Genomic DNA, 288,358 nt, shown 5'->3' with positions numbered 1-288,358 from the left:
GTGATGGTAGGATTAATAATTCCTGATGTGAATGAAAAAATACCATAAATACACTACAATATATAGTACACAGTATAAATGCACAAAATATATCCTGTAATATCTGGTCAAAGAATAAGTAAACCACAATCTGACCAAGCATTCATTGTCAATTTACCATCTCCCTATACTCATTGTGCTGGAAGGGACTGTAGTTGGTACTCAACAAGAACTGAGTACAATCATATTTTGATATATAGTATTTGATTTTTAAAGTCTCAAATACTGATATCAATATCAGCCTCAGAAATCCATTATCAGTTGGGCTCTTCTTCAATATTTCAATCATTCACTGTTTTTGGCAGTATCTTTGTTTTAGAAATTCATATGAACCAGAAAACCAGTTTAATATACAGATGAGTGACAAGTTAAAAGAAAAACCATAACAGCTCTGAATGCTTGACCCCTATAGTGAGGGGATCTTGTGGCTCTGTTATGCTGTGGGGGGCATTTTGATGGCATGGTTTGGGTCCACTTGTTCCCTTAGAGGGAAACATCATTGCAAATCAATACAAAGTTGTTCTGAGTGATCACCCTTATCCTTTGATGAAACTGCAGTAGAGTGCCAGAGACTTGCAGAATCAATGCCAAGACGCATTTAAGCTGTTCTGGAAGCATGAGGTGGCCCAACACCTTACGAGGACACTTAATGTTGATTTTTCCTTTAATTTGTCACCTGTCTGTGTAATAATACAGCAGTTTTATACTGAATAATTTTTTCAAAAGTCTGACTTAACTTGGACAGAACCTACCAGAAAAGTGAGGTATCCCCAGCTGAATTCAGTTACATCCAGAAAAAACAGTCTGTTCCAGTCCTAAAAGTCAAAAGGAACTGCCCATGAAAACAACAACAAAAAAAACCTTTTAAAGCTTTAAAAGTTTTCCAGCTCAGGGGGGCTGGTTGTTTCGTGACCTGAAACAACCTCTTCATTTTATTTAGTTATGTGCTGGTGATTCCTGCTCTTTTATACACTTACCCTATAATTATGAAAAATACTATATTATCAATGGCCTCTTCCCAGTTACACTACAGTCCAGCTCACCTGCAGAGCAGCTGCCCCACAATAAACTCTTATAACAGCATACATGTCAGCCAGGTCTCACATTTTACCCGTAAAACGTTTTGCTGGCATCTAACATGATGTGATGTGAAAACCTGATCTTCTGATAGACAGAAGAAGTGGCAATCACACTGGATGTCAAGAGGAAGCAGCAACCCAACCGGTCAAAGCAGATGGCCGCCCACCAAGAGCCGGGGTCTGCTTGAGGTTTCTACCCGTTAAAGGGGAGTTTTTCCTGACCGCTGTCGCCAAGTGCTTGCTCATGGGGGAATTGTTGGGTCTCTGTAAATTAAAGAGTACGGTCTTGACCTGCTCTATGTGAAAAGTGCCTTGAGATGACTTCTGTTGTGATATGGCGCTATATAAATAAAAATTGATTTATTGATTGAAGTGGTATCAGAGTCTGGTCAGACTCAGATATAGGTAGTGGTGTAAGAAGTTCTTACTTAAGTAAAAGTAGCAATAAGTACACTGTTTCCCTCTTGTAAATATAGTGAAGTAGAAGTATAAAGTAGCATGAAATAGAAATGTAAAGAACAAGTACCTGAAATTGTACATAAGTACAGTATTTGAGTAAATATATTTAGTTACTTTTCACCGCTAGGTATAGTTTGTTGGTCAGCTCTGGTGCATTCAGCCCCAAGCATCAGAGCTAGCAGAAACCTGAGTGCAGGAACAGGCTGCTTAGTCTCAATTTGTGCCTCTCATGTATTAGCATACATTGAAATCACAGAGGCAACCATCAGTTTCTCTAAAAGGTCATTCATTGGTGATGTTTTAAAAGCCTAGAAGGTGGTTTAAAAACATTTTTAACCCATTTCCCAAGCCCTACCCCTGTTTCTAAATCAAAACAAAGATGGAAGCCAACCAGCTACCTGGAACGGAAACTTGGGAAAGTGGTTAGAAATCTTTTTTTATTGCACAGTGGAGGGAATATTTTCTTTGAGGAGTCCTAGGAGATCATGGAAATACCTTCAGAACAGAAGTAAGTGTTTTTAAATGACCTTCTGGTTTTTCCAACACTGCAGATTAATGACCTTTTAGAAAACCTGAAGTTACCTCTGTGACATGAATTTACACTAATACATGAAAGGCACAAACTGGGGCTATATGCTGCCCTGCCCTCCTTTTCCATCACCATTCTCTGTCTATTTCCAGTTTGGCCATTTTGATGATGATGAAACGTTTTTAGCCTGTTATCCTGTGCTGGTGTAAAATGACCATCAAAAAACATGTTTGATGATTCAACGAAAAACATGAGGTTCAAAATGATGGCCTCCTTGACAAATCATGGATGTTAGGGGTTCAGCCCTAGTCTCTAATATATTAACTACTATCCTCTTTAAATATGACAGAGGGCATGGGGGAATCTGTTTCCTAGCCTTTATACTTGTACTATAACTCAGTTTCCTGTCTGAATGGGGTTTCTCACAGTCCTTTGGTTTCTTGTGTGCATGTAAAAATAGCCGGTGTTCCTCATTTTAAACCCAGCCTCACACTTTATACTGGGAAATTTAATAAAATAATTGTCAGAAATCCCCTCAGAAAAGATGAGTTTGCAAGATGGAACTGTTGTGATCTACTTCCCTATTCTGCACTTCAGTTAACAGAGTGCCAGAATAAGAGATTTTCAGAGACATTAATAGAAAAGTGACTCAATGATCTAAGCTAGGGCTGCAGTAAACTAAAGAAAATCTTGGTCAACTGAAATCGCACATAATATTCAACTAATCGATTAGTCGCGGTCACACAGCAGCAGTCACACATTTCTCCTTTCCCTATTTCTCTGTTTGGCGTCTTTAGGTGAGGCTAACCCATTGTTGCTAACTTTGGAGCTAACCCCCTTCACTTTTCCAGCAGTTGGGGAAACAACAGACGTGACTTTTCTTGGTCTTGACAAGCTAGACAAGTAACCTGTACTATACTTTACTGCCAGACTGACAACTTACTGCTAACCTTTTCCTCTGCTCCACCCCATTCACCGTCACTTTCCTGCTGCTCGCTCTTTCCCACTCGCTATGCAAACATATTACGCAATGCCCTATTCCTTAACGGAGCTACGCTACCAAGAATTTCCCAGGCAACAACATAGAGGATAACTCACGTTTTGGAACAGCGCTGCACAGAGGCTCACAAACGCTATTGATTTCCTAATGAATGGATATTTGGCTTTATTTTTGGCATTAAAAAATATTTTTTTGCCTGGCGGGGGTTCTCGTTGTTAAAATTATAGAAGAAACACTGATTCAGTAAATGTTCAGTATGTTCAGTATGTTCAGTAAATGTTGAGTACAGTTAGACCTAGCAGTCTCCATTAGGTTGGGCGAGTTCAAAGTTTGTAATTTGTTAGTGTGTCCCTCCTGCTGCAGGAAATAATGGATTAATCCTGGAAGGCTATTGATGTAGGACTTTTCTCCTAATGAAAGTAACACAGTGATCATTCAACCAGTGAGAATTTGGTCGGACTATAACATATTGACCAACTAGTCGACCAGGAGACTACAGTCCTAATCTAAGCAATCTAAGCATTTTTGTTGACACATACTCGTTTGGTGCTTTTTACAAAAGACCTTTTATCCTTTTTTAAGAGAAACTAACATCACCTTCATATTAAGTATTATCATAGTAAGTTTGACAGAACAATCCCACCTAGAGGTCTTTATTAGCTTTTTCTGGTTCTTGTTGGTTTCTTTTTATCTGTTTTACAGTCTTCATCAGCTGAGTTTGCATTTGCTCAGTGGTGATGGAGATAGATCTGTTGACATGAAAGCTCAGTAGTTGTTATCAATCCACCCATTATACTTTTAGGACTTGTGGTCCATGTTTGTTTAAATATTAATGTAATAGTATGACATTTTGAGAAATATGCTTGTTTGCTTTTTAGCAGGGAGTATAATGAGAAGATTGATACCTCTCTCATATCTATACGGTAAATGTGAAGCTACCGCCAGCAGCTGCTTTGCTTAGCTTAGTTCAGCTAGCTAGGCTCTCTCCAATGGTAACAAAATCCACCTACCAGCACCTTTAAAGCTCACTAATTAACATGTTATATCTTAGGGCTGGATGATATGACCAAAATCTCATATCCCGATATAGGTCATTTCATATCCTGATAACGATACCTTTCCCCTTATAGTCACATTTTAATTCAATGAGTAAATAGTTGGTCCATAAATGATAGTGCATAATATGAAAAGATAGACTTTTTTCTATCATCACACAATATATATTGTCATATCGCACAGCCCTATTATATCTTATTTGTTTAATCAGTAAGAAAACCGAGGGGTCTCCAAGCTTTTTTCCTCTGAGAGCTAATTTGACTAAATGAAAGTGGCAGAGAGCTACTCATGTTTTATATTATTAATAACATTTATTCACATCGCTGAGCTCCACCCAAACCAGCTGAAAAAGCGTATTTTTTGTCAACATTTACAAAACGTTGATATCCAGTACTCACATTTTGTATCAGAACATCTTAAATTCATTTCAGTTTTTTTTTTCTGTATGCATGTCCATTTGCATTTCCATTTTCAATGTGTCAAGCTCTCACTATTAAATTCACATCATACTAATGTCATAGAAAACAAAATGATGTTATTACTTATTTTACTTTTCCTTATTGTCTGTCTCTCCACATATCACTGTATCACATCACTTTCCTTCACATTCTCCTCATCATCTGTAGTTCACATGCATTCAGTCTACAGTTAATGAAATGACTGGCACTGTATGGAGTCAACAAGAGAAGTGGAGGCTTGAGTGTATACACTTAGGTCCACTCTTATTGAGTCATTTAAATGTTTATCTGTCAGTGTTGTTCTGAACTTAGATTTCATGACATTCATGTCAGAAAAATCTATTTCACAAACAAAAGACACAGACCAAAAGCCTTTTTTTAGAGCTGCTTGGTGAAGGTTCTCATAGTTTTGTGGTGCTACTAGGTTCCAGAAATGCTGTGAATGCTGTTGAGATTTTAGCTGGACATCATCTCCATCACCACAGGATTGACACAGAACAGTTTAGCCTGTCCTTTTCTGTCTTTATCTGTCCTTAAATCTAACCTATGTCCACCTTCATGAAGGGGTTGGCAATAAATGTCACACAAGACTCAAGTTCCTCAAAGTCACTGAATCTGTCTGCAAACTCCTGCCCAAGGTTGGACAGTAGGTCACAATACTTGTGTACATTCAAAATGTCGGCTGCCCCTGCATGGCTTTCCAACATCTTTGAGGCTTTCATAGGGGAAGTGCTGAAACCTTTTTGTTTTTCACTTGCTCTATGTAAAATGACAGTTTTGCTTTAAACGCCTTTACAGCATTGATCATATCACATATGTTTTTATCTTACCTTGTAATTATAGGTTCAAGTGATTCAGTTTCTCAGTTACATCCTTCAGGAATGCAAGATCAAGTAGCCACTTAGTATCTGACAGCGGGGTGGGATCCTCCATCCTTGATTCCATGAAAGCCTTGATTTCATTCAGCAAGGAAAGAAAGCTGTGTAGTCATAGCATGGTCTGGGTGAATACTCAATTTTAATTGGCTACAGGGTGTCCATTACTTCCTGATAATGGACACCTACTGAGTAGTTCCAGTGAAACTGTCTGTTCACCGTTTTAAATTAATGCGCTGGCTAAAATGAGTAACCATAGCAACGGGGACGCAGTCAAAGTCTCCGTTTACAATTTATTGCAACATGTTCACAAGCCAACATCTAATTACAACAATGAGTGATTTCAACATTTCTTTTAACTTATTTGGAGAATATGACAACTCTGATGACTGGGATGCAGCTGAAGAAAGAAATTGAAAAGAAAAGTGAGAAACAGCACAAGGAGTTAACACTAGGAGAATTATTTCACGGAGCATGCTGACACCTTGACATTAGAAATAAAGTAAATGGGAAAAAAAAACTGAAATCTGAATCTGAGTGTAGTCCTTCAGTGCCTCATCCTCTGAACACCAGTGGATGGTGACTGTAACACACAAACTGCAAGAAGTACACTGCTCCTCTGAACTTACTGATACTTTAAAGTGATCATCTCACATCCCGTTCGCTGTTCAACTTGCTACTTCAGCCTGCGGCTGACAATACACATGACCTATCATTTGTTTGTGAAAATCTTGATATTGATTTGGGCACAATGACATGGCTAGATAGCTAGCTAGTCCTGTTGTTAAACGTACCTTCAAATTATATTTACTGTTTGTCAAACATATGCATTGACTTTGAATCTTGCTAGCATATAATGATAACTTCCTGGCTCATAGCTGAGCCAAAGGGTTCTATGAGCTGAGCGGACTAGAAATATTGCCCTTTGCCAAGTCATATCTAAGGTTCTTCCAATTTACTGGAGCAGTGAACAGCGTTTCCACTGCATAAGAACCTTATGGGATGGTAATGATTGTTCCAGGTATTAGTCAAACCTTCAAGTGTTACCAGGGAAACTGAGTTATGGCTTGTGAAAAACATTAGATTTTGATTGCAAAATGCATAAAAATATAAATTAATGGTTTTATTTTTTTTCTTTGGCAAGTGACCATGTTATAAGCATGCCCTTCGTCGTGTCCATAATCAGGACAAAGCTCTGAAGAAAATCTGGAAGCTCTGGAAGAAACTAGTTAGTGGACCTGGTGTTGGGATTCTTTTGTCAAATTACAAATAGATCAAAATCTGAAATAAAATCAAGTGGCAACCTCTGGGGCTGAAAAATGAAGACAACACGGAAGTGCCAAAAACTGCAGTTCCTTGAATGGCCACCTGGGGCTGGCTCAAAAAGGCAGTCAATCCCCACAGACCCCCATGTTGAAATGCCCAACTTTATAGCAGAAATAAACATGTTTACAGACTAGTACAAAAAACGGTTTGGGTCTCTATAGCTAATTTCCCCTTTCATGACAACTGTACAGGGAGTGATTTTTTTTTAATAACTCACCTGTTTAAAAAAGCCGTAACGTTATGCATAACTAAGGATGTGGCCGCTTTGAGTGACAGGTTGCTAGCTGCTAGGTGGCTGGAGGTAGCTCCACCTCTTTGCCCATTTGGAGTAGCTGGGAGTTATGCGGAGTCAGGCACTGCCAAGAAACCAATGGGTGTTGTCACGGTGGCTACATCCATATTTTTTTTTAGAGTCTATGAATAAAATACAGTTATGGTAACATAAAACACTCCTTGGTTTTTCAATGAAATATAAGAGGGTCTCCCTGACTTTATTCATTGATTCAGAGGGTTGATTTAAGAGTGTTTCCTTGCTTTGAAGAGGTTTGGTCAGAGCTGTTGATGTTGTTGACACATTCTATATGATACAAGACACACGCTTGATGTGTCTTGACTAACTACTTAATTGGTCATCCTGCAGGTGTGAATTGGGTGGAGGTGCAGAGCAGCAATCATGGTGGCCCTGTCTCTAAAGATCGGCGTGGGGAATGTGGTGAAGACCATGCAGTTTGAGCCCTCCACTATGGTGTACGACGCCTGCCGTATCATCAGGGAGAGAGTTCCTGAGGCACAGCTTGGCCAGCGTGAGTTTTCCATATACACACACACACACACACACACACACACACACTTTACTACTGGTTTTACCCAGGCCATCTGGTTGCAGACTCTTAGAGATCAAGAAGCAACTGTGAACTCCTAATGTTTTCTTGTGTCTTTGAAGAAACCATTTCAAAAAGTACTGAGTTGATGGTAGAGGTCACTTGATGGTAGAGGTCTAAACAGGTTCAAAATTATGAGCACATGGAAAAGTGCCTGTGTGAGTGATGAATAACACCTATTGGACACAGAAGGTCTATTACACATGGCAGAGATTCTTTTTTTAAGCCATACCTTGATTAATCGTGATCAGATCTCATGCTCATTCGTGTACCGTGTAAATGGTTTTTTAATGAACGGTGCAGCAAAAGGAGCTGTGTAACTTGATGACATGTTGGAGGTGTGCTGGTTCTCATAAACCACTATAGAGCCAGCCATGGTGAGCTTTAGGATTAAGAACTAAAGGTATATCTTTTGTCACTACTCAAGTGCAGTGTCAATTGTGTCTAATTGTTTATTTTTCTTTGTGTCATTAGTGCTGAAAATGAAAAGTAAACAGTCTACAGTAAATTAGAGATGCAACGATTATTATTTACTATTTATTGGGACCATGTACAGTGTCAAATGTAAATGTTACCATTTGATGTACTGTACCAGAGTTAGCTTATAGCTAATTTTCATCTGCAGTCCCCTCGGCAGGTCACAATTAAAACACATAACAGCACAATAATAAACAGTACAAAGCAAAAAACACACAGGACTCATTATACAAAATACAAAGCCACACACAGTAACACATCACATTCACCCACAACATTAACTAGAAATGACTAATGTATGCTTGTCAAATTAAAAGCAAGATTATTTGCGTTTATGAGAAGACCATGAGATAAAATGTAGAGTCAGTGGTTACAGATCTAAGTAGCTTATAGCAGACTTTTTAATTTGGTTTTAAACATACTAATAGAACTGCAGCTCTTCATATCATCAGGTAGGGCATTCCACAGAGTTGTGGCTTTCACACAGAATGCTGACTGCCCAAATGCAGTGTGGAAATGGTATGGTACCATCTTGTATAGAGGATATTCTGGAGGATCTAATAGAACTTACTGAGCAAGTATACACAAAGTCACGTAGTGGAGGAGGGGCCAAACCATTTAAAGTGTTATAAAGCAGGCACAAATTTGAAAATAATCTAAAATTCTTAAAGCTCAGTAAATTCTATTTCTCCAGTACCTTAAATGCATTGTTTTTTTGTCCAGAGTTTTTGTTTGTTTGTATAAGGACTCAAGATGACTGTTTCTCCGGCCTGTCCCCATAACACATATGGGAAAAAATCATAAAATGCATAAATATCTTGGCTACGTTCAAAGAGAGACAGTTTCTAATATGTCTAAAATTTGCTAAGTTGTACTTTATGGTTTTAACTGTTTCTTTAACATGTTTCTTAAAATTCAAATTTGGATCCAGTGTCACACCAAGATATTTAAAATCAGTGACTATGTCAATCCTTTCACCTTTGATGAGAATATCAGTGTTAGGAGATTGTACCATGGTTTTAGAGAAAACATACCTTTTGTCTTGTTTACATTTAGACTCAGACATGATTAATCAAGCCAATGTGTGATTCTTTTGTTTGGAATCATTTTTGAAGAAAAAGCTCCTCACACACAAATATTTTCTGGTTTATTTAGTCCTCTGTGACAGTAAACTGAATATTCTTGGCTTGGGGACTGTTGGTTGGGACAAAACAAGATATTTAAGGTCATCACCTTGAGCTTTGAGAATATTAATTGACATTTTTCATCATATCATGACATTTTATAGACCAAATCAAGAAAATAATCAACAGATTCCTCAGTAGTGAAAATAATCATTAGTTGCAGCCCTACATTAAACAACTATGGCTGTACCCAAATCAGAATTTTCCAAGTCAGCTTTTATATTTTCTGCAATATACCTTACCTGCAATGATGATAATTATAAAACCAGGGCCACTGCCCAGTTACACTACAGAGCAGCGCACATGCAGCGCAACTTCCCAACACAAAAAAGGTTTTAAAAAAGTCTTACATTTTACCTATAAGGCTCACATTCTAGTGACTTAAAAAAACTACACTACAAATATCACTAGAACACCAAATGGAGATTCATCCACCACTGAAAATACTAATACTAACACCACTAATAAGTAGTTCTGTACACTCAGTTTTTCTCTTTAATTAAGTCACTTTTCTGACCAGCTCTTCTAACCAGTTTCCTGGGGAAACCCTGCAATGTTTAGATTTTTGATGACTGTGAAACTGCAGTTCTTTCATTTGATGTTGGCTGTCAATTTACTCCTGCTTTCATTCATAAGATCGCTATCTATGGGAAACCACACCCCAGACATGGGCTAGAAGTTGTTTACATTGTAATGGTGTTGTTTAGAGTTGTTGATACACTCAGATTAGGTAGATATGTCTTGTTATTTCATTGCTTTTTGTGTCCATTTAAAGTCTTTTTTTTTACTGAAATACCCAGATATAAGGAAGCTAGTACGGTCCAGAACATTTAGCGTGAGTATGTTGCCTGATAACATTCATTGCAGCAAAAGTTGAACCACTTTTTTTGCCAGTGCCCCCGCATTGGCACGTCCCATCTCTCTATATAAAGCAAGAAATCTCTGTCCATCTGTCCATCTGTCAGTATGTCTGTCCATCTGTCAGCGTGTCTGTCAGTCTGTCAGTCTGTCAGTCTGTCAGTCTGTCAGTCTGTCAGTCTGTCTGTCTGTCTGTCTGTCTGTCCTTCGTATATAGCAGGTGGATTGCTGGGAAATCAAGGAAGTGCAATGTCCGTGTGAAGTTGTTTGGATGAGCGATTCTAGAGAAATATATAAAACTACCTCATAAACAACCAAAGACTGTAAAAAAAAAAAAAAAAGGACATAGTCACCATGATTTTACCCATTGCGCTAGCCGCTAACTTGGTTAACACGGTGTATTTACAATCTATAGTTAACAGTGATAGTGCTAATGCTAATTTCTGTTAGCGAAAAACAGGCCTTAAACCATTAAACAAAATATACTCACTGGAAAAACTGAACATCTGACTCCTTAGAGCGTCTTTTAGGACGCTCTAAGGAGTCAGAGGATTGTGAGGAGAGGAGGAGAAGTCACCCCCTGCTGGCCATTAGAAAGAATGCAGATTTAAACCACTTCTGCATTGGCTTTACTTTTCAGACCAGGAGCTACCATGGATGTATAAAGAGATCCGGATACAGCGTCGGAGATGGGGCCCCATTCATTCCTATGAAAGTTGCTCAGTAGTGCATGAAGCCAAAAAAGTTCGACTACAGGGTATAAAATTACCTGGATCTTCTGGAATCACTGGGCCCATAGAGCAAGCACACTAGTGACTTTTGCTGGGGATAAAACAATGCAATCATGTGGCTCTTTTAGACTTTCAAAATTGGACCAAATAGATCAAATTCTGATAGTGAGACAAGTCATTTTGCGGGGGTTGTGATACTCAAAAAAATTTATTGGCTGACTTATTGATGTCTCTTTTACAAAGTAAGTCTATGGGAAAAAGTCTTTTTGGGCCCAATAGCGTAGCGTGATGTTGGAATTACACGGTTTGGCTGCTATGTCAAAGTGGCTTCACAGCCTGGCGCTGTTCCTGAGGGCTTGGGAACTACCTGCTTGTAAACAATGTTGATTTGCTTCTTCTTCTGCTCGTGGAGTCAACGAGCAGAAATATGGACAGCGCCACTCTGCCATTACAACCCACATTGTGGTCAGAGATGGGATTACAACCATAGTAACAACTACCATTGGCAATATTTTTTTTCCAGGATGGCGAAGTCATGACCCACCCCACTCTGCCTCTGATTGGCTTACCCTGATATTCTTACCCTAACCCTAACCAATCTCACTCCTCGTGCCTAAACCTAACCAACCCAACCAACAAAGGCACCAAGTACTAGCCAATCAGAAGCAGAGTAGGGCGGGTCATGACTTTGCCATCCTGTGAATAAAAATTTGGCCTACCATTGTAGTCTTCAGATATTCTGCATGTGAGGCATTTAGGGAGCATCTGTAAATTGTATCGTCTACTGATAGCCTGCATTTGAGGCATTTAAGGAGCATCGGTAAATTGTAGCGTCTACCGATAGTCTGCATGAGAGGTGTTTAGGGGACAGGCACTGTTCTCTCTAGGTATTGAGAAATCGGCCCGTGCCGCACAGGCATGTTTTGAATGGGCACTGCACTAGTTGATATAAGTGAGCATGCTGTGTTTTTTTAACGGGGGGGCTAAAAGTCATAGGCCGTGTCCAGACCAATCATGTTGATGTCAACATCTTTTTATTATGGCTTGAAATTCTTTTTGCCTCATTGCTAAACTCTACCGTTAAATACATTGATGATATTTAAGTGAGAAATGAAACATTTTTTGCATTTCACAGATGAACTGTGGCCTTGCTAGCTTTGTCTAGTTTATTACAGGCTCTGCAGAGCTGCATTGCAGAGCAACATTGCTGTAAACTGAGAATAGCTCTCTGCTCCACACATGCATCAGCTGACATGCATGCAGAGTTATGTCTTTTTTTGCGTAAGCTGTTTCGACAGCAGCTCTCTGCATTTCTTGTCCCAACTTGTAAGTCATTTTACTCTTAGAAAGACAAAGAGTGAGAAGCCAGTGTCTTTGACTTTGCCTAAATCAACAGCTTGTTTCTACTCTACAGCATATTACATAGTACAATTATCTTGTTCTACCAGTCATCATCTATTGAAATGTGTAACCTGATATGTTTGGAGCATATGTTTCTGTTGAAACAGGTCATCCACACACCTACTGGCCTGGTTAACATGGACGGAGAAGCTGATGCACATATTTTAAAAGTTACATCCAGCACAAGCAGTGGCTGCATATCCAGATGTGCATGTATGCCAAGAAACACACTTACAGTGACTCACTTAGTATTTCTGTTCCCTTATGCAGCCAATGACTACGGGCTCTTTCTGTCTGATGAAGACCCAAAGAAAGGCATCTGGCTGGAGGCAGGAAAGGCCCTGGACTACTACATGTTGAGGAATGGGGTGAGTCACTCTCACATACTGAAACAGCCATTAATACTACAAATCACTTTTATTTGTTTATTTGTTAGGATCCCCATTAGCTGTGCCCTAAAGCACAGTTAGTCTTCCTGGGGTACACATTTAAAAGCATACATTAAACATTACAAAACATATATTAGAGAATAACATTAATATTTATGAGTAAAACTTACACTCGTGACTCTCTCAACAGAGTTAACAGCAAAAACTACAAAGCCACATATGTCTAACGTCCTACAAATATGAAATCCTAGGTGTTTTTGCTTATTTGCTTTTTAAACATTTATTTCTGCTTTAATGTAGTCAGTAGCAGTGGTTAAGAATTCCATGTTTCACTGGAAATTAATGTTTGCTTTGGGGAGTGAAAACTGGCCTTCTGTTGCTTGTCTGGTTGCATATGTATATGACTCTAAATAGTTTTTTAATTGACTGTATGGATATGATGGAGTTTTGGATTGAAAACTTTCCATGTTGAAAGTAGAAGTGTAAAGATCAGCCCGTCTTCAGCTTTTATCCAGTTGAGATGGAAGTGCAGGCTATTGATGTTAGTACCATAAGGACACTGGAGAACAAGTCGTGCCATCTTGTTCTGTACTAGCTGGAGTTTGCTTAAATATTTTTTGTGGCATTCACCCCTATTATCTGGCAGTAATCAAGCTGTGAAAGAATAAGAGTATTTAATACAAGTTTAGTTAAATCAGGTGTAAGGTATTTTCTGCATCGCCTTACTACAGTTAATGCCTTGCCCATTCTATTGACAATAGTGTATTTTGACCAGGACAATTTGTTGTCAAGAGTGATGCCCAATAGCCTGGTTTCCTTTACTTGCTTTTAAGATTTAAGATTTGGCTCTCCCCTTAAAGAATGATTTGAACCAAATACAAATACTATGATTTTTGTTTTGGATATGTTAAGTATCAGTTTGGAATACATAAACAGCTCCCTTGTGGAGAAACACTATCTGAGTAACTTCCATTAAAGATGACTCGATCTATTTACCAGATAGCTTTCCATCCAGGCAGCTGCAGATGGTCTAAATCCTTAACACTCAAGCTTTTCCAGAAGAAGCTTGTGGTCAATAACATCAAATGCTGCCGTAAAATCTAATACAACTGCTCCACAGATCATTTTGTTGTCCAGATCTGAGTATCAGTCATCTGTCATTTGCACTAGAGCTATGCATGTAGAGTGTCCCTTACTGTAAGCATGCTGACAGGCTTTTATCAGATTATTTACTGAGAGGTGTTCTTGTATTTGATCTAATACTGCCTTCTCAAAGATCTTACGACTATCAGGGCCACTAAAGTTTCCCTGTCTTTGGGCAGTGGAATAACTTTTGCTTCTTTCCGAGCTTGTGGAAAGATTGATTGTTTCAGGCTGGTATTTAGTATGGGACAAATTGCGTGTGCAATACAGTCTATAGCCATTTGAATGAGTTTACCATCTATATTATCAATCCCTAGTTGTTCGTCATTACATATTAACTTTATTAAATTATCCACTGTTTTCACTTTTAATTTACTGAATTCAAAATGGCAGGGTTTATCCTTGATATGATTTTTATGTTAAAAATGGATAAGCTATTGTATGTCCCATGTGATAATTCTCTTCTTAATTTACATACCTTGCATCTGAAGTAATCATTCAAGTAATTTGCAATTTTTGGGGGTTTTGTGATAAAGGAACCCACACACTCAATAAATCTAGGTTGTGGAGAGGTGTTTCTTCCCATTATATTATTTAGTGTACTCCGAAGCTTCTTCCCATCATTCTTTGTCCTGCTTAACTGTAAAGCATAATTAGGGGGCCAAGCAGCGACCCTGCTGGAGCCATATTGTTTTTGTTCTCATTATTCTTCTTTCTTTTTCTTCTTTATTTTCTCTGCTACAAGTGTTTGTGCAGCAAAAACTGTAAGACAAAAGAATTTGGTAGGTGGGTTGCAATTTCCACCCACTACTCAGGCACATACAATGACATACACTGACATCAAGGTGGTGCTGTAACAATCAAGTTTATGTTTTTGCAGTTATCTTGAAAACAGCTTGGCCTGGCATCAAAATTCTTTCATCATTTTAATCTCTCAATTTATCTGCATCTTTGCTCTGATCATATTCTGCCCGAAAAAGTCAAATTTTGCGTCTTTTTCTCAATTTTCTCAAAAAACTATTTTTGAGAACTTATCACAAACCATTGGGCCAATCGTCTGGAAACTTTTTCAGGATCATCTATGGACTTCACTGATCAAAAGTTATCAAGGAAATTTCAATAAATAAATCTGTTTTATATTTATCTGTTACATAAATGATATTATATAAACGCTCATAAATCAAAGTTGTCTTAAGTTATTGTCAAACTTGGTACACATATTCGGATGCAAGGTCTGAGCTTCGCTACACAGTCCTGGGATATTCTGCCACTAGGGGTGCACCACAAATGCATAAGTTCATATCTCATAATTGGCTGCACAGATTCGTATGAAATTTGGTCCGCACAATCCAGGGTCATGACTCAGTCGATACATAAAATTTTCTAATGATTTATTAAAGTGGGCATTGCTTATTACAACAAATCTAAATTTCTAGACATTTCGCATTCCGAACTTCAAAAAATCTAAATAAATCTAAATAAATTTTTTTCAGCACATCCACTGAATTGTGACAGAAGTTTGCCTCACTGAAACAAGGCAACGCCAATTCAGAAGTCCGTCACTCTATATTTTTAAAAATATGCAAAACCAATTAACATCTCCACAAGTCTTCATTCAATTGCTACCAAAATTATTTTGGACATTCTTTGGATCATAGACATCACGCATTCTAAATGATGTTCACATTGATCAAACGGTGAGTCCACAGTCATATGTAGTGTCTTACTGTAATTTGTGCTGTTAGAACAACATTTTCTGTTTCATCCAATTTTTTAAACACATTTCACCAAAATATTTGACAGTACACTACACTGTGATCACTACAATCTATTAGAACGGCCTTGGTATATGAATCATCTTCACTCAAGTAAATATGATCCTATAAGATAATGTGTTGATACCCTTGTTGTTGGTGCTTAGTCTAGTTGGTTGCGTCACCATTTGTTTCAAACAGCATGCGTCAGTAATGGTAACCAGTTGTTACCATAACAATATGTTTTAAGGGACAATTATGTAATAGCCAGTCAATATTTAAGTCTCCTGTAAAAACAACTTCCATATTCAATTCACATACTTAATCCAGCATTTCACCCCTAGCTTTTAAATAATTACAGTTTGAGCTTGGTGGCCTATAGCAGCAGCCCACTAAAATAGATTTAATATCAGGTAACTTAACTTGAAGCCATAATACCTCAATTTCATTACACATGATGTCCTCCCTAATTTTCACAGGAATATGATTTTGAACATAAAAAGCTACACTGCCCCCATACATGGTCCTGTCCTTTGTGTATAGATTATACCCTTGTATGGACACAGCTTTATCATCAAACGTCTTGTCCAAATGTGTTGGGGATATTGCAGAGATGTTAATTGTGTTTTAAACCAATACATCAGTAGTTTCATACACTTTGTTCCTTAAACTACAAATATTTCCTTTAAGCTTTTCTTTGGAAGTAAAGCAGCAATAGACATGAAATGTATTTCCCACCCTAAGTTTACCTTTATCTATTATGTGTGTGTATTAGTGCGTATTGTTCATGTCAACGGTTAGAAGTTCCCTTTGTTTCGCTTTAATGCCATTTGTGGATGATAAGGTTGTCATACCGTAGAAAAGCAATGTCCCCTCTTTCTCTGGCAGTTTTCATCTTAGGAAGCAGCTCCTTTCCCCTCTGCTGAACTGAATTAGGTATTCCTCATTTATAAAAATTTTTGATCCTTTGAACTTTTTTGCATTGCCCAAAATTCTGTGTCTGTCCTACAGCCTTAAAAACTTCACCATTAGAGGTTGAGGTCTTCCAGGGAAACCATCTGCTGTTTTAGACACTTTTCCAACCCGTTGAACTTGTTCCATCCCAATGGTGGGGGGATCCAGGTCCAATTTGTCCCTGGAGAATGTCAGCACCTTCTCCTCTGATTGTGACCACCTTTCATTCTCAGTCTCAGGGATACCATCAATAATCACATTGTGACATTTGGACTGACCACTTACACTTTGTGTATGCCAGCTTAATTTAATTTACAGTGCTATGACAGACTGGTACTGTCAGCTTTTCTGCAGCTCTTTCAAAATGGTATCAATTTTTGTGTTAGTTGTATCCATGAAAGTGTGCACATAAACTTTGAAGTTGTTTTCTTGCTGTTGTAGCAGTTCTTTATGAAAAGCTTTCTATTGCTGAAGTAGTTCACACACCTGCACCTGTGAGATGTATTGTACATTGCCTTTTTCTTTCTCCCTCCCACCAGCCATCTTTGGCAGCTTGGGAGAACCTTTAGCTGTAGGCCCCAACTGCACTTAGGGAAAACAGTCAGACTCAATCCAGTTTCAGTCACAATTTCGCTTTTGTGTGTTGCAAAAAAAAACCAATTAAAATCATTTGTGAAAATTTGGTGGAGGAAATAATGAGGATTGAGAAGATTTCTTGCAAATTAGTTCCACAGGTTCTGTTGCACAGCAGTACCGTCAGCCATATTGTAATAATAATAATACATGAATGACTTTGATTGTCAATACTTCACCTTAAGCACATAAAGGCCTCCCATACAGAAAATAAATAGAAGAATGGCAAAATTTGTCATTCTCTGCAGTGGCAAAAGTCTAGTGTAGATAAACAATCATACATCTCTAATAAACAATATGCATCAAAGATAATATCAGTGGCATTATTCTAGAAATATATGAGGGCCAGAGGGCCTCAGGGCCAAAAATGAGCTACTAAGCCCCTATTAACACCCCTATTCCTCCACCTCTCTGTATATTATGGAACACTCTGTAGCCCCAGCTTTGCTGTGTGGTCATTCGATAAAACCCAAACGGCAGGTCCTCCAGATCAGGTAACAAAGCAGGATCTCCCTCATGACCTGTATCATATCAGTTGATGTTGTGTTGGGTCTCTGTATACTAAAGAGTACGGTCTTGACCTGCTCTATGTGAAAAGTGCCTTGAGATGACTTCTGTTGTGATATGGCGCTATATAAATAAAAATTGATTGATTGATTGAAACTAGCACAAACCAGCTGACACACAATGAGCCTGGATCTTTTGGTGCCCCTGGAGTTCTGAGGCTCCAGAGCCCTGGAGAAGTCACCCATGTTGCCCAATTGGCAGTCCAGTCTTACTTGGGGTCTTTGGCTGTTGTGTTGGGATCAGAATGTGTGAACAAAAATACCACTTAGGACTCTTTTAGACATTTGGCAACATTGTCTGGAACAAGTGTGGATATATAATTTGTAATTAAAAAAACAAGTTTAAAGTTTAGTTCCATAATTAAAGATGAAGTCCAATCCCAGCCATCTGTTGATATAAGCTGTCCTCCCCTACAGTATTTAAGACCTTCTTTTTGTAGGAGGTTTGAAAATGTCACCTTTGGGGACATCAGAATGAATCAGCTCTGGTTTGTTCAGGGAAGATCTGTCAGGCTCTCTGATATCTAGCCTAATAACACAGAGCTCATGACTTGTCTCCTCTGTCTCTCAGGACACTCTGGAGTACAAGAAGAAGCAGAGGCCTCTGAAGATCCGCATGTTGGACGGCACAGTGAAGACTGTAATGGTGGATGACTCCAAGATTGTCAGCGACATGCTCATGACCATCTGTGCTAGAATAGGTCAGCTCTGTCATACACCGCTCACACCTCACCTGGACAACACTTGTCTGTCTATCAATGCACCACTTCCAGAATATATTGATACCTCTGGGTAATGAATTTTAAAGTCAGAGTATTAACCTGAATTTGTTTTTGTGTTAGGCATTACAAACTATGATGAGTATTCACTGGTTCGGGACATTGGTGAGGAGAAGAAGGAGGAGACCACAGGCACCCTGAAAAGAGACAAGACTCTGCTGAGAGATGACAAGAAGATGGAGAAGCTGAAGCAGAAGCTCCATACAGATGATGAATGTATGATACAAACAAACTCTCTCTTTCACTGTCTTTAATACATTTACTTCATGGCCTGCAGTTTCACAGTGGTAAAACTGCAATGTGCCGACAATGACCTGGGATCTCATTTATAACCATTGCGTACGCACAAATCGGGGCCTGAAAGAGGCGTACACCCATTCCCACGCAAAAGTTGTGATCTATAAAACAAATTTGACGGGACAATGTACGCACCTGTATGTAAACTCTGACCCATGCATACGAACATTTAGAAGATTGGCTTCAATTCACCACCTCAACATCTGTGTCGTCGATTTCCCCTGATTGTGTAATAATCCTCTCACACATTTAATTTCACCTAATATCAAACATTAATTATAGATCCACGTTATCGTAAACAAACCAGCAGTGTTATCTGTACTTGGGCTACTAGTGAGCCATAATTATTCCATAAGTATCTTTCAATTTGAAAAGATATAAGCCAACTCAGATCTTAAAGTCTGCCCAACATTTCATCAGTGCTGTCTCACACATGTACATCAATGTTCATGAATGCTTTTGCATCAACCATTTATGGTTGAATGTGGGTGTGTAGAGGGCGAGATATGAGGCTCATCCATGTGCGCACATTTCCAAGTGGCCTGTGATAAGGTAAATATACGTGCATTCTTGTGTACGCATGGTTTTATAAATCTGATTATTTTTTGGCGCACGCCATTTTCGGCTTTTGTGCGAACGTACACTTTTAGTATGGATCCTAGGCACTGTTTTATAAATTAGACCCCTGGTGTTATTGGAAGTGATGAATCTCCTAGTTGTGTTGGATGATACAGCTGTGTTTGGTGTGGTCAGTCTGCTGAGACTAGTGCATCACCACCTGTGACAGCCAACTGGCTAATACATCTCTTCCCCTCTATTTGGCCTATGAACAGGATGAGTTGGCAAAATAAATAATGGTCCAGAAGTATACTGTATATTTACAAACCCAGGCATGTCCCAATCATGTTTTTTGTGCCTGATCCTAATCCATGTCCTTTAATATTGGCTATCTACTGATAATGTCTGAATCTGATCTGATATTTATATTTACCAAAATATTGATCAAATATGTAATTCATCTGGCACAATGAAATAATAGGTGTCAACTAAGTTTGTCTTTCACAAGCTTCTTGGTCCAAACATTGAAGGCCCTATTAAGTTCATAAACTTAAATTAGATTAGATAGAATTAGATAAAATAGATATGGCATGAATGAAAGTTTAACTGGAGAATGCAACTCCAAAAATTGATGTGATATAATGTTTCACTTGAGAAGACATACCACTCTGTTCAAGTTGTTGGAACTATAAAAACACTACTTTCTATTGTATAGTGGGATTACAGAGTGGAGTTATTCCCTTGCAAGAAGATCTGCTTCAGAGAGCACTTTCGGCAGACAATAGACATGATCATTTTTGTCTGTCATCAAGTTATTCACAGAATTAACATTAATTAGTGACAGCTGATAACTAGTGAAAATGATGGTCAACACCAGCTAAAAATGAGAAGCTGCTGGCTGAATGGTTTCTATACTGCTCTTTGCTTAATAGCAAAGAGCAGTATAGAAAAGAGGTGACAGATAACATAGCGTTGGAGTAACTACGTGTATTTTGTCAACCTCTGACCTCTGTGTCAGAACTTGTAGTCTCTTGTAGCAGTGCTCCCAAATAATTCTTCACATTCACACACTCTAATTTTCACTCATATGCAGTTAAATGCTGAACTGTAGAGCCTGGCTGTTGTAAAGGAGAGCAGTTCTTCAGCACTAGCAGGCTGAGTTGGACAAAACACAACAGAGCATAGTGAAGGATCTGCATTTGATCCGGTTTATTTTAGCCAATACCGATCCATGAAGAATCCACAGCACCAGAGTAGAAGGTCTGTCAGATCCAGAGAGACTGGGGTGCTGTCTGTGCTGCCCAACATATCTGTATGGGCTGACTGCATCTGTAATGCGGACTCCAGGTATTTGAAGCTGCTCTCCACAAATTTCCCATCAGTTCTCCTTAGTGTGTAGTTCTATAGCCAGCTCCTTGGTTTTTCTCATGTTCAGAGTCTTGGCCTTGCACTACATTGACAGGTCCCCCATCTTTGGTGATCTGGCCTATCACAACTATGGCCTCAGCAATTTAACAGACAAACCTAATGGAGTTGGAGCTGTTCAAATCCAAACAGTCATGCTGCACATGAGTAAAGCAGGGCGCTAAGTACACAACTTTAGGAGGCACCTGTATTAAGGATGGGGGGTTGGAGGTGTGACTGTCCACCCTGACCACCTGGGTTCTTGCAGTCAGAAAGTCCAGGATCAGGCACAGAGGAAGGTGATTAGTCCCAGGTCCATCAATTTAGCAGCCGGTGGAAATTATGGTATTTAAAGCTGAACTGAAGTCTAAACAGTAATCTAAACAGTCCCCCTCCCTGCAGTCTTAAGTGGGTGAGGGTGGTGTGCAGTACCCAAGAGACAGCATTGTCTATAGATCTGTCCTGGCCAGTCAGCAAACTATACTTGGTCCAGGTTGCTAGGTAGAGAGGAGCAGATGTAGTCCTTCCTCAGCCCCTCAAAGCACTCCATGACCACAGAGGTGAGTGTAGGCTAGGGAAGGGTTCTTGGTTACAGAGACAATAGTGCACCTCTTGAGGCATGTGGGGACCACACACTGCTGCACAGAGAGGTTTAGTATAGCCGTGAACACTGGAGCTAGAAGGTCAGTGCAGGTCTTAAGAACATGCCCAGGAATTTTGCCTGCCTTCCTGGTGATCACCTGCCTCAGAACTCTGCACACATCATGTTCCAAGAGGGTGAGTGAGCAGTGAGAAAAGTCATTCTGTAATCTCAAAGAGAACAGATGTTAAACTAACTGAAGCCAGTAGTGTGTGATAAAACACAGCGTGCGTTTGTCAGGCTGAAGTTGTTTGTGTTCCTCAGTGAATTGGTTGGACCATGGCCGGACGCTGAGGGAACAGGGTGTGGAGGAGACAGAGATGTTGCTGCTGAGGAGGAAGTTTTTCTACTCAGACCAGAATGTGGACTCCAGAGACCCTGTCCAGCTCAACCTGCTCTACGTACAGGTACACGAACCGCTAACATAGACAAGCCTCCTCTCCTGGTTTCCCTGTTTCTCCTAGGAAGATTCTGTAATTTCTCCAGTTCTCAAAGGAATTAAAATCAACATTAATGAATCAGTTGGTCTTCCTGTGAGTCTAACATATATGCCAATTCACAGCTTAAATTCTTAATTTACAATTCATGCTATACTCTTAAATCTCCAATATTTTACAAACTCAAGCTGGCAGTTACAGACGTTTATTTTTCCCACTGTAGTTACTTTACCAAATAAACGCTGAAAATATAGATTGGGTATGTGGAAATGTACAGCTGATATATGGAACAGTACATTTACATTAGCTGTCTTTGGGTACAGAGACAGTTATCTGAAAAGCCTTATATATAAAGAAAATTGCTTTTTTTGCATGCAATTCAGATTTTTTTTATATTTTTGGCTGCAGCAATAAGATTAAAGATTAATAATAATAATAATAATAACAGTAAATATTATTATTATTATTATTATTGTTATATGAACATTGTTGTGTGTAAGTACATTGGGTCTCATTCACTAATATGTGAGTAGAAATATTCTTTGCTCACAAAATAAGTGTGCACGCAAAATTACAGTCAGATTCATGACACGTGTGCATCGGCCAATTTTGCTCTTACCACCGTGTGTATGGTAGTGAATCAGAATCATTCAAAAATTGACAGGTGCACACTATCAGTAATTAGCATGCTACCACACCCCCATTTCTCTATAAGGAAAGCTCTGTTGGAGCGCTGCAGCAGTGGACAGAGCTGTCACTCATTGCAAAGAGGGCCGTGATGGGGAAAATGTAGAAAAAATAGTGAAATACAAACAATAGTTTCAGAAGTAGAAGCCAGAAAAGGCAGATTTGGCTGGTAAACATGTCATTGGCACAACCATTTAGAGCCTGATTGTGAATCCTGTATACAGCCTGCATACCTGTTGCACCACTACCACACAGTACATCCATAACCTCTACTGCTGCGCCACATGTGCATCATTTTTTGCCTCTGTCTATAACAGACTGTGATGTAGCAAAAGCAAAGCGTCCCTCCCTGTGCCACTACTGAACTGTCAGGCTGTGGGGAACACTGAACAGGCTGCTGGTTATCCAGCTGGATGTATCTTGGTCAATCTGATGGGGGAAATTAATCACTTTCACATTCCAAAATGGAAATTCCGACATATAAGCTATTGACATCAAAAAATGGGAACAGGGCAATTTTAATATACTGTGTATTATATTGCGTAATATATGTCATTACATTTATGATGATTTATGGATCACAATGTCTATAAATGATATAATTAGTAAATAAATTGTGTATTAGCAATTTCACACTTTTAACCCTCCTATTGTGTTAGGGTCAAATTTGACCTGTTTTCAAGTTTAGATGTGTGAAATATACATTTAATTTTTTCTGATCAAAACAAGGCTTCATTGCATCCTCTACAATGGTGTACTGAATACAATCAAACACATTTTGATAATTTTTCTTTTTTTTAATGCCTATAAAAAAAGTTACATATGTTGTGTTATGGGTCAAATTTTACCCACCAGTAATTATGGGTTGTTTATGCAGAGAAATACACAGTAAATGTTGCCAAACCATCATGAATAACAAAAATTACAACAAAATAAAGATAAAAAATAAAAAATCCTAAAATAAAATAAAATCCTATAAAAATAGTATAATAATATTGTGTAATAATATTAAAATTATGTTTCATGCCAAGAAAGCATATCAACTTGAATTCAATTGTAGAGTGGCATGCAGCAAATATGATCCCATGCATAACCCCCTGTCTCTCTTTCACTCACACCCCATAGACACACACACACAGACACACATATACATCTCCTGTCCCCCAGCTATGTATGGATATATCTGTATAGCAGTATATAGGCTGCAGCTTTCTTGCAATTTATTTCTCACATCTCACCACACACCTGGCACAACACACACACACACACACACACACACACACACACACACACACATACACACATGTTGACCTAGGTTACTGTCAGGGACATTACGTAGAGTTACATTAATTTCCTGGAGACTTACCCTAACCCTGACCATAACCTTAACCTTAACCACTGACCCAAAAATCATCTTTTTCTCAATTTGAGACACAGCTGTTGTCCCCGATTGGACAAGCTGTCCCCAATTAACTGGTCTTTAGTCTGAAATTCGTCCCCAAAAGTATCCCACAAATATAGATACCCATCTCCTGTTACCCAGGCTGGGGCTTTCTCGTGCTTTATTTTTCACATCTCACCACACACCTGGCACAACATTCACATTTTTAACATGTAAGAGAATATAAACAAGTTATTTTGTTTATCAGATCATCTCATGGTCTTATTTGCCTGTTCTGTCCATCATAAGCAATAAAATAGATAAATTGTGCCTATTTTGAACTAAAAACGATTTGTACATTGTAAGTAAAATGTGGTCTAAGGTACATAAAATATCAAAGTATAATATATATATATATATATATATATATATATATATATATATATATATATATATATATTATGGTTATTGATGAATAATAAGTCACTTAGCAGATAAAACATTTTACTGGATGACAATTAGTGTTTTTTTGAGTGCTTGTTAATGAATTCAAACACAAGTCAAATTTGACCTGCGGACACTAAGGGTATAAACCCTTTTCTAACACATTAGGAGGGTTAAATGTTGTACATTTAGGCCCAATTTTTAAAATAATCGTTGCTCTAATATGCTGTTTACATTGAGTAAATATTGACTATCTAACTGACTAACTGATCATTTTTTAAGACCATAGTACTTTTATGATTTGTGCGTAGGCATGGTCTAAGGCTGTTCTAAATTTGTTTGCAGAGTAACAACAAATTCAGGTAAGAACATACTGATGAATCCCGGATTTGTGCTTAACACGTTCGTACGCATGGTTTGTGAATGAGGCCCATTGAAAGCCACTAGAAACTGGAGTCAAATTCCTTTTATGTGTTAACATATTTGGCCGATAAAGCTGATTCTGTCATGAATTTAACTAATTAACTGTTAACTAGCAGCAGCTTGCCTGATTTGCCATTGAACAATATCCGTGCCAGAACAACAGAGGTGACCTCAGGCTTCCATAAGGGGGCATCAGCATGAGGAGCTTTGTAGACAGGGGTCAACTATTCATCAAGGAGAATTAACCAGGCAATGAAAGACACTGAGATCAAACCAATCTAACATTACTGAATACACAAACAGAATGACTCTTCAAAGAGAGAAAATACATACAAAACATACAGAAGCAGACAAATACACATACATGTGATATAGAAATGAATTCTTCTGCTTGTTCAGTGATGACAGATGGAGAGATAAAGGTGTCCCAGATGTACTGTAAATTTTGTCCATAACCATAATCTGGTTATTTGTATGTAACATCAGCATATTTTTAGATAGAAAATAGTGCTGACTGGATCTCTGTTAACCTCGAAATGAGTGTTTACAAATTCTTTCAGTAGGAGAAGCCAGAGGTCAGTTACAGCTGAAACTAACAGCCCACCATCTGAGTATTTACTTAGTATACTGATGAGGAAGCTACATGGTACGGTTACAGTGTCTGAAAATAAGGCACACTGGCTGTGGTATAATCTCTGATATTGCCTTTAGCGATATCTTACTGGATATTAAAAGTAGTTTTCAATTGTTTGTCTCAATTTTGAGTTATAGTCCAAGCATTGATGTGTGTGTGTGTGTGTGTGTGTGTGTGTGTGTGTGTGTGTGTGTGTGTGTGTGTGTGGACAGGCCCGTGATGACATTCTGAATGGATCTCATCCCGTCTCCTTTGACAAGGCCTGTGAGTTTGCAGGCTACCAGTGTCAGATTCAGTTTGGTGACCACAACGAGTCCAAACACAAGCCTGGATTCTTAGAGTGAGCACTGCCTTCATATTCATTTTACAACTTTCTATCAATTAGTTTGAAATGTGTTTATATAATTTATTGCTCAATGAAATGGTCCTGAGCTTTGTTTAATTGTAGTTAAACAACTTTGTCCTCCTCAGTTTAAAGGAGTTCCTGCCCAAAGAGTACATCAAAAACAAAGGAGAGAAAAAGATCTTCCAGGTAAGAATTATTGAACTCTGTTAAAGTGTGTGCATCAGCTTATCCTCATTATCCATCTGATTATTTATTTATTTATCAGTCTGCGAGGTGAAAACGAGTAAACACAGGTATTTTTTAATGCTACCCTGAGTTGCTACACTGCTCTGAATGTTTCTCTTGTCTCTACAGGCGCACAAAAATTGCCAGAACATGACAGAGATCGAGGCCAAAGTTAGCTATGTAAAGCTGGCCAGGTCCCTGAAAACCTATGGAGTGTCATTTTTTTTGGTCAAGGTGAGAAAGATATCACTCAACATTTCAGTTTGATGGACTATATGGATGACTTCATATGGTGGAGAAATGAACAATTGCTTTAAGACTATCAGTACAAATTTGAAAACGGCTGGGAGACCTGGACTGAGTTTGTTGTACTGATTATAGTAAACTATAATAACTATTATAGGATGCTTGTGGGCATCAGCCTTTGGGTAGTTGGTATGTAGCCAATAACAGTGTGAAGGGTGTGAGGTCAGCACTCGTAGTGTAGCGACCAGGTTACAACATTGTCTCCATCTCTCTCCTCTGCTCTCTGTCTTTGTGTCTGCTTGACCCTGGGTGGGGCTGAACTCCCCACACACACACACACACACACACACACACACACACACACAGAGCAGGGACTACAGCGTACAGGATGAAGCGCACAAAATCCAGCAATGCGGCACCTTCCAGCACGGTTGTGTGGACTTGTTTATTTTTGCTTTAGAACATAACCACCATGAAACAATCAGAAAATAACATTTTATTTATCTGATTCAGGATTGTGTTCTCGCTAACGCTGCTCCCTCTCTTCATTCACTCTCTAGCTCGCTCGACCGCTGTCGCTCTCTCAGCAACCAACAAATCCTGCATAGTATACCTTTAATGCCTCAGCTTTAATTTGAGTAGTTTTACATTGGTATAGAAAGAGCTGTGTGGCTTGTTTCCTATGTGCCCTTTTAACACAACGTAAACAAATTGCAAGGGTTCAAAAATAATTGGACAGATAAACATATGAAGTCAAACAAAATGATCATATTTAATATTTTGTGGAAAATCCTTTGCAGTCAATGACTGCTAAAGTCTTGAGCCACAGACATCAACAGACACTGTATCTTCCATGGAAAATGCTTTTTTTTGTGTGAAAATGATTTGCAACCACACTAACATTTCCAGGTCATTTGTTAAGAGACCTCTGTTCACAGTGAAATGCTTGAACAACATAAAACGGCTACATCTCTTCTTCTTCTTCATCCTGTTTGCAAACAACAAAAGTGCATCAAGGCCAGTAAAGGAGTGGGACAGACAGCCTGGATGACCAAATCATTCATTTATGGCTGCAGCATCATACGATAAAATCAACACAAAACAACAGCTGTGCCATATGTTGATCACAGAGAAAGTTAGAGACGACAACGAGTTGTCATATCTTACCTGTGCTGGACAGCTGCAGACACAACTGGTTACTCTCTTGAGTGCCAGCCCATTCAGGTTCAACCTCCATTCAGTCTCCACCTGCTCTCTTCTGATCACTCGTACTGTGTTTTAATGCAGCTGAATTCACAGTATTATTGGTCTGCTTAAATTTCTGTTTCTGTTAACAGACAGTGGAGCGAGTGTGAAATGAGCGTGTGTCATAAACTTTACCTGTTAACCAGCAGTCACTCTCAAACTGCTGCACTGCTGTGATAAAACCACTGTTTTATGAAATTTGGATGGCTGTGGCTCAGTAGGTAGAGTGGGTCATCCACGAAATGGAAGATGAGCAGTTTGATTCCTGGATCCTGCAGTCCACATATTGCAGTGTCCGTAGGCAAGATATTGAACCTCCCTATGTGGTAGCTTGCCACCATCGGTGTTTATGTGAATGGGTGAATGTGGCTTGTAATGTTAAAGTGCTCTGAGTGGTCAGAAGACTAGAAAGGCGCTATATAAGTGCAGTCCTGCAGTACACAGAGAGATGAAACACAGCCTTTTCATATAAGGTTGATTTTAGGGGTGAGAATGTAATTCTACTGTGCCAGACCTGTGTTTCTTCACCTTCTATTTTTCCCTGCTATGTTTATTTCATGACTTGACACACTTGCTTTTAATTCCCAGTAAGAACATTCTAACTGTTCCTTTACTTCCTGCAGGAGAAGATGAAGGGCAAGAACAAACTGGTTCCTCGTCTGCTGGGCATCACCAAGGAGAGTGTGATGAGGGTAGACGAGAAGACGAAGGAGGTGATCCAGGAGTGGAACCTGACCAACATCAAACGCTGGGCTGCCTCACCAAAGAGCTTCACCCTGGTGAGTTCTTCTTCATGGGAAGACAGAACATGTCATTGACCCTGAGGTGCTGTCCCCAAGAGAGGTTAGCTGTATCACAGCTCTGGATTCACCACTCACCACTACTCTCCAACCCTCACATTGTAACAAAGTTTGTGTAGTGAGTAAAAAGATGAAATGAGTTTCCTTTACAGCATGTCTGGACTCACCCTTATGCTGCTTTCCCATCGTTCCAGTACAGCACCCTTATCTGTGTTGAGGCGTGATATGCTGTGGTTGCATGTGATCCCTGTCCAAATTTTTAAATGGCTCAGAATGTGAAATCATGCAGCTGGCTAGAGAGGAAGTGCCATTTTTAAAATCCTTGTTGTGTTCAGCTCTAATATTTTTGTAGCTGTTGAATGTCAGTTTTGGTGAAATCATAGTGCTGCATTCAACATGCACTCAACCATATTCTTGACAGTATGAAAAACTGGCTCGGTTTCTGGCATGTTCCAAAATGGTTTCAAATCCTATGGGCAAGTTAGTGCTCACTTCCTTTCACTAAGTCAAATCTTAGTGTAGGTAGGAACTCAGACCTGAGTGATAACAGTTACATCAGGATGATTTCAAAGCAGACCAAAATTTCTCAAGTCTTAAAAGATTTTTGTTTAAACAAGATTTAGAAAAACATGTCCAGGTTGTAAACTGCCTCTCACCCAGGCTTCCATCATCCCACAGAAAACAGATGTATGGATGGTTTGGTGTATTGATATTCCGTATTGTTTTACCACAATTTTTTGCCAGAGTTGCCAAAATATACCTACCTTAAATCCATGAACATATTGGCTTCCAATCAGAGTTTAGCATTAATTTGATTGGATACTTGACCCTCTGAAATGAGAGGGAGAGATGCAACAACTATTCCCAGCTGGATTCGGACCAGGCAAGGACGTTGCTGTTCATGGTCGGAGTTTTAATCCCCTAAACTTTGTGTGCATCCCCTTCATGTGTTAATCTTTTAATCTGAGGTTATTTGTTCCGCTGTCAGGACTTTGGAGACTACCAGGATGGCTACTACTCTGTGCAGACCACTGAGGGAGAGCAGATAGCTCAGCTCATTGCCGGTTACATCGACATCATCCTCAAGAAGGTACAGCCAGCATTAATATGGGACCAACATTATACATTACATTGGTAAACTGTATTAGTTTAAGGTAAAATAATAGCGTGTTTTTTAAAATCATGGATGCCCTCTTCAGTCTCTTCTTCAGTCCCCCATCAGAGACCTTAAGATATCCATTGTTTACTGCAGGTGACATGAGGTGGATTCTTAATTGTAGAAAAACAGTTGGTCAAAGTCTATATAGTAGATGTGTTGTGAATGTAAACTGCAGAAACACTGAAATGAATGGCCACACAGAAAGCAAGTGTATATCTAAATACAAACAGAAGCTGTATTAGTCAAACTGAGCATTAAGCTGTGTAGCTCACAAGAAATGAGGGATGTTTTGCTCAGTGTCTGTTCTCTATTTTTATACTTATTTCCACAGAATTAAATACTCTGTCTGATCCTCATCACTCCCACTTCCTCTCACAGTGTTCTTGATCTCCAGTACCACTGTCACACTTCTAGATAGGAGAGGACATACAGAGTCTGTTGGATATTTACTCCCAAAGCACTCCAACCAATGGACATGAGTGCTGATTTTCTTGTAAATGTAATTATGTAGACTGCCAGGATGTTGTTGTAAATTAGGATGACACCAACACTTGACTCATGTATTGCTCATTATGTTGTGATGATGTCTTGAGGCTGTAAATGGAACCAGCAGCAACTGCATACAGTCCTCTTCTACTGTTTTCTATTCATTTTTCACACTTAAAGGTATTTTACCTATTTATCAGATAAAAATGTCACAATTATTATTGATAACTGCCTTTAAAATATGTTTTGTGTTTTAAGAGATAAAACCTGAACAGTGTCTCAAATGTGTCATACAAGGTTTCTTGTCTGCTTGTTGGCCAACCTTCCTTAAACTAGGAATCCCTCAAAATGACATTTTGTATAGTCCAGTGTGGTCACCACTGATGTCATCACTGCCTTTCAACAGAAAAAGAGCAAAGACCACTTTGGCCTAGAGGGAGATGAAGAGTCAACCATGCTGGAAGACTCTGTGTCACCCAAAAAGTAAGTGTGTGTGTGTGTCACTGATAGAGCATACTATGATTGCTATTAATTTTAAGACATTGTACATTTAGTAGTTTAAACCTAGTTCCAGTAGTTTTAGACATATTCATCAAGAGAAAAAGAAGAATTCAACGAGAAGAGTTGGTAAAAATGCTAATACACGGATCAAGGTGACCTTCAACTGTTAGCATGTGCTCACAGCAGTGCTTTAGAGAATTGGTTTGCTATCCAGTTTCCCTTTATTTAGCATTTAAGTAATTTCTCTCGTTCTTTTCCTTTCTTCCTAACATCACTCCAGGTCCACAGTGCTGCAGCAGCAGTTCAATAAGGTGGGCAGGGTGGAGACAGGCTCAGTGGCCCTGCCAGCTATCATGCGCTCAGGAGCTGGAGGTCCAGAGAGCTTCCAGATGGGCTCCATGCCTCAGGCTAAGCAGCACATCACCAGTGGACAGATGCACCGAGGACACATGCCTCCACTGGTAAAACAAATATCTCAAGGGGTTCAACTGGCAGGCAGAATGTGACTGATACTAATGCTATCAACTACCTCTCTAGTTTTCTGCATCTATTCTGTACTTTGAAGAGTTAAGATGTAACAAATAACAAATATATCATTAAACCTATAATGCATTTGATAGTACAATGGGCCAGAACTCAGCCCGCATTTCAAGGGTTTTTTTCTTTACAAAACCTAATATGTATTTTTTGTTTTTCAAGGCAAGGATGGCTGAACATGATATAACCACAAACAGAATATATGTGTATATATATATATATATATATATATATATATATATATATATATATATATATGACATTGAGCTCATAACATATTGTGATGATGTGAAAATGAGTCAATTCTTGAGTTAATTCTTTCAAGCTACATTTACATGAAATGGATCAAACTGTCTTAAATGATAAGTCTGGTGATGTTCTATATTTTCCTTAATGTCAACAATTTCCATCATTAGGCCCAAACACATGATCAATTGATCTAGACCCCATCAAATGCACAATGTCTTCCTGTTTACTAAAAATTACAATGACCAGCTGAAAATGACTGAACCTTTTGTAAAAATTAAACTACATGAGGAGTAGGAAACCAAAGTTGAGACCTGGAACTGAGAGCCACAGACAGAGTAGGGAAGTGAAAGTCTAGCATGTAGTTTGGGCCTTTTCATTGGATTTGTTTACAATAAGAAAAGACTATATATAAAATACTATATGTAAATATACTAATAATTCCTTTCACAGCTAGTGTCCAGATTATTATGAATATAGTGGTATAATTGATTTTGAGAGAACACACATTTGAGAAACAGTGTTAGCTATAACTTTACAGTAGTTAATAGTAGTGACAGAACTTTTGTGTCTCCACAGACTTCAGCCCAGCAAGCCCTGACTGGAACCATCAACTCCAGTATGCAGGCGGTCCAGGCTGCCCAGGCCTCTCTGGATGACTTTGATACACTGCCCCCTCTGGGAACAGATGCAGTGAGATTAGATTCTTCTTTATTCTGTGGATTGATTTAAATACTGATATGATATGAGTGCTGAGCAGTGTATTCTGGATCTTTGTCATGTGACCAGAGGGAAATTGTACTTGTTCTTGTTCTCCTTTGTTTAAGGCATCCCAAGCCTGGCGCAAAAACAAGATGGATGAGTCCAAACATGAGATCCATTCCCAGGTGGATGCCATTACAGCAGGCACCGCCTCCATGGTCAATCTCACTGCAGGTAGAAACACAGGAACATCTAATCTGTTTTCAGATTCATAATATTTGCTCAAACATATAGAATCCTCTCAGAGACAATTTGAAATTGAACATACATTCTGACAGTTAATTACCAAATTACAAAAAGTAGATTAAGAAGTAGATCTGGGAGCTTTTCCTCCAAATGAGGACAACAAGTTCTTTACAATAGTTTTTAAGGAGCCTGACTTTTTCACAGAGTTTACAGGTTTTCTCATCACCATCACAGAGAAACCCTAATAATAAATGCCATTACTGTCACCATTGAGCAAGTTCACCTATAGCAAAGGTGAACAAACAAGGCAGTTGGTCCTCATAGCGTCCATCCTATAGTGATGACACACTGCTTTGCATGTTAAATGTTATCTACATGTGGGAAAATCTGGGAGTCTTATCTTAATGAGATTTTTTTTTTTAAATAAGTCAGCCTGCATGAACTGATGAAGTCAAACCTTTGTAGTCCCACAATTTCTCCAGACCTCAGTATGTCAGATTGGACATGCAGGTGCTATGTCATCCTCAGAAATGTTAAGGTGACTATGGTTTTGTAAGCCTTTGTTAAATGGGAAACTACAAAGATGAGCTTTTTCAGCTGGGACTCTACGTGAACCTGTCACTATCTGTATAGTCAATGAGCACCAGTATCTTAGGGTAACAGCATTTTGCCATTGACACGAATAGAATTAATAAACTGATCAGAGGCTGTTCCTGTAACTCGTCCCGGTGAATTAGAAAATGTTTGGAAGACCAGGTGGATAGTTCAAACCATACATCAGCTAAAGGCTAAAGGTGTATTTTATATATATATATATATATATATATAATGTATATATCTTTAAGTTGGAGTTTTGTTTATTTGTTTTACTTGATCATTTGTAATTGACCTCTGTTTTTGCTGACTGATCCAGGCTCCTGGGCCTCTGTGACCAAACTAGTTCTCCCTCAAGAAATGAATACAGTCATTTGTCTATCTACCTGTGCTCAGGTGACCCAGCAGAGACAGATTACACAGCGGTGGGCTGTGCTGTTACCACAATCTCCTCCAACCTGACTGAGATGTCAAAGGGTGTCAAACTGCTCGCAGCGCTCATGGAGGATGAAGGAGGAAATGGCCAGCAGCTACTGGGTGCTGCTAAGAACCTGGCCTGTGCCGTCTCTGACATGCTGAAGACCGCCCAGCCTGCAAACACAGAGGTACACTAGAGATAAAGATATATCTTTTTTTTTTTGAAGTTTGTGCTATTTTGTTGTTTGAATTCGTGTCCATAATATATGTCCAGTGAGTTGTCTAACTAGACGTTTGGTTTTAGCCTCGTCAGAATCTGCTGCAGGCTGCAGGAAATGTGGGCCAGGCCAGCGGAGAGCTGCTGTCTCACATAGGAGAGGCAGACACTGATCCACAGTTCCAGGTCTGTTCATCTTAACTTTGATTAAAGCAGTTTTGCTTCTGTTTTTAGAATATTTTTGGTAGTACTTCGGTCTTTCTGTGTAGTATTACAGAAAAACATCTTTATGGAAAATACTTTAGTGTATGCGATGTGTATATTGACTATGACTGTCTCATTCAAGAACCATTTGTACAAACAAGTGTGTGTGAGAAGAGTTTTGTGAAAACAACACAAAACAACTCAAATATATCCTGTTTGACAGCTTTATTTAAATGTTACAGTTTAGGGATGCACGATATTATCGGCACGTCATCGGTATCGGCTGATAAAAGCTCTAAAATGAAATATCGGCATCGGCCATTTCTGCCATCTTGCCATTTCCTCCACCACCTGACTGTGCTTCCCTCCAGGGACTGTTTCACCCTGACGGTCCCGGTGCTTCCTCCGCAGGCTCCACTTCACTCAAGCTGCCCGTCATACCCGCCGTTTCTTCCCACTTTAACCTGAATAACAAACCGGGGCTCAGTGCTTTGGTTGGATCCACATGGAGAGCAGGGGCTAACGTTAGTTGCTAGCCTCCCAGCTAACATTTAGCAGAAACAGAAACAGTCCCTTGAGGAGCTGCTAAGTTTGGCTGCACAGAAAGCAAACACTTTGGCTGACAGGATGTGCCACTTTGTTTGGAAAAAAAAATCTTTTTGGTTTATAACGGCAGTTGGCAACCAGCGTATTAGGTGCATTATCGCCACCTTCTGCTCCAGAGTGTGGACCAGAGATTAAATCCTACACATTAATCCTGTCTGTCTAATGAACTCAATGAAAACTCTACTGCTCCACCCACTTGGCAGGTTCATTAAAGTTTTAAGGCTTCCCAAGTTCTTCCTTCATATATTGTCTTTCTTGGTCATACTTAGTACAATCTATGCTTGCATGCATAATAGTCTCCTCAGCCATCTGGAAAAAAATATGTGCATTTATCGGTATTGGAGCATATATCGGTATCGGCATCGGCAATCAGCCACAGTGAGTTGGAAATATCGGCATATCGGCAAAAAATCCAATATCATGCATCCCTATTTCAGTTGCTATTTAGAGTCTATGGCTAATTCTAAAGTATTAGGCCTTTAACACCATTCTCATTAATTTTAAACAGGTTTTTAGATGCCACATTTGGCAGATAAAGTAAAATGAACCTTAAACAACTTAATAACAAATATACTAATACCTGAGTGGTTGTTTTTCTCCTGAAGCAAGCTTCTCAGTCAGTGCTTAACCCCAAAAGAATTGAGAAGGTTAATATAAGAAGACACATCAGGAGTGTTGCCTTTGGCTGTGTTATAAAAGTGTATCTTGTGTTCCTCTGTTTCATGTCTATATTTGACAGTCTCGAGGTAAAGGATCTTTCAGGGGTGCCAGATGGAGAGTCCCCTCTTATTGTCAAATGCTGGTAACAAATGTGTCCTCATTCTAAAAGGCCAATCAAAACAATCTCTTAGTCAACAAAGTAATAGTAAGTAATCCAGTACAACACAATTATAATTCAATCTGTCAATCATAATTCAATTCAAATCCAAATTGCTATCAGGTATCTCCATAGAGAGTAGCCAGTAACACTGTGGCTGCCTCTATATACTGGCCATGAAGTGAACGTCCCCTCCATGACTCCATTTTGAGATGTGAATCAAAATCCAACTCCTTCTGTGTAAAAATGCAAATTCAACTGAAACTAATATGAGGCATCAGCAATCTGAATTAGACAAATCAAGTGGGTATTTTTCAAATTTACAGTATTTATTTGGAAATTGCCCATGCTACTGTCTCTCCATTGCTGCTCAGCAAGGAAACACTTACATGTATCCTGACTGTTGATTTTTTTCCCCAGTTTCTTACAATGTAGTTGTGGTGTCTCTTACCGATCAGTATGGACAAGAAGAAAGATTACAGCCATCAATAAGTAATTCAGTGTGGCATGTGCATGACATGGCCACGTTAGTAGTGTATTAAAATAGACTTTAAAATCTACTTTGAAGAGAGAATCAAGTTTGATTGTAATCATCAGCCTATCTTTTCCTTGATGTCACTTCTCTGCCATATTTAGATGTATTATTCATTTCAGAATTTAATTATGTACTGTGAATAATTTCATAAATGATTTATTTAAAATTCCAAGAGTTCAAATTTTCTATTTCCCTTGTTCACCCATGACTAATGTAGTGGTCAGTGTTAAATAATGCTAACTGCTGTGTGTGTTTTTGCCATTGGCAGGACATGCTGATGCAGCTTGCTAAGGCTGTGGCTAATGCTGCAGCAGCTTTGGTGCTCAAAGCTAAGAACGTGGCCCAGAAGACAGAGGACTCAGCCCAGCAGAACCGGGTCATTGCTGCAGCCACTCAGTGTGCTCTGTCTACGTCTCAGCTGGTGGCCTGCACCAGGGTGAGTAAGACTACCTGAGATATATCTACTCTGAGCTGGACAGCTCATCTGTGCAGCTGCAGTATTCACCATCTGAACGCTGAGGAGAAAAGTTTTGTTGTAGGAAATTGAGATTCTGGATTTTCCTGTTGTGTGTGAAAATAGCCTAAGCACTTCCTATCCCTTATCTAGGTGGTGGCTCCAACCATCAGCTCCCCAGTGTGCCAGGAGCAACTGATTGAGGCAGGCAAACTGGTGGCCAAGTCAGTGGAAGGCTGTGTAGAGGCATCACAGGGGGCCACCAATGACGAGGGCCTCCTGAAACAGGTGGGCGTGGCTGCCACAGGTGTCACTCAGGCCCTCAATGAGCTGCTTCAACACATCAAACAGTATGCCAGTGGAGGCCATCCTATTGGACGCCATGGAGAAGCCACCGACCGCATTCTAGATGTCACTGAGAACATCTTCAGCTCAATGGGAGACGCTGGTAGGTGTAGGGGGCTGAAATCATGACCAACAGGCTCACACTGATCACATGGGTTTTTTCATGTTAACAGCTGGGCATCAAACTGGTCAATTTTGTGTAAAAGATTGGCTTTATAAAAGAATGGTTTGAATTTTATTAAACTGTGTTGTGGATATTCTTGATCTGTATGTATTAAGAAAACTGGATACAAGACTCAAGAAAAGATACAAGAAAAGTTGGACTTGTAAAGACTTTGGCGGGATATTGCATAATGTAATGGCTGAGTATTTGTTGATTCAATGAACTGATTTCTTGCCTCTAGAGGCATGGCTATAAATGTAGCAAAGTGCTCAGTATGTTATTGGCTCCTTCAAAAGCTTGTGTATGGTGGGCTTTAAAGTTAGCTGTGGCTCAAGGACAAAGCAGGGAAGACCATACATGAGTTGTAACTAAAAAAAACTTTTTACAATTTTACATAACTAACAGAGATATTGAATTAAAGACCAACCAAACAGGTTGGAAGCCAGGGCAGAGAGAAGTGGCTGAATGCCACTAGCTTATACAGAGCAGTCAGTCAGTCAGTCCAGGTGAGCTGGACCTCCCGGATGACCTAACTCTGTCCACCAGGCTCCTGCAGAGAGAGGCCAAGGTGTCCTGTCCAGAGAGGGTCGTCACAGCTGGGATTTACTGTATACTATTAAACCCTCACTATACTGAAAACAAAATCATCTCATCATTCTAAGACTGCTGTTGACTAGGCTATATACTCCCATGTAACCATATACACTTGATCATAATACAAATGCACTGAATGTTACAGATTGATTACAATGATAATAGTCCCAAGGGTGGAATTTTCCTTCCAACACTTCTGTTTTTCTTCCTCTCCCTCTTGTTTAACCCATCAGGTGAGATGGTTCGTCAGGCTCGAATCCTTGCCCAGGCCACATCTGATCTGGTCAATGCCATCAAGATGGATGCAGAGGGAGAGTCAGACCTGGAGAACTCCCGCAAGCTGCTGTCAGCTGCCAAGCTGCTGGCTGATGCCACTGCCAAGATGGTGGAGGCAGCAAAGGTCTGCCTTTCTTTTTCTTTTTCATTATGTCTATGCTTAACACAATGAACATACTTTATCATTTCAATTAGTCTGTATAATAACCCATATAGTATTATAATGATCTATGTGCATGTCACCCAAGGGTGCAGCAGCAAACCCTGACAGTGAGGAACAGCAACAGAAGTTGCGAGAGGCTGCTGAAGGTCTCCGCATGGCCACAAATGCTGCTGCCCAGAATGCTATCAAGAAACGGCTGGTCAACAAGCTGGAGGTAAAAAGGAAGGAGGTGGAGCAAAGGGCTACAGAAAAACCCCTGACTGTATTTTATGTTGCCTACACAGAATTATCTGACTGACCATTAGGTCCTCATCAGATAAATTAATAAAAAAAAACAAACAAAGCTTTTTAAATGAATGTATCATTGGTCCCAGTGGATACAATCATTCTATATCCAACCATGGTTGGAAGTTTATATCTATAGTTCTATAAAGGATTGTCAACAAAGCCCATGCACAGAGTCTAACCAACAATTTGTTAGTCCACCTCTCAATACTTTCTGACTTCTCTGCCCTGTGTGTGTGTCTCAGCTCCAAGCCCGTTGGTTCCTCTTACTGAAGACATAAATCTTTAAAAACAGCTCACCAATATATAGTTTCAGCCCAGTTGGTAGTTGGCGAGGGTCGAAAACCAGTTTGCAATTGGCAAAATTTTGCCTGTAGGCTAAAAAATTCTCTCCTCTAATATCTCTGTGACTGTCACATGACCACCTCTCATGTTAGTCATGTAGTGTTTTGCTTTAGAAAGACATTTTTTAGCATCTAACTTAATGTCAAAGCATTCCCTCTTTATTTCTGTCACATTACAGCTCTGCTCCAATGATACGTTGACAGCTGGATTCGTTTTTAAGATCATTTTTATTGTTCCTCCAATACATTTTACGTTTTTGTCTACTGATTTCTGACAGCAGGACTTGAAGCTCCGCACAATGAAATTCCTCTTCTACACTTGTTCACAAATGGAGCTGAACAATTTTGGGGTGTTAATGATCAAATCTCAAATGTTCACCTGGAACTCTCGTATGAGCAAACATCAGAAGAAGTTTTAGGACAAGAGTATGAAAATACTCTTGCATGAGGCCCAATATCTGTTAGGGCCGCATAAGACAAATATTACTTCTACAATATTATGCTGCCGCTATCAGTAGCTACTGGAAGTTGTGTGCAACTGGAGTCAGAAGATATCCAGGGATATGTGACAACTAAACATGTTTTAGTGGTTTAAAGGGTCATTAAAACAACAAGCACCCTCATATTAATTCTGCTAACTAACTAATATTATCTGTTAATGTAGTGTTAGCTACTTTAATCAGTTATACAACTCATACTAAATTACATTTATTGCTAGTGTCATAGTCACATACAAGCTAACGCATGTCTGTTTCCTGTTTCCTGTCAGAATGCTGCCAAACAGGCAGCAGCAGCAGCCACTCAGACAATAGCTGCAGCTCAGCACGCTGCCTCGTCCAACAAGAACCAGGCTGCCCAGCAGCAGCTCGTCCACAGCTGCAAGGTAAACGCATGACCTACCTGCCTACACTGCACAGATGGTACTTACAGACAGAGTGGCCTTCTCTATTCTCATTGCCATTTTTTTGTCCTTTCTCTTGCTCTCTTCACCCTGTATTATTCTTTCCCATTTTTTGTTTGTATCTTTCTAAGTTTAGTTAACAGAAATTTAAAAACATCTATTTTTGAAGTCAAACAAATGTTAAATACCTACTGCACAGACAGAAAATTGAATGGCAATCTGACTGGTACATAGAATAAAAAAAAAATCCCTTTTGATTACAGTGTTTTTCCCTTTTCTGAATATAGCATAGTACTACAGATTTGTATGCTGTACCAGTAAAGGATGCAATTTAATTTCAGTTTGACTTGAAATGAGATAAGTACATATGCTGTAGGTAAATTAGTCAACCATCATGTTTTTAATGCAACGTAATGTCATATGTGTGTGACATCAGGTGGTGGCAGAGCAGATCCCTCAGCTGGTTCAGGGAGTCAGAGGCAGCCAGTCTCAGCCTGACAGTCCCAGCGCTCAGCTGGCCCTCATCAGTGCCAGCCAGAACTTCCTGCAGGTAACACCAGCACCATTCACTCAGTGAACAGGGGCAACACATTTAGATTTTTCCAGTACTGCAGAAGTTCCTATAGTAGTGAATTAGTACAATAACAGACTCCTAACAGAACAGAACATACAGTACATTTGACACAACAGTATAGTGCAGTAGTGTGTAACGTAATGGACACCCCAGCTTTCTGGTGATATGCTGCCCCCAATTGGTTTGGAGTGTGAATTGACAGGTGTCCAATTCTTACATATAGCACCTTTAAACCCATTGATTTGAATGACCCTTTCACCTTCCCTCTAGTTCCCCCTTCAAGACAAACATAAGGTATTTTAAACCCAGTCGTGGTAAGAATAGCTAAAGCATCAGTATGTTCTTTGTCCCTACAGCAGTTAATATCGTGAGTTTGTCGTGTTTAAATTAAAGTCAGTTCTAATAGTTTGTCTCTTCCAGCCTGGTGCTAAAATGGTTACAGCCTCCAAAGCCACAGTTCCCACCATCAGTGACCAGGCCTCAGCTATGCAGCTCAGCCAGTGTGCGAAGAACCTGGCCAGTGCTTTGGCTGAGCTTCGCACTGCCTCACAGAAGGTACTACTCTTCTGCATTCACTAATATGTTTTTAATAATTCCACAGCTGAAGCTCCAGAACTTTATCTGTCTCAACTCTACTACAAAGAGTTTGTTATTTTCAGCACTGTAGTGACCGTACTGACTGAACTGATACTATTAAGTCTAGTTAGATCACAAGGCATCAAGATTTGAGTGTTACGAGCTCAAATAAGTTATTTTAACTTTAAAGTTTACTTTTTTTTAAGTTAACTTTTCTGTTGCATTGCTAATATGAATTGTGTAGAGGGAGGCAGGGCTGGGTGATCATTAAATATTGTTATTTATTATTATTATTAGTAGTAGTAGTAGTAGTTTATGAATCATATTGTGATGTAATATCAATAGGCTCAGGAAGCATGCGGCCCGTTGGAGATAGACAATGCTCTGTCAATGGTGAGAGGTCTGGAGAAGGACATCCAGGAGGCCAAGGCTTCAGCTGACGAGGGCAAACTCAAACCACTGCCAGGAGAGACTGTAAGACACACACACACACACACACACACACACACACACACACACACACACACACACAAACACGCAGTCTTTATTCCTTACCAGATTGTGCTATGACATTAACTAGACCTCCCCAGCAGAAGAAGCTTCATTTGTCTGGTTTCCAAATTGTGGAAATGTATTTAGAACAGTATGATTAACAGTTTCTCTTCTCCCCTATCTGCTTGCTGTTGTTCAGCTTGAGAAATGCTCCCAGGATCTGGGTACCAGCACCAAGGCTGTGAGCTCAGCCATTGCCCAGCTGCTGAGTGAGGCAACCCAGGGCAATGAGAACTACACAGGTGGGTTTGACATTAACACACTTAATTATATTTCAATCATTTGCTTTGACCATCCCATCATATCCAGAGATGTTCAGAATACATCTGAATGTGTTGTGCTGCAAAAGTACTGCAAATAGATATGACAGAAACCTACAAATTAAACATTACACATTGTTTTTGTAAAAAACAATGAAATACACTTTATTTTATTAGTCCATTTGATATTTTAGTTAAATGGTCCAATCAGAGAACTAAAAATGCACAGGTGGTATGACCAGATTCAAAACTCATTACATAACTATGACATTATGAAATAGATAATTATATAAATAAATTCAGAAATACATTGTATAACAATTAAACTGTGAAATAGTCCAGTAAATTTCTAAAACTCAGCTACTTCCTGCTCTATTTTACGTGAATAGAGTTCATTGCAGCTCCTTTTTTTTTTTTTTCTATTCCAGCTGTTTTTTCTAAAGTCTGTTCTTTCTGGATCCAGGTATGGCAGCCAGAGATGTGGCCCAGGCTCTGAAGTCCCTGGCCTCAGCTGCCAGAGGAGTCGCTGCCACCACAGACGACTCACCAGCACGCAATGCCACACTGGACTGTGCCGGTGCCGTCATGGATAAGTCAGCCAACTTGATCGAAGAAACCAAGAGAGCCATTGCGAAGCCAGGAGATGCAGAGAGTCAGCAGAGGCTAGCCCAGGTCAGACACAAACTGAGGGATACGGAGGGACAGATAAAAGGGTTGGAGTGTCAGTTATGCAGAGGCATTCAGATAACATAAAGCCAGAACAGACTCTTGACTGATCTTTTCAACACTGATAGTTACATTGTACTTCATTTTGTTACTGTCAAGATAAATATAATACTGTGTCTAGCTGGTAAACTAACTCTGGCTCTTGTGATTAGAAAACTAGCTGACATATGTTGTTGATGAAAGCATTAGTTTTGGCATGTAGTGACATGAGAATGTTAACTTGAGCTGTCTGTGAAATAAGACTGTTGGTTAGTGACAAGACAATGACTCAGCTGTGATGAAAATCAACCTGCGGAGACATGAAACTTGTTTTATTGAGGAATTCTAACACTGATAAGTGTGTGTGTGTGTGTGTGTGTGTGTGTGTGTGTGTGTGTATAGGTGGCTAAGGCAGTGTCTCAGGCCCTGAATAGATGTGTGAACTGCCTTCCTGGCCAGAGGGATGTGGACAACGCCATCCGCGCTGTGGGCGAAGCTAGCAAGACTCTCCTGGCTGATTCTGTTAGTACTGGCTACCTGTTTGTAATAAGAGGGATATTTTTCAGAGTTGTACTTGGGTTTGTGGGATTCATAGTGTTTCTAGTGTAGTTTACTTAATATAATATAGTATATAATAAGACAATTTAATATGAATCTTCAAATATGTATAATATGTTTGTAGTATTTTTTTCTTGTCCACTTGTAATTTTACAATAAATGTATTTTTTAATGTATTTCTTTTGTCAAAAACAGCCTATCCTCCATGAATGACAATGAAAACTTCTCCAAACTTGAGAATGAACAAATCTCATCCAAACTGACACATTCATAATTCTGTTAACCATTTCCCAGATGTTGGTACTATAGCAACCACCTACGTTTTCATTTCAATCTCTGTTTTTCCTCTTCTACACTGGATTATGTCTGCCATGTTGCTATTAAGCAGCTCTCATTGTTCTTCCCTCTGTAGTTCCCATCCAGTGGAAGGAGCTTCCCGGAGGTTCAGGCTCAGCTCAACGAGGTGGCAGCCGGTCTCAATCAATCAGCCAATGAGGTGGTCCAGGCATCCAGAGGGACCACCCAGGACTTGGCCAGGGCCACCAGCAAATTTGGACAGGACTTCAGCAACTTCCTCGAGGCTGGTGTCGACATGGCTGGAACATCCCAGGTCAGTATAATGGGAGAATACTTACATATGATGGTTTAAAGAGTAACTAGTAAACCTGCTTAAAATCTTGTTTTTGCTGACCTCCAGTGGTTTAACTTTTCACTGTGCTGCGTGATATACAGGTGTACCCCAGAATACTACAGTACAACTTCATTGTTGGGTGTGGATGAACCAGAGGTGAAACATGCTTGAAACTTTCAACCAGAGAGGGTAGAGAAACACTACATTTCAGTCTGCTGTAAAGTTACTATTTAATTACACTGAAATGTGATCCACTCAGCGAGGGAAATGACTGAATAATTTGATTAGATGAAATGAAATCATATTGGTCCTTACAGTGAATTTGAGCCACAGCAGCCTCAAAATGTAACACATCAAAGAAAAACAGCATAAATGAAAATTCAGGTAATGAGCATATGAACTCACCACCTCGTGATACATTTGCAAAACAATTTTCTTTATTGCCATAAACTTGCAGATGACTCCTGAATAAAAAGTCCTTTATGTCACCATTTTTTCATAAGACCCAAACTAGCAACGTGTCAGTCCGTTTCTCAATACTTGCTTACCCTGACTGTTGTTCTAAGCCCCAAGCCCATTTCTTTCTACTGAAGATGGAAATAGTTGAAAACGCCTCACAAAATAAACTACAGTAATGAAGGAATGTGTCACCCAGTGCAACGGTGTGAGTCATTTTTAATAGTTTTTGGACAACAATGGAGGTCGATAGCACAAAGGAATAGGATATATCAGATAACACACATAATATGTTGGTTTGGCTCTGCACATGAGATTTGTTGGTAATTACAAAAATGTAGAATAGCACTATACTTATCCTTTCAAAACTCAACATATATGCATCCAAAGATCAAGGTGACGTCCTCAAATGTCCTGATCAACAGTCCACAACCACAACCACACAACCTCAAAGATATTCAGTCCACTGTCATAGAAGACTAAAGCCACCAGAAAATATTCACATTTGAGAAGCTTGAGCCAGAGAATCTTTACATTTTTTCTTAAAAATAACTCAAAAGTGGTAATTGATGATCAAAATTAGTTATTTTTATTAATTATTATTTTTTATAATTAGTTAGCAATCAATAATTTTCTGTCAATTAACAAATTAAGTAATCAACTAATTGTTGCAGCTCTATATTTATTACAAGGAGAAGTGCCATAACCAGGCATTGTGTTTTAGTGATTCACCTCAATGTGATCATCCCTAAGTATATTTCAGAAACTACAGTACGGTTCGGCAATAAATGTAATGGAGCAGAAAGTACTGTATTTCCATCTTTAATTGCAAACAATGGAAGGCAAGCATTCAATTAACAAATATACTTAGTGACTTTGCATCTTTGCTGCCAGGAAATAGTAAATCTTTGTCTCTGGATTCCATCTTTATCGGGATAAGGAGGCATGAGTCATAAGGTTTTGAGACATAATCATTTAATTTCAGTGAATTTTTGTAAACAGCAGTTGTAAAGTTTCTGAAGTGCTCTGCATTGCTTCTTCCTGCTCTCTTGCAGTCTAAAGAGGACCAGACACAGGTGGTGTCCAACCTGAAGACAATCTCCATGTCGTCCAGCAAGCTGCTCCTGGCAGCCAAAGCCCTGTCCACTGACCCCGGCTCCCCCAACCTCAAGAACCAGCTGGCAGCTGCCGCTCGGTAGCAAGCATTTCTCTCCATCTCTCTGTCTGCTATTTTTTTATGCTTATGTGTCTCTTACATCTCTGAGCTTGTGTCCACAGGGCAGTTACAGACAGTATCAACCAGCTCATCACCATGTGCACTCAGCAGGCTCCAGGTCAGAAAGAGTGCGACAATGCTCTCAGGGAGCTGGAGGTAACTATAATAATACAACCATCCATCTATTAATCCACCAATCCTGTATCAGTGAGTGGGCAACTGATTCATATGTTGATTCTGGTTCACATGACAACCAAATATGTGTCCATTTTAATGTGAATTTCTTGACTTAAGCAATGATTGATCCAGACTTGTGCAACTATTACCTCAGGTCATGGATATGATCTGAAAAAAATGAAAATGGAAATTATTGATAATAAAGAAAATTAGAAATGAGGATTTAATGCAGCATTTAGACAGTGCAGTGGTCATGTGACAGTCAGCTGAGATGTGCAAGTACAGTGTGTACTTGTTGTGTGTATTGTGACTGTGTTGTTTGTGTGTGCAGTCAGTGAGGGGGATGCTGGAGAACCCGACTGAAGCTGTCAATGACCTGTCCTACTTTGACTGCATCGACAGTGTCATGGAAAACTCCAAGGTAGGACACACATGGCTTCTGGAAGTAACTATACAATGTGGTACTAATTAAGGCCATATTCAGACCAAATCAGGCGGTGCAGCTCACTGCCGCAGGGTTAAGCAGAGGTGTGTGGGGGTGCTGGCGTGTTTATTTGTGCTCTAGAACGTAAGCGCTGTGAAACAATCCAAAAATAACGTTTTATTGATCTGATTCACTGGCTTTCTCACTACCAGCGCTCCTTCTCTTTATTCACTCTCCAGCTCACTTGACCACAGCTGCTCTCTCTCTTGCTGGTGCTCTGAGCTCTTTCTCTTTCTCTCTTTTTTCCTCTCATCTTTTTAAAAATGAGTCAGGAAGCTGACAGCAAAGTCTAACTTTACTTTTAACGTCATGAAACGAAGAGAAATGTCCTCCCCTCCTAGTAACGTCTTTGTACTCCCTCATGGCAGGGTTTTACAGCTCTGATCAGTCTGATCTCCAGCTGTGATTGGCCACTGCAGCCTTCAGCCGCAGTGACGGTGGGTTGTGTTTCTCCAAAAGTTGACTCTGGTTCAACTTGCTGGCTGCAGGCCAGTGTTGCACCACTGCGGCCAAAACGCCTGCAGGTGAAACACATGGGAATGAATGGGAGGACTGGCGATTTTGCCACACCACCTGATTTAGTCTGAATACTGCCTAAAGGCAAAATAATGATGGAGTTCTGAGACTGTTGTTTAGGTCAGAGTTTCCTTATGTTGAGTTTATCAACAGTTGTTGATTTCCAGAAAGATTTCCTTGAAAGATTTTCTTGAGAGAAGAGCATCATTTCAACCCAAGTGAATATTCATCCATTATCCATTTTTATTGGAAACTTTATTCTTTACAGAAGTTGAATTGTTGAATTGGAAGACTCTAAGTTACTGGAAGGTTACCAATTCAACACACTATTTTACTCATTACTAGTCCAAAATTACATAGTTCTTTCCAGGAAACTTACTTGGAATTTATTAAGAGATATAAGGAATTTATGGACCTCTAAAATGAATAGAAATTGTATTTTCTTTGCAGACCTTTTAAACATTCAAGCCCATCCTGTCCATGTTTCTTTGTCCTTCCAATTGCTGTGCTATAAAGCAGAACATGTACAATAGTGTGGTTTTTCACTACTTTAAGGGGAAACTTTTGAATTTGTTATGATACTAATGTTAGTCCCTACCCTAGTCCCCTACACAAACAGCTGAACAAGAACTTAAGAACTGTTTAAACCAAATTTGAGGTTTTTTTAAGAAACTGTCTAATCAAAGATCAGGTAAAGAAGATAATGAATCTGACCAGACATTTGATGCCAGCATCAGTACTTGACAGTTTTTTTGGACCCTGCTACAGACATTTCAGTGGTTTGACATTGTGTATATCCCAGTTTGCCCACACAATGAAGTCATTCTCCAAACTAAAGCGTATGGCTTTCTGTTGACAGATCCTTGGTGAGTCCATGGCTGGCATTTCCCACAATGCCAAGAACTCCAACCTGCCAGAGTTTGGTGATTCAGTCAGTGGTGGCTCTAAAGCCCTGTGTGGTCTCACTGAAGCAGCTGCACAGGTAAAATCATCATTATTGAAGGTTACTTTATTATTGCTGTATTCCAAGACCACTTAAGAGATACCAGCTCAGAGATAAAATGGAGAAGGCTGGCAAGATGTGTGTTTTGGTTATGTTTGTAATACATGCACTTGACCTGTGGAGGTGGTTGTAAACTGACCAATGATCTGCTGATGTTCCTAGGCTGCCTATCTGGTGGGTGTATCAGACCCCAACAGTTCAGCAGGTCAAAAGGGCCTGGTGGACCCCGCTCAGTTTGCCCGTGCTAACCAGTCCATCCAGATGGCCTGTCAGAACCTGGTTGACCCAGCCTGCACCCAGTCACAAGTACATGCCACCCTCACTGCAACATCATGCTAATGACCACTTTTATCATCAGTCTTCTTCGTCTTGGTTAGTGAGACTGAATGTGGTTGAATCATTTATTTATCCCAGTGCACTGTTTCTCTGCCCAGGTGCTCTCTGCAGCTACCATTGTTGCCAAACACACCTCAGCACTGTGTAACGCCTGCCGCCTGGCCTCCTCCAAAACTCCCAACCCTGTTGCCAAGAGGCAGTTTGTCCAGTCAGCCAAAGAGGTGGCCAACACCACCGCCAACCTGGTCAAGTCCATAAAGGTTTGTAGTATGAGTCTTTTCACATTCATCATCAAAAGCAAATTAATTGAAAGTAAGTAATCCATGTTGAGAGAAAAGCAAATATATGGTTTGGATTTCTTACCCTAACCCTAACTCTGGTTAACCTTAAAGGCTGGGTAATTCTTCAAATAAACTAGTTCATACAGTTGCCATCAGACCATGTCTGTGCACACTCTCTCCTCCAAGGCATTCATGGTGTTATTCTCAGCTGTACACATGCAGAGTGATGGAAGTAGTTTTATCAGGAATGAAAAATAAGATCTTGATAGAGAAGTTCAAACCTGCCTACTCTTATACCTCCACACACACATCACTGAGTGGTTGTCAGTTTCAAAATGTTGCAAAAATTGTCCAACCCAGCTCCTCCCTATTCTGATGTTGTAATGGTGTGGAGGGTTGGCAAACTGATCCTTTACAGCAAGGGAACAGTCATAGTAAAGGACTTGAAGATTGATTTTTTTTCTTCCCTACAGTTATTCACTGACCTTGTGATTTTGGGGATTACCCTGAAAGATCACGGATAACCCTACTCTGAGTGTGGTGAATGGCCATTTTTGACCAAATAGTCCCAAGAACTAATGAGCCATAAAGGTGCTTTCACACAGCGAGTGGTTGCCACCATGGCACCCAGTTACCTCTGATCTTACCAAGCCTTACACCACAGACTGCTGCTTTCCACCTAGGTGTGGTCACAAGGTCACATGGCGAGTTGTGACAGCAAGTTGAAAAAGTTGAAACATCATGAACTCCAACAGCAGTGGTAAACAGCTGTGTGCGTTCATGAGAGTGGCAGCCGTCACTGCTTGCTGTCTGTTAACAATGTAAGAGCTACTAGCCCTTTTTGACCAACCAGTTCCAGGGAATATGGAATCACTGGAACTAATCTCAGGAAATAAACTAGGGACTTAAAGCCCCTTTTGCTCATTCCTGTTTGTGTTTCATCTAAAGAACTGTGCAGATCAGTGAAAAAATGACATGGCTTGTGAAACTGTAGGCCCTGGGCCATCAGGGCCATGCATACTGTGAAAAGCCCTGAAGATGTGGTACTAATGTTGATGCTGTAAACGTCAATTATTATGTCACTTGATTGAATTAAACTGTGTTTTTACTTACTTACTCAACCTAGTTTAATTCTAGTCCTAATCCAGAACCAAACTGTATAACCAAGCAGGCTCCTGGCTTACTGTGTGTGTTCTGTTTTTTGCTGATTTAAATCAAAATACAAACTGACTTGATTCAGTTATAATTCAGTTTTGTGCCTATATGTTGCATTTAGCTTAAGTTATTTGTGTTTAATCCAAATACCACACAACAAACCTGTGACTATTGTATGATTGCAGCCTAAAGAAACTTTAGACTTTACACAGAGGGTTAAACAGGGGCTCAGCTCATTTTTGCCCAGGGAAAGTTAATCCGTCCATGTCCAGAACTGTCACATTACATACATATGTCATTAACTGTTCCACTGTTCTAGTAGCATGGTCTATTGGGAAGTTGTGATTCAGGACCATGTCCCCTGTGCAGGCTTTGGACGGAGCCTTTAACCAGGAGAACAGAGAGAAGTGTAAGGCTGCCACTGGACCCCTGATAGAAGCTGTGGACAATCTGACAGCCTTTGCCTCCAACCCAGAGTTTGCCAGCATTCCTGCTCAGATCAGCCCTGAGGTATGTCCTCACCTCAACCTCCACTCCAAACACTCAGTCACTGAAACATCAACTGTTACATTGATGAGGCTAAGTAGGTATTATCTCTCTATATAAAGCAAGGAATCTCTGTCTGTCTATATGAATGTATGTATGTGGGTTTATCCTTTGCGTATCTTGAGAACTGTTCATCTGATCTACTTCATACCTGGCGGGTGGATTGCTGGGGAAACGGGGAAGTACACTGTCAATGTGTGAAGTTGCTTGGATAAGAGGTTCTCCAGAAATATATATATAAAAATACCTCATAAAATCAATAACGTTGATAACGTTGGTTTGCTGCTTCTTCTGCCAGTGGAGTCAACAAGTGGAAATACGGACAGCGCCACTCTGCCATTGCAACCCACATTGTGGTCGGAGGTGGGATTACATCCATAGTGTTAATGACTTGAAAACGTTCAAGAGACTTAAGCTCTGTGTAACGTTACTGTGAATGAAACTCGACATGTACGTGTAAGACTTAGTGCTGGATGTCTCAGGCATGTTCAGAAATATATAAAAATACCTCATTAACAACGTTGCTTCTACAACTTTGATTTGCTTCTTCCTCTGCCTGTGGAGTCAGCGCGTGGAAATACGGAAAACACCACTCTGCCATTGCAACCCACATCGTGGTTGGAGATGGGATTACATCCGTAGTGATAAGAACTACCATAGAGAATAAATTGAAAAAGTTTAGAGAGTTAAGCTCTATTCTCGTTCCTCACACATAAGAACTTTGTATGTATGTTCAAGACATAGTGTAGGATGTCTCACGCACTAAATGAATGGGCACTACAGTTCATCCGATCAACTTCAGCTCAACTCAAAATTTTAGTCTCCAGATATTCTGCGTACGAGGTGTTTAGGGAACATTGGTAAATTGTAGCATCTACCAATAGCCTGCATGTGAGACGTTTAGGGAATATGGGTAAATTATAGCATCTACTGATACCCTCTGTGTTCGGCCTGTTCCAAGCATGTTTTGAGCGGGCACTGCGCTAATTAAGTAAGTTAAATCAGAAATGAAATGAGAGCATGATCTGACAATGATAGTTCACTGTCTGGTCCTACATTAAATAATTAAGTAGCACAGGATCAGTTTGTGTGTGTGAGTATTTCTATTCGCTTGTGCTGACTTGTTTCTCAGTTCTGTGCTCATTGAATGCAGTTGAGTCTGTAAGTAAGAAGAAAGCACTAGTAAGGGTGTGTACCTGTAGGTCAGGTAAGAATCTCGTGTGATTCCTTCCTGTGTCTCTAAACTGTACTTCTGGAGACAGTAGCATTCAGTATTTCTCACTTCAGCGAGTCATTCTCATCGACTCACCTTCCTCAGGGTCATGCAGCCATGGAGCCCATCCTGGTGGCAGCGAAGACGATGCTGGAGAGCTCAACTGGTCTGATCCAGACTGCCCGCTCCCTGGCTGTCAACCCCAAAGATCCTCCCAAGTGGTCAGTGCTGGCTGGACACTCCAGGACTGTGTCTGACTCCATCAAGAAACTCATCACCAACATGAGGTACACTCTGCTACTGCCACAACTACTAGTTGAGCTGTACCTTCTCTGGTAGATTCAGGGGTCATCTCCTGTTCTGACATAACCCCCTCCTTCTCGGTGATGTTAGATTGGTACTTCCACATTCAGCAGAGCCATTTCCAGCTCTACATTTATTGAATCTTAGTGGTTTTGTGAACAGGAAGGACAGACACTCACTGTAAATAATAACATCATAAAAATTCGGTTTAATGAGGCACTACCCTGCCTTGATCAAGCCTTACCGTTTCTACTACTGGATATATTTTAAAACATAGAGTGATAAAATACACACTAAAATGGCCCCTTGGACAGCTACAGTAATTAAAAATTAATGTTAACATTATGTGAACTGTAGTACTCCAGAGATAGACATCCACTCAAACTATTTAGCTGAGAGTCAGCTCTCTGTCGTTGGCTGACAGGATGGTCAAGAATAGAATCAAACTGGTGGAAACTATCTTAGTGTCAGTTGTCTTTGGTTATTTTGACACTCCTCTGTAACAGCTTTACATGTATGGGCATTCATGATGGAAAAACCCATCACCAACCAATATAGTGATATACTAATAGACATTTTAATGACTAATGGGAAAATAAAATGCACAATGACAATTCATACTAAGGTCTGCATTTTGTTAAACATGACTTGGAAAAAATAATGAATGAGGAGTGGAGAACCCAGATTGATGATTAATAACATCTCCATCTGCTTGTGTATTTGTGTAGAGAAAAGGCTCCTGGCCAGAGAGAATGTGATGATGCTATTGAGGTGCTGAATGGTTGCATCCGTGAGGTCGACCAGGCCTCTCTGGCTGCCATCAGCCAACACCTGACACCCCGAGAGGACATCTCCATGGAGGTAAACACACACACACACACACACACACACACGGTTTTATGTGGACCCAGTTACAGACAGATCTGTCAAGTAAACTGTCAGAACCTCTGTGTGTTGAGTTGTAAGTGAAGTTCTCTCAGGTTGTAGATCTGTTTTTTCAGTTTGTCATCTTAAATTTTCCTCATCTAAAATTATACTGTTTCTTTTCCTCCTTTGTTAATATCTAAAATTTCATGATGTATTCAGCATATTAGTTCAAAGTTCTACTTACTGAAGAAGAAATGAGATGCATTTGAAAATCTAAAAAGTGGACCTTTGAGCTTTATTTTCTAAGACAAAATATTCAAAACTTGAGGCTCACTTGCCAGCTTTTTCCAATGCTCTCAACATCCCACAGCCTTGAGAGTGCGGGTGTCAAGATTATTTTGTTAAGTATATTCTTACCAAGGTCAAGAATTAACTGTCAGACAATTCACATAGTCTTCAAGTGTATTCAGGCAATCAAATGATGGAGGAAAACTCATCATTGTAATGTAACAATGAGAATGCTGTTCCTGACATCTGACAACTATATTGGGAACGATTGAGAGGGGAGGTAAATTTGTGCTTGAGTGTATTAATTCACCTGTGTCCGTGTGTGTGTGTGTTGCAGGCTCTCCATGAGCAGATGGCTGTCTCGGTCCATGAGATCAGTAATCTGATTGAACCCGTAGCTGTGGCTGCTCGCTCTGAGGCTTCCCAGCTGGGTCACAAGGTAAAACACTGAATACTGGACTATGTTGCTCCACTGGTGGTCCATCTGAAGGGGGACTAGTGCCACCTGTTCAAGCCTGACATGTTTCTTTTATTCTAGAATCTGTGTTTTGAACTTGTCATGATGTATTTGATCCCCACACACTTTAACAGGTATCTCAGATGGCCAGCTACTTTGAGCCCCTGATCATGGCAGCCATTGGGACAGCGTCCAAAATCGTCAGCAGCCAACAGCAGATGGCTGTCTTAGACCAGACCAAGACCCTGACAGAGTCAGCCCTGCAGATGCTCTACACTGCCAAGGAGGCTGGAGGAAACCCCAAGGTACTGATGCTGTCACTCATCATACAGAGTCCTCAGGAGAAGCTGCTAGAGAAACCTGGCCAAATGACACAGCCCTTTAATTTTGAGACCGAGTCCTGAGTGGTGTAGCATAGCACAGGAACAATAATATGGTGAATTGTTGAATGCAATCTAGTAATTATTTAATGTGTTTTGTTTTGCTGACCTTAATAGCAGCTTCATTTGTCACTGAGTTCCTGTGTTTTTGTTACCTTTGAATGATAGCTACATCTACATTATATCTACATAGGGAGCGGGTCATCTTCCACGGAGCCCACCATGTTGCACTGCCATGTATCTACAGTAGCCCAGAACAGACAAACCAAACACTGACTCTAGAGAGGGCTGTTTGTGTTTTTTGTGAGTTTTGTGGCCACCGTAGGTTCTTCCACATGCTTGGAAGGGGAGAGGGAGGGGGAGGGGAGGGATATTCAATTGGTTGCAATCTGCAACCTCACTGCAAGATGCCACTAAATCCTACACACTGGTCCTTAAACATAACTCAATATTTTTCAAAAATATTGTAATTTATTATACTTATCATTAAATAGAATGTTTTAACAGCTACATAGATGTCCAATAGGAAGAAGGAAACACATCTGTTTCCTTCTGCTGCTGTGCATTATTAAAAGTGTTACATACTTTGTGAGTGCCGACTTCATTTTCTATTTTTGTGCCTTTTGGGTTGGCACCCATTATACTCTGAAGACATTTGAGTTGAGCAAGCCAGTTCTATTGTTTGAGCAGTATATGGTAAAGACAAGCTGCTGGTAAGTTATATCTGACAATGTAAAAGATAGCTTGATGATATCCAACCGTGTATCTGACTAGCAACACACTGTATAAATGATACTGTTGACAACTTAGCTTAGCGTCAGACTCACAGGAAAAGCTGAAGTAAAATTGCAAAACTAAGCCAAGAACTGTGAAACTGATGTTAAAGCAAGCCAGTAAAATACAATTTTAACAAGTGAGTTAAATGATGATATACATATTAAATAATATATTACTGTATTACTAAGTCACAAATGCTCCTTTTTCCAGGCAGCACATATGCAGGAGGCCCTGGAGGAGTCGGTGCAGATGATGAAAGAGGCAGTAGATGACCTGGGTGCCACTCTGGCTGAAGCAGCTGGTGCTGCTGGTGCTGTGGGTGGCATGGTGGACTCCATCAACGATGCCATCAATAAAATGGAAGACGCACCTGCACTTGAACCTGAAGGCACCTTTGTTGACTACCAGACTACCATGGTTAAGACAGCCAAGGCCATTGCTGTCACTGTGCAGGAGATGGTAAGGCATTTTGATAATCACCCAGCAGGCCTAAGTACTTAATCACATTCATCATGTGATGGACATTTCAGTCTGTAGTAATGTACAAATTGCAGAGTGAATACGATTTTGGAGAGGTGCATGTGTATGTGTGGCAGGAGTCTAATATATGATTAATTAGGGCCTATTTGTTGTCCTTCTCTGTGTATCCCCAACGTACTGGCACTCTGGGCAGTAGCCTATGTTGCCTATACCACAGACCACTACTGGTTACTAATAAGGTTTGTCATCTCTCTTCAGGTGACCAAGTCTAACACCAATCCTGATGACCTCGGGGGATTAGCCAACCAGCTGACCAATGAGTTTGGAAATCTAGCAGATGAGGCCAAATATGCAGCCATGACTGCAGAGAATGATGAAGTAAATAAAACCAGCCACATCTCAGCATGTTGTCTTTTGAGAGACACTTCACAGGCCACTCCAGCTCCACATGTCTCATTTTTCATCTTATTCATGCTGTTACTCAGATTTCTTTCTTTGTTTTGCCACAGATTGGTTCTCATATTAAGAAGCAGGTGGGTGAGCTGGGTTTCAGCTGCACAGGTCTGGTGACCAAAGCCGGAGCTCTGCAGTGCAGCCCCAATGACTCGTTCACCAAGAAAGAGCTGATTGAAAGCGCCCGCAAAGTCTCTGAGAAGGTCAGATCACAACCAATCACTTTACTCCTCTTCTTCCTCTTCTTTGACTTTGAGTCTTTGCTGTCGGCTTAACTCCCAATTTGGTTGTACTGCTGTCAGCAAGCAGCCGGGTATCTGGTTCAAGCATCGCTGCCTTCTTCAGAGCGATGTTTCAGTTTGAGTTGAGGATTCAGGCTTTCACTGGCTTCTTGTAATCTTACTTTAATGCTGAGTTAAGTTTAATCTGACTTCACTCAAATTATACTACTAGTATTCAGTAGCAGATAAACTCAATGTGAGGTGACATGACTTCAAAAGCAAATACTATTTTGTGGAAACACAAGACTTCATGTTACAAATAAATAAAACAAACTGAACTTTTTTCAATATATGCTCAACATTGTACCTGAATGCCTCTTGTGTAGACACATGAAGCACTCACTGATGCTGCTCTGCTAAATGTGCTATGCCTTCTGTGTAGACAAGTGGAAACTATGCTGAGTCTCTACCGTATTTTGCTGTCATTTATGGTCACACTAGCTTCTCTGTCCTCTCCTCTGCTCCATTCAGGTACATGGTCACCCACGTTTTGGAAGCGCTCAGTGCCCAATACACTATGACTGTACTTACGTGCATAAAACACAGCAAATACTTCCACAGGCAGTTCAAAACCAGTTTGTCTCATATATTCCGAGATTGTGGTGATTGTGAACCGCAGAAAATCTGAACGATCTAAGAGCTCAATATGATTGATCCACTTTATTATAGCACCTTATTTTATTTTTAAATGCAGCCCATATTTTAGGCTACAGAAGGTCATTAAAGCAAAAGTAAAAAAATGTGTTTTTGAAATACCATCGCATAGTTACCATATAAACACTCATTAACACTTAACATTTAAAAAGTTCATTTTTAAGTTACAACCTTATCAATAGATGGCAGTATTGTTACATTTTGTAAAATTTAATAAAATCAGAAATTAATATCTTTTGAATATACTAGTGCACAGCTATCAAAGTTATACTATTCTATATGAGTTGTTATGAAGAACAACATGATATGATTTACATAATGATTAGACATTTAATTTACACAAATTCAGATTTGGCTCAGATTTGCAGAAAGACTCAATGAATGTCCTCCAGGAATGTGAGATAGAGTTTATGACTCTGGTCTGGGGAGATAAGGAGAGGGGTTTTCTGTCCATGTTTATGTGGAGTTGTTCTTTAGTTATTGGTCAGAAATGGCCTTTCAGGAGGCCTGTTCAATCTCCATTGGATCAAAGTGTTTAACTTTGGTCACTGTCAGACCCGCACTTAGCAAAGAGATCAGTTCGGGGATCCAGGGGTAAGGCTCTCAGCCATGTCTCTGTAGAATTCACTACCTCCTCAATTTGAAATCAAAGAAAGGTTGTTCATGAATTTAAAAAAAAAGCCATGGTGTCCTACACCTGGATATTATTTAATATATAAACATTATATTAGTGCAACTGTCAGAATATTTATCACATTAGAAGTTTTGAAATTCCTATCAAACATATAGAATTGGCTCATCCATGGGGGTTTTGTTCTTGTTTCATTCACGGTGGTCATGAGAGATTGGTCTTCTTGCAGGTCTCCCATGTGTTGGCGTCCCTGCAGGCAGGTAACCGTGGCACCCAGGCCTGCATCACAGCAGCCAGTGCTGTGTCTGGAATCATTGCAGACCTCGACACCACCATCATGTTTGCCACTGCTGGTACTCTGAACAGAGAGAACGCAGAGACCTTCGCTGACCACAGGTACTCTTCACTGCAGAGACCCTCTATAAAAGATGTTATTTCTGTAGAGGAAAGTGTCACTGATTTCTGAAGGGAAGCTAGATCATTACAAGAATGATGTCACAGCCAAAGCCAAGAAAAGTAGAATTGGGGTAGGCAGTCATTAATTTAATTACATGATTTCTTGCAATTAATCACCATTAGTTGCCATTTAAAATATTTGTTTAATTTTAAAAAACAATATCATCACAAAAGAAGTACATCAACTCCATTTTCATTCTTTTCATTTCTGTTTTATATGACAAAAACACAAAGTACAATATACCACCACAAGAGCAATACCAGGGCAGAGTGGTTGACAAATATATCCAACACTATATCACAACAATGGTACAAAACGAGAAGAGACAAAATATTGATATTGTTTTGTTTTTTTTTGGCTTCTTATCATTGAATATATTGTAAATAAATATGGTCAGGCATGTTATATTTTTGTTGAAGTTGTTCAAAGGTCATGAACAAGTCCCTAGTCAATAGTAGAGCATTGATTAGCTACCAAATATTAAGTTAATTGGCAACTATTTTAAAAATCAATTAATCATTTTGATTCATTTTCTTAGAAAAAAGGTCCTAATTCTCTGGTTCCAGCTTCTCAGATGTGAATGTTTTCTGTTTTTTTATTTCTCTGCGACAGTAAACTGAATATCTTTGGATTGTGGACAAAACAAGACATTTGAGGATGTCGTTTTGGTTCTTTGGGAAACAGTGATTGACATTTTTCACCATTTTCAGACATTTTATAGACCAAACGACTAATCAATTAATCGAGAAAATAATCAATGAATCAATGAAAATAATCATGTATGATGCCCAATAGATGACCCTTGCTGTTACATTTATATCTTAGTAACTAGTACTTTTATATCTTAATACTTTTGATTGAAGATTATACTCCTGCAATTTCTCAATCATTTCATACATATTGTAAAACAGTGGGATTTCTAATATTGGTTCCAGTAATGTGTTAAAGAACCTCTGCATCGACCTACTAGATCAAGTCTGAGGAACAGAAAGTCATTCATCTCCTTTATTTTCCTTCTCATGAATTTTCACTATTCTCTTTACTTTAATTGTGAAGCCTTAAGGTAAATTAAAACAATATTTTATAAGGAAAAGGAACTCAAATAGTTTTGGAGTAAATAGTGACTCAAAAGCAATAAAGACAACTTACAAAAATAATACATTCAATATAGAGTCAATTAGTAACTGTACTACCAAGTGTTTTTTGGCAGAGTTTGTAACTTGATTTTTAACAGCAGTGAAAAGCACTGATCACAACATGAGCATTAGAACCGGTTCATGCTGCTAGTTGTCATTAAGATTGCATTAGTTCAGTTTTTTCTTACAGCTTTAACTTATTTCAGCTATTAAAGGCTGTTGGATAGCAAAATGCCATCTGTTATGATACAGTAGTATCAGGTTCAATAATGCAGTGTTTCGCATTAATGAACCTCCTCAATGATAGTTAGTGACTGTAATCTTCCTGTTTGCAGAGAATGCATCCTGAAGACAGCCAAGGCTCTGGTGGAGGACACCAAGCTGCTGGTGTCTGGTGCTGGAGCCAGCCAGGAGAAACTGGCCCAGGCTGCCCAGTCCTCTGTGTCCACCATCACCAAACTGGCCGATGTGGTCAAATTGGGAGCTGCCAGCCTCGGTTCTGAAGACCCAGAGACCCAGGTATGGACAGCAGAACTTCCTGTCACAAAACATGTTATGTTTGTCAGTTTTGTTTGTCTTTTCTGGAGAATTCTGTAGACCGTCTCATCTGCAGGGAAGCACAGACCTCTAACTTCATAAACACATCCAGACCCCAAACTAGGAAACATATTTTAGGTGCCTATAGGAGCAATCATTTCATATGTGAAGCATCAAGCTACACTGCAAAGCTCCATGTTCTGCACTCTACAGGTGGTCCTGATCAATGCAGTGAAAGATGTGGCCAAAGCTCTGGCCAACCTCATCAGCACCACCAAAGCAGCTGCAGGCAAACCTCATGATGACCCCAGCATGCTGCAGCTTAAGAACTCTGCAAAGGTAAATACAAAAAGTACTACTTTTATTTATCTGTGAGGATCCATAGAGTACTCTGCTCCTCTACAGCAACACCCTGCTTCACACTGAAGGTGTCGGTATGAATGCAAGAAGAGAGCTTGAGAGAGAAAGCTTGCTCTTGGCGTGTGAAATCGTTGTGAATGTTGCATTAATAGATTACATTAATTGTTACATTAATACATTAATTGTTACATTAATACATTAATAGATCCACAAAGATAGCTTTTATTGTATCTTATATTGTAGGTTGTATAATGTTGTATACACAGCATGTGAACATGTTAAACATGAAGATATGAAAAACAGACATTTCAACAACAGTACTATTTCAGTGGTATGTCATCTGTTGAACTGTAGACACAGAAGGTATATTCCAAAACCATTTCTATGCTGTGAGAGGTACTGTATATTGAATATAGGATTCAGATCTTTGTGGTCTTTGTGACATGTATTATAATGAGCAGTTATTTCTTGCCATCAGTATAATCTATTGTCATATAATCTGACCTGGCTGCTGTAGGTGATGGTGACCAATGTAACATCGCTCCTGAAGACAGTGAAGGCAGTGGAGGATGAAGCCACAAAGGGAACCAGAGCGTTGGAAGCAACTATTGAACATATCAGACAGGAGTTGGCTGTTAGTAATGACACTCTTTAAATGGAAATATTGTGTTGTCAGTATCTTTGTCAATATTTGGAATGTTGTTCACTACTCCAACCAGTAGGAGAAGCTATAGCCGATTACCAAATGAAACCACAGCTCTCTCAGCATGTGGGATTCATTTAGAACACTGGTCCTGTGTCTGATACTGTATCAAATATTTCACTAACAGTCCCCGGGTTTTACCACACAGGTGTTCAGCAGTTCTGACCCACCAGCAAAGACAACCACACCCGAGGAGTTCATTCGCATGACTAAAGGAATCACTATGGCAACAGCGAAGGCAGTGGCTGCTGGAAACTCTTGTCGTCAGGAAGACATCATTGCCACGGCCAACCTCAGCAGAAGGGCCATTGCTGACATGCTGCACTCCTGCAAGGTAAACAGGAGATTCATATAGGGAATCATTTAGTGATAGAGACAAAGTCATCAGTTGTCTTGACTAAATGAAGGATAAGTGAAATTTTACCAAAATCTGTCACAGTCTGAGAACAAATATAAATCAATATCAACAAATATTATTACAAAAGCAACTAATCCCATGAGATTTTGAGTACTTTTTAAAATATTGTTACATTTTGTTAAGATAATGCAGAGATACTAATGATTACATTTCATCCATCTCTAACTAGGCGACTTATGTTCCTCTGGAAAAATAGAGCAACTTTTCCCAATTAATCATAAGAATTAATAATATTTATATGATTATAATATATTTGGATGATGCAATTGACCAGCATAATTTTACATTGTTAGTGCAAAGCTCCCTTGGAATAAGATGTTTTTATAAGTTTAGTAATATCTTATGGAAGACTAAATCATTTTTTCTGTTTTGTCATTACAGGCATTGCAAGTATTTCAACATGCAAAATGGCCTACTGCTTATACCGTCAGTGTTATGTTCAGATGTTGATTTCTGTTTGTTGGATCTTTCAGCAAGCTGCATACCACCCAGAGGTCAGCAAGGACGTCCAGATGAGAGCTCTGCGTTATGGTAACGAATGTGCTACTGGATATCTTGGACTGCTGGAGCATGTGCTGGTGGTAAGACACCAATACTCACACACCTGAATACATACTAACACATACAGTACTTCAGTAGTTTACAGTGCTACCCATTGTGTGTGACTGGGTGAACAGTAGTTGAAATGCAAGAAATCTGTAGCCATATGACAACCACTAACACAGTGTGGACCCAGCCACAGTGACTAACTGAATAAACACCTCATGCAGAAACTCAACCTGAATGAACAGGACATCAGAGTAAAAAGACATCACTGATGATGTTCAGCGCTACAAATCTCTCTTCACTTACTTTGAGCAGTGTTGTGATAGTGTTCTCAAAGTAGAGTCATACAAGTACCTTTTAAAACCACAAACAAAAGGAGAATGTAGAAACACCTGTATGTTAAGTGTGGTAAACTCTGTTCTATTAGGCCACAAGTTTTTCTAACCATTTTTTTTTAGCAACACCCCACTCTACACTCTTATACTTACACACATTAACACCAAGGACCTGTTCTGTACCACAGACTGTATGTGTTGGCTAGTGCTGAAGAGTTTCACTGGAGCAGCATGGGGGTGTCTCGCTGAGTGGCACCACAGTGGTGCTAATAACTCTACATCTATGAGATTAGATTTGTTTCATAATACTAATTAAACAACATCTCTTCAAAAAAGAAAATGAAATTGAAAGTGAATAAAAAATAAATTGAATTTCGAGCGCAGACGTCATCCCCTCCGTGCGTTACCATGGTAAAGTAAACAAAAGCAGCTGCTACTGTGGAAATTTTACACTACTGAAATAAAATACTGAATATATATTGAAACAAAAACTGATACATTACAAAACTTATTCTATTGAAATGTATGTAACTTGTGAATAAATGTGATTTGATTAATTTACAAGATGTACAGTGTTATTCCTAAAAACATTAATATTATGCAGATTATTTACAGATTATTATGTAGTATTATAGGTTGATTATTTAAAGATTATTATTATGTAATATTAATATTATGTTGTCCTTGATAATTATGAATTTGCATGAAATTAACGGCAGGTATCATGCACCCTGTTGTTGTCACCTTTGTCAACCTTACTCCTCTGAGGTAAAACGAGCAAAAATGCCAGACCTTCAAATCCTCACTGCTTTTAGTCTGACATACTTCTTTATAGTCTACCAACTCCTTTGTAAGCTCCATTATTTGTTTTTGGCGCTCCAGCAAGGTACAGTGACTGATGGGTAATCTTGCTTGTCAACTTCTGGCGAATTGATGAACTATTGTTCAGTTCTTCCCTAAACAGTTCATAGTTCTTTTTGAACTGAGCGTTTTTTGCTCCCTACAGTTTGAAATCTTACTTAACATGGCTGAATATCCTGTGTAGTCCACTTTGCAGGGCACCACGAGGCAATCGGAATGCACCTATTTAGACGTTGAATGACCGTTGTTTGAACATCCCTTCAAGACATTCCATAATGATTCAAAAATAGTTACAAAATGAAAGTTGTGCTGATGGCCAGCACAATATGTTATTGGGATAAACAAACATAATAATTACATTTTGATATTATGCCCATTGGTGTATGTTCAGCTAGTGCTGGTGGTCAAACTTGTCCAAGCTACACCCAATGCTAGCTGTTAGCAAAACAGCTAGCTCTGCCATCCTGAGTCCAGTCCTGTGTCATTAGCTTATGCTGTCCTGGCGAAGCGAAAGAAGCCGAGGAATCAGCAGCGCTGAGATTCATGTTCTCGGATGAATACTAACAACCTCCGTCTTTACAACTCCAGCCAACATTAATGTCAACAAGACCCAAATTAGTCCCTCAGCAACACTGGCTAAATAGTACGTTAGTTTTAGCTTTTTTGCAGACCATGAAGGCCAAAACAGTCAAACACTTTATTAACATTATTGCATTCCATTCCATGAATTGTTGTGCAACATATATATTTGGCTGTTTATAATTACTAATAATAAACCAAGGAAAGTTAAGAAGAGACTTACATTTACATAAGGGCCCTGTGACACCGGCCCTCTTGAGAGCTTTGTGTCAGAACTGAAACTGAAAAATTCAGCAGTTACCTTTGAGGTAATTCTTTATTTCAAATTATTTTTTATTCGTTTTCAATTGAATTGTCTTTGTTTGGGAAAGTTCGTTCGATTATTATGAAAAAAATCTAATCCTATATACTTCCCAGTATAAATTAGATTTAAAACAAGTCACCACTTTTTGAGAGGTCCATTTTCTCCAAAGCATCTTCAAATGTGCAATCTTGCTAAATCCTTTCATTATCCAATGTTGTGGCTATCATTTCCTTCATAGTAACAAAATAACATAGTTTGGGCCCAGAGAAGTTGCAATCTCACAGCATGATGGCTGCATGCTTGCAAACCTCTCCCCCATGTGTCTGATATCAGCTGTCATGTGTTTGATGACCTCTTTTCTTTCTTTTTCCCAATGCTCTGTCAATGTTCCTTTAAACTTGTGGCTCACTGATGTCGGTGCAAGCCGGTGAGTACACCACATGACTGACCCGCACAAGTGTGGAGCTGCATTGGTTGAATGCTTCAGTGCATATGTAATAGCACAACAATCCTGCAGAATACCATCAGCAGCAGGTTAGCAGAACAAAGCCAGAGTAGACCTGGGAGCAGCAGAACACAAACTTCTTTGAGGTTTAAGGTGTAAAGAACAAAATGTGCATGGACTGCAATACGGATAAAAGCAATAAATATATAAAAGTAACACAACTCAAGTATCCAAATGTAACAACATAAAAGTATTGATTCAGTGAGCAGGAAAATAACTTAGAATATTCATTTTTATTTGTGCCTTTTAGTGTTGAAGGATTTCTTGAGATTGGTTTAAGCACACACTCACACACCATGGCCCCTGTAGTCCAAGGCTGGAGCTGGTCTTGGCTAGGACTGGATAAAAAAAAAAAAAAAGATTTTCTGATTAATTTTTATTTAACTCATCCAATAATGATTCTTAAAATCCAGAGACTGATTTTTGATTTTTGCTTTTTCTCTGCTCTTTCATATGCTAAATATTATGTGAATGTGGATGATTCTTGTTTTAAGTGGTTGAGTTAGAGCTGCATGATATTTTAAGTATTTAACTTTAGGAAATCAAGTTACTACAACAGGCACAAAAAGCTTACTTTATGTTAAAAAGTCATGTAGATGATAGCTGGCTATATTAGCCTCCTTCAGTCACAATAGGCCCATAAACTGTGACGTAAACTGCAGTTTACAGGACTGTTGTGAGTCAGGATGATTAGCTGACTCTGGCTATCTCATAGCAGATCTAGTGATCACATATGCAAGAGGGATGAACTGAAAAAAGGCTTTGCACACCGATCTGAGCTCTCTGTTTGTGTTTATTAACAAGACATTATCTCGGGTTACGAGATGTGAAACCATGGAACCCATCTGGAATCCAACAGTGTGTGGATTCTACTGTACTCAGCTTGTCTTTAACTGCTGGGTAGCTAACACTAGCTAGCAGCTGTCTGATATCAGATATCAGGCTGATGTCTTGCCAACACAAATGCAAATACAAACAGTGCAGATGAATTAGTAAGCAGACTTTCAGTTTCTGCTGTCTGTGCTCAAAGTGATCATTAAAGTAGATGCGCTTGAATGAGGTGCAAAATGTGTTAGTGAGATTTATTTGAACACACACTCGGACTCCATGGCCCCTGTAGCCCAAGGCTGGAGCAGGTCTTTGCAATGCAACCCTGTCTCCTAGAAATTACATTTATATACAACTAAAATATTTTTCCTAAAAATGTTGCATTGACAACAGTTTTTCAAATTAATGAAGAGGTACATTTATACATTTATGTCCTGCTACACTGAGGTTGGGGTCCTATTGCAGGATGTTGACAGAGGAGACAGAGATTGCATCCTTAGTCCGATGTGTGGTTAAATGTAGGCAAAAAAAGAACTTTGGTTAAGGCTGGCGAAAGATCTTGGTTTTGCTTAAATGTCAATGAACACATTGTGTGTGTGTGTGTGTGGTTTTTTTTTCTGTGTTAAACCAAGACCGTGATCTGTCCCTAACCTTAACCAAATGCTGACAGTGCCTACAACCCCCCCAAAAAAGAATTAATTACTACCATTGGATATGATACTGCAAGATCAGATCATTTGTTAGAAAAAACAAGAAATATTGTGTCACTGAACATTTTAGTGATACATTAATTGACAACATATTTGTAACTTGCCAAATACATAACAACATGAACTCTTTCTGTTTCAGTTTAGTAGTATATAAATGCAATTTCTAAGAGACGGGGTTGTGGCAGTGAGCACAAGTGGAGTGCGTCTTACCCTGCCCAAGCGTACAAACAAATGCATACTAAACCAACTGTTGAAGCCCTGTTGAGTGATGGCATTGTCTTCCTGGTTGCCCAGAGACAGTGAGCCTCTGGTCCCGAGTTGCATCAGTTGCTTGGACCCAAGCGGGTAGCTCCAGCTCTGAAAAGTGAAGCCCAGGTGAAGTGCCTTAAATCTGCATTCTCTCTAATGGCCAGCACGGGGTAATTCCACTGGCTCCAAAAAGTCAATTTTTATAGAAGTCTATGAGAAAATGGCTTCTGACTTGATTTATTACCTCAGTATACACTTTCCTAATGAGTTTATGGTCTAAATCGCTAGTTCCAAGTCTTCAATACAGCTTGATGTTCATTTAGTAAGTTTCAGCCCCATTTAGAGTAAAATGGACGATAAAGCAGGGTATGCTTAAGGGCGTGTCTACATTGTGTCGCTACCACAACGGTGTGTGAGGTAGTGCAGTTGGACCCTGGAGAACTCCTCCCCAGCTCCATACTCTCGTCCAAATATGGTCACTTCTCTTCACTTCTGGCTCCAAAAAAACAAGATGGTGACAGTCAAAATGCCAAATTTGAGGCTTAAAAACAGGAGTCCACAAACCAATGGGTGATGTCACGGTGGCTACGTCCTTTATTTTTATACAGTCTATGCTTGGACCCTGGTATACTTGCTTGCAAGTCTAGTTTAACCTAAAATCACTTGTCACGCCTTGAATACACACAGGTGATTTCCAAACAACTCATTTGACTTGTGTGAGCAACTGATCGCTGCACTGACTTAGGTGTGTCATAGTTAAGCAGGTGAACAGTCGTTTCATTTGGTTTTATATTTGTGCATAATTTTAATCACTTGGCATTGATTTGTTTTTGCTTTGATAATGATGTATATTTTCTGTTAATGAATGTCTAAAACGTTATTCCATCCATTGTGATAAAGTGTAAAAAAACAAACATGAAAAAGTCCAATGGAGGTGAATACAGTACTTTTTATAGATGTGATCTGAGCCTGTGTTCCTGCCCTCTGATGGTTGGAACAGCACAACATCCAGCCTGCTTGTCCACAGTCTCTCCGGCCATTGACCTCTGTAGGAAATACAGTGCTAACACTGACCTGCTGATCATGCTGCTCAGTGACATGGTTTTGTTTTTGTTTTTCATCAAATGAACACATTGCACAGGGAGCCTTCTGACCTGTAAACCTCATAAAGTCACAGATTAAATCACAAGGCCATAGTGTGCTCTCAGAACATGTGCTGTCTCAGTTTGTTATCAGTTTGTTGGTGTACCGTATGTGGTTTATGTGTAAGTGGATGCGTTAGTGTTTGCATGTTGCGTTACTTTGGCCCACTGCATGCGTTCCTGTGCAGTTAGGTCCTTGCCTCTATCTTCTCATGACAACACATCTGAATAAACTTAAGCTGGGTATGGGCTGAGCCCTGTTAATGCCTTGCACCTGTCACACACCACTCCAACCTGAATACTACATGTCCACCTAGGACACTCTGAGGTCATTGACTGAAACCAAAACGCACATCTGAGCTCCAAATCAAAATAGTCTGGCATTATTTTCATTGAATTATGAGATGGGCCTAACATGGCATACTTTTAACAAGTATTCAAGGTATCATTTCCTCCATCTATTACATGTTTGATGTGAGAGTTCCTGATGACAAAGTTGCATCATGGTAAATGGACTGTACTTGTGTAGCGCCTTTCTAGTCTTCCGACCACTCAAAGCGCTTTTACACTACGAATCACGTTCACACACATTCATACGCTGAATGGGTACAGAGGCTACCATGCAAGTTCCCAACCCACCCATCAGAGGAAATCTAATCATTTACACACATTCCTTAATCAATTAGGGGTTAAGTATCTTGCCCAGGGACACATCGACATGCAGACTGGAGGAGCCAGGAATTGAACCGCCGATCTTCTGATTAGTGGACAACCCGCTCTACCTCCTGAGCCAAAATCGCCCCCGAGCATCAGTGTTTAAAACTAAAGAAATCTGATTAAGTGTAAATCTGTGCTCAGATTGTTGTGTCCAAAATCATCTAATTCTCCATAATGAATATGAGTGTATGACTATACATTCTAAAGTTTACCATTTCTACACCAGGATGAAATCCAGGTGTCAGGTATATAAAACTCTGTGTAGGTTCATGACTAAAGTTCTGTGTCTGCACAAAGACAGAAGTATGTAAACACATTCTTTTCATCAGATTTATGCATACTCACACTTCTGTTCTATAAATCTCTATTATTGTGGAACTAGGCGCACTTGAATGAACCTGATTTACACATCAAGCATCATTTAGTTTTAAATTAAAAGTTGTGACTTTTTTCTTCTCCCACAGATCATCCAGAAGCCCTCTCATGATATGAAGCAGCAGTTGGCCAGCTACTCTAAGCGGGTGGCAGGCTCTGTGACTGAGCTCATCCAAGCTGCTGAGGCCATGAAAGGTATCTTAACCTTTGACTTCTTCAACAACAAAATGACATCAGAAGAAAAATTGAGGTGTCTCTTCATGTCCATATTGATTTGTGGAAATGGGTCTGGATGCAGCTGGATAGCTGGAGGGATAACACTAACCCTAACCAGACATTTTTTGATAAGTGAACTTTTATCATGGTAATAAGACAATTCCAAATATAGTACTGATGTACAATATCAAATAAGAATTGCAATCAATAATTTCTAAGCCACTAGGTATACAACTTTAAATTCGGACTCAGTGTCCCCAGTGGAAGTATCTCAAAAGGCAGACAGCGATACACACTGCCTTTCAATAGCCCATGGGATAATATTTAGAACACTTCATGCAAATGAGCCCTGACAGTAATTTGAAGAAGGATTAGTAAATACCCCCTCAGAGATCTACAGTTTCACACACCTCTGTCCTGGAATCCCGCTCTTAAGAGTCAAGTACAAATTACGTTGAACTCAAGACAATTTCATGAAGGGTGGAGGGTTAGCCATCCTCAGAGCTTTATATCACAGATCAATGTCCCTGGGCTCCAGTTTAAGAGACATTAGCTGCAACTGAATTCTGCTGCCTACATGGCTTTAGCTGCACAACTTCATCTAGGAGAACTGGATTTTATCAGCTCCGAATCCAGCATCAAATTCACTTATCGAATCTGAATCCCTTTAAATGCCCTATCCAATCTATTAAGGTTCGCCGTTCAACTTCAGTCATAAAAAACTAAGAATCAAAAGTTCTGTTGAATCTTTGAGTTTTGTTCTGGGAGGGCAGAAACACTGCAGTTGTGAATCACAGCCTTAAAATTCAATTTAATAATGACATTCTGTAGCTCTAACCTGAAAATGAGTTGAACAACAGAAGATATGAAATTCTGCTGAAATATATCTGACTTTTCACATCTTATTTTTTACTGTATTAGGTTGATCAAATATTAATATGATATGAATCAAAGTTTAACTATGAGACTCCAACTCCTAAAACTGACACAAACAGTGAAGTCATTTCTTCATCACTTTGAACTACAAAAGGGAAGACAGTTGTTGAGTGGTGCTTCTACAGTATCTCTAGCAAACAATCTTTGGCTGAGTTTAGACACTGATTTGCAAAGAGCACATAAATGAGACAACATCCAAGTTATGTATTCAGCTTTTTGGCAAGTTACCCATGGATGCATTCCATATCTATAAGTAAAAATACACCACATACTATGCATTACTTACAGCCTCTCAGGTAGAAGACTTTGCTGTTTGATGATAAGAGAGTAAGGAGAATCAAGATTTGATAAGATGTTCGTTAGCCTCAGAGCTTAGTGAATCTTGGTATTTTATTAACCTGGAACTGGACCCCATACCCATTAATTTGTCATGTCTTCACTCACCAGTACACTCTAATAATTTCAACATTTATAATAGTAATAATATAGCAAAAGTCACACAAAAAACAGCTTTACACAAAGAGGAAGAATACATTTAAAAAACAACAATTATACAGACATAAATGAACAAGAAGGCACATAAGATCAGATAAAACTTAAACATAACGTAATTTATTTCGAATTTAAAATATATATGGATGATTGATAATAAGAGCCATGTTATCATTACCATTATACCATATTGTTGCATGTGTGTTACAGGCACAGAGTGGGTGGACCCCGAGGATCCCACAGTCATCGCAGAGAACGAGCTGCTGGGAGCAGCAGCAGCTATTGAAGCAGCTGCCAAGAAACTGGAGCAGCTGAGACCAAGGACCAAGCCCAAGGTTAGAGGGCTTTTTACAGAGCAGCAGTATTCACACTGAGCCTGTTAACCTCACCACAGGGTCACATACAGTGTGTGTGCTGCATGTCCGCTGGGCTATCAGCTCCTCACACCATTACTGAAGGCTGTCCCAGAGACCTTAGCCTGTTAGCATTTTAGTATTCCTCAATTTCAAAGTTATTCTTGACACCAGCTTGTCCTATGCTGCAGACTATCCCTATTAACCTTTTTAAGGATGAAGCCTTTTTGTCTGAATAAATCCTCCACAGATCATCACAGCCCTGTAACATAGTGTGTTTATTGACTGTTGGTTTCCCTCTCGTGTAAACAGGAGGCAGATGAGAGCTTGAACTTTGAGGAGCAGATTCTGGAGGCAGCCAAGTCCATCGCAGCTGCCACCAGTGCTCTGGTCAAAGCTGCTTCAGCAGCACAGAGGGAGCTGGTGGCTCAAGGGAAGGTACGTCTGAACCCAACTAAAGGAATGAACATTCTATGACATCTACTCACAGTGACCATTCTGAGTACTGCAGGTAACATTTATTCACCGGGAAACTGAAAACAGTGAGTTCCTCTGCTGCACACCATAATATGCCCCAAAGAAAACCCAAAACATGCTTACATATCACAAACTTTTCAGTTTTTGGAGAGCACCTTTCTTTTCACTAAACAAAAACAAACATAGTTAAGATATGCCAGAACAACATGAAGAAATTCTATTTAGGCTATCCAGACATTGACATTGTTGAAACACAATTTTTGCCGAGTGTGAAGTTTAGGACGTATGTACAGGCCGACAGCAGTAATGAGTTTTTGTTCATGTATGACCCCAAGCTGACAGAGACAATACATTTTTCAGGGCCTTTAAGGGAATGTGGACAACTATAAATCAATAACTTCCTCGTGAGAAAAAGTCTTAAGATACAATTTTTTTGGATTAATGCTGGGCATTCTCTTGTCTTCTTATAGCTGTTAGTATATTACAAGTATGTTACCAAACAAGTATGCTGTATTAGGAACTATATGATGAACTTAAACAACAAACTAGTTGATCATTTACCAAAAGTAATGTAATGATTCTGAGTCAGTTTCCCTGTGTTTTCAGGTGGGAGCAATACCAGCCAATGCAGTGGATGATGGACAGTGGTCTCAAGGGTTGATTTCAGCTGTAAGTCTCTTTCCTCAAGGTTTATTTAAGAATTAGAGAAGTTATTAGTAAAACATCTCACTATCGATGCCTTTCACTCCTCAGGCTCGAATGGTTGCCGCAGCAACCAACAACTTGTGTGAAGCAGCCAACTCTGCGGTTCAGGGACACGCCAGCGAGGAGAAGCTCATCTCATCAGCCAAGCAAGTGGCTGCGTCCACCGCTCAGCTGTTGGTGGCCTGCAAGGTCAAGGCTGACCAGGACTCCCAGACCATGAAGAGGCTCCAGGTCAGCACAAACTGTCTCACACTGTACATGTTTACTATGCTGTTACTGTGGCACTTCAGGGCATCATATTTCATTTTTTCATATTCATTTTATTTCACCTGAGAAAGAGCTTTGCACCCACTGCCCAATCAGGAGGTAGCAATTGCACTGTAACCTCCCACTATAAAACCCCAGCGATAGCGCTGCTAGTTTCCCTTTTTCACTCAGCCACCTTGAAAATGGATGTTCTGCAAACTTCATTTCACCATCTGGTATCGCAGAAGAATCAAGATGGCTGCTAGCAAGTCCTGCGCTTTGTGTGCCTCGCCTATGCTGCCAGTACCTGCTCGACAACCTGTCTGGCATGTTTGCCTTGGCCGCCAAAAGGATGGCAACCCCACTGTACTCCAGGGCTCCAAGCGAGGATTTCACCACAGGCCTCCTTGCCTGGCTGCGTGGGAGGCCTCACTCATGCATTGTCTGTCCCAAGATGGCGCCCATTCTCAACTATGCACAGCGTGAGTGGGACGCTCCGCTGTCTGCTAAGCCTCCGGCAATGGCCAACTATTGTATTCCACTGTCAAGTGCTGGGAGTGGGACATGGGAGTGCCACCCATTGAGGACCCAGTCAGGGTCTGCCTGCTCCCCTCCGCCTCCCTCTGGCCTGGCTGTCAACCGTTGCTCCCGTCAGAGAATAACAAAGTAACAGCCAGCTTTTTTGACTGCTGTTACGCCAATGCTGTCCAGGCGGTGGCACTGGCTAACAACAGGGCTTTCTTGGCAGGATCTCTTGACTGGTAGGTGTCGCTCAGGTGGGACACAGGCACCTCTGGCTGGGTCTGTCCACCCTGAGAGAATAGGAGCAGTGCCTGCTGATGAAAGCACCACTCTCCACCAGGTCCCTGTTAAAAAGCAATGATCCTAGCACTGCACATTCTGACACACAGGTTGTCTCAGACAATTGCACTGATAGCCATGAGAGGTGCCCTACCTGGGCTGGAGGGGATGTTCCCCTTTCCTACTCCAGTGAGGCAAATAAGGGGAGGGCAGTGCGTCACTTCTGCTCTTCTTCAGCCTCCACATCATGGGCAGATCTCCCACACGCCGCATTAGTGGTTAATAGGCTATTCATGTCTCATTGACTAGCTAATTGTCGCCATTCCTTGCTGCACATTGCCGGAGCAGCGCCTGCACAAGCGAGCAGCGCTGCTCATATGGTATTTACTGCAAATAACTCTGTCCTGTCCCATGGTGGCGAGTTGGCATTGTTATGGAACTACAGAACTCTGTGGAAGGGCTATGCACTGCAGCTCTGCCGCCTCTCTCTACATCCCCAACAAGAGGGCAACCTTGGAGAAGGAGATAGCTGTACTCTCTCTGAAAAGGAGCTGTATTGACGGTTCCCCATTCAGAGGTATGGAGGGGCTTCTTCTCAGTCATGAGACCAATACTGGACCTGCGCATCCTGAATGGCAACTTTGTATAAAGACCATTCTGCATGCTAATGGTCAGACATCTGGCCAGGTAACTGGATGACATCCATAGATCTGAAGGACACCTACTTCCACATCCCCATACTGCTGCACCACAGGAAGTACCTGCACTATGCAGTGGAAGGATGGATGTACCAGTATTGCCGTCTCCTGTTCAGACACTCTCTGGCCCTGCACACGTTCTCCAAGTGTGTGGAGACTCCACTGGCACCACTCTGGGAGAGGGGCGTGAGAATTGTGACCTACATAGACAACTGGCTGATTCTTGCCGCGTCTAGGCAGTAGGCAGAAGCCCACACAGCTCTGGTCATCCAGTATATCATGCAGCTGGGCTTCACCATCAACCCCAACAAAAGTGCCCTGCAGCCGAGCCAGCAGATGCCCTACCTTGGTCTGCACATAGACTCCCATGCCATGACTGCACAACTGTCAGAGGAGCGTGTGGAGGCGCTATCGCAGCTGACCGGACGTGTGAGGTCCGCAGCCTCAGTGCCAGCAGGGTGCGTCATATTGCTCTTTGGGATGATGTCAGCAGCTCACCCAGTGGTGCGCCTGTGGCTGCTGCATATGAGAAACCTCCAACGCTGGTTGGAGGTTTCAGCCGCACCAGAGCCGGGACAAACAGCGCAAGCAAGACCCTCAGGCAGGTAGTGCTCAACCACTGGACTGCTGCTGATTCTTGGTTGTGGCTGGGTTCAGACTAGTGTTGGTTTGGGCCCAGCTCGGAGTAGATCTCATCCCTTACAGCCTTCGCCTGTGGAGATAACTAATAGTGAAGCCCATTAGAGGGCGGTGTATGTACAAAATAGAAATAGTAGTTACCTGGATTTAACTCCAGTTCTATGAGTACGTGCAGAGCCCTCTAACCACAAGCAGAGCTGGCCCTAGTTGTTTCTTGCTGAGTTTCAAAGGGAGTTGAGCAGCACTAGCTCTGGGGTTTTATAGTGGGAGGGTGCTGCACTACTATATCCTGATTGGGTGGTGAGTTTCTCAGGTGCCGAGGCAGAGCCTCGTACGGTAAACCAATAGCGAACCCTGTTAGAGGGCTCCACATACTAGTTAACTGGAGTTACATCCAGTTAACTAGTATTTCTCTGCCAAATAAAGGCCAGAGCGGCAAGTGTGTTAACAAATAATTGGACAATTGGTAGTGGAGCCTGTAACTGGACCCTATATATCAGAAATAATGACGAACAGGTAGAAACAGGACAAAGAAAGGTGTTGTGTACTGTAACTATAGGGACATGTGCATTTCACTAACTTTTTAATGAGGAACTGCCGAAATACATGGAGCAGGACACAAACACAACACACCTAGTCCCAAACAAATGCACTATTTCCTTCTGTTTGAGTAACATTTGCTAAAATCTACAGTGACCAGCTGTTTTAGGAAATTACTGAACCTTTTTAAAATAAACCTATGTACTTCTGAGCTGTTTTTAAAGATTTCTGTCTTCATAAATGGACTGAGAGCTACAGACCAGTTAGGGAAATCAGAAAGTTTTGAGAGATGGAGTAACACCTCATTGGTTTTGGTCATGAACTTGAACTTGAGCCAACTTCTTCAGACTGTTGAGCCAGGTTTAGGTCCAAAGTTAGCTCCCTAACCCTCTAATCCTTCCCTATCAGACTGACACATGAGATGTGTGATCCTCATCTGTTGAAACGATTCAAACCTACAGTACCTGACCTGCTGAGGGAACAATGACATTAGTCATTCTGCAACAGTTGGGCTTGTTGGAGAGCACACAGAATGGTATAGTCTATTCATAGACTGGAGTTTGTGTGTTTAGGGTTATAGGTGAGCATGATCTGTACAGCTGCTACATCAGTATTAGTATACTCTATATTTAGCCCAGGTTTTATATTATGCTGCATATCAGTCTCCAGAGGTTTAGTATTGTACTCCATAAAGTTGGGGGACTTGCAAGAGACAGATTAAAAGAAAGAATGGTCAAACTGGAAGAAAAAGGGGCCAAGATACCCTGACTTTTAGTCCCTAGTATGATTCAAAATCCAAGATCCTACATTTCCCATAATGCAATCAATAGAATCTTTTCTTAGACCTTCTCTGTCTGGAAAATGCCTATGTATTTCAAATCACACCTCCAGTTTGTAACACAGGCTTTCTGTTATAAATATTTCATCCCAAACTGATAACCCTAATGACATCATCAGGGTTATTTTCTCAGACTTGACAAAACTCCTTCAAAGCTACCGAAGACATTATACAACAGTTTTCACAGGCTGAGTATTACTCCTCATGATGAGTAAACTGACCTTTATGTGTAATGTATTAGTGGGGTGCCCCTTTAAAAATGTTTTTTTTAATAAACACAACTGAATGCACTGACTCACTGCTGGAAATAATGTAGCACAGAAGGCTTGTTGTGACCTTTATGTGTAACTGATGCGGTGAGTCCCAAGACATAACAGAAACTACAAGTATCTCCTGTCACCTCATCCACCCAAAAATACTATCTTTAAGGCTGTGTGTATGCTAGCTGTGAGCACATCAGCCCACCAAGGCCATCTCATATTCTCCGATCCAATCAGCAGTGGCTTATCTCCTCCTCTTCTGGGCCTGCAGCTGCCACCACAGTAATTCTCATACATTTATGTCTACAGGAGCTCTGGAAACAATCCACCAGTCCAAGCTATGGCACCCAGAACTAGAAACATTAGCCCTGATCTATGATTACACCAGCAGCATTTGCTCTCTTCACTCTTTGCTGTGGTGCTTTTTAAGGCTGTAATAATGCAGAGTGCTAAGTAATGTACAGTCTTTCTGTTGAATGTGTGAATATCTGAGGAAAGGCGGCTGTTTGGACTGTTCCAGATGGCAGCAGGTGGTTAAGGGACAGAACTGTCTTAAACACTGGGTTACCAGTTTATTTGGTACCACAATATAATACAACAGCCAACTTGGGAGTGTTTATATGTTATTCCCAAGATTTCAAGATGATTCTCCTCAATCTCAGCTTTGTAGTCACACCAGATAAATGGAAATTATATTATATTATATGTTATTCCCAGGATTTCAAGATGATTCTCCTCAGTCCTAGCCTTGTAGTCACACCAGATAAATGGAAATTAAAGGAATAGTTTGACGTGGAAAACATGTATTTGTATTAGTTTTAATATTAATATTAGAGTAAGTTAGCTAGCTTCCAGGGTTTCTGGTGTGTTGAAGCAATATATCCACTGATTGGTTGAAACTTGTGTTCTTTTCACCATCTGTTGATAGATGTTCCATTTTTTTGATTCAAGAGTCAAATTTATACCCACAAAAATTCCCACAATTCAACAGAAAAAGTGGTGTTCATAGCATGTACTGCTAACAATGCCACAATGTAATGCTTGGTCTTCAATAGATATGTAAATGCCTATCATGTGACACTACAGGAAACAAGTCAATGATGATTCCTAGTTCACTGCTCACTACAGACAAAACTACTGTCTATTTACTATGTAGGTGAGTGAGTGAACAGAGCCTCTGTGTCAGAGGTGCTGAGGTCGAAGTTAGTGGTGTTGGTATACTGGTCTACATAATGTAAAATAAATTCTGTCTACCTCATGTACATATAGCATATTAAGAGTGCAGAATATTTAAGATTCAGTTCAACCTAATAAAAAATAAAATATTTTCTCTCTCTAGTTTTGGTTCCAGGTTTTGAGATATCTCTCTGAGACTTCTGCCTACACCACAGTATAATTGATATGAAGGGAATTTTGTTTGTGGTGCTCACAACATTGCAGCAGTATCCCTCTTACTCTGGATGATCCACAGAACACACTGAGCGAGTGTAGAGACCATTCTAGGGAATAGGGACAGTGAGGTCTGGATTTTCCAAAGGGACATTGTTTCTGGAAAGACATGTTGATGTTGAATTTTTAAATGTCATTTTTCAGAGGTGCACCACAAACACCACAAACAAAATTCCGCTGACCAACACTGTTTTGGGGTCTAAGCAGAACTCTTGGTGACAGATATCTCACACGCTTTGTGCATAAGTGCTGCACAGCTGGTCCAAAACTGGCCAGCTATGTCATGTGATAGACGTGTACCTCAGCTAGAAAACAGAGCCATGTAAAAGGTCACATGACCACATATGACATATATGATATGTATAACATAGGTGGGATAACACGTCAAAATGTTTTAAGACACCGGATTTTGACCTGTTAAGAACCGATAACTTGGTGTGTAAAGAGACAGTCGTTGGGTCGCAGTTATGCTCTACTGAAATGTTATGTGTTACCTCACTGGTGTAGACAGCTGTGTTGATTGAAACTGCCGAATGACTAAAAACAGGGCTGAAAAGAGTCCAGTGTAGACAGTCAGAGGGAAAGATGGAGAGACCTGATCTGTCAGAGCTGTGAGGAAGTAGGGGTGTCAGGTCCATTGATTTGAAAGGATATTTTGAGTGAATGAAAGAGCGTTGAGGTCTAAAAATACAAACTAAATCAACTGTTAAAAAATCATCAGCCCTCAAGTGGTAGCTCCTGGGACAAACACTTTAACAGTCCAGTTTAGTGTGTGGCCTCAGTGTACAGCTGTTCAAAGGAACGTCACAGTGTTATGTTGTATGTCAGGGCCAGACTAACAGTAACATTCCAGCCAAAGATAAACCAGAAGATGATTCACTAATGTCTGTGTCGTCTTCTGCCAGCTCAGTGTCTGATTTCATCCCACAGAACCACAAAAGGAGAAAACCCCTCTTTGTTAGAGCTGAACTGCCCAATGAGATAAATGTTTGGCTTTGAGTGTAGTTCAGCAGACTGCTCCTCATTGCCTTTTACAGCAATTCTCAGGCACTGAGCAGGAAAAAACCTGTTATGGTTTTCTCTCTCTGAGCACGGGTGGTAGTTCTCATTCCCTTTCCAGGAGTTGCTGTTCACAAGCAGCACAGTTGATGTGTTTGCTGTTCAACGTCTGCATGAGTCTGTCTCCACTTTCCCTCAAAGACTTAATCATGGTCCATGGTTAGAGATGTTAGAGATCTACTTTATAATTCACTTCATACTCCCTTTATTTTTTAGTTTGACAAAAAGATCTTAAATCAAGGTCAGTACACTTGCGTTTTCTGGAACTTTCAACTATGAAAAGCTCCAGAAAATATTAGTAAGTGGACCTTTACCATTTTACTGTTTCCAATCTCAAGAATGGACTGTCACTCAACTTATTTTTTAAAATCATGACTCATTGTGTGTTTCTGCAGGCTGCTGGAAATGCTGTGAAGAGAGCCTCTGATAACCTGGTGAAAGCAGCACAGAAAGCAGCGTTTGATGCTCAGGATGACCAGGCTGTGGTGGTCAAGAGTAAGATGGTCGGAGGTATCGCTCAGGTGAGTCATGCCAAATGCCAGGTGCCAAAAGCAGGAGGCTTGGGACTTTGAAGCTGGTGTTTCCTCAGTGTGCTGACAGACTGTGTTGTGTTGCAGATCATCGCTGCTCAGGAAGAGATGCTGCGGAAAGAAAGGGAGCTGGATGAGGCCAGGAAGAAGCTGGCCATGATCAGACAGCAGCAGTACAAATTCCTTCCCTCAGAGCTGCGGGAGGACGGCCAAGAGCAGTGAGAGTGTGGTAATGCAGCAGTGATCCATGGAATGTTCAGGACCTTCCCCCAGCTTCATGTTGAGAGGAAGCGTCGTGCATTAGGCAGATTGACTCCAATTCCACAGTGATGTATCAGGATGGTTATTATTAATCTGTTTCTGTATTTAATTTTCAAAGTCAAACCACAATAATGCCAATGATTATTAATTTTGATAATACAGAAATCTATATGCCTTAAGATCTTATTAAGGTATCTGTGCTTTTGATTATATATGATCGTATACTTTCCAATATATCTGGCTCTTTTTTTAGTTCTTTTTTTTTTTTTATCTTTGTTGTGTACGTCCGCTGTGGCTGTCCTGCCAATAAATTCTGCTCGCCTTCACTGTTAGAACTTTACAGTTGGAACTTAGAGCTCTGAGGGCAAGCACAATTTCTGCTTTATGCAAAATTTCTATGCAAATGTTTTTTTTGTGTGTGAATACATTTAGAGACAAAGAGACTCGATGTGTAAGTGATAGTTCATTGTGATCATCTGTGGTCACATGACAATGATGATATTCAGTATGTTATTTATCATACTGTTTGAATCTGAAATAAGGACAATGAAATAAACTATTGCAATTTTTTAAGTTTAGAATTGCAATAATTAACTTTACAATGGAACAAATTAGAGTGGAAAAATGTTATTTTTTTAAAGATTGAGCTATGAAATGTATTAAAAATGTATCTTCCATTCAGTTGCTATTTTAGTATACGTATTTTGTTTTTGTATTTGGATTTAAGCAATGACAGTATTTAGCCCTGGATTAGATCAGAGGACTTGTTTGCTTAATGATCATGAAGCCAAATATTGAACTTCAAGATATTTGAAATCTTATTGACTGTATTTGAGTGCTTAGTGTTTATTGACTCACTCCAGTGACATTTTATCTGTGCCAAAATTAGTGTCCGACACAGTGCTAATTACTTTCTAGAGAATTCCTGTCACAGTACAATTGTATGATGCCAGTCTGAGGTATACATGATGTCTTGGCTACATAATGCGTTCTTGTTAGATATTACTTGCATAGAGTTCAGCTTATTTCTCATTACCAAGGAACTAATGTCAGTTCACTATTTGTTCCAGTATATCGGTGCTTATAAAGTGCCTTCATAATGAATTTGTCAAGTATGATTAACTGATACCAATCATTTACCCTCTAAGTGCACTTAATTCATTACTCGTTTCATTAACTTATCAGAACATCATTTAAATCCACCATTAAAACACAAGTGTCTTGATTTTCTCTTGCATATTATTTTCAAGAATGAACATGGCACAGCTAGAACAGTACACCTGATATAAAAAGACTGTAATCCTTCAAAGCCCTTTTTCTTTTGTTCACATTTTGATTCAACATGGTATAAATGTAATGCTGGTGTGCAGCAGTACCACCTGATGGGCACTGTAACAGAGATTTATATTCAATAAAGCCAGTTTTCTTTGAAACTGTTGACATCCATTTCTCTTCTCACCCTGCACACAGGAGAAAGACTCCTTTAGAGGTTCCTGATTACAGGACAAAAGTTTATATTGAACTATATTTTATACATAAGTGTTCATAGGCAAAGTATTTTGCTTATATAATCATAAATTGGACCGGACAGGACCTCAAGATGAAGTAATAAATTACGACTCACCTTGATATTGTGCTTTAGTAGAGCTTATTTCATGTTCTGAAACAAGTCACAATTCAACAAATGACCACAAACCACCAGCACACAGTGACCCTGGAGGTTAGCATGGGTGGTAATCAAATCTTGCATTGAGGTTATGTTGCTGACCACACCTTTACTGTTCCCTCTGTAATATACACATCACACTACTTCCTGCAGTGCCTCTGAATGTCGCCAGTGAGTGTGCATGTAAATCATTTGCGTATGAATGTAATCCATTAGTGACACTGTTGCAACCTGAGGTGGACAGGGTTACACAATGGGTTCATGTCATTTGTTCTCTCTTGTGTGCACTCCTGGCCCATCCTTCTTACCCATCTAGCCTGCTGTGATTGACAGGAGGGCCACGCCCCCTCACCCACACATCTCAAAATATGAAAAAAAGCATGACTAATGGGTAAGAAAAGGAAAATCCTGTTTTAATTTGCTGGTCATTTACCATTTTCTGATTACATAGAGGTTACTGTACACTATAAACGTTCTTATCTCTACTGATTAAACGCAACCTGTCTTGATCGTTTTCCATTTTCGGTTTAAACTCTTCAAATTTGTGTTTTCATTTTAATTTTACATCTTCAAATTAATATTTCATTATATGCTGTTATTTTGATATAACGTTTCTTCGTTTTAACATTTATTACGTTTTATTATTGACATTTGAGAAATGTAACTAAGTACATACAGCTCTCTTTACTATTTATACATTAGAGCCACATTTCATGCTACCTCTACTCTATTACAGTTTAGAGGGACGTATTGTACTTTTTATTCCATTCACCTACTCCTACTTGTAAAAAGTAGATTAGCATTGCTACTTTTACTTCAGTAAAGAGTCTGAATACTTCCTCTAACAATGCTCAATGCTTTACTTTCAAAGAGGAAAGTGTAAATGAACTTTTGAACTTCATAGTTGTCTCAGTTTTCTCTTCGGGTGAATTTACTTTCCAGAGATATCTTGGACGTGATTTGAGGTTTGTCCTGTTGTTACCTCTCCAGGTGGATAGTGATACACATGCAAACGTGATGAAATCAACGAAAACTCTGTCATCGTGGACAGACCTGATTTATTCACTCAGAACACCGACGTCACGCACACAGACTGGACAACTCGCTGTCTAAATATGGACAACGTCCCCATGTGGATCCACAGTGAAAAAAAAAAAATCAGGGGCTCGTGCAGCTGGTATTCCATCCCCGAACTCTCCCCGAGTCGCTCAGACAAGCTGCACGCGCGCTCCTGTCTCAGACCGGTGTCTCTGTCTCTGTCCAGATAACCGAGCACACTTCTCCTTCTACTGAGAACTCACAACCTTAGGAACCATGGAGGCCATCAAGAAGAAAATGCAGATGCTGAAGCTGGATAAGGAGAACGCGATAGACCGAGCAGAGCAGGCTGAGGGCGACAAGAAAGGAGCAGAGGACAAATGCAAACAGGTGGGAGAGATGGAGTTTCTCTATACCTCTCTAGAGCCGAACTAAAGCAGCTCAGTCACTTCTCACCTGAAATGAAAGAAGCACTGATTATTAGTTATTTGGGAATTTCTTCTGGTTCTAAATCTGGCAAAATCAAATGCACAACATATCTTTATTGATGGAGCATCTTTCAAAACAGTGTTTCATAGTAATATGAATAATGCAACACAGATATCAAAAGTGAAGTCAGACGAAGAATATAGAGAAGCAAGAGAAGAAAAACCTTGAGCAAGTATAACATTTGTCAAACAAAGACTGAAAAAAAACACCAGTTTACTTTTCTCAGGCAGTGTGTTTGAAGGCATGATAGATTTAATCAGTCTGGTCCTTGAAACCATCAGGAGGGCCCCATGAGCTGAGGCTCACAGGGGCTTAACATCTGAGAAAAATCAGCCTTAGAGCAGGATTTTGAAAAAAGAAAGACCACTTTCTTCTTCTTACAAATGAAATGTTAAATTCATAACCAATAAAACACAGTCTTTCTCAGTCAGGAGCTTTGCCGCTCCTGCCTTACTTGGTCTGGTATGACCAGTGGCTAAAGTTAGCTAATGTTAACAAACTTTTTAGATTGACATTGTTGTGTGCTGACATCACTGGTGTATGTTTACTGACTGTTACACTACTATTCTTTATGAACAAATTTTGTTTTAATTATTTTAGGGCATTTTAAGCCTGTATTAGAAAGTGGACAGTAGAGAAGTGACAGATGGGAAATGACCAAACCAGACGTGAACTGGTTCATTGTCAATGCCTCGACACTTACACACAGGGTACCCCAGGAACAAAATTGAGGGGATCATTATGAAAAATGTTTGTTGTCATATATGATCTAAAATAATTGAATATTGGCAAATATATCGTCAGCAGATTTGAATCAAATCTCTAATTGTGATATATTGGTATCAAACTAAAAAATTCAGTATCGGTCAAATGATTAACTAACTGAAGGCTGAGGGCAGAATAAACTGAAATACAGCAATCTAAGTAGTAGTTAAAGGTAATAAATCTATGGATGTTTGACCAATACATTGACAGTCAATGTATTGGTCAAACAGCACAAATTGAAAATAATATGAGGCCTAATATGGAACCTTGCAGTACACCATATCTCTTAGTCATGGGAGAATTAATGTGCACAGGGCAAGGAACAAAGGCTGTTTCTGTATTCCTCATGATTCCCAAGATGATGAATTACAATTTCATGATCTATTGTGTTGCTTAGATCAAGAATAATTCAAATGGCAAGAGTTCCACAGACAGATATTTAGTAGGATCATCAGTACCTTTCAGACAAAAAATTTAAAACTAGTTGTATCTCGTTGGGTATTTGGAAAATTGAATGCAGACAACTTTCTCAATTAATTAATATAAATGGATAAACACCCCACAATACAAAAGCGTGGCACTGAATTATTGAATTATACAATTCTTATTCTTCATATAATATAAGATCAAGTTTGTCCTGATCCTTATCCTTGGGAGAATGAATGTGCACAGGGCTATAACCAGGATTTTAGAAGAAACTGAGGTCAAGTCTGCCCGCACTTCAGACACCTTCAAATGTGTTTAATTATTGAGATTTTGAATACTTTTTTTCATTTAACTGTTAATGAACTGTTGAAGTGGCCCCACATAATTACACCAAAGCTTGGACCAAAGTGTTAAGATATCCTCTGGACCAAAAATACTGGCTAAATCCAAATGTCTGAATTTGCAGACTAAACAGGTGTGTTCATGGTAAGTCTGAGTGCAGAGGGCTGTCCAAATCCACAACTCATCAACCCCACAAGGGGCCTCAAATGCACTTTTGCAGCCCTCTAGACAGTATGCATGGGGCAGAGACTTCAACAGACCTAGCTTGGATGATGACCCATTATTAATATAACATTATGGATATTACATATGATAATATGAAAGAAATAATAATAATAAAAACAACAACAGCAGATCAACCAGTCAGTAGTCTAGAGCCCAAATACTCTATGTTTATTTTTGAAGGCATCTGTGTTTTGCCTATTTGATGTCCTGCATACATTTATTCATGGTTGAGGTTTGATATCACACACACAGAGAATATGCATAGATTGGTTTATCAATTATCCATCTCTGTTATGTAAATGAGCAGGCATATTTGTACATATGTTGATGTCAAAATGTCAAATTTGACCAATGTCAATACAGTGAAGAACCCTTTAGAAAAATACTTTGAGATGTGTTGTCACAGCGTATTTTATCCCTTCACGGCCAATAAATATCACCATCCAGTACATTCAAAATTTGCTGTCTCATTTATATATTATATACAGCCAACTACTGTGTGTTTCCCCCCACCTTCCTGCCAAATCCAGCTTCATTTTCAAGCCATGAACTAATAAATTCGGTAGAAGTATTGTTTAAGCTGCAGAGCACAGTGATATTTCTTAATGGAAACCTGCTGTCTCTCCTGTGCAGCTCCACAGTGTAATAGTCAAGATCAGGTAGCAATCTATGAATAGATAACTATTCAACTATGCAACTGTCCACATAGCATTTGTTCCCAGAGGGTCCCAGCTCGCAGTGATCACAATGCCTGTACAATCACTTCTCTCTGCCTGGGTGCATTTAATACTGGCATGTCTATTTCTGTGTTCCCTCTAAAGACCCCCACCTTCTTTGAATTGTTGATCCACACAGAAAGACAGTCAAGGCAACTCGGTTTGGGAGTTGCCACAATGCCGACTGTAGGATCAGGACTGTCCCAGGCTATTTGTGACTGACAGGCCTTACATGGCTACAGGCTGGGAGAGACTGTCAGAAGTGATATAGAAAGGACATTTGTCCTGGGGACATTGTGGTCGGGCCACATCACGGTCATTTACAAATGGCTTTTTATAGTCCTTGAAGCTGTTGTTGAAAATGGCAACTCGCTGAAACAATCTTTGGAGATGAATCATCAGATAACAATAGCCTTAAGTTCAAAATGGAGAGGGCTCATCTCCCGGGGAGCAAAAGAGCAATCTGCTTGATAGATTCAGATTTTCTGTTATGGGGTCATTAAAATAAGATCTGATCCTCTTGGGAGCATGATAATGCTCCGCGAATTTCATGACAATCTTCCAATTAGATTATTATTAGTTTCCAAAATCATAAGGATTCGTTTTCTGGGAAACATAAATGTGTACATCAAATTTCATAGTAATATACTTGTTAGAATTTGAGATACCTTTTGTAACAGACATTGGTTTGCTGCATATGATGTATAATTGAGACAGAAAACTTTTGCATTTAATGGATGATGATAGGTTTGGCCATACCTTTTGTGACATGATAACTGTCATTGTGTCAAGTCTGCTAGGGCACTAGGCCAGGAGGGGATGTGAGATGGGCCTTCAAACCTCACTTGCATGGTGTTGGTGCTAGAGGAAAGCTCAGCAGATCACCTAATTTGAAATAGCAGGAACATTTTATAGGATACATAGTTCTGCCTTGATTCCATTTTTTATCAACATAATGAGAAAACATTTATAGTGAATATATCTGCAAAGCGTTCAGTGCCAAAGCAAACTGTTCAGACCAAATATATCTTCAAAATTTTCTCATTTTCTCACGTGTAAAGGCAAAGGTGTTTCTACCTTTGGCCTCACTAGAAGGCAGGGGGGAGACGAACACTCTCAGCCTTTCCCCGAATGTGTTCATGATGTTGCACTCCACCGCTCACATGAAAAGTGACAGAACTAGTTTATCTTCTTTAACAACTCCACACACCCGGCCAATCACTGCATAAAGTGGGCATGATAGTCAGATTGTTTTTTCTGAAAAGCCATAAAAATTGTCAGATGTAGCCCCCCCCCTGAATATGATGTCTTCTTGTTTGGAGCATACTTAAGGCTGGGAAAGATGGTGGTGAAAAATGGTTTTATTTTGTAGGAGATGTGTTAAGATATCTTGCTTTGGACTGTAGTGTTGGATAGAGAATATTGCCGTCATAGGCCATGCTGCTAGTGGTGTAAAATTTCAATATCATTTATAGTTGTGCATGCCAAAAACAAGCTTTATGACTATCTGACATGTTTGTCTGTATATGTGTACTGTGTGTTGGTGTATTTGGCCTGTAGCTGGAGGAGGAGCTGCTCGGTCTGCAGAAAAAGCTGAAAGGAGTGGAAGATGAGTTGGACAAATACTCCGAGTCGCTGAAGGATGCCCAGGAGAAGCTGGAGCAGGCGGAGAAAAAGGCAGCAGATGTGAGTGATGGGAGCTGATGCCAGGGGTCACATTACTGGAGAGAGGCAACTATATTAAGACCAAATTGACCTATTGTACTTAGTCCAGTCACATCTGATCCCTCACACAGTCACACAGGTGTCATGTTGTTGACTACATGTGCTGTCGTTCTGAAATGTTTCATATATCACAACTCAAACGAATTCTTTCAGGTGTTTAGAAACTAACACCAGGCTGTTGAACTAGAATTACAGTACTGTAAATTCAGACCATCTGCTATATTATTAGTGCTATAAACCAGCAGTCTTAGCTCCTCCTGTGTTTTAAATATGCACAGGCCAGTTTGTTACTGTCAGTCCAACTTAACACTTCACACTCCCACATCTCATACATTTCCAATAATCATAACCATTTAAAGTTGATCTTCAGAAGTACAATTTAAAGCTGTGCAAAATCTCCAAAGCATCTTTATCAGTTCCAATGGAAAACTGCTGCTGAGTAGTGTGCCACTGCTGACAGCTGCAGCAGAGACAGTCTTAAATCTGTCATGTACAGTATCAGGTTCTACTAACATATCATAAAGCTTGTCAGCACCTTGAGGTCCATCTATTCTAACCAATCTGGAGAGCTTGACATGGCTTGACAGGATTTAGTTTCTTGAGTCCTTGCTTGGAACTAGTCTTTACAGATGCTGCTGCTCCTCGGCCAGCTGTAATAAGGTCCATGTGGAACATCTTTTTGCAGAACTGCACACAGTGCCCTGTAATACAGGTTTTTTATGGTAATATATCATCAATCATAAATAATTGTAAATTATGCACTAATAGTAATCTTAAGTGTGCTAAACTGGGGTATTTCTCCTTTTTGACAGTGTCAGGTCATTTTTGGATAGGAGTGGCTGGCCATGCAATGCTCTCACTCACAGCATGGCACAGCCACAGTGTGCTATCAGAGTTCCTTTTGAAAATGGACACTGGGGCCCAACTAGGTGGTGCTGCTGCACAGAAAAAAACAGACCCAGGACAAAAGTTTGGTTCATGGTGTTTGTCAATTAAATGTGTGAAAACCACACATATCAGGTAGGTTCAGTTGAGCTCATTTGCTACCCTCTTCCCGAGCACTGAGATCAAAGAGAATCGTACTGCTGCTGTGATAATTTTCCACAGACTAGGTTTTTATTTTCTTAGTTTTCAGTAAGTGGCCAAGCAGCGTATTGAGCTTAACTGCTAATCCTTTGTAAATGTAAGTTTGACAAAGATGATGGTCATGAAAAGAAACCAACATTGACTGTTGGAGGAGATGTGAACTGCAATCTCCAGACTCAAAGTCAGTTTGTATGCCCAACCAGCTACTCCGAACTCAGGAAGTCAGGAAGTGTTAACACAAATGATAAACACTGTTGTCTCTCTCGTGAGGACAGTCTCAGCATTTAAAAACCTAAAAGACTGACTTTCAGGTTCACATTTAATCTATATTTTTTGTAATTGCCACCTTAATTTGATTGTGAACGCTTCAGAGTTGATAGTAAAGAAGAGTAGGCAGAGACAGTGAATGACATGCAACAAAGATCTGCGGCTGGACTCGAACTAGGGACATCGCAATTGCAGTATATAGCCCCTTTTTGAGGACCTGGAACTTTTGGTCGAAAAAGCTCTTATATGGTATGTGGTATTATGTGGTATGAGATATGACTCAGCATTTCTGACTTGCAGGAGTCTGCTAGATGATGTTCAGCTCCAATATAAACATCTCTGCCTCTGGACATCAGGTTCTATTCACAAACACATTTACACTGTACATGCAGCAGGAGATACGATGGGGAAAGTTTTTAGTGGAGGAGCAAAAAACACACAGGATACATTATATAAAATACAAAGCTACACACAATAGCACATCACATACACCCACAATGTCAACTAGAAGATACCTGCATTATTATGTGTGATTCTGATGTATAATATGTCTCACATATTAAACCATATGATTTAAATTCATTTTCAAAATTGAACATTTTTACAGTCATTCCACAAATGTAACTGAGAACTTTGGTAATTTATATTGAACTTTACAAACATTTTGAGTATAACAGAGGGGGGTGCAAATTGGAATGCAAGTAGGGGAATGTAAGCAATGCAAGAACAGTACAGACAGGTGCATCAGTATTATTGTTACAAATGACAAGCATAGAAATATGGAATATGAATGCAACAAAAGTAAATAAATAAATAAATAAATAAATAAATATATATACAGTACTGTGCAAAAGTTTTAGGCACTGAAAGTAAAGTGAGAATGCTCACAAAAATATTGCTATAAATTGTTTTAATTTATCAAATAACTTCTTACAAAGTTGAGTAAACAGCAGAAACTTAAAGTAAATCAATATTTGCTGTGAGCAGCTTTGCCTTTAAAACAGCAGCAGTTCTCCTCGGTACACTTTAACACAGTTTTTCATGGTAACTTGCAGGTAGGTTGTTGTAACCATCCTGGAGAAAGAATGTTCTTCTGTGGATTTATTATTTAGGCCATCTCAGGTGCTTCTTCATGTAATCCCAGATTGACTCCATGATGTTGAGATCAGGGCTCTGTGGGGGCCATACCATACCATTTGTTGCAGGACTCATCATTATTCTTGTTGCTGAAAATAGTTCTTTATGACTCTAGCTGTATGCTTGGGGTCATTGTCATGTCATGAATAAATTTGGGACCGATCAGACACCTCCCTGATGATACTGCATAATGGATAAGAATCTAAACATCTAGCGTGCCTAAAACTTTTGCTAAGATATTTTGGTTGATGGCAGCCATGTTTTTAAATCAATCTTGCTCATTTATAATAGTAATGTATATTTCAGTCCCCCAAGACTGTATGCCAAAATTGGTACTGTTGAGTCAAAATTCAAAAAGTTCTATTCATTTATCTGTTTTTCAGTTTATGCAAATTAGCAAAAGCTCCAACATGGCAGACTTTTATGGTCCAAGAGGCTCTCTGTAGGCCACATTGAGCTGGACTTGTGTTCCAAATTTCAAGTCAATCAGACTTACGGTGTGAGTCACCATGACACTGCGCTAATAACAACAGTCACTTCTGGGTAGACAACTGGTAGATGATTTGAATTGCGCAGATATGTGAAATCTGCAAATTTGTTTATTTCTGGTTTTATTTTCAGCCATAACTGTAACGTTTAAAGATATATAGTTAAACATGGTTGTCTGACCTATCTGACATAACACCAACAACCTCAAATAAGTTGTTTCTTTGATACTGAAAATGAAATGAGACATAAAGCTTACTTGTCACAAAATGCTCCCCACAAATTCTGTCATGAAGACCAGGCTGCCAGGTTTTCCCAACTCCTGACACTGTCAGGCCCCCGTCTTTTCGACACAAGCAGTTGGCCTGTCCCGGATCTTCTCCCTTTTCAGATGCTGAATCCAGAACTTTTTTTTGAGCATGTCTGCGTTTTGCAGATGAAAATCTGAAAAACCCAAACACTTCTCCACTCCTTATCGTTACCAGGCACACCCATGCACAACAAGACTTAACCATTTTCTTTTCAGTTGAGAGTATTTCTCAGTTGCTCCTCAACACCTTCATCTTCTTCTTCTTCTTTGGGTTTATATCGCAGTTGGTGTCCTTTTAAGTTGCATCATTGCCTCCCTCTGGATTTAATCACTGTTGTCCAAATCTGTTACAGTGTTGTAATTAGTCCAATTACTCTCAAAAATCTAAATATCTTTTTTTCCCCCTCCGCCTTATTCCCTCACTCAAGCAAATCTGTAACCCTGGCCTCCACTCATCTTAGCCTCTGTAGATCTGTAATAATCATTGCCCTTCTTTTCTCTTCATATTTCCTGCATGAAATCAGGACATGCTCCACTGTCTCTTTTTCCTGACACTGATAACCAGTTGGGTGTTTCCCTGTGATAAAACGTGTACTATTCAGGTTGCTGTGACCAATTCTTAATCTGCTTATAATTACATGCTCTTTCCTGTTGATTCCACTATTTTTTACCACTCCTACTTTATTTTGTACTTTATTTTGCTGATTTTTTTTTACATGAAACTGCTTTATTCAGTGTTTTTACCTGTTTTAATCACTGGGTCTGTTTGTTCTGAAGAGGAGGAGACCTGTGAGGATGATTAGGCTCCCGGTACAAGGGCTGCATTTAAAAATAAAATAATGTGCATTCTAGTGGATTGATCATAATGGGTTCTTAGATTGTTTATTTTCTGTGCCTTCAGTTCAGATTTGAGTGAGTATGTTTGCTCCAAAGATTTGTGCTTTGTCTGTAGTGGCACTTCACAATGAGCATATGAGACAAACTGGTTTTGCACTGCCCGTGGGAAGTATTTCCTTCATTTTACGTGTGTTCATAATTGTGTATTGGGCTGTGAGCGCTTCCAAAATGTGGGTGACCTACACTCAATCATGTACCTGAACACCTCCTATGTAGGCATAACAGTTCACTCACTGCTGCTGCTGATCTGCTAAACATGCTGCTAACATTATGTTTACTCAAAAGATTTGTGTTTTGTCTCGGAGGATATGAGAGAAACTGAACTGCCCGTGGAAGTATTTGCTCTGTTTTATGTGTGTAACTACAGTCATTGCCTTGACAAATTGACAGTTAGATTCTTCCAAAGACAGCAAAACAAATGACTAACTCTACATAATCATAACTGAATTACTGTAATAGTAGTCGATAAAAACCTGTGGCTGTGAGTTGGCAGCCAAATGAGCCATCATATCTTTCTAATTTCAGCAAATAAATAAATAAATAAAGTAGAAGCAAATAACATGAAGCACAATAAATGTGTACAGTTACTGTACAGTCATGTAAAGTCTGTTAATCTTCCAGCACCTCTGTCAGCAATAAGGCTAGCTCTGGCTAGCAGCCAATGTGGATGTTAGAGCATGGTGCGGTGCCTCTTCTAGTTTGGACTCATGTTGCTCTGCCAAACTCACTGTGCTCTTTAGCAGTCAGCTCTCCCTGCTGTTCATAAGGTGCCTCTGCACCCCAGCCATTTCAAACCCTCCCTCCAACCTTTGGGCCATGCCTTCTCATTTATGTCAAATGCCAAATGGAAAATGGAAAAGATAAAATTTAAAATGCCAAATGGTAAAGTGCAAATGAAAATGCAAAAAAAAGAGTTTGTTCTATTTAAGCTTTTAAGTATTTCCATTTAAGAGTTTCCATTTCCCATTTTGAGTTTCATATTTGATGTTTCCCTTTTCCTATTTCCATAGCTATTTTAATATCATCTTTACAATTTAAGCTTGCAGTCCAAGCATTTCCATTTAAGCTTTTGTATTTTAAATTTCACTTCTTTCATTGTCACTTTACATTTTCAGATTATCATTTTACATTTTTAAATTTTTCAATTTCCTTTTTCTTTTTAAGTTTAATTATGGCCTGATTATTCCCAGTAGAGTTGTAAAATAATAATCTTTTTAATTTGATCACTTTTAATTTTCTATTTGGACTTTTAATTTTAATTATGACCAAAAATATCCTCTAAGCATCACTACGGATGTAATCCCATCTCTGACCACAATGTGCGTTGCGATGATAGAGTGGGGCTGTATGTATTTCCGCTCGTTAACTTCATGGGCAGAAGAAGAAGCCAATCAACATTATTTATGAGGTATTTTTATATATTTCTCGAGAACCGCTCATCCAAAGAACTTTGAAGAACACATTGACATTGCACTTCCTCGTTTCCCCTAGAAATCCACCTGCCAGGTATGAAGTAGGTCAGATGAACGGTTCTTGAGATATGCAAAGGACAAACTTTCTTACTTACTTACTTACTTACAGACATACATACGTACGTATACATACAGACGGGTGATAAGTGGTCTCTTCCAGGATGACAATGCCCCAATTCACAGGGCACGAGGGGTCACTGAATGGTTTGATGAGTATGAAAATGATGTGAATCATATGCTATGGCCTTCACAGTCTCTAGATCTCAACCCAGTTGAATACCTATGGGAGGTTTTGGACTGACGGGTTAGACAGCACTCTCGACCACTATCATCAAAACACTAAATGAGGGAATATCTTTTTGAAGACTGGTGTTGCTCAGCTTTGGCACTGATTCTACAAGTCTCTGGAATTCATCTGGAGGGGTGAACACCATTAATGTGCAACTATTTTTATGAGGAATCATGTCACTTTTTAAGTCCAAACATTTCCTTATATGGAAATTAAAAGTATTGTTGGATTGTAGACTGTTGGTCAGACAAAAAAGGACATTTAAAAATGTCAGTTTGGCTTCTAGAAAATTGTGATGGACATTTTCACTCATTTCTGGCTTTTTTTTAGATCAAGCAATTATTTGAGAAAGTAATCAGAAGATCAATTGATAATTGAAATTATTAGTTTCAGTCTTAAACCAGACTTTTAAGATGTTATTCTCTGTTCTCTGTTCACACATCACCTGTACCTGGTCATTTGTTTCAAAATATGAATCTTCCTGCTAAGTCTTATAGACCATATGTACCGATGCACAGAATTTTGAGCTGTATGCTACTTGTGTTTTTGCAGTTTTTATGTGTTCAACACTGATTAGACAATGTGTTAAAAATTCCTCACCTGTTTCAACTGAATAGTCTGCAAAATTCAAATTTTGTTAAAGGTTAACCAACCATTAAAGAGTCTTATGTCTGTCTTGATCAGGGTTTTAGTTTGTATGTCATTACATACTGTACACCACAGAGTCACACCACTGCATACCCATAACGAGTAGCTGTCCATGCACCCACCTGCTGGTAATAGGCATCTTGCGGTTTTCTTTGCCAATTTGCATTTTAAGATGTGGGTAGTCAACATAGCTTTCACATTAGGGCATTTAATATCAACAAGGCCGAATTGGGGATTCTCTAATGGGTTAAAGGCAACACCATCTGGAGATGAGCCTAACCATAGAGCATCAGGGTGGATTTAAAACCAGTAAGGAAAATAGTTGACCCTCTAGTGTGGCAGTACGCCTGAATGGCATGTGTTGCCATTTCAAGGCCCCTTTTCAATACTTGGTGAAATCCTGTCAGCCGGCTGTTCTCCGGCTTTGTCTCAGGGGAAATATGCCATGCTGTCTTTACCAAATATTCTACAGAATATGTACAGAACTTACTTAACTTAACTTTGCTCCTGAGTGGCACTTTCCGTTCAGCGCGTTAAGGTCAAATTTACGTTAGATGATAATGGGATATTTTTAATGAGTAAGTAAGGGGGCATAATATCCTCATCTTTCAAAACAAAATAAGGCTTATCGATAATTGCTTTATTTTGAAATTGTAACAGGAAGAACATATGTTGATTCCGACTTTTGACACCGTTGCCACGGTAACACCCTGACAAAACTAGCTGACTTTTCACAGCATGGCGGCTCTAACATCCATAGACTCGGTGAGACGGAAAATCCAAACGCTGCAGCAAGTGGCGTACGCGGCAGAGGACCGAGCCGAGCTGCTGCAGGCGGAGGCGGACATGGAGAGGCAGGCCAGAGAGAGGGTAACTATCCTGTCACCACTTGTCCGACCCCCGCTGCACCATCAATCACCGATCCACTCCTACTCTCTATAGGAATTCACGTTTCAAGTTAGCGCAAGGAATTATTAAAAATGGAAAGTAATCAAATATTACATGTAGACAATAAGCGCTAAGACAATAAATATTCAATAAAACACTTGTCGAAACTAAATGTTAGGTAACTGTCACCTTAAGAGTAACTGGAAGTAGCAGTAATACGAGCTACCATGTTGCTGTCAAGATTATATTTCAGTAGCCCTGCAGTGGAGGAGGCAAAATCTAGTTAACATTTTTGGAAAGGTATGGTCATAATTGGGTATGATAATATAACAGTAAATTGTTCTTTAAATGCTGGCGTTTATCGCGATTGAGGTTCACTCTAAGAGTCTAAATATCATTTTCAAGTATTCACTCTTGACCCTCATTCAAGCCCAGTTGTAAGTCTGATAAGTAGAACTCAGTTACACGCACTTTTCCACACACACGAAATTTAAAAACCTGAATAATTACTACTCAGCAAAGATTTAGGTTAAAAAAACCCCCCCAAAAAACTATGGTTCGAACGCGAGGGAGGATTCTGCTCCTTTAATTAGACGAATGTACTCTCAAGGAAAATTGCAAACTTCCATCTCACACAGGCGTTGCCTTCTAACAGACACTGTTGAGTGCTACAACTTGAACAAAGCAGCAAAATGTAAAATACTTTTTCTGCAACAATGACATTATCACGTCTTTTGTGCTGATGGGAGTGACTCTTCTTTATTGCTATCATTTTTTCTTCTTTTTCTGACTCAAAGGGCTAGTCACCTGTTGTTTTTGCTGGTATTTTTTCTTCTTTGTTTGTTTCTTTTCTTGTCACTGTCTTTTTATATTTTACAAAGAGCCTGACCTTCACATGATAAACTAGCTGAGCTCCAACCTCAGTTTCCTTGGAATAGGTCTGAGTGGCCCAGGTGATACATCATTGATGTTATCCGTACATACGGTTTACTTGGTTAAACTGATATCACGTGTGAATACTACATTTCAATTTAGCATCAAAGCTTGCAGTATGATCATAGCTATTTTTGTCATTGAAATGCTTAAATACGGATCAAATAACACCAAAATTGTATTAATTGTTTTTTTTATTATTATGTTTTGGATATGTTCAGATATTGATTATTTTCTGTGTGCTGTTCTATAGGCCCCTGGCTATAGGCTGTTATCATAATCATTATGAATATAATGTGATTTCAAACTCTTATCTACAGCATAGTGGGTTTATGTGTGTGTGTGTGTGTGTGTCCCTGCAGGCTGAGGCAGAGGTGGCTTCTCTAAACAGGCGTATCCAGCTGGTGGAGGAGGAGTTGGACAGAGCTCAGGAGAGATTGGCTACTGCTCTGCAGAAGCTGGAAGAGGCTGAGAAAGCTGCAGATGAGAGTGAGAGGTGAAGAGCTTTATGTCCATCCACCTAAAGTCTTAACAACAGTCTTAGGGTTTCCAAAGAAACTAAAAAGTCCTGTTCTCTACTACTACTACTACATCTCTATCATTTTGTTAGTTAGAGCACAGTCTCCAATTGCTTGCTACCTTCCAATTAATCAACTTGCTGACTGCAGATAATTTTGCAGTCAGCAATTTGTATGAAGGGAACTATATGAAGGAATTATAATTATAGGAGGGGACTTTAATTATAGTTTTGATAAACTCAAACAACATACTTTAAAAAGGTTTAAGGACCCACCAAAAAAAATTTTTTATTTGAACAAATAATGGAGATCATTTTATCCAACAACGAAAGACTATACTTATTATTCACAGAGAAAATAAAAGCTATTCAAGAATTGATTATGTTTTTATTTCAAAATCTGCAGTCAACAATGTATTAGGCTCAAAAAATTATGAAATTGTGATATCAGATCATTCTCCTAAATTTTGTTATATTGTGCCAACAGAAAATAAACAGTAATTGAAAATGGAGAGTGAATAAAGCACGTTTACAAGATGCAGAGTTTATGAGATATGTTAGTGAAAAAACAGATAACTTTATTATTGCAAATGTGGAGGGGGAACAAAAGGATAAACTAACACCCAAAATAATCCCATCAGATTACATTGCAGCACATTTCACAGCTGCTGACTGAAGTGCTCTCCCATTAGTCAATTAGACACAAAATGATAGGGAAATAGAGTCCAGGTTGAAAAATGTCGAAGTTTAGCTTTAACCACATAGTCTCCACAGGCCCCCCTGTTAGTGAAGCATTAGTCATTAAAGAGAGAAATGCAGTGATTTAGTATAGTGCTTTCAGAATTTAGGATGATAGATTTAAAAGAATGGTCCAAACCAATACAGCAGAGATATCCTGATTTTAACAAACACTCAATCCTACATTTCCCTTAATGCAACCAATAGCATCTTTCATTAGATCCTATCTGCTTCCAACTTTTCATGGTCCAACTTTCCTTTTCTTTTGTCTACCAATCGACTGTTCCGCACTCCAGTCCAGTAGGTGGCAGTAATGCACCTGCAAGCTGGCTGCCAAGCGTCATTAAAAATTAAAGAAGAGGAGTTTGGAGGTCAAGGGGGGGGGGGGGGGGGGTGCAACATGTGACATGTACTAATCTCTGCAGCACTAGCTGAGTACCTTATGTTACTTTTATGAGACCAGCTATTTAACAACTTGTTGAACTATTAAAACTTGATAGATGCACCAACAAGTGTGTATTAATAGCCAAGAAAAGACCTTTGATGGCCGAAAATACCCTAAAACTTCGACACGTGTGGCAACTAATTAACTTACCAAGCTAATGCTGCTTGCTTTTCATTAGGATTTTCATTAAGCTAAGGGATTGGAAGATCCTCCATGATAGCAGAGGGGAAATGATTTCCGGGTCGTGGGAGGAGAGAGGATGCGAGGAAGCATAAATTAGCCTAATGAAAAGCAATGATGCAATGGAAGGCCATAAAAGGAGGACAAGTGATGAACATGGAACCAGAGGAGACCTTCCTTGGTTTGTGTTCACCCCTTCCTTAGACCCCAAGTAAGACTCCAAACCCGAAGAAAATATGTGTCAACAAAAATGAGAATGAGAGAGTCTCAAACGCCGACATTCTCAAAGCCATCTATGAGCTGAAGGAATGATTCTCTGTCTTTGAACAGAATAAGAATAATAACACAGTGGACATTAACGAAGTAAAGAAGAGATAAAAGGGCTTGGGTTTCAAGTAAATGAGACTAAGGACAAGGTGAAAACGCTGGATAAGCGCATGGAAGATCTAAAAGGGAAAACCGAAGAAGGTAAACGTTACAGCAGAAGATGGAATCTACATCTCATCAACCTCCTGGAAAGAGGGAATGAAGATGTAAGGGAAGAAGTCCTGAAGATAATGAGCCAGATTGTATACGGTGACCAGACGTCCCAGTTTGGTGAGAATATCCAAGACCAAATTGTTGTTGGAATACTCAACAAAGATGTCTCATGAAAGTTAAAGCTGACAAAGGACCTGACGCAGGAGCTGACCACAGAGATGGTCAGGCAGTCTGAGGAGGTTGCTTCACAAGTCAGCATGCAAGGAGAGGCAAAGGGGGTGATACACCAAGTCACTCACAAGTGGTACACTAACTACCATGGTAAGCTGAGAGGGGCAAATAAAGGACAATGTAGAAAGTGTGGGAAAGTGTGGCACAGTTAAGATGAAAATTGCCCAGCTAGAAAATCCACATGAAATACATGCAACAACGTTGGACATTGGAGTAGAGTGTGTAGGAACAGGAAAGCAGTGAGGTTACATAGCAAACGGAGAAGCAACAGTCATACTTTCTCAGGGCTGTGAGTAAAGCAAATGGGGCACCAGAGCAATGGGCTGTTGAGTTGCTGGTAGCCTCTACACCGGTTGACTTTCAATTTGACACCAGGGCCGATCTGGATGGCATCGGCAAGGAAACCTACCTTTCAGAACACTGTTACCCACAAAGGAAAGACTTACCCACTCACAGCCTACTCAGCAGGCCAATGTCTGTGAAAATGAATCTGGTGAGGAGAGTGGATGAAACGGTGCGCAACAGAGGACATCTACAGTAATATGGTGAGCACGAGACATGAAAGACTGAACCTGTGACAATATAACTGAAAGACAGTGCTCTCCCTATGCTGCAAAAGGTAAAGGAGGAGCTCCAGGGGATGGAGAGAAATGGCATCATCAAGAGGGTGACAGCCTATCAACTGGTGTGCACTCAGGGTGCCAGTCTTGAAGAAGAGCACAGGTAAAGCCTGTATCTGTTGATCTCAAGAGGCTAAACGAGGCTGTGAAAAGAGAACAGTGTATCCTGCCTATTACTGATGAGGGTTTCTTTTCTTCATTTGATACCGCCAGTGGGTTCTTCCAGATACCGTTACTTCCAGACAGCTATAAGCTCAATACCTTCATTACGCCATTTGGCAGATTCAACTTCAAGTGGCTCCCATTCGGTAAAACGAGCGCACCCGAAATCTTCCAGGGGAAGATGTTGGGGACCCTCCAGGGGCTGAAAGGCGCTGAGGTCTTCATGAGCGACATTCTGATCTATGGGGCCACAGATGAGGAGCATGACAGTTGCCTGGAGAATTTAATGGAGTGCGTAGAGACAGCTGGTCTGAAGCTCAATTGTGAGAAGTGCTCCATTAGGCAGAGTCAGCTGCGGTTCCTTGGGCATCACATTGACTGGTCCGGGATTGCTATTTGGCAGTTGTGACCACCAAGGATACTGGGAATGGTGAATTATCTCGGAAGACACATCCCCAACCTCTCAACAATAAGGCAGTTGCTGTGTGAGCTCCTGAAAAACAAGAATGCATGGACATGGTGTCACGCACAACAAACAGCTTTTGAATGCATCAAGGAGCTTGTTGACAACTGCACCAGTACTTGCTTACTACAACGTGAGCAAGCCCACTGCTTGGTCAGCGGACACAAGTAGTTTTGGATTAGGGGGTGTACTCCTTCAACTCCATGGGAACAGTGGAAACCTGTGGGATATTGCACCAGACACCTCACAGAAACATGCTACACCCAAATAGAAGAGGAATGTCGGGTGGGTGTATGAGTGTGTGAGAGGTTTGATCGATACCTCAATGGACTTGAGTAGTTTAAGCTAGGAACTGACCACAAGCCGCTATAGAATGACTTATAGGTCCACTCCCTGCTCCACCACAGGCTTCAGCCCAGCCATGCTATAGATGAGGAGAAAAATCAGAATCACACTCCCCTCTCTGAAGAAAAATCTCCTGCCAAAATGGCCCAGCAGGATAGCTGTGAATGAAAAGGACAGGAGGGAAAATGCTAAACAGGCTCACTATTTCAACTGCTGTCATGGAGCAAAGCCTTTACCAGCCCTGTGACCAGGAGATGTTGTATTCTCCAAGTTGGACCATGAAAAGTGGTGGTCTGCGCCAGTGGTGATCTCAAGTGAGAGCACCACCCCAAGATCCTTTGTCATCAGGATGCAGCAAGGAGCAGAGTTGTGGCAGAACAGCCATTCCCTCGACCTAGGGCCAATTCCCCAACCCATCGAAGCAGCACCCATGAGAGGACAGGGACAGACACCAACTCTGACGGAGCCACCATGTTAGAGACTGTTCCTGTCAATCAGAGTGTGGCTACACCCACAGCCCCTCTACCCGATCAGACTGTGACCAAATCTGGACAGATCATATGGTCTTTGGTAGGGATGCACGATATTATCGGCACATCATCGGTATCGGCCGATATAAGCTCCAAAATGAAATATCGGCATTGGCCTGAAATGAACATTTTCTGCTGATTATGAGGGGCCAATTTGTTGCCTTCTCCTCCGCTGCCTATATTGCTTCCCTCCACAGACTGTTTCACCCTGACAGTCCCGGTGCTTCCTCCGCAGGCTCCACTTCACTCAAGCCGCCCGTCAGACCAGCTGCTTCTTCTAGCGGAGGCTAGCTGGCTGTGCTTCCCTCCGGCCTTGCTGCTGCTAACGCTCCTCTAGCCTCTCAGCTAATGTTAGCCCTGGCTCTCCGTGTGGATCCAACCAGAGCACCGAGCCCCGGTTTGTTATTCAGGTTAAAGTGGGAAGAAGCAGCCGATCTGATGGGCAGCTTGAGTGAAGTGGAGCCTGCAGAGGAAGCACCGGGACCGTTAGGGTAAAATAGTCTGCGGAGGAGCTGCTATGTTCGGCTGCACAGATAGGAAACACCTTGGCTGACAGGATGTACCAAAAAAAAAACTTCTTCTTTTTGGTTTATAACAGAGGTTGGCAACCAGCGTATTAGGTGCATTAAAGCCACCTTCTGCTCCAGAGTATGGACCAGAGATTAAATCCTACACATTAATAATGTCTGTCTAATAAACTCGAAGAAAACTGTACTGCTCCACCCGCTTGGCAAGTTCATTAAAGTTTTAACGCTGAGCTCCTGAACTCCAGTCTTCTTAAGTGCTTCCTTCATATATTGTCTTTCTTGATCATACTTCTATGATTGCATGTGTAATAGTCTCCTCAGCCAGCTGGAAAAAAATATGTGCATATATCGGTATCGGCATTAGCAATTGGCCACAATGAGTTGGAAATATCGGCATATCGGATATCGGCAAAATCCAATATTGTGCATCCCTAGTCTTTGGTGGTGGGAAGAACAGAGGGACATACATCGATGTTCATATTGTTGATTTGTCATTGTGAAACACTAATATTACTAATATTACTGTGCTTTGGTCGAATGTTCAGTAAATTTAAAGGAGATGTTGCCGAATCTCATCTAAAGAGGGTAGATGGATTATCCTGGTTCTTAGAACAAATAATGTGGTTCTAGTCGTGAATAATATTTATGGATATAACAACAATGTTTTGGCAAAAAACAAGTTACCCACATAGCAGTAGAATTAAAAAAGATGAAGGAGAAATACAAAAATTCTCATTTAATTATTGGCGGCGACTTGAATGATGCAGCTGATGACCAGCAAGAATAGCCCCCACTCAAGGTTTAAAGCAATATCATACTTATGGGAACAACTTAATGTCATTGATGTCTGGCGCTATTGTATATGCATCCTCACCAAAAAGATTATACATGGAGTAATGTTTGTGGTTCTCTCCAATCTCAAATGGACCTATGGTTATATTCTATTCTGCAGTTTGTTTCTTAAACATTACACAGCTACACCCCTTTCTCAGATCACAAAATGATAGTCATCACCCTTGCTAATCCACTAGAACAAACAAAAAAACACATGGTTATGGGAAATTTAGTTGTAACTTGTTGAAAGATTAAACCTTTTATAAATCAGTGGAAGCAACTGTTGGTCACTTTTTCAGTCTCAATGAACTTAGTAATGTGCAAAAATGGGAATTCTTCAAATGTAAATCAGAAAATGTAATGTAATCAGAGAATCAGCCATTAAGCATAGTAAAGAAATTTTAAAAAACGTGACAATATCAAAGAAATTGAAACTATAAAAGAACTAAACATCTTAATAAACAAAGGAACTCTTACAGTAGAGAAAGGATCTAAATTGACAAGTCTGAATGAAGAAATAGACCAATTATATATTAATATGACCAAAGGAGCCTTTATACGCTCTAGAGCAAAATGGAGGAAAGTAAGAAGAATAGAAGCTATTTTTTGCACTGAAAAAAAGAAATTATATGAGAAATAATATCATGTCTTTAAAAATAAATAACTGTGTAAATTCCAATCCTTCTGATGTAGCGAATTACACTTTTCAATTCTTTTCTGATTTATATAGTTCCAGCTATAGCCAGAGTGTGACAAATTTATCAATATTGTAAGAGAATTTACTCCACAAATATCAAATGAATTTAAAGTTTACTGTGATAAACCTGTATCAAAATCTGAAATACTTGAAGCTGTTAACAAAATGAAAAAACAAAAATCTCCAAGAATGGATGGTCTTCCCACTGAATTTTATATGTGTTTCTGGAATATAATTGAAACTATGCTTTTCAATATGTTATGTATAGATAATGAAGAAATGACTACAACTATGAAGCAGGGTATAATAACACTGCTTCCCAAACTAGACAAAGATCATTGTGGACAGGAGACCAATAACATTACTAAATGTAGACTACAAAATACTCTCACTAATCTTTGCCAGTGAAATCATAGGGAGTGAAATCATATATGAAACACAAACTGGCTTCATGGCTTATCAACATATAAGTTGTAACATTAGGCTTATTCTTGATCTATTAGATTACTCTGAATATGTAGAATCAGACGCTTTCATTTTGATTTTAACAAGGCATTCGACACAGTAGAGCATCAGTTCCTATTAAGTTACTTCTTGGCTTTATTAAAATATTCATTTCCAATGTTAGAATGCTCTGTAAAGACATCAGTAGCTGTGTCATGCTATTTCCAAATACCACTAAGATATTTTCAGTTCACAGATCAGTCTGCTAAGGTTGCCCCGGTTTTCCATTTTTCCTTCTTATAGTTGTTGAATTGCTTTCAATACATATTTTACATTGCCATCATTTCCAAGGGCTAAGGGTTTTTGGGAGAGAGATTAGAATAACTCAATCAGCTGATGACACAGTCCTTTTTTAGTACTATGTCTTTTGAAAAAACAAACAAACATCAAATTGTCCTTTAAATAACAAACCTCAAATTGAGAAAATAATGAATAAGATATATTAATTCTCTCTGGCATCAGGATTAAAACTCGGTGTATCAAAATGTGACATCTTAAGTCTGTATAACACTAAGGAAACTTTAATGTTTGATATATCAATTTAAAAAAGTGTTAAATACCTTGGAATCCATATCTCCAAAAATCTTAAGGAACTACAAGAAAATAATTTTGTGCTCAAAATACAAAAAAAAAAAAAAAATTAAATTGAATATGCGGCTTCAAAGAGATTTGTCCTTGTAAGGCAGAGTTCTTTTGAGTAAAGTAGATAGTATCTCTAGATCTGTTTACCCTACCCTCTCCCTTTTTATTCAACAATCCCTCGGTAAGGAAATAAACAACACTATAATTAATTTTATTTGAAAAAATGCCATCATTTAAAAAAATGAGATTTTAGCAGGTCCGAGAAGCGAAGAATGCATGGAGAATACTGAACTATGCCTTAAAATTAAAATGGATAAATGAACATTTGAAAGTTCCAGAATCCTTTTGGTACTTCATACTGCAGAATATTTTTGGAAAAATGGGAGGTCTACCATTTATTACTATGTGATTATGATGAAAAAAAATTACCACGAAAGGTGTCTAAACTTCATCAACAGGTTCTTCCAGCAGCAAAATTATGCTTTGGAACAATAAGTACATAACCAGAAAGAATAAACTATCACTATATTTGCAACATTAGATTAATAGGAATATATTTTTTCTTGCAGACCGACAAAATGACAAAGCTCAAATTCTCAGTTATGAGGAATTTCTCAGATCTAAAACTTTCCTGGTACTTATAAAGAATATCAAACGGTAATAAATGCTATCCCTAGTGGAACGGAATAAATATTAAAAATGATAAATAAACATATAAGGAATTATTTCTACAGCAGAAGGAAAATTACTCCATGGGGGAAATTTGTGTGGAGCTCACATTTTTCTAACATTCAGTGGGAAACAACATGGCCTCTCCCATAAAAATTTGTTATGCCCAAAAAATTTGAAGAAGTACATTGCAAAATTGTGCATAATATTTATCCCACCAACAAATTTGTCTCAAGATTTGTGGATATTGATAACAAATGTGAATTTTGTAAAAATGAAGAAACAACTAAACATATATTTTATGAATGTCAGTACACATCAGGATTCTGGTAAAAAAAAAAAAAAAAGAGGGCTATTTTGACACTCAAACCAATCATTCAATTAAGATGGAAGCCGAGGATGTAATATTACACTATGAAAACAAAACAAAAAAAGTTCAGTGGACTATGAACTCATTAATATTACTGGGAAAGTAAGTATTTTGAGTCTATCCAAATTCTGAACTAAATAAATAAAGAAATGTGCTCATACAACTAGTATGATACAATAAATCTTAGTTATTATTAAGTTATTATTTTATATTATTGTCTCTTTAATTTATTTTATTATTTTGAAATATGTTGATTTTTATTATTACTTTATTTAACCAATGTCATGTTACCATGCTGAATGTATTCTCCTATTGAGAGTAGAATTATGTCTGTTATGTTATTCTTATAGTTGGAAGTTGGAAGCTCCTTTTTGAGCCAAAGAAGAAATGATTTTGCAAACTCAGTAGCACTTGTGAGAAATAAACTGATCATGATGTGTAAAGTGCCCCTCTAAACAATTACAGTGATACTCAGATCTAGCACTTAAACTTATTGAATCTCTCAACATTCATGACTTTGATGTAGGTAGATGTTACAGTTAGCCCCAGAACCAGAATACTGACTGTATACAGTAGTTTCTGACTGGCTGCTTTGCATTGTTTTTTTTTTGTCATTCAGAGGAATGAAGGTTATTGAGAACAGAGCAACAAAGGATGAGGAGAAAATGGAGATCCAGGAGATGCAGCTGAAGGAGGCTAAACACATTGCTGAGGAGGCCGACCGCAAATATGAAGAGGTGGGGGATTCACTAGTTTTCATGGTCTTTCATCATAAACAGAAACTGTGTCCTAATTCCACACAACATATAGATACAACAAACTAATTCTAAACAGGTTTTGAGTTTGTGGTGCACTCGCACTGGAAAGTGAGTGACTTAAATTCATGAATTAAATCATTATCTGGCATCCAATCTGCCATCTATTCTAAGATACAGAAAAAAGAAAAGAAAATTAGTTATACTAAAGTAAGAGTTAAAGATTTGCTTGTTATTGCAGACTACCAGACAGGCAACAGATGATACCTCACATTAGACTCTTCAACAAAATATTCATCAGTATGATGATTATGACTGTAACACACCAAATGTTCTAAAGTTTATTTGGAAGTAATAAAAGCAAATTGTAAAAAGCATCCATTATTTCTGTAAATTTACTAAACTAACTTTTGCTGTTAAATTTGGTGAAGGGCAAGTAATGAGTTTATGATTTGGAAATGACATGGGACAACTACATATTATACACAACTAGTACAGTATGTAGTATGAAATTGAAATGGCAACAGTGAGAAACAGGAACCTGTACTTTTACAAAGAGAGCTGTAGTTTGTTGTCTAAATGCTAAAGGTTAGTATATAGGCAGATCTTCTTACTAAACAGAGTAAGAAATGAGAATTCTTCTACTAACTAGAAAGATTCAGGTTCAGTGTGTGCTGAATGTCTGCAGGTTGCACGCAAACTAGTGATCCTGGAGGGTGATCTGGAACGTTCAGAGGAGCGTGCTGAGGTGGCTGAGGCGTAAGTCAACACCTGCACTATGCAAACTTAAACCAACATAAAAGCCACTGTACATTATTCATGTTTATTCATAGAAGAGATCACATGATCACTACTATGACAGCGTGTGATCTCACATATTAACCTGTCATTGATTAATTTCTTACTTTACAATAACATTTATAGTACTGGGAATTGTAAATGTATAATGGATATGTTATAATGATTCCCTTAACAACTGCAACTAATGATTGTTGTTAATTCATTGATTGACTGTTTGTGCTATACAATGTCAAATAGCTTATTTTATCCAACAAACAGTCCAAAACCCTAAGAAATCAGCTGACCATATTATGAAACAAAGAACAGTAGCAAATCCACACTTTGGAGAAGCTGAAACCTACGTGTGGCACTTTTGTTTTATACACAACATAAACAATTAATCACTTATTAAAAATGTTTGTCAATTTATTTTCTGTTGATTGACTAAATGATTACTCAACTAACCATGTCAGCACTAGTGCAATATTTTCTTGTACTCTAGTCTCATGTAGCCATGTATGAATCACCAGCTGTAGGAATAAGGCATAACATATGCATTAATCACATATAGACCAGAGGCCTGTACGACAAATCAAGTTCAACTTAGTTCAGCTTAGTCTAGCTCTCTTTGGGTTATTTGGCTTCACTGAGCCACATTGGCCGTCGTTCATGACCGGTATCATGAAGCTGGCTATCAACCAGCTCTGTTAACTTTAGGTTATCCAGCTATGAGGCTATGAGTGTGTTCATGTGAAAGAGGCGGGGTTGTTCATTACAAGCGACAGCTGCAGAATGAACTAAGTATTTCATATGATATATATATATATATAGAGAGAGAGAGAGATAGCAAAAAGTCATATTCAACAGGGTGAAATGTAAACAATATAATCACATAACTACAATAGAATAAGATGTAGAAACACTAGAAATAATTTCCAAATATTAATACTAAGGCTTCAAATAAGTGTGGGAATTAATACATACACTCACCGGCCACTTTATTAGGAACACCTGTGCAATCTAATGCAATCCAATACAACAGCTCTGCCATAAATCCTACTTTTACAAAGCTTATATATTTTCAGTTTTTGTTGACATTGTCAGAAAGGTGATAATTCTACTTTATGTTTATTATTGAGGCCGTAGTGGGTGGTGGTGGTGTACTGGAGTGCATTATGTTGAATGATGTTCCTAATATTTTGTCCAACATACAGATGGGTGACAAATTAAAGGAAAAACTGGTACAGGTCTGACTGCTTGACCCCTACAGTGAGGGGATCTGATAGCTCTGTTATGCTTTGGGGGGCATTTTGCTGGCATGGTTTGGGTCCAGCCTGTACCGGTTTTTCCTTTAACTTGTCACCCATCTGTACATGAAGAGGCAAAATATTAGGAACACTTTTTAATGTAATGCACTCCAGTGCACCACAACCACCTCAATAATAAACAAAGTAGAATTATCACCTTTCTGACAACATCAACGAAAACTGAAAATGTATGAGCTTCGTGAAAGTAGAATTTATGGCAGAGTTGTTGTACTGGATGGCATTAGACTGCACACGTGTACCTAATAAAGTGGTCAGTGAGTGTATATCTTTAGTAGAGTGAGTATTTTTTGCTTTTTAGTCAGATAATGAACTGAAATTATTCTGAATAGGTGATGCACATAAAAAGGTTAAATTAACAGTCTGACATTACTTTTAGGGAGAAAAAGTAGTTAATGCCTGATGAGGTGTTGTAGGAGTCACCCATTCAGTACCGCCACAGTGTATCTGCCGGAAATATTGATTTATAGTGACAATTAAGAGACAGTTAAGAGTTTAGTTTTTATTTACAACTATCTTCCTCCAACTATCTTCACAAAGTCGCCTTGTATTATTCTAAGATGCGCTGATAGAATCATCAAGAGTAATAAAATCATCAACACTGTCAACAATTTCTTGGGGAATGAAGAAACAATTAAAATGCAGCTAAAATCATCAGTATGTGTTTAGTGTTGTAATCTATCCCTCCATTTATTAGAAGCTCTCTTTTAAAACCAGAGTGGAAATGGAAGCCTAGAACAGGTTGGTGGCCGGGCTGCTGGCAGGGTTTGATCTGATCCTCTGAGCAGGTTACCATGGTGATTTACCAGGGTTAAAAGTGTGCCACCTTCTTGATACTGGAAAACCTAAGTTAAGCCCAAAGATAGCTGGCTAGCACACTAATCAGGCTCCGTGGTACAGGCCCCTGGATGAGTGTTTTGTGTTCTCTTCTTGTGTGTTTTCATGTAATGCATGCCTCAATACATCACCACCGCCTGTATGGGACTTGTATTGTGTTATGGCTACCCTTCCCACTGTCCTCCCCCACGCCCGACGTCCTGCTGTGGACTAACCCCTGCAGGCGAGTGAGGGAGCTGGAGGAGGAGCTCAGACTAATGGACCAAAATATGAAGTCCATGATGTGCGGAGAGGAAGAGGTACTTACTGTACAAACTGACCTGCTGCCTTGTGCTCCTCCAACCTGCAGCCTCTACACTCCTCTCTCTGTTCTCTGTCTAACCTGCACTCACACCCTATGACATTATGCATGTCCTCCAAGCACTACTTAAAGGATAGGTCTGGTGATATTTTATATTATTCCTCTTGTCAACAAATCACATGAAAGTGTTCATTATTTAGGGGGATATAATAGGTCTTAAACTTGACAAAAAAACAACTGAATGCAGTGTTGTGATTTTTTATTCATTTAATAATTATCTGGCAGATGATGATGATTATGATGGAATTGGTTATCATGCTTTGCATAATGTACCATCACTACTTAAAATCACTTGTGGTTTGATCCGCAGATAACATTATGTTCGCATCTTTACTAAAAAGAGTGCTGTACTTTACCGCATCAACTTTTTTTATGATTTATTTTAGCATTGTGCTTTGTTGCATTTTGACATGCAACAAAGGTTTCCAGCCAAAGTCAAACCAAGGACAATGGTCCCAGACACGTCTTTAATTGATGTTCAATTCTAGCGTCTTTTTACAAGAATATTAACTGTAAATTAAAATGTAGAATAAATTATTTTTTTAACCAGAAATATGTGGAGGAGGTGGCAGCATATTTTCAGTCCTGAGTCTGTCTGCAGAGCCTCCTATCAAACTGTGTTCAGGCCCAACTATCTCCACCAATCACAATGACAGCCTGTAAGTAGCTTGAGAGGTGAAAAACAGCTCAAAGAATCCATAAAGCAACCACATGCTGCCACATCACAGGTCATGTCTTCAGTAGGAGTCAATGAGCTTGGAGTTGTTAGGGAAGTCAGAAAGTATTGACAGACAGACTAACACGTTGATTTTGGTCTTTACATTGGATTTGATGACAATAAGAAAAATATAGAATGACAAGAGACTTACACTTTAATTTATGATTGATCTGATAAATCTACATTTTGGCTGTAATCTGCCATCCATCCAGGGTAGTGTCATGACTCCTGTTACCACTTACCTACATTTTTCCTTGGCATTTTGCTGAAACCCTTCATCGCTGTTTTACTCAGAGTCAGATGTAAACCGACCAGTTCAATGATAGATATCCTTCCTCTGTCTCTGAGTAAGACAAAAATGTTGGAGTGGTTCTATAAACAGTGTCAGGGTTTGATCTCTTCTGCTGTCCTACCTTTCAAATCACTCCTTTTTCTTCTCTTGCTTTTCCTTTTTCTTACATTGCTCAGTAAATCAGGTGACCTTGAGGAAGAATTGAAAAATGTCACCAACAACTTGAAGTCACTGGAGGCCCAGGCTGAGAAGGTACAGAAGGAGCTAGAGGGGCATTCAGCCTCAGAATCGGCCAGTCAGGCTGCATATATGCTGTTCATACTGATGTTTATATTATTAGAAAACTTTCCAATGGGTCGTTCTGGAGTGCATGGTACAATCGACCTATGTGGTCATTTAATTATGAGGATGTGTTGCATTAAACTGTCCTCATTAATCTACTGTAGAAACATGAAAAACTGCACATGAACCAAGAGTTCAGAAGGAGGAAAGTCCTTGAACAAATGATCCTTGGGTTCAGTTTTTTTTTCCTTCATTTGACCAGAAGAAAGTTTCTTTAAATGGTAACAAGTATCCCTACTTTGTGTCTCTCATACAGTATGTTATCATTACATCTTGATCTGTCCCTGACAATAAAACATTTCAATTTGGACTCACACTGTACAATGTGAAGTAAAATTTAAAGTTTTATTAGCAGACTGAATGTTTTTTTATCTACATGGTTAGAAGTTAGAGTTAGAGTTTTTGAGGATTCTGGAAAAACTGCAGTAAATGTTTTACTGTTTCATTATGTGTGTCGCACCCAGTTATACACAATTATCCTACTTGTCCTTCTTTAAAAAATGATCAATTATCTCCTAAAGTAATATAGCAAAGAAGTGTATTTGAAATCCATTTATGTCTGTCTCCCTCTAGTAGTTAATAGCAGTAAATGTATTTTAATTGTACTTTGTTAATACCTTTTATTTTTTGATTTCAGTACTCACAAAAGGAGGACAAATATGAAGAGGAAATTAAAGTTCTTACTGACAAACTTAAAGAGGTGAAATTTCTTCATTCACATTTCTGTTAGATAGTTATTGTTTCTTTTACTGTTGCTTACTCTTTCTTATGAAGTAAATGAACAGAGTTAGTAAATGCTGTGTGTGATAATGTGCTGTGGTGTGTGCTCCAGGCTGAGACCCGTGCAGAGTTTGCAGAGAGGTCTGTGGCCAAGCTGGAGAAGACCATCGACGATTTGGAAGGTATTCAACACTCACCTGTTGTCTCTGCCAATACTTCCACTGACACCAGTAACATGCCTGCTTGCTGTCCTGCAGTGAATAATCTTACAGTAACAAACAACTTCACTGATCCCAGTTCTACTGTTGAAGGTGAATTGACAGTGATGATTGCAAGGATCAAATCACCTCAAACTCAATTACTGGTCATTTAAGATAAGATAAGATAAGATAAGATAAGATAAGATGAGATAAGATGTACTTTATTTTCCCGCAAGGGAAATTTGTCTTGGGCTCCAAGCCACTGCATCACACATTACACTTACAACAATGTCACAATGCACATGTGCATGTAAAACATAGATCATACATACATTCAAGATTAAATGTACTTAATGTGTTTAAACGTGCTTAAATTCATGTTGAGTGACACAGTATATTTTTAGGGATAATAAAAAGGAGTAGAGAAGAAAAGGAAATAAAAACAATCATTTAAAAAAGCAAAATATTGTCAAACCAGATAATAAATAATCAAGTCATTTGTATCCTATTCCATAAATAAAATCATAATAAATAATCAAATCATCATATCCTATACCATAAATAAAATCATACAGTACCACTACTGTAAATAGTCACAATAAATAGACCATAGTTTCAATAAAAAAGCCCAATAAAATCAGACCAGAGGGGTGTACTACGAAGCAAGATTAGTGGGTTAGCGAGGTACGTTGAGACTAAAGCCATAGTTTTCAGTGTCACAAAGGTGGCTCTCTTTTAACCTGGCTAGATCACCATGGTAACTTATGCTGCAAACTTAACCTGGTCCAGAGCAGGTTATGTTTCGAGTTTCGGCCACCCCTTTTACTAACTACCCGATTTGCTGCAAAGTCCGTTTAACACTGCTGGTACTGCAGCTATTAGAACACAGATTGGAAACTTAATTAGTCTTTTATCATACAGTTGTTTTGATATATGATTTTGTAAATTTATAATGGCGCAATAGGTTATGGTTACTTGTTGGATGGGATTATGTTAAAATATATCAAACTGCATTTCAAGTTGTGGAAAAAAAAGCTAATTAAAACTAAATGAAAAAAATACTTTGAACTAAAAAAAAGAAAGAAGATTGATTAGTCTATTGGTATTTATCACAGATAATCACAGATATCAATCTATAAAATTAAGTTCACTTTGATTTGGCCAAAAACTAAAGTGATTTCCACTTATCCCTCATCATGGGACAGAGTCAGACCTCTGAATGTGGGAGGCACTGAGAGTGCATTGAGTGGTAAAATAAATATATTAACTTACTAATTTACACGATCAGCAATTTTCTGCCAGCAGTCCTCTCTCACCTTATTTGCAACAACAGTGTATGTACAATGTATTTATATTCTTCATGGCTCTCTGTTACAATGATCTGTGCCTCCTGACTGAAGTAGGCGCTACACGATTGGTCCATTTTGTGCCAAATGACGTGCCAAATGCCCTCTTTTATAGGAACGCACACAGAGCCTGAAGCAGAAAGCCTGGATAAACAAAGAGAGTTGATAACCACCGTCGTGATACCACTTATCTCTGAGGAACCTGTTTATACCTGGCATTAACATGCATCTCCACATGCGTCCTGAGTGACCACTTGTGATCGGATCTCACTTCCCCGCTCTATATGCAAATAAACACGGACATGATGTCCATTTTCAAAGACCAAATTCGTTTGTTATTAACTGGTGTGAGGACTCGGGGTGCGCTCTGTCCAAAGCTGTGTTCAAGTTGTTTGATAACAGGATAAACAAATATCCAATACATCGTGTCCCCTCCAAAAATCAAATGCCCGTCCTATTGATTCACTCTAGCGTCGCGTCGGAATATAGAGAGAGAGAGAGAGTTATATGCATCTCCCTGCAGCTACGCCCCTCCATTCAGAGACACTGTGTGCATTTACGCACAAGACATAGCAGCATAACTTCATTGATTATTTAATGCTCCGACACGCCGACAGGATCGGTCAGGATATAATGTTAATAATGTTCTGTGTTCTTCTACACATCCACTAGGTCAGCTGTTACACACACAGTACAGGTTCATACTGTTTGGAGTAAAGCAGCCGTCCTCCTTATAAATCCTGAGCTCATTATGTCAGGCAGCGCAGCAAAACTAAAAACTGTAGTTATCGACTTGACAGGACAGAGGAAACTATCCAGCAACGTTTAGCCTCTGAAATATTTTTTTAGACAGACAAGCGAAAAATTAATGGTTTAATTTCTATTCTAATTGTCGACTTGAAGAGGAAAACTGCTTAGGGGAATGAGAAAAACAGGAAAAAACGGGAGGTGGATTACATTTTTAATTCAAATGAAAAACAAAATAATTTGTTTATCCTGTTATCAAACAAATTGAACAGCTTTGGATGGAGGGTCCTGTGCCTAGTGTGCAGGAAAATAGAGGACATCAGTTGAGTAGGTAGTCCGTCAGTGTGGCCCAGGATGCATTGCGTTTACACTACTAAAAGAATGTGGCCACATGCGGCCCAGACCACCTCCGAATGTGGTCTGAGTGATCGGATCTCAATCCGTCCGCAATACATCTTGGGTGCGTTTACACCTGTACTTAGAGCTGTCCACTTGTGATTGGATCACCTGAGACGCATGTTAATACCAGGTGTAAACAGGGCCTGAGTGCCAGTTTAGGGTTTGTGGAGCCAGCTCACACAAAGTAAGCCTGGATATGTTGAACTTGCTTCGTAGTACACCCCTCAAGTAGTAAACAGTCAAATCACAGTAGCTTAGTCTCAAAATAAACTCCACTACTTGTAGCTATTTAATATCTTAATGGAGGATGGAATGAATGAGTTCTTACACCAGGTCAGCCTGCATTTCGGGATTCTGAACCATTGGCCTGAAGGTAACACTTCAACGAGAGTTCAGGATGTGCGTTGGATCATTCAGAATTTTCTGTGCCTCTCTGAGCACAGATTTTTCATATAAAGACTGACTGTTGTACTTTGTTCTTTGTTTGTTTGTATTTGGTGATTTTTACTTTCCTAGTTATGCAACCTGAGACTAGACTCATACTTGGTGTGTAAATAGACAGTGGTCATCAGTTTTACTTTTACCCAATGACAGATGCAGCGTTATTTCTGTGGTGTTCACCCTTGCAGTTTTGTGGCCTTGATAAGCACAGTTGTGTGAGGATTTGTAAAGGCCTAGGGTGTCTCAAATCAGTCAAATTTTGCCTGGGTGCTCTCAAGTGGCACCCTGAGCTTTTGATGTGACTTTTGTGGTGCCCTCATCTACATGGATTTCATAGCTGTGTATAAAGCTCAAATTTTACTTTCATTACAATGGCGGAAACTACATAAATGTCATCATCTGACCATGTCTGTGAGGTTAAAGGAGAGCAGCACACGTACATTACCAGTTAAAAGTTGGACACACTTTGTCATTCAAGTGAATGGGAAGGTGTGTCCAAACTTAAGACTGGTAATGTATATGAACACGTCTGCCAGTTACACATGTTTTATTCTTCAGGCTCTGTGCTTCAGCACATTTAATTTGAAATAAAATAATGAATACTACATTAAAGTCTCAGCTTTAGACATACACCCTTTTAACACATAGGGCCAGATCCACAAAGAATAGATTGCACCCGCTAATAGCACTGTGAATTGTGCATTATTTGTACGCGCAAATTTCACAAAAGATTTTGCGCTAATGATATGCAGGTGCAAACACCCATAACGTTTTGCAGCTGAGTGCAATTTGCCCTTGTTTTGCATCTGATTGAGTGAGGGGAGAGGTTTCCATTGTTTCAGGCTTTTCTCCACATTTCAGCACACAGATTAGTCCATAATGAAAACTGCATAGAACACAAAAGCCTCACATTCCATGTCTTGAGGTGCACACACACAGAGCTCTCCAAAATCACAAACCAACTTTCATGTATTTTGCTTCTTTGTCTTCTGTAGTATTTTGCATTTATAACATAATCTACTGAAATGTCCATCAAAATAGGCGAAAGCTGTTAATCTGACTGAGACTGACTGACTGAGAACACCAGATCAGTCAGGATCTGACAGTAATTAATGTTAATTAATGAGTTCTGCTACACATCTGCACAGATCAGCTGTTACACACAGATTTCAGATTTATACAGTGGAATTGTTTGAAATAAAGTAGAACTTCTGGATCAATCCTGAGTTCCATCAGAGCTGTCAGGACATGACTGAAGATTTCGCCCTTGATATCATTAAATATCAATTCAATATCATTCGAGCCTCACAAACTTGAAGATTTGAAGAGAGAGAGAGAGAGAGAGAGAGACAGAGAGAAAGAGGGAGTGAGGAGTTAATGTGTGCGCAGTTAACAACTCTCTGAAGATGTTAATAGCACCACTCTAACTGCGTTTGGCAATTTGCACTGTTTTTTGAGAATCCTGTAAAGATGCGCATACAAAGGGGCAATTTTGTGCCGACTGTATGAATATTTCCTAATTTACATACATGCAGATGGCACGGGCGCACCATGATGATATTTTCTTGGCAGAGCACTTTGCAGTTTGCGGGTGCTTTGTGAATTGTGAATTGTGAATTGTTAATTAATCTTTTTGTCTCATTTGCATCAGTTTAGTGGTCACAAAAGCCGCACAATCCTTTTGTGGATTTGGCCCATAGTGCCCAAAGTTTAGGGGTCCAGAAGTAATTGGACAGATACACATGAAGTGAAATAAATTCATCATATTTAATAGTTTTAAAAAAGCATAGAAGTGGCAAATAATATTTTAAGTGCAGACATAAAATTCAAAAGCAGCTTCTGCATGTTTGGAACATCTATCCCAATAAACGTCCAACACTATAACCAGAAGGGGGCATGTGTGAGCATTCTCTGCAAGCCACTGAGTTTCTTACTAATACTGTTTTAGCATTTTCGTGCTGACTGCAGTACGGACGGACAGATGGACGCTAACCAGGGATGTTGCGGTTCATGGTTGGTGATTTATCCCCTAAACCATGAGGTTGCCCCCAAATGTAACATGGAATGTACAGTGAGGGAAAATGACTGAGTACAAGTACTGTACTAAAACTCAGGTCAAAGGGTACTTCTTGTTTCCATTTTATATTTCACTCCATTTTAGTGAAGAATTCACTAAATGCATGACATTTATTTAAAAGCTTGAATTTCTATTTATTTTACATAGTGATGTTTTACACTCCAAACCTACGTATAATCAACTTATTAAACTGATGTGTTGTTATAGATAAAACTACCCAACAGTATATAAAGTAGTTACAATTAGCTACAATATTAAAATGCTGCTTATATGTTAATGCATCATATACATAATAAAATAACACTCTAAAAGGGGCCATTCTGCATAATGATTACTTTAACTTTTTATACTTTTACTTATGTGACACTTACTTTTACTTTTTACACTGTGTTATGATTCTTTCTACAGTATGGTACCACCATTAGTAGCAAGTAGTAGGGCTTGTTTCTACCAGATATATTTCTGGGTTTGAAAAGTAGATAAGAATAAGATTTTTTTTTAGTGGTGAAATTCTCAGATTTTCTTGAAACATCAAGTTTCACAAGTCATAGACTTAGACAAGCATCAGCTCTTCACATGTATTATTTGGAAGTGTGGACATCCAACAGGGATTCAGAGAGTGTAATTGTAACAACTTGAATGCACTAATAATTTAAGTCAGAAGAGCCCTTCTGATCTAGGAAGTGTGTATGTTTGGTCTGATACTCACCCCGTTGTCTCTGGCATGTGTAGTATGGAGGTGTTGAATGGGGTATTCGTGGATAACACTGCATGGCGTGTTCAGTTTGTGTCTATAGAGATCAGGGATGATATCATTTAAGCTGAATCAGCTTCAAGCTGAAAAATGTTTGCTGTAGCTGTTATTTGTGCTGAGTGAGCTGTAGTAACCAGCTGATGTGATGACATTGACTCCAGTGAATCTTGGTCATTGTGTTTGATGCTTAGCAGTTTCAATCCTGTTCTAAATGTGTTGTACTTCTGCTTCCTGTCCCCTCACCACATTTTGTTTCCGTTGGGTGCGTCTGTCTTCTCGGTCCATTGTCTCTCTATCTGTGTGTGTGTGTGTGTGTGTGTATCCTCCTCCAGATGAAGTGTATGCACAGAAGCTGAAGGGCAAGGCTCTCAGTGAGGAGCTGGACCTGGCCCTCAATGACATGACTACACTGTAGATGCTCTGTCACTTCCTCTCTGCTCCTCCTTCCTTTCTGAACTCTTCTGCGCCTACCTGCTGTTGTTTTCTTCCATTCCTCAGTGGTACTATCAGCTGGAAGATTCTAGAAATGTCATGAAATGTACTGAATCCACTCACCCTTCAATAAGCTGTTGTGCCAGGCTGTATCTGGTTTACACAGCACTGGTCTTTTTACAGAAGGTTTAGTTACTGCTCACCGAGTCAATGCTGTGTGTCTTACACCAGCGTCTTTAATGTCTTCTCATTATTTAAACATTCATGTAAAACCTGTTTCCCCTCCCCCTCTGTAATAAATGTATTACAACTCCCTCCAGTCTTGCTTTCTTTCACTTTCATTTACTTCCTCTATTCAACATTTACAAGCAGTGTATGAGTAATGCATAACTGCTTTGTAGCACACCATCATGTACTTGTAAACAGTTTTTCTGATGCATTTGTAATATACATTTATACTCCTCTTTTGGATATCTGTAACTGGTGTAAACACATGATGAATGGTTGATAACATGTATAACATAATTATAATCACACATAAGATAGATTTTGGTTGTATACATGTTACATAATTAAGTGTTAGTACTGCACATGTCAAACTTCAGATTAACCAGCATAATAAAGTGCCACTCACACAGGTAGGCCTATGTGTGTGGTCTGTCTGCACTTCAATTCAGACTTGATACTAAATCTGTCAGGCTGAAGAGTGGGGAGATGTGTAAGCTTTCTCTAACTAAACTGTGATAAATCTGATATGGTAAACATTCATCCCAAATCCCTCACTGAAACTTCTGCCTCACCATTGACAACTCCACTCTGTCTCCCGCCCCACACATCTGCAACCTTGGAGTCATTTTCGACAGTGGCCTGTCTTTCAAACACTACGCGAATCTCTTTATCAAAACAGCCTTTTTCCACTTGAAAAACATATCTCGTCTCCGCCCATCACTCTCCTTTTGCTGCTGAAAGTCTGATAAATGCTTCCATCAAGACTCAACTACTGCTGTAGCATTCTTTACAGTATCCACGACTGCCGACATCGGGGAAACACTGGGTCAGTTGTCTCAGGACCTGGGTCAAGGGAAGGCGCAAAAGGGCCCTCTAGCCTTTAAAAAATCAGCTGGAATAATTTGTCAAAAGTACATATTTGTGAAAACTTTATATAATATTTGTCAGTCACAGAAAAACTTGCAATTTTTTTATCCTCCTAATTTTCCTTGACATAGTGGTCGAAAACAATTTTAACTTTCCTTCCCTATAATGCTAAAAATGGTTTGATCTGTGAGGTTAAAAGTTTAACATCTAGCCAGACCCTCTCCCCCTCTAGTAAACTCTCAGAATGGCCAGTTGTCAAAAGTGCTCAGAAAAGAAGAGAGAAACAAAAAAGAGAAAATGATAGCAGAGGTGCAAGGACTTTATGGCCAGGTATTTGAAAAAAGATAATGAAGTGAAAGATACAGCTGCAACAAGTACAGCCCCACCTGCAAGGGGGGTGGAGGGTATTAATCAAGAGCAAGGTGAGACATCCATGTAGCTAGCTTAAACATCTGGCAAATACAGCCACTGATAACTCCCACCTAGCTTTACCTTTAACGTTTAATTAATAGCTTGTATAAAAGCCTAACACAACGCGTCCTCAGTAACAGAAACAGCTGAGTCTGGAGATGGAAGTAGCTGCGTCAGAGATCCCAATATAATGTAAATAATGTCCCAATATGTATTTTTTCCATTTAAATCTGACATAGAGTATGTTCAGATCATTAAATAATGAGTTTATCAATTTTCTATGGACAACTTCAAAGCATTAAAGTTGGGCATGATAGCATGTCTTTAATATGATTGAATTTCAGTGGTGGGGCTATTCTTTTAGTTAGCATATATTTGTATTAAACTAGTGCAGTGTCAGTTCTGAACATGCCTGTTCAGAACTGGCCGATTGCTTGGCCTCTGGTATTACTGCTTCAACACATAGAAAAATTAATACTGTTGATATAGGTATGAATGAGTATATACACCAACAACATGAAAGAAACTAACATTCTATTATACGCAGATGGTAAGCACTGTAGTACTGTAATAGTGAATCTTTTCTCATTTCAAGTATAATGAGGGCTGCATTTAAAAATAAAAAATATAACAGAAAGCTTTTGAAAAAACGTGCATTCTAAAATAAAGTGGATCCACCATATTGGGCTTTCAGATCGTTTATTTTCTGACTTCAGTTTGGATCATTTGAGTGGGTATATTTGCTCAAAAGATTTGTGCTTATATGAGATATACTGGTTTTTAACTGCACGTGGGAAGTAGCCTAAGAGTCTGTCCATTCTTGATTAAAGCTGTGTTTTCGCTGTCTACTTGCTCTGTGAAGAAACTTTTCTCTGACTCGCTGAACAGCTCTGAACGCTGGCTATGCTCATGCTTATAGTTTTATTATTATGGAGTACAAAAATCAGAAATATAAATATTTTTTGGTGAAAACAACTCATGCAGAGACTTGAGGGTTTAATGATTACTCACATTCCATATTTTCAGTAGTTTCTTCTTTTTCGACTATCATGCACGTCATTTAGCCGTTTCCAGTTAGACCCTATGCAATTTCCAAATCATCAAATTTTATCCTGAGTAAGAATATTCACTTACACTAATACAAAATTCTCCAGATTCAGAGAAATGCTCCACTCCAGCAGTGGAGGATGGTCACCACTTCAACACCCGGCCCTTTTTACTCCTGGACAGCATACCCCTCGCTCAGACACAGAGCTGTGCGGCTTGCTGTTCACATATTTATACGAAGTTTATTAATATTAAACATATTGCGTGTCCAAATTGCACCAAATTTGACACAGCACTTCCTTGGGTCCCTAGCAATACAGCCGCCAAGTGTGAGGTAGATTGGTTGAACGGTTCTCAAGATATGTGAAGGACACACATACATACAGACAGAGATTCTGAGGTTATTCTAGCCTTGTACATTGTACCTTTTTAATGTGATTTTGTGTCCTGTGCTACCTGGTGCCTTGCTTTTTAGTCATGTAGAATTTTTTGTGTAAAGTGTTCCATAAATAAAATTTGTTTATCATAAAGTAGTGCACAGTACATCTAGAACATGTCCATTTAATGGAATTATTGTAACTCATAGATCATTAACCGTAGTGTAATCAGCACATTGCAGTGTAGCCATTTTATAGATTTAAGAGCTGGAACAGGCTGATACAGAATATATATATTACTGTCAGACAGTGTGGAATATAATGTAGTCTTCTACTCACAATGGGCCTTATTCACTAATATGTGCGTAGAAATGTTCTTACTTTGCACACAAAGTAAGTGCACGCAAAATTACTGTTGGATTCATGACACCAACCAATTTTGTTCTTACCACCATGTGTATGTTAGTGGACAATTTTAATATATTAATAATTTCATTACATTTATGATGATGATTTATGGATTACAACATCTTCGCAATTAATTTTATAATTAGTAAATGAATTGTGTATTATTAGCAATTTCACAATTTTAAATATTGCATATTTAGGCCCAATCATTTTTTTTTTAATAATTGTGGTTCTAATATGCTGTTTACATTGAACTAATTAATAATTAACTATATCATTTCTTAAGACCGTGGGACATTTATGATTTGTGCGTACGCATGGTCTAAGATTGTTCCAAATTTGTAAGAACTTATTCAGCTAAGAACATATTGTTGAATCCCAGATTTGTGCTTAAAACATTAGTACACACTGTTTAAGCTAATATTTCTGTGTACGCACTTTTTGTGAATGAGGCCCAATATTCTCTATCATGCACCTGATGAATGTAATCGGTTTCTCTTATGTGGGGTCACTCACTGTGTGAAACATGGAGAGGTACAGAACTTTGGGCTCTATGTTCGGTATAACGTCACCTGCAAAGGGCACACTAGGTTGGTCAACTGGTGTTTGCAAAAAATGGAGCAACTGTCCTTAGTGTCATTTTGGACAATGTGAGGGTGCATTAGACTGCAGAATACATTTGGGACCGAGGTTAGTTAGCCAGGTTAGTTGGCTGCGATCTCCCCTCTGTGTCCTGTGTCTTTTACTCCTGTATCCAACGCAAGGCCCTCAAAGTGTCCTCTGACCCCTCTCACCCAGCAAATTGTCTTTTAACTTACTACCATCAGAGAGAAGATGTCGGTCCATTGGTACCAAAACCAGTAGATTTAAAAACAGTACATACCCTGTTGCAATTTGTATACTGAGCTGTTAATGATCTTGTGCCCCCCTCCAATCAGGATCCTCCATTTAAAGTGTAATGTGAACTTTATAATTGTACTTTGCACTGCAACTTTAATTGTAATAAGCACTTTATTTTGCTCTTGAACTTCTGCATTCTGTAGAATCCTATTTCTATGGTCAGACTGCTATGCGCTGTGCACTTTATGTCTTTATGTCTATGACTATGGTTAGGCTGCTATGCGTTGTGCACTTTATATTTGCACTACAGTCCTTTTTACTCATCATCATTGGGTATGGAAGAAATTATATGTGTATGCACGGACAGTACTGTATTTTGAACTGCACTGCACCAAATTCCAATCAACTTGTTGAAATGGAATTATTGGCAGTATTGAATTAAATTGAATTGAATCAGGAGCCCTGTGTGATGTATATGAATCTAAACATCTAAAGTGCCTAAAGTTTTAGGTTTAAATGGAGCTTTTCTCTTGAGGAAATTCCTCTGGAAATCAAAACCTACCGATAAAGTCAATACCACTAACTAAACTCCAATAATTGCTCATGAATGTTCTATTTTTTTTTTTTTCCTGTAATTTAGTGCTAATACAATTAATCATTTGAAAATTTTTGAAAAATAATAACAATTTTGGTAACTGATTAGTCATTTATGTCATTTATTAAGAAAAAACACCAAACTTTGGTTCCAGCTCCTCCAATGCAAAGATTTGTTGCTTTTCTCTGTTTGATGTCATTGTGAACTGAATATCTTTGCATTTTGGACTGCTGGTCAAACAAAACAAGTCATTTAAAGACCTCACCTTTGGCTCTGGGAATTTGTGATGGCCAATTTTCATCTTTTTCTGACAGTTTACAGACTACAGATTAATTGTAATCAACATTACTTGATAATGAAAATAATCATTAGTTGCAGCCCCATTATAATTAGTAGCAAATTAAATTTTTTTTTTTCCCAGGAAACTGGACAATTTTTTAGAAAATTATTAGGAAATAATTTTTAAATAATTAATTATTGAATAACATAGTATAGTGTTAAAAGCACTTTTTAAATTTTTTTTTTGTTAAGTAGCATTTCATCATTCTGTTTTGATCCTCTGATACCTGCTTGAGTCTGAATCTGTGTTTCTAGTAAACCATTTAATGGTAGAATAACAATGCACAGACTGTGCATGAAGGCTGTAGGGGGCCTCTAGATTTTCCCAATCTTCAGTTCCAGACAGGCTATGTATTCGGAAGCTCACCTGTGATTTTGTCTACTCCTCCAGAGAAACTGGCCCAAGCCAAAGAAGAGAACCTGGACATGCATCAGGTGTTGGACCAAACTCTCCTGGAGCTCAACAATCTATAAAGACCTCTACAGAGCTACATGAATGACAGCCCAAAAGACAAAGCAAGAAAAAAGGTTTAATCTCCCAGCCAAAGCTCCCAGCATACACCCTTTACAGGTAGAATCTTCATGTAACAGAAAGTCTGTTGTTATTGTAAGAAACAAGTGAATGTGAGTATTCTCAGGATTTACTGTATTTGCTGGTTCAGTTGTAAATCTATTGCGCCCCTGAAGTGACGTGAGCAACAAAGTGTCTATTACAAACTGAAAGCTATTTAGTGTGCACCAGAAACTGTTACATGCACTAGTACAGTTAATTGGAAAACATCTTGTCATTATATAAAAGTTCCTTGTATGCATGTGTAACTATCTTGTGTGCACTAGAAAGTCACTTGTGGGCACAACTATCCAAACTATTTCTGCCAGAAATGTTTCTCTTATTTGACCAAACATTGGACATATTGGACACATTCATGAACACATCAAGGCCCACTTTTCTATTGTCGCTTTTAAGAATATGATAAAATAAGAAGAAGAAACTGAAACTCATGTGAGATAGCAGTTGCTAATGCACAGAAGAAACCTTCCTCCCTCACACAACATATAGTAGTATCTAATATGCACCAGAAAACCTTTGGTTTTTCATGTTTTTTTCACCTTTGTTGATACAGTGTGATTCAGCAATGTCCAAGACTGTCCTTCCAAGAAAAACAACAGCATTAACAACTTGTATTACATTGTATACATTCAACTTGTATTACCTTCAACAACACACAGTGTAGGTTGGCAAATATTTTCAAATAAAATGAACTACTTCTGTATTGGCTACATTATTTTATAAAGCCTACCTAAAGCAGGGATCCTTTAGGTTAAATAGTATGACATCACAGTATTTTGACATATTTTGAAGTATTTTGGAGTAAAAAGGCAACATTTGATTGTTAATAAAATTCAATTACCAATAGAACAAACTAGTGGAAATAAGAATGAGACTGATTTTCCATGCTAAAAGATTCAGTTAATTAAGTGCTGGGAGCTGTAATACTGACATCTAACTTTGAATGAAGGCTTTATATATTGTTAAAAAACAAACAACTGACAAAGTTGAATTCTAAAATAATAAATGTCATAATTCCATGTCTTTTATGATGTGTCTTTTTACAGTGAGGTTGTTTTACTGTTCTGAAACTGAAACACATATCTGTCTTTATTTGTGAAAACATTGTTATACAGTTTACTGTTAAACTGACAGAAACAAATAATTGTTTGCAGTAGTGATTTCTCAGTGAATGCAGTTGTCCAAATTATTTGTTTAATGATCAGAATGTTTTTTGTATTATTTTTTGATTGGCATCAAGTAAAGTAGTTGCACTGATTGTTTCCAATTTATTATCCATGTACTGATGTAAAATCATCAGTGTAAACCCTTTGAAATAAACAAAGCAGCAACAAGTGACGTCATTATCAAAAAGAAAAAAGTTAATCTCTTTGGTCAAATAACAAATCTCAACGAATTCCAGCAAGGCATTTGTGATGAAGAGGTGGGACTTAGATCTCACCTTAGCACCAGTAATGAGGGAGGAGCAGGCAGTGCTCTTTCACTTCTCTTTTCCCATCCTCATCCTCCATCCATCCCATATCCTACTGGTTCAGGGATTGAACCAGCGACCTTCCCTAACCTTTAGGCCACCACTGCACAGGTAAGCAGTGGCAGAAAGCAAGTGCATTTAATTAAGTACTGAGTTAACTTTACTTAAAGGGGTCCTATTATGCTTTTCCTTATTTCAGTCATATATATATATATAATGTTACAATGTTGGATGTTCATGTTAAAAGTGGCTGACGTGTCAAACAATGAGGTAAACGTATGTAGAAGCAATCCCTGTAAGCAAAAAGCAGCGGCTTCAGACAACTCCTAACGCTCAGTTTCCAACTGTTTTTTCTACTTTCAGCCCAAGCCGACGTTGGCTTGTGACGGATTTCTTTATATGGTCATCTGCTCCACAAAGCATGCAAGTACACTGCTCTGCTGCGTTAACATTATGGCGTTTTTCCATTGTTTTGGGGATTGTCACGTCGAGCCATGACTCCATTATACAGCAGTGCAAAGTAAAAGAAGTAGTTCACCTGTTGGAGGTGTGCTGGTCGTTTGCAACTCTTCATCAAAGATTATCATCACTATGGCTGTTTCTGCTTGTACTGTTCCTCTCTGCATTATATCTAACTGATCCTCTGAACAAATAGCTCCAAATATCTCCATATCTTGTTGTTTCAACTGTGTTTTAGCACTGCTAACGAAGCTCTGCTAATTTGGTGACGAACTTCCTGTAAATTCTTCACAATAAAGATCTCCTGTTATTTAGTTATCTAAAAGCTTTTAATTTGAAGCAGTAAAGCCGGAAATGTTGGGTTTGTATCGGCTGTAACTTTACATGATTGATTCGTGCTGCCAGCGTTATTATGGATCCCACTGCTTTTCTTGGCAAGACCCTCCCTACTCTGCCTCTCACTGGCTAGTATTTGTTGCCTTCATTGCTTGGGTTGATTAGGTTTAGGCATGAGAAGTGAGACTGGTTAGTATTAGGGTAAGAATATCAGGGTATGCCAATCAGAGGCAGAGTAGGGAGTTCAGAGGCAGAGTGGGGTGGGTTTTTGCCAAGAAAAGCAGTGGGATCCATAATAATGTGTGCTGCCCCTCAGAAAGCAGACCAATGAGATCAGAGTTTGGGAGGGGGGCCTTAAAGAGACAGGAGCTAAAATGGCCTGTTTCAGACAGAAGCTGAACTGAGGGGCTGCTTAAAGGGTCAGCATAAGATAAATAAGTTTTTGAACAGTGAATCTTGCAAAGCTACTCTAGTGGAGTCCAAAAATAATTTAATTTAGAGCTGGAAATGGGCATAATAAGTCCTCTTTAATTAAAGTATCTGAATACTTTAATACTACTACTAATACTTTTATACTATCCATCACTGCACAGGTAAGTCCAAAAGTACTGTTGTGTATAGTCACATTAATGATATTAGAGACTTGTGTCATGGACTGGAGTTTAAGAAGATGGTCAGTGATAGCATCACTAGAAACAGACATATGAGGGTAAATAATTCCAGTCAGAAGGAGCCTCTTAATAGCTCTTTTACCAAATTTCTCCTCCGCAACAAAGGGAACCATGAAGAGGAGGATTTTGAAGTAAAAGGAACAGAACAGTCATTCAGATGAACATATTAATAATTAATAAACTAATGCTGAATTGTCATCTTGTACCAAGAGGGAGCCATGAGTGTATGAAGCATTGTACAATGTTTAAAAAAGGAAATGTCAATAACAGTGATATCTACATTACAGTTTTTCTTTGCATGTGTTGTTATACATCTGAAGTGCAAGTTGACAGTAACAGTATTGGATGGACAGATGAACAGGAAATAAATAGTAATATAATAATTGTAATAAAATGTGTAGGTCCACAGTTTGTCAGAGGGGATTCATTCATTGTACAGACCGATGACTTCCTATTGTGTTCACAGTCACTATCACAGCTAAATGAGTCTCTTAATGAGAATGGCCCACTGCTTGACCAGTAGGTTGTGGAGGTGATGTGAGATGTTTGTGCAACATGCTCCTGAACCAGTAATGAAAAGTAGCATTTAACTATATTCAGTCAAGTACCATTTTGAGGACCTTGGTCTTCACTTGAGTATTTCCATGTTATACTACTTTATACTTCCACTCCACTACATTTCAGAGGGAAATATTGTTCATTCTACTCCACTACACTAATTTGACAGCTATAGTTAGTTATAGTATAGTTATAGTTAGTTATAATTTAGATTTAGATTAGATTGAAATGGCCATTGTATTTTATATGTTTATTAATTCAGATCACTCATTAAAGATGTTTTCACTTTGATAAGGGTCTTTTTTGTTGATCAGTGTAAAAAAACACATTAAATCCCCTTTGGCACTGTATATCTTCATATATACAGTATAATCAATAAAACACTTTTACTTTTGATACTTAAAATAAATTTTGCAACTAATACTTTTGTACTTAAGTAAGATTTTGAATGCTTTGAATTTTGACTTTTACTGGTGAGGGAGTATTTTTATACTTTGGTATTCCTACTTTTACTGAAGTAACAAGTTTCAATACGTCTTTCACCACTGATAAAGAGGAAAGGTGAGAGGTGGGTCCCCTGCTGTGCACCTTTGCTGTTCACCACCTGCGCAAACACACAGCCGCACAAACTGTGCTCTGTCCTGCAGATAGTCAGTAATTCAGGACACAGTAGCAGCCTCTCTCAGCAGCAGGGCTGGATTGTATTGTTAACGATTTTTGGTTAAAGGATTTTGTTCCTTATGCTACATCGCTGGAACAACTTTCCCCAGTATTTGTTGGGACATGGTATGGTTATTGCCCCATAAATATATAAATCTATAAATTTTTATATAAATATAAATCTCAGAAGATATAAATTATTTAATATCTAGTGTTGTAAAGCTGGTAAAATCATTAAATGATACACATACCATTTGTGTCATTGGTTTGTATAACATTGTGCAGCCTTACCTAGTTTTCTTTTGTATCTTTCTCTCTGTTTGTGCAACTGTAATTGATTTAGGTATCTCTTGCTACATGTTGTGCGTCTTTATTTCATGCCTGGCTGCTCTCTCTTTGTTTGAGAATTAAAAAAAATCCTGGCTTGCTTGGGACACAAGTATTAGGCTAAGGTTAAAGGACCAGTGTGTAGGATTTAATGGCATTAAGCGGTGAGATAGCAGATTGCAACCAACTGAATACCCCTTGCATACTGAATTTTCATGCACACAGTCATGGGGAAAGAAGCGAGGATCGAGGAGCGAGGAGGGATCTCTGAGGAGCGAGCAGCCTTCACGGAAGTCTTTTACTGGCCAACACAGGCCAGCAGTTGCTGACAGCAGCTGATCTGACTGATCTGATACATCACTGCAGTTTCATACCGAAGTGGAGACAGATTACAGATTAAATTTAAGTATATCACTCCCAAATTGTATGCTTTATTTGTTTTCTGATTCATCATATAGTTAAAAGTCTGTTAATTGTCAGTCTGATCAACAAAAGAACCATAAACGACTTTCTTCATTTATTAGAAAGATTTTTCTTTTCATGATGTTATTTCCTCCATTATACTGTTTATTGCTGACAGACTCTTCCTGACTGTAATTTTATCCAGAATAAGAGTTAACACATCATTTATCGTCATTTCCGTTTAGTCACATGTGAGGCTGAACATTCCTGAGCGTCGGGTTTGATATGAGTTACATCATTTCCATTTTCCCTGAAAGATTTAGCCAAATACATATTTTCCAGTGTTAGAGGGACTAAGACGCAAGGAAAAGACGCGAGTGAGGGAAACGTGGATGCAATTTGACAGACTTGGAAGGCACCCATTGTGTTTCTGTCTTCTTCTCCTTCCTTGGGGTTATGCGCTATGCGCATGCGGTATGCGCGTGCATTCTTGTGAGCACGAAGGGCGGGTACATACTGGAAACAACAGCGATGAACGCGCATAGCCAGGACAGTCAAAATCGGAAACGTCCTATTCGTCGAAAGTGTTTGACAGATAGTTTCTCTGACAAATCACCAAACAGTATGTCTTCGCTGAGCATTAGATCCGATCCCTAAACTACCAGCTGCAGGGCAAACGCTCAATACAATACACGTAGGCCCATCAGTATGGTGTAAGATCGTCTAAGCATTGCGCAGCACTGCTTAAGCGTTGCGACGTAAGTTTCCCTTGACGGGAAGTGGGTGGTCTTACCACAGAATAACTAGCACGGACGTGATACATATGATCGGATTCACTTAACTCGTTTTGACAATTGTTAAGTTTTGGCATAAAGAAATATGGTATTGATCTTGTAAATCTTATACAGGGACTAAAATTGACGCCAGTTAGGTAAGTAATAACTTGCTTTTCATTGCGGAAACAATATGGCGTTGGCAGGGAAGGCAATGTGAGCTCGCATGCTTAATATTTAATAGGCAACACTGTTACCGTTCTGTAGCTACATTGTATTTAGCTATACACTACCAATAACTTTCCGTCTGTGCCTGTGCCTTTTAAGAACAAAGCTGCCATTAGCTGCCATTATAATAAATTCATGTTTCGAGTTAAGCATTTACCTAATGTTTACAGGACTGATAACATTATCACAGAAGCATTTTAAGATGCGATAAACAACAACTAACCTCAACGTTACGCTACTTGTTGAAACGTTTTTGATGTTTTAATGTTTTAGACAAAACTGAAATTATGTTTATTTTAATGTTCTAGCTGGTCATCATCATGGTGTCTGCGAGGGTGCTCCAGCTGTTGGTGTTAGCTTGCCTTGCCCCTGCTCTACCTGCTATAGGTGGGTAGTACTATTTTACATTTGAACCCTTGACAGTATTGTGGAGTATTCAGAGGACATATAAACACCAAACCCTATGTAACCCCAGTCTTTTCTGTATTGCAGTCTACATATTAAATGTCATATTTTCTGCTCCACTGGTGTGGATACTACACTATAAATACTTAACAATATTGTGCAGCAGATCCTTTCCTATGTTATTTTTTACATGACATTGCATTGTTAACACTATTATTATTAACAACAGTATTAGTTATACTTGTTTTTTCCTGCTATCACAAGTCAATATATCGGCTGTGAAAAAGATCTTTTGCCCTGCCTGCTCCTCAGAGGTACCCTGGTACATTCTAGAAAGCAGATTCTACAAACTTAACCTAAACCTGACCTTTGAGTTGACTAACTCAGAAATGGGAAACTCGGTTTTTGGTTCCAGAGCACTTGATCAGTGTTACTTTAACCAACTCTGAGTTTGTTCACTCTGAGTGAGTGTGTGCATGTGAACGAGTAAAAAAGCTATCATTAATGTTAGCTGTTTAGCAATGTTAATGCATGTGTATATGCATATATCTTTTAAAAATAAACAGCAGCATTGTTAGTTTGTTGTGGCTGAATTGCTGTTAAAACATGTTAGGCATCCTATACTTAAAAGCTCACTCTTAAATTACATTTAGTCCAGTTATTCAGCTGCACCACTGTTATACTCACTTAGAAATATTCACATAATCTCATAACATGATATTATAACTATGATAGGAATGTTCCATCAGTGTGACCAGTCATGAGAAATTGAGATGATAATTCATTGGTCAGTGTCTTATGTCTCTAACATTTCTTAGAGATTTATTTTGATTTAAACAGAGATTACCACAGTAATGTGCAGTAAATGTTTCAGTGCAGGAGAACTGTTCTGACAGGTTGACAGCTGCCTTATCAATGCGAACCAAGTCAGTGTCATAACAAAAACTTCCACTTGCAACAAAGACAAAAGATAGGTCAGATTTTATACTGAGCTGAATCCACAGTGTGTAATATGTGAATGTGAGGGCAGAGATTGTTGTTCAGAGAAATGGCTGACGCATGGAAAAGCGGTAATGTTAGCAAATTTAGTCCCTGGGTAACAAACTAATATCAAACCAGGATTTTGCTCTTACTTTCCCAATTTAAACCTCTGAAAATACTAGCAATTTTATATGCGCTTTGATATTCACTGTAACAGTGAGGAAATGAATCAGGTCATCTGACAGCTGCTTCAGGCTCTGCAGGTGGGCAGAGACAGAGAGATACTCAGGGTTTGTTGAAGAAAAACTGCCAGCAAGCAGGTTATGTTCACAGAGTAAGTTACCGCAGTAACCAATCCAGAGGTAACATGAACTTTCTAGAAATGAAAACTCAAGTTTCCCTCAACTTAGAGTTAAGAAATTCAGAGTTTTCACTAAACCTGTCTGGAACAGACCTGCTGTACAGTTTTCTTCTAAACAAACACAGTTGTGTTTACATCCGGTGTTTCTCACCAAAACACAATGTGTGTATCCTAGAGGCATGAGAAATGTGTTGAATGCATTCCTTCCTCATAAAATATTTGCAAAGCTGATTGTTTTTGAATGTTTTAAAAGGTCCTTTGTTTACATTCATGTTTTCTGGCTGCAGTTTTCTTCTTCTTGCCTTTGCAATCTTACTTGGTGTGTTACTGCCACCAACTGTCTATCAGTGGAACACCTTAAAACAGTTGCAGGATTGTGCAAGTCCCACTGGAAGCGAACAAATCATGCAAAACTGCCTCTGCCACTTCTGGCCATCACTACTCACAAGCTACTCACAAGTAGCTTGCTCATTAACAAACATTATGTACATGAGCACCTCACAATTTTCTCCTACAATAGACATGATGTTGTGCCAAGCAGCACTTCATTTAATTTGCATCTGTAATCTTGGAGTTAAGGGACATACAGGAGAGGAATCCCAGAAACCATAAGACCAGAAACAAGGAACTACATTTTCTTCTACAGACATTTGTCCACAGCTGGTAAAGACTAAACTTCCTGTCCCTCCACTGCATCAGTTTTGGTAAATGATGATGACAGAGTTTTCCTTCATTTGCATAAAGTACTTTTTTATTTTACCCCTCCATTATCTTGAGCCACTGGTCAATCCTACATTGAAAAAAAAAAAACGTTGGAAACTGAGCGTTCAGAGCAGACTGAAGCCAGTGCTTTTTGCTAACAGGGATTACTTCTACATACGTTTACCCCATTATTTGACACTTTGGCCATGTCATAATATGAACATCTGACATTGTAACATTATATGTACAGACGAGTGACAAATTAAAGGAAAAACTGGTACAGTCAGTCCAAAATCTTCCATAGGTGTTCAATTGGATTGAGATCTGGTGACTGCGAAGGCCATAGCACATGATTCACATCATTTTGATTCTCATCAAACCATTCAGTGACCCCTCGTGCCCTGTGAACTGGGGCATTGTCATCCTAGAGGAGACCACTCCCATCAGGATAGAAATGTTTCATCATAGGATGAAGGTGATCACTGAGAACAATTTTGTATTGATTTGCAGTGACCCTTCCCTCTAAGGGGACAAGTGGACCCAAACCATGCCAGCAAACTTCCCCCCACAGTACAACAGAGCCACCAGATCCCCTCACTGTAGGGGTCAAGCATTCAGACCTGGGCCGGTCTTTCCTTTAATTTGTCACCCTTTTGTGTATATATGTATATGACAGAAAATAAGGAAAAACATAATATGTCCCCTTTTAAGTTAAGAATCTACTGCGTGTTGCCATCAGCATCTCAGAAATTATTGCTGTTTTTTCATTGATGTGAGATTATTAATAAACCTTTTTCACACCTGTAGCTCCAGCCCGACTCCCAGCTTGCGATGAAGGGTACCTGTCTTGGTCTTGCTCTGTTCACTGTAGCCGTCTCCGAGCAAGCTATACCTTTCTGTATTTGTTTTTGTTTCGTGTATGTGCTATGCTTTTTCCATACTGCTTATAAGTTGTCAAATTGGCAAATGTAATTTGTGTTTTATTTACTTGCGGTGGTTTTCCTGAATGTGTTCCTTTGTTTGTGTTGGGTTTATTTGCTTGTGTTTGGTGAAGATGCAGTGTGTTGAGCTCTCTTGGCCATCAAACAACTCTTCTGAGTAGTGTGTTGTCTTCAAAAAAAGACACTGTGGATGACCGTAATGCACACTGCTTGTGGTGTGGTGGGAGTACAATCATGTCTTGTCATGTTCCTGTTGAGTTTTTGTTGATTGCAAAACTGTGGGAGGAACTGTGGGTTATGTGCTGCCTCAGCAGTTACAGTAATATGTTATATGACTTCGCTTTGGTTGAGTTTTATTCTAAACATTGAATTACAGTGTTGTCTTGGTTTGTTGGTCTTCAGGAACTGGCAACTATTTGGTGACAGCCCCACAAACTGAAGTGGTAGAGATTGGGAAGAACTTTACAGCTACATGCATGATCATCAACACAACTGAAGCTACAGCAGATGAACTCTACTGGACTCTGTCAGCAACTACTATACCCAAGGAACAGTACACAAAGATCAATGGATCAGCTCTTAATGTCACTATCCTTATCACCGGTGAAGAGCGTGAATGGTTACTGTGCCGCTGCAATGAAGTATCAACCTATGTTGCCCTGAACAAAGGCAAATTTATGCATGGGATCCTCCTTATAAAAGGCTGTAAGTTTTTGTCGTCAGATCTTAAAACTTACAGCTGTTTTCTAATCACATGTGTTTAATGTTTATAGGTTTAGTTAGAATTTCTGTCAGTCATGATCACATTGTACTATAGACCGTTTATTTAGAAGTGAAAATGAGGGAATCATTACACAAACAACATAATAATATGACAGTGGAAAAACATTGCACTGCACATTGGACAGTTTAGTATCTTCCCCTTCTGATTACGTGGTGGACAGAGTTTTGTGAAAATCTATAAGCTACAATGCTAATGTTGCTTGCAGTAGATCATCATGCTGCAGAGACTCAGACTTTTTGTTACAACCCCAGACAGGATCAGCCCAGCTGTACTCCACCATTACGCTGATAAATTGGCCCCCGTGTTCTCTAACACATTCAGCTTCTCCTTACGCCAGTCCTCCATTCCTCACTGCCTCAAAGAATCCATCATCATTCCCATGCCCAAGTATTTCAAAATCTCTTGCCTCACTTACTTTAGACCAATAGCCCTAACATCCATGGTCATGAAGTCATTCGAGCAGACCCTTACCAGTTTGCATACAGAGTCACCAGATCTTTTGATGGTACTGTTAATCTAGTCCATCACTATAAACTGCAACATCTGGAATCATGTAACACCTATGTCTGCATCCTCTTCATGGACTTTAGCTCCGTTTTTAAAACCATAAACCTAGTGAAACCTTTTCTTAAACTACTGGACATGAACAATGACCCCTGTATTCATCACTGGATCCATGTGGGATATGCAAGAGAGGGCCAGGGAAGGTCACATGCAGTTTTAAAAAAAGTTAATAAGATGTCTCTCTGTGTGTTGTTGTTTGTCCCAATGTCAGATCAACCGGAGAAGCCTGAGAATCTGTCTTGTGTGGCTGTCCAGAATGGATCGATGATCTCTGACATCATCAGCTGTGAGTGGGAACCAGGACGCCAAACCAGAGATGTCCCTACAATATACACACTGCATGTTAAAATCGGCACGTGAGTACCCCCTAGATTGTTATGCATCCCAGTCACATTTGTTTGAAAGTAACATTATAGCTAAATTTTGGCAACATTTCAGTTTCTGGTTCATTCCAGCATGGTGAAATCAACTAAAGCCTTTGATATTTTAAGTCAAACTGGCTATTTAAGTAGTTGAGAGAATGCATGGACTTGATAATTTGATGTTTGCTATGGCTTATCATTTGTTGTTTCTGACTTTGAATATATACATTTCTGTCAAGCCCCTTTCAGACATGCACTTCACTCTGTAAGCAGCCTGGCAATTCTAAGTGTCTGTTAAAGTCACACCAACAATCTGACTAGATTAGACATTGCAACATTTTCATAACTCTTCCCTGATTGACTCAAAGTGTAAATAAATATGTGGTCTACTTCTCTCACATTGTAATCTCTCCATCAGATGTCATCATGTGATCTGTATCTGGATATCTTATCTGCATCAGAAAAAACACGTTAATGCAGGTGTAAATGCAAGCAAATTGCAAACAGAATGTGACTGGATCAGCCAGACCACATCTGGAGGTTTATGTGAAGCTTATATAAGGGCTTCAGCAGACTGAGTTAGGGTCAGTTTATGGTTGGTCAGAACTGATTTGTACACAGTGTTGTCCGACCACATCAGAAATCAAATGCCTTTATAGTTGTTCCGAACAGCTACACTCAAAGGTGGAAGTCTGATTAGTGGGAGCTGTGTCCGGCCATTTATGTATACACACATTAGCCTATATAATCACATGCAGACCTGCATATACACACATACATACAGACGGGTGACAAATTAAAGGAAAAACTGGTCCAGGTCTGAATGCTTGACCCCTACAGTGAGGGGATCTGGTGGCTGTTATGCTGTGGGGGGCATTTTGCTGGCATGGTTTGGGTTCACTTGTCCCTTAAGAGGGAAGGGTCACTGCAAATCAATCCAAAGTTGTTCTGAGTGATCACCTTCATCCTATGATGAAACATTTCTATCCTGATGAGAATGATCTATCCCAGGATGACAATGCCCCAATTCACAGGATATGAGGGATCACTGAATGGTTTGATGAGTATCAAAATGATGTGAATCATGTGCTATGGCCTTCGCAGTCACCAGACCTCAATCCTACTGAAAACCTATTGGAGATTTTGAACTGATGTGTTAGACAGCACTCTCGATCACCATCATCACAACACCACATGAGGGAATATGTTTTTGAAGAATGGTGTTCATCAGCCTTGGCATTGATTCTACAAGTCTCTGGAACTCTTCTGGAGGGATGAACACCATTCTTCGGTCTGGGATCGGAGAGAATCACAGCATATGAATGAATATAGGAAGAGACGTAATGTGATGTCTTGTCTTTTTTTTTTGCTATGTGGTGCTGTTGAGCTAAAGGCAACAGTATCTATGTTATATTTAATAAGCAATCAGTCTTGGATGACAATTGTCAGTCAAGCCACAGATAAACAGTCATTCACCTGAAAAGTAAATTTTACCATCAATCACTGCTGTAGCCAGTGATACAACTGACACCACTCCTCTTTTCCTTGGCATTTTTTCAAGCTATCACTTTTGCTCCTCATCAACACATAGATGAACCAGCAGTGTCACAGAGTTCATGTCTGAGAGGGGCTCATGTTTGTCACTTATTCATGCCATGGCAGAGGTCAGAGCATTGGATTGAATGGTATTCTGTGAGCAAATAATGAGAAAGCTTTAAACTTGAAATGTGTAAAAAAAACAAAACAAAACGTAGTAAGTATTATGAAAAGTGAATAAGAAATTGTTTACATTAGAAGAATTCCAATTGTATGTATTGTTGGTGTAGGCCTTGCTGTTATTCCTGTAAATATATTTAAATCTTTTGTCAACAGTGCTCAGAGCCACTTAACTAGTACAACAGAAAAAAACAGTGCCCAAGTGCAGTTTGATGTTTTCCCCCATTATATGCCACTGGAGATCTGGGTGGAGGCAAAGAATAAACTGGGAACGGTGGAGTCTGAGCGTCTGCAAAAAGATGCCTGCTTCTTTGGTAAGTCAAATGTTGTATAAATGTATGAGTAAGGTTTGCACTGTGATCCAATCTGGTCTAAAACATTAGTCACAATGCTGGCTCTGCTGAAATGTGACTCCAGTGTGTTTATGCAATATGATTATCACCATCTCGCATGTTATTGACGGCCTGTTGTGTCTTTTGTTGCAGTTAAAACAAACCCTCCATCAGATGTCAAAGTCATTTCAGAGAAGAGTTTTCCCACCTCCCTGCTTATTAACTGGACTCATCCTATTGGGAAAGCATATTTGAAATTAACATATCAAATCAGATTCTGCCAAAGTGGATCTCAGAGTTGGATTTATGTAAGTATGTTTGTGTGTCACTCTACTGCTTGTGTGTATTTTTATCATATCAGGAAAAACAGAAGTGGAAGTAATGGTCTTAATGCTGGTGGTTCTATTTTTAAGTGGTTTTGTTAGTGAGCCAGCATTCACAAAAGCATGGCCATGGCACTGAAACACCTAAACTATGGCTACTAGCCATGTTATGATATACAGTATATCTGTGTTTGAAAAGTGAAAATGTCTGCTGTGTGAAATGATTATTTTTTATTAATTAACACAATCAGCTCAACAGAAATTGTTACAAACATTTAACAGAGATCAAGTTATGTTTATGAAAGTTTAAAATTAATAAAAATATTTATTTTACTAAATATTGTTATAATTAAAATCTTAAGGATTATAAATTCAAGGATTCAGTGTTTAGTACACTGCCAGTTATATCACACTGAAAGTGTTCACGACTTGAATGTGCTCGGCAACACTGTTGAGAATAAAGGTGAGCAGGTGGGTCACAGTCAGATGGTTGATGGATGACAGATCCATTTGTTCAATAATATTGGTATTTAGTCACAATTAATTACAGTGTTATGTCTGTAAATAGAAAGAGTGAATGAATAATGAGGAAATATTATACACAAATAAATAATGATTCATCATCCCTTGAGGTAAACTAGACTGCTGAGACTCAGCTATATTCTCTAGTTGCTGTTTGTCTTTTTTAATTATTAGTTGAAAAAATCCTTTAGGTACCTCGTGTGGACACTGCTAAGGACATACAGTCCTTCAGACTCCAGAACCTTCGACCACACACAGTCTATGTCACTCAGGTGCGCTGCAAAAATGAAAGAGAGGGCCAGGGTTACTGGAGCAACTGGAGTACCAACGCTACCAAGAGAACACCAGAGGACAGTGAGTATTATGGCTGCCAGTTCAAACTAGTTTAAATAATTTGACCTACAAATACAACATTGTGCCCTGTTTTTTCGTGGCAGTGCAATGACCAGTGCAAGCAGCACACGGACAGTGACAATTGTGGTGCCCAGTGCTGCATGTATGGTGAACTGCTGGGAGGCGAAGCGTAAATAGTCAGCGCAAAGCAAGTGGAATTTGTGGAAAATGAGTCTTACCAAACCACGCCTGTTTCTGGAGCAAAGTATCTCTGCTGCCACTTTGGTGATTTTATCAACAAGCGCAAACTAAATACTTTGTGTAAATGTGTTGCAATAACAGATTAATACTTGAATATAAGTTTTTTTTCAATTAAACACTCCAACCAGAATCCACACAGATAATAACGTTTAATGTGGTTAAAGCATTTGTATTGATCTATAAATGAATGTGGGTGATTCTTACAGTATCTATTGTCCACAGCTGCTTTATACTGTATGGGAAGCTTCTACTTCCATTCATAAAATCCCCGCAGCATCTGAAGGCAGCAGCACAGATATGTTGATAAATCTGCGGCCTCTGATTAGAGAAGTGCACCAGAGCGCAGTTCCATTATGCATGCTGCTACAGAATAACCACACACACACACACACACACACACACACCTCTACACACACCTGACTGGTTGATTATAACTTGATATCCTGTGTGTTTATGAAGGAGACATTGGGTTACCAGGGCTCATCAGCCTCTTTTCCAACTTTCTTTTTAACAAAAGTAACGTTTCATCTTTTATTTAATAATAATTACTAAAATATATGACCATTTACGAGGTGAGATACATTAAAATTATGGCTGAAATACTGTTGGTCCGATGCAATCATATTATCGGCTTCACCAAATATATATATGTTTATTTTTCATTACTATTGTTATAGTAACTAACTGATGAAAAAATTTACTGCATCTTTTGGCTGCAGATGTGTGATGATGTGTGTTAATGTTGTAGCGCCCTGAACCGTGCAGACATCTCCTGAAGAAAAGCTTTCTTTTTGTTGAGCTGTTATCACGCTCATCAATCCTGTGCACCATTTCCTCCTTTCCAACTTTGATTTTAGCAAATGTTTATGTCACATCAATTACGGTAAAATGTCATGATTTATAACGCATTATACAGTTAAGATATAGTAAATACAGTAGAATTAATCCTGAAATAGTATCAGATTGATGCAGTCATACTGCAAGCCTAAATGGTCTCACCATTATCTTTTTGTCATTTTGCCTTTATTTGTGATTTATTAGTGATGATAGAGATACAGAGAGGGGGGATAACATGCAGCAAATGTCCCCAGCTGGAATCAAACCAGAGGTGTTGCAATTATGTGTTTTGCTTCTTCAATCACTCTGCTATTGGATACCCCAACAATTTTGCTTATTTCTATTGTCATTGTTCAAATGAACTGTTAAAAACACACACACACGCACCATCTGCCTCTGCCTGCAGATTTGTGCTGCTATGTATTCACGTCATGACTTTCAGCACCTCCAGACAAAATGATCTCCTGAAGAAGCATCTTTCCATTTGTTGAGCTAACGTTGTCACACTTCACAGCGATTGGCCCAGCTGCTTCAGAGTTACAAGATAAGAGATGTGATAAGTTGAGAGCGCATTTATCAATCACCACACCCTGTGATTTATATTACACCCCACTCAGGACTTGTGCACTTTGCGCTGCTGCACATGCAGATAACAAAATAGCAGGTGTGCTTGGAGACACAAGATCTTGTGATCTTGAGAGTCCAGCTGCCTCGCAAGTTAAGATGGTGATAGACAGAGGGTTCATCCAAGCATCTGGCAAGTATTTTTTGAAAATGCCCGCCCTTTTCCAAACAGTTTCCAAGGACGACTTCTCAGATGATTCTGTGTAACAAACCGTCTGGCGTGTCAGGTTACGTTCAGAGTGTGCGGGTTGTCAAACACAATTTGTGCAAATGTTCATGCAACCTAATTGATTGCTCTCCGATACAACAGAATATTTAAGCTGCAGCTTTACAGTGGTGAAAAGACTTAATGGTCCTTTGCCCACTTGAATGTTGAGGAAAAGATTCATAAGATGTGATGTGATGATATTCCTTTTGTACTTTCGGTAAAAACTTTACTGTAAGGCTAGTATTTATAAGCACTTTATCAATGATAATTAATGAATGGTTCATGACACGCTGTTATATAGTTGCAAGCAGCTTTAAGTGTTTATTAATGAATTTGTCAACAACTATAACTCCTCTTATGGGAATTCATAATTGGGTGCTAATGTATAACCAGATAATAAATGACAGTTATAGTAACACACAGTTGTAATAATATAAAATATGTCTTCATAGGAGAAGTTATAATTGTTGACAAATACTGTAAATTAATAAACACTTAAAATGTCCTTATAGTTGCTCATAATTACACTTTAGTGTGTTGTAAACCATTTAAATGTTTATATACTGAAGCGAGTGTTACCCTAAAATATTTAGTTTCCTGTTCTTTTCCTTTTGCCTAGGACCAACAAGTAAACCGGATTTATGGAGAATCATTGCAGAGGATGATGGCATAAATAAACGACAAGTGCGGTTTATTTGTAAGGTAAATTCCCACATCACACTCAATGTGTCTTATTCAGTTTTTTTTGTCTTTCAAAAATGTTTATTGTATTTCCACATAATGTAAAATAACATACATGTTACACACATAACATAAAAGATACAAAAGTGGCATACTTAAACGAGACACATAAAGGCACTTTGAATACAATATGGCCAAGGCACGTTGGGCTGTCATGCTTGTAGATAGGATACTTAAATCATAATAATAAATGATCTGACGCTATACAATATAGTATTCACTTAAAACTCAAAGTAAAATAAAACAAAGAAAATTCACAATAAAACATGAATCAACAAAAACAATTACAGTTGAGAAAATGAATTATTCTTGCTTGGAAAGTGTGTAGAATCTCATGTTTTATCTAACTGCTTGTTATAAAAAAAATATTTGCTGCAGTGTCTAGGTTGGCTGCTGTTGGGGGGTTGTTTTTTTTTTTGCCTTTCCTTCTTTTCTTCTACTGTGTTATTTTATATTCACCAATAACTTATATTTATATATTCACTAATGATTTGTGCATACTGGACTCCACTCTTAATAAAATGTTTAAACAAGAAATACAGCAGATCCAGGACCTGTTTAGACTGGAAGAAGGTGAAATTAGGCTTAGCATTAATAATGCTGGAGCATTTTATATATTTGTTTTTATATTATCTTGTAAATCACTGGTACATCCAGAAACCTCTCGGCTTTATATCAGTTGTAACATTGTATATACGTGGAAACTCCACTACGATGACAGGAGTTCGGGCATGCATGCATAGTCAATGTCAGTGCATCTTTTTGTTGTTGGTTAGCGAATAACTCTAATTTGTAAAATGACGTCTGAAGACACTGCCTTTTCACTGTTCTTACACATGTTAAATACACAAGATAAAAAGTGCCCATCGGACAGGTTTAGAATTGTAGGAAGCTGTATATTTCACCTTCGATGCTAAGCTAGGAGTCTCCCCCTGCTTCATTCTCTGTACTGGGGACATAGAAATGATAGCGATGTTGATTTTCTCAGCTGACTCAGTGTTAGACAGCAAACAAACATGTTTTACAAATGTATTCATTTAAAGGCTGTTATTTTATATTGTCATTAAACAATTTCCTTGAGGAGATTAAAACTAACCTTATATTGCATATGCCTGCCTTAAAACTCCATTATTGTCTAACAAGTATTAAAAACATATGCATTGCATTTGGTGGCATATTCCTTCACTGTGATCACCAACCTAATGTAGAGCTACTGTCAGAGATCAAAGATGTTTCAGAATAAACTCCACTCACTGTGTTGATTGAATGGCTCGTGTATATTTTAATTCAAAGTATGAACGATGGGGTTCTGTGTAACAAAGAAATGAGCAATTTCAAGTTGTAGCTAAGGCCAGTTCTATCCTTTTTAAAGTAGATTTTATCTTCATTACAATGGCTGAATACGTAGATGTTTTACAAAGCACATCATGATGTTACCCAAATGGTGTCTTCTAAAAAAATGGCTTTTTTGCAGTTAAGTCAGTTGTTTTTCTGTGCAACACTTAGTAATGTTATACTTTCTGAGTTGATGCTGAAACGTAACATACAGTTTGTAACTTTGCCCTGCCAGGATCCTGTGCTTGCCAATGGGAGGATAACAAGATTCGACATAAAGATTCAAACCCCAAAAGATAAAGTCAAGAATGATAGTATGGAGTGGGAGAGCATCCCAGTCAACACGTCAGAGGCAGACAGCAGCAAGATAACTACCCTTAAAGAGATTCACCTGGCTGACAAGGAAACTGTTAGAGTGCACGTCACTGCCATCAATTCTGTGGGGAAGTCTCCTGAGGCATTGTTAGGCATCCGTGAAAAAGCACATGGTACGTATTCATGGAGACTCTGAGCTACAGGCCAACAAAACACACCCTCAATGTATAAATTGCTGCATGTAAAGCAACACACCAGCAGGGAGGACGTGTTGCGGCTAGAGATGCACTGATATGGAATTTCACGGCTGATAACGTTAAACAATAACGGACATTTGTCAATTTGTTGCGGCTGATACTGATATGATAACCGTTGGATACCATAGACTACCTACACTACAACTACACTAAAGCCACGTTCTCCACTCTGCTACTCTTATTCTCCTTCACAACAGATGGAAGACAGAAGAAATCCCTGTTTGGTACCAGGTTTCATGTTGCTTCCCTTCTCAGCCAATGTAATTATCAGATATAATTATCATCTGAAATTCCTTTACCAGAACAATAACCGTTTTAACAATAACAATAATTTGATGTTTTTATTTATCGGCCAACAATATATCGATACATATCTTGCATCTCTAGCAGTAACACTACACAGCACTGTCATATGTCATATCTAGCACTAAAAGCAGTCATCGCCCCCCTTCTTTAACTACTTAAAGCAGTCTTTTTCTGTGGAAGAGGAGAATGTTATTGTTAGGATGTAACAATATGTGGACCTCAAGAAGCAGCAGTATATGCATACTGTAGACCTGGAGATGAGTAGTGTTGCAGGAACAATTGGCTTTTCAGGTGAGAAATTAATATGAACATATAACATAAAAGATTCCTGAATCCAGGTCAGTATTCAAAATTCACTTATCCTCTAAACTTGATTATTTGGAGTATTTTATGCCTTAATTATGAGGTAACAGAGCGATGGGGAATGACATGCAGCAAAGGTTCCCGGCTGGATGCAAATCCAGGGTGTTGTGATTTATGGTCTGCACCTTAACCTCTAGGCCATCGGGGTGCCCCACCTATTTAATCCACTTGGCAAGCATATCCAAATGTCCTTGTCACTGCTAACTCCACTGTTAACTTGTGGAGGGCTGCAGACGTGTGTGGGAATTGTTCACTTCCCTTCTTGGAGTATTGTTGGATTACTCTTCTGTATCATGTTTAAATTCAGAATTGAGATGTTTGTATTACAGAGCATGGCCCAGTGAAGGAGCTGAAGGTTTGGTCCCATGGGGGCCAGCTGTGGCTCGAATGGAAACCCCCCAACAGTACAGCTGTGTCAGAGTATGTGGTGGAGTGGGTCAGTGGTGATCAGTTTGACTGGCAGAGGGAAAACAAAAGCACCAGACACACTGCCATTAAAGGTAATTTCTTTCTCTTCCTCTAAGAATTAAGAAACAAAAGCATCTGTGTAGATTTTTGGCTGGACCGCTACAGCAGGGCAGGAAAGACACTCTGCAGTACATTTGGATTTTATAACTGAACTAATACCAGGACGCAAGCTTTTTATTTCTCTGATGTTTTCACATCACAAACGATGAACAACGCATTCAAACATGAGTCTTGCAGGTAAAACATACGACTCAAAAGCTGTTATATCAGTTTAGTGTGGGCAAGCTGCTCTGCAGGTGTGCTTGATTTGACAGTAACTGGACGGAGATAAGCCTCCTGAATTTGCACCCAAAATACTGTCAAAACTTTCTCACTGCAGCCTCCTTAACCAGGAAAGAGACAGAAAAAAGGCACGTAAAGGCATGAGGGAGTCAAAGCACAATTAGCGCACCCCAAATAATCACTGTGACAAAACACTCAATACGGGGTGAAAAACGAGAGACATCCACTGAGTGAAACAGATGAAAGAGCAGGGAGACTTAATAATAATTAGAATAGTTATAATTAAATAAAATTAGTTCTCTTTCAAATCAAACATCCCAAAGTATGAGTGGAAAGTATTGTTTTTGCAACTGCATTTATAACCTTTTTTTTACTCAAACATAGCTTAACTATGTCATGTGACATGCTACATCAGTAAATATTACTGGGACCTCTACAGAAAATTGCAGATGAACATTTAATATCCAGGAATTCACATTATAGACACTACCACTGACTATCCCTGATACAAACTAGCCACAATTTCACACATTGACCATACACGGTAGGTCCAGTCATATACTAGGTTTTGACCTAGTCTTGTTTGATAAGAGTTCAACTTGCCATTATAAAAGGATATTTCACCCAAAATCTGGCCTTTGAGAATGAACCACTAACCCTTGTAGATGTGTACAGTGGCTGTAAAAAGTAGTGCAGTTTGATTTTTAAAATTAACCGGTTAGTTACCAGTTAATGGGTGTTGGTCTATCAAAAGCAAAAATGGCCAGCAAGGTTAGGGTTATGCTTTTTTTTTTTTATTACTGCAGTGATAATACAGCACACCCTCATGGTAATGCAGTTAACTGCAGCTTAGAGGACCTCACAAGTGTGTGTGCAAGTTTCAGTTCCTTAACTACGTGTTTTGCTGTGCATTTCCAAATGCTGGCCATAGAATTTGGTGATGGTAGAATTGATGTTTTAATATATTTTCCTGTTGCTGTTCCAGTCAATTATTGGTTCCACTTAATTCTGTAAAGTATTAAAATCAATGAACAGAACCTTGTGAACTGCTTATGTTGTGTGATTCATCACAGCTGATATCAAGTCTACATTCATTGTCAACATGGTAATGCAGAGTAAGTGCTGATTGATAAAACTAAGCCTGCACTGTTATAACAAGAGAGTGAGCAGACATGTTTTGTCATGGTGGCAGCAATGCACTGCTGCAGGGGGGTTGTCCTAGACCTTTTAATTCTGTCTTTCAAAATCCACATGAATCCAGTGCAGCTGCTCTCCATGATAGAACTACAAACTTATTACTGCCACCTTTTAATACTACAGGGTACTTCTTACATTTCGGTGATACTTCACTTTACTGATACACAGTCAACAGGCTTTGCTGCAAACTAACATTTTATTCAACTCTTGATCTCGTTCTAGGCAAACTTGACAAGTTTGTTTGCTACAATTTATCTGTTTATCCAATATACTCTGGATGGACTGGGAGGCCAGCAAGTGTACAAGCCTTTCTGGAGCAAGGAGGTAAGTCAATATACTCATCAGTGACTTACTGAATTTTGAAGTCTTTTGAAGAATATTAAAACCAGCTCAAATTTGAATTATAAAAATACTATTTGCAGATGCAAACATTCTGGCTTTTTGCTCAGTATCATGTTGTCACCTAGCAGAACATCCACAGTCACTGCAGCAAAATTACTGTATATATAATGATCATTGTAGACTCAATTTATCACCCAAACAAGTCTGATCAATACCTCTCTCTAAGCTTTCATGTAGAGCAATTATTGTTGTAAATAACATTATAACATGTACATGAATACAATAAAACAACCGGTTCCACTGGAGATGTTACCTCAGTTCATCAGTATAGAGTCAGTCTATATTTGAATTCAGATAAGCTACAGATGTATGATTAGCATATTATCTTGCTGTTGTGATTGCAGCTCCATTGGAAGCCCCCTCTGTTACACTGAATGGTAAACTAGGACGTAACGAGGCTGAGCTGGTGTGGACGGAGATTCCCCAACACAGACGGCAAGGCTTCATCACAAACTACACAATATTCTATACAAGCGGGACTGAAACTTACAGTACGTACCTGTCACAGTGTGTCCTGAATATGCTTCACTTTTTACAGCTTTCTGTTTAGTGTTGACTGCAGGAATGGTTTTCCTGACAGTATCAGAATTGCCAGTCTTACTTGCTGATTTCTGTTTTGCTTATTTGAAGACGTAACAGTGCCAAGTAACGCAACATCATACACTCTGACGTCACTGTCTGGCAACACCAAATATGACACTTGGCTCATGGCTTCAACCATCGGTGGCTCAGTGAATAGCTCTAACCACTCATTTACCACTCTGAAATATGGTAAGTGTGACCTTTTCTACATGTCTAATTGTTCCAAAAATATCCCAGTCACTTTCTGCTCTCTAGACAGATGCTGGGTAGTGAAACAATATAATAAAACACACACAAATCCACAGCCAATGTTCAGTTTGGATTCGGACATCTGGCATTGTGACACTGCTTACCGACCAACCTACCTACCTACCTCCCTATGATACCTATGACAGAGTGTCAGAAAAATACATTTGAAAATAAATTCAATATCAGTTTAGAAAAAAATGCATAACATTATCAAAAAGCTGCAATAATTTTGAGAATCTAGTATATTATGTATTATATATTATAATGTTATCATAGTATTATGAGAAAAAATTGTAATATTACAGGACTTATTTTTTTATATGGTTTGGTTGTATTATCTCATAAAATAATCTACACATAAAACACTTGTCCACATATTCAACAGGAAAGCAAAAAACAAACAACAGCACGTGGACACGCAGGGACACAAAACAAACAGCACATAAAACAAAATGTTCTGCATAAGTTGAAGCATGACACAGGATAAAAAAGCTAGAAAGAGAGACAGAAATGCATAGCATCAACAATAATAACAATAACATCAGTAATAATAATAAAAACATGAATAATAATAGTAGCAGTTGGTGTCGAGCAGGACCAGATCGAGGTTCTACAGCTCCAGTGGCAGAAATACCTGTGAAATGAGAAAGCACAAAACTACAGGAGAGACTATATGCTGAGTTAGTAACATGTATTAATGGGGCATGATTGCAGATGGAGAGGGAAAGGAGGAGAGAGGAGCTCAGTGCATCTTGGGAAGTCCCCTGGCAGTCTAGACCTATAGCTGCATAACTAGGGGCTGATTCAAGGCGAGCCTGGGCTGGCCTGGCTTTTTGTAATGTTATGTAGGTGAAAAAAGTAGGGCTGTAGTCAACCAAAGAAAATCTTGATCGATTAAAATCGTACATAGTCTTCAACTAATCGATTAGTCTTGCATTTACTGCCAGACTGACAACTTACTACTGACCTTTTCCTCTGCCCCGCTCGCATCCACCGTCACTTCTCTGCCCCTCGCTCTTACCCACTCGCTACAAACATACTCCTCAACGGAGCTACGCTACCAATAGTTTCCCAGGCAACGACAGAGGTTGACTCACGTACCAGAACAGCGCTGCTCAGAGACTCCCAAACGCTATCGATTTCTGAATGAATATCCATTCATATCAAATATTAAAAAATATTTTTTTGGGCCTGGCGGGGGTTCTCGTTGTGTCATTATGGAGAAACACAGATTCAGTAAATTTTCATTACGTTCAGTAAACGTTGAGTAAAGTTAGACCCAGCAGTCTCCATTAGGTTGGGCGAGTTCAAAGTTGTGTTTTGAATACACCCCCGTTTTCACAGGTAATTTGTTAGTCTGTCCCTCCCGCCGCAGGAAATAATGGATTACTCCTGGAAAGCTGTTGATGTAGCACTTTTCTCCTTATGAAAATAACATGGTGATTATTCGACCAATGAGAATTTAGTCAGACGAGAGCATATCGACCAACTAATCGACCAGTCGACCAGCAGACTCCAGCCCTAGAAAAAAGGCAGTCCTTGAAATTTGTTTGATGTGGGATTTAAAGGACATATCGTGATCAAAGATAACTCCCAGATTCCTTATGTGGTGCTGGACTTTTGTCTGAGTTTAGTAGCAGAAAATTGCAGGTCATCCGGGTCTTAGAAACAACAGCTGAGCTGCTTTGATTGAAGGTTATATTTTCACTCAGTGTCTAGCTTAGCTTGTTGAATGCCTTGTAGAAATGTTGTCTTCTCTAAATGTCCTCTGTGTTTCCCTCAGCACCCGGAGAGATTGAGTTCATCGTGGTGGGAGTGAGCTTTGGCTTTCTGTTTTTCGTTATTATGACCATGCTGCTGTGTTTCTACCAAAAAGATGTGTAAGTTACACTTAAACACCTACAAATGTTGTTGCTCTCAGAACAGGGGTTGAAGCTCACCATGAATGTCTTTGAGGAGAGACTGACATAGGGTCCTCATTTGTACAAGTCACAGCATCATGTCCCTCACATCTTCTTACTCATCTTTGAGAGTGGCAATTAAAACGGCTGTAAATGCTTATGCCCTCAGATGTGGTGAGACAACACATGTGAACTAGTTGATTTTGAGCATTCACCTGGCCTTACGCCACAGGGCAGTCCACAGCTGGGACTGTTAACTACTGAAAGCCCCATTGTTCAGATACATTGTGAATGAAAGCATTTTCAAAGTTGTAACAGTGGTATTTTTAGCTTTGGACCCACAGGTTCTTTTTGTTGTTAAAGCAGATTTATAATCCTCAGTATTCACTCTCTTACAGGCTCAAGGAGAGCTGTTGGCCTCAGATCCCAAACCCCGGAGAGAGCACCATCGGCAACTGGTCTCCTGATTATCCTTTGAAAGTATGGAGCTTTTTGCACCAACACACATTAGAGTGATAACATGTACAATGTACAATACATATCGGCAGACTATAACAGCATAACCTGTAGAAGGTTTACTTGCAAAAAGCAGATTTCTTGACATTTTTGTATCTAGACAATTTGTACAGAGCTCCATTTATCCTGTTTTCCAGCTCCAGTCTGATTTTCATTACTGCAGCTGACCCAGTCACACCACCACACTGACCACTGCAACCTTACTCTCAATCACTCAGTAGATCAGCTGCAGCAGTTAAAAGAGTCTTGATCAGGGCACCTTCAGAGTGTGTGTTTAATACCTCTGTCCACTCAGGTCCACTGATTAAAGCCATGATTTCCTGGTTGATGAGCCTGTTGTTCTGACTTCTACTGGACAGGATTTAAACTGGCATGGAAATGATACATTTTAATGTTATATGATGCAATCCGTCAGTTTAAAACTTAAGAAAAAATCTAAACAATAGTTATGCACTGACGCCCACTGGCCAATTTTTAGAAGACCTTCTTTTCCCAAAAAATAACAGTGTGAATAATACACATTGGCCTCTAGCTTCACAACAGTAAAATGACAGCCAGTAGTGCCGTGGCAGTGTGTGTTTGATCCTAATGTGGGTATGTTATGAATCTGCCACACTGTTCAGATTTAATGCATCACTGTGAAGACAGATGACTGGCTGACAAATCTGGAGAACCTATGGCTGTCCCTTTGATATGATATTATTCTGATATCCTATGAGAAAAATGAACTCACTGTTGAGTAGCTACAACAGAACATACACTCAGTGTCCGGTTTATAAGCTACAACAGATGCAGTCTAATCCACCAGCCCAGTATTAAATCCTCCTTCATGAAGGTTCTAATGTTTGTTCTGTGTTGGAATTATTTCAGACAGCTGTTGATTCAACTTGATTGTCATTGCAGAGATGGTAGTGTGTGCGCTGCTGCTTAACGTTTTACTGAGAGATGTTTCCTTTATTTTGTCCAATACAGCCATTTATATCAATGAAGGTAGACCATATTTTAAGTCTCTAGAAATAGAAAAAAATATTGTAGGTAGGTAAAACTAAGTGAATCAATTCTAATGTTAATGCTTCATTACTTGTTGACAATGTTTACCACTTGTCTTTTTTTGTGTAATAATGCCCAGTAATAGAACTCCTCTCCTCCAAACCAACAATGAACTCATCTTACATACAAGTATTGTGTGTATATCCAAAGCCTGATATATTGTATTCCTCTGTGCCATAGACCTCCGTTTTTGTCCAAAAACTATTAAAAACATGTCAACAAGTCACAATGCTGCACTGGGTGACATGTTCCTTCACCCTGAAGACAGTGCTTATAGTTTGTATAGAAACGGCTTCAAAGAGTTATAACAGCAATGACATTTTCACTCTCAGGAGAGAAGTTACGGCAGACTGCTCATGCCTGGAAACGCGGTTCTGTTTACAGCTTTGCTAGCTTGTTGTGCTACATAACACAACCTCTTGACTATAGTTCTGTGAGAAATTTACAATGTGGTACAAACACTAGTAGTTTCAAAGCTTATTGTTTTCAGTCTGATTATAATGAGACTTCTCTTCAACTTGTCCTCTACAGGCAGAGACACCAAAGGAGAACTGTCTGTCTGGCATCAGTGTGCTTGATATGGATGTGTGTGATGGAAAGTCTGTATTTGAGGAGGAGAAGACCGGTCTGCCTCTGAAGAAGGACAAGTATCTCTCTGAGGAGCACAGCAGTGGCATCGGAGGCTCCTCCTGCATGTCTTCACCTCGCCAGAGTGTGTCTGACAGTGATGAGGGCGGTGACATTGCTGACACCACAGCCAGCACAGTTCAGTATTCCTCTGTGGTGGCTTCCAATGCTTACAAGGGTCAGAACCCGAGCTCCCAACCTCAGCAGGCCATTTTTTCGCGGTCTGAGTCCACTCAGCCCCTGCTGGACTCTGAGGAGAACCCAGACATGTTGGTGCAGGAGGGCAGCAGACAGTCCAAGCGTTTCCCACGACAGTCCTGCTTTACACAGTCTGCAGGGAACCAAGACAGCACCAACCTTGCTGACTTCAACCAGCTGGAGATGGAGCAGCAGGAGGTTCTGGAACCTCTGGACTTCTGTTCCCTGGAAGAGGACTCTGAGCAGATAACACCTACAGATGGACAGCCTGCACCAGGCTCCAGCTATATGCCTCAGCTGGGTGGCTACAGGCCACAGTAAAAACACAGACTTGTGTCATCCATGTGAATGGTGCTGTGCCTTTGTTATAGTCAAATGTTCATTTCAAGCCTTTGAGCAGTGAAGAAGACTGTTCAAGTTTTTCTTCAGCTCCTAACCAAGTATAAATAAATAGTCCAGGGTGCTTTGGGACATTACGTTAAAGCGCCAGCTTTGCACTCACATTGAAAAATACACAGCCATATCTTTATAGTACCATAATTCCCTAAACATGCTTTGAGCTACACAGTAAATGTCACATAATGCATTTCAAAATGTCTCTTTCTTCTTCTAAATATGACAAGTGTGAACACAGTTTCAGGAGTGATGGACGCTACAGTCAGCAGCCTCAGGATGATGTGTGTTTCTCTCCTGGCAGCCCAGTTTGACCAGCATCTTGCTGTAGCGCCCTCTTGTGGAGTGATGTTACAGTTTGTTACCAGGGCATTGTCATTTCTCACAAATGTTTTCAGCTCAAGTATATACACTGCATATGAATGTAATCAACTTAAGTTCACACTGACATGTACATACTGCTAATGAAGTGCCAATGCATGTTCAATAAAAAAAGTTTACTTTTACTGTCTTGGAAACAGAGGAAATGAAAAATCAAATGCATTTCTGTGTAATTTGTTTTTTTGTTTTTAATTAATGTGGCATAATTTAGTTCAAGGATCACCCCACTGTTAAATTTGTTTCATTTCAGCTGTAAAAGCAAAACTGATTCCATTTACTTTGTCAGAGTAAACAGACAACAGAAGACTTGTTTTCAGTCTTCCTACAATACCCAGCATTCACTGTGGATACTACAGTGCTTTCAGAGCAAGCATAGCTTTCTTCTCATCGTATAATGTTGAAACAAAATACTGAATGTACTGTCAGCCCCTCACTACAAACCCTTTAGCTTTACTCTAAATGCATGTCCAGCTGGTGATTATCTAGCCTTCCCGTGTTTTTGTAGTCAGCTCATTGAGACTGATTGAGCTGGTCCAGCTGTAACAAATCAATAGATTTCTGATATTTTCAGACATTGCGACATGCAGCTTTGAGTAATTATTGTGAAGAAACCTGACAATGTGATCAGTCACTGTGTGATCACTGTGATTTGGGTCAGACCTGATCTCAGCAGCAAAAACTCTTAATGTCTTGCTTAACTACTCTGACTTGAGGACTGCAGAGTTCTTCTGGCCAGAAACATCCATTGGATAAAGTAAGTGTCATGTTACATGAAAGACCAGGAGAAATGTCGACTGAATGTAGTGGTGTTAACTTTCTTCAAAGCACTAACTTTCAGTGTGAGCTGGGGAAGAGGTCAAGTATTTCATTACCTGCCAGTAATGGTTAAGGTTTTGTCTGTGTTGGAACGCTGTGAATAACAATGAAATGTCATTATAAAATATGAAATAAATGTTTTAACTAATATGTTGATGTCAGCTGGCATTCTTATGGTTAAGACATGTATAATTGACATTCTTCCACAAAAGTCTATGGAAGTCTATGAAAAAATAAAAAGGATAGATGCAATTTTAGACTTTACAAAAGTAAAAATACTCATGGTAATTTGACATTTTGAATAACCACAGATTCTAAGTCAAAATTTAGACTTTTTACTTCATACCTATTGATTGATATCTAATAAGTTTGACCACACAAGCATTTTTGCTTGTATTGTGTATAGCTTCTTGTCCTGACAGAAATGGACTTGGGAAGTGGGGATGTAGTCACCGTAACGTCAACCACATGGGTGGACTGCCATTTTGAAGCCTTGAGATTAGCGATTTGAGATTTGACTGCCACCATCTTTGATTTTTGGAGAAGTGACCATATTTGGATGAGAAGCTGGCGATGATCCTAGTGCTAGCTGCTGGCTGGGTTAGTACTGTGCATTTATGGTCTATGGTCAATTGAGATAATGCTAATGTTAATGCTAGTTTTTGCTAGAAAAAACTGAACACCCAACTCCTTAGAGGGTCTTGTAGTACAATCAAATGCTGAACAAGACTTTTTTAGGCGAACAAAACGTTAAAGTTAATTTTCATAACGACTAGTCAATCACAAGGTAGCCACGCCCTAAAGCATGCTGTGCTTTATCATCTAGTTTACTTTAACTAGGACCATAATTTACAAAAAAGGAACATCATGCTGTATTGAAGAAGACTTGAAACTAGTGATTGAGACCATAAACTCATTAGGCTATTATGTACATTTTTAACCAGCTTACTTCACACATTAGCTAGCTGAGGTCCTAGCTATTAATAGGCTACTAGCACTACTACTAATAGTCATCAACTTGGTGGTGAAGTAGCTAATTGACAAGTGAACCAGCTAATCTATTTCAATCAGATTTGCCTAATTATATTGATCAACAGAACAGACTAAAGTAATTGTTCATATTAATAGGGGAGGAAATCTGACCTTTTTGGCTAACCTTGTGAGTGGATGCTAGCTAGCTGTGAATGTGAGTGCCGCACCAGCGTGAAATCCTTTTGAGGTAATCAGACACTTCTTAGCTGGTGTTTGTCATCTTAGCCTGGAGACAGAGAAGCACCTGTATCCTCAGAGAAACCTGCAGTTACATTATGAAGTAGATATCGCCGGTATGGAGAACAAAACGTAGCCTAAGTTTCACATTATGTTTGTCACACAATTTGAAACATCCTGCTAGCTATCTAAAATATAGAGTTCAGTCCACCTGTCAATCATTTTGTAATATGTATTTCTATATCTGTAGTTAATTTTAGAATGAGCAAAGGAGCACCTGACACATGGGCAGAACGCGTTTTAGATGTTTTGTTTTGTTTTTTTTAATCAATATATGAGATCCAATGTGTTAATGAAACTGTTGGTTTAGCATAGATTACATAAATTGTTATTCTGATTTTACACCTTATTAATTATTGGAGGTCAAGCTTTTGCAAAGTAAAGCATGCTTCAGTTCTTTAGATGAACACACAATAGACTTTGCAGTCTGTAATTTGGCAGACACTTAGATTTTGCAGTAACACGACACAGAGAATAAAAGCCAACACTGAAAGTAATGTTTTTTTCTCTTCATGTCTGGCGCAGGTCCAGCCAGCAACTCAAGCCTTATAATCAACCCTATACCTAAACTTAATCATAACTCATTTGAAAGCTTTGCTCTTAGTCTTTCATACCCAATCTGGAAAATGTTACAGACAATTCTATTTGTTATAGTGTACTGCCTGGCCCTGTCCTGGCCCAAACTCTTTTTATCTGAATTCTCAGAGTTTTTATCAAACTTAGTCTTTAGTACAGATAATGTGGTGACTTTAATCTTCATGTGGATGTCCATAAAGATAGTCTTAGCTCTGCATTTATCTCATCTCTTATTAGACTTCTCTCAGAGAGTAAATAAATCCACTCACTGCCTTAACTACGCCCTCGACCTTGTTCTGAGATATGGCATCGAAACTGAACATTTAATAGTCCTTCCACAAAATCCTATTTTATCAGACCATTACTTTTGAATTCCTATTACTGGACTACACGCCATTGGATAAATGTCTCTCTGATAGTGCTGTAACTAATTTTATAAGGAAGCATTTCCATCAGCATTGAATTCAATGCCATGTCTCAATACAACAGTGGAATCTGTGGCTAACTTTAGTCCCTCCTAGATCATCTCCCAAACCCACAAAGTTAAGCAAACATTGCAAAAATTTGAAAGGATTTGGCGTTCCACCAAAAGTGGAAGAATCTCGCTTAATCTGGCAAGAATGTCTTAAAACATATAGGAAGGCCCTCTGTAATGCCAGAGCCGCCTATTACTCATCATTAATACAGGAGAATAAAAACAGCCCTAGGTTTGTTTTCAGCACTTGGCCAGGCTGACAAAGAGTCATAACTCTATTGATCCATGCATTCCTATAGCTCTCAGTAGGAACGACTTTATGAGCTTCTTTAATGATAAAATTAACACTATTAGACACAAAATTCATCACCTCCTGCCCTTAACAGGCCGCAATTTATCCCCAAACACAGGAACCTTTAGAAACAGCTGTAAAATCTTATATATATTTACTGTTTTTCTACAATTTGATTTCAACGAATTCGACAATTTCTTTATCTAAACCATCAACCTGTCTCTCAGACCCCATCCCAACTAGGTTGCTTAAGGAAGTCTTACCCTTAGTTAGCACTTCTTTACTAGATATGATCAATCTTGGTAACAGCCTACGTACCACACTCCTTTAACCCTTTCATGCATGAATTATGATAACCTCAGTCAGGATTTTTTATCTATATATATATATTATATAAAAAAATATCTGAACTTTTTAAATATGCATTTTTCAAGGAGTTTTTCACATGTCCACTCAGGTGGACAGCATACATTTGAGTTTTCGACTTTAGGAATATGTATTTAACAAACCAATTAATACGATTGTATATTATTTGAAAATATAAATAATATATATTGTCAAAGCTGTTAAACTAATGTTTTAACATATTTTAACATATTCTAATACTGTTCAATGCAATCCAAAAACACTGAACCTTGTTCCTGACTCCCCAGCCTCTTCCCTTTGTCTTATGGCATTTATTAGCACATGAGCTACAGATGACTTGAAATGCAGAAGATCCTTCTTTTCTAATCAAGACATTCTTTTGAGGTGTCAGGCATTCCCTCAGCATCCTCAGCTCCTTCAGCATCCTCAGCCCCCCCTCAGCTCCCTCAGTATCCTTAGCCCCCTAAAACTGCAAGGTACATTCTAATAACATAAAATCAATTGATTTACAGCCAAAAAAGTTACTGCAGATGAAGTATTTTCAAGAACAACAAAGTTGCAGTAATAGTATAATTGTAGTTGAAATATAGCCAGCGATGGACTCAGGACTACAGATGAAAAATAGCCTCTTGGCTAACTCTTGCGCATTTACAGCAATGTTTATTAATGTGCACTGTCCCTGTTAAATAAACAAACAAATAAAAATAAAATAAGATGCATGATGTCCAACTTAGTGGACAGATGATTAATCGTCATTTTCTCCGAACATAAAAGAAATTTGTGTTGCACTTACAAAGGCTGGCCAATGGATGGCAGTGTATGGGATGACACACTAGAGTCCACTGTGGTGGCTGATGTGCAACTATACCATCAAAACCCATGCATATCTAAGAAAATGGCTTTTAAATAGCTGTCCACTGTAGTGACCACTATGCATGAAAGGGTGTAGCAGTAATTAAACATCTTCTTAAAAAGACTACTTTTGATTCAGATGTTTTAGCTAAATACAGACCTATATCTAACCTTCCCTGTCTCTTTAAGATCCTTGAGAAAGCAGTGGCCAATCAGTTGTGTGACTTTCTACATAACAATAGTTAATTTGAGGATTTTCAATCAGGATTTAGAGTGCATCATAGCACTGGTGAAAGTTACAATTGCCCCCTAATTGCAACGGACAAAGGACTTCTCTCTGTACTTGTCTTGTTAGATCTTAGTGCTGCATTTGACACCATTGATCATCACATCTTATGACAGAGACTGGAACATTTAATTGGCATTAAAGAAACTGCAGTAAGCTGGTTTAAGTTCTATTTAACAGATCAATTTTGGTTTGTACATGTTAACGATGAATCTTCCATGCAAAAAGTTAAGCAGTTTTCACATATGAACTCAGGACGATGTCTGAGGAATCAGGTCCAGAAATTTTCTGGGGTTGCCTTTTCACACATGTAGCACACAGCAGGAGATTGTCCATGTCAGATACATTCTCACCTACTGGAAATACTCCGTTTGGTTTGGGCAAGGGGTGCAGAAGGCAGGACATGATGCAGAAAGTATGCTGCGGTTGTAATTCAGTGTTTTTAAGCTCTTCATCAGAAATAAAATAGCTTTAATTTTATGAGAAATAGCAAGAAGACCTCTCTCCCCTTAGCGCCAGCTTCACAATGGAGCTTTCAGGCCCGGTCAAACAATGCAGCTTAGCTGGGCTGCTATGTTTATCCAGCGCCAGATGTGTGAAATAGCGGCTGTGGATGAGAGGGAAGTTGACTGCTGGAAGTCAAAGACATCATATTTAAGTTTATGTTCTGCTTGTTCAACAGTTGTAAAATTATAAATATTATTATATTATATTATAAATTGTTCGTACTGTCTCCCTTACTGCCAGATTTTGTTGCACGTACGGCAGCAAGTAGGCAGGGTTTTAGACATGGAGTTCCACAAGGTTCTGTGCTTGGACCAATAATATTAATCTTATATATGCTTCCTTCAGGTAACATTATTAGGAAACACTCCATAAATTTTCAGTTTAATGCAGATGATACCCAATTATATTTATCAATGAAGCCAGATGACACCAATCACTGAACTCCAAGCATGCCTTAAGGACATAAAGACCTAGATGACTTATTTTCTGCTACTAAACTCAGAGTTTTGACTTTCAGGCAATTTCTATGTTTTCTAAATATTTTTTTGTGTGTTTCATGTAGGTTAGTGCCTTCTACTGTATAGTCTGTATAGCATCACTTCCTGTGCAGACTAGAAGTAGAAAGTTTAGTGAGCAGTGGGCTGCAGTCTTTTTTGCTTAGGAAGGTTCCTAACTGAGTGAAATGACCCAGAAGTATCTAAGTGGCAGCCATGATAAGACCTGGTCGAATTCTCTAACTGTTAAGGAAAGGTGCTCTAATGCTTCCTTTCTAACTCCTTTAGCATAGGTTACACTTGATCATCCTTTAGGAAAGGAAAGGAGATAATTTCGTCCCACAATTCCTTGCGGCAGCAAGCGATGCACCATTCACAAATTCAAACGATTAAACCCACATTACACATCCACAGCGGTCCGTGTCCCCTCCGTCCAAAGCTGTGTTCAGCTTGTTTGATAACAGAATAAATAAATGTAACAGAAATCTGTGTGCTTTTCCTGTTTTCGTCTTCAAATCGGCAATTGCAATAGAAATTAAATCAAAACCAGAAAACAACTGGTTTTTCACTTTTATTGTTATATCTATATTATCTGCCCCCACTGCATCTGTACAAAATCACTGTCATTGACTGATGGATTGATGGATATGGCTACAGATAGATAGATAGATAGATAGATAGATAGATAGATAGATAGATAGATATTTGTTTATCCTGTTATCAAACAAATTGAGCAGAGCTTTGGATGGAAGGGAAACGGACCCACAGCCTGTATCAACCAGAGCAACTTTAAAGCACAAACAAGTCAATATTTCAAAGTGTTTGGGTTTGTATGTGGTGGTTCTTAAACTATTATATGCATTATAGGCTAATAAAAGATTATAATCGCCATATTAACTTTAACACAGAAGTCTGTCTTTCAAGATATGAAGGATATGAGACGTTTTTAGTCAGATGATCTTTTTACTTCAACATGTTTGAAACTTAAGAACGATGATTATGTACAGTAGTAGATTTGTAGGCCTAACATGTTATGTCATACATTTAACATTTATTTTCATACAATAATTGGGATTCAGGAGGGTGAGTCTGAGCAAGCATTCTCAATGTGACAATTTCGTTTCAGTTTTGTGACTGGTGGGCTATATTCCTTTTTTAAATTCAATTCTGACCTTTTTATAATGAAGTTATTTTAAAGTGTATTTTGCACTTTAAAATGTAAATGTGCTTTTTGTAGTCCATCTTAAGAACATTGTAGTTTCACCACAGCAGACCTACGTCAATATCATCCGCCGTCGCATAATTATGTAGCCCCGTGTAAATGCAGTCAGATTCTCTCAGCACCGCAGTTGACTTTTCCTAAGTCCTTATGAATTCTCCTTCACATCTTTCCTTGACCTTGTGAAGTTTTCCATTGAGGTCAAGGAAAAGTGGTTAGGAAAAGACAATAGGATCCATGGTCTTGTTGAAGGCTAGAGCCTGTGGCTGGATCTCAGTTGTCAATCTGGTGTCATCTGGTTGTTTCTCCCAGCAGAAGCATTGCTTGTAAATTGCTCATTTGATTTTTAACAGATTGAGATATTGACAAGTATTCTGTCAACCATTTGGCCCAGTTTGTATGTGATGCCTACTTAATTACATGTGACTGCTGTATTGTATACATCATTTGAGTAGATTCATATAGCTGTTAAGGTGGTTAGACAATATTGTGTGGATGTTTATACTAATGTTTGCATATTTTAATTGGGTGTCTATGCTAAGTAAACCACAGGATGAAGGCCTAATCACTTTGCCTATGCGTGCCTTACCATTTGAATATCAGCCATATTGGTGTTAGTTTGTTACCATTTGTTAGTATTTGTTACTTATTTCGTTTATATCTCATGGTGATTGGTACGATTCATCAATATTTGGTAAAAACAACTTATCTTTGTATAGATGAGATTATTATGTTGTTCTTTTGTTATTTTTTCAGCTTCACTCCTGATACACAACTACATACACATTGGGTCTGGAATAAAAAGACAGAGCTAGAATGCTACATCCTGACTCCTGTGCTGTTTGTATGGAGTTTGGCTGGCTGTCTAGTTGAAGTTACAACACCTCAGCAAAGACAGTACAGTGAAAAAGCTATGACAGCATATCATTGTCCAATATGTGGAGTAACAACATCCTCATCCGCCAGTGCTGCAGCAAGAGCTCACGCCAAGGCTGAAGTGGCAAAAGCACGTGCTGCATTTGCTGAGAAGGAGGCACAATTAAAAATGGAGCAGGCTCAAAAGGAAGCAGAATTACAATGTGGAAAAGTTAAGTTGGAGGCAGATCTTGGAACACTAGCCAGGGACCGTTGGGCCCCTGGCACTGAAAGTGCAAGGAACCTATTGGTTTTGAAGGGATTATTATTATTATTATTATTATTATTATAGTATGCCATTGCATTTTTGAGGGGCTTAGGATGCTCAAAAACTCACAAAAATTGGCACACACGTCAGAACTGGTGAAAATTCTGTTCTGTAATGTTTATGTGGCTAGCAGGCTCCATAGCTCCCTCAAACACAGGACCATTTTGGAACAGTTTCTTTGATGTGCATGAAATTCGGTGGGTTCATCGTGCTCATCATTATCGACATAATATATATTTTTTCAAATTTTTCCACCCAACAGGAAGTCAACCATTTTGGATTTTGTGCATCAATTTTCATTTTACGAACACATTTGAGGAATTTAGGATGCGAAAAAACTCATGAATCTTTGTACCAATGTCCGAAATAGTCAGTATTTCGACTTGATATTGCAATTGGGCTTGGGCGTGGAACGTTGGCTTTATGGTACCTCCTAATTACTTTTAGCTTTTTTGAGGTGCTAGGGGTGCTCAAAAAAGGAACAGAAGCGGTGTGACTTGATATCTGATATGGGTCTTGGGCTTAAGTGTGGTAAAACGGCTCAAGGGCACCCCCGAGAAAATTTCAAAGTCAAATCCAACACCTTTAAATTTCACATATATGTACAATATTTGGTAGGCAGATGTAGCATCCCCAGATTTCAAAAAAAGCCTCTTGGAGCCATAGCCTAAGTACAACAGGAAGTCAGCCATTTTGAATCTACTTTGCATTTTTTTTGTAAAGTGAAGCCATTGACAGGTGTTGTATTTTAACAAACTCCTCCTAGAGATTTAACCCAAGTGACTTCATATTTGGTAAGTTACATCTAAAGACCTTTGCGATGTGAAATTGTGAAGCTTTTTATATTTCGCAGAATGCCCTTGACATGGCATGCTGGTGAATTTTGCCCAAAACATGTTTGTGGCATCAAAGAGGAAGTTGTTGTACCTCAGCTTTACATTGTCCAATCTGCCCCAAATTTCTCATGCTTGATAAGAATTCAGGCCTGAACAAATCCACATATCAATAATGACTCATAGTCATAGCGCCACCTACTGACAACAGGAAGTCTGAGACCATTTTGGAGCAAAGTTGCTTTGATGTTCATGAAATGTGGTGGGAACATTGCTCACGTCATTCTACTCAGAATTTCTTTTTTGAATTTTTTTTCATTTTACGGACACATCTTTGAGGCCCTTAGGATGCAACAACTCACTAAACTTTGCAAGTGTGTTTGAACTAGTGTTTCAGTTTCATATTGCAAATGGGCTCAGGCATGGCATGTTGGCTCTATAGCACCCCCCAATTAGTTTTAGCATTTTTGAGATGCTAGGAGTTCTCAAAAACCCACAAAACTTGCACATACATTAGAAGTTGTGAACACTGACATTGAATTGACATTGAATTATATGTATCTTGGGCTTGAACATCACAAATTGGCTCTATAGCGCCCCCTAGAAAATTTCAAAGTCAAAGTCCCTACCTTTGAATTTGACATAGATGAACGAAATTTGGTAGGCACATGTATTGTGTCCAGTCACTCAAAAAAACCTCTTGGAGCCATACCCTAAGTCCAACAGTCAGCCATTTTAAATTTACTTTGCAATTTTCGCAGTTTTTGCCATTTGCAGAGGTTGTATTTTAAGATTTGACCCACCTGATTTCAAGTTTGATCAGTGTCATCTTAAGACCTTTGAAAATAAAAGTCATCAAAATCGTGACTTTTCACAGAACCCCCTTGATGTGACATGCTGGTAAATTTCATGTTTTGCCATGAAACAGGAAGTTGTTGTAACTGGCAAACATCATCCTATTTACATGGAATTTACATGGTGTGGTCTACACATGATATACAGCAACATGACGTATAATTAGTGGGTGCTCTCTAGTGTCACATAGTGGACACAGGAATTGATATTTAACTCCTTCATGCAACCTCTGATATTCATGACAATGTATATGCATGTCAGACAACGTCGACTTAATGAATTGCTGCATTAATGACCCACTTGTGTAGCGCAGCCTAGTAGCAACATGAAGTAAGCCTTATGTTATAAACTTCCTTTGATTTACATGAAATTGTGTGGTCAACATTTCATATGCAGCAACATAATGTACATTTAGTGTGTGTTTTTTATCACCATATAGTGGACACTGGAAATAATACTTATCTCCTAAATGCAATGTCCAACATTCAGGAGAATGTATATCAGTGTCTGTTGCCCTCTGGTAAATGTATTGCTGCATCATGTTCCTCTGCAATAAAAACACTTTGACTGCAGCACACCCCGCCATGCACAAAGGTGCGAGGATCCAATCATAGCTACTTGCAGCTTTAATTAGGGCCCAAGCACGAAAGTGCCAGGGGCCCAATGGTCCCTGGCACTGAAAGTCCATGGAAACTATTGTTTTTGTAAAGATTATTATTATTATTATTATTAGCCAGCCATTTTTGATTTCATGCATCAATTTTCATTTTACAAAAACATACTAACCAAACTTTGCCTATATGTTCGAACTAATAAATGCTTCAATTGGTATCAAAATTGGGCTTAGGTGTGGCATTTCAGCTCTTTAGCGGCCCCTAATTAATTTTATCATTGAGGTGCTATGGGTGATCCAAAACTCACAAAACTTTTCACATGCATCAGAAGTGGCATACATTGATATTGGATATGGGTCTTGGGCATGGGTGTGGCAAAATAGCTCAAGGGCGCCATCAATCTATACAAACATGGTACCATCTCTAACCATTGATAACACTATTTTCTCTCCTTCATCACTTGCCCGCAACCTCGGAGTGAACAAGATGGTCAAGAACTGCTTGCTCACACTGACATACCCATCCGCCCATCTCTTCAAGTCAAGACTAAAAACATTGCCCTCTCCCTCTACCTTCCCCCACCTATGCCACCCTCTCTCTCTCTATGGGTTTTTCTCCTCCTCTGTAATTTCACCACTTTTGTTGCTTTTATGTAGTGTTGTACTTTATATTCACAGTATATTATGTTTATAATGTAAAGTGTCTTTTGGGTCTCTTGAAAAGTGCTATATAAATTAATAGTAGTAGGGGTGTTTGTGCAGACCTGATATGCAATTGTCTTTTTTACTTTTATTTTTTGAGAACAAAAAAAATGCCCTATTAAAATCCCTCTCACTCTCCTCCTTCAAAGTGGGGACGCTGAGACAAACATGTACAAAGTGTACAAGGGATTTGTATGGACGTGCTACGTAATTGTAGGTCTAGTTTTACTCATGGCAGACATACCAGGTGCCAGATAAAGTTCCTGTCTCTGCACCCAAACTCAAATACACTGTAATATGTGAAACTCTTTAAATAGTGGTCATGTGGTTGAACTAAACACTACATTGGCATTGGGCTTACATTAATAACAGGCTTACACATTGACATCAACCCTGCAACACATTGATAGTCGGTGTAAGAAGTATTCAGATCCTTTACTTAAGTAGCAATACCACACTGTGAAAATACTCCACTACAAGTAAAAGTCCTGCATTTAAAAACTTAGTTAAGTAAAAGTATGTAAGTGCTATCAGCAAAACTTCCTTAAAGCATGAAAAATAAAAGTGCTCATTCTGCAGAACAATTGTCCCTGTCAGTGTGTTACTATTATATATGATGTTTTTAATGTTACTGCTGCATTACATTTATGTTGCATTTTACTGCTGTAGATGTTTAAGGTTGTGTTAATTCTATCTACTTTATATACTGTTGGGTAGTTTAATCTACAGCAATACATCATTCTATAAGGTCATCACATGTTTGTAGTGTCACTGTCCTGTGAGAACTACGTATCTCTAAAAAGTAAACTTTTCATGAGCTCAGAAAAGCAACCTATTTTCGGCTTTGTGACAATGCATTTTCCAGCTAATCCAAGGTTGTTTTTTTTAAAAAAAAAAAAAAAAAGTTTATTTAGTTTAAGAAGGAGGAGAATTTTCTCAACCCATGAAGGAACACTTAATCCTTCAGTTTATCAAAAACATTCAAAATCACCAAATTTGGAGATACATAGTTTTCACTGGGAAGGAAGGGTATAAAAAAATTGTAATCTGGAAAGTAACTTGTAACTATAGCTGTCAGATAAATGTAGTGAAGTAAAAATGTACAATATTTCCCTCTGAATGTAGTTGAGTAGAAGTATAAAGCTGCATAAAATGGAAATACTGAGTAAGGAAAAGAACCTTGAATTTGTACTTAAGTACAGTACTTAAGTAAATGCACTTTAGTTACATTCCACCATTGATGATAGTCTTGTAACAAGGATCTATGTTGCAGCCATGCTCCCCTTTGGATGAAAAGAAAGCAGTAAAAATGACTGGAACACTATGGAAACGAGTAGCGACTCCATGCACACAACGGTTCACTTGCTGCTGCTGCTGATCTGCTAAACATGCTGCTAATGCTACGCTTTCTGTCTGGACACAGGGTAAGAGTGTCAATTCTTGATTAAAAGCTCCATTTTCACTGTCCTCTCTTTTTAGAGCACTTTTCTCTAACTCGTGTCACACCACAACTCTGGTCTCTCCCTGACATGCTAGAGTCAGTCAGCAGAGCCGTGAAGCTCCGCCCTGCCCCCCACACAGAGCGGAGCGGCTCGCTGATCGCTGGTTTATTCAGAGTTTATTAATATTAAATGTATCATGTGTCCAAATTGCACCAAATTTGACACTGCACTCCCTTTGCTCCCCAGCCATACACCTGCCAAGTGTGGAGTCAATCGGATTAACGGTTCAAGAGATATGCAAAGGACACACATATATACATACAGAGATCCTTCCTTTAATAGATAGATGAACTGACTGTGTTGTTTAACCAAGCCCAAACTCACGTCCAAACTAATGAAATCGATATTTAAGCCCACTCACTTAAACCAATCAAATCACGGTGGGCTGTAAAAAAAAAAACATTTGATACTGAACGCTGCCCCGTTCTGCAGACTGCAGCCAGGTATACTTTCCAACACTGGGCTGGCCAACCTATGGTGTAACTTCATTACTCAGTCAGTCAGTGACAGACATTCAGGATTAAAGGGCTGGTCCATGGCCGGTCCAGTCAAAAATTGTAATGTAAAATTTAGATCACACAATGGTTCTTCTCACTTTGTTTGAAGTGATTTGATTGGCTGTAGTTCCTGTCACTGTTTGTTAAAGAGAGTTGATTTGCTGAAGGCCTCTTGATTGATTTTTCCCACCCTAATGGTGGAACATATTGTCTAATCACTATGTATTACTAGGATGTAGCCTACATAATATACCAGTGACTGTATCCTACTATTATTGTTGATCTTAGAGGGCCTGAGGGCCACTGAGCATAGCTAGATAGACTCCCCAGGGATTCCAGGGCAAAAATGAGCTCTGGGCCCCTATTGTCCACCTGTTTACACAAATAAGCACCATGTAAACTTTGACACAAGGCCCCTCTACAGGACATTAGTATCATTGCAGTGAGTCTTCATGACTGCAAAAGTATCATATTTTGGTACAGGAGATAAACCTACATGTAAGTTAGACTTATAATATATTAATATAATTAATGTTAACTAATGATGACTAGAAGTCACTTCATTAACAGAAGACAAGAAACTCATCAGTACCTGCGACCCTCTGTCATCATTAAGCTATTATATTTCAAGTCATTATAATGACAGTATAAGTTCTGACTTACTGTATGAGGATTTTTTTCCAGGTCATGAGACGCTGTCAAAATTTTGACCATGTATTTGTCAGGATCTGTATCCCTCCTGAATGAATTAGATTTCCAAGAATGGAAATAATTTAGTAACTGGAGTACTGTATGTTTTGATGTTTGGGGGCATTATTTCCTCCTAAACATATATTCCATGTATAATAGGCGCAGATGAGCTCGCTGCAGCTGAATAGAGAGTATCCTATGTGAGAGAGACACAGCCTCTACAGTAAATCGTGTCTCTTTAACTGAGGTATTCTCAGGACGGGGGAGAGGGGGGTGGGTGGGGGGGGGGTTGGTTCATCGGGTTCATGTAGTATTGGACGCCTCCTCCCATTTCAGGTTGGCTGCTTCCTTGGCTCCCTCGGTGAAAAAGGGTAGCTGTAAGGCAAATAGGTGATGGAAATGGCATGGAAGTTTGCAGTGGAAATGGCTAAATAGTCTTGCTTGACCTTTATTTGGGACACAGAAACTCGATCAGCTGATGACTCCAAACTAGCTGCCATTTTCAGGTCATTCGTGGCATCTCGCTAACTTGTTTGAAGCTCCAGCCAGTTGTATGAATAAGCTTGCTTAATTCTTCTACTAATCGCCCACTGGGATGGGGGAATCGCTTTGTCCTGTGCTGGCTAATGGTGGAATATAAATCATGATGGCTGATGGATGTTGCAGAGGGATGGAAAGAGGCAAGGGTAAGATTGCATCAGATTCTTTATCAAGACCCACATATCCTCAGCAGTATGTCCAGACCGGATCACAGCAGCAGGGCAATGACATCCAGGAGTTAGCCTCCAAACGCGTCGACATCCAGAAGAAACGCTTCTATCTGGATGTGAAGCAAAGTGTTCGCGGACGCTTCCTCAAAATAGCCGAGGTATGGATAGGAAGAGGCCGACATGATAACATCAGGAAGAGCAAACTGACGCTGTCCATGTCGATGGCTCCCGCTCTACGCTACTGCTTAGGAGACTTCATAGATTATTACGCCCGGATCGGGCTGCGGGGGGGCCTGGCGCCTCCGCAGCTCGAGGAGCACAGCAACAATGGCCAGGGCCGCGCGCACGATTTCCGCAGGAGAGCGCAAGAGCACCACACGGTGCTGTCTCCCACCGGCTCTGCGGTGTCCGATGACCATGCACACCGCGTTCTCAAGAGCGAATTCATCGAGAGGGATAACAGAAAGTACTTTCTGGACCTGAAGGAGAACCAGAGAGGTAGGTTCCTCCGCATTCGGCAGACTGTCAGTAAAGGACACGGCACAATGGGCTACTACGGACAGGGCATCGAGCAGACCATAGTGCTGCCTGCTCAGGGGCTCATCGAGTTCAGAGACGCGCTGTCACAGCTGATTGAAGACTACGGCGACGAAGACAGCGACGACCGCGGCCGAGCCGGATCCAGAAACCACGACGACAACCCCGAGCTTCCAGAGGCTGCGTCCTTTCGGGTGGACAACAAGAGGTTTTACTTTGACGTCGGTTCTAACCGATATGGTGTCTTTTTAAAAATTAGTGAAGTGCGACAGCCGTACAGAAACACCATCACAGTTCCCCTAAAAGCCTGGGCTAGATTTGGAGAGAATTTCATCAGGTACGAAGAGGAGATGCGACGGATTTTCTCCTGTCACAAAGAGAAGAGGACAGACGCGCGGCAGGACAGTGAGGAGCAGGAGGACTGACCTAGGCAGTAGGCTGCGCCTGTGCTTTTGCATGTATTCTAGGGATTCTGTTAGTGACGAAAATTTCCAGACCTGACAGTAACCCCTAAATACATGATGTACTGTATGTGTCCCTACAATACTACACTAGATGCAGTGTCCCTCATTCACTTTTTGGCTCATCTGTCAAGGGCTGGTAAACACAAAATTTAACCTGCCAAGAAGTCATTCATTCATAGCCTAATGCATACATCCATTCACTTCCCAATCATTTCATTTCTCATTGCGATTTAATGCCAGGCCAGCCCAAGCCTATGTGGGGCCCTGAGCAGAATTTTAAAATCCCCCTTACCCCTCCCCTTTTAAATTTAAGCGTGCACTGTAAAATGGTAATAAATGATATAGAAAGGTGATATTATGAATGTGGTGTAAGCCAGGAAGCCACTTTAATGCTTTCCCACAAATATATTGGTTAACAGTTTTACAATGTACAAAGGTGCAGAAAAACTGTCAATCATAGCTAAGTAAAAATTAAACCTACATATATAGGATGAATTAACTTAATATGTGTAGTATAGTTTTTATGAAACAGGGAAATTAAGAATTTGTACAAACAGAAAAAAATATAAGATTTTAATTAGTACATTTATAATCAAGTTGGAACTAAAAATGAACTGTGGACCTCACATGTGGAATTTGCTGTATGGTGGGGTCCCCGGTGGCCATTTGGCCCCAAATAGGAATTTACTGTAAGTTCAACACACTCTGGCTGTGTTGTTCTGCCATAGTGCTATTGTCAGTGTGAAAGCCAAACCAACTTAGATCAGTTAACAAAGTTTGCAAATGAGAGAAAACGAATCAGAAGATTCACTAGCTAGTGCAATACATTACCCAATACATTACATTATCATTCTATCCAACACTGGTACTTCGTGTTTCATTGAGCTGAGTCACACTCAAATACTGATATTTGATTTGTTACCTGCTTTGAAACCTCAACTACATAACACTTTAAAAAGAATTGACTTGTGGCTTTTCCCACTAGAACAGATCACTGTATGAATAAAATATTGAGAGGATGTCTTCTCACCATCCAAATACCCAGTTAAATAGAAAACAGACAGTGACTGTGGTCTGAAGACATACATAGATCTCATTATTTGTAAGGACGTGTATACGTGCTATAGTCACATTGTTTATACTATATGACAATTATAGTCTACCAGCTCAGATTTAACATGCTTTATTTGCTGAGTTCTGCTGAGCACAGAGGAGATGATCTACACTGGCCATGCAACAGCATCCTCAGTCCTCCCTCAGTGCCTGCATTGCTGTGTAGGCAGTGCTCACAGTGCTATATACTATCATGACAGAAAATACGATAGATCTGAAGCGTAAAAAGATGCTCTGGGTCAGTTATACCAGTGTGGACAGCTAGACTGTTAAAAATGGAAGTGTGTCTGTTTTTTTCAGATGAATTCCAGACAGTTGAAACATGCAGCTGAAATACTTCCATCACAGACAAGGTGTTAAACCAGGGGCAGACCTAAACTGGCTCTGTACTGAAACTTGGAGGAACACAGCTCTATATTTCCATTTGCTCCCCATTCTTTATCACTTGGAAAAAAAAAATCACATAACTGTGAAAGAGACCCATGGTACCCAAACTTTTTGGCTTGTGACCACAAAATAATGTTTATTTGCATCCCCTCATCACAGTTGCACATATCTACGAGTTGTGAACAGTTTGCCAAAGAGGAATTTACTTCTCAGATTAATTTTCAGTAAAAAACTAAAATTAGAGCAAAGTCTGAAAAATGTGTTACAGAAATATATTTTCTCTACTTTCCTATCATGTTAATCATCTTGTGATTTATCTTGCGACCCCTTAACGGGGTCCGGCCCCAGGTGGGAAACCACTGATGTAGGTTTTATTTTACGACATTGCATTTATTTTGTTTTGTTTCTTAATTTTGTCCAACCAGTTGTAATATGTAAATCAAAGTTAAAATCAGACCAACAACTGGGCTTACAGACTTAGAAGCACTTAGAAAGTGAACATAGTGATGCCTTTAAAGAAAACTTGTGGATACTTGAAATATTGAGAATTATATTTTATATTACTTTACTACATGTCCCTTTTAGACTCAGACCTTTACACACTGATAATATTTGAAATGAGAAAATCAAGATGAGTTATTTCCTCATGTCATAAGTATGTCACCAGTATCTCCAAAAATGGCATAATGTGTAGGAAAAATTATTTATTTGATTTTGAATTTCTTTTAAAATTAACGATAGTGGTGCTATGGAAATGTGGTCACACATGATCTGTTTGTCATATGAAGTTGTTAGCCTGTAGGGCAACTCAGATCTACAACAAGACATAAACAGATAAGTGAAGGCAGAGACAGGAATTGTTACCTTGATGTCAGTGCTCATTTGTACGATGGCTGGATAAATGAGTGGAAGCATAGAAAGGGCTCAACATCCTGCTCAAACAGGGCTTCAAACCTTCTTGCAACAATGTGCTCATTTCTGCAGAACCGTGTATTTTACTTATCCCTACTATCTACTGATAAGGAAGTGATGACGTTGTCTTAAAGTGTCTGTCTTATTTGTGTGTTCTTTTTGGCTACGAGTCCCTAAAAATCCATGAAGTGCTACTTTTCCATTAGAGTTTGAATGGCAGTTTGCTGTACATTGAGCTCTGTGTATCCTGTATTTGACCGGCATGAAAAAAGAGTCGTCACTAATGACAAAGGGCCCGATTCAAACTTAAGCACTGACTTAAGCACCCTACAACAGTGATTAGTCAGTTATTATGCTTTACTGTCTTTAGATCTGTTAGTAGAACAAACAGGAAAGAAGTAGCACTTTCACAGACTGCATCGATGCCAGAGAATCTGTCATTATGTGCAACCATTATGCACGGCTGTGGGTATTTATAGTGTCCATCATTATCAGCAGTGATATCTCAGCCATCATTATTAAATGTCAGAGCTGTAATCAATGATTTGCTAAAGAATCATTCAGTGAGACAGCAGCTGATGGGCGGATGTAATACTGAGTTGTGCTGTTTTTTTAATTATTATGTAGGATGTCAGATTGCCCAGCAGATGTCCCTCCATGTGGCAGTGAGGTAAACTGTGGCCAATCTACAGACATGCTGAAGTGGAGACATGTCTGAAATAATATTGCAGTCTACAATGTTTTGGTGCCTGATGCATTTTTTAAAAAGACACTGTTCAAAATGTATAATTTTGCCAGATACTAGCAGCAAAATTCCCAGTCAAGGGCAGATTCTGTCACGTGGCCTTCCAAACACTGAATCTGTACAGTACATGTATTTCATATATTTGTAAAGACATCTTATATATTTCTTATAGACAATGGTTTGTGGCCATGAGAAACACTTGTTTCTGATAGGTTGGCTGGTGTCCATTGAAAGTCTATATTGAGATCATTTAAATGCACTTCCAGTCAAAAGTTTCAATGTGCAAGGTGTTTTAAGCTGCAGATAGTCATAGCAACAATACTGATGCATCAAATGACACTTGGTACACACTTTTTGGTAAAAGTAACATCACCATGGCCTGAATCGATTACAAATAAACTTTCAGTGATAAAAAGATTTAAATAAGTTTTTATCATTTGGTTACATCATAATTCACTCTGAGGTGTCCTGATAGAGAAGATAAATCCTGCTGCATTCTTCATGTTACATTATTTTTTTTCTGGCACACTATGACACCTTGTGCTTACAGTATTATGAGATAATACTGATCTGCAGCACTAAGTTACCAATTAATTCTTCTTTTTTGTATTAAAACTAAAGTTAAAGCAACAAATTATTTAAAGGCAGTGTAAAACTGAAAAAATTAAGCTTAAAATTTGTGGCCCTATTTTCAAATAATACAGATGGAAACAAAACCTGTGTGCAAAGGAGGATCCAATCATAATCTTCAGTCTACCTATAGTCACGTTTCCATTCACTGGATTGAGAAGGTGTGTCCAAACGTTCGACTAGTACTGTACTGTATGTCTGCTCCATGTCTGAGCAGAAGCAACTCAAACACGGACATTTCAAATCACAGCAAGCAGTGTCTGAGTCGGGCTCTGCGTCTCAGTGTAACTCTGCTGTGTACTGTCTTGTTCTCAGCTGACTCCTGTAAACTCTCAGTTTAGTGGAGTTGAGATGTAATGAAACGACTGGTCTTGGTGAAGGAGGAAAAAAAAATCAGTTCTGTTTAGAAAAATCAAGTGTTAAAAGATTTGTTACTGGTGAGAGTCAGTTCTTGTGATGCCTTTAGGTATATGAAAAGCACAGGATTAGTTGGGTTTGGTGCGTTTGTTGCACTGTCTGGTGTAGGGAGTGAACTATATTCAGTGAGTTGTTTTATTTTCATACAAATGGCAAAAGTTATATAAAGCAGTGTAGAAAGTATAATTCAAAGCACAATTTATTTTAAAAATAACATGGAATTAGAATATATACTGTATACTGTAGTCAATTCTCTACACTGATTGATTGATTCAGCATCGATGCCCAGTGAATTTGGCTTAAGAGGCAACTTTTCTCAGATTAAATCTTTCCTCAGCCAATATATTAAGATGAAGACATATTTTTTGCTCTCCTAGAAATGGAATGTGAATTCTTTAAATGGTGTAATGGTCATCTGTCTTTAGAATTCCAAACATCATCCCAAAAAGCACTTTAAAAAAAGCTGCACTTTTGTTCTGCTGCTTTGTAATCAGTTGACGTAAAGGGACCACTTCTATCCATGCCTTTGGTTTAAAGTGACAATCATAGATCCCTGCTTATTAGAGTCTGATTAGCTGCAGTTGAACACAACTCCCATCATGGTCTGTCAGTTCTTGACCCCCCCCCCCCCCCCCTCCCCGTCATTGAGGTGACAGTCTGGGCTTCATCTTGTGTATATTAATGCAAAAGTTGTATTAATGAATCATTTTCAGATATACTGTGACGTCTCACACTGAATTTTGTGGAATGAGCACAAAACCTAAAGTGCAGATTTCATCCTGTGGACATGACGAACTTTATTGTTTGGCAAGAGAACAAACTAAGGCGGTAAAACAAACAACTGCTCCAAAGAAAGATCATATTCAATGTGGAATCACCTGTTCAAATTCAAAATTCACAGTTTTACAAGCTTAACAGACCATACTACAACATGGTACGTTTGTGAAATGCAGAGTCCGTCTGATCCTGTCCCATTCTTAGTAAACTAGGCTGAGGTGTGGCGATGCCAGTGGCACTCTGCAACCTTGGTGCCAAGAATGAGTGCATCTCACATTGTCTGCTACCCGCCTGCTCAGAGCAGGTAGACAGCACAGAGCACTTGTGTTCTGCAATATTTTGCTAAATATTACTCTATTTGGTGAAGTCACACCCATATAAACCTCTCTGAAATTACAGAAACCCTTTTATTCATGTTTAACTAATGTTTTTTAACCAGTTAACATGATCACACACACAAAATAAAAAGTTTGGTGTATTGGTAACTACAGTAAGCTTGGACTTTACAGTGTCATTTGGTTGTATGAATCAGGTACTAATAAAATACTTACTGGTTCCTACTGGTACGTAAATGTAGTGGAAGAAAAAATATGGGGAACAAGGGAGTAACAACTAAGCATTTAAAAGGACAGGAGAAATAGTCCTAAGTATTTTTGTAAATACTGGGAAACAAAACTGATGTTTGAGGTTTGTTCTTACTGTGTTAAGAATTGTATTACTACATTTTTCATTAAACATTAAAGATGAGCTATTTTTGATCCAACGACATCTATATGTTATTATATTACTTCTCTATATTGGATAGCTGTGCAGCAGTTATGAGCTGCTGCAGTGCTGGATGGACTTGTCTCATATGTCTGACTTGGTTTTCTCAGTTACATTTAGTGCATCACTGAAACCTCTGTGCCACAAACCTGTCATTTTAATTAATATTCTTTAGTTTCTACTGCAGTGTAAATCAGTGTTGTACTGATACATTAAAAACAGCTCACACAGCCCCACAAAAACCATAGGTCAAATAAATGTAACTCCCTCAGGATCAGAAAACATGGTGACAGATCTTCAACATGTCCAGAGAAATGAGCTCAACTTTAAGAGTCATCATCTGCTCTGGGCAGTAAATCTGAGCTGCTGTATTCATATTAGAAACTGTTTACATCCTAGGCAACAATAAGTTTCCTTTGAGGAAAACTTTCCACATGATTCAAACTGTCAGTGTGTCATGTTTATGACAGCCTCTATCACACCCACCTATATTGTAAGATAATATACTTTTTCTCATCCTGCCCCTGCTTAGTGCACCTGAAAAAGAGAGCTTTCAATAGCCTACCTCATAATTTCAAGAAATCTATAACTTGTAATTCTTGTAATTACAGATAAGGATCTCATCATTTTGAAATAGCTTCTCTTGTAATTGTAAATTTAAGTCATATCTAAGTCATATTTAGAGACACTGAAGTCATAATTATAAACTGTCTCCAGTTTTTTCTTTGGTGAATGAAATGTGCTTCTGTAAAACAGACTGTTCCCTTTGGAACTAGTTTGTGGTATGGAAGGATATTTGATGTCATGGCTTTGTGCTCATTTCACAGCATCATGAGACCAGGATCAATGACTTTAGGATGAGATGAAAATGATCTCAGCTCTACAACATGTATGCTCCTGTATGCCCCTGTCTTTTCTGTAGAATCAAAACGATGAACTGGATCTCATTGGTGGAGCCCTCATAAAATATTCTTTATTGTTGGGAAATAATATTATACTGTCAAGCCAAAAAGATTCTAAAGAAAGCTGAGGGTACATTTAATGATCATGATTTAAAAGAACAAGCACTTTACCTAAAAAACAAATGCCCCTTTGCTTTTCTTCTTCCAAAATCAATTAATCAATCAATCAATCAATCAATCAATCAATCAATCTATCTATCTATCTATCTATCTATCTATCTATCTATCTATCTATCTATCTATACACACACACACACACACACACACACACACACACACACACACACACACACACACACACACACACATTAGTATTTGGTATTTTATATATTCATATTTAGCTTTTGGTTTCTCTTAAAGAGGCATACTGATGACCAACAAATCATGTATACTTTATATTACTGCTGAGCTGTTTCTAAAGCATGTCATCAGATTTCCAGCTCTGCTGTTTTGACAGCATAGTTCAACTGCTAAGCTCAATCAGATCCAGAATAATAACGAACAATAAGCTAACATAGATGTTATGACTAAAAATCAAGTCAATTTGGTAACTTCTTGCATTCAAAAGATTGTGTTCAGCAACAGCAACCAGACGACCAAATATAAATCTCTGATGTCTGAGCGTCATAGAATGTGATCTCATGGTACGTGTGTTCACCAGTTACTGCCTGTTTAGTGGCAACAGTCAGTATCTTCATCTTCCAGCCTGCAGTCATATAGAAAACAAAATCAGGAACAAACAAACAAAACAAAGCTGTTTGCAATCAGCTGCACAGACTGAATCAGAAAGAATTTGGTCTAATATTTTACAGACTGCTGAAGACTAAAGAGAAGATAACCACTGGGACGTGCTGTGTTGCACCAATTTTATTAACACAGGTTTTTGTAAGTCACTTTTACAAACCGATGCCTGGACAACTGGAGCATCCCATCCATCTCAATTAACAGACCCACCTCCTGCTTCAACTCTGACATGCTGTGCTTACCGTAGTTGTGTGCACAGTTTTTCTGTGCAATGAGGGGTTATTTGTGGCATTTCAGATGTACACACTCATACTTTCCCAAATGAAGTGGTTAAGATAATCCAGATAATTACTTTCTCCATTTTCCCAATAATTAGTAACAAATTACATAGTTCTTTTCAGGAAACTTTCTAGGTAAATTATACAGAAATAATTTAAGTCTACACACCATGTGTAGACTTAAAAGGTGACTGTAGATTCTTCACTGACAGAACAGCAGCTGTGGTCAACTTCACTTCAGCTACATTGGATTCTAATGGTGGCAGGAAAACATCCATAACATAAACTTAAATTTAACATTATTTTGTCAGAAGTATCAAAATGTCCAGTTAAACTTCCTACCAGTGTATTCAACTCATCTGCTTTTCTCAACTTTTTCTGGAGCTTCCATGACATGAAATTGAGATGGCCTTTCAACTGCATCTCATGGTCAAAACAATCTCATAAGATGCAGCTGTGGCAAAAGCTAGTGAGTGATGATGTGCTTATGACAGTTATGATTTTTATTTTTTGTTTTCAAGAATCAACGCTCCCCCTCAACTATTTCGCTGTCCATGTGTTAGTTCTGTAGTTTCTTAACAGCCATATTTTTGCCAGGACACGTGGCTAAATGTCATAATCACAATCATCACAGGAGAATGATAGCACAATACTCACCATATTCTGAACACAGCTGCTCTTCCTAGTCTTTGAGGAAAGTACAAACAGTAGCTGAGTGTGTGATACTTAAAAGACAGATCTTGGGCTGAGTTGTTACTTTAAATACAATACACACAAACTGCTGGTATGGTGCTTTAAGTCTTTAAGAGAAACTGTATGATATTTGGTGTCAAACTTTCAATAAGAGTGGACAGTCAGCAGAGCGTTACAGGAGGAAGGCTACAGGATGGACTTTGATGAACAATTTGATGAAAGGAGATCTGGACTGTTAACAAAGATCTAATGTTTCCAACCGTGACGCCTTAAAGCACCTTTACAATTTGACTCTATCTTTGCTTAATTTCATGCATGTGCTTTGTTTTAGCAGATAGGAATGATAAAGTCCACTGGTTGAAGCCAACACAAAACTAGTTCTCATTGGATAGTTGCTCTAAATTTGGATGGCATAGTCACATCCAGGATGATAATGATCATTTAACAACAGTGAGTATTCAAAGAGGTGGGACTCACCTTGACAAAGTGTACGTGTATATTTGTGGTTGTGCAGGTAGAGTGATGTGAATGTATGCCTACTGAAGAAGACATTCTGGTTTGCTGTTTTGTTTTGCCTTCTGTTCACTATCAGAGTTTTGGAGTGAGAAATGTAGAGATGTACATGTTTGGTAATCATTTGAAAATGAACTGAATTGAAAAATGAAAATGTGAAAAGGTGTATATTTAGGTAAACGTAATGTAATACATTGGTGTGTCCTATAGTCCTGTAGAGTAAGACTAAAAAACAAGGAAGTTTTGTACTCTAGCACTTTCTTTAATGTGTACTGTATTAGTTCATCTTCTACATGTAAAGTACTGTATGAATATTCATTACCTGCCTTGTAATGTTTGAAATGATACTACATTTAGAAATGGTAATCAAGAAAACAACATTTTTAGAGTGTATGCATGCCAATGGTTGGGTCCAAGTATAATAGGAAAACTATATGAAAAAATGGTGCTATGTTACATTATATAAAGGTGCTTCTACGGACCCCAGCTGAATGCATGCCAAGGAACTATCAAAAGTAGGAAAATAAGAGAAAATTGATGTCCTACTGCTGTTCTCAACTAGTGCTGCTGCCCAAAGATGTCAGATATTTGGAAATTCCAACTTTCTATTTGTTAAAATGCAACAGCCCTTCAAGTTGGAATTCCAACTCTGGTTTATGATACAGGAATCTGACAACATGTCAGCATTCTGTGCAAATTTGAGCACACAGTGTTTCTGTCACCCTGTTGATTATCCCTCTTAACACACAATTAGTTTGTTGGGAAGTAGCATTTTAACTTGAACAAAGAAAGTTTCCATGTTGTCCATGTTCCCTGGTTTTTCTGAGCTACATCACTGGAACATACAGTATAGAAGGTTGTAATAACAATCTTTCAGCTGGGAATTTCCAACTGAAGACATGGAAATGGAATGCAGGGTAGGTGGCAGATATCCTACCTGATCACAAACAGTGAAGTGTAACTGTAAATATCATCATTACCAGCCTCCACAGTGCTCAGACAAACCAGAACCAGGATCATGCTGAACCTGTTTGTGGCCCTGAGCAAGGATGATCAAATATAGACATAGTCCATAATCATAAAGACAACGTAAACCAACAGTATCCCAAACTTTAAAAGCAGTCAGTCATGCAACAGTGTCTATTTTTACCAAAAGAAACAATAATAATAATAATAGTGGAATTTCATGTCTATTTACAGTTACACTGCCTTTGTGATAAAGGTCTAAAAGATCTATAGACAATCTAATGACATCATTTTATACTCCTAATTCTTCAGATGTTTATGTGTTTAAATAATGTTTCATGTAGCAGAATTATAGGACAGCAAACATCAATATAGCCTTTGAAAGGTCAAAGTCATTTGAGTTTGGAAAACTTCGTGCTGATTGTTGCTGGAAAAGAATTTGGAAAAAGAAAATGTGTGTGTTGTTGGTTGTATTGACCATCTTTCTTTTTATGTTGTTCATTAAATGTTTTACAGTATTATCAATGCAATTGTTTGTTTTCTATTTTAAGACTCCAGTCAGTGTGCACCTGCTGAGGTGTAAAATGTGATGCAGAATATTAAAGAAAGCTTCTACTTGATCATGAAATCATAAGATATGATAGCCAGTTAGGCCTTTTCAATTGTGTGATGATCATATTACCATTTGTTTTACATAACTTTGTCAAATTATTAAGAAAATTTGTGAGGAAGGAAAGAGGAGGACAGAAAAAACACCAATAGAAAATGTTTGTGCCAGACAATAATGAAAAAGATACATCTGCAAGTTAGTTATGGCCAGCCCTATAACCGCGGTTGACCGTGAGTGAGTGACAGAACGCCTGAGTGACTGACTGCTTGAGTGAATGAAGATTCACCATTCGTTTACCGGCCGTGTTGAAGTTTCCTCATCAGCCGTTGCTCTTTCAAAATGAATCGGCGTCAGATGATGGAAGCAGAGGACAGCAGCGATGCAGAGTGACTGTGTTTCTGCTCCGAGCTGTGACGCTCTCAGCTCCAGTGTTAAATGCAGTGAAGTCAGTTAAACTCATGTTTAAACAGACGCGTACCAGCGTCTCTGCATCTCCTCCTCTCCTCCAGTGTGATCGACTCTCCGGCTGGCAGCACTGTCAGCAGCCGGCAGGAGGGACGCTCCGTGGTGCCAGGGGCGTCACTAGAGATTTATGGTTAGGGGGGCTAAGCCTTTACCAGAGGGAGCTGGGGGGAAGATTTTTTTTATCGGCCCCAAAATGTCTGTTTGTCATGAATTTTTAGAGTAGCAATAGGTGTAAAATCAACACAATAGATCTATCTCTTTATAGTTTGTATTAGACACAGATCTAATATGACTTAAATGCTTTCCATCCACTTACAGCAGGCACAGATCAAGCAAAGGTATTGAAGTCAAGAAATGCTATCTCCTCTCTCTTAGATATGTTGCAGGTCCTAAGTATGTTACTGATACACAGACTGATGTTTGATGTGTGAACCTCTAAAACTAAAAATGTCATAAAATCATTTAGGCTAGTTTATGCCTGGTATGAGAAATAGGCCTATGTCATAAAATTCAGTATTAATTTTAACTGAAAGCTTAAACAACTCCCACTCGCTTTCTTCTTGATCATTAACCTCCATCAGACCTGCTCCTTCAGCCCTGTCAGTCTCCTCCATCCTCCTCCTCTCCCTCTCCTCACCTGTTTTCAGTAACATGTTATTTTATTAAACTCAGATTGACTCAAGGCTTAATGAGTGATCAACTAGATTAACTGGCAAAATCTTCTCACCTGACCGGCCTTCGGCACTGACATTGACTGATTATAAACAACAATCTATGCCTACTGATATGATTGTTTTGAAATACCTAAGAGGCATATAAAAGCATAGTATGTAAAAAGCTGTCAATAACATTATTTCTCTCTCTTTTGCTCGTTCTGTTTGTTTTGCTAAAGCCCCCCTGAAATAGGCCTAGTGACGCCCCTGTGTGGTGTGTTTGGATTTTATAACTGAACTAATACCAGGATGCAAGCTTTTTATTTCTCTGACGTTTTGGCACAAACGATGAACAACAGCATTAAAACACGAATCTTGCAGGTAAAGCATGTGACTCATGTAGCTTTTATATCAGTTTAGATTTGACTGCAACTGCAGTAACCGGGTGGATATAAGCCTCCTGAATTTGCAACTAAATTGCTGTCAAAACTTTCATATACAATTTCCACCGCAGCCTCCTTAACCGGGAAAGAGGCAGAAAAAGGTGGATAGAGGCATGAGGGCGTTAAAGCACCCCAAATAACAATTACTGTCAAAATACTCAGCACAGTGAAAATGAGACATCCGCTGACTGAAACAGATGAAGGAACAGGGGGACTTAATAATAATTAGAATAGTTATAATTAGAAGTAAAATTAGTTAATTTTCAAATTAAACATCCCAAGATTTGAGTGGAAAGTACTGTTCTTGCAACTGGCTTTATAACCTTTTTTTTTGTTGACTCAAACATAGCTTAAACATGTCAACATTTAATGTCCAGGAATTCACATTATAGACACTACCACTGACTATCCTTGTAACAAACTGGCCACAATTTCACACATTGACCATACAGTCAGTCCAGCCATTTACTAGGTTTTGACCTAGTCTTGTTTCCTTGTCAACAAGGAATTGGATCCAAACAATGAACTGATCTACCACCAAGTATTGCGTGTGTATCCAAACCCTGATATATCTTATTCCTCTGTGCTTCAGACCTCTGTTGTTTTCCAGAAACTATTAAAAACACGTTAGTGAGCCACACATGTTCTTTCATTACCATGAACACACACACTGAAGTTTCTTTTGAGTCAATCCCACACACACTATTCTGCTGCCAGAACCAGCCACCAGAGCACCACATGTGGATTCATGCATCGCTGAATGTAGTCCCCAACAAATGCACTATTTCCTCCTGTTTGACTAATGTTTGTTTAAAACTTCAGTGACCAGCTGTTCTAGGAAATTATTGAAATTACTTTTTAAAAGCAAGAGTACTGAGAGAGAGACAAACACATTGATGATTTTGGTCTTTTTATGAGATTTGTTGACAATATGAAAAACATAGGAACACCAGACTGATTGTTTAACCCATACAGAGAACAGACACAATATGTGCATACATATACACTCTAAAAACAAATGTTTTGGCTCAACAAAAAAAATGAACGCAACACTGCATCAATCTTTTTGAGTTATGACAACTTCTAATGAAATTATGTTCAACCAATGAACTACATTAAGTTGGGGGAATTAGCTTTTCCTCTAAAATCAGTTATTATTATTCTTATTTAATAGGAAATTAATAGGAAAAAATTAGTGTTGTGAACTTAATTACCATAATTATAAACACAAGTTTTTAAGTTGGTTACTCATAAAATTAAGTTGTTCCAAGTAGATTTTATACATTATTTGGAGAGATTTTTAAGTGTTATGTACTTAACTACGGGGCGGCTGTGGCTCAGGAGGTAGAGCGGGTCGTCCACTAATTGGAAGACTGGCGGTTCGATTCCTGGCTCCTCCAGTCCATATGCTGATGTGTGCTTGGGCAAGTTACTTAACCCCAAATTGCTCCTGATAGCTGTGCCATCAGTGTGTGAATGGGTGAATGTGATTTGTAGTGTAAAAGTGCTTTGAGTGGTCGGACGACTAGAAAGGCACTATACAAGTACAGTCCATTTAACTACCATAATTATAAACACAAGTTTTTAAGTTGATAAGCATTTAAAAATTAAGTTGCTCCAATTAGATTTTTGTCAGTAGTTTTTAGCGTTTTGTTAGCTTTTAAGAAATTAATTCATTCAACAAAGAAATTGTTAGACAATTATTTTTTTTATTATTTTGAGCTGGAGGGATGTATTTGAACATACTATATTTAAATCTTGAAAGAAAAAAAAAACACAACATGAATCTAAATTGCCCCTCAAATAAACAAACTGGCCATATTGCCTTGGTAAATTAAGTAGTTGGCATACATATTCAATTATGCCATCACAGCAAGTCACTTATGCCATCATGGCAAAGTTATAGGCCTTTACGTATTTTAGACCACAGTGCCATGTAGAATCTGTAAAATGTTGTTAACTCCAGTTTTAAAATCACTTTGTAAAACATTTGTAAACATTCTGTAAAACTACAGTAACAAAGTTCCAAGCAAGTACTCATTAAACATCAACTTTCAATAGCCACCAATCTTCTCAAGGTCCTGCAGCTTTTTTGTACAATATGATAGAGACCTTTTAGATCAGTTTTATGAAAACTAACGAATGTGTTTTCACAGCAGACAGTATTTGAAACAGTATGAAAAATTTTAACGCAGGTTGCTTGCTCATCTAACAGTACACCTCTTTGCATGGCATGGCATGATATAAAAGACTGAGCCAGTTCTAAGGTTATTATAACAGATTTCGGAACACATCTAAATACATCTTACACAATTGTGACCCCCTCAAAACCTGAGTCTCCAAGGATATAACAGCCAAAGCCAAGTAACATGCTATGGAACTTTCCTTAAGTTGCTATACCTAAACTGCATATGTAATTATATGGGTAAGCCTACAACATTCATTTCCAAAACACAAAAACTGCATTCTCTGTATGTTACTCTGCAGCAGTCCCCCTGTGGGCTAAAATATGTATTTCTTTAAATGTCATCTTTGTTTTTCCAACTGTCAAGACAAGATACACATATGCACATACAGCATATCCAAAGCAACTTGACAGAGAAACAATTTCAAATTTTGTCCTGTGTTCCCTTTTCTGTTTCATTATCAGTTTTGTAGCCTCTTCAGTGGACTTCAAAATACAAACAATATTTTCTGAATAAAATCTGATAGTGCTGTGAAACAAGTGGAATCTTCAGAAAATACTGTTCTTGAGACTCATTACTTATGCACTGACTTTTAATCCATCAAGTTCAAGGAACACCTTCTGAAACATTTCAACAGTAAGTTCATTTCAGTTCCTTGGGATAGCTCAGATTCAATGCATATATTATACCTATCAGGAAAGCACAGCACCTTGGGATATCCTTTCCTTCAAAGATTTTGGTTCCCTCGACCATGATGGTTGCTGTCTTGTGGTCAGCTCCTGGGGTGAACTGGCAGTTTTCATCAATTGCCTGTCAAGGCCTGCTTCAAACTGTTTTGTGTCCTTGTAAAGCAAATGAAAAGATAGGTTAGTGTGTAAGAGATAATGAATTGGATGATTACTTTTGACTGACTTTTTAGACTGTTACTTTTAGTGAATTCAGTTGACCAGTGGAGCCATTATTTATTTTATTTTTACCCTTACATATGTACACACACACACACATACTCAAATGGCCTAAATAGGTTGCATCAATAAGCATAAAAAAATATTGTATCATAAAACACGATTGTGACGGTCCCCTGGCTTGTGCTTACACTCTGTTTCTGTGATGCAGCAGGTACCTGGAGGGTGGGGAGCTGATCATCCTAGTTGGAAGCACCTGGGCCCGGTGCTCTCTTATTATTATGTTATGGTTAGGCAGTTCGCTAGAGGGGCGCACTCGTATGCTGTTTGTCATGAGCTGTGGTTTGTGCATCGGGGTAGCCTGCACTATTCATTATATTGGTTTCACACACTTGTAAGAATATATGGTAAATGTGGAAGATTTTGTTGCTTCTCCATCAGAGGTGTTTTTAGATAAGGTACAAAAGATCAACTGTTGAAAATAGCAGAGTACTATGATATTGATACTGGTGACAAACGTCTAAAAGAAAGAGTGAAGGCCATTTTGAAATCAAATTTATTTGAAAAAAGATCTTGACTGAAGATCCGTCAGCTGTTTCTCCTGGTACTATGTTGTCTCCGCCCTAAGTAGCGTTAGGTTTGACATTTGACCAGCAAAAAGAGTTGCTCATGTTACAACTTGACCATGATAACATTTCAATTAAAAGTAGAATTGGAGAAGTAATTGGCTGTGGAGAGGATGCGTCAGCAGACAGAACAGGCAAAATTGGAAATTGAGCAGTCCAGACTGGCATTAATTAAGGAAGGCAAGCTTTCAGTTGTGGGTGAGTTAAGCAGGAATTCTCCCCTATCTGAGCAGTCTGTGGATGGTTTTGATGTCTTGGGAAATTTACGTCTTATGCCAAAGTTTTGTGAAAGGGATCCAGAGGTGTTTTTTTTTCTTTGTTTGTTTGTGTTTGTTTGCGTCGCTGATGCGCGTAAAGCTTCACATACTCCCGAGCGGACGCGCACACGGACAGCTGTGGACACCACAGATGTGTAGTTGATGTGTTTATACCACCCTCTGGGGTCCGCTTGGAGGAGGCGTTCCACACGTGCGCAGTAGATCACCGTCTACAGGAACACAGCCTTGTGACCGCACGGACTGGTGAGGACAGGTCTGCAATATGTTGCGGACACAACATATTGCAGGTACGCGGATGTCCGCACAGAGCGTACACGCTCACCCTCTGATGATAGAATTAACGTCTATCATCCCCTAGCGGACCCTCCCGGACGGGGAAACTATAATTTCAGCCTCATTGGCCGGATCCAGTGCGCACATTGATGCTTCTGTGTGCGCTGAAGCTTATTTTACACGTTGGTGTGCTGCCTCAGACACTGATGATTTTGAAGGACTGTGTGAACTTGTTGTGTTGGAGCAATTCAGAAATTCACTTTCTGTGCATGTAGCGACCTACATCAGTGATCAGAAAGCAAAAAACGCGGCTGAAGCAGCAGCTCTTGCTGATGATTATGTGTTAACTCACAGAGGAAGTTTTGGGGAGCCCCAGGTTAGTAATAGTAACAGGGACAATGGAGGTGCGGAGTCACAAACAGGGACGCTGGAAAGTAAAATGTCATTGGCTAAAATCTAAGTCTAAAAGTACCTTCGGTGCCCAGGTAAAAGGGGGTGCTTTAGCCGTGCCTGTTCCTCAAGTTGTCATATCTGATAGTCATGTTTTGGATGATAAAAGACTTGCATGATAAAGACTCTTGTTCCGCGGAGTTGGATTCGTACCGGCAGTTTCTCACAAAAGATTTTATGTCTATGGTGGGAGGTGGGATGAATGTGCTGGTGACTATTTTGAGGGACACAGAGGCTTTCTTTTGACTCTGTCATTCAGGTTGGAGTTTTGCCCTTGTCTAAGGAATCAGAAACGGGCAGCGCCGTTCCTGTTCATGGGATGGATTTAAATGTTCTGTGGGTCCCATTGCACAAAGTGATGCTCCATTGTGATTTCTTTAAGGGTGAAGCTGAGCTGGCGGTGCGCCCGGCGTTGCCAATCCCAGGAGTTTCAGTTATCCTGGGTAAAGATTTGATCGGTGCTTGGGTGTGGGCAGGTGTACCCCCGCCGGTGTTGGTGGCGCCGGTGCCACTGGCGAGATTGGAGCCGGACGAAAATGAACGTGATTACCCTGAGGCTTTTTAGAGCCTCCTCAGTAATGCGCGCGATAGCGACGCAAAGCCTGAGTCTAAATCAGATAAGGGAAGTATATGTGAAAAAATTCTGTTACCTCTGTCTGACGATATGGTAAGATAAAACACGCCTGTTTTTCTTTTATCACACAACTTAAACAGAATGTTCTATGATTGTTAGTCTACTTTACTAAAATAGATTTTTAACAGGGTTTTCAATTGCTCAACATGAGGTCAATCCAAGAAATTATCGAACAGGGGTTGGGACAAAAGCCATCTATGGCAAAGTAAAAGGTGTTTCTAACATACAGTATATGCTGTGGATTGAGAGTCAATGCCTGCAATGTATTCATCTGACAAGTTCACTGTGTAAAACAGATTCTAGTTTGCATTAAAGGAAAATTACTAGTTATTAGAACTTGGGTCTTATTTTTGCCGTTTTGTCCATCATTCCAAGTGGTTACCTATATTTGATAACTGGGAACTGAAAAACCCTGCAACATCATTAAATCAAGGTGGTTAAAGAAACTAATTTCGAAGAGAAAACTAAGACAAACAGTAAAATTAAATTTAAATTCCGAATATTACATGCTTTGACGTACCATACTTATTGTAGTAATGTGTGCAGTTTTTCTGTGCACAGCAGGACTTAAGCTGGGACTTTGAGTGCACTCTTAATTTTATACCCCCCCCCCCCCCCCCCCCCCCCCCTTTAATAACATACATACAAATTTTCTGTTTCTTAAGAAAATTTCTATTTTCTTTAATTACATTTGCTTTTAACTGACCCTCAGTTTGTCTCTACAGCTCTACATTTTTCTCGTATTTTTTGCAGGTTTCATACAATTATTGAACTGGGTAAGTGAAGACCAACAGCCAAGTGGAATTTTTCACTTTTGTCGCCAGAAGTGCAATATGCTTAAAAACTGATCTGACAGGGAGTAGTGCAGGAGCAGGTTTCTGACCTGTGTGTTTACACTTTGGCCAGTGTGGATTTAATTTTCTTTCAAGATGTTGAATTGCTTTTTTTTTTTTTAATTTATTTTGTGAGATGAGACAAAACAGGTGATACAAGACAAGACAGAACATAATCCAACAGATGACATGACAGGATTTGCGTGATAAAACATGCATTGAGGATGTACAGCGGTAACAGGAGAAAAGAAAAATTAAGGTGTCAGTATTTATGATCTGAAATATGTGTGTTAGGGAAGGTGTAGGGCAGTCTGTTGTACAGGATTTCTGTGTATGTAGGTGTGAATGTGTATGTTAGTGTAGAGGAGCAACTGGGGCAAGTGGTTATAATTTCAGTTCAATTCAATTTTATTTATACAGCACCAAATCACAACATAAGTCATATCAGGGCACTTTTCACATAGAGCAGGTCTAGACCGTACTCTTTAATTTACAGAGACCCAACAATTCCCCCATAAGCAAGCACTTGGTGACAGTGGTAAGGAAGAACTCCCCTTTAACAGGAAGAAACCTCAAGCAGGACCCGGCTCTTGGTGGGCGGCCATCTGCTTTGACCGGTTGGGTTGAGAGAGAAAAAAAGGGGGGTGGGGGTGGGGGGGGTCTTTATGTCCTTAAGGAATGCTTGGAGTTTAGTTAACTGATTGGTTTCATCTGGCTTCATTGATAAATATAATTGTGTGATAATATTACCTAAAGGAAGCATATATAAGGTGAATAGTATTGGTCCAAGCACAGTACCTTGTGGAACTCCGTGTCTAACTTTTGCATGCATGGAGGATTCATCATTAATGTGTACAAACTGAAATTGATCTGATAAATTGGACTTATGCAGTTCCTTTAATGCCAGTTAAATGTTCCAGTATCTGTAATAGGATGTGATGGTCAGTTGTGTCAAATGCGGCACTAAGATCTAACAAGACAAGTATGGAGAGAAGTCCTTTGTCCAATGCAGTTAGGAAATCATTTGTGACTTTCACCAGTGCTATGATGCACTCTAAATCCTGACTGAAAATCTTCAATTAAACTATTGTTATGTAGAAAGTCACATAACTGATTGGCGACTGCTTTCTCAAAGATCTTAGAGAGAAAGGGAAGATTAGATATAGGATATAGTTGGCTAAAATGCCTGAATCAAGAGAAGGCTTCTTAAGAAGAGGTTTAATTACAGATACTTTTAAAGGACTGTGGCACATAGGCTGTTACTAAAGACAGATTGATCATATCTAATGAAGAAGTGCTAACTAAGGGCAAGACTTCCTTAAACAGTCTAGTTGGGATGGGGTCTAAGAGACAGGTTGAGTTCAGGAAGGTCAACTGGAGAAAAACAGTCTAAATATATATCAGGTTTAATAGCTATTTCTACGGTTCCTGTGTTTGGGGATAAATCGGTGCCTGTTGAGGGCAGGATGTGATGAATTTGTCTCTAATAGTTAGAATTTTATCATTAAAGAAGCTCATGAAGTCATTACTACTGAGAGCTATGGGAATACATTGATCAGTAGAGTTATGACTCTTTGTCAGCCTGGCCAAAGTACTGAGAAGGGCTGTGTTTTTTCTCCTTTATTAATGGTGAGTAATAGGTGGCTCTGGCATTACAGAAGGCCAGACTAAGTGAGATTCTTCTAGTTTGGTGGAACACCAAATCCTTTCAAATTTTCACAATGTTTACTTTAATTTGCGGGTTTGGGAGTTGTACCATGGAGCTAACCTCTTATATTGTCCTTTTGAAAGGAGCGATGGAGTCAAGTGTTATTTGCAGTGAGCCTGTGGCACTATCAACAAGCTTATCAATTTGGGAGGGACTAAAATTAGCGTAAAAGTCCTCTGTAGTATTGAGACATGGCACTGAATTCAATACTTTCAATATAAAAAATATAAGAAAATTTTAATAATAATGATAATAAGTAAATAAAAAAATAAAAAAAATAAAAAAGGAGAGGAATGGAAAAAGGAACAAAGAAAGGAAAGAAGAAAAATTTTGGAATTAAAAAGAATAATTAAGTTGAATTTTCTGGTAGGGGAGGCTGGTGATGTCTCAGGTACAGCCACTCTATGACTTTCCTATTCACTCATCTCCCCCTCCCGTCCCTCAAACTGCACCCCCACCCCAGTGCCCCCAGAGGGAGGAAGCAAGGAAGGAGGGAAGAAGAGCAATGCAGGGGGGAGGGGAAAGGAAGAGAGGGAAAAAGGGAAAATGGAGAGGGGGAAATAAAAAGGGAAAGCGAAGATGATGTCCCAGGTACAGCCAATTGATGATTTTCTTTGTGTGTCCACTGTTTTGACTTTTTTTTTTTTTTTTTTTTTAAATGTTCTCTTTTCTTCCAAATTTAAATTTGGATTTTTGCCTATGTCTGCGTGGGGCTGAGGTCGCCCATTCACTCATCACCCAGAGAGTCTGTTCTTGTGGGGAGAGAGATTCAATAATAGAAATAAGAGAAATGAGAGAAATGATAATAATTAAGTAACGACCATAATACAAAATTCACCGCCAAAAGTAAATAAATAGGATGAAAAGAAGGGAAAAAAAGGAAAATAAGCACAAATACACAATGATGATCGCTAAAGCAGTGAAAATGACAATGGTCGGAGTGCAAATAAGCAAGTCGTATAGTAGTATATGTGGGTAATAGTCATGAGAGCAATGGTAGCAGTGAACAGTAGTACAATAAGGATAGTGACAATAATAGCAATAACAATAATAATACCAATAATAATTAAAAAAAGAAAAATACAAAAAGAAAATTGAAAGATAATACTGCCAGCATAATGATATTATAAAAACAACAATAATGATAGTAATAACAAAAGACAAGAATAACAAGAATAATGGTGTGTGTGTGTGTGTGTGTGTGTGTGTCACTGAGCGAGTGAGTGAGTGTTTTAAAGAGGAGGCTTGCTATTATGATGATGATAATAACAATAATAATATGAATAATAATAATGTAATATAATTTATTATTATCAAATAAAAGTAATAATAGTATATCTGTGGGAGAAAAAAACACAGAGAAAATAATAATAAAGTGACAACCATAATACCAAAAATAATTAAAAAAAAAAAATATGGAATGAAAAACAAAACAAAAACATAATGAAACTGACAATGGTCGAAGTGCAAATAAGTAAGTAGTGTGTGGGTAATAATGAAAGCAATGGTAGCAGTGAACAGTAGTACAATAAAGATAATAACGATGACAATTACCAGCCAGAATAAAATGTTGGCATTATATGTTTCTGCAAACCACAGAAACGTTGAATATCTATGTTTCAACACGTGTAATACGTAGCATATTAACATTTCAACAAAACGTATCATCTCAACATTTCTACAAAACGTAACATATTAACATTTCGACAAAACGTATAATATCATCATTTTCCAAATTACGAAGCATCTCAACATGGTGACGTAGTTCACATGCGATCTACATGACTTTCCTATTAGAAGAAGGAGGGACCAGCGGATGGTTAGTAAGTTTCTTGAAAGTTGGAAATCAGCATCGAATACGGTTCGAGACTACCTCGAAACCAATGTCCGCCTCCCGTGTCAACCGACAAAAGCGGGTGTTTTTAACGAGACGTCAGGACATTTGCAGCCGTTTTTATTTTATTTTATTTTATTTTATTTTATTATTTAATTTTATTATTTTAACCCAAACCATGATCTTTCCCTAACCCTAACCAGGTGGTGGTTGTGCCTAAACCTAACTAGACCTTAACCACAGCGTTGACACACCGTAAAACATCATTATTCAACGGATAGAAATGTTAATATGTTACGTTTTGTAGAAATGTTGATATGATACATTTTGTTGAAATGTTAATATGCTACGTATTACACGCGTTGAAACGTAGATATTCAACGTTTCTGTGGTTTGCAGAAACGTTCAATGCCAACGTTTTGTTCTGACGATTGGGTTGCAATAACAACAATAATACTGATAATGATAATAAAGAAAACAATAATAACGATAATAATAATAATAATAATAATAATAATAATGATGATAATAATAATAATAATAATAATGAAATAGTAAGGAGAAGGAAGGAAAAAGCAAAGAGAAAAGAAAAAAAAGAGACATTATTAAGGAGTAGATACTGGAGGTGTAGATGGGTGTTGTACTGTGTATGTCATTGGGGAAGTAATGCAGTGAGGATTGGCTCCCATGCTTTCTGGATTAATAGATGCAGTTAGTTTTTCCATGGTTATGTGTTCTATGAAGAGGTCTATCCATACTGAGATATTTAGGTTTTTTCTGCTTTTCCAGTTGAGGAGGATGGTCTTCTTGGTGACAGTGAGAGTGATGAGTATTGTTTTTATGCTGTGGTTGGGGAGTGTAGCTGATGATAATTTGCCTAAAAAGCAGAGTGATGGGGAGAGTGGAATCCAGCAGTTCAATATGACGGACATTTTATCAGTGATTTCTTTCCAGAAGTGTTGTATGGGTGGACAGTGACGAATTGCGTGGAAGTAGTCGTCTAAGGTGTTAGGGGGGCAGAGTGGGCAGTCACCTGAATCTGAGAGGCCCATTTGATGTATTTTTTTGAGTGTGATGTGTGTTCTATGGTTGATCTTGTACTGTATGAGTTGGAGGTTGGGTTTATTTGTCACTGAGAAAGTGTTTTGTGCAGCTTTTCGTACAGGAGTCATTGTCTAGTGATATGGATAGGTCTTTCTCCCATTTTGCAGTAGGTAGAGATATTGTCAGGCCGGTGTTGAGAAGTTTGTACAATTTGGAGAGGATTTTATGAGGTGTTGTGAGCTTTAGTATTTCTTCTGCTAGTGCGGATGGTTGAATGCTGCCTCATTTTGAGTTGATCTTACATGTTATGAGTGATTGGAAAGAAGGATTTGTAGTCTATACTGTACTTGTGAGTCAGTCCTTTGAAAGGAATGAGAGCTGAGTTTTGGATTATGTGTTGAAGTTGTGTGATACCTTGGTCTATCCAAGCGGTGAAATTCAGTGGGTTTTTTTGTGTAGAAGGAAATCTGGATTTTTCCATATTGGTGTCTATTTACAAGGTTTGTATGTTAAGTGCATAATTTTGTGGGCTTTCCACCAAGCTGTCAGAGCAGAGGCTATAGTGATGTTCTTCTTAGCAGTTATGGCATTTTATGGAGGTGCTGATAAATGGCAGGGTTGATATATCTAGTTATTTGCAATGTTGTTGTTCAATGTCCAGCCAGGGAGAGGATTGTTCTGTGGGATGGATCCATTTGGTTATAATCTGTAATTGATTAGCCAGGAAGTAGTTGAAAAAGTTTGGTGCATCAAGACCTCCAATATTTTTTTGTGATTGTAATGTGGTCAGTTTAATTCTAGGTTTTTTGTTTTTCCAGTAAAATTTTGTTTTTGTTGAATCTAGAGAATTGAACCATGTGGGAGGAGGACATACTGGGATCATTGAGAGAAGGTAGTTTGTTTTGGGTAGTATCTCAAGTCATCTTGGTGATTTCTATACTTTCAATTAATGAGACTGGTAGATTCATACATCAGTTTGTCATCTTCTATTGTTTTGATGAGTGGATTGAAATTGAAGTGTACAAGCTCTGACAGCTTGGGGGAAATATTAATACCTAGGTATCTTATGGTGTTTGTGTAGGAAGGGATGGGTTGTGGTAGAGCTGCCGGATTCCATCACTTTATACAAAGTGGTAGCAGTGTTGATTTTGACCAGTTAATTGAGTAGTTTGAAATTTTAGAGAACTTAGTGAATAGGTTCATGGTTTGAGACTCATGGGTTCTGTAGGTAGAGTAAGATGTCATCTGCAAATAAACTTATTTTATGGTTTACCGTGGAGGACTGTATACCTTTAATGCGATTGTTCTGGTGGACTGCTGTGGCAAGTGGTTCATTGTAGGATATTTGAAAGGTGTGTTTTATTTCCTCTGGTGAGATCAGGGTCTTCCTCGCTGAGTTTTTATAGCTGGAATGATGTTTTTTCCTTCTTTTGTTATAGTTGATTTGTGAGAAATTTCCCTGATCTATTATTATATTCAAAATGCTCATGTTTAAGTTGTATTAAAACTGTTTTTTTCTATTTGTTATGTAAGACATATCTAATTTATATTTCTTAAGTTTATTGAGGTTTTCTTCTGTGGGAGTTTTGGCATAAATATTTTCTAATTCTTTGTATTTTAGTTCCAAATTATTTTCATGTGCTGTCTTTTTTCTTTTTGTAAGATGAATATGAGATTATTTTCCCCAGATTGCTGTTTTTGCAGTTTCCCAGATTACTGTTGGTGAGTTATTTGGTGAGTCATTTATGTCGATGAAGGATGTCCACTCTTTCCTTAAAAACCTGTCTAAGTCTGGGTCTTTAAGTAAAGAGGTATTGAAGCGCCATCTGGAGGGTTGTTTATGGAATTGTTTACTGTGTAGATGTAATGAGATAGGAGCATGATCACTCATTATAATTGAGTGGATTGAGGTATCAGTTATGTCCTGTACGATCGATTTACTAGTTAGGAAAAAGTCTATACGAGAGAATGAGTGATGTAGTGGTGAGAAATATGAAAATTCTTTTGCTGTTGGATTATTTAGTCGCCAACTGTCATCAAGTCCAAACTCCTCCATATACTGTTTTATTGTCTCTGTGGATTTCCATTTCCTGCTTGCTGTTCCTGTTCAGTCTATTGCTGGGTTGAAAACTGCTAAAATCACCTCCAATGCATTTGGACAGTCAGCTTTTTCTGTGAAAGCTACAAATCAGTGGAACGTCCTGCCTGATGATATGAAGAGCTGCAGTTGAATCAGTGCATTCAGAACCGGGTTGAAGAATCTGCTGAAGGCTGTTCAGCTGTGTGGCCACTGAGTCTGGATTTGATCTCATGGTCTTCTCAAATAATCTTGCTTTTGGTTTGAAATGCTTGCATTGATTTCTGGTTGACACTGTGGGTGCATGTGATATGCTGCTGTATGTGGCTTTGTATTTTGTGTAGTGTGTCCTGTGTGTCTTTTGCTTTGTACTGTTTGTTATTGTGCTGTTACATATTTTAATTGTAAGGGACTGCAGATGAAAATAAGCTTTAAAACTAACTCTGGTGCAGTGCATCAAATGTTAACATTTATATTTAAAACTGTAGCCTACATTTTCCCAATAAATACAATAAAAACAAACAAGCATAATGATGTAAAGAATTTATAAAAGAAGAAAGGGTCATCTGTGTTGGGTCCGTAGATATTTGCTATGGTCAGACTGGTATTGTTTATTGATGTATTTAAAATAATGAATGTGCCTTGTGGGTCATGGTGGGGATTAGGGATGCCATGGTGAGGAAATTTTCCCACCGACTAATAAACTCTAGACAACACCAGTGTTACACCGGACATTTTACAAAATAAGATATTCGTCAATGATGCTCATCCGTGGAGCGCTTACTTTGATCTTTAACATTAGATTTTTATTTTAGATCTTCCCCTTATTTGAGAGTTAGTGACGGCGGGCTTCAGGCTGCTGCCAGTGGGCCGTCCTCCGTGTACAGCCGGGCTGCGACGCACACAGATGGGGACGAGCCAGAGGACGACCGCCGCTTAGAACAAGAACTAGCAATTCACCTGCCATCCGGAGAGAGACACACCGAGAGCAGGCTGAATAGGCAGAGAGCGAGAGAGTTTCTGCCAAAAACAAGACCCTGGAAGTTATGAGGGCAGCTGCTAGCTACTAGCTAGCGTTATGTTTGTTTACAGCAGCAGGACAGAGAACAGACATCTCACTCTGCTCCTTTTTGCTGTGATGCTCCGTCATAGCACATACAGTTTATATAAGTCACAGCACATACAGTTTATATACAGTATATAATTGTAGCGGCCGTCGTCTGACTAAGTATTGATAACACGCTTGATGCTTTACAAATTGGACTTTTTTTAATTTGATGAACGTACGTGCTGATATGCGAAAATGCAATAAATGGGTTTCTATAGAAAAAAAGCAAAACTACGGTATGGGCGGTGGGCAAGTAATGTAATCGGTGTATGTCCCAACACCGTGTGACATCGGTAACATCAACCACCGTGGCAAGCCTAGTGGAGATTTGAGTTAGTGGGATTCTCATGTCAATCAGTATGGATACACCTCTTGTCTTGAGTTATAGGGAGCAGAGAAAACTTGACTGAATTCTGGTGATTTTAATCTGTGGTTGTTCGAATTTGACATGGGTTTCTTGAAGTGGGCAGATATCTGGATTTGGTTGATTGAGTAAATAAATATTTTATTCCTTTTAGCTTGGGAGCCAATCCCATGTAGCCTATATTCCAATTTAGGAATTTAAGAAAAGCCATGATTCAAGATTGTTAGTGAGATGTATCCTGGTAAATGCTTGCTTTGAGTTGTGTGTGTGTGTGTGTGTGTGTGTGTGTGTGTTTGCCTCTGCTGTCACTAGATGTCATGCATGCAATGAGAGGGGGAAGGAGAAATAATAACAACAAAAACAACAATTAACGCTAACATAAACACATGTAAACAAGTATAATAGTACACAGCAAGAGATGGGGGAGAGTGATGGAAGAGGTTCGGATTTTAATAAGACATATAATGGTCACTGAATGTTAGATGGGACGTAGTGAATCAGAAAAGCCAAGGAGTGTTGGTGTCGCGGTAGAGCTGTCCTTCTATGTATAGTTTGTCCACAACCAGGTTGGCATGTTTATTTTCTTGTCTGTGTTGTTTCAGAATGGAGTAGAGAGTTTTACGACGTTCGTTTATTTCGTGTGGGAATTGGTCGTTGAGTCTGTATTTTGTGCCTTTGAGTTCCCTTCTTTTGCTTTTAATGAGTTCCTTGTGTTTGAAATGTTCCAGTTTGACGATGATGGGTCAGGGTGACTTGTTAGTGCAGGAGCCAAGGCAGTGAACACGGTGGAAAGTGATCTGGTTTATGGTGTCGGGTCGGAGTTTGAGTTGGATTCTCATGAAGTCCTTGATCAGTGTTTTGGGATTGTCAGATGGGTGTTCGGGGATATCGGAAAAGATCAGGTTATCACGCATGCTTCTGGTTTGAATGTCCAATATGGTTTCTTTCATTGCTTCGTTTTCTTTTGTGACCAAGTCCATTTTTTCGTTGAGTGTTATGACAGAGATTTGGAGGGAGTTGTTGGACTGTTCTAACTTTTTGATGTATTTGTGGGCAAATTCCAGGCGTGAGCAAAGCTCTTTTATTTCATCATGAAGTGTAACCAGTAAGTTAAGTTTTTTATTGATGGATTGTAAAACACTGACTTCAATTTTTGTTGCCTGAAGACCGTTTGTATCTGTAGATGATGTCTTCTGTTTATTAGAGTTGGATGAGTCTTGCTGTAACGGGAGTTGTATCCATTTTACACTGGTTGTAATGGTGATTGATGAATGCTTCCAGGTCTGCTAATTCCTCTAGTGTACAGAAAAAAAAATCATTCTGGTTGTGGTTTACGGACTGAGGTGTGGGTTACTGTGTTGTAAAATGGAAAGGAAAGTGTCCAAAAGAGGTCAAATCGTCAAAGATCTGTTTGTTTTCCTCAGAGACCAGGCGCCACCAGGCGATCTCACCTCCTTGCGTAACGTCTCGTGGTACTCCTAGAGCATGACGCAGACTCCAGTGTTTCATTGTAGAATTACTCACAGCAAACTCTTTGAAAAGGTTCTCTTCCTTCTCTCCAAGGTACACGACAGGGCAGTGGATGGCTACTTCTCTGCTTACTTCAATTGTATTGTGCTATTTAAGAAAAAGGAAAAGCAAGGATCAAGAGAATGTACCTAAATCAATATAATATGAATGGATGACTGCCAACAACTTGTTTTGAGGTGCAATAGTCAAGTTTGGCCATAAAGGTAGATCTAAGGCTTACGGTGGTTATTCTCTTGAATTCTTCATTTATTTGTAGAGCACACAAACAGAATTCAATCTTGCAGACAATTAGCTACACTGCATTACTGGTAAAAAAAGCAGGGCACTGAAATGGCCCACTATTGACTGGTATTTTGTTCCAAGTGAAGTCAGTCTCCACAGAGGTTACTTTGAACTAAAGACCAGTCAATAAGACGGGCCAGTTAAGAACCCTGCTAAAGCAAACTGTAACAGTTGTTTCAAGCAGATATCAGGCTTCACAAAGATTTTTTTTTAAAAGGAGCATGATATTCTTAATGCATCATGTCAGTTTTATCTGGTACAAATCCAGCAGATAGATAATCCATCACACTTTAACATTTAGCTTTTTTTTTCTTTTTTTCTTTTTTTTTTTTACATTTTTATCGTGTAATACTGAAGTTGCAAACACAGACTGTTTTCACAACTATGGTGGTGGATTCAAGAATATTCCAATGTATGAGAATGATTTTTCTTCTTGCATTGATGAGGACTGTTATTAGAAAATCAAATACAGAAAACAAAAAGAAGAGGCTTATGAGGATACTGAAAAAAGGATCATATAAGTTTGATCATTTCTTGCATTCCTATTCAGCCCTGTTCTTAGCACTCTTTGAATGCACCAACAGCTAAAATAAAAAACTACATGTTCGTACCTGCATTACCATACAATGGCAGTATTATTGGTTTTTGCAAACAAAAAATGATACAGTGGACTAAATGTTTACTGTGATTGATTAATGAACTGTAAGTAACTTTAAGCTGATTTTAATAAAGTTCTGAAAGTGTATCCAATGGCTGCCTGAAGATCGGGAAATCAATCAATAAAAAAATGTAGTCAATTGGCTGCCAAATAATCGATATCATGATTTTAAATTTAAAATAGCCAGTGCTGCATGAAGTCCCTCATTGCAGGGGCCTCATCAATGATTTCTTGCCTATGAAGAGAGAACGCCTTGGCCATTTTCTCAGCAACCACCTGGCAATTATCCCTTTTCATCACGTCCAAGAGTTCCACTCTCTCTTTCTCCAAACTTCCACTGGTTTCACCTTCAGGATGAGGAGATAGGTAATTTACTTCAGCCTTTTTAGGCTTTTTAACATTTAGCAGGAGCAGGAGCATGTGCATGTGCTGGTTTCCTCTTGAGTGGGTTCACCTCAATTTCTGGACAGCCAAGACCTTGAAGGTTGGATCTGAAGTTGTTCATTTTATATTTGAGTCGCTGGATCCATCCATAACATCCATTGAACGATCCTGGTTCTTTGAGGCAGAGATGTTTTTGACCAGGGCCTCTGCGACTTGACTTACTTGTGTGCTTGATGGGTAAGCAGTATACTTATAAATGACCTCAGCTAATCTTCCAAGAATGTCTGGAAGTAGGGAGATAAGATCTTTGGTACCGAATAGAGTCCCAGACGAACTGAAATTTTCATTGCCTGACTGAAGCAGAATCTCTGTACTGGAAGAGAAACGGAGGATTGCGAATTCCAAGGGCTTTCTGTCATTGGTCCTGGAGAAACAGGCAATGTGTCATGGGAGGACACATAAGCAGGCATCATCAGTAGGCTGAAGAGAAACATCATCAGAATAATAACAGTCATAACAATAACAATAACAGCAGAAATAGCTAGGAAAGGACACCAACAGGACTGCAAAGGACTGCAGAGGCTCGGCCTGCAACCCAAGGTTTCCTGAGATGATGAGAAAGCACAAAAAACTCCAGGAAGAAGCCAAGTTTGTAACATGCATTGATGGTACATGAATGCACACAGATGGAGAGGAGGAGGAAAGAGGAGCTCAGTGCATCATGTTCCCCGGCAGTCTAGGCCTATAGCAGCATAACTAAGGGCTGATCCAAGGCGAGCCTGGCCGGCCCTAACTATAATCTTTATCAAAAAGGAAAGTTTTAAGCCTACTCTGAAACATATACAGGGTGTCTGCCCACCAGACCGAATCTGGAAGATGGTTCCACAGGAGAGGAGCCTGATAGCTGAAAGCTCTGCCTCCCATTCTACTTTTAAAGACTGTGGGAACCACCAGTAAGCCTGCACTCTGGGAGTGCAGTGTTCTAGTGGGGTAATACGGTACTATGAACTCTTCAAGATATGATGTTGCCTGACCATTAAGGGCTTTGTAAGTTAGGAGAAGGATTTTAAATTCTATTCCAGATTTTACAGGAAGCCAATGTAGCAAAGCTAAAATGGGGAAATATGATCTCTTTTTCTAGTTTTTGTTAGTACACATGCAGCTGCATTCTGGACCAGCTGGAGAGTCTTTAGAGACTTGTTAGGGCAGCCTGATAATAAGGAATTGCAATAATCCAGCCTAGAAGTAACAAATGCGTGGACTAGTTTTTCTGCATCTTTTTGGGACGGGATGTGCCTGATTTTTGAAATATTACGTGAGTGAAAAAAGGCAGTCCTTGAAATTTGATTTATGTTGGAGTTAAAGGACATGTCCTGATCAAAGATAACTCCCAGATTCCTTATGGTGGTGCTGGAGGCCAAGGTAATGCTATCCAGAGTAGTTATATCATTAGATAATGTGTTTCTAAGGTGTTTAGGGCCAAGCACAATAACTTCAGTTTTATCTGAGTTTAGTAGTAGAAAATTGCAGGTCATCCTGGTCTTTACGTCCTTAAGGCATGCTTGGAGTTTCTTTAACTGATTGGTTTCATCAGGCTTCATTGATAAATGTAATTGGGTATCATCTACATAACAATTAAAATTTATGGAGTGTTTCCTAATAATATTACCTAAAGGAAGCATATACAAGGTGAATAGTATTGGTCCAAGCACAGAACCTTGTGGAACTCCGTCTAACTTTTGCCTTCATGGAGGATTCATCGTTAACGTGTACAAACTGAAATCGCTAGGGCTGTAGTCAACCAAAGAAAATCTTGGTCGACTAATATCGTACATTAATCTTCAACTAATCGCTTAGTCGCGCGCGGGAGATGTAACGGGACAGAGTGCACAGTAAACTTGGCAGCCACACATTTCTCTGTTCTGTATTTCTCTGTTTTGTGTCTTCAGGTTATGCTAGCCCATTGTTGCTAACTTTAGAGATAACCCCCTTTACTTTCCCAGCATTTGGGGAAACAACAGACGTGACTTTTAAGCATTTATTAACTGACACACTGTAGTCTGTACTGTACATTTACTGCCAGACTGACAACTTACTACTGACCTTTTCCTTTGCCCCGCTCGCATCCACCATCACTTCTCTGCCCCTCGCTCTTTCCCACTCGCTACGCCAACATACTTCTTAACGGAGCTACGCTACCAATAGTTTCCTAGGCAACTACACAAAGGTTGACTCACGTACTGGAACAGCGCTGCACAGAGACTCCCAAACGCTATATGCATTCATTCAGATATCAAATATTAAAAAATTTTTTTTGGCCTGGCGGGGGTTCTCGTTGTGTCATTATGGAGATACACAGATTCAGTAAACGTTCAGTATGGTCAATAAGCGTTTTGGTGTTTTTTAATTTGTTAGTCTGTCCCTCCCTCCGCAGGAAATAATGGATTACTCCTGGAAAGCTATTGATGTAGCACTTTTCTCCTTATGAAAATAACATGGTGATTATTCGACCAATGAGAATTTAGTCGGACGAGAGCATATCGACCAACTAATTGACCAGTCAACCAGCAGACTCCAGCCCTAGAAATCGGTCTGATAGATAAGACTTAAACCAGCTTAATGTAGTTCTTTTAATGCCAATTAAATGTTCCAGTCTCTGTAATAGGATGTTTTAAGACTATCTTGCCAGATTAAGCGAGATTCTTCCACTTTTGGTGGAGCGCCAAATCTTTTCAAATTTTCGCGATGTTTGCTTTAATTTGTGGGTCTGGGAGTTATACCATGGAGTTAACCTCTTATGTTTTATTATCTTCCTTTTTAAAGGGGTGATGGAGTCGAGTGTTATTCACAATGAGCCTGCGGCACTATCAACAAGATTATCAATTTGGGAGGGACAAAAATCCTCTGTAGTATTGAGATATGACATTGCATTCAGTACTGATGGAATTGCTTCCTTAAATTTAGCTACAGCACTATTAGATAGACATCTAGTGAAGACATTTTTGTCTAATGGCGTGTAATCCAGTAATAGGAATTCAAAAGTTATTAAGTAATGGTCTGATAAAATAGGATTTTGTGGAAAAATTGTTAAATGTTCAATTTCAATCCCATAAGTCAGAACAAGGTTGAGGGTGTGGTCAAGACAGTGAGTGGGTTTATTTACACACCGAGAGAATCCAATTTAATCTAATGAGATAAACACAGTGCCAAGACTATTATTATCGACGTTCACATGAATATTAAAATCACCTACTATAATTACTTTATCTGTACTAAGGACTAAGTTTCATAAAAAATCTGAGAATTCAGATAGGAATTCAGAGTATGGGCCAGGAGGACGATACACAATAACAAATATAACTGGCTGTAAAGTTTTCCAGGTTGGGTGAGCGAGACTAAGAACAAGGCTTTCGAATGAGTTATGATTAAATTTAGGTCTAGGGTTGATGATTAGGCTTGAGTTGAAAATGGCTGCAACTCCACCTCCTCAGCCAGTGTCTCAAGGAATGTGAGTATTAATATGACTGGGGGGAGTGGATTCTTTTAGGCTGACATATTCTTCATGACACAGCCAGGTTTCAGTAAGACAAAATAAATCAATATAATGATCTGAGATTAAATCGTTTACTAATACGGCTTTAGATGACAGAGATCTAACGTTCAAGAGTCCACATTTAATTCTCTTATTTTGTTGTACTATTGCGGTAGTGGTTTTAATTTTTGTTAGATTTTTGAATCCTCTTCTGTTTACTTTTGATTTAATTGATTTAAGTGGTCGGGGGACAGACAGTCTCTCTGTGGTTTTGGGTGGGTAACTGCTCTAATGGAAACGCAGAGAGGCGTGTAGGACTGCAGCTCTGCCTCCTGGTCTCAACTCTGGGTTGTCATGGTTTTGGTCTACTAATAGACTCAGCCATATTTCTAGATATTAAAGCAGCTCCATCTAAAGTGGGATGTATGCCGTCTCACCAGGTCTTCCCCAGAAAGTCTGCCAATTATCTATGAAGCCCACATCATTTGCTTGGACACCACCTCGACAGCCAGCAGTTGAATTGTGACATGCGGCTATACATGTCATCACTGGTCAGGTTTGGCAGGGGCCCAGAGAAAACTACGGAGTCCGACATTGTTTTTGCATATGTACACAGGGACTCAACATTAATTTTAGTGACCTTCGATTGGTGTAATCGAGAGTTGTTCCCACCGAGGTGAATAACAATTGTTCCATATTTACATTTATCTTTAGCCAGCAGTTTTAAATTTGATTTTATGTCGCCCGCTCTGGCCCCAGAGATACATTTAACTACGGCTGCTGGTGTCACTAACGTCACGTTTCTGACTATGGAGCTGCCAATAATCAGAGTTGGTTTGTCAGCAGGTGTGTCGCTGAGTGGGGAGAACCTGTTAGAAACATGAACTGATTGGTGGTGAACCATGGGCTTCTGCTTAGGGCTATACTTCCTCAGTCACCCAGCCACCCTGGCTTCCCAGCTGCTCGGGAACTACCGGGGGAGTAGGAACGACACTAGGTTGGCCCGCACCGGATACCGGAGGCTGGCTAACTGTATTAGCTACTGATTGGATTTCCATGGTGCGGAGCCGCGCTTCAAAATCACTAAGCCTCGCCTCCAACACTGCAAATAAACTACATTTATTACATGTACTGTTTTCACTAAAGGAGGCAGAAGAATAACTTTGACACACCGAGCAAGAGAGAGCAGGAGAGCGAGAGGGAGAGAGAGAAGCCATCGCTAACTTTTTCGCTAGGTGTAGCTGCTAAGCTATCTGCTGAGCTAAAGATAACTAACAACTGTGGGATTAGTGAGAAAACTTGGTAAAAGAAGGAAAGAGCTAAGAGTGCTTGAGCAGAACTAGCATACGTTTAAATATACAGCAGGTATTTATCCACAGTAGTGAGATATATGGATAAATTTATGGACCTTATTTATTTATTTATTTTACTTTCTTTTTATTTATTATTTTCTGTATATTATTTTATGCTTTATCATGTATCCTCAAGACGTTTAGCTATTGATAAATGTCTTCCTTTATCATAAAATGTTTGGTTGTTTCTTTGAGCTGCAGTGAACAGAAGTCATTGTTTGGGAGAAGAACCTACAATTGCGAGACTGATTCATTGATTAAATTGAACAAGGGTTAGTGCTCCCTCCTGGCACTAACAAATCCTAACCAAAAAGGAGGTGGTGCCCCCAATAATGAGGTAATTCATCAATAAAGTGTTATGTGAGATATAAATGGATAAAATAGACTTAAATGAAGATATTGACGAGACTGATAAAAAGTTGAAAATAACATTACTAGAAGCTGCTAAACAGTCAATTTCTAAAAGTAAGGGAAGAATGAAGAGAAAGGTGGTTCCCTGGTGGACGGATGAATGTGGTAAAGTAGTTAAAGAGGAATAGAGCTCTCAGGTTATTAAGAAGAACTCATAATGTGCAGAATGTAATTAGATATAAGCAAGCACAAGCAAAGGTTAGGGAAATTATACATAAAGCAAAAAGGCAAAGCTGGCAGATCAACACCTGTGGGAGAGGTTTGGGGCGTGATTAGGAGAATGAGAGGAATCAGGAGGGAATGGCAGTATCCAATACTGAAGGAGAAGGAGGAAGCAGCAGTGTCTGATGAAGAGAAGGCAGAGATGATAGTGAAGGCACTTACTCAAAACCATAGTTCTGATAATCTGACTGAGGAGGGTAAGAGAGGAAGGCAAGATCAGCTCATCCTTGAATTGTTGAGAGCAGGGACAATAATAACAGTGCAATGGATGCTCCATTTACATTGGAAGGAATGAAGAGAGCAATAGTAAGGCCCGGACTAACATCTCCTGGGAAGGATGAAATCTACTATGTAATGTTAAAACATTAAGGAGTTTTAGCATATGTGAAGCTTCTAGGTTTCTATAATATAGTATGGGATGTGTGAAAATTGCCAACTGGTTGGAAAGAGGCAGTGATTATTCCTATTGGGAAACCAGGGAAGGACCCATCAAATCCAATGAACTATAAGCCAATAGCACTTACATCACATGTAGGTAAGACAATGGAAAGAATGATTACAGAAAGATTAGGATTTTTTATGGAGAGAAGAGGAATTCTTTCACCTCATCAGAGTGGATTTAGCAGGGGTGGAGGGACTATGGATTCTGTTATGTGTCTGGAAACAGAGATTAAGAAAGCACAAGTTAATAAGGAATCTGTGGTGGCAGTTTTTTTGATGTAGACAAGGCATATGATATGGTTTGGAAGGAGGGGTTAGTGATCAAATTAAAAATGATGGGAATAGTGGGAAGAACATATAATTAGATTAAAGACTTTTTATTTGATAGATTTATTCAAGTAAGAATTGGGACAGCCTTATCAGGAAGATATATGGTAGATAATGCTACCCCTCAGGGCAGTATTATTAGCCCAGTACTCTTTTCCATTATGATAAATGATGTTTTTTCTCAAGTTCAGGGCGATATTGGATGGTCATTGTTTGATGATGATTTGTGGAAAAGAGGAAAGAATATTAACCATATTATAAATAAAATACAGGAGGCAGTTCACATGGTTGAAAAATGGTCATATTCATGGGGATTCAAGTTTTCAGTTGAAAACCAAGACATTAATATTCACTAGAAAAAGAGATGTTGAAACACAGATAAAAATATATGGGCAAAGGATAGAACAAGTGAAAGTCTTTAGATTTTTGAGAGTGTGGTTTGATGAAAGGTCAACCTGGAATGAACATATTCATAATGATCAGAATGGGGAGCAAGCAGATCTGCAATTAAAAATATTTATGTAGCACTGATTAAAACACAATTTAGATTATGGATGTATTGCTTATGGTTAAGCAGCAAAAACCTCATTAAAGAAGTTGGAGGTGGTGCAAGCTCAACCTTTGAGACTTTGTTGTGGTGCTTTCAAAACGACTCCTGTGCCTCAGGTTGAGATGGGTGAAATGCTGCTGTGCATTAGACACAAATAGTTAATGATGAAATACTGAGCAAATCTTCAAGGGCATTCCAAAGATCGACATCCAACAACAAAGGTACTTCTTCCATGTTGGGAGAGAGAAAGGGCCAAGAGGGAGTGTTTTGCATGGAGCAGTGAAACAGTTGCTAGAGACATGTCATTAAGTCAGAAAACATATATCCCTATTGTGCCATTGTCAGTAACGCCACCCTGGTTGTTCCCCTCAGTGTCCATTGATTTCTAGATTCTGGAAAAAGTGCAGGTACATAAAGGTTTTGGAAATATTGCAGTTTTGGTTGAAGATAGGTTAAAAACATTATATCAAACATTTATCCCAGTATACACAGATGGATCCAAGGATCCTAACACAGAGAGCACAGGCTTTGCTTGGAGTATACCAACCTTACAAGTTTCTGTTAAAAGATAAACATCAGATCATTTGTCAGTTTATACAGTCGAGATGATAGCAATTGCAACAGCATTACAGTAGATAGAAGAGTTGCAAATTAAAAAGGTTATTCTTTGTACAGATTCATGTCCTGCATTAATGTCATTGCAATCATTTACATCCCACAGTAACCGAAAAGAAGCACCAAAGAGGAGAACATCTTAACAAGGCTGAGGGTAGGACACACCAGATTAAATAAAACACTGCAATTAATAAACATTCCTCAGGATTGTGTGACCTATGTCAAAAAGAGGAATCAGTGGAGCATGTAATTTTGCACTGCAATAAGTATTCTCGACAGCGCGAATTATTAAAAAAAGAAATCAGGAAGCTTGGAGTGGAAGAATTGAGTCTGAAAAGTGTATTCGCCATTGGGTAAGGGAGTCTATTCCACTACTTGAAAGAAACTGGATTGATCAAAAGAATTTAGTGTTAGGTAGAAGAATAGTTGTTTTTTTTTTTTTTTTTTACTTTTCTCTGATTTTGTTTATGGGGTTAAATAACTCTCACACTCCAACATAGTAGGTGGCGGTAATGCGCCTTTACGCTGGTTGCCACCCGCCATAAAACGGAAAGAAGAAGAAGAAGAAGAAGAAGAAGCAGAAGCAGAAGAAGAATAAGAATAATAATAATAAGAGGAAGAAGTGGGATTGGGCCTAGTACTATGTGTCTGTCATCAGGGGAAGTATACGGTCACGTCTGTACCATCGTACATTCAGTAACAGTTAGTTGTTATTTAGACAGCGTCTTCTGTACGTTTATTTGTGAGCATTATGGTAGCTCTCCACGTCGGTGGTAAGGACCAGTAACTTAGTGAAGCATCAGGCGCTCTGTGTTGACGTCTGGTTTTTAGTCACGTTAGTCCAACTTGCTGGTTGCTGACACAGCAAACCTGAGATGAGCTGAAGACATAGGAAGAGGCACTTCACCGCAGACATTGGTAGGAATTTAAAAGTATGCTCTAACATTAATTATGTTGAAATGACGGGACCGAATTCTCTAACGTAAGCCGTAACATTAGATGGCGTGTCATTTAGTCTGGGTTTGTGTAGTTTGTGTGCTTGTGTGTTTTCACATGAATTAGTCAGGTAACCTAGCTATGGTAAATTTGGGGACAAACAAAGCAGGAAGTCGCCATTCAGTAAGAATACATATAGCCACCCAAATCTCTGTTGCAGACTCAGCACTTTGTATTTATTCATAAACTCCGCTTTACGACACAGCCCCCGTTTCACGTGAATGTTCTCTGTAAATTTCCTTTCATCGCCCTTAAATGCGGTGTCAAAAATGATGGTGGTGTTGAGTTAGCAGCTCAGTCTTAGTAATTTGGACTGGCATGTATGACAAACGTATTTATTAGAGGATGAGTTTCTTTTGTACAGGGCGTTATTTTTATGTCACGTGCCGCCTGATTTGGCGTCTGTGGTTATCTGATGCAGGAGTCGTAGGTGCCAGGTTGTGTCAATTAGGCTACTGTGCTTGGTTGTAAAGAAGGTGAAGGGAGAGTCTGTAATATCTGTATATGAATCTACCAGATGTCACTACAGCCAGCAAATAATGTTGATTCTAACATGATAATTGTATTAAAAGCAAAGAGAGTGCATTGAGTGGTAAAATAAGTATATTATAAGTATATTAATATTCTTCATAGCTCTCCACTATAATGACATGTTCCTCCTAACTGAAGTAGGCAGCACGCGATCAGCCCATTTTGTGTGGAAAAAGAATCAAATGACGTGTTAAACGACCACCGTTGTGATTCCATTTATGAGTACACCCCTCAGGTCAAATGACTCTGCAGTAGTCATGGGTATTTATGGTATTTATCGGCTCCAGTTCCAGTTTGGCTGTGAAAACATGACACCCTGGGGAAATTTTCGCCCCTTTTCCAGCGCAGTGCTATAACGCGCGTTGAAGTTGGCGCGTAAACAGTCAGGAACATTATTTATTATTTTTTACAGTCAACGGGAACAATGTGCAACAAATTCTGTCAGTCTCAGTTCAGGCAGTGCTTGAACATCGTTCAGTCCGCGTTGAGTTTGAAAGAGAGACTGAAGTGAAGTATATTAAATATAACCACCATAACATTGTCACTGGCTTCCATGCTGCTTTCTACTGTTTACTAACATTGTTTTCTGACGCGTTTGTGATGTCGAACGTGACACACCAGAAAAAAAAGAGAGGCAAACGTGTATACTGGCAATGGGCCTATCAATTGCCTATTTTTACTGGGTTTACCACGTTTAGAAAATTTGCAAGTTCTCGAGGATATTCTAATCAGGGATTGGATCTGGCAGGCATGATACTAAGAGTTAATGAAAAGAGTTACACATGCACACTGATGCCAAACCATACATTGTTTTCATTGGATCATTGTTAGGTCAAAAGGTTTCAATATGATTACCAAACCTAGACCAAAGCAGGTGGTGCGGCGAAAATGTTAATCCTCCCATTCATTTGAATGGGATAGTGCGTTGAGGCTGCAGGGGTTTTGGCTGCAGTAGTGCTGCCCTGGCCTACGGCGATAAAATTGATCCAGAGACAACACAGCATGCTGTTAAGCCATATTTCCATAAAAATCATGAAGTTGCAGTCCATAATCCTTTTATGAGTGGTGATCTGTAGTCGCAGTTCATCCATGTTGTTCACCAGGGACCGTCCACTGGCGAGGAAAATGCTGGGTAGAGATAGCCATAACTTATCTGTAAGCGCTCCTCTTTTCCTCTGTTTGTTTATGATCTCTCCCAACCTGCGGGACCGGGCTGATAGTCGCTGGTGTGATAGTATTAGGTGTTACTGGTGAATGGGGCCATTTTTGGTCAATGGTAGTGCTCAAGGAGTTATTTCAGGAGGAGCGCCAGGCTTTAACCAAATTTGACATTGCGGCCAAACCGTGTAATTACAACATCACATGATGCACACTGGCCCAAAAAGACTTTTTCCCATAGACTTACACTGTGAAGGAGATGTCTGTAAATCAGCAGATATGTTTTTTTGAGCGTCATAACCCTGGTGAAATGACTTGTCTCACTATCAGAATTAGATCCATTTGGTCCAATAACATTTCAAAAGCCTAGAAGAGCCGCATGATTGAATTGTTTCATCCCCATTCAAGTTAGCTGGAGGGCTAAACCGGAAGTAGCCAACTCAGCCAGCGAAAGTCACAAGTGCGCTTGCTTTATGGGCCGCACAGATGCGGAAGCAATGCGGAAGGTGAATTTTTCTCGCTTCATGCACCACTGAGCAACTTTCATAGGAATGAACAGGGCCTCGCCTCTGACACTGTATCCAGTTCTCTTAATACATCCATGGGATATATCTATGTCTCGCTGCTCATGAGGCACTACTTCAGGAGCTGTGACTGTGTAGCGGCCCTCTCTGCCTCTCTGTCCAGTTTCACCCTTGCTGTCTTGGGCTGTGTTGTGGATGTTACTCTGGTGCCTTCACTGTCATTACAGACATACTCCTGCACCTGCGATTCCAGCCCCTAACTGGCACTTTTCAAAGATGCGAGTAATGTTGACACCAAACTTCATTGAAAATAACAACAATTTAACATAATGATGATTGGCAATGGATCGCTTGTTAACTACTCATTTAAGTTAAATTTTTACTGAAATAAATCCACATTTACTTACAAAAAAGGTGCTGAATTAAACAGTGGCTCCTAGTGCTACTTTATTTTGGAAATATCATTCATGTTGCTTGTCTTACACCTACAAAAAAGGCCTATTTTAAATTGTGTATTTTTTAAGCGAGTTTGGCATGAGCGTTGTTAAGTTCAGAGGCTCAGAGACTGTTCAGTTGGGGTGCGTTTTCAGCGCCTTCAGCGGACATGCCCCTAGCGTTTCAGAATAATGCTTGTTTTTCCATGATTTTGAATCCTAATTTTATATACTTGGCTGGATGGTTAATATCACGTTTTTCTGTGGTGTGAAAAACACATTTCTTATACTGCTTTACACAGACTTTAAAGTTCCAAGTTTAGTTCCTGACATTAGCTCCTCTGGGTCCAAAGTACCTAGAACTTTTGCTGGAAACAGGGCTTTAGGAAGAGGTCATTGATTCTTAAAGTGGTAATTAATATGTATTGGTATGGAATGTCACCCTTGAATCAGTCATGCATTCTTAACATTGCTACTGAAAACTACTATAATGTTTGAATGTGTTTTTTCTCCATTCAAAGCAGCCACTGGTTTATGCCACTAGTTTTTACCAGAGCGAGAGCCACAAAGTGGCCAACTTGCTCAGGACCCCAAGGACACCCCCCCCCCCCCCCCCCCCCAAATCCTCAGGTTCATATTGTGGTAATTGGGTTGTGGTGAACTGATTTAACATTTTAGCTGTGTTTAGGAATATACACTAAGCACAATATCAACTGACATAATGAGGGCCTTGTGGTCGGTCCTGTTTTATTATCTGATCTTGAGGCCCTGTGTCAAAATCTTCTTTGAATTCCTTCATGATTCTAAATTTGTGTGAAATCAAATTCTTACACAGCAAAGCCTGGGCTTTGTAATATTCCATGGCAATTCTGGTTTTTACTGTTAGGAATTCAGCTTCCACAGATTTGAAACTTGAATCTTGAGTCGGATAATCCAGCAGCATTCACTGTTATGGATTACCTAGTTCTCAAATCCCACAGTTTGATTTTCACAGCATACTAAAGTGAGAGGGAACCAGTGGCTACCTGGAAGGTAGAAAAACACATTGACAAATCAGAAATAACACAGCAAGCTTTAGAAAAAGGTTTGCCAGAATATCATCCACACATGATTGCAATAAACAACTATACTAATTATGTTTATATGGTTGCTCCGTGACAGTCTCTGATTGGACTTTGTGACACATTTTTTCCCAGTCAGGTGATGAGAGTTGAGAGGATCTAGCTGAAAGTCAGTGGTATCATGGAGGACGACTGCAGGCCTCTGCTGAGCTCAGAACAGACTGGAGAGAGCTACTCACACAGAGGCTCCACAGACTCTCTGGACGTCAAGGTTAAAAGGTAGATTACACTGAAAAACGACACCCATCAATATACAGTACTTACCAGCACTGCACTTGCTGGCCCATGACAGAGATTAATAAGTCTGTCCTGTGAGATACATGAGATGCAGTTACTGGTACATCCAGAGTAGGTGCAATGCCATAATAAATACAATACATCGTACCATACAAAAGAAAGCCATATGATGAATTATGTTTTTTGTTATATTTGTGATTTCTGGGTGTTGTACTTGATCAACAGGACTGGGAAAGAAATCTAAATAATGTTGGTTACAACAAAAAATGACAGAAAATGTGTTATTTGACCAACACTGAGGATGCTACTCTAATATTCTCTGCAGTTTACCCGTGTATTAATCACTGTTAGGGATTGGGATAGCACTTTGCAGATCAAGCTTAAAGATCAGCTTCATACATGTTTTAGAATATATAAAAATACTCTTCTGTGATTAATAATTTGTTTCTGATGTTTTTCCACAAAAAGTTCAATTGCAGAGTAAAAACATCTCAAGTGACATCTACTCTTTTTCCCACAATGAAAAATCCAGAATCTATGATGCATATATTGCTAATGTCAAAAGTTTTCCTGCTGGACACAAGATGTGTCCTACTTCACTGTAAAGTCCATTCTCAGTGCATGTGCACTGGAGGCTTCAAGTTTCCACATCACACCTGTGTAAGTTGCATATTAAAAGACAGCTGGCTTCCGAACAAGTTTTGACTTAAATTTAAGGTGACCACAGAGAAACTTAAGCAGATGAATGTGAAAACAGTCAACAGTGTCAAACTCTGCACAGTGAAGCTCAAACATTCAGGTGATGTAGTGATAAGCTAAGGGGGATTTTAAAGAATAAATCTATATTGTTGTAATTATCGGCAAATCCTATATAACTGACAAGCAGAAAAACAAACCATTGTAAACTGGTACAGGATATCAAACATTTCTAGTAACCTCATCAAAGAAATGCATTACTGATGTGCTTGTGAAGACATTATGATGACTGCTCTTTATATTGTCATGATTTACTGTGGTGCAGTCTTTTCCTCTATCAATTGGGGCTAGTCAACGCGCCGTTAGGCGGGAATCCTTCCTGATGACATGTTTCTCCAGGGGAAATCCCAGACCTCTCAGCTGTGTTTGCGCCCCAATCTTCTCTGTCTTCGATTGGGTATTAGGTCTTTCAGTGAGTGTAAAATAATGTTAACTAGTCTGAGGCACTAGTTTAGCGGTTTCGGGATCTGGGCAGTAGGTTTACGTTGTTTATTTTCATACATCCATCGTTGAGGTACCACACAGTAATTTGATTGTCTATTGGACGTCAGGTCTTACAGGTGGCTGCTAGTGTGTTTTATTTCGACAGATAAGAATAGTGCAACCAGGTAGGCTTTTATTTCATTTATTTTAGCCATTTTTCAGCTGAAGTGAGTCAGTGGAAATCTGTTGGGTTAGGAAGTGTTTTGTGTGTTTCATAATTTGGCGCCACCCGCAGCCCTTCCCTTTGTTCCTCGTCTCTTTTGATTCTTTTTCTGGTTAAATGCCATATAAATAAAAGTTGACAAAGAAAAAGTTTAGAAGAAGACATTAGAAGAAAGAATTTATTTATATTTATATTTTAAAGCCATAGTTGTAACAGGGGAAGACTTACTGCAAGTTGAGTTACTTGAACGAACCTCATGTGAGTAGATCAAATCCACCTGAGTGTCATCTGAATGCATGCATCATTGGAAGGGATACAACTCAAGGAAAGCTGACCTTTTGTACAAACAAGTCAACTTGGTCAAATTTGTTGACCTAGAAATAGTGCAGAATCTTAAATATTTCCTCTTCATTTTACATATCATTACTTCTTCTGTTTTTAAATGCTTCTGAAAACTCAAACTCATTATTTCTAAGTTTACATGAAAATGTTAGAGATTTTCAATGTGGTCACAGACTTTTGGACCTTTTGGCAAGATGGCAGCTGTTGAGAAATTTGTCAAATGTGAAGCGTAATCTGCAGAATACAGCTGTTTAAATCACACAAATATCCCACTGTATGTGTGTTTTGAATGTATTAACGGTATCTACATTGATTGATCAAGGCTCCCAGTGTGTCCGTGAGCTCACCTGTTTCACTACAGGCATATTCACTCACTACAGTGGGCGGGAAATAAAATCAATGAATCAATAAATACAAACACTGTTGATTTCCTCCCCTGGAGCTGACATGAAAACTATTTTGGTTCAATAAATTTCGAAATATATTGAACCAAAATAGCTAGCCTGGTAAAGGCTACAATAAATGGACCAAGACGGTCTAAAGCAATGGCTCACTGTGTATAACACACTATAGGGCTGCTCGATTATGGCAAAAATCAAAATCACAATAATTTTGGTCAATATTGAGATCACAATTATTTACCATGATTACTCATTGACTTTGGAAACATGCATTTATTGAACTTTAAAACTTGGAGGATAAACTAAACTAGTGGATTTCCTTGAACTTTAAATATAATTCAACTGAAAAACAAATATTAAAAAAAAAGCTGACAATAAAGCCTAACTTTACTTTTAATGTTAACGAACATTGAAAAATGTCCTCCCCACATCCTAAAGTGTGTAGTTCCTTGTTTTATGAAGGAAGCGGTACGCAAGTTGAAAGTGCCTGTCTGTGTTTGACCAACCAGTGATAGCCCTGCAAACCCCACTCCTAAGGTTCCTGTACTTTTGGAAAGTACTACACCCCAAGCAGGGACTTTTTTGAGGGTAAATCGCCAAATATCCATTAATTCGGAAATCAGTAGCGTTGAGGGGACTCCCAAAACGTGAGTCAACCTCTCTGTTGTTTGCCTGGGAAACTCTTGGTAGTGTAGCTCCTTAGGAATAGGGCCGTGCGTAGTGAGTGAGTGGTTGAGTGAGAGAGCAAGTGGCAGAAAAGTGATGGTGAATGTGAGCGGAGCAGAGGAAAAGGTTAGCAGTAAGTTGTCAGTCTGCCAGTAAATGTACAGCATAGGCTAGAGTGTATCAGTTATGAAATGATGCAGCTTGTCAAGACCAAGAAAAATCTCGTCTGTTGATTCCCCAACTGCTGGAAAAGTGAAGGGGTTTAGCTCCAAAGTTAGCAACAATGGGTTAGCCCAACCTGACAACGCTAAACAAAGAAACAGAATGGAGAAATGTGTGGCTGCTGAGTCTCCTGAGTTTTCTCAGTGCATCAACATGAATGTTCCACTAATATTCCTGTTTACATGCAGAGGGTTTTCAGAGTTTACCTCTGCTCCAGTAGTACAATCACAAGATCTCTGCAGGCAGTGAAATAAACCCACAAGGTGAAAAACATAAGTTGCTGCCTGATATTTATAAGTGATACTGATATGACTGATATTATAAATTTATAGTTACAGGCACATCCAGTACCTAGGTTGTCTCATGATGTTTACTACACTGCTGAGTGCTTTTGGTGCATCACTCTGATGCATCACCGTCAGTCAGGATAATAACCAAACCCCTCCATCCCTGACGCAGAGAAGGCGCACTCTTTTTTTCCAGCCCACCCACAGCTCTCTACTTTCCCCTCATTCCTCTCCTCTGTCTGCCTTCCTGCTCCAGCATATGTCATTTTGCCTGTGCAGGGGGGTAAACATGCAAGAGGGCCTTGTGTCACAAACTGCAGTAAAAAGCTTTCTGTTTTACTAATTGTACATTACAGTATATGCATATGTCCTAATGATGAAAATCAGTTAATCATACATCATGTTGCTGTGTAAAAAAACAAACATAAGTCAATGCACTATCTTTTACCCAAACAAAGGTTTGATCTAGCATGAACCCTGGTCAGCTGAGCTGACCTAGACCATGCATGTCTCTCTTTTCTGATAGTGTTTGCTAGATAATAAACAAGGTGTTTTCTGCTAGTTAGGCTTTCCTGGCATTTGCTTGACAAGCAAATACTAAAATGTGTTTGTGTGTGTGTGTCTTTGGCATCACCCTAGCATCATTCCCAACTGCATTAGCAGTGTGTGTGAATTTTAATCCAGTTAGGTATTTCACAGTGACCAACTAGCTTTCTAGCACATAAAGCATTGCAAACATTCCCTTTAGTGCATATAAATTCCTCAAGACATGTTTAAGGTTCAAAACAAAACAAGTAGTTATGAGTATTTGTAATTGTGCTCTGTATAATTCAAATTTAGGAATGTAATTAACTATTTTCATTTTTAATTGCAATTATTTTTGACCAACTGCGTCTATAAAATATCAGAAAATATTGAAAAAAAATGCCCATCACCAGTTGCCAGAGCCCAAGGTGACATAAACAGATTGCTTATTTTGTCTGTTAACAGCCAAAACCCAAATATATTCAGTTTACAATTATATGAAACAGAGAAAAGCAGCAAATCTGAACACTGGAGAAGATGGAATCAGACAATGTTTGGTATTTTTGCATTTTGACTTAAACATTTCATCGATTATCAACATTTTGATAGATTCGATATTTCTAGAAATTACATGATTTTTTTTCTGCTTCTCCTAGGCCTTTCTACGTGGAGCCCAGGAACATCGTAGATGATGACCCGCAGGAAAGAGTGTCTGCTGAGGCTGCCATCCTCAACAGCAGAGTACATTACTACAGCAAACTGACAGGCTCTTCTGACAGACTGCTGGTAGGTCTAATCATTACCCAGTTAGTTGTTAAAACATTATATTTATTATCATGACCATGGGCACAAATTTGCTAAGGCCTGTACCTACACATGAAACACAGTACCAAGTGTAAGTAAACCACACACACCATGTATTAAGACATTGTAGGTGTCAGGAAATTTTGACTGCAATCCACAACCCAGCTTATGGTAGCTTCAAAACACTCTGTGTGTCAGCTCTAATCAACAATTTATCTGCTGGTCTTGAAAAGTTGTAAAAAGCACTGAATTCAGGTCCCTCAAAAAAGGGTCTTAGAGGGTATTAAAAAGTATTGAATTTCATTAAGAAAGGTCTTGAATATTGTCTCTTTCCTGCTGTAGACAGTAACATTGGTTGTGAGATTGTGAGCTGTCAGAAGACATTTTACCTCTATAAACTACGAGTGAGACTGGTGTGACAGTGTATTGTGATGCAGGAAGCTGTTTTATCCTTTCTTGTGGAGTTTCAGGCTCCTCACACCACACTGTCTGCCATCTGCAGCAATTCATTTGTACACACCTCGAAACTGTAGTAGGAACTGTGGACAAATTTACAGTAAAAGCATCACATGCTGACTCTGTTAAAACATTTACAATAGCTGCATTGCAAAGCATGTCTGTTGTTTTCTTCTATATGTTTCCTTGTTCTTCTCATCCTTAAAGGAAAATTTCAGTTTATTTCAACCTGGCATATTTTCAATAAATGTGGCCATTGTGGCTCTATGTGTCATGCTGACTTAGCTCTCTCCAGCTCTTTTACTGAGATTCTGGCAATTCAGATTGAGATTTGGGCAAACGAGGCCTCGCATAGATTGAAGGTTATTGGGGCAAGCTCTGTCTGCCTCCTACTGCTTTTGAAATAAACATGATTTTTATATAAATCATTTGAAACGTTTGTTTCTGAGTCTGAATGAATTTAAACACAGAAACTAGCTTCCTTTAGCATTCATTATGGCTAATTGCATAGAGATCTATATATGGGTCAGATTACCGGCCAATGTAACCACCCGACAAGCATGTCTGAAGGAATATACAGTCACCTTAAGGGTTCTCCATTCTGAACTAGATTTTCTTTGCCACCTTTGCAGTATGCTTGCTCATTGAGGGTCAAGGCCTACTTATTGGTCTATTACAGTTCATGTAATAAAAATGTGTTTATACTCTCTACACCAATGTCTGTTTACTCTGAAATTACTAAATTCTATGGTCTGTCGCTAGTAACTCATTACAGCAATATTTTTGCTTTTATCATTTTTAAACATGTAGCATATAATAACACATTTTGCAACCGATGATAACATGAACTATAACCACATACAATTTGCAAATCTGATGTCTTACCATTTAAATGCTTTTTTTTCATTCAGGACAGCTGTTTACCTATATCTTGTATATTTTTGCCTATATCTTTTACTATAATCTATTTTCCAACACCATTGGTGCTTGGACCCCTAACAAACTAAAAGCAAAATACAGTACACGTTGTCATGTTTTTCCTTTTCATGTGTGCATGTACTGTGTCGTAATTAAATGAAAATATATTATAAAACACATTATAAAAGGACAATTATATAGAATATATATATAAAAATCTATATATATAATCAATCTCTCTCTCTCTCTCTCTCTCTATATATATATATATATATATACCTACCTGCTCAAAATGCTTTGGTAGACAAGTTCCCAATTCATGGAGTGAACATATGCACCAAGATTTATAATGATTGGACAAACGGTTAATGAGTTATGGCTAATGTTCTCTAAGCCCTGCCCTTTGCGAAGATATTTTGGTTGATGGTGGCCCTGTTTTTCAACCGATCTTGCTCATTTATAATAGAAAATTGTATCTCAATCTTGCAATGCTTTATATCAAATTTGGTTTTGATAGAGTCAAAATTCGAAAAGTTCTACTCATTTTACTGTTTTTCAGCTCATGTAAATTTGCAAAAAATCCATCATGGCAGACTTTAATGGTCCATGAGGCTTTTTTGTAGAGCAAATTGAGCTGTGTGTCAAATTTCAAGCCAATCAGACTTACCATGTGGCAAGGCCTTTCCAATATTGAATTTTTTGGCCTTAATTAAAGCGCCACTATGTGGCTGATTGGGCTCATATTTTTTGGGAAGCACATGCACATGATTTCCACTAATTGTGCTAAGTTTTATGTCTCCAGTACATTCCAGCTCACGGGAAATTGAGCAACAGTGTGAAAAAGCAGACAAAAACAATTGCTATTAAAGCTGCAAGCAGTGATGATTGCTCTTATCAGACATTGCACAAACAAGTTTAATATCAGCTCCTGTGTGTACTATGTGGCGCTAGACAACACTCACTATTTATACATCATGGTGATGTATAACAAATGTAGATCGCACCTTGTAAATGTCATGTGAATCAGATGTTTGTCACATAAGGCTGAATTTCCTGTTGCCAGTAGGCAGTGCTACAAGAGGGTCATTAATGCAGCAACACATTTAGTGGAGGTCGACTTAAATGTATATGCATTCTCATGAATATCAGACGTTGCACAAAGGAGTTAAATATCACTTCCTGTGTCCACTATGTGGCACTAGAGAACAAACACTAGTTATACAACATGTTACTGCATATCATGTGTAGACCACACTATGTAAATCGGAGGATGTTTGTCATATAACGCTGACCTCCTGTTGTCAGTAGGTGGCGCTATGAATATGTCCCAAGAGTGACATATAGATGTGTTCAGACAAGGACTGTTATGTGACTCAAACACAGCATCCTGTTTCACAGTGAATAATGCATCGCCTTGGCAACAGCTTTTGATGAAAACTTAAAAGCTTCACCATTTAGCATCATCAACATCTTACAACTTAGCTGACCACATTTTTGGTGGATCTGTTTAACCTGCTAGGAGTAGTTAGTAAAAGTATGGGGCCTATAACTTCCTGTTGCCAGTAGGTGGCACTATCACTATGATTCAATATGGGCCTGTACATGTCTTTAGACCAAGACTCTTATTAAACATGTGAAATTTGGGAAAGATCTGACCAGATCTGTCACAACAGTTTATTTTGCAATGGTGAAACATAGAAATTCTCCACGACGCCATGGGAATGACGTTCAATGAAAACTCACAATCTTCACATTATAGCATCATCAGGGTCTTGAGGCTTTTCTGATTAAATTTGAGGTGGATCTGTTCATCCTGCAAGGCACAGGTCATAAAAATACAGCACCTGTAACTTCCTATTGCCAGTATGTGGCGCTGTGACTGATGACTCAATATTGACACATAGATGTGTTCAGATGAGGACCCTCATCAAGCATGAGAAATTTGGTGCAGATTGGGTAATATATTTTTGAGTTACAACAACTTCCTGTTTCATGGCGAAACATCGACATTCGCATCGCCATGTCAATGAATACTCAAGATTTTGATAACTTTTTATAACAAAGGCCTTTAGATGACTCTGACCAAATTTGAAGTCAGTCTTGTTCAATCTTTAGGAGGAGTTTGTTAAAATCAGGAAATGGCAAAAAATACGAAAAATCTCAAATTAAATTCAAAATGGCTGACTTCCTGTTGGATTTAAGGTATGGCTCCAATAGGCTTTTTTTGTGCGTCCTAATGCCCTGACAATAGAGAATAATAATTCCTTCAGTTACAGGAGGGGCTTTGGCCCTAATAATAATTCCTTCAGTTACATGAGGGCTTCGCATTGCTCGTTGCTCGGGCACTAATAATAATTCCCTAAGTTATAAGAGGGCCTTCACACACCTAGGTGCCTGGGCCCTAATAATAGAGAAGAAGAATAATTTCTTCAGATACAATAGGGCCTTCACACCGCATGGTGCTCAGGCCTAGATAAAAATATCGCTAAGTAGAGCTGCAAGCGGCAATACGCAGGTTCAAACCTTTTTGTGCTCAACAGAAAGAAGCAGCTCAATCATTCAAAATGAAATCCATGGGCAGCAAATAGCGTGTTCAAGCCTTCACTAAGGTGAGCAAACTCAATTCAGCCACTTTTAATTCTGTTCATAGAAGGAGTGGCACCAATAATACATTTGGTTCATCATCAGAAAGCCTGCAGCATTTCAATAATTGCGCACTCAAAGTTCCGCCATTTGTCACCCTTCCATTTTACGAAACTGAGTTTGTAGACCTGTTCCCAGTGATGGACTGAACATATGTACCAAGGTGTATGATGATTGGACAAACAGTTAATGAGTTATGGCCAGTAATCTCTAAGTTCCGGCCTTTGCTAAGATATTTTGGTTGATGGCGGCCATGTTTTTCAATCGATCTTGCTCATTTATAAGAGAAATGTGTCTCACAGACCCCAAGGAGGTATGCCAAATTTGGTGTTGATGGAGACAAAATTCAAAAAGTTCTATTGATTTATCATCTATTCAAAATTAAAGCTGCAAGCAGCAACAAGCAGATTTCAGGCTTCAAAAATTTGAGCAAAGTCAGTTCAGATAGTTTAATTCTGTTTAAAGAAGGACCGAGACCAATCACGCACTTGTTTCATCATCAGAAAGCATTCAGCATTTCAATAATTGCACACTCAACGTTCTGTATTCCTCTCCACTTCATCTGATTTGAACAAAATTTGGAATGTATGTTCAGTAGATAGTGCCAGATGTCAATGCCGGATCATGGCAGACTTTAATAGTCTTTAGAGGCTTTTTTGTAGAGCACATTGAGCTTGACCTGTGTGTCAAATTTCAAGTCAGCCAGATCTACAATGTGAGCTGTGTGGCCTTTCCAGAATTGCATTTTTGGGCCTTAATTACAGCACAACTATCTGACAGATTGCACTTATATTTCTCGGGAACACATGCACATCATTACCAGTTATTGGGCCAAGTTTCATGGTTTTAGGTCATTCCAGCTCATAGCAATTTGATCCGCAGCAGAAGACAACAAATGACAATTAGAATATTTTGCATTTTCTGAATAAAATGCGTGTTAGTTGGAAGCCATTTGCTGCCGCTGCTGCTGCTCCCAGCTGCTGCTGCTCCCAGCTGCTGCTGCTGGCTGTCACCATGGCTACCGACGCTGCGAGCTGCTGCTCTGGCAGCAATTTTTAAAATCTTTTAGTACCACCTACAGGTGAAATAGTATCAAATGCTACAGATTTGTCCAGCATTCCCACCTGTACAACTATGCTTTATTTGTTTACCATGGAGTATTACATTAAAGAAATATGGCAGTTAAGTAGTATGGTGGTGTTTTACTAATGATCACAAAGGGGGGCTATTGGTGCCATGATTCAGTGTGTTGTGCACATTCTCATGGAGAACTTGTGTACTGTGTCTGCTTGGTGCAACAATATCACAGCATCCTGTTCTGATTAACATCATTATCTTTTAATATGATAAACTGAATCATATCCATAACATTAACTACTCTTATGGAGTGCAGAGTAAAGTTTTGGTGAGCAGGCATATGGAGAACAGAAATGCAGGGTTTGAGATTCATGGAAAAGAGACAGTAAACTGGTTTTTAATTAAGGATTTAAAATGCACTCGTCACTCTTGCTGATTAACAGGGCTCAGTGGGCGGACATGTCGCTCCACCAGAAACATCTCTAAATGTATCTACATTAGGAGTATTTACTCACTGAGAAATAGCCTAAACTGTACACACATTGCATTGACGTTCACAGCTAATGTTATACTGCTAACTTCATAGTCTCTGTTCCGGTCTGGCACCCACCTGTCACACACCTGTTCTCTCTCGAAGGATGTCATTATCCACACTGTGCAAATCTGGACTTGCAGCTAGAGCTACCACCAAATAAGAAGTGACTGCCTTGTTGTGAGGCGAGCTCAGTCTGTGAAAACATAATTTAAATAGATCAGAGAACGTATTTATTTACTTTTATACAGCAGAATGCATGTAGCCTATTTTTTTTAATATTGCCCATGCTCTGGTTCGTTGCGACTGCAATTTCCTTCGGAGTTGTGAAAAGAATGATCTGTTTTGTTGTTGTTTTTGTTGTTATAAAATACAAAAAGTCACTTTTGTGAACAAATCCAAGTTTAAGCAGTCTGTAGTAGGGCTGGACGATATGTCCAAAAATGTTATCACGATAAATGTCAAATCATTATTTTTTTCAAGTGTAAAGGCTGATTTTTGCTCCTGAGTGAAAAGTTGAAGAAACCAGTGGGTTAATTGTGGTTTTAAATTATTTAACAAGCTAAATTTGCCGTTTGCTTCACACCCAGAGTCAATTGCAGCACATTACACATTCACTTCCTTCTGTTCTTACCCTTTAAAATAAAAGCCCCAGTTCTTATATATTTTTCCCACAATTTTGGGATTATGCTCCCATCTTTTTCTTTCATCTCCTCCACACTGGAGCCACAGTTTACTTTGGTTTCCAAAGCAGCTAACCTCTCCTCCATGAATAGCAATTTGGTGTTTACTGCGGTAAATTGCTGTTTCACTTCAACAGAAAACTGCGTCATCTGGCGAGACAGCCCACTGATAGTATTCAGCAGTTGCAGGACTGGCTAAAAGGGTTGATCATGAGCCATTATAAAGCAGTTCATAGTTGTTAATATCATGTCAAAAGGTACTGCATTCAAACATGTCATGTCCCCATCATGTCCCTGTCCGGACAGATATTTTTATGGAAATCCAGTGGAAGTTTGGAGCTTGCAGGGAACAGACACACACAGCACATTGCTGGAGGATGTGTGGTAAACACGTCCACTGTGCATTTAAGCAACATGAGAAAAAGTGACAGTTTTCATTTCACTCTGCATAGTGGTTGCGATTTAAGATAATTAGTTCCAAGTCTTGTGTCTCAGTCCAGGGAAACAGACTAACTAGCCCTTCAACCCCTGTATGTATGAACAAAAGTGTTAAAAAGATTTTGAACAAAATAAATGGAGACAAAAACAAACGGTGGAAGAGGTTATGAATCTTGAAAGTTTTGAAATTTTGGAAAATGCTTAATGGTAACCATAATGTTTTCAAAGTTAGGGATATACTTGAATTTGAATATACGCCTTGAAAAATGCTTGATTTTCAACATAATTGGCGATGACAATCCCATCATCATATTTGTTTGTTTTCTCCTGGCCTCTGACCCTGACCCTAAATGAGAAAGTAAAATAACTGAATGAGTTGCCATGAGCTCTAAACTTTTCTAATGAACCCTGATTAAAATAGTTGTTAATTGTTTAAATAAATTGTACTGTTTTGTGAATCTTTTTTATGAAATTATTGACGATTGCTAATGGCATACAAGGTAAATCATCATAGCATACTTACTTAAATAAATAAATGCGTAATGTATTCAAGCTACAATTTATGAGTCTAAAACTAAGCCTGATCTATTTATATCCGAGATTTTCTTAAAATGGAGTTGGTGAAACCTCTGGGCCATTAGTGAGTCTGAACCCCCCTACTATCCTGATTTGCATTTGTATAGCTCACTGCATCTTGATTTACATGTGAAAGCGTCCCCCAGTCCTAGGGGCTAGTGAGTCAACTGCCAGGCTTCTCTCAGCTTGTAAAACTGGCAGAAAATGACCTTTTCTGGCAGTTCCTTGCAGTTTTCTGTGCTGCCTACAAATTCCTGTGAACAGTTGTTAACCTGAACATCCACAGCAATATTACAGTGCTGCTTACTGACAAAAATCCCACTTTTAGCACAGTGATCATGATAATCCATAACATGCCATGTAGTTATTTAAAGTAATGCTAATTACTTATTTTTCATAACCACATGGGTTTAAGTTTTGTATATTTTAAAATTCATGAGACCTCTATCATATCAAATCACATAAATGGTGTTAAGCAATATTGATTGTATGGACAGTTTTTTAGGTTGCAGTGTTTTCTTGTCTTGAAAAACTGGTGTGAACATAATGTCTTTATTTGTTCAGTGCTCATCTGACTATCTGTGAGGACTTCATCTTTAGAATCTTGATGTTTATTTTCTCCAGAGTCCTCCAAACCATGTGATTCCCCGACCAGAGGAGATCTACATCTACAGCCCACTGGGGACAGCTTTCAAGGTGACAGGCAGTGACCAGTCCTCTAAAAACCACAGCATCATCACCATGTAAGCCCTGCCATCATAAGTCAACCAGCACTTACTGTTGTCTTTGTACTAAAATGAATGTGTTTGACTGCTTTATTACCTTGCTTTTCTCATTCAGATTTGCCATATGGAACACAATGATGGGCACATCCATACTCAGCATACCTTGGGGTATAAAGCAGGTGATTCTTTTACACACTGGAAGTTCTTGGCTCATTTAAAGTCACCTTTTAAAATGACTAATTTTGTATTGACCTTAGTTATTCTTGAAATGCAGAGTGGCAGTAAATATGTGCTTTAAATTTGCCTTGCGGAACAAAAACAAAAAATAGTCAATGTCATTGTTGTCTTTGTGTCTTTAGGCTGGTTTCACTTTGGGGATCCTCATCCTCATCTTCACAGGCCTGCTGATGCTCTACTGTTGCTACATCGTCCTCAAATCACCAAAGGCTATACGTAAGTCCAGCAACATTTCTCATTTCTTCACAAGTTGGTATAACCAGCTCTTCCTCATCATCTGCAGGTGATACAGGTGCATCCTCTTTAGGCCATCCGGGAATGGATGATCTTCCAAATGCTACAAATAAAACAAAAAAATCACTATTTTGCCACATCATTTTATCTTTTATTCAGACATAATTATTATATTTATAATATAATATAATAAGATTAATATTTTCCTACTAATAGTATTAATTCTATTTTCTTACAACTTGGCTCTTATTTGCATAGGTTTGTCCATCACTCCATATCCTTATCAGAATATTGATACTGCAATAGGCTAGCACTGTACCCTCCAAGTTTATTGTTGTAATCTGGGAACGCGGGTACATCACTGGAAAGACTTAAGATAGGTCTCAAAACAGGAGCAGTCAGATGATCACATGTTTGAAACAAACCCCCTAGTTACTTATTTGGAAGAGAAAATGAAGGTGAATAGTAAAATTATCACCCAAACTAAGTCCATTGCAAACATACATGACAGTTTACTGACCCACTTCCTGCTTCATTTCTGACCTATTGTACTTGCTGTAGTTGTGTATACACCAGTGGCGGGATTGAGAATTTAGCTAGCAGCTAAAGTAAGAAGTTATCTTGATGCAGGTACTGTTTGGTTTTCTGTGTACAGAATCATGAGCAGAAAACAAAGCAGCATGTAGTTAAAAAAATCCACCTAAAAACTTGAGAACTCTCCTTCCAAGAAAAACAACAGTATTGATGCAACTAACAATTATTTTGAAAAAGTGTCAAAAGCCCAAGATGACGTCCTCAAATGTCTTATTTTGTCCCGACCAATAATCCACAACTCTAAGATATTCATTTTACTGTCATAGAGGACTAAAGAAACTATATTCACATTAAAAATATTCACATTGAAGAAGCTGGAAACAGAGAATTTTGACTTTTTTCCCCGAAAAATTACTCATAACGATTAATCAATTATCAAAGTAATTGGTGATTTATTTAACAGTAAGCAACTAATAGATGAATCGATTAATTATTTCAGCTCTAAACAACAGCATCCATTGGTTTAGCAAATCCCTAAAAATAGCTGGTTGTAGTTATTGTGTGAGAGCTGGACCACAGCTCTCACACTCTTGTTAGGGCCCGAGCATGAAAGCACCAGGGGCCCAATGGTCCCTGGCACTGAAAGTGCATTGAACCTGTTGTTTTTGTGAAGATTATTAGGGTCCGTGCACTGAATGTGAAGGCCCTATGGTATTTGAAGGAATTATTATTATTATTATTATTATTATTATTATTATTATTATTGTAGTGGAATCCACTCATAGTGATCACGTCTGTCCAGGTCAAATTGAGCACTATAAGCGGATGATTATTATAACTGATTTTTTCTTTTTCTTAATTTCTCATGAAGATTACCATTTAATTGACATTTGTATATTTATTACATGAATATAAAATAATGCAACGGGCAGCTTTGCTATTTACTGAATTTTATTGACTGTTTCAAAATACAGTACAGCTGTTTCAAATGCTTGTTGTTTTTCTGCCGCATCTTGTTGGATTGTTTTTGGCAGTTTGTCATAAGCTTCAAGGAGACTATATTTTTCATTGAGAGACTTTTTTTTCCTGTCATGATTTCAATGCATACGCAGCACCAGCCTCAGGTAACCATCTCAAAGCAGAAGGGTTGTGCGCTTAGGCTGCAGGGTGGGGGCCACAGGGGCCCACAGTGAGAGAGTTGAACCAGAATCAGCTGAAGGCCCTATTGCGTCTGAAGTAATTCTTCTTCTTCTTCTTCTTCCTCTTATTCTTATTCTTATTATTATTCTCCGCAATGAATCACTAAACGCCACTCCCATCAGTCATCATAGATAAAGGTGATCACTCAGAAAAACTTTGTATTGATTTGCAGTGACCCTTCCCTCTAAGGGGACAAGTGGACCCAAACCATGCCAGCAAAATGCCCTCCACAACATAACAGAGTCACCAGATCCCCTCACTGTAGGGGTCAAGCATTCAGACCTGTACCAGTTTTTCCTTTAATTTGTTATCTGTCTGTAGTTCATCAAACATATACACAATTTCTAATAAGTCATCTCTAGCGTCATGTACTGCACACAGGAAATAATATTTTACCCATTCACACAGTGTCCGATAATCCTGAAAATTCAAGTCCGTGTCAATAGACCTCCAGTAGCAATTCAATGGCTGCCATTCCCTCCAATGCGTGCAAGATGTGTGCAAAGATGTTTTTAAAAGTGTGTTCAGCTCTCACTACTTTTGTAGCTTCCAACTGAATCTCTGTGATTAGTTTCTCTCCCATGTCCCTGTTTGTTCTGTTTGTAGGGCTGTAGTCAACCAAAGAAAATCTTGGTCGACTAAAATCATACATAATCTTCAACTAATCGATTAGTGGCGTGGGGGGGGGATGTAATGGGACAAAGTGCACAGTAAACTTGGCAGCCACACATTTCTCTGTTCAGTATTTCTCTGTTTTGTGTCTTCAGGTTATGCTAGCCCATTGTTGCTAACTTTGGAGCTAACCCCCTTTACTTTTCCAGCATTTGGGGAAACAACAGACGTGACTTTTAAGCATTTATTAACTGACACACTGTAGTCTGCACTGTAAATTTACTGCCAGACTGACAACTTACTACTGACCTTTTCCTCTGCCCTGCTCGCATCCACCGTCACTTCTCTGCCCCTCGCTCTTTCCCACTCGCTATGCAAACATACTCTTAATGGAGCTACGCTACCAATAGTTTCCTAGGCAACTACACAGAGGTTGACTCACGTACCGGAACAGCGCTGCACAGAGACTCCCAGACTCTATATCCATTCATTCGGATATCAAATATTCAAAAATATATTTTTTGGCCTGGCAGGGGTTCTCGTTGTGTCATTATGGAGAAAAACAGGTTCAGTAAACGTTCAGTACGGTCGATAAACATTGAGTACAGTTAGACCCAACAGTCTCCATTAGGTTGGGCAAGTTCAAAGTTGTGAAAACAATGGGGGTGTTTTGAATACACTGTTAGTCTGTCCCTCCCGCTGCAGGAAATAATGGATTACTCCTGGAAAGCTATTGATGTAACACTTTTCTCCTTAACACGGAAAATAACACAGAGATTATTCGACCAATGAGAATTTAGTCGGACGAGAGCATATCGACCAACTAATCGACCAGTCGATGTTTGCCATATCAGAGATTTAAATTTTAAATGGACTGCACTTGTATAGTGCCTCTCTAGTCTTTCGACCACTCAAAGTACTTTTACACTACGTGTCACATTCACCCATTCATACACACATTCTTAAGCTGAATGTGTACAGGGGCTACCATGCAAGGTCCCAACCTGCCCATCAGGGGGAACTTATCATTCACACACATTCATACACTGATGGCACAGCCATCAGGAGCAATTTGGGGTTCAGTATCTTGTCCAAGGACACTTTGACATGCAGACTGGAGAAGCTGGGAATCGAACGGCCGATCTTCTGATTAGTGGATGACCCGCTTTACCTCCTGAACACAGCCGCTGTAGACGAATTAAGTTACTGCAAATGAAAACATTTCAAGATATAAAGACAAATAGTAGCTTTGATGTCTGCCGTGTGGGTGTTAAGTGACAGTTCACTCCCTGACTCCAGGACCCTGATTTGAACTATTGTTGCAATATTTCGGTAAGTTTAATTTTACTTGATAACGATACCTCCCGTGTTAGTTAGCTAATGTTAGCACAAGTGTGCACCTCCACTCGGTGTTCCTGGTAAGCTAGCGTTAGCTTTAGTCTGAGGTAGCAGGGTGTGTTTCCAGAGCATGAAAGGCAACACCCCGCACTCCTTATTTGGAAGGTTTTGGCTCTAAATGGAAGTGATGGCGCTGACCATAAGCAGCAACTCTGGGCTTCAAACCGGCTACAATGTAAACCAACGGGTGACATCACACCTTGCGATGTCCATCTTTACGCACAGTCTATGGTGGAAATTTTGGCCTTATTTTGAAGGCATCTGTGACTTTCAGTCTTTCTCGTTAGCTTAACATAGTGTGACATCAACCATTTAACCATGGCATAAAACATGTAGTTTTTTCTTGAGCTGCTGAACCAGCATCAGAAAATCTGTTAGGATTCTTTACAGACTCTGGCACAGCAGTCCAACAGTACCTGCCTCAGAGTCATTTTGATACATGTTTCTGTTGGAGCTAAACAGCGGTAGCTTAGTTGCTTGTTAGCTTTAGTTATATATTTTATATATTCTCAATAAAACTAAGTTGCTGATAGAGTAAAAGCTATTTAAATAAATAATGTCAATATAAATAACTCATGACTAGCAACATTTGACATAATGATCTAATACATTAATTTACAAGTCTACTGCCAATGGCCATCAGCATCTCAGATATTATTGCTATTTTTGTCAATTGATGAGAATTTATAAACTCTTTTTTTGTGTGGTTAGCGGTGCTAAACATATGGCCCCATTCCATCGTGTACGACATTTAGCCCATATCCAACTTGCAGTGAGTGGCCTCTTCAACCAACTTATTATAAGACTTTTCTAGAATTAAGTGTAATTTTCTGGATGCTAGTACAGCAAACCCCCCTTACTACTGCATGTTTTTTTTTTCTTTAAACAACAGAAACTGCACTGGGAATAAATGGAATGACCTCACCCATTAGTAAAATAATATATTTGCAGTGTGTATTTATTTTCCCAATAGGAAGGGACCTGCGGATTTTGGCAACCCCATGACCTTTCACAATAACACTGCTATGGAACTTTGCTCTAGCTTCTCTTCCGCAGATGTTGTGTAAGCTACCCAGCACGATGACTTTAAAAGTAACGGCTAATTAGGGACATAATTAGTCTACCCTGTGCTGATTGCTTTATTGTTTTTATAATGATTACAAATGATCTTACTCCACATTACCAATGGTAATTATCAAGACGTTGGACATTATTATGCAAAGAGGTGTTTGGGATTAGTGTCTGTTGTCTACATTTACCCACAGAAGAGTGGCTACTTTAGCATATTTGCCATACTCCACAGCAGCATGCACACTGACCCCATCAAGTAGATGCATGAGATTACAGTTCTTATGATTAGACATCATTGTATCTTTTGATATTCCTCCATTCTCATGACATATAAATTGTGCGGACAAATTAACACATGTGAGCTGCGTTTTACAAATAGAGTTGTAAAGTGGGAGGAGCTGCAGGTGCAAGACATTTTTCTCACTGTAAAATTTAGGGCTGCAACTAATGATTATTTTCATTATTGATTAATCTGTCGATTCAATTCCCGATTAATTGATTAGTTGTTTGGTCCATAAAATGTCAGAAAATGGTGACAAATGTCTATCACTGTTTCCCAGACCCTGAGATGACATCCGTAAATGTCTTGCTTTGTACTGGCCAGCAGTTCATAAACCAAAGATATTCAGTTTACTATCATTGAGGACTAAAGAAACCAGAAAATATTCACATTTAAGAAGCTGAAATCAGATAATATGGATTTTCTTCTTAAAAAAATACTCAAAATGATTAGTCCATTATTAAAATAGTTGCCAATTAATTTAATAGTTGTAAACTTATTGATTAGTCAACTAATCATTGCAGTAAAGTTTAGTAAAATTCATACTGTACGGATGAATGTCGTTGTTGCTCTGCAGAGAAGCGTGAAAATCTCCTTGATATTTTAATGATATAATAGCGTTGTGTAATGGCCAAGGTTATAAATATTAAAAACTAACTTTATTTTCTTTCAGTTTGGTATGGTAAAAGCCTATAAATGCTACATCCATTAATCCATTAGGAGGCTGTTGCTATGGCGAAGACAACAGCCAGAGGTGCAAATCGGAGCTGCAGCAAATTTAGAATGTTTCAGTAGGAACAAAACTCAACAACATAGCTGCTTAATTCATCTAAAATTGGGCCAGAATATCTGAAATAGAACTGATTTAAATAGCTGCATGTATTAAAGAGGTCATTTAACAACAGCTCGGTGATCAAAGGTTCCTCACCTTGGAAATTTTGTTGACTTTCCTTAGTTTTTTTTATGTCCACATGCTTGTACCCATGACTTTTCATCAAAGAACCAAATACTCACTGCTCATTTCATCCATTCTTTCCTCGTCAGCCTATGTGGATACATCAGACTGGGAGTTTCCTGATGTTTGTAGGTACTACTTTGGCAAGTTTGGCCAGTGGTCCAGCTTGGTGTTCTCCATGGTGTCACTTATTGGAGCCATGGTGGTTTACTGGGTCCTCATGTCCAACTTCCTCTACAACACCGGGCAGTTTATCTACAGTAAGTCAATGCTCTTGCCAGTACCAGAAAGGAGGTATCATATAATTATGTTGCTCCATTTGGTTGATTGATTAAACATAAGCAACTCAGCACTTTAAAGGTAACACATATCAGTGGTGTCTGACATGCATCAAAACACATGCCCTCTCTGGATACTCTACCTTAGCCACATCTCTGGTGTGTGTTGCCTTAAAGGAGTAGTCTCAACTGCTTATAGATTATGGTTATTTTGTTCAGAGAGATGGTAAATTATTAGTCGTAACACCTCTAAAATGTCTTGATGCAAGAGGTGGTTTTGCTTTGATCTGATCTGATGGTTTCCTCTCCTGTGAACAGATTATGCTCACAATGTCAGCACGTCAGATTCAGAGTTTGGAACCAACGGCACGGATAAAGGTAAGTCATACACACTAACAAATTGTCATATCCTCAACCAAGAAATTTGACTTTCAACCTGGTAAAAGTACATAACATATGCAGACTTGAGCATAAAACATAATAAAATACATACAAGATACAAATATGTTATACACATATTATCTATTATACTCTATTATACTGTGTATAGCAGAGTGTATTAACGTGGAAACATCACAATGTATACTATCAAAGATCCCGTAAATGTTAAAAAGAGTAAATATTGAGTATACAATATCAGTATGAGGCATGCCAGATTGAGATGAATGTCATAGTGCTAACTGCTGAGATAGAAAAAATATGCAAGCAGAGACATGTCATCAGTGTCATTTAACCTTATCAAAAGTGGATTACCATAGATTTGGTCTGCAAAACTCTAAATTGAATGTGAACATATCTAACAGATCTACCACTGTTTTGGATTGACGACCAAAGATTTCGCCATGTGTTTCTGACAACTGTCAACTTTGGTCTGGGACAGGCCAGAATCACAGTGTAGAAGGTCCTTTACTCATTGCTAATTTGTCTTTTGGAAGACTTGGCTAACCTTTAAATACTAAGCAAATAAAGACAAAAAGAGTATGCGCCGGGAAAACAAAATTCTGCTGTTTAGTTTTGGAGCCTATGCATTTGTGATAATGGACAACTAGGAATGTTTTTATAGGGATCGACAAACCTTTGTTTATTGGCCAATACTTATCTGGCTGATAAGTGAATTAATTAAATCCAGAATACCCTGTTTTTGTAAATGTTATTTACATAGGATTTTTATGTGAAGAATACATATTTCTGTGTTTGGGGAAGTGATGTTCTTTATTATGATGAGGCAAGAAAAGAGTTTTTTTTTATCTCCCTCCAAATGTTATTAATAATGGAAATTCCATAATTGATGACAGAGAATAAGACAGTATATATTTTAGATATATTTTTTTGTACTGGTATCAATATCAGAAATGCCATATATTTCAGTGAAGATAATGTCATCATCACCATCTTTTCACATTCACTAGGTAAATTTTGAAGAATGCTGATATATGTCACCTTTTTTTTTATATTATGTCAGGAAATGCACTTTCCTGTATGTTTGTTGGGCTCCCATTTCTTGACTGCATACTTCATATTTTAAAAATGGACTAGTTGTTTCCTAAATCTCAAGCAGGAAAAAAAAAATTTTTAGTTAGTAAACTGAATTTGATAATGTTTTGATGATTCCTTCACTAGTCATCTGTCCATACCCAAACATTGACCCTGGAGGGAACTACACAATCAACACACTTTACCTTGGCAACAGCGGAAATGATACCTCTGATGTCATCTCTTTTGGACACTGGTGGAGCAAAACTGACACCATCCCCCTCTACCTCATCATTCTACTGCTGCCCCTGCTCTGCTTCCGCTCAGCCTCCTTCTTCGCAAGGTTCACCTTCTTGGGTAAGACAGAGTGAGAACAAACATATAAAGATTTGGTAGTAGTGATTTCAGAAGGCTTGCACATTGGCCTTTTTGAAAAAAGAAAACGCCCAGCGTACTACTAGAATTTCTTCCCGTCTCACTGTTGTGAGTTTTGTGTTTTGAAACTCAACATAGTTCACAGTTCAATTTGGAAACATCAGGAATGACTTGGAGGATTTGCAGTTGGTGTTCTGAAAAATCACAGTGCACTTCTTTAGATCTGCATTAATTAATTTTTGGCAGGCAGCTCTTACTTTAGTTTAGAGAAGGATGTAAAATAATGGACAGTTAAATGTATTAAAGTAAACATATATATATATATATATATATATATATATAGTACTGTTCAAAAGTTTTAGGCACCTTAGATGTTTAGATTCTTATTCTTATGCAATACCATCAGGGAGGTGTCTGATTGGTCCCAAATTTATTCATAAAATATATATATATATATGTATATGTATATATGTGTGTGTGTGTGTATATGTGTGTATATATATATATATATGGGCTGGTTGTGGGTTTTCCTTCTGAATATGTGGCGTGCTGCATCATTCATCCATCCAGTGTTGTCTCATTCCTTCCTGTCCAGGCACCATCTCAGTGGTCTACCTGATTGTTCTGGTGACTATTAAAGCTGTCCGCCTTGGCTTCCACCTAGAGTTCCACTGGTTTGACACAACCCAGTTCTATGTTCCAGGTAAACCTATTGCACATTTGAATGCCTCTTCAAGTTTCTTTCCTCAGTGACTCAGATGAACCTGGAAGACATACTTAAGCATGCTATAGTCCAGTTACACAGTACAACCCACATACTCAGCTCTGCTGCTCATCCCACAAATGCATGTTCCTTACAAATATGGCACCATTTAAAAGGGAACTGAACAGGCTTTCCAACAGTATTTATTGCCAAGAAGCATTGTTACAACAAAGAAATAATCTACCAAACACAAATTTCCTTACTTTTTGTGCTATGTTTAATTTAGGAAGTCATGACTTGATACCACCACAGATATCTGGATAAAAAGACCAACTCTGGTGCAAAATTACATTTGGCATCAAGTAGCTTACAACTAGCTGCCTACTAACTAATTAGTATGATGAAGCAGGTTATTGAGTTATGCCTGTCATTTGCATTCTTCACAAACAATCACTAAACCAAATGGTGTTATTACTTTGTTGACCTGGAATCTGATTTATCAACATAAATTCAAATTTATCTTTTAACCCTACTATGTAATATAACATACATTTTATTGATAATATAATTAGAATAATCAGTTACACAATAACAAGGCCATTTCATAGTGTAATGGTTTCTGCCTTATATAACTGATACCCCCTGCTGATGTAGATAAGGCACCGGCAGACAGCTGTCCTCTTCCTCTGACCTAGGTATCGAATGGGTTCCCAAATTCTACATGCGAGACCACCTTAGCCTGCTTAGGGAACCAATATTGGCTTATATAATCACCTGCTGTCGTTGAACCACTCTGTAACGGGCCTATTTAGTCAGGAATGCCTGACAGCCAGGTCACACCGAAAATGTGTGGGTGCAAATAGGTGTTGGAGGTTTGAAAGCACTCCAAGATGAAAAAAACAAAAAGGAAAAAAGCCTTGAGACCTCTCTCCACTTTTATATCATTCATCTTAAAGCATCTACATCTCAAAATCCATATACGATCGACTGACCAGAACATCAGCAAACTATTGGATAATTCTAGTTTGTGTTGCACAATACAATTTTTAGAACAGTATAAGATATTTTTAACATTTCCAAGACTTCATGGTTAAAGGTCAAGGATGTAGAGTGTCTGTGTCAGGTGCAGAGACCACATCTCACTTTGCAGGCCACTGGTTTCCTGCTGATCTAAGCAGGAATGTTAACGTCCACTTGCACGAAAGTTTAGATACAATTCAGCTCAACTGACAATATTTTCCATCATATGTTTTGTATAATTGCCAGTTTTCATTGAGTCTTTGCAGAGAATTATTTTAGAGCTAGGTTTAGGTGGAGTGTGTCTCGGGCATACCATTGTGAAACCTTTAACAATAGGAAATTGTAGTGTTATAGTGTAACTAACCTAATGAATGTCCACTGTGCATTATGTGTTTTGGACTTTGACTTTGAAATTTTCTAGGGGGCGCTCTTGAGCATTTTGCCACATCCAAGCCCAAGACCCATATCATTTGTCAAGTTTCGCCAGTTCTGATGCTTTTACAAATTTTTGTTACTTTATCAAGCACCCCTAGCACCTCAAAAGTGCTAAAAGTAATTAGTGGGCGCTATAGAGCCGATGTGCCACGCCCAAGCCCAATTGCAATATAAAATCGAAATACTTACGTGTGTATCCAGGTGTCAAACATGTATTCGTAAAATGAAAATTGATGCATAAAATCCAAAATGGCTGACTCTCTGTCAGGCAAAAAATTAAAAAAAATAAAATAAAATTCTGGGCAGAATGATGGGAGTAATGACCCCACCGAATTTCATGAACAACAAAGCAACTTTTTTCCACAATGGCCACTGACTTCCTGTTGTCAGTACATGGCGCTCTGACTATGATGCAATATTGATATGTAGTATTGATATGTATTGATATGTGTTCAGGCCTGGACTATTATCAAGTATGTGAAATTTGAATCAGATTGAACAAAGTCCAGTGGAGTTACAACAACTTCCAGTTTCTTGGCAAAACATGCAAATTTACTGGCACGCCATGTCAAGGGCGTTCAGTGAAATGTCAAGATTTTGATAACTTTGCATTGCGAAGGTCTGTAGATGACACAGACCAAATTTGAAGTTGGTTGGGTTAAATCTCCAGGAGGATTTTGTTAAAATACAGCGCCTGGAAATTGCAAAAAAAGTGCAAAAATTGCAAATTAAATTCAAAATGGCTGATTTCCTGTCGGATTTAGGGTATGGCTCCAAGAGGGCTAATAATAATTCCTTCAGATACAATAGGGCATTTGCACCATTCGGTGCTCGGGCCCTAATTAAAACTGCAAGCAGCAATGAACTGTGGTATCACTATTGGAGGTCTGTTGACACGGCTCTGAATTGTCAGGATTATCGGACACTGTGTGAATGGGTAAAATATTATTTTTGGTGTGCAGTACATGGTACTGGATATGACTTATTAGAAGATGTGTATATATTTGATGAACTACGTGTCATTTAGGCCTCACTTGCTGTTGCATGTAGGAAACACTACATAAGGGAATTATTATTGTAGCGATACCTTGACGAATACTGGACATTGCATGTATGAGATAACTATCACTTCCTGAGTCCACTATGTGGTGCTAGAGAACATCCATTATTTATACGTCATTTTGCTGTATATTGTGTGTAGACCACACCATGTAAATTTCTTGTAAATCGGATGATGTTTGTCACATAAGGCTGATTTCCTCTTGCCAGTAGGTGATGCTATGATTATGACTCAATATTGATATGTAGATGTGTTCCGGCCTGGACTCTTATAAAACATGAGAAATTTGGGGCCGATTCGACAAAGTAAAGTGGAGTTACAACAACTTCCTGTTTAATGCCCCAAACATGTTTTTGGCAAAATTCACCGCCAGCCACACCAAGGGTGATCCATGAAATATAAAAAAACTTATATCTTTAGATATACATCTTTAGATGTAACCTACCAAATTTGAAGTCGCTTGGGTTAAATTTCTAGGAGTTAATTAAAATACAACGCCTGTCAGTGGCTTCATTTTGCGAAGAAAATACACAATTTATTCAAAACTGCTGCCTACCAAATGTCATAAATCTGCATCAAAATTAAAGGTGGGGGCTTTGACTTTTGAAATTTTTTAGGGGGCACCCTTGAACTACTGTGCCACACCCATGCCCAAGAGAGAGTTCCAAGGGACCCCTTTTACCCGTTTTACTATGACATAGTTGGTACCAATGGATGCCTTAGGTCATCGTTTCATATGATACCAGTACCTAGCTTTAAAACTGAGCCCACTACAGCCTCTGAAAGACAGTAATGCGTTAATAGTGTTCATTTTTTTTAACATGTCAAATATTTCTAATTAATTTAAAAACTAACGCATTATTTTTTTGCAGAACTTAAATAAATATTAATAATAGTAATACATTTCATTTGTACCACACTTTTCATTCATAGTGAAACTCAAAGTGATTATAAACGTTTGTGGCAATGGTGACAGTGGTCAGTCCTTTGGTTGGTTCTTTCAATTTGCTCTAGCTCCACCATCTTGCCAAATTCTCTCTCTCTCTTCTCTTTTACAAAATAAATGTCATAATCATTTCAGCAGACTGCCAAATTTTCTCTGTCCACTGATGCTCCCCACTCAATGAACCGTTCACGTTTTGGGTGTAGTAATGAACATTGCAGCCACTAGGGAGCACTAGTGAGGATTTAGATGTTTTTTTTTATTCACATACAGTAGAAAATGCATAATTTCTGTCCTACCCTGTGTTCTTCCAGAGTTCAGACTGCTTTTCCCTCAGCTGACTGGTGTTCTCACTCTGGCCTTCTTCATTCACAACTGCATCATCACATTAATGAAGAGCAACATGCACCAAGAGAACAATGTAAGCCTTACTTACCCATGCTCCTGCAGAACTTCACACACTGCAAACATGCATTCAACTGCACTGATCTTGTGTCTGCTGACTTAGTTCAGATAACACAATTCAACATTGCAAGTGATGGCAGTGCCTTTAGTGTCCACCTCAGAAATGGGAAGGAAAGAGTCTTTAAATATAAAGTCAATTTAGTCAGGACAAACCCCTTTTTTTTCCCTTATCACGGTTTATGTGAAAAACACAATAAGTAAGGTGATGCTGAGTTTAAGGTGAATGTGTTTTGGTGTTTTCAGGTGCGGGACCTGTCCGTGGCTTATCTTCTGGTAGGGCTGACCTATCTGTATGTGGGAGCGTTGATCTTTGCTGCCTTTCCTTCACCTCCTCTCGTAAAAGACTGCATTGAACCAGTAAGATTTACTTCAGTTTTCGTATCATTTTTTGCCATATAAACTTGAATAACTACTGTTAATAATAACTTTGCAACATTAAAACAGTATTTTTGCTTCTCCTTTCAATCAATGTTCACCAAAAGTGTAATGTATAACACATTTAGTTGTGCCTGAAAAATGTTTTTTGCTGTTGTGTACAGTTTTCCTAAAGTAGCTTTTGGCTGTGATTTATTTGACAGAAACTGCCATAACTTTTGAAGGTATTGTGCACTGCAACCAAATCTAACACATGCATAAGCAGTCCAACAAAATTTGACAACAATTTTCATACAGCAGACACTCTAGCAATGTGGTAGATTTAAAGGGCCATAACTTAATGGCCATAAGACTGACTCACTTGACATTTTGCACAGTTCATCCTTACACAAAGAAAGCCATAATATTACCAGACATGTCTTTGAATGCAGATTTGGATCCAAATGCTGATTGAAGACCTCAGCAACTAGTTTGATTATCAGCCTTGACAGAAGTAGTGGTTAAGAAATAAAATATGACAACACATTGGTTTACTTCATATCAGAATCAAATACCTTTATAGAATATACACCCACTCACACACTCTTAATTAGGAACACCTGCTTATTCATGCAGTTATCCAATCAGTCAATCATGTGGCAGCAGTGCAATGCATAAAATCATGCAGATACGGATCAGGAGCTTCAGTTAATGTTCACATCAAACATCCGAATGGGGAAATGTGATCTCAGTGACATTGACCATGGCATGATTTTTGGTGCCAGACGGGCTGGTTTGAGTATTACTGAAACTGCTGATATCCTGCTGAGATTTTCATGCACATTAGTGTCAAGGAATTTGTCTTGGTGTTGTGGTGCATAACAATCAAAATATAGTAGGTAAGAGAAAAAACAAGTATCTATACTAGGGATTTGCGATATGATGATATATATCGTGTGACAATAGAAATATTTAAATCGTTTCATATTATGCTCTTGTTTATTTCATTGTGTCGCAAATCACACTCTTTACAGCAATATTTTTTTGTGTAGGCTGTCCATCTTTTGCATGGATTACATTAATAAATTACTCTCTTTGGCTTTTTACTCACAAAGTTTTTATTAGACTTACAGTAACGTAACGAGTGTAGTTGTCGTCGGCTCAAGTACTTCACCTGGTTTTCACTGTCTCTCCTCTGCTCCGCTTTGTGTATGTAGCATACACAGAGGGCTCAGCCCTGCCCGAGATGAAACACAGGGAGCAGAAGAGATTAGTGTGACCATAAATGACAGCAAAGCGCTGTAGAGACTATGTGTATTTATGCTATTTACCTAATTTATGTACGCTTGTTTCATTTTAGCTTGTGTGAGAGTCTCTACTGCGTTTTGCTGTTATTTATTGTTGCGCTACTCTCCTCTGCTCTCTGTGTTTCAGGGAGGGCGGGGCTGAGCCCTCTGTGTGTGTGATGCACGCACAGCAGGGCAGAGGAGAAACAGTGAACCAGGTGAAGTACTCGAGTTGAGAACAACTACACTCGTTACATTACAATAAGTGCAATAAAAACTTCGCAAGTAAAAAGCCAGTAAGAGTAATTTAATCTGCACAAAAGATGGACAGATGAGGGGGGTGGGGGGGGGGGGGGGCATGAACCAGAAACTATTTATTCACTGAATTATTGAATTTACAGAAAATGTGCCATATTGTGATATGTATCATTATTATGACATGAAATCACTTATATCAGGATATGAGATTTTTGTCATAACACATAGCCCTAATCTATTCACAGTGAGAAAAAGACAGGTGGTATAAATATATAAATAAAAGTTTACAATAAAGAATAAATAAAAATACATGAATGTAAAGAGAGCTGTTGAGTTTAAAAAATGTAGAAGATATTGACTGGGAATGTGCAAATGTTCACAGTATAAATGGTATGTAATGTGTAAGTGTAATAATACAAAGAATACAAAAAGTTAGACAAAAAGACAAAAAGATGTAAAGAGTTCACAGATGTGCAACATAAGACTGTATTCAGACCAAATTAGGCAGCATGGTGAAAACACCAGTCCTCCCATTCATTTGAGTAGGGGTAATGCATTTTGGATGCGGACATTTTGGCTGCAGTGACGCCACACTGGCCTGTGGCCGGAAAGTTGTGTCAACTTTTGTAGAAACGCAACCTGACATCACTGCAGCTGAAGGCTGTGGTGGCCAGTCACAGCCTGAGATCAGAGTGATCAGAGCTGTAAACTCTACCATGAGGGAGTAGAAAGATGTTACTAGGAGGAGGGGAGGACATTTCTCTTCATGTGATAATGTTAAAAGTAAAGTTAGGCTTTGCAGTTGGCTTCTTTACTCTGTTTAAAAAAGACAAGAGAAAAAGAGAGAAAGAGAGCTGAGGGCGCCAGAGAGAGAGAGAGAGAGAGAGAGAGAGCAGCTGTGGTCAAGTGAGCTAGAGAGTGAATGAAGAGAGGGGGCGCTGGTAGTGAGAAAGCCAGTGAATCAGATCAATAAAACATTATTTTCTGATTGTTTTACATCGGTTTCGTTCTAGAACACAAATAAACACGTCCACACACTTCTGCTCAACCCTGCTACTGTATGCTGCGCTGCCTGATTTGGTCTGAATACAGCCTAAGATGATAGATTTCACACTAATATAATGTGTGTCTATGAGTGAGATAGAGCCCATGTCAGTGGGGGTCCCGGGCCTTGTTGATAAGGCTGGCTGCAGTTGGGAAGAAACTGTTCTTGTGGCGTGAGTTATCGGTCAAGATAGAGTGCAGAGTGAAGAAAATACTGTACATCACAACTGTCCAAAGAAAGGGGTGGTAGTGTTTCCCATATAATTGTACAGACGAAAATGAGAAACCACACCAGGCCAAAAATATATTTTTTTAATGCAAATAATAACACCAAATACCCATCCATTCAGAAATCAATAGTGTTTGAGAGCCTCTGTGCAGCCCTGTTCCAAAACGTGAGCTAACCTCTGTGTCGTTGCTAAGGAAACTCTTGCTAGCATAGCTCCTTTTAAGGAGTAAGGCAGTGTGTGATATGTGTGCGTAACGGGTGAGTGAGTGGTTGAGCGAGGGAGAGTGATGGTGAATGTGAGCAGAGCAGAGGAAAAGGTTGGCAGTAAGTTGTCAGTCTGGCAGTAAATGTACAGTACAGGCTACGGTACGTCAGTTAATAAAAGCTGCAGCTTGTGAAGACCAAGAGAAGTCGCATCTGTTGTTTCCCTAAGTGCTGGAAAAGTGAAGGGGGTTAGCTCCAAAGTTAGCAACAATGGGTTAGCCCAACCTGAAGACGCTAAGCAGAGAAATAGAGAACGGAGAAATGAGTGGCTGCTGAATCTCCCAACTTTTGAGGTATGGCACTTACAAATTTAAAAGATTATTATCATGCATCACAACTCGGACTAGTAATCAAGTGGTGTGACAAAGACTATAGCGCAAAATGGAAAGATATTGAGATGACTGTAGGAGACATTCCAGTCCAATCCCTAATTGGTAATATCAAACTAGTAAAGGCATTACAAGATTAAGTAGGCGTAATAAATTCCCACACACTGAATACTCACTTTGATCTCATTAAACGGTACATATTAGAAAGTGAAGTGAGACTGTTGAGCTGGTTTGAGTGATCTTCAGATATTGAGAGAGAAAAGGGATCACAGCAATGTGCACAATAACCAAGAATGGATATTTGAGTTTTTAGGAGTTTAAAGAGAGATATGGATTAGAAAACAAGGACTTGTTTTTAGATATTTACACTTGAGGCATTGCTTTATAAAAGAAATACATAACCCAAAAACCTTAAATCGTGTACTTTATGTAATGATACAGACATACAGTGGGACAAGATTCAAAGCAATCTCCGTGCTATACCAAAATCTAAGAGACTGTAAGGCTTTCTCTGCAATGTACATTAAGGCTAAATGGGAGAGGGAAAAAACATTAAAATTACAATGGAAGAATGGCTCTGTATGTGCAAAACACAACACACCACTACAAATTCAAGAATATGGAGGGTGTTTGGATGGAAAAATCTAACCAGCTACTTCATTACACCTAAAATGAAGAGTGAACAAACTGGTTGCGAATAGTCATGTTGGTGGATATGTGGGAATAGAGAGGCATACCACACACACGTTTTTTGGGAATGCCACAAATTACACTCATTTTGGGAAAATGTGCATGTTAAAATTAAAGACAATCTGGGATCTGCAATACCTAAGGAATGCCAAGTTATGTACCTTGAAAATATAAATGATTGTGTCACAGGTATTCAACCAAGATATTATTGATCACAAGCAATAAGGCTATAACATGAAATCGGTATAGGACTGAACCCCTTACTATAGAACAATGGGTAGGAATTATAAGAGAGAGGTGGGCAGTTGTGGAGAGGCCCAGGCCCCTGCTGAGGTGGGGGAGGGGGTAAATGGACTTTATTTGTATAGTGCCTTTCTAGTCTTCCGACCACTCAAAGAACTTTCACACTACATGTCACATTCACACACACATTCATACCCTGAAAAGGTACAAGGGCTACCATGCAAGGTCCCAACCTGCCCATCATTCATACCCTGATGGCACAGCAATTTGCAGTTCATTGTCTTGCCCAAGGACACTTCGACATGCAGACTGGAGGAGCCGGGAATCGAACCGCCGATCCACCAATTAGTGGATGACCCGCGCTACCTCCTGAGCCACAGCGCCAGAGCTGGTTGATGGAGTCACAGGGGACTGTCAGGACTTTCCCATTGTCTTTCAAATCAACAGTAGAACTCATTCATGCCATTGGCCAGGTGCAAGTCATTAGTGAAGTGGGGGGCTTTCAGCTTGTAGTTGGTAATCTGTCTGTGGCCCTGTTTACACCTGGCATCAACATGCGTCTTTTGGGTGATCTGATCACAAGTGGACAGCTCTAAGTACAGGTGTGAATGACACATTGAGGAAACACTGAGATCTGATCACTCAGACCACGTTCGGAGGTGGTCTGGGCTGCGTGTGGCCACATTCTGTTAGCAGTGTTAACTCAAGTGTGTCCGGGGCTACACTGAAGGACCGCCTACTCAACTAATGTCCTCTATTTTCTGGCAGACTAGGCACGGGAAGTGCATTGCTGCCTCCGTGTACCCTCCATCCAACGTTGTGTTCAACATGTTTGATAACAGGATAAACAAATTAATTATTTTGTTTTTCCGTTTTTCATTTCAATTTTTAAAAAAAGACAAATTCCACTTCACCTTTTTTCCCATTCCCCTAACCTGTTTTCATCTTCAAATCGGCAGTTGGAATAGACCACAACCAGAAAATAACTTGTTTTTCTCATCTGTCTAAAAAAAATTCAGAAGCTAAATGTTTAATTCTGTTCCCCTTGATAGTTTCCTCTGTCCTGTCAAGTTGTTAGAAATTGTTGGATGTTACGGGACAGAGTGAAAGCAGCCACACATTTCTCCATTCTCTATTTCTCTGTTTAGGGTCTTCAGACTAGGCTAACCCATTGTTGCTAACTTTGGAGCTAACCCCCTTCACTCTTCCAGCAGTTGGGGAAACAACAGACATTACTTTTCTTGGTCTTGAGAAACTGCAGCATTTATTAACTGTTATACTGTAGTCTGTACTGTACATTTACTGCCAGACTGACAACTTACTGCTAACCTTTTCATCTGCTCTGCTTGCATTCACCATCACTTTTCTGCCATTCGCTCTTTCCCACCCACTACGCATGCATGTTACACAATGCCCTATTCCTAAACAGAGCTACGCTACCAATAGTTTCCCAGGTAATAGCACAGAGGTTGACTCACGTATTGGAACCATAGACTGTAAAATATACAGCGTAACAGTGCTGAACAGAGGCTTTTGAATATCCGAATGAATGGATAATTGGCTTGAGTTTTGGCATCAAAAATTTTTTTTAGCCTGGCGGGGATTCTTATAGGAGAAACACTGATTTGGTAAACTTTCAATACGTTCAGTAAACGTAAAAGTAAACGTACAGAGTACAGTCGGATCTAGCAGTCTCCATTAGGTTGGGTGAGTCCAAAGTTGTGAAAACAACAGGGATGTTTTGACTACACAGGTAATTCATAGGTAATTTGTTAGTCTGTCCCTCCCAACGCAGGAAATAATGGATTAATCCTGGAAGGCTATTGATGTAGCACTTTTCTCCTCATGAACATAACACAGCAATTATTCAACCAATGAGAATTTGGTCGGACGAGAGCATATCGACTAACTAGTCGACCAGGAGACTACAGCCCTACTGCATATAACTCTATATTTTTTATACATATCTTCAGACCCGGTGCTAGAGCAAATAAATAGGACAGGCATTTGCTTTTCATGAGGGGGCACACAATGCATTGTATATTTGTTTCTCCTGTTATCAAACAAGTTGAGCAGAGCTTTGGGCGGAGGGTACATGGACCCCCAGTCCTCCTGCCGGTTAAAAACAACAATGCATTTGGTCTTTGCAAGTGAAAATGATGTACATGTTTATTTGCCTATCGATTGGGGAAGTGAAATCCGATCACAAGTGGTCACTCAAGATGCATGTGGAGACACATTCTAATGCCAGGTGTGAACAGATGCACTTAGAGCTGTCCATGTGATCAAATCAGCCAAGACACATGTTAATGCCGGATGTAAACAGGGCCTGAGACCCTTCCAGACAGAGGTCGAGTTTTTTTCTGAGAACAGCTGTTGAAGATTCTCAGATTATAGTTGTTAAGCATCTCTCACCGCCTTGCTAAACCTGTATTTAGACTCTTTAAGTCTGTCCGTAGTGCCCACTCCTAAACGCTTAGTTTAGCTGTAAACCAGGATTTTGCTGGAACGTGATGGCACATAGCTGTGAAGATACTGGTATCACATGAAACTAGACCTAAGGAATCCCTTGGTACCAACCATGTCATGCTAGCTTGTTGGTAAGGGGGCTAAAAATTGGCATGGCCATTTTGAAAGGGGTCCCTTGACCTCTCACTACAAGATATCTCAATGAAAATATTGGTTCTATGGGTACCTGTGAGTCTCCCCTTCACAGACATACCCACTTTTTGCTAATTCCATGCAGTTTTGGGCAAAAACCATGCAGTTTTTTGCATGCAGTATAAATGTGTTATTTTTGCCTTTTCTGCCATCTTGAAATTTGGTATGACTGGAAAGCTGAGACTCTTGTGGATTCAATGAGCTCAACTGTATTCATGTGTGATGATATTAGTCCCCATAGTAGTCATTTCATTGTATTGACACCATTTTTTGAAACTTGACCTTACTGTATACAATGAGCTATTGTGACCTCTAGGACATGGCCTCATGAAACTTTACAACCACAAACTAGAGACCTAGGTCATTCAGAGGATATATGGCTTTCCTCGGTATACTGACGATAAGGGGGTTTCTGAGCAATTTTCAGAACAGAAATGAGACATAATTGAGCATGTGAAAGGCCATCATATACTTCCATCATAATGTTCTAAGCTAGGGCTGTGCAATATGACGATATATATCGTGTGACGAGAGAAAAATGTCTATCGTTTCATATTTTGCTCTATGGTTTATATTGTTGCGACGCAAATCACACTCTTTGCAGCAGTATTTTTCGTCATTTGGAGTCTGTCCATCTTTTGCATGGATTACATTGATAAATTATTCTTCTTGGCTTTTTACTCGCGAAGCTTTTATTGCACTTACAGTAACATAACGAGTATAGTTGTCAACTCTCCACCACTGTATGTCTCTGCTGTGCTGCACACACACGGAGGGCTTAGCCCCGCAGCAGTGAGAGAGAGCAGAGAAGCAGCAAGACAGTGACTATAAATGAATGCAAAACACAGTAAAGACTGTCTTTATTTATGTTATTTACCAAATTTATGTGCACTCTTTCAGTTTCAGCTCAGTGTGAGAGTCTCTGCTGTGTTTTGCTGTCATTTATGGTCGCGCTACTCTCCTCTGCTCTCTATAGCCCCTTAGCCTGTACTCGGACCAAACCAGGCAGTGCAGCGTACATCCGTAGTATTGAGCAGAGGTGTGGGGGGGGGGGGGGGGGCGTGTTTGTGCTTTAGAACGTAACCGCTGTGAAACAATCAGAAAATAATGTTTTATCGATCTGATTCACTATCTTCCTCACTATCAGCACTCCCTCTCTTTATTCACTCTAGCTCACTGGACTACAGCTGCTCTCTCTCTCTCTGGTGCTAGCAGCTCTCTCTCTCTCTTTTTTTCTCTCGTCTTTTTCAAAGTCTGGAAGCTAACAGAAAAGTCTAACTTAACTTTTAATGTTATCAAACGAAGAGAAATGTCCTCCCCTCATTTTAGTAACGTCTTTGTCCTCCCTCATGGCAGAGTTTACAGCTCTAATCTGTCTGATCTCTGTCACGCCTCTGAATCCGGAACACCTGCATGCTATGTAAAAGCACACACGGAGGCGGCTTTATGCCAACGGGGAGAGACGGAGGGGATGGACCAACTATTTATTAATTGAATTAAAATGTGCTATATCGGGATGGGTATCGCTATCGGCATATGAAATTACCTATATCGGGATATGAAATTTTGGTCATATCGCCCAGCCCTATTTTAAGCTGTTATACACTCTACGCTTTCAAAATTTGAATAGGCGCCTAACCAAAACACAATGTTTATTACAGATTTATGACTAAAAAAAACTTGACACACAGTGCTGAACTGCATCTCAAATGAATCTTCAAGTTCCCAGCTTTCAGATGATGTATACCTTTCAAAGTGACATATACTGTTGACTTGCTATCTCTACCTAAACATCCCCTGTTCCCCACAAAAATGGGTCTATGGTAGGGGGGCAGGAGTGAAGAGGTTAAAGACATAGCCTGGTCTGATGAATCTACATTTCTGCTGAGGCGCACAGATGGTAGGCTCAGAATTTGGCATCAACAGCATGAATCCATGGACCCAACCTGCCTTGTGTCAACAGTACAGGCTAGTGGTGGTGTAATGGTGTGGGGAATGTTTTCTTGTCAACGTAGACCAGAATATCAATGGAATGTTTTCAACATCTTGTGGAATCCATGCCATGAAGAATTGAGGCTGTTTTGAGAGCAAAGGGGTCCTACCCAGTATGGTGTTCCTAATAAAGTGGAAGTGTATATAAAAAGCTCACACATGCCAGAATTTTACATTTAATTACAAATGGATGAAATTTACTTTATTGCAACTTAATTGTCAATTATGATAATGTAACCTTGTTTAGCAAGGAAAATGTCTGAGTAAACAGCGTAAGAGCAGGAAGATTTAAAATTCACATTTTGCAACTTTTCAAAGTCTATAGATGGTGGAAATTTTATACATTTTTTTAATACAAATGTTATATAAATCAGGATCTTAGAACAACTACAAACTGCTAGACAAAAGGCTTTGCGGTTGATTAAAGAGGTCAAAATCTTCAGTAACTGTAACTTCCTTACAGATTTTTTAAACAAATCCCACATTGCAAACCTTCCACTGCTGTCTTCTGTCCTACAGAACTTCTTAGATAACTTCCCCAGCAGTGATGTGATGGTGTTTGTGGCTCGGACCTTCCTGTTGTTCCAGATGATCACAGTCTATCCCTTGCTGGGATACTTGGTCCGGGTCCAGGTGATGGGCCAGATCTTTGGCAATCATTACCCCAGGTAAGTTCTTGTCTTGTTATTTCTTTGGAAGCAGACCTGCATACCAGCCTGATTGTTTCTTAATGTTTACCGCAATGTATGTTAACTTTAATGGACAGAAATATTTTTTGAAAAGTATTGTGAAATATTACAAGTGTATACTGTAGTACTATTACTGAAAGACTGAAGCTCATTACCACTGCATTTAACTTATCACATTATTCATTCTGACACTAGCTGTGTCCCAGTGCATGACTGGACCCTCCAAAGATTTACTGAAAGATTTACATGAAAGAAATTTTCCACACAAAACTGAAGTTTGTGTTAAGTTTACTTAATCTAGTGGAATGTGCAATCACTCTGACTTATCATGTCTCCTCCCTCAGATACATATGTAATTACGAAAGAAGTGCATCTTACAAAAATTGAGATTCCAGCTTGTATTGTCAGTTTGATACATATACTGCATGTTTTTGGGGTGCAATGCATTTCACACACATTAGTACATCTGGAGCCTGGGGTTTTTAGGATGACCTGCTCCAGACAGCTGAGTTTAATTATTTTATTTTATGTTTTATAATTGACTATACTACACTCAGAATTTTTCTTGTGTGGTGTTCTTCCTCTGAGCCGTACTTCTCAGTAAGTTGTCTTCACCATCAGCTCATTTCAGTCATTTTTTTAAAACATCATAAAACTTTTTTGATAAGCATCCATAAATATTAAAGAATAGTGACCAAGATATGTAGTGAACATTTGACAGTGTCAAAATAAACCTCTCAGTGCTCTCTGATGGACATTTCTCCACTGATTTATTGTTACTTATCAGCTGACATGCACACCAATATGGATGTATCTGTGATAAACTAATATTGTCTGATATATTGGTCACACCCTCATTACACACAGATGACACAGGCTCCATTATATTCATTATGTGATACATAAAAACAAATGGCTGAATCAGTTATAATTAATATCATTAAGAGTAAAGAGGATGAATGCAATTATTAGGGCCCGAGCACCGAATGATGCAAAGGCCCTATTGTATCTGAAGGAATTATTATTCTCTATTAATATTCTTCCAAAAGAAATGCATTTTTGAGGAGCTAAACATGCTTGAAAACTTGTGAAACTTATGGACACATGTCAGAAGTCGTGAAAAATTTTTATATTTTATGGCTTGGCCATGAGTGTGGCAAAATGGCTTGAGGGTGCCCCCCTAGAAAATTTCAAATTTGAAGCCCTTCTTTTAAAATTGACATATATAGTGAATCTTTTTTTCATGGAACACTGTTGTGGCGACACAGCGAATTTCGATGTTTCGACTGAAGTCTGAAGGCATGTACAGGCCAATATTGACTCATAGGCACAGCACCACCTACTGGTAACAGAAAGTCGTCAGCCCCATTCTTTTAATAACTACTCTTATCAGCTTAACCAGATCCACCTAAAATTTGGTCAGCTAAGTTGTAAGACCTTGATGATGCTAAATACTGAAGCTTTTGAGTTTTCATCAAAAGCTGTTGCCATGGTGATGTATTGTTTGTCATGAAACAGGAAGCTGTTTCATGACAAACAATACGTGTCAGAAGTAGCGAAACATGATATCTGGTATGGGTCTTAGGCTTGGGTTTGGCAAAATGGCTCGAGGGCGCCACCTAGAAAATTTCAAGTCAAGTCGGGTAGCAATAACGTCTCGCCGTCTGTGGCCAACCCTTGACGACCCCCCTTCTACCCGCTTCTCCCCCTCAAACAAGATGTGTTGTGAAACCAGAGAGAAAGATGTTCTTAAAAGCCTGTGTGTTCAGCTCTCAGTACTTTTGTAGCTTGTAACTGAATCTCTATAGTTTGAAGATTAGTTTCTCTCCCATGTTCCTGTTTGTACTCTCAGAAATCTCCTTTCTTGTTTCCTGATCACTTTCAGCCGTATCAGAGCCATATTAAGTTACTGCAGATGAAAACATTTCCTGATGCTGCTGCTGCATATTAAAAGGTTTAAATAACAAAATAACTGGGGACTCTTTGTGAGGAATTTATGGGAAATTAAATTTGTCCATCAACCTCTTTACAGCTGTGACTTTGACCATTAGTCACAGCCATGATTTATAGAACTCACTGCTTTTTGACTCAAAACAAGCACGTCATCAGTTAAAAGATACACCTTCAAGAGGGTAGCCCTAATTTATTGGAGATGGAAATGTTAGCTGTTCTAGACTGGCATGCCGAGTCAAACCGAGCCAAGCCAAGCCAGCACATGTATGGAAAAGGCCTAATAATGTACATTTATTGTTTGTTTTTTAGCACCACATAGTGAACAAAGGGAATGATAGTTATCTCCTAAATGCAATTTCTAAGATTCAGGAAAATGTATATCCGTGTCTATTGCCCTCTAGTAAATGCTGCATCATGTTATCCCGTAATAACAGCACTTTGACTGCAGCGCATCCTGACAAAGATGCGAGGGCCTGATCATTGCTGCTTGCAGCTTTAATATTTGTTATTCTAATATTTGTGCAGAAATACTTGTATAGTGAACATTTAATATCATGACAACCCTAATCATGATGGCTAAACATCGATGACAAAAAACTGTAAACTTGCAGTTTGTTGGAATTCAGAATGAGGATTTCAAAAGATTATAAACAGATTCTTCTGTAAGTAAGTAAGTCTGCAGCTCTTAGCATGTCATACATTTTCATTTTTCTTTAGTTTCTTCCACGTCCTGGTGCTGAACATCTTAATTGTTGGAACTGGTGTCCTGATGGCCAAGTTTTATCCCAATATTGGATCCATTATAAGGTATGTTTGAAATTGTTTCCTTATTCACACATACTGAATGAGTTAATAATTAATTCATTAAATAGAATTAGTCTAATGATTTCTTTTATGTGGGTGGCTGTGGCTCAGGAGGTAGAGCGGGTCGTCCACTAATCGGAAGATCGGCGGTTCGATTCCTGGCTCCTCCAGTCCACATAACGATGTGTCCTTGGGCAAGACACTTAACCCCAAATTGCTCCTGATGGCTGTGCCATCAGTGTATGAATGTGTGTGAATGGTTAGCTTCCTCTGATGGGCAGGTTGGGACCTTGCATGGTAGCCCCTGTACCCATTCAGCGTATGAATGTGTGTGAATGGGTGAATGTGATTCGTAGTGTAAAAAGCGCTTTGAGTGGTCGGAAGACTAGAAAGGCGCTATAAAAGTACAGTCCATTTATCATTTACATGTGCATAAATAAGAGGGGCAAGGAACGCATATCTGTGGCTTTGATGAATCATGTGGTCGATATTCTCTGTAAGTTTCAGTTGCATTTCTAAGTGGTGTGAAAGAAGCGGTATTTAAAAAAAGCCCACAGTAAGTTGTTGATCTTGAATAGTAAACCACCCCTGAACAGGCTTGTTTCAATCCCAGTTTGGCAGTAATGACAATACTGTTGCATGTAGCCAGATCTAATTGAACACAGCCTTTAATATTTATCCAACATATCAGTATTGTGCTTCATTGATCATTAATGAAACAGCAGAGGCCTGGCGATTTTGGGTCAAGCTCAAAAAACAAATTATAATACCCATATTTTCTTTTATTCCTCCATAACACAGGCTTTAAGTTTTAGATATGTCGTCTAAGCCCAAGCTGAGATAACCCTGATGACATCATTATGACCCCATCAGGGTTATTTTCTCAGACATGACAAAGCTCCTCCAGAGCTAGAAACAATTATTTTCACAGTCGTAGGAGTATTACTCCTCATGATTAATAAACTGACTTATTCTAACTTTTTTTTAGTATTACAGCCCTATTTGTTTGTACAGCAATATTTATAAGAAATGTGACTGTGTGATTCCAAATAAAATGTGCCATTATGCATGGAAAACAGGCTTTTAATGTCTATAGATGTGAATTAAAAAGATGAATATTTTGGCTGCCAAATGTTTACACTTCCCAAATGAGTCTTCCTCTCATGAGAAGCATCTTAGAGTCTCCATTTCATCACCAAACTGTCAGTACATTACATTACCATGAATTGCCTTTAGTGGATTTCTTTCCCCTTCTCTCTTTCTCCACTGTTACTAATAAAGACATAAAATTCCCCAAAATGATAAAAATAAAAATTATTTTTTAAACCAATTTCTTGTAATAGATGTTTTACTTGCTATTAATAGTACTTAGGAAAAGTCACAGCAAAAGCACAGAATTCAGCTCCCTCAAAAAGGCCTTAGAAGGTATTAAAATGTTCAATAACAAAGGTCATAATTATCATAGATAATCATGAATTATGAAATCAAGAGAGTATTATAATTAATAATTTGGGCACCAACTGTTAAAGAACCCCACAGGTGGGGGACACAACTGTCTGATCTGTGAGGAGCATGGTCGCTTATTAGCAATAATTAATAGTTATCAGAGATAATTATTAATTATACAGGTGAACACAGAAGGTATGAATTTGAGCTCTGATTACCTCAATATATAAAATACAATAATGACAAAAGACTTCTCTTTAAAGATATAAAAGCGTTTATTAAACTTAGCAGAATTAACAAAGTTAACAAATGCTTCATTCAATATACCGCTGTCCTAAAATCTAATTCTACCTAAGCAAACTCAAAGCTATGCACAGTCTTGAACACATGCAGGTGAATGCGTGTGTGTGTATGTGTCAAGATGGCGACGTTATCTGACGTGATGACGTCGAGGATTTAGACATGGATGTGACTACGGGAGGAAGTCACATCACGTGAGAACTAAATGGCGGAAGTTACGGCAGTGTCTTGGTTAGACAATAGCAAGATGGCGCAGCCTGGTGGTCAGCGTCTTGCACTCACCCAATTCTGTATAAAACACGTGTCTGATGGCGGATAAAGAAGGACATGTCCCATGCTATCTGACCATCAGATGTGTAGAAACGACGTGTGTGTATATGTGCATGTGTGCGTGCGTGTGTGTGGGTTAGTCGCAAACGAGAGAAGAAAGAGGAGGGAAAGCGACCGTGAGGGGGAGAGAGGCGGTTCCTTTATCTACAGAGAGCGTGCGTATGGACGGCAGTCTGTAACGCATGTTGTCTTTCTCACTCACGGTGGCACAAACACAGCAGTAGTCTCGAGCGGGACAAACACAAAACAGTCTAGCGTGGTGAACACAACTAAACAGGCAGCAAACTTCAAATACTCCTTAAAGTAAAGCAGAACAAATGGACTCAGTGGTACGTCAATTCACACAACAAAGCTTAAAAGCTAAAAAGAACAATGGCACTGAAGCTGAGAATAAACACACAAACTGACAGTCTCTGCCAAGACTTAAACCTCTTACTTGGTTGCTTCAGAAAGCAAGCAGGTTGTGTGTTAAGTCCATCTTTCGGTCCGGCTTGGTTCCTTGGCTCGGATGCTGACGGGGCTGTCCTCGCGCTGTCGGCGGGGTTTCACAGGAGCTGATTCTTGGCGGCGTGGAGGAGAAAACAGCAGAGTCGACTCCGTTGAAGAAGAGAAGAAGAAGGCAGAGAAGTTATCCACATCTTTGTGAAGAAAATCCGTTTCTTCCTTCTGCAGGCGGTGAGAGCGCTGGATGCAGCAGCGGCCTCTCTTTGATCCAGGGATGGTGTTTGGGTGAACACGGGCGAAGTCTCGTCTCATCCGGCGGGGGGAGAGTCTTCCAGTCGATGTGAGAAAAACACATGCATGGTGTTACCTCCTTTAGTGAAGCTGGCTCACAGAGGGACAGAACTTCCCCTCAGCTCAGTTCACAATGGAAAGCATGTTTTTCTGGGTGTCTTCAGTTTTTAAAGGGGCGGCGATGTCACGGCTGTGTCACCATGACTTCCTCTCTGCCAGTGAGAGACTGATTGTTGGGACCATTTCCGGTTTAGCACCTAGGTGTGAACTGAACACTGCATGTTTGGATATGGAGTCCGAAATGAACTCTCTTTGTCTCCCTTTGTTTTGGGCGCCCTCTCCTGGTATCAGGCTTTGGAACTTACATGCGGGCCTGCCTTTGTCTCATGGAGTATGAGGCCCAACAAGTCTAATTCTGTATTTACGAAGCTTATACATTTTCAGTTTTTGTTGAGGTTGTCAGAAAGGTGATAATTCTACTTTAAATATAAAATAAAAGGAACACTTTTCAATGTAATGCACTCAACCACTGATCAAATTGATTCTTTATAATCCATGTTGGTCATGAACTTGTAGGAACAAAAATACCGAACATTTCCCACCAAACAGCACTTTGCACCCTCCTTCTTGATCAAAGTAATGAGTGCTTAAAAGTAAGTGGTGTAAACCTGGCACATATATTTCTGATATATTGTTTTTTTCCTACAAACTGCAGAATGCTTGATTCTATTGATTGAGAAATGAAGTTCATTCTTCATGTAACAACATAATCTAAACTCAAGTGTTTCATGGTTGAAGTGGTTTGCCATGTTCCTGCACTGGGTGACCTGTTGTGATGCTGTACTGAATGTTCTGTACTGATGTTAACTCTGTGTTCCCTCGCAGGTTTTCTGGAGCAACATGTGGCTTGGCTTTAGTGTTTGTCTTTCCTGCGTTAGTCCACATGATCTCCCTGAGACGGCAGGGGGAGCTCCGCTGGCCGTCAGCCCTCTTCCACAGTTTCCTGATCATGCTGGGCATGGCCAACCTGCTAGCCCAATTCTTCATGTAGAGCAGCAATCAGACACAGACGCCCTTAACCATTCACAGGCAAGACTAAAAGATGTGATGGAGATTTCAGATAGGAATCTCTGAAATTAGATGTAGAATATGGAGTGCATTATTGTTCATAACTGTGCATTGTGTATCATCCCACTGATATCATGGCTACCAAAATAAGAAACCACTGCAGCCTCCAGGCACTCAGATTTATTGTCTGTGGCTGTGGTATATGATTAAATATCACACACTTACTGTAATAAAAATGATAGTTGTACTTTGAAAAAGTTCACATTTAAGGGGAATAACAGAAAACTATTGTACCAGTTTGATAACATCTTTTTATTTTCTTCCTGCCATCTAGCCAATGGTATTTTTATGATAAAATCTTTCTTGGAGATAATTTCCTACATGATACTGTTGATTATTCCTGCCCACTGATCCCAGTCCTGCCCAGCCAAGTCACAGAGATTTACTGTGAACTGTGTTGCAACTCTGTCTCACTCATGGTAACATTACTTGCAAACTGTCAGGAAGATTTGGAATAGTAGGTCAGCATTGCGAGGGAGCATATTCTTCAGCTATTGTGTTAAAGGTCTGTTTTTATTCAGATTCAAACAGCATCTCAGTCGAACATTAAATCTACAATTTTGAGTGAACTTAAAATTTGTTACATGTTAGGCTTTACAGCTGGATTTTATGATCATATACAGTTGTGTGTTGCTGACACCAGGGAATTATTTTACTAACTTTGTGATTATGTAAACTGTTTGTATGTTTTGAAGACAGCCGTGTTCTGTGCATATTTTTGACAAAACTTTTGGCACAGTCTTTTTTTATGAGCAGTGTTGATTTACATGTTTGACAACATGTTTACATGATTCCTATTTTCTAGTGATTGTGCCCAATATGCTGTATTTTACTAATGAAAGGATAGACAAAGGGAATATGTGCGTGAAAATAAACCTTCATATCAGATTATGAGAACTGTAGTTTTGTGTTTGCTTTCAATCAAAAGGATCATTCTGGTTTTATATACTGGGGTCTTTACAAAGTGTTGTTCATTACTATTATCATTAATAACATTGTACTCTGAGTTAATAGTGAAGATCTGGAAGGATGACATCACTAAAAAGAAATCCAACTGTTCAAGAAATGAGCAGTCAGACGATCAGACAGGTTGGAAACAAACATATTTAGAAAAGAAAACGAAAGATAATGGTAAATTTACTGAATGTCAGCTATTGATTTGCAGAGTATAATGTTATTATCGGTAGAAATGATGGACAAAACTATAAAAAAAATAAGGGTTGGTCTGGTTGTAATAAACTGAATTTAAACTGATCACATACAGTAGCTGTATGTTGTGCACCAGCCAGCTCATAGACTCTCCCTGTAATTCAGCAGACAAAAGCACACTAAAGACAAGAAGTTTGAAAACAATCATTGTGAGAGTTTTTTCTGTGAGGTTTGCTCATACAACTATTCCAATTCAGATTAAACAAACTCTCTTAACTTCACAAACTTATATTAAATCACTCTTTTCAGCCTCATGAATGTCACCTGTTCATGAGGAGGTGGGTCTGGGTGTCATCAGATAATTTGTTTTTTATTTTTAGCCAAAAACAGGGAAACAGAAAAACAGAGCTGTTTTGCCTTTTTTGTTGTCAGAATCAAAAAAGAGAAAACCAAATTTAAAAAATGGTCCAATTTTGGTTTTTTGCAATTTCCGTTTTTCATTTTTCCTTTTTGAACTGAAGAATGAAGAAAAGCAGATAGTGACAGAGAAATAAAAGGAAATATATCAAAATAAAAGCCAAGAGGATAGAATGGCCTGTAACATTATGCAAGCATAGGATCTATACCAGGGTAACATTAAAAGATAAATAAATAAACAGACTACATAAATAAAGATCTTTTTTGTTTTGTTCTTTTCATTTAGACATGAAATATCTTTTTCATCCAAAAAAGTGTGATATATTATTTAGTTGCGTAGCGTGAATCAATAGTCTAATTAATTATATACATGGGAAATTGCATGTGTGGTCCTTCCCAAATAGTGTTGTCTTAAGTGACCAGCAGAGGTCCCCACATGTTCGAAGATACAACATTGAAAATGAGCCATGTGGAATAGACTATGGAGTAATTGAAGGTGAAGAGGAATATGGCTGTTCAGAGTTTGTCATAAATTGGGAAGGCTGAGTGTTGTCCCCCCCACTCTCTCTCACACACACTAACCACTACAATTTGTTGGTCTTAACTTTTTAATAAATGTAAGGTTATGAAGTGTAAATGCTTTAAATATAGAGTTCTTCATTTGTTTTTTTTTTAATCTTAATTGAAAAATGAATTGATAACTTTACATCTGAATGATTTTTGAACATGTAGCTTGCATTACATAACATGAATTGCGGAAAAGCTGAAGTTTCCAAATTGCTTAATCATTTCACAAAAGTATCTCAATTGTTTTAATACATTGCCATTGTATGGCTAGTTAAAGATTATCAGTGAAATATCAAAAATTGCTTTCATTTCACCTTTTTTACATCGAAGTATTAGGTTATCATTTTGCCAATAGTGGCTAAAAAGAAATGGTCTCGGCACACCTTGTGTTTGAAAAGGTGTCATCCATCTTTCTTTAATAATTCCTTATTTTTTCTTTTGTGTTGTATAGAATAGGTCTAAGCTATTTAGAATGGTAACATGTTAGGGGTTAAGACATTGGGATGATCATGTAAATTATTTCAGAAAGTATATTTTCAGAAAGTGTCCCATTTTGCCAATACTCACCCTATACAGATGTGGCCAAAATTATTGGTACCCTTACATTTTCTTAAAATAATGCACCATTCGCCCTGAACAGTGTTGAAATTAAAAGATATTTTCTCATTAATGTTTGGTTTGCAGTGGCACAAAACAAAAACATTGTGAAAATAACTGAATTCTTGGTTATTCTACCAAGACATTCTAAAATAGCCTGGACAAAATAATTGGTACCCTTTAGAAGTTGTAAGAAATAACTGATTTAGCAGACTATTGTGTTTTGATTAGTATCACGTGTTTTCAATCTTATAATCACTCATTCAGCCAGCTTAAAGGAGAAAATGACTGCTGTTTTGTGCCACTGTGTACATCAGATTGAACATGGAAAACAGAAGGAAAACTAGAGAGTGGTCTGAAGACATTAGAAAAGAGGTAATAGGCAAGCATTACTTTCGGGTTGCTTTGCTGCCTTAGGCACTGGGTGCCTAGAATCTGTGCAGGGCACAATGAAATTAGAAGACTATTAAGGCATTTTGGAGTGAAACATACAGCCCAGTGTCAGAAAGCTGTGTCTTGTCACAGGTCATGGGTCTTCCAGCAGGATAATGACCCCAAACATACATCAAAAAGCACCCAAGAGTGGATGAGAAGAAAATGCTGGACCGTTTTGAAGTGGCCTGCTATATCCTGATCTGAATCCCATTGAACATATGTGGAAAGAGCTGAAACTTGTAGTTGGGAGACGACACCCATCAAGCCTGAGAGAACTGGGGCCCCATCTTACACCCAGCACAAAGTGGTGCCAAGCTCAACACAAGTGTCTTTGTTAGTTTAAGACTGATGCAGTTGTCATTTTCCCATCCAGTGCCCATGTTGTTTAAATAGCAAATCCACTTGCGCCCATCTGAGCACCCATGGGTGTGTTGGTCTTAAAATGAGATTTAAAAAATATGGTCACATCATAATGGTTAGTCCTACTATTTATCAGAATTAGGTAGTCACAGTAATGACGGATGAAACTATGTAATTATTTGACCGAATCGTGGCATTACACAGAGGTATTTAAACAGCCCTGTCAGGATGAGGGTGTCTGTCAAGAAACAATGATTAATCCTGACAACTGTGTTGATGATTCTTTACATGCGTAAAATTAATGATTTCATTTTTGAACAATATTTAACAAATATACTTTACCATTTTTGAGATTACAGTAATTAGGTTTCCATACTTCCAGCAATTAAAACTCTGCTGATTTTACCTGTCACTCCATGACTGAGCAAAACAATTTTAAAGAGAACAAAAGCAGTAATTAAGAAATTAACCTTTTCAAAAAACAAACGAAAATACATTTGCAATAAATTAATGAACTGGATCTTAAACTGGTGGTCTGGGGCTGGCTACTGGACTGTCCAGAAGTAGCAGGAGCCAGTGTGCTCGTAATGCATCGTGCCCTTTAACTTGCACAAGCAGATCCATTTCCTCTGCAGAGAAGCGCTCCTTCTTACTATCTGGCAAATGCACCAGCAATCCGCAAGCGCGCCTGGCTTTTAAAGGGAATGGGAGATGACACTCTGATTGGTTTTTTGCATGTTACACCCAAAACACACCCATGATTAATTAAGACTAAGGACAAACCCTTTGAACCGTGTGCCTGGCGCTGGGACCATTTTTTCAGCTGTTAAACTACCAAAATGGTTTTGGACACACCCTAAATGCACTTGCGCCATGCACTTCAGACCGTGTGCTTAGATTGTTAAAATAGGGTCCCAGGAGTGGTTTGCTCAAGAAGAGTGGGCCAAACTACCAGTTGAGAAGTGTAGAAACCTTATTCAGAGTTAGAGAAAGTGCTTGGCTGCAGTTATTGCCTCCAAAGGTTGTGCTACAAAATATTAAGTTAAGGGTGCCAATATTTTTGGCCATGCCATTTTCATTTTTCAGTTTTTTTGTATATATGTTAAGTTGTGAATCAAAAGCAAAGTTTCAGTTACATTCAATGTGAAATAAAGAATGATGGATACTATATAATTCTGTCGATTTCAACTTAATACAGGGAAAATTTTGTTTTTTTAAAAAAGGCGGAAGCGTACCAATATTTTTGGCCACATCTGTAGATATCTCTTTAGATGTTTGTCAATATCATATTGTATACTAAATTTATGAATCATAGACTTCATGATAGAACATAATTTATTAAGCAAAAGCCAAGCAAAGCCAAAGCCTTCCTTAGTGCAACATCTCTAGATTTCATTAATTTCCACAAATTTTCATTAAACCACAGTAAACTGTTTTTGTTTTTAGATTTTATCTGTATACTCACATTAAATCTGTCCCTCACAGAGTTGACTCTGTGAGTAAAAGTATCACAGCCATAGTCCAGATCATCAGAGGACAGTACATCATTCCAGTTCAAGCTGTTTATTTTCACTGACAAAGTCTTCTTGCCTAGCTCTGGGTATGCACTGAAGGATCATTGTTTTAGTTTCCTAATCTGTTTTGAGTCAGTTTTGTCACTCATATGTGTAAGTTATGATCTGATAAGTGATTAAATTATAACTTTTAGTTATTCTTCCTGGTGACTCAATTTGTGAACTGGAACATATAGACTGTACACTCTACCACAGAGGATACTAATGTGCAAAAGTACCTACATTATATAGTTATGATTATTTCGCTGTTAATGATAAAATAAATATCCTAAGAAGCCTGCCTACTACAAATCAATATGATAATGATCGATACAGCTTTGGCAGATTGATTTGTCCACAATGTAATGTCACGGCTTAGGACTGATGAAGTCCAGAATCAAGGTTGTAGTGTAGGCTGTAACTTAACCAACAACGAACAATAGCTATAAAAAGTGAACATTAGTTTGATAATGTCGTAGATTATGAAGTTATTTATTACTACTATTACTATGTGAACCAGTGAACAATAATTTAGTAACACGTGGGGACCTCTGCTGGTCACTTTAGACCACGCTATTTGGGAAGGACCTCACAAGCTATTTCCACATAATTGGGCTATTAATTCACGCTACACAACTAAACAATTTATCATACACCTTTTGGATGGAATATATTTCATGTCTAAATGAAAAGAACAAAAAAAAACAACCTTCATTTATGTAGTATATTTATTTATTTATTTATCTTCCAACATTACCCTGGTATAGATGAAGAAAGACTCAAAACAAGAATTTCACACAGCAGAGCTTCAAGTCCTGCTCAGATTTTCATTAGGAGTGATGAGGATGGACATGATTGGGAATGAGTATATTAGAGGGACACTTCAGGTTGGATGGTTTGGAGACAGCGCGACAGAGGCGAGATTGAGATGATTTGGACATGTCTGGAGGAGAAATGCTGGTTATACTGGAAGAAGGCTCCTGTAGACGAAGCTGACAGGCAAGAGGAAATGAATAAGGCCAAAGAGGAGGTTTATGGATATCAGAGCATCACTGTACTGTGACAGAATGAAGAGGGAATGCTTTGACATGAGGTTAGATGCAGGAGAATATTATAGCCTACAGTAGGTGATGTTACACTGTCGACTGCAACACAAAATGATGCTGGACAGAGACCTGCAGAGGGACACCGAGGCAGCTTTTTACAACATCTTCAGATATGCAGAAGCTGCTGTACTGAAATATGCCAATAAAATCATTAAATTAAAAACATAACATAAAAAACAAGTTGTTTTTGTGCCTAAACCTAAGCTAAACTTAATCATAGAGGTAGCATCAGTTATGCTCATATGAATAATAAGAGTAATATTTATAAAAAGCCAACATGGGTTTTGGAAGATAATGACAAAAAAAACCAAAACAAACTCTGCTGTTAAGCTTGGAGGAATTGTTGAGTGCTGCAGACACAATTCAGTGCTAAAAAATTGTGCTTCTAATTAAATAGGCTCATATATCATAATAACAAAAAGAATGCAGAGGCCATGTGTTCAATCAGTTTCACATGCAGTAAGTCCAGGGAACCTTAAGGTGCTCTTGAAGATAGAGAATGGAGAAATGAGTGGCTGCTGAGTCTCCTCCCGACTTTTGCTTGGCACGCACCACCCCCACCTCCCCACCCCCACTCCACCAGGGCAAAGCAGTCAACCTAGGGGAAGCACTGGTATGGACCTAACCTAAACATTCACAAATCTTTCACCAGTACTCAACCATATATTTTCTTCCTATTGTAGAAAATGTCAGCAGCCATTAAGATACCACATTGCCGGTATGTTTGTTAATTTTATAGTAAATGCCTAATTAAATTTATATTTGGACTGACTCTAAATCTATTTTTTTTAATCTGAATACATATTTGTGTTTCCACTTTTTGTAGCTCCATGAATTTTTCACATGAGCACTATGTCTCCCCCCTGCATGAGTATGTAAAAAGAATTAGTGCATGTGCTTTGGTTGCTTTGGTTGGTCATAAGTGATTTCTCATAAGAAAAGCAGTACTTAAAGAAGGTGAAAATGCTGAGAAGTTAATCAATATGCAGGTCCCTAATTCAGGGTCTTGACAGGAAGTCTTCCACAGATACCATTACTGGTATTAATTCTGTCTGAGGATTGGAAAGGGTCACAGCAGTGTCAATGTTCGGTGTGGCGGTGACCTGACCTTTCTGACTGTCTTCATCTTATTTAAGCTCTGGCTCCTCAAGAAGCCTTTGGTTTGTCCTGCCGGCCTATTAGCTGGTGGGGTTGGGGGTTGGGGAGTTAATAGTTAGGCTTTCTGTCACACTCAAATGCAATTAGAGGAAGTGTGATTTTTGTGATAAATATCCCCAGTTTACACTGTATTATATCTGATGAATTTTATACCACAATCAAATTTGGAAGTATGACTTTTTTTTTATAAGGTATTGAGTGTTACAATATACATCATTTAAGTTTCAGGGAATATTTTTTTGTCTTAGCACGCACTGGTAGCTCAGCTAGCAGCGTCCTGCTGCTTCTAGTGTCACATAACAACCCTGAAATAAATAATGTTCTTGGAGGTTCTACTCTTCGGTTGTTGATAATGATAATATATACATTATACATACATACATGTGTATATATATATATATATATATATATATATATATATATATATATATAAAAGTCATTTTTTTTGGAGTAATTAATTAATTAATTTATGTATATCCGGGAGCACAATTGACTTATTCATTATCATTATCATCTGTGTTGGAACACTAATGAATGCAGATACTTGAGAAGAGTAGAGCACAATGGCTGCATCCTCTTGGGATGGATCATATGTCTGCTTCCCTAGCTCCTTCCCCTTGACAAAAAACACACCCTTTAGCATAATCAATGGGGAGTGGTGCCGGAGGAGGTGGCTAGGTGGCTAGCAGTTTGCCTGCCTGTGATTCGCTGACATGAACTCTAATTGGATTAAGTAGGGAACTTGCTTAGCTGGATGCTTTGTGCTGGGATTGGGAACAGCCTGCAAAGAGAGCACGGACACACTACCAGACAGGAAGAGAAGCAGAGAGGGAGGAGGCCAGAGGCTGCCCTGCTTACCACTTGGAGAGGAAAGACTGAGAGAGGAGGGGTGAGAGAAGAAAAAGGGGAGTATCCCGTCTCTCTGCCCTTCTGTGCTGCTGCAAACCCCCTCCCTCTCGCTATGATTCTCTTTCTCTCTCTTTCCCCTTACTCATCTGTTTCTGTGGCTGTGCTGAGGGGAAGGACACCTGCCGCTCCCTGATGATTCAGCCTTTCAGCTGGTTGGAGCTCCACAGACAAGACAGCATGTCCCTCCTGCCACTGCAGTGCTTGGCCGTCCTGTCCTCTGCAATACAGCTATTACAGCTGCAGTCGGCCCATCACATCAACACCGCCTCATCAGTCCAAGTGCTCAGGTGAGTGAGCTGCTATTCCAACACTCACTGATAGACCATGCAGAACATTTAAGGACTCTAAGCAATCTGTTTCTGCTTTTGCCTGCAGCAAATTTGATGATTCTATTTTTAGACTCATGAGTGTGTTTCTTTGAGAAAGCATGAGTAAGGATCTCCTTTCCCCTCGTGCGCAGAAGGCTGTCTACATACCCCCCGGACAGTTAACGAGGTTAGACTCACTCTGAAGAGCATTTTTAGCTCCCTCTGAAATCCCAGCTCTCACTCTGCAGCCTCATGATGGAAAACATACTTGAGGAGACTGGTGGCAGACAGCCACTGTGTGATGCTCTGACTTAATAGTTGATCCAACACGTGGAAAGGATGACTGAGGGAATGGAGGACTTCTCTGCAGGGCCAGCTCCTCCTCCTGGATCGGCCTCCCCCACTGGATTTACTGTTGATACTGGACAAGTCCCCGAGGAGAAACCGGAGGAGACAGAGGCAGCTGGAGAGAGTGGGGAGGAGGGCACAGATAGAACTGCAGAGGGAGGTGGCGGTGGTGATGGGGAGCACTCAGGGGCTTTGGGAATTGTGGCCTTGCCAGGAACCTGCTGTGTGTGCATAGAGATGGAACAGATTAACAATTGCCTGCACTCTGAGAAAATCTGCATTCTGCCCATCCTGGCCTGTCTGCTTAGCTTAGCCCTCTGCACAGCTGGCCTCAAATGGGTCTTTGTGGATAAGATCTTTGAGTATGAACCACCCACTCACTTAGATCCTAAACGCATCGGACAGGACCCAATTATCATATCAGTTGACCCCACGCTGGGACTAACTATGTCAATTCCTCATTCATCTCCGTCTACTGTCTCCTTGACCACCGCCATCACCATAACCCCAGGACATCCTGAGGTTTTAATGGAGGAGACATCCACACGAGGGTACGTGCCTCAGTCTCCACGAGTGACTCAGTCTGATCCCTCTGTTACACTGAAATTCAATGCTGAACATCCCATCATCCCAAAGCAGTCCCCGCATCCTCAGACAACACAGGAACTTAACAACATCTTTATCCCAACAATCTGTAAGTACCCAACATTTGTTCACTGAAAGCACTGGGATTGAGTTTTCTTTTTAGACAGGATGTCCTTTTTCCAAAAAATGGCCTCTAACATCATGTCATAGAATATAATAATCAGCAGGGAGTACTAGCTGGAGTCCTGCTACACCTTAAACTGTGATTTTCATTGTCATAAAGACAAACTAAAAGGATTCGAATGTTTCTTTCTTGTTTCTTTGATTTAGTAAATGCTGTGTTCTGTCAGCTGTGCCAGGAAGTGTCTGTTTTCAGGACTTTGTCTGAGAGCAGACACGTTGTGACTTGCAGAGAGTAGCATAGAGGCCATGACTAAGCCTCTGAAATATTGCTACACAGATAGGTGTGTTCTATTCCAACCTACTTTATCTCCACAGTGAGTGAATGTATAATTACTAGCATTCATTCCTTATTCCTGAAGTATTAATGATCCCTTAAATTATACCACAATGATTTTGGAACACAACAGTAAATGGATGTTGTTAGGATTTTATTTTTGAATATCACAGATGGTAGAAAAAGTTTGATTCATCATATATGATCATCATCATATTGAAAAGTGAAAATCAATAAATGATTCATGACAAAACTGTAACTCCAGGCTGTGGTACAGGGAGACTTCCTGTTCACTGCCTGTGCTCCATTTCAAGGTCAGAGCCTGCTGGAGGCTAATTGATGCCCTCTCCATCCCACTGCTGCAGGGAAAAACAACACGCTAATACTGTCTGTCTGCTAGTGCCTTGCCATCATGATTTCTGCTGTAGTCACATCACTGTGTGATTTATTACGTTGTACATTTTGTCTAGCTGATCTAAGGCGGTGGTGATGGTCAGGTGGATGCCCCTCCCCCAACCCCCCAATTCTGCCATTGGAAGGGGGGGTTTCAGACACTGTAGACAATCTGAAAAGCACTTTGTTTAAGGCATACAAGACCTTGAACTTTCCACATTGTTACCCCCTTGAGAGGCTCTTTGCTAGAAGGTATAAAAAAGGGTTTGGTGACACTATGTGCCAGGGGGAAAGCACATGGCTATGTATTTTCTCTACAGACCAACAAACTCTGTTGCCAGAAAGATTGTGATATGGGACGATTCTACAAAATCCCTGATGATGCTTTATGACATGTTTTAACATGCAATGCCATTGTTGATCTGGAAGAAGGCCTGAGGCATGAAATGTCATAAAAAAAGAAATGCATATGGAGCCAGAGTGTGCAACAACTTTTTTTTCCTGCTCTTAACATTCAAAGTCAACCATTTTTAAATTGTTTATTTCTACAAAATGACACTTATGTCCCTAACAAAAATGATAGTTGATTCCTTGCGTTTTAGCTCCTCCCAGTGGGGATCCAAGAGACAGACGTGAGGAGTGAGGAATTTAATTCACCAAACATATACTTGCTCACTCCTGCATCATTTTGAGGAGATGACGACTACTCGTGACACACAGCATTTCAACTTTCAAATAGTAGTAGTCAGTAGTAGCTTGTCAGCATGTTTTTTTTAGGTTAAAACTGTTTGTAATCTCTATGTCCCTTTATTGCCATCTAGTGTATGTTCTTAGTGGGGAATCGATGGTTAGTAGCAGTGTTTTGTGAAGTTTCATTTTGTATGTAATAAGATTTAAATAAGATTTCATTGTATACTTGAGATTGGTCCCTGTGTCTAGAACCATGGGATGAGAAGGGTGATTCCCAAATAATTGGGTCCAACTCCCAGCTGTGTACTAACTCTGCCCTTGTATATATGACTGAATTGAACCTATATACTTAAAACTCTCTGAAGAAGGCTCTGTGCTGAAACACGTAAGCATTTTTCTAATGTGATGTGAGCCAAATAAACAAGTGAAATGTTAATATTTTGTCCTCTCTGACTAGAAAATTGAGATGTGCTACCATTTTTTAATATTTTTGGAACATGCCTACTGGATTTTGGGTTTAGCACTCCACTGAGAATCCAATTGTTGAAGCACAACCTCCTTCTCCATTTCATTAGTAGTCAGCTATCAATATGTAGATAAAAGTTTAAAAGCAAAACACCTGACATCTGACAACTGCTGCTTCAATACTGATTATAGATCTATACCTGCGTCTGGCTGTCACAGATTACAACTGATAGAAATAACACAAATAGACAACTAAAATCTGTTCATTGCTGAAAGAAGAGAACCGACGTGAAGGAGCAATAAAAAACACTAGTTTGTGAAAGCCTGATACTTTTTTCAGGCTCCGGTGGACATTATAGGAGACATTGCAACTGTGCTGCTGTATGCTATATTTTTGATATAAAGGTGTTTTCATGATTCATGAGTCTGATTCTGCACACATGAAATATTTTTATTTTATGAATAAATATAGACCACCGCTGTTGGTGCTGTTATTTCTGTTATTCCTGTTATTCCTGTTTCCACAGGTAGTTTTCCTAATCTACAGTATTACAATTATGGAACATATATTATTATATATATAGAATATATATTATCAGTATTACATTAAAGCTGTTTCCACAACAGCCCGACTGTTCAAAAGAGTGTGGTTATGTTTAAAAAAAGAGCAATTGCTAACTGTTTGATTGTGATCATAGATTGCACATAAAGATGGACGTAGCAAGGTGTGATGTCTTATGGCTTATGGCAAGCTGTTTTAACATTTAATTGAACCACACTCCCATCTGTAATTACAGTTTAGATAGCATTTCTCCTACTCAAAACTGTATTCTCACTAGTCAGAATGGTAATTTAAGATTTCCAAAATAACATTCGTACTATTAGAAATTGTATTTCAAAATATCTACAACTTTGTTTGTAGCCTGCCTGTCAAAAATAAATATAAGATATCAAAAAATCCATAAAACATATAAGTGGCTGTTTTAACATTTAACAACTAGACAGGTCAGAATGGCAATAAGAGATACAGATGGGTGACAAATTAAAAAAAACAAACAAACAAAAAAAACGGTACAGGCCTGAATGCTTGACCCGTACAGTGAGGGGATCTGGTGGTTCTGTTATGCTGTGGGGGCATTTTGCTGACATGGTTTGGATCCACTTTTCCCCTTAGAGGGAAAGGTCACTGCAAATCAATACAAAGTTGTTCTGAGTGATCACCTTTATCCCATGATGAAGCATTTCTTCCTGATAGCAGTGGTCCCTTCCAGGATGACAGTGTCCCCATCCATAGGGCACGAGGGGTCACTGAATGGTTGGATGAGTATGAAAATGATGTTAATCATATGCTATGGCCTTTGCAGTCACCAGATCTCAACCCTATTGAACACCTATGGGAGATTTTGGACTGACGTGTTACACAGCAGTCTCTACCACCATCATAAAAACACCAAATGAGGGAATATCTTTTGGAAGAATGCTGTCATCCCTCCAGAAGAATTCAGAGACTTGTTCTGGTGGCACGTGGTGGCCTAACACCTTACTGAGACCCTTTATGTTGATTTTTCCTTTAATTTGTCACCCATCTGTATCTGCAATGACATTCTTAATAGTTGAAATTGTATTTCAGGACATCTAAAGCTTTATTTCTCCTAGTCAAAATTAAATTTATTCAAGATATCTTTAAATCCTTAAAAAGTATAAGTGGCTGTTCTATCATTTATTAGCTTGACTTGATATGTATTGCAGATATCTGTAATTCAATTCCTCCTAGTCAAAAAAACATTTCAGATATCCACAATGACATTCTTCCTATCCACAATTGTTATTTCAAATGACGTCACTTTTGCCATTCATGTGTATTGGACTTTCATTTTCAGATATTCACAATTGCATTTTTGATATCCAGAATAGCCAGTGCTGATCAAATATAATCAAGATTCACTTACTGCATTGCCTTTTTCTCACCTCAAATGTTTTCAGAAACATGTTTTAGTGTACTGTTTTGCTGTAATATATTAAAGTTTTTGACCAGGCTACCATTTGAAAATGGGCGAGCCAAAACCAAACACCACCCAACTTGCAACCCTATGTTGATTCTATGTCAATCACAATTTCAGATATCTAAAACTGCATTCTGGATAGAAAAAAATCACAATTATGGATATCTACTATATTTATACAGATGTCCACAATTGTATTTTTCCTTGTAAAATTGCAGTTATACGTATCAAAAATGACATTTTTACCAGTCAAAATGTATTTTTGGATATTCAAAACTACATTATGAATATCTGGAATGGTTTTTCAATTTGGATACCTGAAATTAAAATGATGACTAGTAACAATTGGACTGTAGATATCTGAAATGGGAGTTTTGTCTAGTAAGAAATAATTCTGTTCATTCTGGATATCAAAAATGTAATTGTGGATATCTGAAACTGAAAGCTCAATACACATGAATGGCAAAAGTGATGTAATTTGTCCCAGGAAGAATGTCATTGTGGATATCTGAAATGTTCATTTTGACTAGGGAGAATTGAATTACGGATATCTGCAATGCAAGTCCAATCTAGTTATTAAATGTTAAAATGGCTTGCCATAGGAGCTAGTTTGAAGCCCAGAATTGCAGTTTACGGTTGACTGAAGCTAACTAGCTAGCTTACTGGGAACGCTGAGTGGTGCATACTTGGGTAACATTATTTTTTTTTTTAGCTATATTATGCTAATAGGGCAGGTACTGTAATCAAGTAACATTAAACTTAGTGAAATATTGCAACAGTAGTCCAATTCAATGCAAGTCCTGGAGCCAGGGAGAGCAGTAGATGAGACAACTGTCAGTCACAGTTGTCAGTCAACACCCACACGGCATACATTAAAGCTACTATAAATTTTCAAATGATATTATCGGAGCAATAATTTCCAATTTAATGATTGTGACCACAATGACTGTGATGTCACCTGTTGGTTTGCATTGGAGCTGGTTTGAAACCCAAGCTGTGTCTCATTTCAGGGGCTGCACTGTTCGAAGGACGTGGTCTACAAAGGCTTGTCCTTTGTAGACTTTAGAGGCTGAACCAAGTGTTGTTAAATGAAATGGTCTGGTCTACAGAAGATTTCCTATTTGCGTCATTAGCTGCTCCCGCCCTTACCCTTGCTTCACAAAACACTGCTCATGTCACCTAGCAACCTTGACAGTTGAAGCCGACAATCAGGACACAGCTAGTAGAAATGGAGCCAGAAATTAAAATTTTATTATTATGGCAGCCCATCCAGGTCCAGCAACACACATACATAAATACAACTTCTAAGGCCTAACATTTATAAAACTGAATGTAATATTTTTTAAAGACCTGCAGACACCCTATTATTCCACCTCTTATGTAATTTATTTATGTTATAAATTGTTGTAAAGACTGTTGCAAACAATGTACAGTTTCTCTATTTTAATTCATTCAATATGTTTTATTTTTCAACTAATCTTTCAAGTAGAGAGAAGAGCCTGTCCATTCTCTCTCTCTTCTCCTCTCCTCTGCCTCTCTCTGCAGCAGCGCACTTGCTGACACCAGCTCAGCTTCAACACAACTACATGACTGTACTGTAAAGCTCCACACTACAACACTTTTTTCTCACAAAACATGACCTCATTGAAAGAAAGATGCAGTACATTATGTTATTCAGTCTGTAATGTAGCTATAACAAAAATTCAAACTATTATGTAGCTTAATAAAATAAAATAAAATAAATAATATGGACTAATCTGTTCAATTTAATACATTTATGTTTATTGAAATGTAGTGATATCTGTACATATAGAGCCCCAAAGGCAGTGCTTTTGTTCTGTCCAGTAAAAACATGAAGCTTCACTTTACATTCAGACAAACTAATGTTTTCAATGTCTCACCTAGCCAGTGGCTCCACACATCTCCGAGAACATCAGAGCAGATTTGCAAACAGGCGTTATTTGGATAAACTGACCACATATTGGGAATCTACATGGTTACTTTCTTGACTGAAAAAAATATTAAAACTTAATAAAGCGACATATTAACAGTCCTACATTTGAAAATTATAGCAGCCTAGGCTGGCTCAAAATCTCTGCCATTGCTGCTTTTGGTTGAGCTGTGATGGATCCATCTGTTGCATCTTTCAAATTTGGGAAAAGATGCATTTGGTCTTCAAATGCAGCCTTTGAAGCTCCAGAGTTCCTGCTAACAGTCAGCACGATCATTTCCAATTGGAGCTAGGACATTCCAAATAAGGAGTGCGGGGGGGTGTCTTTCACACTCTGGATACACGAGCGGTACACACTTGGACTAACGTTAGCTACTTTAGCCAATTTGTGTTAACAGGACATGTATCGAAATCAAGAAGACTTAAACTTGCCTAAATATTACGACAATACTCTGACTCAAATCTTATTAATGGAACAAGATCACAAATAATTTAGGGAGTGTGTTACTTTGGCATTAAACCTGTAGTCAGATAAGAAGACCGAGATCAATACTATCTTTGTGTGTCCATTGTATTGTATGTTCATTATATGTTTAGCCTATAGCACTGCTAGCTTTCTGTCAAAAGAGAAAAAAATATATACCCTGCTAAATTTTCAAAACTGTTTCCAAAATATGTTTTCACAATCCAAATGCATAATATTTTCACGCAGTTTGAATATGGAAATTGGACAGTTTTAAGGTTTCAACAGGGCAGTTGTGTTAGACTGTGTAAGTTTTAGGTAGGTGGACTCTACCTGGCTACTGAGTGTATATAATAACTTGAAATCGTCAGAATCTCCTTCCTTTCTCAATAACAGGTTACCAAACTGTTTTGGTCTTCAACATGTAACACTATCATTTATAGAATTAGGCTATATCCTATGATTGCTAGACTGCAGTTGATGTGCAATTTTTCTTGAGCTGACCTAGGCTTTCCCTTTTTAGTTTCACTTACTGTTGCATTCATCACTTTTGAACTGCAGACTTTGGGGATTTTTCCCTTTCCACTGGAATTCAGAGTTACATATTTATCTGACCGGCCAATTCGGCCAATGAACAGGAAATTTGATTTGCTAATATTTCTTAAAATTGATTTTTAATTGAGTTGATGCAGTGGAAGATCAATTTTTAGGGTGTGTGAAATCATTATCTTCAAGTCAGTAAGGCATTATGTCCCCTCTCATTCTGCTGACAGTACTACCCTCTAAGTATAAACTCACCTTTTGAAGGAGTTGGGTAACAAATGCTGGAAGTTCTCTAGACTGGATTTGTCACATTAATGAGGTTCTCCTCACTTGTCCTACTTAGATGAAGGACCTCTAGTTTGAGTGATGAAGCAGTGAATCACACAGATTGCAAAATGAATGATGTAAGTGCTAAAAGGAGACTTTTAATATTGTGTGACCAAGTGCTGTCTATCAGAATGTCAATAGTAGGATTTGATGTTAGTAGAGGTTTTATATTTGAAGGCCCTAGAAAATCAGTTATTTTATGAATATTGATTGATGATTGTCGTCCCACAGTGCTTTGCATAAGAACAAATTACAATAAAATAAAAAATGAAAAAATGTATGGTCACCTCAAGTCATAGCTTGGAAAAAAGTACCAAAATTAATAGTTGGAAAAATATTTTTAGTCACATTTGGGAAGTTTAACAAATTAAAAATTGGCAGTAGTGCTGGAAAGCTGCCACTTGATGGACATTGTTTGGTGCATGCCTGGTACATTGTACTATAAAACCATACAACACATTAATTTCCTGTGTGCTAAATACTGCACTGTGAACATTAGTATATAAAATAAACTTAATAGTATCAGTAAATACAGTATATAGTAAAGCCCAACTGATCTTTTTGGTCAATATGGATATTTGGGAATTAAAAATCTGAGAACAGCATATATATATATACAGTACTGTGCGAAAGTTTTAGGCACCCTAGATGTTTAGATTCTCCATTATGCAATACCATCAGGGAGGTGTCTGATCGGTACCAAATTTATTCATGACATGACAATGACCCCAAACATACAGCTAGAGTCATAAAGAACTATTTTCAGCTACAAGAAGAATGATGAGTCTTCATACCATACAATCTGCAACAGACTGTATGGTATGGCCCCCACAGAGCCCTGATCTCAACATCATGGAGTCAATCTGGGATTACATGAAGAAGCACCTGAGATGGCCTAAATAATAAATCCACAGAAGAACATTCTTTCTCCAGGATGGTTACAACAACCTACCTGCAAGTTACCATGAAAAACTGTGTTAAAGTGTACCGTGGAGAACTGGTGCTGTTTTAAAGGCAAAGCTGCTCACAGCAAATATTGATTTCACTTAGGTTTCTGCTGTTTACTCAACTTTGTGAGAAGTTAATTGATAAATTATATAGCAATATTTTTGTAAGCATTCTCACTTTACTTTTAGTGCCTAAAACTTTTGCACAGTACTGTATGTAAGTATATATATGTGTTTAGATATTCCGCCCTGGTCTGTGTCACACCAGCGCACACTGTAAACAATGGGATTGTTTACAGTGTGCGCTGGTGTTGTTCTTCGCTGATTGTCACAGTGTGACAATCAGCGAAGAACAACATCTGGTTGGATGCAGCGCTTGCTCTTTTTTTTCCACAAATGAGATAGAGAATGAATGGGAAGTTACCTCTCTCTCTCTCTCTCTCTGTTTCTCACTAAAGGCTTGTGACTACCTTCCTGTTAAAATGTGTGTATTGTGAAACACATGCAGGAGGTGATAACCTAGTAACAACATTATCACTACGCATCAACATCAGCTTACCACTAAATGAAAGGAGCAGAACAGAAAACTATGTACCCTCTGATGTCAATGGCATATCAATGAGAAGACGACTGCTGTCAGATTTGAATGAAAAAAGTAATAATAAGCACAAGGGATTTCTGTATTGCCACTCCAAAATGAATTTTGTCGAAACACTGTGTAAATCTGGTGATGTTGGCAAAGTCATAATATCCACAACTAGTCAACCATTGTCCACAATGTTGTGTAGTGGTTTTAATAGTTCACTAGTTGGTGAATCCCCCTTCAGTGGACCGGCTGTCATGTAACATCTGTCACAATTTTGTTTCAGGGACCACTTACCAAATGTTTTGTTTAAGTGTCTGATTTTTACTGTTAACATTTTTGATTCAGTTAGATTATTTTATACAAATATTCACCTTGACAGATGTGACTTCAGTGATTCCAGATAATCATGCAGGCAGAGATTTCTGCTGATGCAATGCATCATAGTTTGTCCTTGACAGAAACACCATCCACTGCAGCACACTGATTACTTTGCAAATACAACCCCAGCTCTGCCCAAAGAACCTGAACAGGAGAGAAATGAAACAGCCTTTTGGCTCCTCCAGCATGGTGTCACTGCTCACTGGTTTAATGTTTCTGATCCACTGACAAAAACTAAGCAGGGATATCTGCATTCTTCTCTGCACTCCATTGGGCATGATTAGGACAAAAATTGCTGCTCTGCTTTGAGCAACTGAAACACCTCAGCTTGGTAACTGTGGCACCTCTGACACACCTCACTGTACTGCAGACACTTGTCCTAAACTGGTGCCAAATAACAAAATTTACTGTTCATATTAGTTTGCTGATTTATGGATGTTACTGCTTGGTTTTTGTTTCTAATGCATGCACTGATTACTGATTAATATTTCCAGGGTAATGCACTAATATTAATGGCTTTGATAGCAAGTTGATTTTTTGACAATTAAAGGCAATTAATTTTGTGTATAGGCTGCACATCAAACTCCATGTACATCTCTATTTATTTATTGAAGGTCAGTCAATTGAAACAATGGTATTAAGAGTCCATGTTCAATAAAGACATGAGCAAGTGCAGGCTCTGATGCAGCCTTTTTTGTGCTGCATATATCTTGCACCTTGATCAATGCATCTAAGCTACATAATCTCTTGTCTTGTTATTCATTCATTTATCTAGAACAGTAATTTGAGGTAGCTTCTTGTTGCAGTGTTGAAATGTGTAATGCTGAGATAATGCATACAGAACATATTGGCAGTATAGTACTCACTGTATCATTCACCCCCGGAGGCTTATTTCCTTATTTTTTTTAAGAACAGATATTGCCTAATCATTTGGTATATCTACAGTTATGAAAGTGAGTACATTTAACTGAACATGAAAAGAGGGAAACATGTTGTTGATGTTGTCAGTATTGCTCTTGTTCTACAATACTGATTTATCATAGACATGAATAAGTGTAAGATGTTGTTGAAATCATCTCAGATTTTAGAAGACTCTAATTTGCTAGTATGAGTGAATGGTTGTCTTTTTATATGCATGTCAGCCCTGTGATAAAATGGAGACCTGTTCAGGAAATACCTAGCCTCTTGCCCAACAGATGCTAGAATAGGCTCCAACATTAGTTAAATCAGAAAACTAGTACTCTGTGACAACCCAAGCATGTCCACACCAGTGAGTCAGTCAACTCATTTGAGGCTCTTATTCTGAATCCATCTCCATCAGCGATGAATTGCTTTGTCCAGGGTAACAGACTCAGTTTATTCCAACTTATGATACTCCCATCCTGCAAACCAGCCTTCGATCAGCACCACGGACAGCAGCTGAAGCACCAATAACAATTACATTGCATACCCTTAAATCCCTGATCCCACTTCATATCAAAGAGAAACCTGTACCTACCCATTAGAAGATCATCCTATGGGCCTTGTGCTCAGCAAAGTCATTAACAACACTGCTCATGTGAGTCAGTCCTTTCTGACAAATATTGCCAGTCTTGAATTCCTTTGACCCGCACTGTAGACATCATTGTAGAAAGGTGCAAACTTTGGTCTGCAAACAGCCAGCAAGGCTCACAATAAATCCAGGGTGGGTTAATAACACAGCCATGTTCTTAGGAGTTGGATACCTGCCTTGGTAGTGGTGGTGTAATATGTGATGGAGAAACACCTGTTTCCTTGCTTTCTGTCTCTGGGGAATGGCCCGGTTGGCTTACATGAACCGATTGCTATAATATAGCTTTTGATCTTGGCGCTGGGGGACTCAAAATGGAGTTGAATCCAGATATGGTATTTGGAAAAGAACAAATAGTGGGTTTTTATGAATATTTATTTTGTACAAATATTTTAAGAATTATTTGTTTTCGGGAAGAAAAAATTGTCAGGTCTGGACTCGTAGTGTAGCAAGGTTACATTGTTTTCTCTGTCTTTCTTCTCTGCTCCACTTTGTCTGTCTTTGTATCATGAATGTGTTAATGGCTGCAGGTCTGTGTGTCTAGTGGAGCTGAGCTTTGGCTGAGTGGTCAGCGTAGTCGTCTGTGGTCTGGGAGATCGGGGTTTCAGACCTGGTCTAGGAACCCTACTTTGCAAAATAGTTGATTGAAGAACACTTTAAAATCCTAAAATTATAAGTATAATGAAAAGAAAAACAGGATTGTTACGCTGATTTCCACTTTTCAAATACAAATACAAATACAATTGCCTCTGTGCATTGCCTATTGGCACCTACATCCTATCGGACATGAACTTAGCTTTATGACACTTACATTGTTCTCTCCTGACTTGATCCTTGCTTGTGATGTATTTATTTTATTTATGTATTTATTGGGACCATGTACAGTGTTAAACATAAATGTTACTATTTGATGTACTAGATCAGAGTTAGCTAATAGCTAATATTTATCTGCAGTCCCTTTGGCAGGTCACAATTAAAACAAATAACAGCACAATAACAAACAGTGCAAAGCAAAAAACACACAGGACACATAATACAAAATACAAAGCTACATGCAATAGCACATCACACGCACCCACAATGTCAACTAGAAATTAATAATGTAAGCTTGTCAAATTAAAAGCAAGATTATTTGCGTTCATGAGAAGACCATGAGATGAAATTTATAGTCAGTGGTTACAGAGCTGAGTAGTTTTAACAGATTTTTTTGATTTGGTTTTGAATGTACTGATGGAACTGCAGCTCTTCACATGATCAGGTAGGGCATTCCACTGAGTTGTGGCTTTCACAGAGAAAGCTGACTGCCTAAATGCAGTGTGACAAAATAGTATGGTACAATCTTGTATAGAGGATATTCTGGAGGACGTAATAGAACTTACTGAGAGAGTATACACGAAGTGACGTAGTGTAGGAGGGGCCAAACCATTTAAAATTTACTAGGCACAAATTTGAGAATAATCTAAAATTCTCAAAGCTCAGTAAATTGTATTTCTCCAGTACCCTACAGTGATGGAAATGCATTGGCTTTTTGTTCAGAGTTTTTAGAGTTTGTTTGTATAAGGTATTAAAGTATTGATTATAAGATATTGACTTTCATATGTACATTGCTTTGGATAAAAGCATCTGCTAAATAAAATTCTAACATCGTAACATTAAGTCTTACTTATCTGAAAGAACACAGTGTGTCTGCTATAATAATATTACATCTAAAATTTCTGATGTTAAATATGGAGGACCTGAGGCTGTGTTCTTGGCTCTCTGGTTTTTTTGCTTTATATTTAACCTCTTGGCCAAATTATATGCAGACATGGAATTAATTCCATTGCTACACAGATGATACTCAGCTGTATGTGCCTATAAAAGCTTATGATCATACTCAAATTACTAAATTACTGCTCGGCTGCTGTGAAAAATTGGAATTTCCTGCCTCCAGATTTTGATAAAACTGTGCCTTGCTTAACACAGACACCAATTTGATCAAGTGACAGTAACTCTTGACAACTGTGTGATTTCACAAAGTGTGACAGCCAAGAATCTTTGAGTTATGTTTGATCCTCGCCTCTCTTTTGAGCAGCACATCAAAGAAATCACCAAGACTGCCTTTTTTTCACTTACACAACATGACTAAAATTCGGTCATTCTTATCCATGACGATAGTCTAAAAGGAACTTCTTTCCTGAGAGTTGCAATTTTATCACTGCTCATAATGTCACTGTTCAGCGATGAACATGTCACCTAGTTCAACGGTGTGACTCATATATGTGTTTTTAATAGTTTTTGGACAACAGAGGTCTATGGCACAGAGGAATAAGATATATCAGGCTTTGGATACACACACAATACTTTTAAGTAGGATGAGTTCATTGTTGGTTTGGCTTCAAACATGAGATTTGTTGACCATGTTGGATCTGGCAGGAGTGCATTTGGTTATTAGTAATAATTAATAATCATCTGAGATAATTATGAATTAAAAAAATCAAGAAATTATTAATATTACTTAATAATATGGGGCACCACCTGAGACCGGGACAAATAACCAAACAATAGGGTAGTCTCTTTAACAATTAGTTCACTTAGGAGAGCTAATATCTGGGATATCAGCATCCCCAAGTAAACTGTGAAGGTGCAAGTCTGAGCTCTGACTCTCTCAATCAGCCACTTATCACAGTAAACATGCACAATAATGACAAAAGACTTCTCTTTAAAGCTATAACAGTATTAATCTCCACAAGAATCAACAAAGTCAACAAATGTTTCAATTAACAATTAACAAATACTAATAAAACACAAACACACAAAACAGCAGCTGTGTATGGTCAAAACATATAAGCAAGAGTGTGTGTGTATGAGTGTGTGTATGGGTGACAAAATGGCGGATGTGATCTGGTCAGCTCATGTCACGTGACCTTGCGATGGCAGACGAACAGTAGTCTGTACACAAGTTGACTTGTTGTTAACTGACGAAGCAACATACTTTTCCCTCGCAGTCCAGAGTAGGAGGCTTCAGAGTTTACATGTTGGCCTGCCTTTGTCTGACCCCATGATTGAGGCCCAACAACCATAAGAAAAATATAGATAATTGCCAGCCAAATCATTTAAAACTAGCTGGTGAGATAGCCATAGCTGGCCTTAGCTTCGGCTAAATTTATCTACTTTACCAACATGTTCCCTATAATTGAAACATTTATTTTGGTGGTCTTGCATGTTAGTCCAATTAGCTAGTCCCACTAAAAGGCAATAGCTAGCTTAAGAGCGTAGTGGAAATAGTGTATTACTGTCTCACTCTAGTGGAATTCCGCAGATTTTTTGCAGTTACACCACCTTTAATTTGCATATTGAAATGTGTTTAATTATATATTAATGTAAGGTACTTTTTCATTAGTTCAAATGGAGCTTGAAGAACACATTTAGTAGAGTCTCAGAGCTAAAAAGAAGTCAGCAGGAAGCAGGGCCCTTTAACTTTCTCTGACTTTAAGCTAAGCTTAGTAGTAAGCTAAGTAGTAAGTTGCATAGTACCAGAAACCAGTCTTCCCACGTTCACCGTTAGTATGATGAACTTTTAAAGCCAACCTGCTCTGTGATTTGGTGTCATGATTATTAGCTCTGAGCTCAACTAAAGATGTTGAATAACCCACAGAAAGCAGCATATTGTACTGTGAACTGGTCTAAAGGCTGACTGTTATGGCTGAAGGACATTATTGTTCTCCAGGAAACCATGTAGTTGTGAGTTGACCAGTGATTCTAGGAGTTTGGACAGACAGGACAGTTTGGATATAGGCCAGTAGTTGTCCGGGTCACAACTGTCACCACCTTTATGCAATGGAAGCACCTGAGCTGCCTTCCATATTAATTTAGCCTGAAGTAAAGGTTGAATTAAAAACGTGTTCAAGATGTGCAGTAATAAAAGGAGCACTGAGGCATAGGAGCCGGTGGTCAAAGCTTTCTTCACCAGGACACTTTCTTGTGTTTCTTGTGTTAGATTTATCTGTGCGTTATATACTTCTGAGTATGTGACAGGTCTGAGTCAAAATTTGCTATTAAGTCAGGAGGAAGGGAATAATCTTGTGATTTTGGAGTGTTGCCTTAGACAGTTTGTGTGGACAGGTTATCAAACATGTTACATGATGCAATGAGATGGTTATTAGAAGCTTCAACCATGTAATTTTTATTAATAATGGGCTCAGTTTCACCATTAATTACTGGTGGTAGCAGTGTGGGGGATGTTTTCTTTAAGGATTTTATTAATTTCCAGAATGTGATTCTGTTACTGTTGTACTTTTAGAAGGCAGATAGGTAATAGTCAGATTTTGCTTTTCTTATAAAGGTGATGACACAGTTCCTTTGCTGTCCAAGTTTCTGCCGGTCAGTGTCTGTGGCAGAAACAGTGGACCAAAGTTTGTTTCTATTATGTATAACTAGAGCAAGTTCAGGAGAAAACCAGAGGTCTGTTGTATTTTTTCTAAATATTTTGTGAGGAGCATGACTGTCAGTAAGTAGTAAGGCTAAATATGTTTAAAAATATGTGAAATGTGAAAAATAATGCAGTGCTGAACCTGGGTCTTGAAAAGAAGATGTTTTTCCAATATTTGAGTGATATATATCATTGAGGAAATTCTCTGTGTTGAAATATTTGAAGTTTCACTTTTTAATAAATACTGATAAGGTTTCCATTTTTCTAGGGTTTCTGACACAAACTACTGGGCAGTGGTTACTGATATCCACAGCAAGAACATCAGAGGCAGAATAGTTGTTTGTTAGAATAAGGGTTTGTTAGAATAAAGTCAATTAATGTAGATTTTGCAAGATTCTTCATGTTTGGTCTGGTTGCTTTGGATATTAGCTGACACAGGTTTAATTCAAGACAAATATCTTTAAGTCTGTCTGATTTGCTTGATAACCAGTCAAGGTTAAGGTCACCTACAATAAGCAACTCAGATGATGTCAGATGATCACATGTTGTTAACCTCTTAACAGTCCATCAGCCCACCTGCAGGCACAAATTATGCTATGTATACAACTCCTATGTTTAAGTGGGTGCTCATGCAACATATTTTTGGAAAACTAAGATTCTTGATACTGATGCAGACATTATAACCTCTAATCTTCAAAAAATGTTTAACTAAAGAGGCGCAACAAACTGGGCTTGTGTAGCTGCTATCATTACAATAACAGTGGTCACAAGTTAATCTAGCAGAGGTATTTTAAACCCAGAAGATAAAATGTGGTTGTTTTTGCCTCGAAATAGGCTGTGTGTTTGGGTATTTGAATTATGCTGAAAGCCACATGACTCAGTGGTCTAGCACACTTCACTGTAAGATAACCAGTTAACAGGAAAACCATCTGTAATATCGGCAGATGTGCCTAAGTTTTAAAATCCATCATAACTTGAGTTAGCAGGTAAACATTAGCAATATCTTGGTATGAAAATGACAGTTGCACTCTGACCTTTTAATTGACAGCTCACTCGACACAATAGGAGCTTCCATGTCCTGTCCACAGCCTACAATAGACAAGGAGAGTCTGTGTTGAAAGGTAGTGACGGCCCCTCTTCTTTCATATAAAGACTGAGCCTATTGGGTCAGATTGTGCTGATGACTGCTCTTACGTATAACCAGTGAAATTCCGAAAATGACCATATGAAGTTTTAATGTGTTCTATAAAGCCACAACAAGGAAATTACGTAAATGTGCCAGGAAGAAGGACAAACTATCTCATTGTCAAGCAGTGCAAAGTGGTTCAACAGCTGGAGCACACAGAGTCAGCAAGTTTTTTCTCTCCTAGCACCTCTTACCACCACTTCTGTCCAGGGACTTTTGGTAATTGGAGTCAAACGATTGGAGTTGAGGTAGGACATGATCGCACTGATGGGTCCCAGAAAATCACATGGAGCTCAGCAGACAAACGCTTGATATCTTCCCTCAGGGTCTGAATATTCCTGTTAGCCTTCTCGAATTTGCTGCAACCCAGCAAGGCATTTTAGCTTAGCAGTTAGTTTGGCTAGGCTAGCAAGGTGGTGAACAGCTGACTGGCAAAAAAGCTGGTGTATGTTTACGTTAGCAGCTGATTGGTAGTGCTAGCAAGCAGGTCCCACGTAGATCAAGGGCTAGTTTGGTCCTAAAACAGTGTAATCTGATGTGTAACAGGCAGTTAGTCCATAGATCCAGCAAGAAAAGCACAAAACTTACTGAACTGTCTGTCAAAATCAACAATGATGACCCACTTGGAATTTATAAAGAGATGCTTTACCAAGTAAAAACCATGCCTGTCCTGCCAACAAGATTATTGTCAACATTCTGATAATCATTGCATCTCTCTAACCCTCTGTTTGGTTGTTGTCCACGAGCACATGAGCATCCGAGCTGTCTCTTGCTCTCTCTTGCTCTCTCTTGCTCTCTCTCACTCTCTCTCGCTCTCTCTCTCTTTTCTTCTCCCCCTCTCTCCTATGTAACGAAACCTAGTTTACTACTCCAGCAAGTAGACTGACCATTAGTAACGACCTAGCAACAGGGATGATTTCTTGTCCCTGTTGAGTCAGCCAGCCAGTTTGAGCTAGTGCTTTCTAGAGATCGTGGGATTTCCCAAACTGAATAAATACCACACATATAAACAAAAACCTGCTTTGCTAGCTCAGTCTTGTTGTAACTAAAATATCCGCTGAAAAAAATAATTTTTCCATGGACAGATTTAGCTACTATGTCTGCAAACACAGACATTTTTAAGCTTGTAGTGCCATGTCACCAGCACAGCTGATGGAGGATGCCAGAGTGGGAGCTGAGATATACTCTCAACTGAAGAGAAAACAGCTAAGTTTTGCTGTGTATGGGGGTGCTGGGTAACAATAAAGAGTGGTGAAGGGCTCAGATTTTTCACTGTGTGTGAGTTTGTGCATGTGTAACTCGTCCCAGCCCCAGTCTCAGAGTTCAATCCACTCGATAAAGGGTCCGTTTTGTTTTCCCCACAATCCATAATCAGTTCAGTTCAATCCAGTTTCACAAACATAAAAGAAAGACAAATCAAAACAGAAAAAAACAAGTTTGCCAAGTTTATATATATCTGCAATTCAAATCAACCACCAGTCGTCTATCCAGAAGTGACTGTTGCTGTTAGCGCAACGTCACGGTCTGTAGTTCTAATGGATGGCCGAGTAATATTTTTAGTGATGAGGCCTTTTTCACAAACAGAGACTGCACGGCTAGGTGTGCTGTCATGCTGATTTGGGCACGTTCTAAATGTCTAGTTGACCAATCAGATTGCTTGGTCTGAATTACGTGTTGTATAATCTTCCTTGTTGAAGGGGCGATGGAGTTGAGTGTTATTCGCAATAAGCCTGCAGCACTATCAACAAGATTATCAATTTGGGAGAGACTAAAATTAGCATAAGAGTCCTCTGTAGTATTGAGACATGGCATTGAATTCAATACTGATGGAATTGCTTCCATAAATTTAGCTACAGCACTATGAGATAGACATCTAGCTAAGACCTAGCATGCTAATCCTATGTAAACTAGTTAAAATTAAAATAAGTTCTCTTTCAAGTCAAACATCCTGAGATATGAGTGGAAAGTATTGTTTTTGCAACTACATTTATACCCTTTTTTTGACTCAAACATTGCTTAACCATGTTGTGATATGCTACTTAAGTACACTTTAATAACAAATATTACTGGGGCCACTACAGAAAATTGCCAATGAACATTTAATATCCAGGAATTCACATTATAGACACTATTGATGATCTCAATAATGACTCCCTCCCTCCAAAAATACTGAAAAAGAGCTTGAATTTAACTATTTGCCTAAATATAAAATAACATTTAATGAACAGTTAACATTCAACATTTCAATTCAATTCAATTTTGTTTATATAGCGCCAAATCACAACAAAAGTCATCTCATGGCACTTTTCACATAGAGCAGAGGCCTGTACTATGAAGCAGGATTTGGGGTTAGTGAGGTAACTTCAGGTTTAACTCTGGGTTTTCAGTCCTACGACGCTGGTTCACTTCTTACCAGGGTTCATCACCATGGTAACTTATGCTGAACAGCAAACCTGCTCCGGAGCAGGTTAACTTCAGAGGATCAGATCACAATGTGTCAACACTCTGACCACTGACCAGTCAGATCCCTGGGAGAAAAAGAGTCATTCCAATCATTCCTACAGAATCCCGACATGGACAAAAGTCCTGAGTTTACAATAAACTGACATGTAAAAAATATATATTTATTATTTATTTATTAATATGAATATATATTTTAATAGGTCAGTAGAAACATTTTATTGTTTCAGACTTTCTATTTCCACTCTGGTTTAAAACAGAGCTTCTAACAAACAGAGAGATCGTTTATGACACTAATCACATAACAATGATTTTAGCTGCATTTTAATAGGCTAGTATACAATTCATTTTATCCCCGGAGTGACAGTTGGCAGTGTGGATAATTTTACACTCTGATTCCATCACTGCAGCTAAGAATAAAATGAGACAACTGTGTGGTGATAATTGGAAATAAAAACGGAATATTGTCTTTTATCAGAAAAATAATCCACACACTGTTAATTGGCTCCCATGATTATAAATGCAACATTTGGGTCAGATAGACTCATCAGTCATTAACTACTTCTTTCTTTTTTTATGTGACATATTCAGAATGGTTTCTTCATCATCCAACTAAATAGCAAAAATTACTCTCTCTGTACTTAAGTCATATATAATAATTCCTACATGTATTTTAAGCCGAAGCCTACTTTTAATATGTGGAAATTATTGCTAGTGTTTCTACATCTTCTTATTCTGTTGTATGATTACAGGCTCGTTTACATTTCACTTGGATGAATATGACTTTTTGCTGTCTCTTAAACATACGTTTTCTGCAGGTACTTGGTATCAATGTTTCATCTCATATCATATGAAGTACTTCATTCATGGTTCTGATGATGTCGCTCATAATGAACAACCCCGTCTCTTTCACATGTACGCGCTCGTAGCTGGATAGTAAAACCCTGGGTCGACTGAGCAAGTAGATAACCAGCTTCGTAGTGCTGCTTATCTGGACAGCCAATGTTAGGTTCAGTGAAGCCAGATAACGAAAAGATATCCCAGGTATGTTGAACTTGCTTCGTAATACAGGCCTCAAGTCTAGACCATACACTTTAATTTACAGAGACCCAACAATTCCCCCATGAGCAAGCACTTGGCAACAGCGGTAAGGAAAAACTCCCCTTTAATGGGAAGAACCTGGCTCTAGGTGGGCAGCCATATGCTTTGACCAGTTGGGTTGAGCGAGAGAGAAAGGGGGGAGTAGCAGCAGCAACAACAACAACAACAACAGATACATGACTAGCAACAACAAACAGCAGTAATGGCTGGAGAAGGACATCCCCATGGCCACGGGCCAGAGCCTGGTCCCTGGTGTTTCCTGCAGATGAGAAAGCACAAAGAACTCCGGGGAAGAAGTCAAGTTAGTAACATGCAGTAATGGTATATGAATACATACAGATGGAAAGAAGAGAGGAGCTCAGTGCATCAAGGGAAGTCCCCCGGGAGTCTAGGCCTATAGCAGCACAACTAAGAGCTGGACCGAATCTGGAAGATGATTCCACAGGAGAGGAGCCTGATAGCTGAAGGCTCTGCCTCCCATTCTACTTTTGGAGACTGTAGGAACCACAAGTAAGCCTGCATTCTGGGAGCGCAGTGTTCTAGCGGGGTAATAGGGTACTATGAGCTCTTTAAGATATGATGGTGCCTGACCATTAAGAGCTTTGTAGGTGAGGAGAAGGATTTTAAATTCAATTCTGGATATTACTGGAAGCCAATGCAGTGAAGCTAAGACAGGAGAAATATGATCTCTTTTTCTAGTTTCTGTCAGTACATGTGCAGCTGCATTCTGGACCAGCTGGAGAGTCTTTAGAGACTTGTTAGGGCAGTCTGATAATAATGAATTGTAATAATCCAGCCTGGAAGTAACGAATGTGTGGATTATTTTTTTCTGCATCTTTTTGAGAAAGGATGTGCCTGATTTTTGCAATAAGTGAAAAAAGGCAGTCCTTAAAATTTGTTTTATGTGGGAGTTAAAGGACACATCCTGATCAAACATAACTGCCAGATTCCTTACAGTGGTACTGGAGGCCAGGGTAATGCCATCTAGAGTAGCTATATCATTAGATAATGTGTTTCTAAGGTGTTTAGGGCCAAGCACAATGACCTCACTTTTGTCTGAGTTTAGTAGCAGAAAATTGCAGGTCATCCAGGTCTTTATGTCCTTAAGGCATGCTTGGAGTTTAGTTAACTGATTGGTATCATTTGCATAGCAATGAAAATTTATGGAGTGTTTCCTATAATATTACCTAAAGGAAGCATATACAAGGTGAATAGTATTGGTCCAATTACAGGACCTTGTGGAACTCCGTCTCTATTTTTTGCCTTGATGGAGGATTCATCATTAACATGTACAAACTGAAATCGACCTGATAAATAGGACTTAACCTATTGAGCAAACATAACACATAAAATATGAAGAAAGGAAATATGTATGCTTACTGTACATATAATCATACATTAAGTGTTATTAATGTCTGACATTAATAACACAGACACAATGACAACATTACTGCTGACTATAGTTAACTTAATGCAGATCAATTTGAAGTTAGAAACTCAGATTAATTTAGCTAACATTGAACATTGCACCTCACTGGCTACTTGTTGCAGAAGGAGAAAAATGTCCTTAATTTCATCGTATTTCTTAAGTGTATCATATCTGCGTTATCTTGTAACTTTTGGGGAATAAAGATGCATACCTTTTTCACAACTCAATAACTAACTTAAACAACTTGGAGAAAAGTGTTATGTGACAGTATCTATAACTGCTTTGCATGGGATGTGTGACGACAATAATAGTCCTGCCAAACATTAGTTCCATGCTACTGAGTTCTGTCAACAACAGTCACTTAACCTTGCAGGTAAACTACTAACACTAACATATACTGATATAAATTCTCTGTCATCTACAATCAGAAACAAGATGAGGTACTGAGTATGTTGTTATGTCGCACTGGATGTAGCATAATAGGTATTTATTTATTTTAAAGAAAACACCCCAGGAAAGGGGCACTTTCTCTCTAGGAGGCCAAATGAGCAAGTGCTCAAGCCTCCATAGAAGTCAATATATGCATGTGCTTGAGTATTGCACCTTTACAGCAATAGTGTGGTGAGTCACATCAGGTGGTAAGTCTTTCCTTGATATCACTTTGGATCATGGTGCTTTGACCATTAGACAGTTATTCTTAAATAGAATAAACATAAGTAATCATAAATACAACCACCACTATGTACCCATGACACGTTAGTTAAACAATGTCCTACAACAGCAAAATGAAATAAAACAGTTAAATAACACTCAGAAGCACCAAAGTGATTGTTCTTACTGTTGCATGCTGGGAAATCTTGAGGACGGTCAACCTAGTTCTCTATAATTCCATTTATAATAAATGGCCTGAGTCAATGTGTTCTGGACATACAATATTATTGCTTTTGGCTGTCGGAATGTGGCTTTTTCTGATACTGTATCCCACTAAACCCTGTGCCACTATGCTGGATATTAAAAAACAAAAACCTTTATATCTGACTAAATGATCCTTTTTCCATGCTCATCTGCAACGCAAAGTATAGTCTTTTATTGATAAAGTATATATTTCATTCTCATTCTGCATGGAGTAGCTTATGTGGTTACAGACTTGTAGTTATTAATTTTCATGTTTGGTTTGCTGTATGATGCCTCTTTAATTAAGTGTATAGGGCCTTTAAGAGTGATTTTTTTTTCTTCTCTTGTCTAACTCCAGCCATGACTCCACTCCCTGCGTGTCAGATTGCCTGCAGACCACAAAACACACATTTGGGTCAGTTTTTGTGACTTGTGGGTCATGTTTTGTGACTCATGAGTCACTGGAAGGGCAGAAAACAGTGCCATCTACTGTGCCCAAGCACTGACTGGGCACAGGTCGAAAAGTATTCCCAAGCCCTACTGTATTTCAAACAATTTTTCAGCTCCATGATGCAAATGGTCACATATTTGTACAATTTACTATTTTTGTTTTTATACTATGACATCATGCTCTGGTACTGTATATCGTCTCATCCCTCTGTCACTCATTTTCTCAGTCTCTTGAACTATAGTGTTCACCAGACACCAGTGGTACATTTTGTGTTGCCACAAATGATATGACGATAAGGCATTGTGTTAACGTATGTTTAAATTTTATGATCTTCATCTACAGTATGCTGTGGAGGGGATAGGTGTTTGGAAAGCTGTGGCAGTAAAAAGTTTTTTCATTCAGTAATGTTGGCCTGAGATGAGTCAGACAGAGGAAATACATATCCATCTGCCATTTCTGACTTCTTATTCAAGAATTACTCATCACTTTGTTTTCTTTGGAAATGTTTGAAACTGAATATGATGCTGTCTCATTGCCAGGGATTGTTTTGTGCTAATGCAGTGTTTGAAGAGCAACAACTTGTACGCATTTTAGCTGCTAAATGACTGTTTTTCTGTGTGGACAATATCTCAAGACATATCCACCTTTTGATAATGCAGAAATTCTACCAGAATTAAGTCCTCCTGTAAAAGTAATATGTGTAACTAACTGGCTACCAGTGATTTAAGGAATACTAGACCAAAATATTCCACATACTCACTGCTTGTAGGCTTGAAAGGTGGCTCTGAAACATTTGCAGCCTGCTTCCTCAGGCTGGATTCACAACAGTTACAGTTGACTCTCATAACAGTGACCCAGTTTGTTTCACGACAAAAGAGTTTTAAATTTTTCTTATGAAGTTCTCTACCTTCTTCTGCCACACAATACACTACTACACTGTATACTCATTATGTTCCAAATACATACTCATATTTCCACCAAATTATGGCTCAGTTGTGGTCTTGAATGGCAAATGACAAAAAAACCAAAACAAACAAACAAACAAACACATGTAAATGGAAACTGTGTGTTTAGCGATATATTGGTTAAAATAGTGTGAATGTATTGAACATATAGATGGTGAGTCTAGTAGTGAAGAAGTGGTTTGAGACATTTCTGTAGACATTTTGATAATTATCTATTTGCAGGAGTCATACTGAGCCATAGAGTAGAATCTATTCTGACTACAGTTGGGTACAGTTGATTGAAACAGTTTGAAACATAGGTTTTTGGTAGAGTATTCCATTAAGTAGTCAATGCAGGTTGTGTCTGTCTTTTTTTTGCACTAATAATGGGTGTCTTCTGCAGCTGCCACCAGCACTACCACTACAGCAAAGACCTCCAGTCATGTGACGCGTTGCAGCGACAGCCAGAAGAACTACTGTGTTAATGGAGGGGAGTGCTTCACCCTTGAAATCATGCCTGGCAGCACAAAGTTTCTCTGCAGGTAGGACATGGACAGGAGCCCAAGACAAAATTAAGTTTTGTACTTTTTGTTGGGTCTGACCATTAACCTTATTTTTCAGGAGGTATTTGCTCCAAATACTGGAGTTCCTGATTTAGAACCATCATCTTTTAAGCTGATAAGCTGAAAAGCTCCTGAAACTAATGCGCCACAATCAGCTGTGCAGAGAGCACATTAACCATAGAAAAGCCAAATTTAATTTCTGGCTTTTGGTACAATTACTGGACATTAATGTTAATTAGTTATAGCTGATATAATGTTCTGCCATGTTTGTTGTTTAAACCGGTGAAAGAAAATTAAAATGAATAATTATTAGTAGTCATTATCGAAGATAAATATTCATAATTTTATTTATTTATTAAAAATCTATACAGTTATTAATGACTATTATTAATGTCGCTGAATATCATCTCAAGAAGGGTTGTTCATTCAAGAATGTCAACATCTGAGAGATATTAACATTATAGGATGAACAGTGAAGGTTTGAATTCGAGCACTGACCCTGTCACCAAGCTACTATCACAGTATGTATGCAAACAATCACAAGAAACTTCTCTTTAAATGCACAACAAAGTTTATTAACTGTAGCAATATCAATTATAAATCAACAATGCTTCAATTAACAAATGTCTATCGTACAACTACAACTATCAAACACAAGCAACAATAAACAACAAGCAACTATAAACAAGCAGGCATATGGCACATGCAGATGTGAGTGTGTGTCTGTGTGTGTGTGCATGGGTATGAAAGGAGGAGGAGGAGCAAGATGGCGGACGTAAACCACGTAGGGTTACATCACATGAGAGTTCCAGTCAACAGGGCTGACTGTGAGATTTGAACAGAGGCTCTGATAATGCCAGTCAACACGTGCCTCTGATCACTATATTAGCATAAAACAAAGCTGAGCATCTCTGTTACTTAGCATCAGGTGTCTCACTACAGACTAGCGTGTGTGAGCGTCTAAATGTGTGTGTGTACATGACAGTGGGGTTAGTAGAGAAGAGAGGGCGAAAACTTCAAAGAATGAAAGACCTCAGCGATTGTGGAGAGAGAGTGGCACTTGCTTTTATTTCCATAGAAATGTGGCATGTGAACATCATTATTCACCGGCCACAGTCTGATTTCTCAAATAAAATACAACCTGCGATGGCAAGCTAACACAAAGAAGTCCAAGCAGATGGACAAAGACAAACCAATTTAGCATGATAAACACAACCAAAACTAGCAGCAAACAGCAATAATACTTCCATAGTATTTTCAGCAGCAACAACTGGACTCACAGTCCGTTAACTTCACATCAACAGCAATGAAACTGAAAGTAACACACACTTTAATAACCTATCTCTGCCAGACTTAAGCCTCTTGTGTGACTTAAGGAAGCAAGTAGGGTGTGTTTCAGTCCATCTTTCTGGTAAGTACAAAATATTACTTACTTGATCAGCCTTGAAGTGTAGCAAATCTGGTATTGAACCATCACCCAAATGGAACTGGCTTTTTGAACCCACCCCTGGTATGGTATGCATAACCATGCCCTCCATAGTAGTGAATTTGTGAGGTCCCCAGCTGATCGCCTCTCATCAAACACATTGATTCAGTGCGTCAAAGATATCTCAGGAGTGTCACTGTAGTTTCTCTGAGGAGTGCTGAGGTATAGAGGAAGACAATCCTCTAGAGAATTCCCACCAACACATAGGTCTTTGTGAGAGCCATGCAGAAGAAGAGCAGACGAGCAATCTGATGTTTGGTCCTGGGCAGCCTCCTGGATTCTTCTGAACAAACTGCTGATTTGTCTGAAGAATGCTGTAGATGACATAATAAGATAATGTTTACACCGAACTGAGAAGGTGAATAACCTTGTTTCTCACTCCTTTGGGGAAGAGGAAAGAACCCATCAAAGGAAGAAACTCTGGATCTAAACCTAATGGTTATGATTTTAGTGTTCAGGTCATGGAACTTCTGTTGTCCTTGATCATGAGGTAAGATGGAGTGGAAAGGGCACCTCACTTTCATGCTTGGCCAAGGTCAGAGCTTGTACCCAAGGTTGAATGGCAGTTTCAAAGTGATCTGAGCTCTCATCAAGAGGGGGAAAACCCACTGTAGTGTCAAAGTGCACCCCCAGAGGAAACATTTAATTCGCAGCAAAAACTGTGATGTCATCAAACCTCAGAACTCTCAGGACAGAACAAGATAATGCAAAACATTCTTCTCTCCCAGTAGCTGGAGCAAGATGAGTTAAAAGGCAAGATGTGGGATCTGTGTGCCTCTGCACACATCTGTGTGGAGGTTGCAGAGGATAGAGCCCTGATATTTTGAATAGTGCACTGATGAGAGACCTAGCCTCTCCAACGTTCCATTTACTGGACTCAAGGGCACAAAAACTAGCTTTTTACTGGAAAATGTAGAACTGAGCTCTGGATAGTGTGTTCACAGAAACCGTCAACAGCATCATTGTCAGAAACTATAATGCACTTGTACACTCTGTAGCCACCAGAAGGCTGCCACGCATATGGGGGTGGGCAGCTGAAGACTATTTGAAGGAGAAGAAGATCCATATTTGTCCTGCTGAACCTCCCTCAAATTCTGTAATTTGTGGGGTGGCCAGCAGGAGACTTCCAGCAAGTATGTTTAGAATTCATCTCTGGAATGAAAAAAGCAAAGCAACAATACAATAACATTGTAGTGAAAAGACAACAAATGTCATATTAAATGACAGCATAACAATTTAAATTAATTAATTTTCAAAAATTAATAAAATAATATTGAGTTAAACACACAGCTTTGGTAGTCTGCCAACAGAAGGGTGCTAGCGGATTAGCTCAGTAGCACTAGTGCTACTTTGGCTTCTTCTGTCAGATGTGACCTTCCTCTTGCATGGTGTGGTGGTTTTGAAGCCTATCTGGCAATGGTTTCCAACATTTTTTCAGAAAAATATGAACTCACATCCGGGTTAGGGGACTTTGGGGCACTAAAGACATTTTCAAAACCATAGTGGATGATTCTGCATATCATGATTTACCTCCAATGCCAATGTTTGTAATTTGCGCTTTATGTAGTGAGGTCGTTTAACACATTTGACTCAAGCAGGAAAGCGGTTTTTGTGTCCTGTCACAAACCCACAATTAGTGTTAGCCATTTTATTAACTGTAACCTGTATTTGCCAAAAATGAACAAAGTGCTTTAGTTATTTAACCTTCACCATACCTCAAACATAGTTAATTTGCTACTTTAACCACGTTGTAGCTACCCTGCGCAGATATTATGGAAAGTAAGCATTTTATAAATGTTGGAATTGGACATTTACAAACTTTGTCACTGAACATAATACAGGGTTTTGTAGAATCATCCAATATCAATGTATGTTTGGTGATAGGGTTGTATCTTTGATCCTTCCATGTTTTGTGACAGTGCACTGGAGAAGTACACGTAATTAAAAGGATTGTATTTCTTTGTGTTTGTCCATGTGTGTTGTGTGTAACATGTCAGTGCTGTTTATCTCTTTTCCTTTCTACCCATCAACCAGGTGCTTGGCGGGATTCACTGGGCACCGATGTGAACAAGCTGTGCTTAAGAAAGTCTCAGACCCAAAACGTATGTGAACACAACTGTATTCAAACCCACATGTCATTGCTGGTGTTTCACCCCATATTTTCTCCAAGAAATGATGGATGAATCCATATTTCCTTTATATGCAGTGATAGAACAATCTGGTAATAAGCTAGGCATTTTTCCTGCTGTAATCCTAGTTCTATGAGTTCAGGTGGATCCCTCCGAATCTAAAGGCTGAAGTACTCCTCTTTGCGGGGTAGTGCACTGAAATTCGCATGTACTTCACATCTCATCATACCCCTTCCATACTGTTCAGAGCAGTGAATTGCCTTCATCTCAGGTTGAAGTGGTGTGTCTTTTCTGGAGGTATGACCTACTACCCACTACTACTCTTCCCATTCAGCCTCACCCCATCCCCTCTGACCTTTATATACAGTCTATGCCTCTAACACTCTGCATTAGAACTTTTTCCGAGTGGTCTGGTGCTAAACTGACTTTGGTTGGGAAAGCTTCAATGATTGTGATGTTTCAAGATCAAACTTGTTTTTTTTGTTGTTGTTTTGAAAAAAATCATGTCTCACATAGAGGAGACCCAGGGGATCACTGGTGGGGCTAATGCCACATCAGGACTAACAGAGCTATTACTGGGAGCCCTCGGTGCTCTTTCTGATTGCCATGCTTTGTAACTGCCATACATCTGGGCCTATATTGCTTTTTGGGTGGGTTCATGACTCCCCTTATATAGGATTTTATTGCATTCCTGAGTGGCTGCTTACGTACATGCAAATTTCAGTCTGCTGCTAAGAGAGTATTCAAATCTATAGAGCTTGATAGAATGCCTGCACAAAATAGAACTGTTTCTCATAATCTCCCTAAATTGAAGATTATAATTCAATGCACCTGTATGAAGGTCTGAACTCAGGCTCACAGACTATAGCTAGACATATTGGTCTAGCCCTTCCTGCCAACACCAGTGATGACTTTTGTGGGTCTTTCACAGCTCTTGCAAAACTAACTCCCCCTCTCTTCTCGTCTTCTTTCTTCTGTTTCTTACTCAGGTGTCCAAATGAATTTACTGGTGATCGCTGCCAAAACTATGTAATGGCCAGCTTTTACAGTATGTCTATTTCCTCTTCTATCTGTTCTTGGATTGGAGCATGCTCAATTAGCAGTTTGTGTGCTGTATACTTGTAATGTTATGTTTCTCCTTAGATCTGTGATTTTTGAAGCCCATCATTTTTGCATGTTGGAGTTGGTTTCCATGGATTATTTTGTATTTTAAAGTTGCATGTATTACTGTAGAATTTATAGAAAATTGATTTTAAAATGTGCACATTTAAATGGTAAATGGACTGCACTTATATAGCACTTTTCTAGTCTTACCGACTATTCAAAGTGCTTTACAATATATGGCAACATTCACGCATACACACACACATTCATGCACTGATGGCAGAGGCTGCCATGCAAGGTGCCAACCTGCTCATCAGGAGCTATACAGCGCTTCCTATCCAAAGCTCCCCAAAATCTTTCTATGCTCACCCATTCACACACACACATACACACACTCACACACCAATGGCACAGCCATCAGGAGCTATTTGGGGTGCAGTGTCTTGCCCAAGGACACTTCAATATGTGGACTGGAGAAGCTGGGGATTGAACCACCGACCCTCTGATTGGTGGACGACCCGTTCTACCTCCTGAGCTACAGCCGCCCTATTTTTAAACTGGAGAAATTGTATAGTGTTCCAGTCTTTCCTTTCTGTTTGTCAGTGTTTCAATCTTTCCCTTCTGTATGTTTTAATGTACGCTTTATATATACTGTAGAAGGGACGGATCTACTGGGGTGGCATGGGGTGGCATGTGGTGGCATAGGGTGGCAGCCACCACCCCTAAAAAAAGCCTTGACACCCCAACAGCCACCCCGATTTTGACAATGTTATTCAAAAATATATGTATGAAAAGTTGTGTCCGAGTGCAAGTGAAAGCAGCAAGAGATGATGCTTCCTGTAGACTGCTGCCCACTGGCCATCCATGCACCAGGCAGCAGCTCCATTTTCTCCCGTCCCCATCAGCTTTCTATGCAGCCTCTCCCAGTCCTGGCTGCACACAATGACTACTGATGTTTTTTTCCCAGCTAAATGTGTGTAGGGTTGCCAGCTTCCATTAGTAGAAATACAGAATGGCTGCAGATGGATAGTGGCAGGGTTGTTTTGTTGAAGCGTATTTTGTTTTGTAGTACTTGTGTTTGATTGTGTGAGGGACAGATTAAACCTTACTAAACCAAAATATTCACCGGTGCTCCGGATTGCTTTCTTTCAATCTGCAGACAAACATGTCCAAATTTCAGATCAGTCATACAAGTGCAACATACAAAAGCACCCAGTGTAAAAAGCATTAAAATCACTTGCTCCAAGCCCCAAACAATTCATTCAAAGCTTGTAACAGAGCTGAGAGTTTGCACTTTTACTATATTTTCAAATTGAAGCTCAGAGAGAAGGACTTTTGCTGTTTAATAGGCATTACTGGATAAACACTGGATATCTTGGATCGTTTGCAACATAGGCTAAGTGATAAGCATATGTTAAATTATTGAAAAAATGTTCTGGCCACATTGTAGGCTAAGTGATGGGCTTATATGTTCAATGAAAAAGATGTAGTTGGAAAAATGTCTGAAGATTTGGAAATAAAACAATATTGATTTCTAATGCCACCTTTACATATTTCTATTCAATGCTTTACTCATGTATCACAATAATGTAATTTGTTTGAATTAAAATATCTTAATTTGGGGACACATATTGATATATGTGATTGTTTGTGATTAAATCAGTGTCTTCCATTCTGACCTTGGGACTTCCAGCCCATACTCAGTGCAGATGTTCCTGTACACTATGCCAGCCACTTGGTTATGGCGTTCCATGTACGCTGTTCCTGCCTGCATCTTACACCCTGTTATTATGTGCTGAACTGTCTCAGGAGCACCTTTGCACAGCCTGCACCTGGGGTCCTGTCTGGTGTGGTAGATCCCAGCCTCTATTGATCTTGTTCAAAGTGCCTGTTCTTGTGCTGCCATGGTTAGTGCTTCTGTGCTGTCCTTCAGTCCAGCCTTTTCCAGGCACTGGTAGGATTTCTTGATATTAGTCACTTCTATCTGTCAGTGGTACATGC

The 288,358-nt window shown here is 39.0% G+C and overlaps 6 protein-coding genes and 2 long non-coding RNA genes across 19 annotated transcripts in view; 6 read left to right on the top strand and 2 right to left on the bottom strand.

Annotated features, from left to right (window-relative positions):
• tln1 (talin 1) overlaps positions 1–78,635 on the top strand; it is a 107,046-nt gene extending 28,411 nt beyond the window's left edge. The window contains exons 3-57 of the mRNA XM_042394404.1: positions 7,462–7,624; positions 12,624–12,721; positions 18,364–18,493; positions 18,635–18,787; positions 21,735–21,877; positions 25,689–25,816; positions 25,948–26,008; positions 26,177–26,281; positions 28,162–28,317; positions 29,327–29,428; positions 30,390–30,466; positions 30,765–30,945; positions 31,847–31,960; positions 32,095–32,203; positions 33,206–33,414; positions 33,531–33,629; positions 35,874–36,041; positions 36,213–36,507; positions 37,395–37,561; positions 37,686–37,814; positions 38,999–39,112; positions 39,567–39,680; positions 40,125–40,259; positions 40,626–40,754; positions 40,972–41,074; positions 41,556–41,764; positions 42,200–42,319; positions 42,768–42,965; positions 44,498–44,637; positions 44,721–44,814; positions 45,167–45,256; positions 46,695–46,817; positions 47,001–47,144; positions 47,273–47,434; positions 48,980–49,120; positions 50,475–50,656; positions 51,401–51,533; positions 52,165–52,266; positions 52,419–52,589; positions 53,652–53,900; positions 54,180–54,299; positions 54,431–54,577; positions 56,170–56,336; positions 57,869–58,052; positions 58,284–58,409; positions 58,948–59,064; positions 59,282–59,467; positions 60,025–60,132; positions 66,792–66,897; positions 68,557–68,681; positions 69,012–69,137; positions 69,783–69,845; positions 69,930–70,112; positions 76,807–76,932; positions 77,029–78,635. Coding sequence (XP_042250338.1) covers positions 7,495–7,624; positions 12,624–12,721; positions 18,364–18,493; positions 18,635–18,787; positions 21,735–21,877; positions 25,689–25,816; positions 25,948–26,008; positions 26,177–26,281; positions 28,162–28,317; positions 29,327–29,428; positions 30,390–30,466; positions 30,765–30,945; positions 31,847–31,960; positions 32,095–32,203; positions 33,206–33,414; positions 33,531–33,629; positions 35,874–36,041; positions 36,213–36,507; positions 37,395–37,561; positions 37,686–37,814; positions 38,999–39,112; positions 39,567–39,680; positions 40,125–40,259; positions 40,626–40,754; positions 40,972–41,074; positions 41,556–41,764; positions 42,200–42,319; positions 42,768–42,965; positions 44,498–44,637; positions 44,721–44,814; positions 45,167–45,256; positions 46,695–46,817; positions 47,001–47,144; positions 47,273–47,434; positions 48,980–49,120; positions 50,475–50,656; positions 51,401–51,533; positions 52,165–52,266; positions 52,419–52,589; positions 53,652–53,900; positions 54,180–54,299; positions 54,431–54,577; positions 56,170–56,336; positions 57,869–58,052; positions 58,284–58,409; positions 58,948–59,064; positions 59,282–59,467; positions 60,025–60,132; positions 66,792–66,897; positions 68,557–68,681; positions 69,012–69,137; positions 69,783–69,845; positions 69,930–70,112; positions 76,807–76,932; positions 77,029–77,163 — 7,626 coding nt within the window. The 5' untranslated portion in view covers positions 7,462–7,494 and the 3' untranslated portion in view covers positions 77,164–78,635. The remainder of the gene's footprint in view (positions 1–7,461; positions 7,625–12,623; positions 12,722–18,363; positions 18,494–18,634; positions 18,788–21,734; positions 21,878–25,688; positions 25,817–25,947; positions 26,009–26,176; positions 26,282–28,161; positions 28,318–29,326; positions 29,429–30,389; positions 30,467–30,764; positions 30,946–31,846; positions 31,961–32,094; positions 32,204–33,205; positions 33,415–33,530; positions 33,630–35,873; positions 36,042–36,212; positions 36,508–37,394; positions 37,562–37,685; positions 37,815–38,998; positions 39,113–39,566; positions 39,681–40,124; positions 40,260–40,625; positions 40,755–40,971; positions 41,075–41,555; positions 41,765–42,199; positions 42,320–42,767; positions 42,966–44,497; positions 44,638–44,720; positions 44,815–45,166; positions 45,257–46,694; positions 46,818–47,000; positions 47,145–47,272; positions 47,435–48,979; positions 49,121–50,474; positions 50,657–51,400; positions 51,534–52,164; positions 52,267–52,418; positions 52,590–53,651; positions 53,901–54,179; positions 54,300–54,430; positions 54,578–56,169; positions 56,337–57,868; positions 58,053–58,283; positions 58,410–58,947; positions 59,065–59,281; positions 59,468–60,024; positions 60,133–66,791; positions 66,898–68,556; positions 68,682–69,011; positions 69,138–69,782; positions 69,846–69,929; positions 70,113–76,806; positions 76,933–77,028) is intronic.
• Positions 78,636–80,028: 1,393 nt separating this feature from the next.
• Positions 80,029–121,448, top strand: tpm2 (tropomyosin 2 (beta)). 9 transcript variants are annotated; one of them, XR_006092492.1, is made up of 10 exons: positions 80,034–80,296; positions 84,430–84,555; positions 93,370–93,503; positions 102,521–102,638; positions 103,345–103,415; positions 105,822–105,897; positions 107,949–108,011; positions 108,144–108,213; positions 119,931–120,110; positions 120,664–121,448. XR_006092492.1 is itself a non-coding variant. In XM_042394399.1 (9 exons), the coding sequence occupies exons 1-9, from the start codon at positions 80,183–80,185 to the stop codon at positions 114,408–114,410; spliced, it is 855 nt and encodes a 284-aa protein (XP_042250333.1). In that variant the 5' UTR covers positions 80,029–80,182; the 3' UTR covers positions 114,411–114,741. The 9 variants fall into 9 exon arrangements, 8 of the variants coding, with proteins under 8 accessions (XP_042250333.1, XP_042250334.1, XP_042250330.1 ...); XM_042394399.1 differs by lacking the exons at positions 105,822–105,897; positions 119,931–120,110; positions 120,664–121,448 and adding exons at positions 107,146–107,221; positions 114,328–114,741 and having other exon boundaries at positions 80,029–80,296; XM_042394400.1 differs by lacking the exons at positions 119,931–120,110; positions 120,664–121,448 and adding an exon at positions 114,328–114,741 and having other exon boundaries at positions 80,031–80,296.
• A 3,919-nt stretch (positions 121,449–125,367) lies between these two features.
• il6st (interleukin 6 cytokine family signal transduce) lies at positions 125,368–148,778 on the top strand. 2 transcript variants are annotated; one of them, XM_042395188.1, is made up of 16 exons: positions 125,368–125,752; positions 126,304–126,382; positions 129,788–130,090; positions 130,945–131,089; positions 132,968–133,125; positions 133,297–133,451; positions 134,180–134,342; positions 136,871–136,953; positions 138,563–138,815; positions 139,898–140,068; positions 141,738–141,839; positions 142,262–142,408; positions 142,548–142,688; positions 144,532–144,628; positions 145,048–145,129; positions 146,747–148,778. In XM_042395188.1, the coding sequence occupies exons 2-16, from the start codon at positions 126,316–126,318 to the stop codon at positions 147,359–147,361; spliced, it is 2,682 nt and encodes an 893-aa protein (XP_042251122.1). In that variant the 5' UTR covers positions 125,368–125,752; positions 126,304–126,315; the 3' UTR covers positions 147,362–148,778. The 2 variants fall into 2 exon arrangements, with proteins under 2 accessions (XP_042251122.1, XP_042251121.1); XM_042395187.1 differs by lacking the exon at positions 125,368–125,752 and adding an exon at positions 125,760–125,925.
• A 13,398-nt stretch (positions 148,779–162,176) lies between these two features.
• On the top strand, positions 162,177–168,390 carry purg (purine-rich element binding protein G). Its single transcript, XM_042396247.1, has one exon. It carries the CDS (start codon positions 162,485–162,487, stop codon positions 163,511–163,513), a length of 1,029 nt encoding a protein of 342 aa, XP_042252181.1. The 5' UTR covers positions 162,177–162,484; the 3' UTR covers positions 163,514–168,390.
• Positions 168,391–177,359: 8,969 nt separating this feature from the next.
• On the bottom strand, positions 177,360–194,945 carry LOC121885181. Its single transcript, XR_006092484.1, has 3 exons — positions 194,903–194,945; positions 191,397–191,562; positions 177,360–178,653 (listed from the first exon to the last, which is right to left on the bottom strand). It is a non-coding gene; the product is annotated as an uncharacterized LOC121885181 (long non-coding RNA).
• A 5,872-nt stretch (positions 194,946–200,817) lies between these two features.
• slc38a9 (solute carrier family 38 member 9) lies at positions 200,818–248,846 on the top strand. 3 transcript variants are annotated; one of them, XR_006092595.1, is made up of 16 exons: positions 200,818–201,167; positions 205,089–205,232; positions 209,752–209,881; positions 217,847–217,965; positions 218,063–218,126; positions 218,307–218,400; positions 224,558–224,728; positions 225,065–225,124; positions 226,367–226,576; positions 227,190–227,297; positions 231,070–231,176; positions 231,464–231,577; positions 241,090–241,238; positions 243,930–244,019; positions 246,765–246,876; positions 247,713–247,800. XR_006092595.1 is itself a non-coding variant. In XM_042395309.1 (15 exons), the coding sequence occupies exons 2-15, from the start codon at positions 205,135–205,137 to the stop codon at positions 247,876–247,878; spliced, it is 1,680 nt and encodes a 559-aa protein (XP_042251243.1). In that variant the 5' UTR covers positions 200,818–201,167; positions 205,089–205,134; the 3' UTR covers positions 247,879–248,846. The 3 variants fall into 3 exon arrangements, 2 of the variants coding, with proteins under 2 accessions (XP_042251243.1, XP_042251244.1); XM_042395309.1 differs by lacking the exon at positions 246,765–246,876 and having other exon boundaries at positions 247,713–248,846; XM_042395310.1 differs by lacking the exon at positions 246,765–246,876 and having other exon boundaries at positions 200,818–201,181; positions 247,713–248,846.
• A 7,153-nt stretch (positions 248,847–255,999) lies between these two features.
• Positions 256,000–286,466, top strand: LOC121886103 (pro-neuregulin-3, membrane-bound isoform-like). Its single transcript, XM_042396025.1, has 4 exons — positions 256,000–256,493; positions 256,582–257,556; positions 281,479–281,617; positions 285,159–286,466. The coding sequence occupies exons 2-4, from the start codon at positions 256,854–256,856 to the stop codon at positions 285,232–285,234; spliced, it is 918 nt and encodes a 305-aa protein (XP_042251959.1). The 5' UTR covers positions 256,000–256,493; positions 256,582–256,853; the 3' UTR covers positions 285,235–286,466.
• On the bottom strand, positions 268,666–274,184 carry LOC121886222. Its single transcript, XR_006092697.1, has 3 exons — positions 273,991–274,184; positions 273,645–273,699; positions 268,666–268,863 (listed from the first exon to the last, which is right to left on the bottom strand). It is a non-coding gene; the product is annotated as an uncharacterized LOC121886222 (long non-coding RNA).
• Positions 286,467–288,358: the final 1,892 nt, after the last annotated feature.

Source organism: Thunnus maccoyii, chromosome 19, assembly GCF_910596095.1.
Source record: "Thunnus maccoyii chromosome 19, fThuMac1.1, whole genome shotgun sequence".
NCBI classification, from domain to species: Eukaryota; Metazoa; Chordata; class Actinopteri; order Scombriformes; family Scombridae; genus Thunnus; species Thunnus maccoyii.
The sequence above is the reverse complement of the archived record's forward strand: the minus strand, read 5'-3'. Positions and strand labels throughout refer to the sequence as shown.

Coding starts and splice junctions, on each gene's coding strand:
- tpm2 (XM_042394396.1), top strand. CDS start 80,183: ATGGAGGCCATCAAGAAGAAAATGCAGATGCTGAAGCTGGATAAGGAG. Junction 93,504..102,520: donor GCTGCAGATGAGAGTGAGAG/GTGAAGAGCTTT, acceptor TTTGTCATTCAG/AGGAATGAAGGTTATTGAGA. Junction 108,012..108,143: donor TTACTGACAAACTTAAAGAG/GTGAAATTTCTT, acceptor TGTGTGCTCCAG/GCTGAGACCCGTGCAGAGTT.
- LOC121886103 (XM_042396025.1), top strand. CDS start 256,854: ATGACTGAGGGAATGGAGGACTTCTCTGCAGGGCCAGCTCCTCCTCCT. Junction 257,557..281,478: donor CATCTTTATCCCAACAATCT/GTAAGTACCCAA, acceptor TGTCTTCTGCAG/CTGCCACCAGCACTACCACT. Junction 281,618..285,158: donor AGCACAAAGTTTCTCTGCAG/GTAGGACATGGA, acceptor CCCATCAACCAG/GTGCTTGGCGGGATTCACTG.
- slc38a9 (XM_042395309.1), top strand. CDS start 205,135: ATGGAGGACGACTGCAGGCCTCTGCTGAGCTCAGAACAGACTGGAGAG. Junction 227,298..231,069: donor AACCCAGTTCTATGTTCCAG/GTAAACCTATTG, acceptor GTGTTCTTCCAG/AGTTCAGACTGCTTTTCCCT. Junction 241,239..243,929: donor TTTGGCAATCATTACCCCAG/GTAAGTTCTTGT, acceptor ATTTTTCTTTAG/TTTCTTCCACGTCCTGGTGC.
- purg (XM_042396247.1), top strand. CDS start 162,485: ATGATGGCTGATGGATGTTGCAGAGGGATGGAAAGAGGCAAGGGTAAG.
- il6st (XM_042395188.1), top strand. CDS start 126,316: ATGGTGTCTGCGAGGGTGCTCCAGCTGTTGGTGTTAGCTTGCCTTGCC. Junction 142,409..142,547: donor AAGCGGGACTGAAACTTACA/GTACGTACCTGT, acceptor GCTTATTTGAAG/ACGTAACAGTGCCAAGTAAC. Junction 145,130..146,746: donor CTCCTGATTATCCTTTGAAA/GTATGGAGCTTT, acceptor TGTCCTCTACAG/GCAGAGACACCAAAGGAGAA.